The sequence below is a fragment of the Talpa occidentalis genome, unplaced genomic scaffold (genome assembly GCF_014898055.3).
Source record: "Talpa occidentalis isolate TD23 unplaced genomic scaffold, MPIMG_talOcc4v2.1 talOcc4.4, whole genome shotgun sequence".
Lineage (NCBI taxonomy): Eukaryota > Metazoa > Chordata > Mammalia > Eulipotyphla > Talpidae > Talpa > Talpa occidentalis.
This window is the reverse complement of record NW_023604295.1, coordinates 63,091,615-63,379,972: the sequence shown is the minus strand read 5'-3', so window position 1 is coordinate 63,379,972 and position 288,358 is coordinate 63,091,615. Positions and strand designations below refer to the sequence as shown.

Below are 288,358 nucleotides of genomic sequence, written 5' to 3'. Positions count from 1 at the left end.
TACTATTACAGGAGCATCACTTTATCTTTTACTTGTTAATTGTCCCATTAGGCTAGACCCTGCCACTTATTTTCTCTTGCTGATTTATCTCCAGAATTTTGCCTACCACAGATTAATTTTTATCATTTCAAAAAAAATTATAGAGCTAGAAGGAAGAGTCTTTAAAGTATTTCTTGAAATATACTAAAAAAAGTGGAAAATCCATCACTTGTTAAATAAGTATGTCAGCAATTGCTAGCAGTGTTTTCTAGCCTTCGCCTGCATGGCCATACATCACTCATAGACTATCTGCAGTTTGCTTGATACATTTACACAAATCTGGATACATTTAGAGGAAATATAAAATTTCCATATTTACCTGTCTTCAAATATATATTAAATAAGAACAGATGTAAAACAGATTAAATTTATTAATCATATATATTTATTTTTATAATACAACAAAAAAGGTATTTAGAAAAATAAGGAATAGAATAATTATGGTCTTCCATATGACTCTGTCAGCAACATCTGTATACTTTGATGAAATAAATTCTATGAAGTATTTAAACTTCTGTGGGATGGGCATTCAGTGTTTACACAATTTAAGTTTTTTGTTAAGAATCTTTTTCCTAAAAAGGTCCAATAACCTTATTTTATATCTGCCTAGTTTATAATTCTTTTCATTCTTCCCTGATACCTTTCTTTACTCTTATAAAACTGCTTTTTTTTTACTGTCTCTTTCCCCAAATCCTCTTTAGAATTTCTTTTAAATTATACTGATATTTTTCAGAACTGTAAGCATGATTATCTTAAGTATAATTTTCAACCTCATCATGGTCAGAGAAAGGCTGTGTATGCAAGATTAAGCAAAAACATTAAAGTACCGATATCTATTTCTTTACTGCCTACCACTCATGGACCCATGATCCTAAGGGTATTGTAATATCTAGGAATATCAACAGTTAAATTGCCAAATTCTTTTGAAAATTTTACATGAAATATTTTGAGATTTATCAGTGCATACATTCAATAATTAAAACTATGATGCATAAGCATAGAGCTTAATTATAGAAAGAAATTAATAACTTCTATAAATCAAAGCCTTCAAGAATAATCTTTGATAACTAAAATATGCATATACATTCATTTACTTACTTTATTTTACATTTCCTAATGTATACTACTGATAGGACTTTTTAGATTTTGAATATCAGACAGATGAAGAAAACATTTTATTTTCTGAGTGGTCAATTTCCAGTTTATAGTCAACTCATCTAATAGTGTAAGGCATGGGGGGGGGGAGATATAAGACTATTACAGTCAAAAAGAAAGATTATTTAAATCATTAAAGTGAAAAAATCAACCAGAAATTGCAAAGTTCTTGTCTTAACAGGAATCAAGAATTACAGCACTTTTGCACTAAATTACCTTATAACTTGATAAATAATTTCTGCATTCCATAACCAAAGATGTATCTTATTTTATTCTCTATTACTCTTCAAAAACCGTCCAACAATAATCTGAATAGAACAGTCTTTTAGTTACAACTTTAAGGCTTATCTCAGCCCATGAATGGAAAACAAATCCAAATCTAGAATTTGAAAAATAAAATCTTTGCAGAAGGTGTTCCTAAGAGGTGGTGAAGAATGAATTACGTTATCTCCCAACCACATTTTCTGAAAGGTTCATTTTTCTTTCTTTTCCTATCAAATTTCTACTCTATAATCGGGTAAGTCTCTCATCGCAAACTTTTCTCCAATACTAGGTCTCTGTTTCTAGCCCTTTATTAAACTTCCTTTATCAATCTCCTCTATTCGCTCTTTATTCTTCCATCACATCTCTCTTCCCTTTCTCGGCTTCTACAAGTCCACCCATTATCCCTATCAGCAAAAGAAATGTAATGTAGCATATCTAAAAAGATATTACAGATCTCCTTCGAAGAGGCTGAGGATGGAAGGAAAAAGGGAATGCTGCAAAAGTCATTCTTCAGTATCTTGGATACAACCACATACACGGGAACATTTGCATTCATAGAGGGTATGAGGCTTTTCGTCAAATAGAAATTAAGTGCTTTGGAAAGCCATTTCGAAACATATGGTGATGATCCTTTTCCATACCTTCAGCTAAGGAAACATTAATTTAAAATAAATTAGTATTTTAAGACTCAAAAACTGTTATTATAAAGTCACACTTGGTGTACATGTCTGTATATAAGAGGGAGATTGGAAGCTGGTGTATCACTTCTTTTAATAAGGTCACCTTACCTTTCCAAGTTTGAATTCCATTAAGTAGAAGAGAGTCATGTAATTTCATATCAATCCAAAAGTATTTTAATGATTTTTATATGAAGATCCTAAAAGGTAAAGTACACTGGGTCAATTTGGTGGTATTCTTCCATTGGAGCATCAAGCGTAGAAGTCACCTAAATTTTAGTTTTTATGATCAACATTTTTAACAAATTTTCAATCTTTATAAAGTTCAATAAAAACAGTATAAAATTCACTTAATTCATTCAATTTAACAAATATCTAGAAAGTGACTCTTACACACATAAATTTTTATGGCAAAGAATTTTGAATATACTGTCATCAACTTAAAGTAACTCAAACTTAATATTTGGAAATTAGAGCCTATTTGTTGTTATGTTAGCTATAATAAACTCATTTAAAAAAAAAATCAGAGGCAGAGCATGAATGCAGAGCATAGAAACAGGCCAAGTTCCATTAAAACTGAGGAAAGGACAAAAAGGTAATACAAAAAAAGGGTTTATGTTAAAACTGCTGATTACCTCATTTTAATAAAAACTATTAGAAAAGAATGAAAATTATGTCATGTTACTCTTACTGGTCATTTAAAACTAAAAGGCATTTTGAGGATGGAAATCACTAATATAAATAAATCCACTAATGTTTGATTAAATATAGATATATAAAATTAGAAGGTCTACCTTTAGTTTGTTAGTGTAGATTTAAAATTTCTGTACTTCAAAATGAATCAATAAATTTAAAAGAAAACTTTTCAGGTACCAAGGCTAGCAAAACACTACTAAAAGAATGAGCTTTATCTTTTATAGAAGAAACTGGCAATTACAAAGTTTTATGTATCTTTTAATGATATGAAATAACCTCCTTTTTTTTTTAATAATAATGCACTCTCCCATTGAAAGCCAACTTTCTTTCTAAACAAAACAAAGGAAGGTTCTTTTGCTTGAATTTCCACACCAGTTAATCAGAGTACTGAATCTCTGTATTATTAAAAGAACTTAAAGAAGAATTTCACTACCTACCTTTACACATACCTAATTCATGCTTAAGAATAACAAAGGTATTAAAGAAAAATTACCTGACAAATGAGAATAAAAATAGATTTTAAATGGAATTTAAAGATATAGTTTCTACTTTCAAATAGAAAATAAAGTACAACTGAACAACATAATTTCCTGGGACTTACAAATTTAGAAAAGTATCAAAATTACCCAAAAAATCTTCCTTCAAGTACAGCCCTGTCCTTCATGTACAGCCCTGTCCACACTTCTCCAGTATTTGTGACCTCTGACTGTCTTTAGATTATCATAATAAACCCATTTTGGGTTAAGATAATAAGTTATCAACTCAAATGATAAATCAGGACACTGAGATATGACTTTAAAGTGTCCCACAAAATAATAAAATAAAAACAACCATAATTCAAGACTCCTGTGTAGTGAGCATCTGTCCCCATCTCTGTTCTCTTTCACTGAGGTGAGAACTATCTTTATTCCAAAATAACATTATTTTGTAAAGAAAACTGCAAGGACATCAGAGCCTTTATTTTTCATATATCCAATTCAAATTTTGTTTAGTCATACTAACTTTGAATATAGATGTCCTTATTTTCTTGAGTTAAATAGAAGCTTACATGACAGGCAGTACTGATGTGGACATTTATACACAAATTACTCCACATGTGTAGATCACCATCTACACATTTAAATTTAATTCTTAATTTATAGCTACACTTAAAATATACGTAATTTGCCTCTGTTCTAGGAAGACAAAATATCACTTAACCTTTTGAAATCTTCAATGATGAATAGTGTTAATTCATAAAGATGAATAAACAATCACTATTAAGATTCTTACTTAATTTGAAATGCCCTCTTCTATTGCTTTTATAATAAATTAGAAATCTGTCTTCTACATTTAGAAATCCATAAAATGGGATGTGTGCATTTACTTAGAATTTGCTTTTGTTAATTTTTAAGTACCTCTTCAATCAATCAGAGAAGCCATAATATAATTAATTTTATTAGCTCATTTTTTATACAGAACATTAACTTTTGCTCTCTTTAGAGTTTTCTGCACAGTAATATTATTAAATTTTAATAGTTTTTTCCACATGCTTTATTTATTGACACGTGTTATTTTTGTCTTTAAAATAAATCTGCTTAAAATTGTGGTCTTTGGATGTTCTATTATTAAAATCAATGACCACTCATTTGCTGACATGTAAATGAATGAGCTATTTTTTCTGTTGATGTGACTGATGTGAGCATTGTCAGATCTAATTTGAATATTCATTGGCATTTTATGTAGAGTTATTATTGCAAGATCTTCACAAGTATTTTTCAAACAATATTGAATTTCATGGACAGTTTGATAATAAACAATGATTGGGGCCTTTTAAAATTCTGCAATGCCTGGAAAATAAGGTTTTATGTGCATAAATGGTTGTCAATGAAATTTTTAATTTGTTTTAATGTGTTATTTCTTCCCATGCCATTTGTATGTATTCAAGAAAAATTGTATCAATGGATCTATTCTATGCAAAAAAATTTCATTTAATTCTTAAAATTATGAAGCTTTTATATAATTTTAGCTTGGGGGCCTCTAAATTAAAACAATCAGAATGTGAAATGGAATCATCTTTTTGATGGGGCACAATACCTAAGCAGTAAAAGGAATATGAGTAATGCTTGATTTTAAAGATCACTGAATGTGCTTTGTTTCTGATATATTACTAGTCATTTTATTAACCACACTGTCGCTTAAATGGTATCATTGAAAACTTGGACATTTTTCACAAATTGCACTTGGGTGTAATTTTGTATGCCATGCAAATTTCAATGACTTAATTTTTAATTTTGAAGGAATAATTGTTAATTGTCTATTTACTAAAATGTTAGTTATGTCAGTTATAATAAACTCATTTTTTTAAAAAATTAGAGGCAGAGCATGAATGCAGAGCATGGAAACAGGCCAAGTTCCATTAAAACTGAGGAAAAGACAAAAAGGTAATACAAAGAAGGATGTATGTTAAAACGCTGATTACCTCATTTAAAAAAAAAAAACTATTAGAAAAAAATAAAAATTGTCATATTACTCTTACTGGTCATTTAAAACTAAAATGCATTTTGAGGATAGCTATCTCTAACAAATAAATCCACTAATATTTAATTAAATATAGATATATAAAATTAGAAATCTTACCAAATATCAAAAATAAAAATTTATTTTTAAAAATGTTGTTAGTAGACAAATGATCACAATATTAACATTTCCATACTACCAGTTCTTTTGATTTCTAAAATCTATACAATCAAAGATTTTGTTAAAAAATACATAGAATATTAAACTCTTAGTACTGCAATATATTAATGAATCACTCCCATAGTTGTTTTTTTCTTCTGCTATTTTAAATGTAAAAATAGTGTATATGATACAGATCAAAAAATTGAGTTGAAAGCATTTCAACTTTTAGCATCAATGTATGTTTTTATGTAGTTACATAAATTTTACAGTCTGAACTGTCCAAAAAATGGTACATTCATATTAATTTGATGTTACACCATATGATCTCTAGAAGCTTATAATCTTTGCCTCCTCTTTTCAAGTAAATATTTTTTAAAGCCACTTTTTATTTTGTATTTCCATTCCATCTCATAATGGTTATAACTTTCCAGTTCTCAAAGAAGTTGAAGCCAAATACCATGCCATAGTAGCTAAAGTTAGTGTTTTTGAAGTTACTCTTCATTTATCTAATGTTGGTCAGATAGTCAATGAAGTGGAACTGCAGAAAATTGTCCATTGGACATTGTGTATTTAAAATAGTGAACATATGTTTGTATTTTACTTTTCACTGTTAACTGTTATTCAGTGTTTTAGATTTTACCAAACAGGATACTTCAAAACAAAAGTGAAAAGCCATTCCATTTTTATTTATTCAATTTGCTTAATTTCTTCAGAGTTTCCAAAAATCCCTTTGAGGAAGCAAAGCATTTCCTTTTCCTATCTCACTCTACTGTAGTTAATATCTATAGTTTATGTAAAGAAAAACAAATCATGATTTGTTCAGTCAAAGCTTTTCACACTGTGGTGTACAGATAGAATAACAAATATTAAAGGGAGTCGTGTCTGTTTCCTGGTCCAAAATTGTATCATTCCCAAATTTTAAAACTAGTATGTATACTAGTAAATATATTTTTATCCTAAAGGCCACTAATGCATTTAACTAATGTTTATTGAAAACTATCTTGTACCAGTGCCCTTTTGTAGGCACTGAGATTACAGAGTGACCAAATCAAGCAAAATGACCCTGTTTCATAGAATTGACCTCATAGAGGCTTTTAAAAGACTCACAGTAAAGAAATAGTGATGTGTTATGCTGATAATTAAATTATTAATGTTATATATCATGACTGTGGCATCTTTATGTTAAGCAATAAGGAATTCTTTTCTGAGGATGTGACTTCTAAACTGTTATCTGAGAAGCATGACCAGTGATCAGAGATAATAGGTGAAGAGCAATTCTAAACAGAGGGAACAGTTAATGTGTAGAGTGTGAAGGATTTGAGGTCAGAGAGAACACTATTCTTGGTACACAGTAAATGAACAGAAGCAAAAATGAGACATGGCTAAGGAACAATTATGAGGTTACTGCAGTCCTTCAAACAAAAAAATGGTGGCTTTTGTTAAAGTGGAAGGAGCGAACATGGAGAGAAGTGGATGGGTTTTGGGTATATTTGAGACAGCTTACTTTTGGATTAGGTATAGGAATAAGAGGAAAAAGTCAAAGATTAATCCTGCATTTGGGGAATGTCAGGCTGTCAATAGTGCACAAGAAGCAGGTTTGGAATTTGACTTTAGGCAGGTAATACATAAGGTGTCTGTTAGATATTTAAATGGAGATATCAAGTAGATTATTATATATGAGAGGTCCACAGAGCAATCAGGGCTCCCGGGATATCAAGGTTTGTAAGTCACCAATATACAGTCAAGCACATTACAGTCAAGATTGATTGCCTCTACAACTGTGGTTCCAATAGTCTCTACCATATAGCCTAAGTGTGAAGTAGGCTACACCCTCTAGGTTTGTGTGATTACATTCTGTGACATTAGCACGGTGACAAAAATCACCTAATGATGCATTTCTCAGACTGTATCCCCATCAATAAACAACACATGACTAATATATAGGGTTTTTAAAGTTTTGATATCACCTAGGAAATGACTGTGAAGTTGAGAAGTAGGCCTGGATTGATATCTAGAACATTCCAATATTTAGAAGAATTGGGCAGAGAATTGGAAGCCAAGAGAGGACTCTGAGAAGTGTAAGATTAAAAAAAGAAATGCAATTGGTCATACAGAGTAAATTCTTTTAAGAAGTCAAAATTAGAACAAAGAAATAACTACTGGATTTGGCAACATGGAAATCATTAGTGACCTTAACAAGGGCACTTTCTATGAAGCAGTGAAGTCAAAGTCTGATTGAAATGAATTAAGATATTTTAGGAAAGTGGACTATCTATTATTTCTTTTCAAGAAGTTTTAACTAAAGCAAGAGAAATAGAGCAAGTAGTTGGAGGGAGATGTGGGGTCTAGAGGTATTGGGGGTATGTGTGTGCATTTTAGAGAAAGGATGGTAGAATATATTTATATACTCCTGAGAATGATTTGATAGAAAGGGAAAAGTCATTATCCTTAATGATAGAAAAGAACTTGAAAGATAGAAGGATTAGGATTCAAAGCATAAGTAGGAGGTTAGTTTTTGATAGGAGACAGACTCAAAAGGAGGGAAGGCAGAGTGTAACCCACGCAGAGGTTGGTAAATGTGTGGTAGAGGGTAAAGATGTTAATAATGGGAGTAGTTTTAGATTACCAAGATCAGGTAAAAGTCAGTCTGGGGAGTAGGAAAGAGAGATGTGTAAGTAGTTGGAAAGGGGGAAAAATGAATATGTGTGTGTGTATACGTGTGTGTGCATGTGTATGTAACACCCATTCAATGGGTATTTGTGTGTATGTAATACACCATAAGGAAAAGATCTATTGTATAAAATATTTTAAAGCCATTTTTACTAAGTATTTTTGAGATCTCTGATTTGGAAGACTGGAACTGAACTCTGTGCTTTCCAAGAACTCTGATAACAGAAGCCTCTTTTCCATAATGTAGCGATTAAGTGAGGACTTCTCCATGTAATGTTTTGTTATTTTTGTCTATTACAGAGTAAAAGACAGAAACATTTTGCAGCTATTCTGTTATAATCGTAGGTCTATGAAAATTAAAATTAGTTTATTCCTGAATATATGTATTATATATTCAAGCTGTCAATTTTCTCTTACACTATTCTGAAGGATATTGAACCCCATTTGCATTTTTTAAAAAGAAGACAAACAGGGCTCTAATCATTCCGTAAAACAGTATTTTTATTTAATTTTTGCTTTCTTATGAAAAACATTAGTACCATCTGTCATTTAGAAGAAACATATGGGCAATATGGTTACTTTGTTCACTGTGTCCTCCCTAATTTATATGAAGGATGTGATCTTTTTAATGTACTTAGGACTTTATTTCTGGATAGGCTTTATGTAATTCAATGTGTTGGAATTTATAGGTACATATTTATTCTTTGGATTTGATGTAAAATTATATTGTGAATAATGGAATGAGATTGTACTCCATTTTTTTGCTGTTTTAGCATAGTCCAAAATATAAAAATATATGTGCACATACAAATATGTATTTAATTAAACACATATTTAAATGGCCATGTCAAATATTAAATGGTAGATGACAGTTGCAGTGTATTCAAACTAAGGTACAGTTATAATAATCTTTGTAGCACAAATCCCAAAAATTGTATTAGTTAAAAACTAGTACATATATAAAATACCTAGACAATATTTGTCTAGGTTAGACATAACCCCTCACAAACCAATACTTGACTAATGAAAAACTGCAACTGAAAACTTATTTCTTTGCTATAAGTATGAATATGATTTTTAAATATCTCTTTGTAACCTGTCATAAAATTACTTATCATCAATTATGGATTGAGCACTGTACCCATTTACTCTTACAAAATGGGAAAAGATCTATTTGTGAGAATAAGGAGGTGCAGCACTATATATTTTTTCCCTACTTTGATATTATATCACAGTTTAGAATTTCAATATATGCCTTCCACTCAGGTTTCTTACCACAGACTATAATCTCCTTTTTGGTTTATCACAATATGGTAGAGAGATGAACACAGTAAAGGGTGTTAACAATTGAACTGTAATTCTACCTATTACCTACTTTACTATACTAGTGAAGTAGGCTAGACTTACTTGAAGGTGGTATTTTCATCTTATAAAAATCTGTAATATTATGATGTTCCATGTAAATTTTCATGTGTTGGCATGCTTACAAGTTAATAGTGTTATAGAATGTTCAGCTCTCAATGAGGGATGTGGTGAATTGCATTACATGTCATCTATCTATTTGCTGAAAGAATATGGTGTTTAGCAAAACTTCCTGCTGAGCAACATACTAAGATTTTTGTACAAAGTACAAATGACTAATTATTGTATTTTATTTTTCTATGATTTCCTAAGAGGCTTTATCAGGGTCTTACAGGTGGAGAAAGCCTGTTTATTAAAATATCTATTAACAAATAAAAGTTACAGTTCTGGTGGTTGAATTTGCGATTTTTGTATTGATGCATTTTAATAGAATTTTTTTAGTTTTTTAAATCCAGATGCTTTATACATATCTTAGTAATTTTGAATGCAAAATCAGCTAGTTTTTCAATTTTCAAACCTTCACTAAAGTCAAGACATAATTTCACACAAATCACTGAGTAACTGGTTTACACATTTTATAATAATTTTAATCTGGCAAAATATTTTGTGAGATTCAAATGAGTTGTTCATTGCAGAAGTAATACTGTACACAAATTGCAGATGATCAAAAAGTACACTAATGTCCAACTGTTCAAATAACTTTAAACCATCAATAATTCATTGCAAAAACTTTCAATTATGCATCAGTGATTTTTCTATATTCTTTTAAAAGTTTCTGATAAGAAAATACATTAAAAGTATCCTAAATTACCCAGCATGGTGTGATATTCATATCTCACTCATCACTTTTATCATTCTAGTACAGATCCAAAAGTAAAGATTCAAGAGCCAGTATAAAATTAAAACTGGTAATAAAGTAACTGAAATTTTATTCTCTTATACAGGTATCTTAACTAGTCCTCAGAAAATCATATACCATTTTTAAAGTTGCTTATACTCAAAATAAAGAAAGCCAAACTATCTTCTTAATTCAATGAGAGTAGAACAATTTTTCTTTTCAAAGATTTATTTATTTATTTATTTATTTATTTATTTATTTATTTATTTATTTAGACAAGCACTGGGTACAATTCACCAGAGCCAGAGCGGAGAGTAGAACAGGCAGACTGACAAAATACTCTGCTGAGGCATGGGCGGCAGGAGAGGTCTGCTCGCCACGTGGGACCCTCACCCTGATGCTGGGGATCAAACTGGCGCTGCAGGAGGCTGTGGGCAGCTTAGCAACCCAGCGCTCAACCGCTGCACCACTGGGGAGGCCCTAGAGTAGAACAATTTTTATGCAGAGTTTGAGAGCAGTGTCAACTGGCAAAGTTCCAAAACAACAAATTCAAATGTCAATATTTTTTTTAAGAATGAAATTGTCAAAATGGCACTTTCTAGATTAACTTTTATTACCACTGTTTCATCACTATTAATAAGCCATCAACTACACTTATCTGACTCCCTAAATTTTTTGTACAAAAATTATGTATCTGCCTAAATTTACTGAAAAGCTGGATATAAATCTCCCTATATTTACAATTTTCACAAAATATTTTGCACAATGAAAAAATAGAACTCACTCTAGTGGCAGAAAATATCAATTCCAAACAAGAAAAATCTGTCCACTAAAATTTTCTGGAAAATAATACTTCTGATTATGCCCAAGAAAAAAAAAAGTCAAATTGCAACAAGGAAATTAGCTTCCATCGAAGCTAATTTAAAATAACTCACAATGACCAGACACAGAAAAGTATTCAATGTATCCCTGTAAATGTATTGAGAGTCAGCAGTTTAAGAACCACCACACCTACTATATTCCAAATATATGTGTGTGTTTATTATCTATTAAATCCTCAAAAACACCAGATGAGAGAGTCTCTTTTGAAAGTAAGAAGCTAACACATAGAGAAGGACTCATTGGTTTGAGGCCACACAATAAAGGAGATTATTTTTCCATTCTCCATTTTTAGAAGGGCATTTGACAGTCAGTTCTTTGGATATGTAACTGTAAGGATTGTTGTTAGAATTTGCTTTTCAAAAGAGTCACTACCCCAAAACCATTCTTTTCATTGTAAAAATAACAACCACATTGAAAATTTGGGGAAAGAAAAAAAGAAAAAGCACTCCCCTTAATTATACACATACAAGCGCCTCCCTGACATCATTAGTTTTTAATATAATTCCTTCTAGTCTTTTTTTTTTTTCCCTCCCTCCTGGTCTATTTAACAGGCCAACTAACAGGGTAGTAAACATAACATTAGTTGGAGGAGATAAAAATCCCATAGGCATGGTTAACAAGAGAAATGAGAGATAAAGTCTCTCTGAAGAACGTTTAAGTCATGAACGCCATTCATATAGAGGTGTTAGGTAGGGTTAGGTAGCTTGAAAAATTGACAAAAATCCTAATCTTTAAAATTACTGACTCTCTAGTCTGTTCATTGAGAAGCATAGTAGTGAAAATGGGGAGAAACTTCTATGTCTAAATATTGTCAATTGGAAGATTATTTGTTACTGAAAGATCCCCAAGGCAATGCAAGGAGCTAACTTTAAAAGCTCGGACTATTCTTTCCCTGACCACCTGCCAATTTGATGAGGGGGAGTTGGACGAGGGGGCTGTAATCTAATCAGCCATTATGCTTCCTGGAAATCAAGTGGCTAAAAAGCCAGAGTACTGGCATATTTCCTTTGCCATTGATGCCTTTGACCTTTTTTTCTTTTTAAAAAAATATTTATTTGTATATATTTTACGTCATTGTTCAAATCATTTTTTTATTTTATATATTTTTACACAATGTATGCATTTTCATCTTGGTTATATTCCCCATACAATTCCCACCCCCCCTTATTTTGACCCTAATCCCTACTCCCCTCTCCCCCCACCAGTGTTTCTGGTTTAGAGTTGCTTGTTGATTTTAATTTTTACTTTATTATAATTAGTCTTTCTCCTGGTCCCTTTTTTTCTTTCTGGCTTATTTCGATGAACATGAGCCCTTCCAGCTCTATCCATGTTGCTGCAAACTGCATGTGTTTATCTTTTTTGATTGCTGAGTAATATTCCATTGTGTCTATATACCACACCTTTTTTAAAAAATATATATATTTATGTATACAAGAATTGGGGTACAGGCCAGAGGTGTGGGGGGGTGAGAGGATTCACCAGAGACAGAGTGGGGAACAGAACAGGAAGATTGACTGAAACACACTGCTGAGGGGACCAGCCAGCAAGTCAGGAGAGGTCTACTGAGTCATGTGGGTTTCTCCCTATCTGCTCAGGAATCGAACTCATGCTGCAGTGGCTGTGAATTGCTTCATAGGTTGCTTCTTAACTCTTGCGCCACCAGGGAGGCCCTGTACCACATCTTCTTGATCCAGTCATCTATTTTTGGGCATTTGGGTTGTTTCCATAGCTTAGCTATTGTAAATAGTGCTGCTATAAACATAGGGATGCAGGTGCCCTTTGAAATTAATGTTTCTGTGTCATTTGGGTAAATACCTAGGAGTGGAATTGATGGATCACATGGAAGCTCTATGTTTAGTAGGTCAAGAAATCTCCACACAGCTCTCCAAGGTGGTTGGACCAGTTTGCACTCCCACCAACAGTGTAGGAGAGTTCCTTTTTCTCCACATCCTCGCCAACATTTGTTGATGCCTTTGACTTTTTACACCAGTTCATCTCCTCTCCCCTTCTCCCTACCTATGCTTACAGTTCTACTTCTCCAGACTCTCAGACTCTGGGCCTATGAATCCGTAAGAGATTAGATGTGGAGGGTAAAGGGGGCAGCTCCGTGGCACAGCTTGCCCGACCGGGTTCAGTCAGGTCCTGCAGTTGCAGCTCCCACTTTGAGTCCCTACAAGGCAACAACACAGAGAGAATCCTCAACTCTCTGGGTGCAGCACCGAGGGTCCGCCGCTGGGACTTGACCTTCCCGAACTTAGCTTGCACAGGAACAGGAGAGAAGCCCGCCGGAAACGCGGGCGCCAAGCCCCTCCCGGCAGGCTGTGCGCGCGCCTACAACTCCCAGCATGCTCCACCGGGGACGGCGCGGCTCCGGGCCGGAAAGGGGTCAGTTCACACGCCACCCGCGCCCACACCGTCTTTAGCACTCCTTGGGGGTACCCCTGGCATTTTCCCGAAGCTCTTCAAGCCCAAAAGCAACAGCAGTGCGGCTAAATCGCTACCAGGGAGGCGTGGCTTCGTGGCCGGAAGAACCTGCGGTTGCCAAGGGAACGCCACGCGCCGAGGCGCCTACCCAGCCATTGATGCTCTGGCTGAGGCAGAGGCTGACAGTTCAACCAACTTGAAGAGAGGCGGCTTTGCTCAGGACCAGGGCTCCTTTCTGTGGAGAAGTAGAGCAGAAAACTGAGGCATCCCCGCACCCGGTTTCCATCCCAGAGACGGGTACGAGCGAGTGTGTCCTTTCCTGTTCTCATCAGCTCCGGGCCCGCGGGACTCAACACAAAGGCCAGGTATCTATCTTCCCCATCCCCAAAGAGCCAGCGCCGCCGCCCCCACGCCAGTTTTTTTTAGGATTGATCTTTCCCATGTTTTGCACACACGCGCACACACTGCACACAGTTGTTTCTAATATGTGGGAGCTGGACAAGAGAAGTGGACTTGCGAGGTGAGTACCGTAAAACTCATTACATTGGTTTGGGCGGGTTTTTGTTTGTTTGGGTTGAACACTGCCTAATTTGGGCCTCTTTATTTGATGTGTAAGAAGCGTGAGTGAATTTGCATCATCAAAAAACGGAAGCGGAATAAAAATGTGAAGTTGGAGTAGTCAGGATATGCAGTGGCTCATCTCACAAACATTTTGAAAGTTTGCGAAGTACCAGTCAGTGTTTTCTGTACCTGAGCACGTGTTCTCCATCCCCCTCTCTCTACTCGCACATTTAACCTCTCAAGTTTGGACATTATTTCTGAAAGCCAGTAGTTCTCACTAGTGACTGTGTATCAGAAACACTGCAGCTTTTTAAAATACACACTTGTGTCCATCTTCAAGAATAATAATTCAACAGTTGATTCTAGTGTGCAGCCTGGACTGAGAATCATGACTATTACTGTAGGAAGCTACAGAAAATTTTAATTGGATCTCACACTGTGCACTTAGAACATGGTAAATAAATGTTAAGTGGCATAAGCTATTATCTTTTATTTTGTTCATTCATGTATGCAAAAAGTAAACTTGCGGAAACTTATAATTACTAAGAAATAGAAAATTCATCGGTTATATGGTAGTTGTTTATAAAGCAACTTCAATAAATGTAGTTACACCTTTTATAGCAACTGACTTCTCTTTTAAATTGTATAGCCCAAAATATTTAAATAAACATTAGGTATTTGACAAGCTATGGATAAGAGTCAGAAAGTCACTAGACAAGGTGCTGTGATAAATGAATATTGAAGTATCAGATACATCTGAAAATTGATACTTTGTAATATATGCACATAGGGGGAAAATGTGCCACGTTGACATCTTTTTAAAAATCTGTTAAAACTGTATAGAATAAAAAAAATAAGATATAAGCCTTTATGTCATTTATTTAGTACAATAACAAATAGTAACAAATTTACTTTGAATTTAAATGGTCTCTGAAAATCAGTTCATGTTATCAGAAAGCTCGGTTTTATTCTACAAATGCGTAACCTTAAGATGTGATTTAAAGGAATAAATGGAGTGATATTTTAGTCTTGAACACAAGAAGAAAAGTTGAGTCAAGTAGCAAAATATAGAACCTGAGATGAATCCCATTCCTTGGGTAGGTTAACTGTGGCTCTGTTATATCCCACATGCTTTGGGGGTGGAATTCATTGGAATTCAGTTTTGAGAGTTGTATCCATAGTGATCCTGCAAGCAATCTGAACAAACTCAGCGATGCAGCCTCCTTTCATATGCAGTTGCCTTGGAAGCCTCTTATCATTTCACTTACTACGGCCTTACATCCTTCAAGATACACGTTGTATTGGGTGGCATGAAATAAAAAATACTGAAGGAGATGTATAATCGACTTCTGGAAACTTAGATGGAAATAAGGATATATCAGATTAGTATTTAAAGAACTGAAAATCATAGGAGAGTAACTTGGGAAATATTTGGAATACACATATACTGTGTTACTGCTGGTACTGTCCTTGCAGCAGCTGGTACTGTCCTGGCAAGGGGGTGGTGATCGCTCTTCTTTTGCCATGTAGTAACAATGTGGGGAATTGATGAACCCAAAGGAAACTCCCTTGGAAAGTTTCACTTGCAGAACTAAAGTCTAAATTTAAAAGTACCTTGCAAGGATATGAATAACTGTAAAACTACCAAATAGCAAGTGATGTGTCAGCAGGAATTTTATTTGACTTCGAAATATTTCTGACTTTGGATTGCTGATGGAGGTTTTCTTTTTCAAGTTTTCATTGGAAGGATTTTTTTTTTTTTTTTCAAAAAAAAAATTGATAAACAAACAAACACTCCCAGGGAAAATTAACAAAGAAACTTTTACATAATTTGAGAAAACTAAGCGAAAATCTAAAATCATAATGTTCTAAAGTTCCTGTAAAGGTAATACTTAACAGAATGTTTCAGATAATTTACAGTTTTAAGAAAACATATTTAGTAAGGTTTAATAAAATTATGCATCTGTATTTTATATATACCCTTATTCCCAAATAGATTTATGGTAACTTCCAAAGATTTATGTAAGAACCATAAGAAAATAGGGATAAATATGTCAGAATTCTTTTGTTTGTACTCATAGAAAACTCAACCTAAATTGGGTGTAATCAAGCAAATGTTATTGTAAAATATTACAATGATTTCAGAAAAAAATTTAGCCGAAGACTTAAAGGCTGAAGACAAAATCCTGTTTTGTTTTGTTTTTTCTGTTTTTCTAGTCTGTCTTCTACTTTCTATATTAGGCTTTCTAAGTTCAGCCTCTGTGAACTGCGTTCCCCAGATTTAGTTAGAGATTTCTGAAAGAAGCCGCAGTTCATGTATATTTTCAAGTAACACAAATGTCAGACTCAACGTAATACTAAGTTTAACCATGTTTTCTTCTTAAGTATTTTAAATTGCAATGAGAAAGGCACATCTATTTCAAGGACATCATTCTGCATTGCCCGGGATTATAAACTGCTAATCTACATTTCAGCTAAGGTTCCTTTCTAGTAATCAGCTTATAGTCTGTTTACTAAATGCAATGCAACATTGGCATGGTTTTTATAATATCTCTGTATGTCTTGATTATTTAATTTTTTGATACACTTGCTCATTTAGGTGCCTGTGAATAATATCTTTTTTTCCTGACTTGCAGCTAGTTTGCAAATATTTGAGTCACATCATGGGATTGCTAGACAGACTTTCAGGCTTGCTAGGTCTGAAGAAAAAGGAGGTTCATGTTTTGTGCCTTGGGTTGGATAATAGTGGCAAAACAACAATCATCAACAAACTTAAACCTTCAAATGTAAGTATTTTTGTTGGATTCTTTATGTATTTTCTGCTAGAAAATGTTATAAAAATTATTTTATTTGCCATTATAACTTAATATACTTTTGTTATAAAATTTTGTTAACTTTCTAGTACCTTAAAGTAGCATGAGTCAGGCCTACTTAGCAGTGTATTTCATGCAAGTATATAGATAAATCTTGATTATTCTTTTTCAAGTGTCTTCTTTTCCCTCCAAAGATTTTCACAAATTAGTCAAATTTCCTTTCACATAACATTGCCTTCTTTTTATGGAAGGAGTGAAACAAAGGGAAAGGTGAATCATTTTTATAATGCCTTTGGATAATTAGTTTTCCCCAAGAATGTGGTATGTTTATCAATAGAATTAAGCAAGAGAGATGACTTTATCACTTAAGTGATAAATATATGAACACAGTATTTAATAACTGAAAAATATATTAAAGCTGACTTTTTAATATATGATATATAATTAAAGTTAGATTCTGCTACAAATAAAAAAATCCTATGTAGCAGTGGACTAAAGACTCAGGCATCTTCTTTTTTTTCCTTTGTACCTATCCTTAGTGCCTGGTTTTCATCCTGAAAATACCCACATGGTCACCTTGATTAACTATGGGAAAAAAAACATACTATTAGGGGAAAATAACATCATATTAATGGAGTAGGTCTTCTAGCTAAATAAGTCCTCCTTAAAGAACTTACTCAGAAGACCCCCAATAGCTGACTTACATCTCACTGACTATCCTTATCTGAATATGAAGCTACATTTTTTTTTTTAAAGCAGAGCATATTGCTGCTACCAAAAGTAATAGGGTTCTATGAGTGTGAAAGAAAGGGAGAATGGATATTAGTTATATAACTAATATAGTTCGTAAGTACATGTATTTAGGTAAAAAAAATTAGTCAAATAAAAATGTTGAGTAAGAAAAATAACAGGCACATATAGATGAGGTAAAAACTAGGAATCTGTTACTCTTAAAAATCGAATGACTAGAGAGTGAGAAATACGCTGCTAAGTAAGCTAATTAAGCTTAATTATCTGTAAACATACTTCAGATTGGGTGAAATGAGAAATCTTACTGCTCCACTTTCTTTTGCAACAGCTTCAGTTTCATTTCTGTTCACCTGGAGCTTGGTTTGGAATTACAAAAATACCATTATTGCTTTTCTACATGGATGTGTTTGCTATGTAAAAACAACTATCTGCTACTGTATTTTTAGGGGAGACTTTGAGGCAGTCAGGATAAGAAAATGAAAATGAATTTGGAAAGTAATTTAGGTGTTTTAGAAGGGGTCCTTGACTGAGCTGGGATCAGCTGAGATGTGCCTGCTGAAGTTCGGCAGATGGAAAATAACGGCATTATTGAAAAAGTTGATATTGGAAGGTATGGCTTAATCTGGCCACAGGATTTTCTGACGCTCTTAAATTGAAATTTGCCTCCCAAAATTCCCAAGATCTCCTTCTCAAGGAAATATTCTCCTTTTCTGGTTTCACTGCATGGGTAAAAGCAAATAAGAATGCATGTGATGGCATATGGCTCCACCATTAGAAACATTATTAATAAATTAAGCAAATTATAGAAATTTATAGGGCTCTTTCAGCAAATGCCTTGCTGAAAATGTTGCAGGTCTTGTTTAATAGTAGTCTCACTTTGTAGTCAAACTATTGACTTAAAACTGGTGCTTCTCTGTGGGTTTCTATCGTGTATATCTATATGTGTGTGTGAGAGTATATATATATATATATATATATATATATATATATATTATTATTCTATTGAGCCTAATGTTGGTTTACAACACTGTTGGACTCATAGGTCAGATTCACACCTTTTCAGATGTATGTTACCATACCTGCCACCAAAACACCCTAAATCGTATACCATAGTCCATTGCTCCCCACCTTTTTCTCCTACTTCCTCCCTCTGGCCGCCTCAATTTTACAGTCAGATATCCAGAGTTTGTTTGGTTTAGTTTTGTCTGTTCCTTTGTTTTGTTTTACTTATTCCACAAAGGAGTAAAATCATCCAGTATTTGTCTTTCCTTCTAAATTAATGAATGAGGAGACATGAGGGGATGTTGTAACCTGATCACTCTTTTCAAGAATCTGGTCTTAACTGTCATTTCTTAGTGATATACTCTTTAAACACCTTTCTTTTAAATTTCCCAGTCTCCCCCCACATCACCCCCGCCCCATTCCACGGAATACATGCTGTCATTCTGGCACATCATCCAGTTTTATATTCTTACCTTGCATATTCAGTTGCTAATTTGTTTATTAAATTTACTCATTATGAATTTAAGTTCTGTAAGAGCACAGATCTTGTATTATTCAGAACTGAATCCCAAACACCTAGAATATTGGTATTTAAATATATTTTATGGCAAACAATTGATGGATGATTTTTTTTTTTTTATGGATGAGGAATGGTGACAGATGCACCAAGGATATCCCATTCAGCTGACCTAGTAAAACTCACCAAATAGGGTATCAAAAATCTTGCTCCATTCCTATTGATGTTTATCCCTGGACTCTCTCAAATGGTCCAACTCACTTAGGTAATATTCCCATAATATTTTCTATACTCTATACTTGCTCTCTACCGTTCTGTCCAATTTAGAGAATGATCATATGTACTTGTTCCTGGATAGAGCAGAGGGAGTTTAATGTTTGAAACTATTTGTGGAATTCTTTTGAGGAAAATCCCTCTTGAATCAGAGGAATTCTTGTTCTGTCTGATTAATTTGTAAAGGTTTTTTGTCTAATTATCTTCCATTAAAACTTTAGGGATGTGGGGGAAGAAAAGAAAGTTGTTTAACTGTTTCACTTTAAGTAAAATAGCAAGTTAAAAGGGATCTTCTCTGGCAACAGAGTTATAGAGAAGCGCAGTGATTATGTGATTGTGGAGAGTCTGGGCAAATGTTCTAATTACAATTCAGTGAAGACAAGGCTACTATCTTAAAGACGTTTTTTGAAATTTCTTTAAACTTCCTCGCTTTTTTATTGGTATGTTTTTCCTAATAATAATAACAGATTATTTTATCATGTGATTTCTACATGAAAACCCTCAAAATCAAAATATTGGGATATTAGGGGACAGCAAAAATAAGGAAACTCTCATTATAAAGTTCATTGTTCAGTGAAGGGAACCTTAGGTTTGAAGCAGGAATCTCAGTGCCAGGAAATAAATGGTAATATAAACCAAAAAAATTATAAGAATACTAGGTAGCTCACAGAATGTAAGAACAAATTGAATAAACAAACTTCAGAAGGGCAAAACCAGGGATGCTCTGGGGGCGAGAGTACTCCTGTAATAGCACATTACTCTTAAGGTGACCAAGATCCAGTGACTTCTCAGTCTGTTTTCCATTTGAACTTAAAATTTCTAGAAGCAGGGACTCCCCTAGTGGTGCAGGCAGTTGAGCACTGCACTGTGAAGCTGTCTGCAGCCTCTGCAGCACAGCTTCGATCCCGGCCAGCCGGCAAGGGTCCCACATGGCGCGGCAGACCTCTCCTGTCTCACCTGCTGCTCCCCTCAGCATTGTGTTTCGTCAGTCTGCCTGTTCTGTTCCCTGCTCTGTCTCTGGTGAATCCTCTCACCCTCCTGCACATCTGGCCTGTATCCCAGTTCTTGTATAAATAAATAAATCTTTAAAAAAATTTTTTCTAAAAGCAGACCACCTGAGTGAAGTTAATGATGTGAGGAAACAATTTTCCCTCTACAACTCCTGTTTTCATATAAAAGCAACAAGATGAACTCTTCTGAAGAGGGAAATTTTTTATCAAGTTACACTTGAAGCAGTATGGAGAAAATAGCTTTATGGCTGAAATCAGTAAGAGTATACTTATTTAATAGCAAACATCTGTTGATTATTTACTCTGGGCCATACACTGTGGAGTATTTGGTATCTGTTAACTCATTTAATTCTCATAACTTTCTGAATTAAGATTAGTAATACTATATTGCACATTTGAGAAAACTAAGGTTTAGAGAAGCTAAGTAACTTACATGAGGCAGCATATTAGAAATTAGGAGTAATTAGGAGACTTACAGCAATTCAAAGCAAGAAATGATAAGGGTTTAGACTGAGATAGAAACAATAACACTTAAAAAATGGTTGTATATAGAATGTAGAAAGGTAAGAGTCGATAATAACTCTTGGACATCTGGACTAGAAAGTAGATTTTTATTCAAAAGGTGAAACAGTTTTTATGATGAAATGTTAGAAGTCACCTTATGAATTAAGTTCCAATATAAAGCATTTTACTTGCCTTTGGGACTTGTCAGCAGGACTCCTAATGTTCTCCTGCCCCCTTGCAACCTCTTCACACAGAATTCCCTACCATGCCCTTCAAGACCTGCCTCTCTTACTTCCTTAGATAGAGTTCTTACCCTTACTCACTATACGTTAGACATGCAGTTCTTGTACTTTCCATGAGAGGAAAGTTCCTTCCTCCATGGAGTCACTGCACTGATCCCTCTAACTGGAATGTTCATTATTAAGATCTTGTCATGACCTTTCCCCTTTGTGATTTTCACTCCTGGTCAGATAGCACCTGTGAGACGCCTTTTATGAGCACTCTTCTCTGGTGCCCCAAGCCACCCCTCCCCTGCCCTGCTGTCTCCACCCCCCAGTTACCTCTCAGCGTACTTATCACTGCCTGAAGTTCTGTTCATTTGTTCCTTAGTTGTTCATTGCTGTTAACCTCCTCTAGCTTATAAACTCCATGAGAGCAAGGACCATGTATATTTGTCATTCGCCATCTAGACATGAAGACAGTTTATAGCAAATATAACTCAGTAATTATGTGTTGAAAGATTAGAACATCCTACATGTGAACTCAGGGTAACTTAGCAAATAAAATGTGAACCACGACACATACATTATGCAGATTCATAATTAGTGAACTTTTTTTTTTTTAATTAGATTTATTTATTTATTTATACAAGCACTGGGTACAGTCGGAAGCACGGGAGGGTGAGAGAATTCACCAGAGCCAGAGCGGGATGCAGAGCAGGCAGACTGACGAAGTACACTGCTGAGGGGAGCAGTGGGTGGCAGGAGAGGCCTGCATGCCATGTGGGACCCTCCCCTGGAGGCCGGGGAGCAGCCGGGGATCGAACCAGCGCTGCAGAGGCTGCAGGCAGCTTTGCAACCCAGCGCTCAACCACTGCGCCACCTGGGAGGCCCTATTAGTGAACTTTAAACTTGCACAAGAGATTAAGTCCCAGCACTATGAATCTATCCACAGCCACTGCAGCACAAGTTCAATCCCTGGCCAGCAGACCTCTCCTGTCTTGCCCTCTGCTCCTCTGAGTGTTTATTTCAGTAGATCTGCCTGTTCTGCTCCCCACTATGTCTCTGGTGGATCCTCTCACCCACCTGCTCCTCTGGGCTGCCCCCCAGCTTTTGTATGCATAAATAAATAAATCTTTAAAAAAAAGAATTTATACGTTTTAATTCCATTGCAGAAATTATAATTTTGTTTAATCCTTTGTCTCTTTAGTGGCAGGCTTTAGAATTGGAAAAATCTGAATGCTTTTATTTTTAAGAATGGAAAAATTCAGGACCTCCCCGGTGGCGCAGCGGTTGAGCGCTGGGTTGCTAAGCTGCCTGCAGCCTCTGCAGCGCCGGTTCAATTCCCGCTCCCCGGCCACCGGAGGAGGGACCCACATGGCGCGCAGACCTCTCCTGCCGCCCGCTGCTCCCCTCAGCAGTGTACTTCAGTCCTTCTGCCTGCTCTGCTCCCCACTCTGGCTCTGGTGAATTCTCTCACCCTCCCGCGCTTCCGACTGTACCCAGTGCTTGTGTGAATAAATAAATAAATAAATAAATAAATCTTAAAAAAAGAAAAAAAAAAGAATGGAAAAATTCATTTTTGTTAATTGCAAATTTCTAAGCTTTGTCTTTTTCCTTAAAGGCTCAATCTCAAGATATAGTTCCAACAATAGGATTCAGCATAGAGAAATTCAAATCATCCAGGTAATCTTTATTATACTTGTGACAAAGATTTGGAGTGAAGATGATAATATTTGATCTACCTAATTATTCCTCCCACTCTTAGAAAAAGTAATCTGTTGTTTTATGAACCTATAGGCATTAAAAATATTTGTACCACTAACTCAGGACTGTTTTTCACAATTTAGACTTAAGAAAATTCTTATAACCTCACTAGCAAAAAAAAAAAAACATATTTTTATATATCAGTTATGCAAAATGCTGTGTTCAATAAATTTATTTTATGGCACTTGAAAATAAAAATTAGCCAAAGTTGAATATTATATATATTCAAGGGTGTTTTCTTTGATTGAAAACAATCTAAAATTTTTTGTATAAGTTACACTTTAAGTTAGTAACTTACAATGTCATCTTTTTTGTTTTTTTGTAGTTTGTCTTTTACAGTGTTTGATATGTCAGGTCAAGGAAGATACAGAAATCTCTGGGAACACTACTATAAGTAAGTATGTTTGTGAATGTTAACTGATAGTTAACATTAACTGATGGTTCTATTTTGATAACAAAATATGATTAGAGGGCCTCACCTGGTGGTGCAGCAGTTGAGCGCTGGGCTGCGAAGCTCAGCCTCTGCAGCGCCCGTTCAATCCCTGGTCGCCAGTGAGGGTCCCACATGGCGCACAGACCTCTCATGCACAGCACTGTGCCGCTGCTCCCCTCAGCAGTGTATTTCGTCAGTCTGCCTGTTCTGTTCCCCGCTCTGGCTCTGGTGAATTCTCTCACTCTCCTGTGCTTCTGACTGTACTCATTGCTGGTATAAAATAAATAAATAAATCTTTAAAAAAAAAAAGATTAAAAATCCAAAATATTACATAAGCAGTTTGCAGTGTAAATTTTTCATATATGTAAGTACATGTCCTAATTTAAAAAAATAAAGGTACAGTCATATTCACTTTATTTCTCAAATGCTCAGGTCCTTCAAATTTTGTTTTTAATACCCTGTTTTACCCAACCTCTCTGGTTAATGTATTCATGCCTTAAAAATTAGCTTACAAGTCCCCTCTTCTGTGAAGTTTCACCATTTTGACCAGTTATTTTGCCCTCAGTGTTCACACAGTAATTTGTTCATTCATAGCTTTGTAATCATATTCATTACATCTTAAAATCATATACCATGGTTGCTTCCCTGATGAGAATATGAACTCCTCAAGCTCAGGGATTATTTCTTACTCAAATTATTTTTTTCAAGGCCTAGTATGATGCTGGACATACAGATAAGTAAATACTTATCTGAATAAATTTAGTTAAACTAGCAGTACAACTGTCTATATCAGTTTACCATTTATTTCACAAGTAATTCTAACCAAGATACTTCTCAGGGCCTTCCTGATGGCTTAGGGGTTAAGTCTCAGCACTATCACCTTGACAACCTGAGCTCGATCCCCAGCCAGGGAGCTAACCCACATATAGCCACAGCAGACCTCTCCTGTCTTGCCCTCTGCTCCCCACAGCAGTATATTTCAGTAAATCTTCCTGTTCTGCTCCCCATTCTGTCTGTGGTGAATCATCTCATCCCCCATACCTCTGGCTTATACCACAGTTCTTCTATGCAAAAATAAATAAATCTTAAAAAATAAAAGAGACAGTTTTTCAGCACATGTAGGTCAGATTCTTGATAATCACTTCAAATTAATATTTGTCCAGTTACTAGGATTCAGATGTGTTAAACTCTCTCAAGATTTACATTTGATGTTAAAGTTACTAATTAACATCCACTATTGCCAAGACTCCTTTATTTAAGCAGTGTAATTCACTTTTGGAGTCTGAACCTTGGAACAGTATTCATTGATTAAATATATTTTTGTCATTATGACCTGATCTTGAAATGATGTGTGGGGACTACCAAATCAGGCTTTAATTTTAATTGATAATTCTTTCCTGTCATATGGGGGAAAATGTATTTCCAGATGAACCAGAGAAGATTTATTCCAGATGTTCTTTTCAATGAATACTGTAATAGATATAAGGCCTATTTAAAACATATATAACAAGAGGAAATCTGAGAGAAAGAGAAGAGTGTCAAAAATTTGAGGGTCAGTGTTTGTGGTATCATGCATTAAATTCTCTAGGGAAATGAGAAGCTTTTACCTCTTTTTTTTAATGAAACCTGAATTTTCAATGCAATATTTTTTTAACTCCTTTTCCATTAGTTGGTAAACAATTCCTGTTTTTATTTATATATATATATAAATCCTTAAAAAAAGTTATATATAGTAGTAATATATATAATAATATAAAAAATAATATATATAATAATATATAAAGTATAATATATATGTAGTATATATATATGTAGTTACTTTTTTAAGAATTTATATATAGTTACTTTATATATGTGTATGGTTACCTTTTTTTTAAGGATTTATTTATTTGTGCATACAAAAACTGGGGTGTAGGCCAGAGGTGCGGGGGGTGAGAGGATTTGCCAGAGACAGAGTGGGGAACAGAACAGGCAGATATACTGAAATACCTGCTGAGGGGAGCAGTGGGTGAGTCAGGAGAGGTTTGCTGCACCATGTGGGTTAGCTCCCTAGCTGGGGATCAAATTCATGTAGTAGTGACTAGTAATAGCTTGATAGCACTGGCTTTAACCCCTCTGCCACCAGGGAGGCCTTAGTTACTTTTTTAAAAATAACATTTAATGGCTTTAAAAGGAATAAGAATATATAGAAAATATTACTTCAAAAAAAAAATTTGCTTTGATTTTTAAGTCCCTTTTTTTTCCCCCCCACAATCTCTGGAAGAAGTTAATGAATTCAGGAATATTTTAGATAAGTTGTACATAGAATGGTGAATATTGAGAAGTCTGCAGTAATAGTACATTTATTTCTGGTATTCTTTATAATTTTATGAATATGAAAGAACAAGTGCATTTTAATCTATTAGACTGAAAGAGGTTAAAAAGATTAATTAATTCTACTATTGGCAAAATGAACCACTCTTAGAATGGGATTATAACATTTTTCAGGGTAATTTATCAATATCTGTTAAAATGAAAAATGCTCATGCCCTCCAGCCAACCAACATTTTTACATTTTAAAACCTATCCTCTGACTAGGACTAGTGGGCAAAAATACACATAAAAGAATATGTTCAGCATGGTATATGATGACATTTTTATGTATCTTCTTTATATAAATAAAAATGTACTCTTAATATAAATATGTACTTAGTATATATATGTAAAGAAGAAAATGGTGAGTTCAATATTCATCAAACCATTCATAGCATTTATTTTTGGAATTGTAAGATTATAAGTCAAATTTGCTTTGGCACTTAATGGTTCTGTAATATTAATTATCTTTTGTATAGATTTTGCAAAATACTCATAAAATACAGCAAAGTGCAAAAATATAAGAAGTGTATATTTTAATGTTTGGAAAATATAGAAAAGAATATAAAAAATGTCTCCCATAAATCCCACTAAAAAATTTATCATTGTTAATCTTTTTGGTGTATTTCTCTTTAGAAATACATAAATAAATGTCATATAATTTGGAAAGGAGCCTTCTAAATTATATATAATGTACAGTTTTCTACCCTGCCTTTCAGTTAAAGGTAAATCAGCATATATATACAAAAAATGTAACTCTGCCTAATATTTTTTCATAATGCCTATACCAAAATTTGCTTTATCATTTCTCTATTTTTGGACATTTATGCTCTTCTCAGTTTTTGAAGATTATGAACAATTAACATCTCGCTGTTCATTGTTCATGGTTCCTTAGAATCAATTCCATAAATAAAATACTCTCTCCAACATGATTGGACATTTTAAAGTTTTCATGATAATCTGCATCCATTTTTTTACTGATAGGAGAAAGAAACATTGGAAACTTTCATTTCTATATTTATTTAATTCTAATATTAAATTTTAAAATATCAAGTTATGACTATAAGAAATGATTCACAAAAAGTATAATAAATATATGAAAACATTGAATTTTACTAGTAATAATTAAAAACAAACTGAAATAATATACTGTTTGAGTGATAAAAATTGAAAAAAATATATAACTGTGCCTTCAAGGGATAGAAAAAATGCTAGTAATGAAGGTAAAACTTGATAAAGCATTTCTGGAGAACACTTTGTCAAGGTTTACCTAAAGCTTTAAATTATATATGTCTTCCTAGAAAGATTTCTCCTAAGAGAAAAACCTTGAAGCATCAAGAAAATTAAAAAATGTAATTAGTAGGGAGTTTATCCCAAAAGTTTCCATACTAATTGAAATTGGAAATTTTAAAGACCCAGCAATAGAGGTTAGACACAGTTGATGGCACATCCATGTAATGGAATGCTTTATAACCATTAAAAGAAAAGTACAGAGACAGTCAGTGTTTTTTTGAAATGATATATAAGTGAATCTTTAAACCAGTTCTGTGACTGGTCATTAGCTTTAAAAAATCAAATAGAATAAAATAAAAGCTACTTGTGGGCCTCCCCGGTGGCGCAGTGGTTGAGCGCTGGGTTGCGAAGCTGCCCGCAGCCTCTGCAGTGCCAGTTCGATCCCTGGCTGCTCCCGGGCCACCGGAGGAGAGTCCCACATGGCGCGCAGACCTCTCCTGCCGCCCACTGCTCCCCTCAGCAGTGTACTTCGGTCCCTCTGCCTGCTCTGCTCCCCGCTCTGGCTCTGGTGAATTCTCTCACCCTCCCGCGCTTCTGACTGTACCCAGTGCTTGTATAAATAAATAATCTTTAAAAAAAATAAATAAAATAAAAGCCACTTGCAAGTTTGATTCAGGAAACTTACTACAAATATTTTGTCATATACTTATGTGCCTGTTACACTCAGTGCACATACTGTTTCTCACTATGGTCATGGTAGAAAATAGTTGAGAAACACTGGTATACAGCTTTAATGTTTCATATAAAAATAGTTCACATTATACTGCAAAAAAAATCAAAGAAATGTACACATATGTAAGAAAGGCAGGGTCTAAAACAGCAGGAGGCTGTTTAAATTCTGATGTAGATATTAAAATGTGAAGAGACACAAAGTGTCAAAATTGATTTATACCAAGATATTAATAGTGATCGTACCTATGTAATGGGATTATGATTTTCCTTGTAATCTTTCTAAATTATGAAATAACTTTAAAATCATTAAACTTACCATATTATTACCCAGATGAAAAGAGATTATTTTACATGAAATATGACTAATCGTTAAGATGGTAATCATTTGTATAAACTAATAAGAAATAGTATCAAAGACTATAACAATAAATGGATATTGGACATGAAGAGATAATACGTAGGTTGCGTAATGCAAATATAGTAAACATGGAAATACGTTTAGTTTTAATTTTTTTCATTCTTTGTATTATATAGAGAAGGACAAGCCATTATTTTTGTCATTGATAGTAGTGATAGATTAAGAATGGTGGTGGCCAAAGAAGAACTTGATACTCTTCTGAATCATCCAGGTATGTGTGTGTATGTGTCTGCCTGTCTGTGTGTGTGTGTGAGTGCGCGTGTGTGTATGTGTGTGTTTGTGTCTTTTTGTCTGGGATATCTGTACTTTAGATTATGTTTATAGATTATGTTTATATATGATGTTTTGTTCTTTGGTGTCATCAAAAACAATGACTACACTGTAATTATCTTGTATATAAAACTTAATTTTTAAAACAATAATTTTGCCGCATTCATTACATTTTTACCTACAGCACCATATAGTTTTTAAGTTTCAAAGTGTTTTGCAATATTTTCCAGGTCTCTGGCCTTTATTTTCCCCAAAGTATATGCTCAGATCTGAAGTATGTAGTTCATTGGTTTTGATAAGCGATTACACTCAGGTAATGGCATACCCCATCATGAAAGTTCTCTCATACCCCTTCCCGTTAACACCCTACACCTGGCGTCAGATTAATTTTGCCTGTTTTACAATTTTTGTAAAAAAAAAAAGGGGGGGAAAGTGGGCCTCTCCGGTGGCGCAGTGGTTGAGCGGTGGGTTGCAAAGCTGCCTGCAACCTCTGCAGCACCGGTTCGATCCCTGGCCACCGGCAAGGGTCCCACCACATGGCGCGAAGACCTCTCCTGCTGCCCAGTGCTCCCCTCAGCAGTGTACTTCGTCAGTCTGCCTGCTCTGCTCTCCCCTCTGGCTCTGGTGAATTCTCTCACCCTCCCGCGCTTCTGACTGTACCCAGTGCTTATGTAAATAAATTAAAAAAATTTTAAAAAGGAGGAAAGTATACACTTTTTTGGTCTTGATTTTTTTAGCATAATTTTTTGGCAATTACCCAAGTTGTGGTAATTTGTTTATTCTTTTTTTATTGCTATGTAGTAGTCTGTTATACAAGGTATTATACCAAGGTTTTTCTAGTCTCCTGTTTTCTTGCTTTTTTTTCTTCTTTGTTGTTCTATTTGGGTATTCTCCACCACTGTGCCTTCAAGCTCACTAATTTTCCATTACTTGCATTTGTCTACGGTCGAGGCCCTCTATTGTATTTTTGAATTCAGTTATAGTATTTTAAAAAAAATTTTTTTTTAAAGAGGCATGTATTTTTTTTTATTTATGATTTATTTATTTGTTTTGTTTTGTTTGTTTTGTTTATACATGCACTGGGTATAGTCAGAAGCGCGGGAGGGTGAGAGAATTCACCAGAGCCAGAGCGGGGAGCAGAGCAGGCAGAAGGACTGAAGTACACTGCTGGGGGGAGCAGCGGGCGGCAGGAGAGGTCTGCGCGCCATGTGGGACCCTCCTCCGGTGGCCGGGGAGCAGCTGGGGATCGAACCGGTGCCGCAGAGGTTGCGGGCAGCTTCGCAACCCAGCGCTCAACCGCTGTGCCACCGGGGAGGCCCTCAGTTATAATATTTTTTAGATTCATTAGTTCTAGTTGTAGTAGTCTCGTGTTTTCCCAATCTTTACTGTGTTCCTGTTTTGCTTTTTTTTTTTTTTTTTAATTCCGTGAGCATGGTTATAACAGTTACTTAAAATCTTCAGGCACATTCTACAGTTCTGCTGAAGTGAGACTTCTCTCAGGGTTTTTTTCTCCAGAATTCTTCTGTCTCTTCATACATAGGTTTTATGTGTTGTAATAGGGGGTTTCCTTTTCTTAATAGACAGTATACCCCTACCACAAAAAGCTAGAAATAATCCTAGGTTTTTCACCTAGGATCTTTAGATGTCTAAAGATTTCAGACCCCTGCCTCTGCACCTATTCAATCAAATAAGACACTGGTACCAGTAAAGAGTAATAGGTAGAAAAAACAAGGGTAGTAGGGCTCTGAAAGATCATTTCCAAAGGTCTAGTGCTGCCAGCACCCACGTTGTGTGTTAGGGATCCACCATGATCCCTTTCTGTAGGCCAGGCCCTATACCAAAACATCTGTCATATCAGTTTCCTGCCGCTCTCAACCACTACGCTATGACTGAGTACTAGATACAGTACCTGGTAAGGATAATAGTTGAGACTGGTCTGCCAACAAGGAATTGTTCTCTTTGATTTTTAAGTATGTGGCCTTTCCCTGGGGCACTTGCTCCTGTTATTAAGATTCAGGTGCTTAAGCTCTACTAATGAGAGCCTTCAGTTTTTCCTGTAGTTTTTCCCCTAGGTAAGGATAATTTCAACTATCACTCACAAGCTCAGGCTTCTAGTAGTCGCATCTTCTATGAGGAGACGCAAGGTCTGATTATCCCTGGGGATTTAGGAGTTTGGGCTCCAAATGTTCTATATTAGAACATCAGGCTTAAGACAGTAATCAGGGTTGGGGGTGGAGTGAGAGTTATCATCACTGCACCCTTACTACTGTAACTCTCCAGTAGTACACCCTCTGCCTTGCATACCAACTCTACACCCCCCTTTTATAGCATAGTGCTCCAAAGTCACTGCAATGTGGGCATCTGCCCCTGAGTTAATAGCAGCCAGCCCTCTCTTGTGTATTGCACTGCCCAGGTATCACTGCAAGCACAGTTGAAATAGTTTTTCTTGACCCTTTCTACTGCACCGCTACTCCAAGTATACAGTGGTTGTCCCATTTATCTCTCAGGGATTGTGATTTTTATGTGGTAGTTTGGTAGTGTGTGGAGGAGGATAGTCTGCATATCTACCTTCTATTTTGTTTGAAGTTTACCTCCTTTCTGGTGACAATAAACACAAAAGATGCAAACTTTTTGACCCTTTTGCAAATACTATTTTAGTAACTGCTTAATGAGCCCCAAACACACACATCTGTTTCCATCTTACTTTGTTTTATTTTTATTTTTTAGGTATTTTTTTAATTTACTTTTTTATATATGTATATTTTTATTTTTTACATCATTTTTCATTTTTAGACAATATTTGCTTCCCCCCACCCCTTCAGGTGTAGTCCCCATAAAGTTTCCTTCACCAATGCACCTGGGCACCATCACCTCAGTCCCCTCTGCTGCTCCCTTCCTCCCTCTGATCCCTCTCCCTCCTCGTCCCCTGCAGTATGTCTCTGATTTATACTTGTCCATTTTTGCTTTGTTGTGTTTTACACTGTTGTTATTTTTTTACACTGATGTCTTATTCGGTTCCCCTATATTCTTGCTATAAGTGAAACCATCCGGTATTTTTCTTTTTCCTTCTGACTTATTTCACTGAGCATAATTCCTTCTAGTTCCATCCACGTTGCTGCGAATGGCATGAGTTTATCTTTTTTGATGGCTGAATAATATTCCATTGTGTATATATATGCCACATCATCTTGATCCAGTCATCTATTTTTGGGCATTTGGATTGTTTCCAGGTTTTACCTATTGTAAATAGTGCTGCCATAAACATAAGTGAACAGGTGTTCTTTTGAATCACTGTTTTTGTGTCCTTTGGGTAAATCCCTAGTAGTGGAATTGCCAGGTCGTATGTAGCTCCATTTTTAGTAGACGGAAGAACCTCCACACAGTTTTCCATAGTGTTTGGACCAGTTTGCACTCCCACCAGCAATGTAGGCAAGTTCCTTTCCCACCACATTCTCGCCAACATTTGTCATTGCTTGTTTTTTTGATATGTGCCATTCTTACTAGTGTAAGGTGGTATCTCAATGTAGTTTTGATTTGCATTTCCCTGATTACAAGTGATGTTGAACATTTTTTCATATGCCTGTTGGCCATTTGCATTTCCTCTTTGGAGAAATGTCTTTTAAGTTCTTCTGCCCATTTCTTGACTGGATTGTTTATTTTGTTTTTGTTGAGTCCTGTGAGTTCTTTGCACATCTTTGTGATCAGTCCCTTATCATTTGACTGGAGTGCAAATATTTTTTCCCAATCCGTGGGGTGTCTCTCTGTTTTGGTTTGCTTTTCAGTTTGATGTAATCCCAGGTGTTTATCTTTTTTTTTTTTTTTTTTGTAAAATCAGCTCATTTATTTCATGCAAACAATCCCTTTGGCAACTGCAATTATTATTTTCTTTTTCATTTTATTGATTCTTTTTTTTAAATAATAAATTTTATTTTTATATTCCCCATACAATTGCAACCCCCCCATTCTGACCCCAATCCCTCCTCTCCCACCCCCCCCCTCAGGTGTTTATCTTTTCCTTGACTTTCTTTGCTTTGGTTGATGAATCTTTTAAAGATGTTATTGCAATGTATGTCTTGTAGTGTTTCACCTATATTTTCTTCTATATATTTCATGGTTTCAGGTTTTATGTCCAGTTCTTTTATCCATTTTGAGTTGATTTTTGTGCATGGTGAAAGGTAGTGGTCTAGTTTCTTTTCTTTTTTTTTTTTTTTTTTGCATGCGGTGGTCCAGTTTTCCTTTACTTTGTTTTATAGCTCCAATCACGGCCTCCCTGATGGCCTAGGGTTTAAGTCACAGTGCTATCACCTCTTTAGCCTGAGTGTGATTCCCAGCCAGGGAGGTAACCCACATGGCGCAGCAGACCTCTCCTGTCTCACCCACTGCTCCCCTCAGCAGTGTATTTCAGTAAATCCACCTGTTTTGCTCCCCACTCTCTGGTGAATCCTCTCACCCCCCCCACACACACCTCTGGCCTATACCCCAGTTCTGTGCAAAAAAAAAAAGAAAAAAGCAATAAATAAAAATTGATAATAGTGAGTATTTAAAAAAGAGGAAAAAAAGCTTCTACCTAAGGGCAGATAGTATTAGAAAGTTGTTTTTCTTCTTCATCACTCAAATACATACCTGACATTGTCTTTAAATTTTTATTTATGTGTGTTATAGGGTGAAATGATTAGAAAACAATTTTTGTGGATTTTGAGTTTAAGAATTTAGGAGGAAATGACCCCAATAGCTTCAAATTATGAAAATAATCATATTTTCTCTTTTAGATATTAAGCATCGCCGAATACCAATCTTATTCTTTGCAAACAAAATGGATCTTAGAGATGCAGTGACTTCTGTAAAAGTGTCTCAGTTGCTGTGTTTAGAGAACATCAAAGATAAACCATGGCATATCTGGTAAAGTTTTACATTTATTTTTTCTCATTCTGAAAAAATGTATCCAAACTTCATGGCTTTTCTTTTTTTTTAATGAGCTTAATTTATATGTGACCTAATATGGTAGGTTGTAAGCTAAGGATTTTATTTTATTAAACTGTGGCATTGCAGTAATTCATGAATATATAACTACTAAAATTTTATTGGAATTGTTTGGGAATAGGAAAATATAAGCAACTCTTTAAAAAGTAGCTTAAACAATTTGCTTATTCAGTTTCAACCACACCAGTTTCCTTTTGCACATTGAATCAGCAAACCACAATCCCATCCCAAGACATTTACAATTGTTATTCTCTTTGTCTAAACCATTCTCCAAAGTAATATTTCTGTTGCTGTTTCCCTTCCTTCAGAAGAGAGAGAATTTCCTCATAATTCTATAAAAATATGTCTTAACTGTCTCTTATTTTTTCTTTATTTTGCTTTATTTTTCTGTTAACCTGTAATGTCTTTTGTTCACTCTGTAAACCCTGGAATCATAATAAATACCTGATGTTTAATAGATGCATGAGAAATATTTGTTTAGAGGAAAATGGAAATACTGATATTGTTTGAACATACTAGTAAGTACGTGTCTTAAGTAGTGTCTGAAGTTTTTATATATTCTTTATTTGGAAAGCAATTTCTTACTAATATATTTAACTCCAAAGAAGTTAAAGAAGCAGCACAAGAATATGAAGCAAAAAGTAGAACTCAAAAAAGAACTTGAAGAGCTTTCCTTGGTGCTGAAAAAAATAGAATATAGTATGATGGAGGACTGTGGGTGCCTTGGTGGTGGATGTGAACATCTGAAAATGTGTGAACCTGTAACTATACCTCCAAAGTACAAATGGTGTTATATGCCAGCATTACCTCAATAAAAAACAGTAACTTTTTTTTTTTTTTTAAAGTAATAGTGTGGATAAGAGCTGGAGAAAGTCCTTGATACTTGTCAGTACACAGGACCTCTGGCATCTCTACCCAGGACTGAAACTCTGCCTACCTCAAGCACATCCCTCTTTCCTTGAGACATTTGGCAGTTATTAAGAAAGATGCAGGATTTCCAAAGGGGAAGGAGTTCTTCATTTGTATTACTTGTTTTTTACTATAAGTGTGTGGTAAAAATCTGTACATTGATCTTTCTTGATTTAAAGCATTGCAGTTACTGAATTTTGCACTTGATATGGATATTACATAATTTATTTTGAATAATTGTGCATCTCATACTGTTTGTTTCTGTCTTCCTTTTAAAAGAATTCTATGAGTCAAATTCTTACTCAGTACTCTAATTCCTTGGAAATAATTTCTCTTTTAATTAGAATCAAATTAACTCTTTTAGGTAATTTAGTATATTTTAAAATCATTTCTCAGTACACTGAAAGTTGCCCTAGTCCTTCAGAATCTTTATACCAATGGCTATTAAACAATTATCTTTTGAAAGGAAACAATTAGATCAGTAACATGAGGAATCCCATCAATCTGCATCTTTTAAAAAGATTAATACATAAAAATCCTCTATTTTATTATTTTAACTTAAAAACTTACTTCTGATTATTTAAAAAGTAGTATCTAAAAAAGTGTTTAAGTTACTTTCTTAAGAATAGAAGGACAGTGATAGGATCCTGTTTTATATATATTTACAAATCAGATACTTCATTCTCCCAATAACCATATCAGGCCAACAGTAATATTCTCCTGTTTTATATATGCTAAAACTGAAGACAATTATTAAATAACCTATCCATCTTCCTACAGCCAATAAAGATAAAACATTGATTGAAACCTACTGGGATTTTTTTATTTTACCAGTTTACCAAAGTTATAATTACAGACTTGTGCCACATAGATATCAAAACCCATTTCAAAATAAAGACATTGCATCCTATGGTTAAATTACAACCTAAGCCAAACAATTTTAGTAAATAAATGCTATTATGTGAGCCCCTTTAGGTCTGGGAAAAAATAGGACAGGCTCACTAGTTTCCTACCACTAGAAAAATAACGTATATATTTTCTTAATGTCATCCTGAATAATGTTCTTGATTAATAACATTTAGTTATACACTTTTCCAATGTCTGTTCAAATTATGAATCATTTTCTCATGTCTTGCTCCTGAGTGCTCAGATATTTCCTACTTATATTCAATTTCAGTGGTTAACCAGTTTTGCTCAGAAATGTATTATTACCAAAATATATTAAATTTCCATGTGACAAAATTTTCTTATAGTTCTGTAATGAAATGGATGTTTCTTTCAATTTTATTTCAGTGCTAGTGATGCTATAAAGGGAGAAGGATTGCAAGAAGGAGTAGACTGGCTTCAAGGTACATCACAAAATGCTATGCATCTTCAGCCTTTATTTCCTTTCCTTTCACATTTTTATTTTTCAATTTTTGTTACATCATTGCTTTTTTTCTTTTGTTTCCATTTATCTCTGCTGTCAGAAAAAACAATACAGTAAGTATCTAAGGCTCCATTTATTACTATTATATTTTTCTGAAAGATTTATTTAAATAAAGTGTTTTCATCTTTACAATCAATACACATATGCAACTCTTGAAAATATTTTAACTTATGTCAACAAATTTCTGTCACCTCTAGTAATAGAATCATATATGAAGTTTGGGGTCAATTTTAAGCCAACTTTCAATAACTAAAAATAAGTCTGAATAGTATATCTGTTAAAGATTCATGCTGTATGCCATTTATAGCTTCATTTATAAGTATTGTGTGATTATACAACTTTTAACACTCATTTTTAGTGTTATAAATACTGATATTCTGTTCATGTTTTATATATTTGCAATTCTATTTGTTATACATCAGAATAGCTATCATATGTCAGTACAGTCTATTAAATATAGTAAATTTAACTAAATTAAATATATCATTTTTCCTAATGTTACATTTTCTACTAAACCACAGGAATGACTTACAGCATAATGACCCACACAGAGCAATAGGTACGAATGAAACGAGGTCCTTCTTATTATAGGATCCTGAAGAGTTCAGGCAAAAAATTCCATATGTAAGCCAGACAGCTGGGAATTGTTCCTACTAGGAATCTCCCTGCCTTATAAAATAAATTCTAGTCATATCCTTGTGGCTATAAATTCTATTTTATTTTATTTCTTTTCATTTTATTTTATTTTATTTTATTTTGCTTAGAAGAACTAGGGTGTAGGCAGAGGTGCTGGGAGTGAAAGGATTCACCAGAGACAGTGGGGAGCAGAGCAGGTAGATTTACTGAAATACACTGATAAAGGGAACTGGGGGCTTGACAGGAGTGGTCTGCTGCACCATATGTGGGTCAGCTCCCTGGCCAGGGATGGAACTCAGGCCACTGAGACTTAACCCTGAGGCTACCACGGAGACTCTGTAAATTCTACTTTCTTCTACACTAACCTTTTAATGTCAAGTTTGTAGGTTTTCTTTTTTCTCTTCTGCATGTTGAAAACCACATAAGCAATAACGTCCATCATGCTGGATCTGAGAGTAGCCTACTTGCCCACACACAAGGAGGCTTAATATTTCCTTGGTTCAGAGAACTAAACTTGCATTTGATAGAGTGTTTCAGTTAACTGCAAGGACTATTGCATTTCTTTTGTAATTTTGTATTTATGTAATAGTAAATAGTTTACACTTGCTCCTGAGCAAGTGATGCCATTTACCATTAAACTGCAAAGAACATTCTAGTAATATTTTACAAGTTGAGATATTCTATTGAGAAATGGTAAGGACTAGTAAGATTTTTCTGTGAACCTGCCAATATTTTTCTGCAAATTTTTCAACTTTGAACTTAAAATGAAAGGTTAAATTAGCAGAAATTGAACTAGATACCTTTTTGTTCATCATGCTAGGATAAATTTCAGAGTTCTAGAAACAAAATGAAGAGGTATAAGTTCAGAACATCTTTTGCACTTAGATTTACCTATAAAAACCTTTGACTAATAAGTTAAGTCCAAGATAGAGCCTCATGTATTTACTATTAACTCTTTTGCAAAGTAAGCTTTGACCGTTTTTCAAATCCAAGAGATAGTTAAGATCATCAAAGTGTAAACTATTTACTATTACCCAGGAGATATGAACAAAGGTTTATTAGACTGCTAAAAAAATGGTCAAAGTTTCGGGACTGATTCCTTCTTAAAACAGATAGCTTCCAGAGGAATATTCCTGAGGAGATAACAGAATCATATTTTTAGCCCTGATTTCTCATTTTACAAGTGCTTACCATTGCTCACAGTGCAGATATAGTATGGATGAAAACTAGTAAAGCTTATGATAAAGTCATCTAAAATACATTACTTACTAAATATAGGTTGACAGTCATCTGGCTTTTCAGGTAACAACACTGTTGATTTACAACGCTTTATGATTTAAAGGTGTAGGATAATACCTTTCAGGTGTATGTTTACCATACCACAACCCTGTAATGGTTTTTGAATATTCTCTGGTTGTTTAGAAAATACTTCAGAGTCAACTTAGGGGTTCTTGTCTTTGGGCTGTTATGTATATATAGGTAGGTGGGTATCCACCAAGGCATCCATAGTCATTTGTGCCCCCTCCCCACTTTGTTTTCCTCTTTCCCCCTCCATTCTGGTAGACTCAGTTCTATAGTCATATTTCTAAGTTTTGTTATTGGTTTACTTTTATCTGACCCTGTGTTAAATGATACCAGCCAGTATTTATCCCTTTCCTCTGACTTATTTTGCTTGGCATAATCTCTTCTAGTTTCATCCATGTTGTTGCAAACATTAACCATTTACTTTTTTTATGGCAGTGTGTTATTCTATTGTGTACATATATCGCGTCTTCCTAATCCATTCATCTGTCTTTGGGCATTTAGTTGTTTCCTTAGGTTGGACACCATAGATAGCGCTGCAATGAATATAGGAGTGCATATATCCCTTCAAATTAGTGTTTTAGCATTCTTTGGGTGGATAGTAGGGTTATTGCTGGGTCATATGGATCAGTGTACATTCCCACCAATAGTGCTAAAGAGTCCCTTTTCTCCACATCCTCACCAACACTTGTGTTTCTGGTCTTTTTGATATGGGCCATTCTCATAGATGTGATATGGTACTCATAGTCCTTTTGATTTGCATTTCCCTGACAATTTCTTGTGATAGTTTCTTTCCCTGTGCAGAGCTTTTTGTGCAGAAGCTTTTTAGTTTGATATAGTTACAATCGTTTGTATTCTCTTTTGTTTCTCTTGCTGTTGGGAGATGAATCCACAAAGACATCACTAAATTCTATGTTGTGAAGTGTTCTACCTATGTTTTCTATGGTTTCTGGTCTTATATCAAAGTTTAAGCCACCTTGAATTAATTTTTGTATATGGTGTGAGAAAATGGTCTAGCTTCATTTTTCATGTGACTGGTTTTTCCAACACCATTTATTGAAGACTTTCCTTTCTCTAGTAAATGTATTCGTGATTCCTTTGTTGCATGTTAACCATCCAAGTAAGTGTGGGTTTATTTCTTGTCTCTCAGTTCTTCTCCATTGGTCTGTATGTCTGTTTTTTTCCTCATCTGGAATTTATGTTGTAGCTCCCTTTCCTTTTTTTGTTGGCTTTATTTTGCCTGTAAGAATGAGGCCACTAGGTGTCAGTAATGATCCAACATCAAAGTGCCACTTGCCAACTGTTCTTGCTACCTAATATTTGTCTTTTCTCCTCTTATCTCCCAATTTTTTTAAAGAGGAAAGGTTGGAAATATTTTTGCGAGTGTGTATTGCCATATTATCTTGTGTGACCTTTACAAAAATTTCTACAAATATGTAGTAATATCACCATTTTATGTGGACAGCATGGAATAGTAGTAAAAAACAGCTGAACTTTTAAGTCTAACATATTTATTCCACTAATTTATTATTAGCTGCAATCTCTTATCTTGTTAAGTCACTTTTAATATAATATTAAAATTTCCATAACTATTCAACTGTATATAGTAAATGTAATACTATATTATTAAAGTGTCTAGCATAAGAAAAAATTCAATACATGTTAAATTTACCCTTTTATCTAACTGTTCTATTTAATGGAGGAGTAAATTTAGTGCATCATTAAAACATGAACCTGTTTGCTTCTCAGTGAGGTCTTTTGTTTGTATTTCCCAGGTAATAATGAATAGTTTACAATTTGTTGATCCTGACTCTCCAGATTTCAAAAGCAGTCAGAATCTATTTTGCAAAATAAGTAACAGTTAATATAGGAGTCTAGTTTATACCTACTGTTAACTTTTACTAGCCAAAGCATTTTCCATAAATCTCTTCATTTTCCTTGTAGAATTCTTACATTACCTAGCATATTAAAAAAGAAGGCCTCTAGTTCATTTTAAATCAATTTACTCTTTATTTTAAAAGTTCAAGGTTGAACAATTGGGTACAAAAGATTAAATGATACATTTTGTGCCATCATTCCATTTACTTTTGTATTTTCCGTAACTACCTATCTATATAACAGCCCAAAGACAGGAACCCCTAAGTTGACTCTGAAGTATTTTTCAAACAACCAGAGAATATTCAAAAACCATTACAGAGGGGCCTCCCTGGTGACGCAGCGGGTTGAGCATAGCTCTGTGAAGCTGTCCGCAACCTCTGCAGCATGGATTCAATTCCTGGCTGGCCAGGGAGATTCCCACATGGTGTAGCAGACCTCTCCTGTCTCACCTGCTGCTCCCCTCAGCAGTGTCTTCGGTCCACCTGCCTGTTCTACTCTGTCTCTGGTGAATCCTCTCACCCTACTGTGCCTCTGACCTGTACCCCAGTTCTTGTATAAAAATAAATAAATCTTTTAAAAAAAAATTACAGAGGTATAAGTTTTTTTCTAACTCAGAAACTTTCAAATGAATTCTTACAAAAAGAAATTATCACACATGACTCATGTTTCATTTTATAACTTTATGCAGAAAAAGTAGATAATGCTTCCAGGTTTTAATAAACCTGGCATTTATAAACTGTGTGTATGTGGATTCCAGTGAAACACAGAGGGTTAAACATAGTTTCATTCCTCACATATCACTCACAGTAAAGAGACTTTTGTTTTAAGACATTAACCCAGAAGGGCAAAAAGAATAGGAGGGGCAAAAATGTCGACCAGATTTTAAAAAGATGGACATCTGATAAATGATGAATCACTTAATGGATCTGAGAAAGCTGAATCCTAACCCAGAACTGAGAAAAGCTGGAAAGCATGCTACTTTGCATGGCAGATCCTCAGAGGCTCAGCAATTGATTGGAAATAAGGATGAAGGTGGGTCTGAAAAGGGACAACAGAGTACAGCTGTCCCCCAAAAGGCAATTGCAGGTTCACTCTCCGCAGAGATTTGAACAAAGTATCTTTAGACTGGAGAGCAAAAGCAAGACAATATGTGATGCCACTGAACTGAAAATGAGGAATAGCTAAAAGCTTTTATTTATAATACGTTTCTGTCTGTCTTCCACTTATCCCAGAAAACAATGGCAGTACATAGGCAGGAGATGAGAACACTCATCTTTGAAGTATCAGACCAACCCAGTATTAATATTTGAGATTCCCAAGGAAATGACTTAGACAAATGTACTAGGGTGAAGATCGCATTTAACAAGCCTCATAAACATTTCCAAAGTCCAGTCAGCTTTATTGTTTTCCTTCTTGTATATGAGCAGATGTCAGGATCACCAGGCATTTGAGGACCAGGACATTATGAATTATGGAACATGAACAAACAAAAAAGGCAAGTTAGTGGAAATAGAATTTTTATGGAGAATATTTCAGAAAACTATTAAAGCATCTTCAAAGAGAAAAATTAAAAAAAGACATTCAGAAGCATGACTAAGATACTGCTTGAAAAGGAACAACAAACGCAAAGTTGTTGGGAAATTAAAATAGTAGAAGTGGGAAACTGAACTAAAAGAAAATAAACAGCCTCTCCAAAAAACGACGACTAATAAAAATTGTACAGAAAAGATAGAGTAAGTGTTCATGTTTAGGAGGCCTACTATCCTAATATTAGGAATTTCAGAAAGCGGTAACAGTGAAAATAGAAGGAAGTAAAACATTAAATAAATTATCAAACAGTATTTTTTAGAACTGAATGATGGGTTTTTAGTTGAAAGGCTTCTTGAGAGCCTAGTGTAGTAGGTGAAAATACTCCCACGCCGAGGCACATCATTAAAATTTAACCCTGAAAATGGAAGATTCTACAAGCTTCTTAAGAAGAAAAGAGGATTCATGTAAAGGATAAAGAAACAATAACATCACACTTCTTTTTTTTTTTTTTAATTTTTTTCCTTTCCTTTTTTTTAAAGATTTATTTATACAAGAACCGGGGTACAGGCCAGAGGTGAGAGGCCTCCCTGGTGAGAGGACTCACCAGAGACAGAGCAGGAAGCAGAACAGACTGACTGAAGTACACTGCTGAGGGGAGCAGTGGGTGAGACAGGAGAGGTCTGCTGCTCCATGTGGGTATCTCCGCAGCCAGCGGGGATAAAACTAGCACTGCAGAGGCTGCAGACAGCTTCACAGGAATGTCCTCAACATCACACTTCTTAACAGCAGCATTTGGAAGCTAAAAGATAATTAGGCAATGCCTGAGACAGTCTAAGAAGAAAAATAATGCAATCATTCTCAGTCAGTTATCCATGTTCTATCACCGTAGAAGCAAGCCATCTTTAGCCATGTAGTCTCAAGTATTTACTTTCTATACCTTTGACTGAGGTAGCTACTGAAAGGGTACTCCACAAAAACGAGATGAGGAAAATGAAGGATAATGAAACGGGAAAACCAACACAAGAAAGGGGAAGGAATCCCTAGGATGATAATGGAGATTCTGGAAAAATAATGAAAGCTCTCATAAGAAAATAGCTGCAGGCATAGAGAACAGGTTAGAGTTTTGGGAGACTAGGAGAAAATACTTTGAGAGGGTAAAATTGACAAACAGCATAATATACTTCAGAAAGGTTTGAACAGTGTGGAAGTAGTGGATTGGAAAAAAAAAAACTAAGCATACAGGTAGAGTTTAAGATAAAAATAATTATTGACTCCATGTGGGAAAAATATATATTAGAGGGAAAGAAAAGCAGTCAGGATTTATCAACTGTCTCAGTCGCAAATAGCACTTATATAATCATCATGTTGATAATTACTATATTAAGAGATTGGAAGTGTCCTATGCATTATGAAGGTTTCAGGGTAGCAGTGGAGGAGGGTGTGGGAGCTGAAACCTCTTGTTGCATTGAGGGAACTAATATTGCAAGAAGTAATAATAAAAGCATGTTCTTTTTTTATGAATTCCCTCTTAGGAATCCTTTTATATATATATATATATTTATTTATACAAGCACTGCGTACAGTCAGAAGCGCGGGAGGGTGAGAGAATTCACTAGAGCGGAGAGCAGAGCAGGCAGAAGGACTGAAGTACACTGCTGAGGGGAGCAGCGGGCGGCAGGAGAGGTCTGCGCGCCATGTGGGACCCTCACCCAGCGGCCGGGGATCAAACCGGCGTTGCAGAGGCTGCCTCGCAACCCAGCGCTCAACCGCTGCGCCACTGGGGAAGCCCAATAATAAAAGTATATTATTTAGATATAAGTGGCAATCACCTAAAAGGAAGTTGGATGCAGTTGCCTATGAAGAGAGAAAGAAGAGATGTCGCAAGAAAGAGACTACTTGTTTTCATACAGGCAACATAGATAGAAGTAGTTGTCTCTTAACTGTGCAGATACAGCTTCAACAAAAATAAAAACACTATAGAGTGAATTGTGCTTTAAAAAAAAAAAGGTGAATGCATAGATTTCAATCATATTCTCATAGACTTGTGTAGGATTGCTTTAGAAAATACCTTTTGCCTTGAAGAAACTGATAATTTTTGTTTGCTTTTTGTTATCAGATCAGATCCAGGCTGTGAAGACATGAAAAGATAATATTTGGAAACCTCATCAATTTTCAATTCAAAGGATATATTTAAGGCAAAATGAATATTTTATATTTTTTAAAAAATGTTTCTGCATCTCAGAGTACTTTATAATCTTCTGTTTGCATTTATGGTCTCTGAATGTGCTTTTTAAGAACATAGAACTTCAGGTATGCTAATCTGACCATTATATGAAAACTAAATTCTCAGAAGGGATCACCAAAATTATTAACTTGTTGGTACAAGTCTACACTTGATTGGAATTAAACATTTAGAAGTCCAAGTTGTAACCATCTCAATATCTTATCATGGTTTATGATACTTATGATATCTTAAATGGATTTTATTTTTTAAATAAAATAAATGGTATGACTTGCGGTATGATTATGCTCATGACAAAGAACTTTAAATATTTATAAAGGACCATGGTAATTAATATATATTAGATTTTTACTACTATATGTCACCACCAATAAAACATAAAATGTAATATACTAAATAGCGTGCTTTGTTTATGCTGAAAAGAATAATGCTATGTTAATATAGTATTTGGTGTTTTACTGTCAGGCATTTGTAAATTATCTGAGACCAAGTTAAGCTGAATTTATTTATCCAATGAATATGTATTGAACATTTCTACACATATACCAGTCTGACATTGTCCTAGGCAATGGTGATACCAGGTAAATAAGACATTCCTTATCCCTATTAAATAACTTAAAATTTAATGAGGAAGAATATCAGAACCTTGGCATATATGTTATTAATGTTATTTATTGGTTGAATGAAGATACTGCATTTACAGATTAAGAGGTATAAAAGTGAATTAATTTGTGATGCTTCAGTAATTATATAACTGACTTCTTGTTTCTGCCTTTAAAATGCCTCCAATTTACTATAGTACTTTATTAAAATAGGTTGTAACTCATTAAGTCATGTTTTTCCTAAGCATAAAATTGCTACATAAATGTTTAGAATTTCAGACATCTCAGGCATCTGCTCTATGCAACTTGTATTACTTCTTACAACTTAATTAAAGACCACTTGAAATTATAAACTGTAAATAGAAGCTTTCATCTTAAATTAATTACTGGAAAATAGTGTATCAAGCAATGGTGTCAATCTTGAAAAACATTGCATAGAATGAAAAACTATTATGTATACATCTTAAACATTTTAGCTGTGAAAATGATAACAAAATGCAAAAAGGTAAAGAATAAAAATGTATTATAATATCTGCAGTAGTATATTTCACAGAGATTTGAATTAAAATATTTTAAAGCTGCCATAAAAGTTCTGTAATCCAGTTTCTCAGAGTCCAGAAATCTCTGTGTTTTGAAATTTGCCAAATTGAAAGTTATCTAGAATATTCTAGTGGTCCAGCATTTTAACTAGCTTGACAGTCTCTCATAAATTGTTTTCATATGGCTACAGACTGAGATTCTCTTTAATCTGGTTACTTTAAATATAAAAAGGACATGAAGAAAACACTAAATTAACAAAAATCTGATATGCTATAACTATTTTAGGAGGATAGAGAAAGGGGTGTTTAAGTGAATTCAAATCCCTCATCTACCATAAGGTAAGAATAACAATCACTATCACTATATGATCACAATATTTTGAGCAAGCCATTACAAATATATTATTTTTGCCTCATTTAATCCTTATAATAACTTTATGTGGTAGATGCTATTATTTTTATTATACAGACAAGAAACTGAGACCTAAAAAAGTTACTTGCTAAATGTAACAGAACTAGTAAATGGTATTGGGATTCAGACCAATCTTTTTAAAATGGATGGTTCATAAGAAAAGCATATTATAGATACTAGAAATGTAGAGGTATTTGCTATAAGAATAACTAAAAGAATTGAAAAGACTCTTAACTGAGGAAAGAGACTAGGATGGAGGTGGGAGGAGATATTAAGATTATTCAAATTTCAAACTTTGAGCATAAATGACTTTGATAGAAACAATTCTTAAAGCTGTTGGTACTAAGTTAATTAGTATTCCACCAACTATGATAATGCATACCTATGTAAAGATTTAGAAGAAAAAGAAGTACTGACTTTTTCCTTTATTTCCATGATCTACAAATCTAGTTTATAGTCTGTAAACATCCTTTCCTACTCGACAGTGTCATGTAAAGTGTATGGAGAAGCTAGTTGGGCAACTGCAGTCACAGAATCCCATATAAGTATGTTTAAGCTGAAGTTACTGCATTCGTATTTAGCGTATTATTTGATTAAAATTTACTGCGTGAATCAAGATCAGTGTTTTTTCACAGTTAGGTATCAGTAGGTTATAAAGTTTAATTCATTAAGATCTAAATTTTAATATAATAACTCATAAAATATTCAAAACTATATCATCGTATGTTTTGCATTTTAATATTTATGTGTGGCCCTATTCAACCACAAAAGAGTTAAGTTTTCTAATTTTGTTTTTCTATCATAGGTTGTATGATTAAAATTATTGAGTCCTGATTGCTTAAAAATTTTTTCTTTTAGAATTTTGGCATACCTTGTTATGATTTCCATAAATATATGCAGTTAATATATACAGTTACTTTTGAGACTACTTAAGGCAATTATATTCTGCATATATTAAAATACTGCAGCATTTTTACTGACTTAGTACATGTTTGCTGCTTCCTGATTTCCTCTTAATTTAAAAAAGAACATCAATATTAAACATATTAAGCATAACGTCAATATTAAACATTAAAACAGGTTTTTCTGATTGTATAGCTGGAGAGAAATATCATCATGATTGAGAAATAGCTGTGTTTAAGTGAATGTTTCAAGTAATTTAGTTATTACATCTTTCCTTTAAGGATGTTCCTGCTGGGGCTTATGGGGACTGCCTCAGCACCATTGCTAACTCTTCCTTCTGATTACTTGATTGAAATGCTACACGTGGAAGCTTCATCAATATAGAGTGTTAAACTTTTTCTCTGGCAATTTAGAGTAGACCAAATTTTTCATTACTAAGTAATGCTTGAAGTCATCCAGGAATAGTAGGTATTGTGAAAATAAAATTTGGTGAGAAATATAGTAGTAATAATAAACATGGATGTAGCTTGTATCGTGTGCCTGGTATAGCTTGTATCGTGTGCCTGGTACTCTCTAAACACTTTGCATATATTTATTTAATCCTCATTGAAAACCCTATGAGGTAGATACTGTCATTATCTCTTATATAGATCAGGGGTCAGCACACTGCCAATCTGACTCCTGAATCCGTGTTCTTAAACTCTACTTGGTTTCTCAAAAAGCTAAAGATTATTCTAAAATGGAGTAGAAAATTTTGAAATTACATTTTCTTATATATCTTGCAACCTGGAAAATATATTATTCTTACCATACTTGGCAGTTTTTATTTTGTTTATTTTGGTTTCCTCTTGCAATTCTTAGATGTATCATCTCTTACCATTTCTGGGAACTTTATTGTCTCTTTGATAGAGTTATTAGTGCATTTTTAGTTGCTGGATTGTTGGTATTTTAAATACTGTCCACTAGTTGAATAAATTTAGTTTTTAGATTGACAAGATATCACTTATTATCATTAACCTCCATATTGTGAATAATTTCAATTATTCATACCAAGACATTTTAAGAACTAAGGTTTTCAAGAATTTATATCAGCGTTTCATCTCATCAGTCTTAAATTTTTTCTTTTCTAATATGAACTATATCTAACACAGGAAAGAAATTTTTAATTTGCAATGATATGTTTGTTGATTAAATGTCAGTGTTGCTCTCTATAAAGGCAAGAGGCAGTATTTTGCATAAGACAGTATTTGCATAAGACAGTAATCTATTCAACTGCATTCAGAAAATAGATCTTCAGATATAAGAAGCACAAATATTCATTGACAGAACTTATCTATGTGGAGAATGGGTATAAATTTTAAAATTTCTCTAAGGGCTGTTGTGAGAATCAAATGATATAATAAATGGCTATAGTAAGCTCTTAAGGACTTTAGAAAGTATTTTCCACAATTTCTTGTCATGTACTGCATTACAGTGGACTTAGAAGCATGCATGTTCAGCTGCCCTGTCAAATCAAATAACTTGAGAGGGCAGATTTTCTTATACTACTTTGTAATCACCTCTATTAAGTTCTAGCACAGTTCTTTATTTTATATACCTTAAAAATAATAGTTGGATGAGAAAAAATTAGTCTTGTTCTTTAAGTAATTCATTTATTTGAGGTAACGTTGGTTTACATCACTGTATTTTCATCACTGTTTCTGATTTAAACAGTGCCCCTTAGATAGGCATCATTGCCCTCCCTTCCAGAGCACCTGTTTCTCTTTATCGCGTACCATCGGGCTCCCTCCCCACTTTATCCCGACCCCACCATCCCTCTAGTGGTCTCAATTCTGCAGTAATTTCTAGACTTTGTTTTAGCTTAGTTCTGTCAGTTCCTTTGTTTTGTATTGTTATATTCCACATATGAGTGAAATTATCCAGTATTTGTCTTTTTGCTCTGGCTTATTTCACTTAGCATAATCCCCTCAACTTCCATCCATGTCATCGCAGATAGGAGGAACTCATCTTTTTTACATCTGTACCACATCTTCTTAGTCCAGTCATCTGTCGTTGGGCACTTAGGTTGTTTCCATAACTTGGGTATTGTAAATAGTGTTGCAGTAAACACCAGAGTGCATCTATTCCTTTAAATTGGTGTTTTTGTGTTCTTTGGGTAAATGCCAAGGAGTAGAATTACTGAATCAGCTGATATATCTATTTTTAATATTTTGAGAAATCCAAAAAAGGTGGGCAGATGAGCTAAATATGTACTTCTTTCTTAACAAAGGTGAGGATGATCCTGAGGCTTCCACTTCCATATTAAGTGGGCAACTTCTATCTTCCTATGAACAGGCTTTGTCCAACCAAGAATAACATTCAAGCAGCAACTATGTTAAGAAGGCTACAATTATATTTCTTTTACTAAAACAGCAGAATTACTGGCACCCTAAAGAAAACCTTATTTATGTTTAAGGATTATATAGTCCTCTAACTTAATTACAGCTTTATTTTAATTAGATTTATTTACAAAACTATCATACATTCTACTTCCTGGGAGCATACTGAGAAAGTGCTCATCTACATCTTAAGGTCACTTCTAACAAAATGAAAAATAATGGCAAGAATACCTTTCTCTAAAGAAAGGAAAGTTTGAGATTATTCAGTTAACTCATTTTTTCACCTCTTTTTCTCTGGCCCATTTCAAATTGCTTTTCAAAGAGCCAAAATAAATATAGACGCATCGACTAAGACAGTACTCTATTCAGCTGCATTAAAAAATATATATATTAGTGGTATGACTAAAAAAGGTAAATTCTAATTATTAAAGAGGAACCCAAATCTTATACTTACAGAAAATAATATGAGTGGGAGGTGCGGTAGTGCCATGGATAAAATTCTGATCTGGACCAACTTTCAGAAAAGTATAATTTCAGATTTCTTCCAATTCCTTGTAGCTTTCAGTAAGTCAATGGTTCTCTAGTAGTATTTTATCCAGTTGCCAGGGAACCAACATGAATAGAGGTAGTAACTTCCAGTCCCATCCTGAGACTTCCTGAAAGGGGAAGGGTTGGGGGAATGAAGGTTGACTCCATTCCAAGTATGAGTTAATAAATATTATCTAAATAATGAATCGTCCATAAAACCCCCAAAGGAGGGGTTTCACGATCTTCCAGGTTGACAAACTGGTGGCAATGTGAGGAGAAAGGTGCACTTGGAGAGGGTATGCATGCACTGTGCTTTTCCAAGTACCTTGTCCTATGCATTTATTAAATATGGCTGTTCCTGAGTTACATTCTTTGAAATAAATCACTGACCTATTGAGTAAAAAAGGTTTCGTTAATTCTGTGTGCTATTCTAGCAAATTAATCCAACCTGAGAAGAGGGGATCTGGGAATCTCTGGCTTCGAGTCAGTCTGTCAGAAGTGTAGGTAACAGCCTGGACTTGCATCTGGCACCTGAAATCTAAGGAAGGGGTCATGGGAAATTTTCCAGTCTGTAGCTGGTTGGTTAGAAGCCCAGTGGACAACCTGGACTTGCAACTGACATCTGAAATGGAGCATAGCCTTAGGAGACTGAGCCCTTAACCTGTAAAATCTAGTGCTTTCTTGGGGGCAGATAGTGTCATATTTGAACTGAATTTTCATATACCATGCTGTTGTGTGAGAACTGCTTGTAGGTGTGAATCAGTCTCCATGTTCACTTTGCCCCCTAAGTATATAATAGTAAATTTTGAAAAGACAAAGACAATTTCTAAACCATCCAGGTTAGGTGGGAAAATCAAACTTGCGTAAGAGTAAGTAATACAAACTAGGGTGGACTTCTTATCAGAAACTATCTATGCCTTAAAACAGTAGCGCATTATCTTTAAAATGTTGAAGATAAAAAAATGTTGATACAGAATTCTATAATAGCTACGAAAATTTTCTACCTGCACACAATCTTCACTATTATAAAAAATATTCTTCAGACTGACAGCCAATGCTACAAAAAAAGGAAATTAGTTTTCAGGAAGCAAGGAAAGCCAGTGAAAATGTAAATATTTTATCTTTATTTGAGTGAACATGAAAGACTTTTTCTTTAATATATTCAAAGTACAGGTGACTCTTTAAAGTAAAAAGCATAGCATAATTTTATGGGGTTATTATATATGTGGATGTAATAAAATGACGGCAACTGTAATATAACTGATAGGGGTATCATAAGACAACTAAACAGTTGCAAAACTACATTTTTATATACAGTGATACAATGTTAATTCAATTGGCAGTATAAATTAAGGATGGATTTTATAACCCCAAAACAATTATGATTTTTTAAATTGTATTATTTTTGTTGAGATTATGTTATATGTATATGATTTGAAGGTATATGATGGCATCTCTTCAGATGCATGTTATCGCACCACACCCACCACCAAAGCACCCAGAATCCTGTAGTCCATTGTCCATTGGTCCCCTTCCTCCTTTGCTCCCCTACTGCTCTGGTAGCCTCAGTTCTGCTGTCAGATTACTAGCTTTTGTTTTACCTTAGTTTTGTCTGTTCCTTTTGTTTTGTTTATATTCCACATATGAATGAAATCTTTTGCTATTTGTCTTTCTCCCTCAAACTCACTTTGCTTAGTATAATCCTTTTCATTTCTATCCATGTCACAAATGGCAAGAGTTCCTTTTTTTTATAGGTAGGTAGTATTCTTTCTCTCTTTCTCTCTCTCTCTCTCTGTGTGTGTGTGTGTGTATCACACATTTACCCATTCATCTGTTGCTGAGCACTTAGGTTGTTTCTACAACTTGGCTAATGTAAATCGTGCTGCTCTGAACAGAGGAGTACATACATGCCTTCGAATTAGTGTTTTTCTGTTCTTTGGATGGATAGATCTCCAAGAGTGGAATTGCTGGATCATATGGTGTATCTGCTTTTAATATTTTGAGAAACCTCCATACTATTTTCCATATGGACCATACTTGTATAAATTCCCAACAGTGTATGAGGGTTCCTTTCTCTCCACGTCCTCACAAACATTTCTTGTTTATAGTCTTTTTGTTATGTGTTGTCATCTAACAGGTGTGAGAAGATACCTCATGGTTTTGATTTGCTTTTCCCTGTTGGTAAGTGCTGAGGAACATATTTTATATGCCTGTTGGCCACCTGTAGGTTTTTCATGGGAGAACTATGTGTTTAACTCTTCTGTCCACTTTTTGATTGGGTTGGCTTTTGTCGAGTTTTGTGAGTTCTTTGTAGATCTGGTATGTTAGCCCCTTGTCAAATGTATGATGCACAAATATTTTTTCCAATTTGGTAGAGTGTCTTTTTATTTTAATAATGGCTTCTTTCACTGCACAGAAGCTTTTTAACTTTATATAGTCCTATTTGTTTGTTTTTGCTTTTGTTTCCCTTACTGTAAAACAATTATTTTTAAAATATAAAAAGTACATTTAAAAGATCAATCAATAAAAATGGTATTCATTGTGTGATCCAAGTTAACAACATCTATAAGGGGACAAATTGAAATCATGTACCACCAAGCATGAAAAAATTAGCATTAATTTTGTGAATTTTTTTTTCCCAAAATGCATAGCCTGAACCTAACCATAAAGAGGTGGATGTCCCCACCTCCTTCCTCCTACCTCCCCACCAAAAAATAGCCTATAATATTCAAAAGTATTATAGTCATGAAAGTCAGGGAAATACTCAGGACATTTTCCAGAATGAAGGAGATTAAAGGAACATGATAACTAAATGTGATATGTAATTCTGTACTGAATCACATTGGTATGAGGGACATTAATGAGACAAAACTTGAATGAAGTCTGAGGATAAGATGGTGAGACAGAGCAACAATTTCTTGACTTTAACAGATGCATTTTAATTAGGATTTTAAGTGTATGGTCATATTTGTTTTTTAAGCTTTATTTATTTATGATTACAAGAACTGGGGTACAGGCCAGAGGTGTGGAAGGTAAGAGGATTCACCAGAGACAGAGCAGGGAACAGAACGGGCAGATAGACTAAAGTACACTGCTGAGGGGAGCAGCAGGATAGTCAGGAGGGGTCTGCTGCGCCATGTGTGTAGCTCCGAGGCTGGGGATTGAGCTCGCGCCACAAACGCTGCAGACAGCTTCACAATGCTACTCTCAACCCCTTGCATCACCAGGGAGGCCCCAGAATGGTCATATTTGTGAAAGTTAAACATCAACGTATTTAAGGGTGATGGCATCATTTTTTCTTAGGTATTTTCTTTTTTTAATGTCTTACTATTTTTTTAAAACGTTTTAATTTTATATATTTTTACATCATTTTTCATTTTTGCACAATGTATGCATTTTCATCTTGGTTATAGTCCCCATACAATTCCTACCACCCTTGTTTTGACCCTACGCCCTTCTTCCCTCCCCCACCCCATGTGTCTCAGCTTTATGGTTGCTTGTTGATTTTGATTTTTACTTTATTACAATTAGTCTTTTTCCTGGTCCCTTACTTACGTTTTCTAAATCCCTGCCATGAGTGAGACCATCCGGTATTTTTCTTTTTCTTTCTGGCTTATTTCGCTGAGCATGATCCCTTCCAGCTCCATCCATGTTGCGGCATCATTTTGACAGAATACTTTTGAAAGCCTCAAGAAATAGGAGGTTCTTTATGGGATTTAGTGTCAAATAATTTTAAACAAGTTTGACCTTTAATAATATTTAAAATGTAGTAGTAATAGAGAGCAAATGGCAGAACTAGAATAGACGACAGTAGGTAATTTATTTCCCCAAAAGTCTGAATTTTACCATTAATTGAAAAATCAACTGTTTGAGTATGTTGATAATTGCAAACAGTAGAGGAAATGTGATTGTATTTTACTACACGAGTTACAAAATTATTTATATTTGTAGATATAACATTAGATAATATAGTACTACTTACAGTTTTTAGGCACAAGAACATTTTAACCACTAATCATAAAGAAGGACCACGTGCCTTTCTGGATTTCACAGTAGTAATACCAACCTGATAAAATTTAAATTCAAGTGAAAAGTTATGAGAAAGGCAATTTGTGTAAGAATGCCAAAGAGCTGTGAATTTGTTTGCTTCTTTTATATACTTGATTTTTGTCTTAAATTAGACATTTGGTTACTAGTAAGGAGACTTCAGCTTGACTTACTTGTTTAACCTGCCTCCAAGTAATTAGATGTTGTAAACTGAGATTATCTAGGTCACATAAGGATGAGGGCAGCAGTTTCTCTACTAGCATATTTCTTATACCTTGTCATTGTCATTGACTTTTAAATTATGCAATTATTTTCAAGAATGTAGCATAGAGTTCACTTAAAGGTGGTTTCATGGCAACATACCAAAGCCCTTGAATATCCTGGTATTACACATAGTATTTGGTGATTCACAATTCACAAAAAATATTTATTGAAATATTTCCTCACCAAAACAGACAACAAACATATTAATGATGTATCTATTGTTGGCCCAGTGTTGTGTGCGTTTCTATTGATAGCACTATGTGACTACTGTGCTATTTCAAATATCAACCTGTTGCTCTAGGTGTTTTAACGGGGTTCTGGTTTTGAAGACTTTCTGATGCTCGCTCCTGGGGCTGTGATTTGTGAACTCTAAGACTGAGCCCAGGTGCAGCCTGCCCAAGTGATACATTTAGGCACCTTCTTCCTTTTTCCATGTACATACTACCTACTGTTCATATTTACCACACTGTCTTGTGGTAGCTGTGGCTTGGTTGTTTCCATCTCTGAGATTTATCTTACTGAGAGTAGATCACAGTATGTATTCCATTCACCAAACATATGGCCAGGAAATATTCATTATTTACCAAATGGAATAGCTATGAAATAACCTTATAGATTGGGATATAATTTTTAAATATACATTCCTCCCTGACTTTCCTGATCACATTTAAAGAGGCTAATGCTAGAGGAATGAAAATGAATAGGTCAGTGATCTTCAAATTCCATCCAAATCTTTCAGAATTTTCCAATTTCTTGTTTTTGTTTTGTTTGATCTTCTGAAATGTGGACTGTTTAATAGCTTTTTTTAGGTTCAAACAAGTTTTGTATTCTTTGACTACTTCTTTAACTACTAAGGTGAGTTTTACCAATACCTACTTGTTAAGTTTTATTTAAAGATACATTTTTTTTGAAAACTAGATAGTTTATTTAAGCTATAGAAACCCCAGTATATATCTACAAAATTTCCTTAAGAGGTCAGAACAATTGAAAATCAGATAGCAGAACTTAAACTCATTTCTGTTTCCCTCAGGCTGCATGTGGTTGATACTTTTAGAGAGACAAATTATATACTGTAGTGTAGTCAGCTACTTCATTCGATGATGTAAATGATTGATCATATGAAGTGGAGTTCCTTTGGATTCAGATGGAAGTGGGATAATCCTTTTTTAGTTACTTAAAATTAATACCAACTGTGAGATTTTATTACAACAGTCTCTTCATTTAATTGTCAACTGGACTTGATAATTCAGAGTACTGTGTCAATATATTTACCTGTATGAGAAGCAAAGCAAATGACTTATAATGGAAATTGATTGTCCTAAGGGTGCTTATTTGGAGCTGACCCCTGTCTCCCTGTGTCTGTGCAGGTGTCTGCGCAGCAGAGGCAGCTCTCATCGCAGAGCTGCCCGCCTGCAACAACGAAGGCCTCTCTTTTAGCAAACCTGTCTCGAGGGCAGCTCTTTCTGCCCACTTGTGTCTGTGCAAGTGTCCCTTACTCTTCTCTACCTTTTATAATAAACCTGCCCTTTTGGATATAACTTTTAAAAAAGTGCTTTCTTGGGAACTTGAAAGAAAAGTAAAATGAAATATAGAAACGAATGAAATTTAAGAATGGTTGTTAACATGAAATCAATTATGAGAACTATTGTTTTACTTTGATATTTAAATCAAAATATTCCTATTGAAGGTTTATGAAAAATATATTTTGTTTTACATAGTGCTTGTGAAGTATCTAATCAAAACTGATCATAACAGGACAGCGTAAGAATTAATGTCTTCTGTTAGTCAAATAATGAATATCCTTTCCAGTAATTTTCAAAGTTAGAATAATCATGAAAATGTGTCTTAAGTATATTAAATAGTGCTGGTTGTCTTTCTATGTTGGTAATATGCAAAAATCAAAAACAAAAAACAAAACATTTAGATATCCTTAGCCTCATTCATGAAATATAAAAATGTGGAGTAATTTTCTTAGGGTGTAGTAAAGGACAAATCTAGAAAAGAAATCTTCTTGTCTTCTATTTTCCCCCTTTTTTGGGAAAATTGACTGAAAGAGATGAAGAATGCATTCCATTGTTCTGATAGATAATGATGGATGTATTTGACGAGGGTACTTTTGTTCATTATTTTAAAAATCACTTAAAATATAATTTGATGAATTTTTATATCTTTCAAAATGGAAGTGAGATCATTGAGATATATACTTGGCACCTTTCTAAAAAATAAAAATTATATTCACTAAGGTAACACTTGGTTTTAAGATTTATGGAATTGTCTAGTTACTATATTTAGCAATATTTTAAAATTAAGTTTTCTGGGAGTTAATGATACTATTATTTTGTAACAGGCATAGATAAGTGTGCCAAGTTTATATTCACTATATTCAGTACTTCATCATCACAAATTATAGCAAAGTGGATGGGCTTCCGTTCCGTCCTATGCAAAGAAAACTCATGTAAGAGAAAATAATACTAATCTCAATTTTAGATTAGGTAAAATCCCCATGTGAAAACTGTGATTCATCTTATATGACAGCATTGTATCTTTTCCAGCTGCTTGCTTTCTCTCACCAAAACATTTGCTCACAATAACAGCTGCCTCTATGCCTTGTTTTTAAACCATTTCCAACAAATCAAACTAGGAACAATGTGTCCACAGTAAGAGAACTCAGTCTTCTGGAACATGTATGTTCTAAAGCATCAACATAAGTAAAAAAGAAAGCCAATTCACAGGCCAATTACCTTTATACTCTCAAGTTCTGTTTCATGAAGTCCTAATGAAATTTATAATCAAAACTAAAACAGTGCAGTACAGAAATGTATGAATTTTATAGAACATGATTACTAAAAACTATATATCAGAAATGCATAATATAGTGCATAACTTATGTACTCAAATGAAATATTTTGGGAAAACGATATAGGAACTGAGTTTCTCATATAGTAACAAATTAGTCTGAGCTATCATATGTGTCATGCTTATGAAGCCACATTAATGAGTTAATAACTGACATGTGACTTTATATTTTAGATAACATTTGACTCAAAAGACAAATCAAAACTGAATTGGCATGAATAAGTATTTTGGAATGCATATTAGAATCTGTTTGCCAAAGAAATACTATTTATATACTTTTTAGAATATAATGATATGGTATAAACAAATGAAGCAAATATTACACTGTTTGAGAAGTCAATATACAATTGTTAATATTTTGGTAAAAAATTCATTTCTCTTTATAAGTGTCATCTTATCAAGGGAAGAAAAGAATAAATGCCATGTAGGTCAAGCTAACACATCTGAATTTGAGCATTAAAAAATGTGTGTTTGAAAAATTTGAATCGCCATATCCTGCACACAAAAACCAGACAAACAATACAATAAAATTTCATGCATCCCATGGACTCCGAATAACCAATTACTTAAAAATTTCACCATCTGCTCTCATTGAAGCAGCAAGACTGAGGCATTTTCTAGTGTTGCAAACCATGATAATCAGAATGTAACAGAATGAGAAATGCTAACATCCCCCCTCTTTTGCCCCTTCTTATTGCTGTGGTGGTTTTTAATGAAAACTTGAGTTATACAAACAAAGGAAAGGGGAGGATATCCCCCTGCCCCATCTCCTAATTGAGCTCTTATATCCAAGTAATAGCTTTTTGCTGCCCTGGGCAGCATGTCATTGCCTCATTTGGCCACGCACAGCTATTATTCTAGGAGGCAGCTCGTCAAGTATCCCAATCCATCTGCTCGCTTTTCATGGACTAGTGCTTTCCTTGATGTTGACAGCTGTCTTAATATTCCTGGGCCACCTGCTACATAGTAAGTACTGCAAAGATACATACAGAAGTTTATCCCTCTGGTGGACTTTTCAGAAAGAAAGCTTAGCACTCACTACACTCACATCCTTTTTAAAAAGTTTTGGAGGTCTACATTTTCAATGTATTCTTACGGTTATGCTTTGAGAATGGTAATTCTGGTAAAGGGGGAATTTCCAATTTTCTCATGTATCAAATAAGCTATTGAATTGCAGGTTTTTTGTGGAAGTCATTGTGATCAGAGGAGGTAGAATAGACGAGAGCATAGTCACAGCCTAAAATTTTCTAGACATGTATATATAATGTATATATAAAATATATATATGCCCATAGAAAGATTTTACCTGTTGTACCCTCTTTGTTCATGTTTCCACCAAAATTGCACCTTTAAGGTGGCACTAGATCTTATTCATCATTTTATCTCCAAAAATGAGCATGTATCTGACAGAGTGGACACTCAGGGACCGGTCCATATTTGGAGCTATCTGAGAATTTTTGCAATTTGGGGAACTCCTCTTTAAAGAAAAGTGATTAAAAAAAAAAAAAAAGAAAAGTTATTTTTAAAAATAGTAAAAGTTAAATACAAAGATGAATAAAAATAAATCATACAAATTACAAACATCAAAAGTCTAAGAAAACAGTCTTTTCCCATTAACTGCTGGTATTGTCTATAATACTTTTTTTAAAGATTTATTTATTTATGCATACAAGACAAGAGCTGGGGTACAGGCCAGCGGTGTGGGGAGATGAGAGAATTCACCAGAGACAGAGTAGGGAACAGAACAGGCAGATTGACCAAAGTACACTGCTGAGGGGAGCAGGGAGCGAGTCACGAGAGGTCTGCTGCGCCATGTGGGTTGCTCCCTGGCCTGCGAGGGATCGAACTCGTGCTGCAGTGGTTGCAGACAGCTTCATAGGTTGCATCTTAACCCCTTGCACCACCAGGGAGGACCCTTTTTTCCTATTTTTTAATATAATTTATTATATATTTTATATCATTGTTCATTTTGGTACAATTTTTTGGTTCATTTTTTAATAACCTTTCATATGACAATAATTTTCTATACATATAATTGAAAGAAAATTCAGTCTTTCCTTAATTTGGTTAAATATCTTTATTGATAGAAGGACTGTAAATATGCAAAACTTCTTCTGGTATTGCCCTACAAATAAGAATTCTATATATTGAATTCTATTTTACATGATTTTCATTTTTAAAAGTGTGGTATATTTAGTTATAAAACTATCTACTGCATTATTGGGCATATTACTGCTATTAAAGAAGTTGTATCAATTAGAAGGTATTCTTTTTCTTAAATTTTTGTTTTCAGTGCCAAGAATAATTTTCTGCAAATCCCCTTTTGGTGGTGCACATTTTAGATCTTGTTTCATCTCTCTCTGCTCCCCACATATTTTCATGGTCAAGGTCTTAAGATAACAGTTTATGTCTTGATAGGACTTCTGATCCTGCATCTTGATGTAATGCTTGGTGAATTACAATATGGACAAATTGGAATCTAAGCAATAAACTACTTTGGAAAGGCTGACAGCAACATACATATATCCCACTAAATCCAAACTAGATGTATTCCCAAGTCAAATTCTCAGCAGATCCCAAAATACCCCTAATGAAGGGCCCTGAGTTGTAGCTTCATCACTTTCACAATAAATACACTTCTACTCCATATATTCACAAATGTGTGTGGAACAACTGTGTGAATGAATGAAGACAAAACTGTGCTAAGGTAGCATCTCCAGATGCTCACAACTCTAAAATTAGACATTTTTACAAGACTTCCTAATGAAATCTTAGGATTTAGTATTTAGAAAATTGTTATTATGAGTGCAGAATATAAGAATATAGGATAACTTTAAAAAAAATCTAAATACTACAAAAGTAAATGAAAATTCAGGGGTGATTGTTTTATGATTTCAAACTAATTTTTCATGGACAAAGTTTGCTGTGATGAAGGCAGAACATTATTAGTATTTACAATCCATTGAAGTGTTTTATGCTATCATGGAGTCGAGATTATTATTAAATATTGACTGTTTCCTTCATAAGGTAGTTGCTTTTGTGAAAAATATATCATGGGCTTGTATTTGCCTATCTGTTCACTTTAGGAGCCCTTAATAATAACACTTTCATTATCTTTTACTTTTGCAAGTGGTCCATTAATAGAATTGTAGCTGAACAGTGGCATTATTTTTTTTTAAAGATTTATTTTATTTATACAAGAGCTGGGGTACAGGCCAGAGGCGCGGGGGGGTGAGAGGGTTCACCAGAGACAGAGTGAGGAACAGAACAGTCAAACAGACCAAAAGCACTGCTGAGGAAAGCAGCAGGCGAGGCAGGAGAGGTCTGCCCCACCATGTGGGTATTTCCCCAGCTGGCCAGGAATCGAACCCGCACTGCAGAGGCTACGGACAGCTCACAGCACTACACTCAACCCACTGCATTATTGGGGAGGCCCTGAACAGTGGCATTATTTACTAACACTACCACTACAAACACTAGAAAATCTCAACATTAAGGACTTTACATATGATTTTGATGCCTCCTCACTTATTGGGGATAGTGATTCTTGAAGAAATACCAAGAGTATCACATTTTTCTTGACAGTTCTTTTAAGAGAAATTCTTAAATGTTATTAAAAACATAATTCAGTAGTAAATCTTTCCCATCTGCTTTCATCCCCAGAAAAACTTCTGAACATTTTACCTTCTGAGTAGGCATTATGGTGCAAGGCCTACTTTCAACACGCAAAGTCCAAGACACACGTGGTAATCATTTAACTTCCTCTGAAAGATAAATTATTCACTGGGTCTGCTAACTGGAGGGAACAATTTACTTCATACTCTTTTTGATATTCTCTGGGCTTTGGTAAGTAGCCCTTTAATGGAGATTCTCCCCTAAAATTATAAGGTTAGAAGTAGGAGCATTGTTTTCATGTATTTATTTTAGCTCTTTCCTCTTCACAGAGGAGGAAAGATTTGCAAAAGATGAAGTGCTGGCTAATCTTGAGGTATAGTCTACACCTAGTTGAAAGCAACTGGGTAGATTTAACTTTAATGGTTAACTCAAGCCAAAACAAATTAGGGTGAGTGCCTAACTGCTGCAGTGCTTCTGGGAGGCAGTTGTGGGTTACAAGGATGGTAACAGCCATCAGCTGGTGCTGAAATGACCTGGGCCTTAAGACATCCAATCTATAAACAACCTGCTCTACCAGCACCCCAAAACTGAGGGGTCAGAGGATATTACTCCAAGCTAGGGGGTATTACACAAAGGCACTTTCCTTCCTTTCAAATCAAAACTGCCTTGGATATTTCATTTTTATCACATTTGTATTTTTTTTTTTTAGTAAACTATTATGCCGCATCACTTCTGATTTCTATACCCACTCAGGCAATATGGCTATAATGCAAACCAACAAATCAAAGCACGTGGGGTGGGCCTTGCTGGTGGTGTGGCGGGTTGAGCGCAGGGAGGTGAAGCTGTGCACAGCCTCTGCAGCACGGGTTCGATTCCCGCCCAGCCAGGGAGATTCCCACACGGCATGACAGACCTCTCCTGTCGCGCGTGCTGCTCCCCTCAGCAGTGTATTTAGGTCATCTGCCTGTTCAGCTCCCCTCTCTGTCTCTGGTAAATTCTCTCACCCTCCTTGGCCTCTGGCCTGTACCCCAGCTCTTGTATAAAAATAAATAAATCTTTAAAAAAAAAAAAAAACACCTGGGGTGAATGGGCTTTGTGTTTTCCCTACTAGCCAATAGAATATAGAAAACTAAAAATCCATAGTAATGTATGAATGAAATAAGCCAAACACAAAAAGGACACACACTACATGTTATCACTTACATGAATGAATCAAAAATAATCAAATCCATAGAAGCAGAGTGGAATGGTAGTTGCCAGAAGATGGGGGTTGGTGAAAGCAAGGAGGTATTTATTAGTCAAAGGTGTAAAATTTCAGTTATGCCACATGAAATAGTCATAGAGATTTACTGAGCAGCATAGTGTTTATACATAAAAACACTGTATTGTATATTTAAAATCTTGCTAGGAATACAGCTCTTATGTTAATAGCTCTTGTCACAAAATAATAGTGCAGAAGGATCTTTTTGGAGGGGGATAGATCTATTTCATAGATTGTGATGATGGTTTCATGAGTACATTTTTCAAGTTTTATACAATTATGTATAGTTTTATGTATGTTGATTTTTTTTAACCAAACATCGGTACTACAGTGTAGGGTAAGGTAAAAAGTATCAGGCTTTTCTGCCCTCCTGCCATTAGGATAGATGACGGAACCCTGTGGTCCCAAATGCATGCCTGATGGCGGGCACCTGGAGTAGGGTGTGGGCATAGGTAGATGGGATTCACCTGGGCTAAGACTGGGCTTTTAAGGGCGACGTCACGGGGACGCCAGCAGAAGCCAAGAAGAAGCCAAGAACAAGCAGAAACCTAAAGAAGAAGAGAAGCAGAGAAAACGCCAGAGAGCCCAGATAGAGTGAGGATTTGCTGGGGGCTGAGAGGACTGCCAGCCTCCCGGCCCACCAGCACCCCTGCCTGCCATATGCCTGGTAAGTCTAAATGAAAGACCTGCAAAAGCCACGGAGGACTCTGACTCCTCCTTTACCCGGTCTGCTGGATCAGAAAACCTGCTCAGTGCCCCATTCTTGCCCCTACATACAATCTGTAAACATTTTAAAGCAGATTTTCAGGACTCTGGTTTCTACATTTCAGTGACGTCTGTGTAACAACTACCACATAGTCAGCTTTTACAAGTTTGAATCACACTTGCTTTTGATCAGTGTCGCGGAGTAGTAACATAACTACGATGTGAAAAATTTAAAGCACTTCCGTGTTAGGAAAAGTTACTCCACATTCAAGCGAGTCCAACAAGAAATGAGTTGACAGGCCAGACAGGCACCTGTGGCTTCCCTTCGCTGCTGAGATTCAGCCTTGGGGCAACCTAATCTTTTGCAGTCCCGATGGAAACTGCTTTCAGAGTAGCTGTAAGTTGAAAAGGGGCCCAGAGTGCTCTGGTGCTGCATGCAGCTCACCAGGTATTTTCACAAACTTTAGTTAACAAACCTCTCCCCCAAGACGGAAAACCGTGCACTGATTGTAGGAGAGAAAACAAATCAGTAATAAAAAAGCAAGAACTGAGCGCAAACAGACTGCAACTTGAATCAGTTTGAGCGACAATCCCGGATTCCAGGAACTCGGGCAGAGCGTTCCCACCTCCGGGTCACGACCCTGCAACCCGGAGGACAGCAGCTGGGCTCCGGGCTGACCCGCGGCCTCAGGCTCCTCCCCGGGGCGGGCCCGCGGCCTCAGGCTCCTCCCCGGGGCGGGCCGGCGGGGGCGGGAGGAGGAGCCGCCGCGCCGCGCTTGGAGCCGCGCGCGGGGAGCGCGTCGCTCGGCGCCTCCCCGGCCCGGGATGGACTGAGCAGCGCCAGTGGCCCGCGCAGAGTCGGTCCTGCCCTCGCCGGGTCCCGCGGCGCCGGGCCGGGCTCTGGGCGCGGGACATCGCATCGCCTCGGCTCTTCTCCGAGCACAGCGCGGCGCGCAGCGGGCTGCAGGGGAGATGTCCGGCGCTCGCAGGAGGGGCGGCGCCCCTTGGCACAGTTTCTCCCGGTTCTTCGCTCCCCGAAGCCCTTCCCGGGACAAGGAAGAGGAAGAGGAGGAGAGGCCCAGCACCAGCCAGCCGTCCGCTCCGGCCCGGGCCGCTGCCAGGTGGGAGCCGTGGGGGGCGCGGGGGGCCCGGTGCCGACGCGCGGGTCGCGGGCTTTCGCCGGAGACCCGCTGTCGGACTCGGCCGCGCGCCGTTTGCCACTTTCTGTTCTTCCTCCATTGCTAAAGTTTCCTCCTCGCCGAGTTCCCGTGCCGCTCGTCTTGACTCGTGAAGTCTGGGTGAAGTGGGGGGCCCGCGGCGGGGCGCGCTCCCCTGCCCGCTCCGGGTGCGCGGGCGGGATCCGGCTCCGTCGCCACCGCGCGTCTGCTCCCCGCGTCCCGCGGCCCAGGCGAGGCCCCGGCGTCCTGTTGGCCGTGATGGGACAGTCGGGAGCCGGCCGCGTCGGGCGCTCAGCCGCGCAAAGGGGGCGCGATCCGAAAATGACCGGTGTGGGAAAGGTAATGCTTTGGAGCGCCACCCTCTCGGCTGGTATTTGACCGTCTTGTTTATGTTTCTTAAAATGATTTTTTTTTTTTTAACGAATTGCAATGCGGAGTTCCCAAGACCTTAAAATATGAAAACCTTGTTCGATTTATTTACCCCTGCGTGGACATTTAAAGCATGCTGCCCGCCCTTCCTTCCGTCTCTCCTCGGAATCATCTCCCTCAAAGTCCCGGGCAGATCCTAGAAACCCAGGACTGGAGCTGTCAGGGTTTCAGTAGTGCCCCGTGATCTTTTCTCCTTCCCCCACCTGCCGTAAAATCCATTACTTTAAAATGTCTCATTAAAATGCCGGTTCCTGAGACTTTTCATCCCTCCTGAAGGAAGGGAGAGTAGTCAGCGAAATGCAACTCGATCTTTTAAAGTTTGGATGGAGGCTTACTCTCCCTTCTCCAAACTGTGCTGGAGGAGTGAGTGTGTAACCCAAAAGATGGGGGGGAGGCGCCCCAGAAAGCTATGTTTACTTGGGATTTAAAAGACTTTGTGGAGGACTTCTAAGAAAAATGAGCAGGAAACAACTGTAACTGTGACTGTTGGCTTTAGTGCTCAGGTTTGTAATTTGAATCCAGTCGGTTATGTGCTCCTCAGTTTTTCCTACTTATGAAACATTTCCATCTGTTGATAAAGTACCCCATCTTTCCAAGAAAATGCCTACTGTAATTACTATAGTTCTCTGGGGAAGTTTATTGCCCCCACTGATAGGGGAGGATTTAAAATTCAGAGTTACACTGCAGTTAAAAATAGTTTTGAAGCCTGACAAGGCTCAACCAGAACGTCCTATCTGCTGGTGTGGGCAGATAGCCTGTGGTGCCTGCCATCTCTGTAGCACTAACAATCTTGGATAATATGGGAGCAGTATTTAAAAGAAATTACAAGTGGACTCAGGAAAGGTGGGAACCTTGAGTCAGTGTTAGAAAGGAGAAGGCGGACCAACTTCAGGTTTCTATCAGAATTGTCCTGAAATCATTACTGCTCTATTTTTGGCTTTTTAAGCACTTCTCACATCTGATTTCTTCTATGTGGAGCTAACCACTGTAGCAATTAGTCTCTTATCTGTCCAACACTTCTCTATTTTCATCATCTGCCAATAGGCACAGACTGTGACTTTTTGACAATGGAAATGTTAATTGTGCTTTTATGAGCACTAATTTTGTCCTCCTGTTTTTGGAACTTGCCACATGTGAAGGGAATAGCAGATAATCCTTTGTGTGGGTGTTTTGCAGTTTTAAATGAGCTTAAATCTTTCTTTTCAAGGATATGAACACACACAAAGCCTATATTGAAAGTTTAATGAAACATGGAAATGTTTAGTAGTTCCCAGTGTCCTAGTAACACAACACTGTGGTGTTAACAAGGTTGGAAACAGAATTGCAATTTGTCACTGTGATCTTATTTCAAAAATTAAAAGTATTTTTGAAGGCAGTAAGAAGTTAGCTTTAATGGGAGCAGGGTTCACTCTTAATACTGGTGATTTTAGGTATTTTGGTGTCCTCAGGCAGAACAGTGCTTGGTGTTACAGGGTTGTACAGATGACTGAGAAAGGAGTCCTTTCTCTAAAGGAAGCACTTGGAAAAATGTTATACTTGAATTTGGACAAACCTATATTATCAGTGTCTTTCTTCTTAAAAAAAAAAAAGTTAATGCCAAAGTCTAATAACTACTTTTTAGTCAGTGAACATGTCACTGAGCCTGTAACTTGGAGGCCTCATACATTAAGGATTAATGTCTGCATTCTGGTTTTTCTGTGTACTCAAAACGAAAGTCTCCCAGACTTACGTCTGTCTTTTCCTCTGAACTCCCAAAGTGGATTTGTGTGAATTTATGCATGTGCAATACAAACAGGCATAAATTCCTTAAGAATTTCTTAACAGTACCTTAAGGAGATAATTAAAAGATTAAACACAAAAACAAACACGATACTAGTGAGTCAAATTTGCAACATAATCCTGCCAACACTTTTTGGCTACTCAGAAAACAAGAATGGTACTGACTGACATAGTACCATAGGGTCTCTGTGGGCTACTTGTCTCTATACCACTCTCTATGGTGCTGTGATTTAGGTTTTCTCAGAATCATAGGAAAATCTTTGCTTCTATGGTGTACTAGAAGTTACTTGTGGTTTGGTGTAAAAACATTTATGTATTAGAGTTTGCTGCTGTTCAAATCTCATTAAACCTCAGCAATTAAAGACAGCCTGTTAGCTTCATCGCTTGCGTATTCAAGCTGAGGTGTGGGCACTCGAATCACCTTTCAGTACTTACAGCTGGGTGATCAGATCCAGGAAGTGCTTGTGTTAACTTATTTTAGATTGCAAAGAAATAAAACTGCAACTGAAGTTTTGATAGAAAACTTAGGAACACTGTGGATCTGAGTTTGAGAATCACTGCTGCAATGTTCAGCCCAATCTAAGAGCAAGTTAGGATCAGACTCATTAGAAATCATCATCAGAACAGAGAGGGCTCCTGGGTACAGTTGGCTTTATCTTTTGTAAGGCATTGGTGGAATCTCAGTAGGTACAGAACTTAACCAGGAAGACAGAAATAGGTAAGGGGTCTTCTAGGCTGAACAGTCCCGCAGGGCTTTTGGTCTGTTGGGGGAACATTACTTTAGTGGGACAGTGAAAGAGGCAGTAAGTTAGGTTGGAGCTGGATCATATCTCTAGACAGAGCGGCTCTCCGTTTAGAATTCAGAGAACTTTTACAAGTTTGTTAAACAGCTAATATTTGCTAAACATGAATTTTGGCGGTTACCTGCCTTCTAATTTTCTCTGCTTTGAGAAAAATGATTTCCTAGCTTTGTTTCTCTGCTCTATCAAAATGATGAACCTGTTTAAAATGACTTCCATGTGACATTTGCAATTCCAGGGGGCTAGAAAAGTGAGAACAGCATTTTTCCAGAGTTGACCGCACTCACTCCTGGGTTAGGTGCTTTTACTTGCAGCATCTCATTTAAACCTCACCCACCGTCTCGAAGGTTGGCGTATGTGGTGCCAGCAAGGCACAGAGCAGGTTTTTTGTGATCCAGGCAGATGGGTAAAGGAGGAGTCCTGGGGCCCTTGGTGGCTTTTTCATGCTTTTACTGATCTTCTACACCATTCGTAGTGAGGGAACCAGGTGGGGGTGGGGGGATGGGGCTAGGGGTGGACCTCCTAGCCCCGGGGGAATCTTCACTTTTTCTGGGCTCTTTGGAATTCTCTAGTGGTCTCTTCACTGTCTCTACTGCACCCCGCCACACGGGCCTCTGCCGCCACGTGTCCTGTGATGCCACCTTTGTACGCGCAGTCTCTCGGCTCAGGTGTACCCACTCACACACGCCCACACCACACTCCAGATGCCACCACCAGGCACGCGTGTAAGCCCACAGGTGTCGATCACTGATGCTAATGTCAGGAGGATGGAAAAAACCTGGTAACTTCCATTTATCCTACAGCACACTTGCCACCCTCTGACAACTGAGGAAACTGAGGGTGGTAGACACTGTTCGTATCATGGGCATAACAATTCTTTGTTGAGCTGGCCTGTCCTGTCCTTTGCAGGCCATTGGCATCATGACTGACGCACTAATTGCCAGTAGCACCCTCCAGTCACTCAGACCCAGTGGGTGGGAAGGACGGTGATACCATCCTAGTGGTGAATAGTTTACCCCAAGTCATGAGAGTAGTAAATTCCAGGAGTGAAATTTGAACGTAGGTCTCTCTAACTGACTCCAAAACTGTTTTTCTTCCTCTCCCACCCTCACCATCCTGGCCACCACCCTTCTGAACTATGATTCTTCAGAATATATTTGAATGTGTATGTCAGTTGAACCAGATATCACTTTATTCCAGAATGGGTGACATTGTGTCCTATTTAAGGAATCTTTTGGCTGTTACTTTGGCTCAACATAGAGTCACTGATAGAAGGTAAAAGACAATCACTAGACCCTAGTATAGGGGAGGGAGTGCTTATTCGTCTTGGTGTCTTATTCATCTTGGCATCCCCTTGATTCAGGTGAGTTGGTTGATGGAACATTAGGCGCTTACTGGTTTTCTGCTAGGGTTAGTGTACACCCATCCTCAAGGTGGGTTGTAACTCTCTCCAGATAGTGTTGGACCCTTGATTTAAAGTCTATGGAATATTTGCTTGCATCTTGGATGAGGGTGTTAAATGAGTAGAACTGAGATGCTAATTGGCCTTAGGCAGAAGATAAACTCATAACAAAATGAGTTTTCCCCTGATGATCAACATGAAAGCTGTTGGCCTTCAAGTTAAAGAGCTAGTGTTGACCACAACATTAGTTATGTAAGTCAAGAGCACATTATTCTGGATTTTTATGGTGTCTGTTTTCATTGATTTGAAAATACTCTAGAAAATAATTGGTAACTAGTTCATTTGAATAAGAGATACCTTTGTGGTGTTGAAGACCATATTAGCAGTTCATACTTGCTGTAATAAAGCAATATGAATGGAAAATTCTAGATGATTAGAAAATTTCCATCTTCAGGTATATGTGTTTTACAAGAATCAATCCCCCAGCTTAACAGAAAACACAAAACCTGCTACTCTTAGCAGTGTAGTAGAAAATATAGACTGTTTTAGGGTGTTGAACCCATACTTTATTTCAAGTAAGGTTTCTGTTGAGTTGATCAGGGCATCTTGCCAGATGCATAATGTAAGGTTCTGTTTCTACTCAGGGATGTCTTTGATAATTAACTCAACTGTACCCCTTCAGTGTACTAAGGTTGCAAGTATACCTCAGATTAGCCTGCAATAAATTTATATAATCAGACTTCTAACTTTATTGAAACAATGGTAACTTATTGGATGTGTTTTTTTTTTCCATCTCAGTGGAAAATAAGTAAAAAGGATAATAGCAACTGTTGTAAAGTAAGAGGAAAATAATATTCCCTTAAAACAAGGATATTTCATTTCCTAACCAGAGTTCTGATGAAATACACTGAAGTCCAGATATACCAGAAATGCTAACACAACTGATAGCAAGAAAACATAGGTCCATGTACGTTTACGCTCAGGAAAATAACGTGACTTATTTCTTGAAAAGAGAGCATCAACACAAAATAAAAGTTTAAGTCATTTATATTAAGTCTGTTTTTCTGTAAATTTGAGTGGCTGTTATGTGTCAAGTACAGTTCTAAGCATAGGGGGTACAAAGATGAATAAATGGGGTCTCCCCTGGTGGTGCCATGGTTGAGCGCTGGACTGTGAAGCTGCCTGCAGCCTCTGCAGCGCCAGTTCGATCCCCGACCACTGGCGAGGGTCCTACATGGCGCACAGACCATGGCCTACGCAAGTTTAGTGGTTGCAGTGTCTTAATCAGCAGAAAGGTAAAAAATAAAGCCCAGTTACATTAATAGTGTACTTATTGCTTAAGTGTGATTCATCCATACAATTATTATATAATTGTCAAAAATAATGAGACCACTTAAAATAATTTTAAAGGGTCTCCATTATATACTTTGAATTTTTTATTGAAGTAACATTTATTGGGGTTTATAACACTGTATGTGAGGCTGAGACTTAGAATTACACCTCCTTCAGATGCATGTTACTATACCACACCCAACACCACTCAGTCTTCCACTATAATGCTTTGTGCCCCTTCTTCATTGTGTTTTCCACTCTCCCCTTTTGTCACCTTAGTTTCACAGTCAGATTTCTAGGGCTTGTCATTCATTTGGTTTTGTCTGATCCTTTGTTTTGTTTCTCTATATTCCACATATAAGTAAAACCATGCAGTATTTTGCTTTCTCCTCTTTTTTTTTTTTTTTTGTGGGACCCTCTCCAGCGGCCCGGGAACGAACCGGCGCTGCAGAGGCTGCGGGCAGCCTCTCAGCCCAGCACTCAACCACTGCTTTCTCCTGCTTTCTCCTCTTGACTAATTTTCCTTAGCATTATCCCCTCCAGTTCTGTCAATGTTGTCATAAATGACAAGAGTTCATCTATTTTTAGTAACTGAGTCGTATTCAGAAGTTTTCTAATCTACTCCTCTGTCCTGGAGCACTTAGGTTCTTTTTATTACTTGGCTATCGTAAATAGCGCTGCAGTGGACGTATGTGTGTGTGTGTCCGTGTGTGTGTCCCTTCAAGTTAGTGTTTTTTCCGTTCTTTAGGTAGACACCTAGGAGTAGAATTGTTGGGTCATGAGGTAGATCTATTTTAAATATTTTGAGCAATCCCCATACTGTTTCTCATAGGGACATTCTCACCAACAGTGTGAAGAGGGTTCCTTTTTCTCCACACCTCCTTGTTCTGGTCTTTTTGATACAGGTCATTCTTAGAGGTATAAGATGGTTTTACATTGTGTTTTTGGTTTGCATTTCACTGACAATAAGTGATGATGGACATTTTTTTCATGTGCCTGTTGCTCATCTCTATGTCCTCTTTTTGTTGAGTTGTGTGAGTTCTTTATATGTCTTGAATTTCAGCCCTTTGTCAGATGTATGATGTGCAAATATTTTCTCTCATTCACGTAGGTGTCTTTTTGTGTTAGTGATAGTTTCTTCAGCCATGCAGAAGCCTTTCAGTTTGATATAGTCCCATATTTACTTTTGCATGAACACTTTAAATGTACTGATTGGGAAACAGCTCCAAAATGCATTAGGTAATAACTAAGTGCAAGATACTGTGTGCGCTCCCATTTATATATAAAAAGTGGGTTGGACAGAATGGTGGTTACCAAAAGGGAAGGTGGAGGGAGGGGATGGGTAGAGGGAATATATTGGTTGGTGGTAGATGCATTCTGGTAATACACAGTTGCTAAAGTGTGTTGTAAAGTGTTATCTCACTAGAAATGAATACATATATCCATGCATTCATACATGAAATAAAAGCTTTTCCCCAGTTTGCCTAGAAACATAATTTGGGATATGAAATAAGTCTTACTGGGGTTGTGTAATTACTTGTTATAAAGGGAAGACTGCATGAAGGGAAAAGGAACAAGAGTTCAGACACTGTGCTAGACAGTAAATGAGAGACGACATGGTCTTTGGCTCAAAGAGCGCATACAGTTTTGTGGGGACGGCAGACATAGCACAGATCTTTCTTCCCCTCTTAAAATAAGTACCACTGTGCCATAGGGGGCTCAAGGGGCATTTAACAGGTCTTAGACTATTCCTGAGACACTTTTCTTAACTAACACTGTTTTAGTCTTATTTTACGCTGTTTCTTCTGGCATTTCTGTGCATATATCAAAATACTGCCTTAGCGTTATTTCTTTTTTTTTTTTTATAGAGGCATGTTTTATTTATTTTGTTTTGTTCGTTTGTTTATTTTGTTTATACATGCACTGGGTACAGTCAGAAGTGCGGGAGGGCGAGAGAACTCACCAGAGCCAGAGCGGGGAGCAGAGCAGGCAGAAGGACTGAAGTACACTGCTGAGGGGAGCAGCGGGCGGCAGGAGAGGTCTGTGCGCCATGTGGGACCCTCCTCCGGTGGCCAGGGAGCAGCCGGGGATCGAACCGGCGCTGCAGAGGCCGCAGGCAGCCTCGCAACCCAACGCTCAACCGCTGCGCCACCGGGGAGGCCCAGCGTTATTTCTTGATTTATAAACTTGAGACAATTTCTAGTTATGGTAGATGAGGAAAGAACTATTTTGCACCTCCTTCTACTTCCTTTTACACATCCAGCCAAAATAATTTATATTTTTGTGATTAAATAAAAAATCAGTCTTTAAATTGAAATACAACTTTGGCTTCATTAAGACAGTGTGTTTTTAAATACCATGCCTTCTCTATGTTGTTCTTGATAAGTAATATAAATGGCAAAGCAGGAAATGTCAAGAAAATGCCTTTCACAAATACTGGCTTCATGTAATTGCCACATGATGCATGTGACAGTGCTCGGCATTACTCACTATTAAAATTTATACAAAGTGTGGATAATACCTTAGTGGAAATCCTCATTTTTTATTGCAACTTGCTGCTAATGACAAGGAATGAAATATTTTTAATTTGGCATTGTGATAACTGGGAGCAGATGAAGTGAGATTATAAACTCTTGAACGTTTTATTTTCTTGGTTGTCAGAGCGCTGAGAGCATACCCTGCCTGGGAGAGTGGCATTGTGCTTTATTATTCAAAGCTGAAAATGTGTACTGTCATATTTTGATTGTTTCATTGTTCTAGGTAGGCAGATAGGGATCTCACTTGGCAGTGTTGTATGTACTATGATACAAAGAAATTACCATTATGTAATAGTGGTGGTAGTATTCTGTTCTAAATTTATTGCTTGCATTTTTATACTAGCTTGTTTTTATTTGCTTTTTAAAATCAACTCTAATGCTTTGTCATTTTTCATAGTACAATAATATACCTTTTGTAAAACAGCTATGAAATTATACCCAGAATAAGCACGACTTGTAACCCTGCCGTTCAGAGACAAGCTCTATTCTTTCAGATCATTTCCTGTTTGCATGTCTACATGTGTGCATATTTCTATAGAAAGTAAAAGTTTCTCTTCGGGATTTTGAAACTTTTCTTTCCATTTAAAAATGGTGCTTTAACATTTCTCTACAATAGTACATGCATTTATACAAATTATAAAAATAATATAATATTCCTTATAAAAATCTTATGCCATCACTTACTTGTGTCAACTAAATACTCAATCTAGACTGAATATCTAAATGTGCCTCTGTTCACAGAGGACTTGCATTCTAATGGGAGAGGGCAGAAATCTCATGAATTATCTGGATTAGTATATAATGTGCTTTGAAGTAAAATAATTCAGGGTAAGGAAGTGGAACTTAATGAAAGTAATGAGTCTGGAGGAATGTGAAGATAGGATGATCCTGAAAGGCCTCTCTCGGGTAACATTTGAGCAAATCGGTAGATGATATTTGGGAGTAGGATGTGAGAAAATCTGAGGAAAGAACTTTCTCAGCAGATGAAACCGCCCATCCCAAGGTCCTAGAGCAGGTCTGTGTTGGCACAGATGCTGAGTGGGCAGAGGCAACAGGATGGAGGAGAGACTGGGCGTCAGTGACAAGGGTAAGAGTGCCAGGAGCCACAGGAGGTAGGAATAGTAAGGGGTGAAATGATGAAATTTACTTTTTGAAAGTGTTACTTGGACATGGGTTTGTCTCTGTGTGTGTGTGTGTGTGTGTGTGTGTGTGTATTTTCTCATTTACTATTCTATATGTTGTCTAGAAGGGTTTATAGAGGAGAAAGGATTTGAGTTGGAGGTGAGGTCAGCCTTGGTCCCGCTCAGGGAGCTTCAGGAAGGCACAGTCTTGCCTCTCCTTGGATCCCCAGTTCCCCTACTCAGATCAGTGTGTTGGATGGACATGGAGAGCTCTGCTTTAGAATGCAGCTAGAATACTATTTTGAGTTCATATTGCAGCAAGAAATTCAGGGTATTGATTCACATGAGGTGGGTCACGGATGCTCAGAATCTGGAGGATGTGGGGAGAATAGAGAAGTTACTAATTTCACATATAGACAGACAGCTCTCCAGACACCAGTCACATCGAGATCTGTATAGTCTGTGATTGAGCAGCTATTATGGGTCTTTTGGGGAGTGTGTGAAATGGGGGACAGGAAGTAAATCAGCTTTAAGGAATATACATAAATTAGAGGGCTGACATGAGGAAAGGAGTATCAGAGAATCTGAGATTGCAGAGAAACAGAGCTTCATAATAATGTCTGTTCCCTTTCCTTCCTTCTGAAATTTTTCCAGTTTTGAAAGGCAAATGCCAGATGTTTGAGCAAAATACATGCTGTTTGACTGCCTTAAAATTGCAGCTTTTAGTTACCTTTTAATTTGAAAGCCAGAAATAGTGCCATAACCACCTGTTTTATATTCTGTTAATGGTCATTAAAGAAATACAAGTACTGCTCTACTGCTGGCAGTCTCTGTTTATGAATGGACAGTTTTCCAGATGGTTGTTTGTAAATCGTAGGTGTAGGATTCTCTTTATTCCCATAGACGCCTGATTGGAAATGTTGGGTGGAGCTCCAGGCCAGTGCACAAAAGTCAGTTTAATCCATAATGTACGTGTAGTACAATTTTGAATAAAGAGAACTCCAGAGTTTGTCTCTAAGAAAAAAAAAAAAAAAAAAAAAACTCCATACTAGGGCAGATGGTCCCTAAAGGCATGAGCAGACCCTTCCCTGTATGAAGGACCCTAAGTGAGGGCTAAGAGGGTGGGATCTAAGAGACTAGAGAACAGGCCTGGAGGTGGCCTCAGAATCTTTGAAACAGGGAACAGTAGAGGTATCTGCCTCTTTGTTTTAATGCTCTGGTATTAATTTTGATTCTGAGTTGGTTTCTTGGCCATAGACCTTTGTTTTACCACGGCACCTCAAGGCTAGTCTACCTGTTTCTTTTTCCATTCGTCCTACTCTTGGAGGAGCATATGGAATTTTAGATCTGGCAGAAAGCTGGTCTGACTTCAAAAATTCAACTACAGAAAGTCACATTTCAACTAAGTGCACCTATTTTTTTTTTGAAGTACTTTTTGTCCCTGAAACAGGTTTATGTCGACTTTAAGATTTGGCAGAATATTTTACTAATAATAGTGGAAAGATTGGGTAGGTAATAAACCCCTTCTCGTTCTATATTGTTTTTTCATTTATTCCTCCAAGGTAAAAAGTCATAGCCGAGTGACTGAAGTGTGATTCGTTCAAGTTTCAAGAAAAGACTGCTTTTCAGATTCTGGCTGCTTCTGGGATTTCATTCTAGGTACAGGGTCAGGTGAACTCCAAGGTGAGGAGCAGTGTGTCAGGAAGAGAGGCCTAATGATGTTCTGATAGACTGGGAGATGTTGCTTGGCAAACCTGAGCTTCTGGAACTCGCAGAGTTTCATGTTAGAGGGGCTGGCGCTGAGGAAATGACCAAGTTTTGCCCTGATTCTCTTTCCCTGTCCTCAACTCCATTGTTGGTTCCTCTGCTGTAGACCAGCCCTGGTGCAGTGGGAGTAAACACGTAGAGTGGGAAGGCAGTTTCGGACAGCAGCAGGCTGAGTGGATTGCAGAAGGCGGCGAGGGGAAAGCCTCAGCAGAGGACCCTCGTGAAGAGTCCCCTGCGGGCAGTGGTTTGGGTGTCGGTTCAGAGGTAGCAGTCCCAAGTCAGGGGCTACCTTCTGCTCAGTGACCTCGTGTTTAGGAATGCTCAGAATTATTGACAGTGATGTCATCACCACAAAGGTTGCCTCTTTTCTGAAAATGCCAGGCAGTCATACTTTCCTGTATTGATAGAGAAGTGGGCCAGCCTCTGGAAAACAGTTATGGAAGTTGTATTCAATTCTTTAATATTTCCAGATCCTTCTGATACAGCCACAGTAACGATGTGTGAGAGAGAAGGCAGACTTAAGAGGCAATACCCAGCAGCTTTGCTCCAGGAGGCAGAGGAGGGAAGTGTTTCCCCCTCACTGTGTCTCCAGCCCTCTCTGAGTAAATGTACTGATACGTTGTCCCTGTATGCGTGTCTCTTGACCATCTAGGAAGTTGTTTTTACCACGTGAGGAAGTGACCTGGAAGAGGCCCAGCAGCAGTCCTGAGATTGTCTGGTTTGCACTGCAAGGAGGTTCCCCCCCCGCCTTGTTGGGTCCATACTGCACTTGCCATGCTGTGTGCTCTTTCGGGCAAAAGCTCTCCAGAGACGAGGAGCTCTGTTCGGCTCTGCTTGGCATCCATGTTGGAAAGGCTAATGTTCAGTGTGAGTGAGCTTTCTTAAATAATAACTTCCTCTTTAAATTAAACTTGATAACACCTTTAAGAAATATGAAATAGATATCCTTCTGGCCAGATCATTCTCTTCCTTCTACAGATCTCAGTTTTTAGTTTCTAAATATAGAATATTCTCAGATTCTAAATGTAGATAAGGCTCCCCCACCATTGTTTTTCAAGAATATGGTCAATAGGCTACTTGCATCAAAACAAGAGTGAGTCATGCTAAAAATGTGGATTGCTTGGCCCCATTCTAATTGGAATCCTTGACAACCTGGCGCAGAGATCAATTGCCCAGGTAATTGTGATACATCTAGATAGTGACTCTGAAGGAGTGAGTGGACCTTGTTTGGTGTGTTCACTGCTTACCCCTGGCATCAAGAACAGTGCCCAGCTCCTGAAGAGTGTGCACTATCTTTCTGATACTGAGTGAGGGAAGTGAGCAAATGAGTTCTTATGCAGTTTTCTGCTGTTAGCTGCTATGAGTTAGGGAATATTGTTAGAATTCACTAAGAATAAGAATATAAAATATTTTAAGATACAAGAAAGGGGCTTACCTCTGTAAATTATTGGATCTTTCTAAGTATGCTCCATTCTTTTCATGGCCCAGAGGTTTGTTTTATGTCAGCATGAAGTATATACTTAATGGCTGAATGTTGGATTGATTCTTTGTTTCCATGGCCTTAATATGTTGCTTCAAAAATGAGAGGTCTGTGTTACTTTGACCTTAATCTGGGCTATTCTGAAAGATTAATTTCCAACGTTCTGTTAGCTAAGTGGGAAGAAACTAGAAATGCAAGTAGACTTCTAACTACTTGTGATTGAGTCCCGCCCCTCACCCCCTGCCATAAGCGAAATGTGTGCTTTCTAAAAATACTGCTGTTGAAATATTCCTGGGTCCCAAAGGGGATTAAATTGTGAGAGAACAATAGGAGCAGATTGTCATCTTTCATAAGGTTTGAAATCATCTGAATTTGAACGTTTTTCTTCCCCTTGGAGGTTTAAGAATCTGAAAGAGCCTTTCCAGACCTTTTTAGTCTTGACTGGTTTTCTCTTCACAGGATTTAATTATTTGTTTATTAAGAGAAATTATTCCTTAGCCTAACTATTCATGTTTCATGGCTCAGGATCACAAGTCAGTGACAAACTTGGTGAAAGTCAAGCCAAAGAAATCCTTTCTGTTTAAAGATCACTTTACACTCTGAAAGATACCAGCCTTCCTCATCTTCTTGAAATCTTTCATGAAATCAGAATTTCTGTAGAAATCTGCAAATCCCTTCTTTCTTGATTCAGCACCAGAAAGCGGCCAGCCCCAGCATGCAGTGAATGCTGTGGAAGTATGACATGGTAGGCAATGCTCCTGAGGTCTCCACAAAGACCTGGAAGCGATTCTCTTCAGTAGGGATGTCCTGCCGCGCTGAAGGGAAATGGACAGTGCATGAAATGTGCCGTCTTTTCCTTAAAAAACAAAAATGAAGCTAACATTTAGGATCCAGTGTTTTGAGTATATTTATCAACACCGTTCTAATTTTTTGCATGTTTTGTTTTTAAATCCACCGAAAATGTCTTTCATTTTTGTTGGATAATTTGCTCACCCCAGTTCTACTCCTCTGTTTGTACATTTAGAGAAAGATTTCGAATGAGAGCCGGTGGTATACTCACTCTGGGAACTAACATACTACTTCATTTGGAAAAAAATACTAATGCATATAGTTGCATTGTTCCAAATGGAACAGTGTTTTCTGATGAAGATAGGCAAACAAAAATGAAGAACCTGTTTGATATTGGTTCTTTTTTAATTCATCTAACAAATAATAATTGAATGGTTTCACAGTGCCAGGCACAAGGCTAGGCTCTGGGATACAGACATGAATGGTTATAGTTTCTGAATTTAATTGGTTTGAATTCTAGTTAGACAAGTGGATAGTTATTATGGCAAAGGTCAGGAATGAGATTTCTGCATACAGTCAGAACTCAAAACACAGATTAAGCTAGAACTAAATTGTAAAGAATTAAAAATTGGAAAGGGTGGGAATGTTGCAGACAGAAGAAAGTGTTTTTGCTGACATGTGAACTTGGCATATTCTAAGAATGGATCATGAATAGCTTTCTATATGGATGCTAAGGACTCATAATTTTATTCGTCAACAGATGAAGATGTGCTAAAGGCTCCTTTTGAATGGGAGAATGTCATGATCAGATTAATGATGACTTTGAGGGGAAGAAGGGATTGAAGCAAAGCAATCCTAAAGATGCCAGAACCCAATTAAGAAAAGACTCTAATAATCTAAAAAGTGGGAAAGCTTTAAATGAAGCTGTGATTTTTATAGCTAAACCAAAAGTTTTAAATATGCTGTTTGCTTTAAAACTCAACACATTTTGAAATTTTGGTTTGGCAGTAAGAGTGATGAAACTTGAACATAGAATATAAGTTTCAGAAATTTCATAAAGCATGAAGTATCTCTTTTGGTGACCTCAGCTTTAAATTCTTCAAATGTTTGTTAAATGCAAAATGTTTTATGTGCTAAGACTATGGTGATGATTCACGGTGACTTGGTGGTGGGAATTTTACAGGGACTACACCTGAGAGGAGAGAGCAAACATTGTTCAAAAATTAACACTGATATAAAATATGTATATAAATAAATATTTAAAAAATGCTTTATGTGCTTACTTCACAATCACATTTTTCTGGCCTTTTGTGTGTGTTTATAGTGTGAAAGTTATTACAGCTACTTGAAAATACTGAATTCTGCTTTACTCCATGAACCTACAGTTGTTTTTTCTGCATAATTTTTCTATTGGAAAAGAAACTTTTACTATTTCATGAATATCTCATGAAAAAAAGACAATAAGACATAAAGTCCTATAAACTCTGAAGTTGAATTTCAGGAATCTTGAAAGAAGAACTAGGCAGCTAAAATTAAATCCTTGTTTAGATAATTCTTATGTAGATCGTAGATCGTAGATTGTAATATGCTTACAAAATATTCACAGCTACTATTAATCTTGATTATACTCCAAATTCATATAATATGTTCTTCTTACATGTTGCCAATCTTTCTTCTAATTTGAGCTTATGTAGACAAATATCAGTTGACAATTTATTCTTTAAAAAGCCTGCACTTTTGTGGCAGAAGTCTGGTAAAATAGGGAGGGAAAAGATAAGAATCCGCTTTTAAAAGAGCTACCATTTGAGACATTCTTATTTTATAGGTATGTGTATAGGTTACATTTGTGTATTATACAGTATTATTTTCAACTCTTGTCCCTAACTTTTTCCTACGAAATTCCCACGTTATTAAAGTTGTCTAGAATATGTCTTTGTCATGGTATTGACACTAGAAAATTTTACTTGAAGTCACTTTGTAACTATTTACATAACAAAATGTGTGGTGTTTTTTCCCCATACAACATGAGATGCTTGTGATCTCTAATATGTAATCACTTACTGTCCTGTTTTTAAAGTAATCTTTAAAGGCTTCCTGCTAAGAGTAGTCATCAGCCAATATTTGTAATTATAAGTTTATAACAACAGCTGTGAGAATCAAATTTTCTTTCCTCTATTTTCCAGTTTCATCAGGTGACCTCTCTTTAAGTCTCAGAACCTCATACTGAGATTGTTTCAGGGTCAACAACTGTTATTCAAAATAGAGACGCTGAGAGCATGTCCAGTTAGAAACATAACAAACACCAACATCACAGAGTTCACATACTCGTCTCCTTTACATGCTTGCTTTTCCTGCTGACATTTTAGAGATTTATTTATTTATACAAGCACTGGGTACAGTCAAAAGTACAGGAGGATGAGAGAATTCACCAGAGCGGGGAACAGAACAGGCAGGCTGATGAAGAAATACACTGCTGAGGGGAGCAGCGGGCAGCAGGAGAGGTCTGTTGTGCCATGTGGGACCCTCGCCGGTGGCCGGGGATCGAACCGGCGCCGCAGAGGCTGCAGGCAGCTTCACAGCCCAGCGCTCAACTGCTGTGCCACCAGGGGAGGCCCTCCTACTGACATTTTAAAGGCTTAAAAGCATGGCTATGTCTTGTTGGTTTGTGTGTTCCTGCATAGAGTCTGAGACTTAATGAAATTTTAATCCATTATATTTTCCAGGTGTTCATAATCTATCTTTCTGTCTTTCGACAAAGAAGGACAAAGGTCAAATTCTATACTGAGTCAAGCACATTCTTCATAATTTGGCATTTACTATCTTCTGATCTCATTCTCCTTATATCATGATTACCTCTGCTAGACACAAGTTCCTGTGCCTCCAGTCTTACATTAAAAATCAGAAAAAGCATGGTTTTCTAAAAAAAAAGGTCATATTCGGTATTATCTCCAGACTCTGGACCTCCTCTGTGGGGAGGTCCATTTGACCGAGCAGGCAGCTTCCCTGTTCCTTGTTTCCTCTGTTTGCCATAGCTTTTTGTTCATTCAGAAATGAAAACTTGTTCTTAAGGTTTGTTTTCCTGTATCCCCAATAGACTGAATTTTACAAAGTCCCTGTGCTACTTGTTCTTACTCATTCTTGAGAACAAGCACAATCCCAGTTATGATAATCTTAGGATAGAGCTATTCAGTTTGTCAGGATTAGGAAAGTATGAAAATAAGAAAACATATAAACATTGCAACAGAAGTATTTAGATCTACATGTATATTTGCCTTGTAGGCATATTATGACATCTTTAAGGCCACCTTAAAGGTATTCCCCACAAGACAGAAATGTCTATCTGAAAAATCAGATTCTTAAGGTGCCATTTGGTATACATTTGGGACTAAACCTCTATTTTGAGTATTTCCAGAATTCACTAGATGACACTATATGGTACAAAATTTTGCTAGGTAGAAAAGTTTTCCAAATAACACACAGCATAGATATTTAAAAAGGTTGACTGTGGTGACACTTAATGTAAATAAATGTAAATAAAATTAAAGTGTTGACATTTGGGATCACACTCTGGTGTACCTTTGTTCGGGTATGCCACGACTGTGATGCTGATTATCCATTATGGACTAAACTTCTGAAGCCTAGATGAGTATTTTTGAATGATTTTTTTCAAGCATAGAGATTAAAATCCACATGTGTTAGTGTAAACATTTTGTATATGAATCTGTTAACTGCAAATAAAGGACTTTTCAGTTTTTGCTTTATACCCATTAACTGTATGATTTTAGTAATTCTCTTAATTTCAAAAGAAACTGGTTTTTATTTTTCAGTGTTGAAAATGAGCCTGTGAGCACAAGTCAGAAAAAGGAAAATGTACTTTCATCAGAAGCTATAAAGGTACAGTTTTGAATTAATGTTACAACTTTATGTGGAAATCTAACCCCCTTATGTTGGACATTTGTGTCTCGGGGTGGGGAGGGGAGAAAGACTTCCAAGGAGAGGGATTTGGGAACATGGTGTTCCTAACCTAGCTTCCTAACCAACTATGGCATTTAATTTTTTTGTGCCTTAATATAAAATTTTTATTTATTGAGGCAAAGTGTTTTACACCATTCTATCTGCTTTGGGATTTATAGGTTTAAACCTCTATAGAATGTATGTTTTCACACCATGCCCACCACCAGCACCCCAATAATCCACCACCAAGATCCATTGGGCCACCTCCCTCCCATTCTGGTTGGCCCAGCTCTGCTGTCAGATGTCAAGAGTTTATTGTTGATTTGGTTTTGACTGAATCTTTATGTTTCTTATATTTCACATACAAATGAGGTCATCCTTTTGTGCCTTAATTTTATAATCTATTAACTGGATCACCTGACCTTCGTGGTCTCTTTTTTCCTAGGAAGTTCTTTGGTTGATGTCATGTTTCTCAAATGCTGCTGACCAGCAATAGCGCTTTGGGGAATAGAAGTTAATAACATGTTCTTACATGGCATTGCTCTGTGAAGGATACCTTTGTGGTCGGCTCACGTGAGAACTGGCTTTCTTTGCTGTATAGGGCAAGCATAGGAAGCATATAAATGGCAGACCTACTCACTTAGCTGTGTCATTAAAGATCTTTTAAAATCTAAAACTTGCAACATTTATTTTTACTCAAAAGTGATTTTTCTAGAAATTGGGTGTTGGTGTTGTTTGTGTGAGGCTGTGTATGTGATCAAATTTTGGTGACTGTTCACATTCAGAGTTTGGTCCCAGTCACTTTCTGTAACATGATTTTTGATAATCAAGGAGAAAGCTCCTGTGCTCCAGGGTAATACAGCTCAGTCAGTGGAGAACTTGAAAGTGATCTGAATTCTTTTGTAACTCAAAAGCATTAAGTTTGGTAAAGATAAACAATGTGTCAGCTATTTGGAGTAGACTTTATGCTTGCCGGGAAGTTTTTGGTTACTAATTCGATCTCCTTTCTGGTGACTGGTCAGTTCAGATCTTTTATTTCTCTTTCTTGGTGTGTCTAGCCAAAAGTTTGTCATTTTGCTTACCTTTTCAAAAACCAACTCTTGGTTGTGTTGACCTTTTCTTTTGTCTTTTTAATCTAATATTTCATTTATATCTACTCTGATCTTTGTTATTTCCTTGCTTCTACTAACTCTGGACTTCGCTTATTCTTGTTCTAGTTCCTTGAGGCATAAAGTCAGGTTGTTTGAAACTTCTCTTTTTTCAAACACAGGAACTGTTTGTTTACTTTGTCTGACGTGTACGCCGTACATTTATTACCAGCTACCCTCAACTCCAAAATCGGACACAGGAATGAGAAATAAAAATTCATTGCTCTTCTTAATAAATCATTATTAGTAACTTTCATTAAAAAATGTACAAACTTTGTTAAAAGTTTACCAAGGCTTTTAAATGATTTGGTTACAGATATTTATAATACTTATATTTAAAATTCTATGTTAACTGATAAAATGGAATATGATGTGAGGAAATGACTTGGCAAATGATTCCAAAAATCACCTGTAAACTTTCATAATCAGTAACAAACAGCAAAATGAGGTAGCCAAACTGTATTATTGGGGGAAAATAGCTTTCTAATGAAAGCCTAAAGATATTTGTGAAAAATATTCTCATGTGAGTTGGAAGATTTCATTCAAAATATTGTAAGAAGCCACAATTTAAGAATCATAGCAATCCACATTTCAGAGTATATAAAATCTAAATATCCTTTCACATTTTCCAGATTTTGCTCAAACAAAAAACCTCAGGCCAGGGTATCCTAATGAGATCTTCATACCATGAATTGGTATGAAGGCCATGAATTGTTTTTGTTTTTGTTTGGGAGGAAGAGATCCCCTGAAAAAAATTCAAAATTGATAATGCCCCAAACAATCCCTCCCCCCTCTTTTAAAGTTAAACTCTAATTGTGCTTGGAATCCCATATATAAACAGATTAAAAGCAAACCTTCACTGTTGATGGTGGGAATGAGTTGCCTTGAAGAATCTCACAGTTAGCCACTAGTCTCTGCCAACCATGACACCTCCTACAAATAGTTTTAAAATTACATGTGTGAAAAGGAAAGAACACAGCCTTTGGAATCAGATACATATGGGTTTAAGTCCCATGTGGTAGTTTGTAACCTTGAACAATTTGCTTAAAACTCTCTGAACTTTGGTTTGCTGGTCTGTGGTCTCCATGTTCAATCCTCATTTCAAAGAAGTATTTTAGATACCTTTGAAACATGTTCAGTAATGCATGATGCCTAACACAAAGTAGGCACTAGGGAAAACAGTTGCCTTCTTGCCATATAAAGTCTGATAAGAACTTAGAAATTACTCTTGCTTGAAAATACTGTTAATATTTTTCTAGATGAATAGTATAACTATCCGCTGTTAGAATCATTTCATTCACTATAACATTTGAAAAGCAATTATTCCATAAAGGGATACATATTGAATTCTGGCTAGAACTTACAATGTTCTCACCCCTTGATTGTTTAGATAAAGACTCAGTGCTATCTGGGTACCCAAAATAGAGATTGCACCTCTGCTGTATCGATGACCAAGAATCTATCAGTATTGCTGGTACCAGCCTAGGCCTTTGATAGATCTATATTCTTGGGTGTTGAATGTATATTGTAAGCTGTCTTATTTGATTTACAGCAGCTCCAACCTATCATACATAGATCTGAAATGGTCCATTTCTCCTTTGTGGTATGATAGAGCACTTTATCAAAATAGAAACTAAGTATGAAGGGTATTATACATAGTCTAGATTTTTATGAGTAAATTTATGTCCACAGGTTCCAAATATTGATCCAAAAATTTTAGAGGATCAAAAATTTTAGAGGACCAAAAAGCTCTCAGAGAATTAGTAACATTTATTACTCTAGCAGTTGTTTTCTTTGAAGAAGTCCTACGATATCAGTAAAAATGGCATTCCTCCCATGTTATGTCATCTTGTTCCTGTCTCTTCTCACATACACTTCTGCCCAGGTTGATTTGATTTCTGCCTACATCTCAATGTATAACAATGGTGACATCTATTTCTCCCGCCTGACTTGTCCTTGCTAATTATTTTAAGTCCTTTATCGTTAGATATGAGATTTGACATACTCAAAGTTAAATTTAATATATATATATGTATATATATATATATATTTTAAATTCCTGTCCAGCTGGAAGGTGCCACCAGTTACCCAGTCTTGACACCTGGGAGTGATTCTGCCTCTCCATTTTGTCTCCCTTTCCATATGCCAAGACCTGTCAACATCCCTTCCTCTTCACACCTATCAATACTGTATAGCACAGACTTTTCTTTTTTAGACTCAATTTTTACCCACATCTTTTTTTTTCTCTGATACATATAGTAGATGACTGTCTTGAGTTATGTATGGTTAAGGGCACTAATTTGATACAGTGCATGTAACCATATTCCTTTATCAGAAATTACATGGTTATTGGGCCTCCCCAGTGGCGCAGCAGTTGAGCACTGGGTTGTGAAGCTGCCCGCAGCCTCTGCAGCGCCAGTTCGATCCCTGGCAGCTCCCAGGCCACAGGAGGAGGGTCCCACATGGTGCGCAGACCTCTCCTGCCGCCCGCTGCTCCCCTCAGCAGTGTACTTCGGTGCTTCTGCCTGCTCTGCTCCCTGCTCTGGCTCTGGTGAATTCTCTCACCCTTCCGTGCTTCCAACTGTACCCAGTGCTTATATAAATAAATAAATAAATCTTAAAAAAAAAAGAAATTACATGGTTATTAAAACCTGCTATTCTATAGCATTTTTTAATTCAGCTTTTATCAACAATTTTTATTTTTATTTTATATATTTTTACATCCTTTTTCATTTTTGCATAATGTATGCATTTTCATCTTGGTTATATTCCCCATACAATTCCCACCCCCATGTATTTTGACCTGAATCTCTCCTCACCCCCCCCCCGTAGTGTGTCTCTGGTTTATAGTTGCTTGTTGATTTTGATTTTTACTTTATTATAATTAGTGTTTTCCTGGTTCCTTATTTAGGTTTTCTAAATTCCTGCTATGAGTGAGACCATCCAGTATTTTTCTTTTTATTTCTGGCTTATTTTGCTGAGCATGATCCCTTCCAGCTCCATCCATGTTGCTGCAAATTGCATGAGTTTATCTTTTTTGATTGCTGAGTAATATTCCATTGTGTCTATGTACCACATCTTCTTGAGTCCAGTCATCTATTTTTGGGCATTTGGGTTGTTTCCATAGCTTAGCTATTGTAAATAGTGCTGCTATAAACATAGGGGTGCAGGTGCCCTTTTGAATTAAAGATTCTGTGTCCTTTGGGTAAATACCTAGGAGTGGTTTTGCTGGATCATATGGAAGATCCATCTTTCTGCAGGTCATCCATGCTGTGCACAACATACTCAGAGCCTGAGGCTAGACAGGATGGCCAATCCACATGATTAAGACAGTAGAAGACAACTCACCTGACCTTCCCTGTGCCAGTCACCATGTTGTGACAGCACCTGCTAGAGGCTGCTCCAGGAGGTGACAAACTAGCGCTGGTTCGACTTGCAAGTAAGGTCTTATATATCAATAAGTAGGCGCCATAGACAGGGCTTTTGGTGTATCTTGTCATAGTCATGACAGATAGGTGTCTTAAGCATCTAGAATAGTATCTGGCGCATGATTATTTGTTGAATGAATACTTTAAAGTTTTCATTGACCTAATTGCTACTTGGTACATCTAATTTCAGCTTATTGTGGCATCCCTCAGGCACTCTCCTCCAAGTCTTGTCTATTTTGGGATCCCAAATTCCAGAGCCATTTGTCAGACCTTGTTCATTGTCTTCTCCACTTAAAGAATTGCACAAACTTTCGCCACTTCCTTACCACTTTACTTTGGAGGAAATGTCCATACTCCTCTCTAAGGCTAATGCTTCCCCATTACTAGAGGCATCAGAATCTTTTTCACCTTCTGCTTTTCTTTCTGGAACCTGTCACTATTCTCTTGTACAGCATTCACTCCCTTTCCAGCAGGTGTAGAACCAACCCACAAAAACCCTTTCTTTTGCCTTGGACCTTATCATTTTATGGACTATCATTTTATGCCTTTCCTTTTCCCTAGTTAAAAAACTAAAGTGTTCTCTTCAGTTACTGACTGTTCCATTTCCTTACCTCACACTTGCTGTGAAACACCTTGAGTTTGTGGTTGTGCTCACAAATTCCTGAGATGTTATGCCTTTCTCCTGCATTCCTAGGGTTTCTTTAGTCCTCATCCATCATTTATTAATTCAGCAAATATTTGAGCAGCTCTTATTAATGTCAGACACATTTCGAGGTGCTAGAGACACTGCAATGAATAAAAACAGGTAAATATCCCTGCATTTTTGTGTGTGTTTGTGTGTGTGTATGTGTGTGTGTGAGAGAGAGAGAGAGGCAACTACAAAAATTAAGCACAAAAAGGATATACACAGTTTCAGAGTGGAGGAGTTTACTATTTTAGATAAAGTGACTGAGGAAACTTTCAATGAACAGATGACTTTTAAGGAAAATTCTGAAGGAGGTAAAGGGAAGTGAGTCATATAACTATCTGGGGAAGAACATTCTAAGCAGAGCAAAGGGTAAATGTACAATTCCCAGGGCAGGAATATTTCTGATGTTTTTGAAGACCAGTGATGGCAGCTAGTCTTCACCTTTCTTGAACTCAGTGACATTTGGCATTTGTCCCCCTGTGGTATTAGAAATATTCTTCATCTTTTGCTTTGGGGGCTGTAACCTGGAAGGGATGACCGGTCTGCTTTTGGCTTTCTCTGTCCCTTTATTGACTTTTCTTCTTTGTGCCTGCCTTTTAATCTTCTTTCCCTAGAGGACTTTGTGTTACTCTCCCTTTCCCCTGTATGTACTGTGTGTTGCCAAATTGCATTCTTAGGTGATGCTTCTGACTGATTACTAGATATCTAAACCAGGGGAGCAAAAATTAAACAAGTTTAACATCTGAATTGTTACCTTACCCCTTCTCACCCCCACAGAAATCCCTTATCCTACTCCCCATTTATTTCCCATGTTCATTTTTGACTTAACAACTCAGACAGTTGCCCAATTTGGAAAACTTGTCATCTATGACTTTGTTACCCATCAGCCTCTACTTACTTTATGATTGGTCATCTTATCAACCTCATTCTCTATCCTCTGTGTCTGTCTCCTTCAGCAACACACACCTGCCATAATCAACTTGACACTATCTCTGTACATGCTATACTGTGTGTCTAGAATGCTCTTCTTACCCTTCAATCAAGCTCACGTTACCTTTGGAGTAGATTCTCCCCATCCCCAGTCACTGACTTACCTCTTAGAAGCTCCCACAGTGATGTAATGATGAGTATCTTGATAACTGTAAGTGCCTTGAAACCGTAGCTAAGTCTTACTAATCGGAGTACATAATGCTCTCCTGTATCTCCTTGTGTTGGGCACATAGCAAAGATAATAGATAGGTGAATGGATGAATTTGGACATAAGGTCCCTGAATTACAATATATTGACTGTGAAGAAAAATAATTTAAAATTCCTAAAAGACATCTAGTGTCATCAGTATCCTTTGTATATTAAAAGCAGAATAGTAAAAAATTTTAGAGTAACTGGAACTGTTTTGTTAGCATTTGTTTGAATTGAGTACTATCATGGCAGACAGTCCTGCTGCAGGCGACAAAGGCTCTAGTTTGTGGTAGCTTGAACTTCAGTGTTGTCTAGGCCAAGGACAGAGAGCAGCTGTTTTAGAAAAAAACATAAAATTTTTATTTCATAAATACAGAATTTATTGTCTTTGAATAGCAATGTTCCTGCTCGTTTTAATTTCTAAATTTAAATAGCTTTTTTTCTTGTTGAAGATATTTTAATTATTGACAGAAATGTCTCATAAGATTGTCAGGGGAAAAAAAGTAAGCAACTAAAGACAGTTTGGAAAACATGTCTGGGGGTGGGTGAATGTTCTTCAGTCAGCTTAAGATACAGGAATTCTGGCCCTCCCTGGTGGCACAAGGGGTTAAGTCTCAGCACTATGAAGCTATTGGCAGCTACTGCAGCACGCGTTCGATCCCCAGCCAGAGAGCTAACCCATAAGGCACAGCAGACTTCTCCTGTCTTGCCCGCTGCTCCCCTCAGCAGTGTATTTCAGTAGATCACCTGTTCTGCTCCCTACTCTTTTTCTGGTGAATCCTCTCACCCCACCCCCACACCTCTGACCTACACCCCAGCCCTGTATAAAAAATAAAATAAATCTTTAAAAATATATATAAAAAATTTTTTAAAAGGTTCAGCAATTCTTTATCCTTCAGCAAGAAACTAAAAATTGAGAGGAAGAAGAAACAACTTAAAAATTATAACAAATGTTTAAATTTGAAGATTTATTATTTCAGTAAAATGTATCTTGTTTAGAAAGTAACCTATTATACTTGAAAGATATTGTTGAGAAAAATAATAGAGGCAATGAAATAAATTATATTTTTGACAGAAATTATGTCTTGAGATTTTACTGATGTCATAAAGTATATATTCTCAAGTGTACCTGTGTAAAATAAGTGCTTCAATTTTATAAGACAATTTTGTAAATCTTTAAAACATTTAAAGAATATATGCTGTATTTTTTTTTTAAGATTTATTTATTTATACAAGCACTGGGTACAGTCAGAAGCACGAGAAGGTGAGAGGATTCACCAGAGACAGAGCGGGGAACAGAACAGGCAGACTGACGAAATACATTGCTGAGGGGAGCACTGAGCACAGCAGGAGAGGTCTGCGCCCCATGTAGGACCCTCGCTGGGGGCCGGGGATCGAATTGGCGCTGCAGAGGCTGTGGGCAGCTTCGCAGCCCAGAGCTCAACCACTGCTCCACCAAGGGAGGCCCTATATGATTAGCCTTTACTTGCCTTTCTTCAAGTAGCTATTCAGGATGAGCAGTTATTTTTCCTCACTACACAAGGGAAAAATCACTGCCCTGTTCCCATTACAGAATTTATTTATTTTGATTCAGAAAAGAGTATCATGGCTTGAAATTATAACAAATTAACTGGAGCAGTGAAAATTCAAGAAAAAATGTGTAACTTTCATACACATGAGCAATTTCAAAATGTCAACTAGCATATTCTTTTCTGCCAAACTGAAAGGCCATTTATGCTGCTGATACGAGGACAGGGTAGAACTAACTTGTAGTGTAGGCTTCCAAAATGAGCAGAAATCTGGATGGCTGAGGTGGAGATGAGTTGCAGTTGAACCCAGTAAAAGGTGAGATTTGAATGATTCTAGAAGGCTGGTGATATTCTAAATGTAGAGACTTCACAAGTTATATTAAGGTCCTAACACGTAGAAAAATATTATGTGTTTACTCAAATACACTGACACCTAAAGGTGGGAACAAACTTAAAATACTGTTTGCTTGAAATTAATTTTAAGCTAATGGCTTCAAAACATTTTCTCAACCTTCCATATGCTAGGTTTTATTAGCAATTAATGGAACTCTCCTTTAAACTGTTTTGAATTGGGATTAAAACATGGAGCAATGTAGACAAATGCCGTTATAATTAGGATGCTCTTGCTTTCTCAAAGATTCACTTCTTACCCAACTTTGTCATGTGAACCTACTGTGCCCGTAGGTGGTTTTACCTTGATGTCCTGATATTTTTCTGACTCACACTTGAGCTTTTATAAGGACGAGTGAGCATGTCATCTGACAGATAGGGTCAGATTTACATTCCTTTTACAAGTGGGTAAATGAGCATGTTTGGGAGGCAGGGTGAGTTGGCACATTAGAAGAGTGTGAGGTGGGGTGCCAGCTTGCTCTTTGATACAGAAGCACAGTCTGTCTTCACACAGCCCAGTATGGTTAGGTTGCTGTACCAATAACCTAGTTATGAGCAAGTAAAATGCACCTTTGGACTTGTTCAGCGCCTGCAAGAATTCTCAGTGCTGTCTACCATTTGCATGAATGCACATACCTTTTACCTTTTTAAAATCAGTGCTTCAATTTTTATAAGATATTTTTGTGAATCTTTAAAGCATTTAAAGAATATTTGTTGTATTTTAATGCCTTTTCAAGTGACTGTCCAGGATGAGCAATTATTTTTACTCACTAAAGAGGGAATAAATCACTATTTGTGTTAACATGAAGGATTCAGACTTCTCAGAATTGATGTTCCATGTTGCCGTCCTTGTCGCACTCTCTCTCTCTCTCTTTTTTTTTTTTTTTTTTTTTTGCTGCCCCTACCTCCTCTTCTTGAGAAACATTTTTATAAGTTGGAGTGTCCTGAGTCAAGAGTACCAAAATGATGAGGTCTGTTTAAGTGTTGTCTAGTGTACCAAAGTGTTTGAAAAACTGTCCATTACTCTTAATAATAAAGGCTAAATTTCAAAAAGAAAACATGAGGGTTTTGTTGATTGGTCCCTTTACATATCTCATCATACTTCTCTCCTTTCTCATTCTGTACCCTCTGCAGAATGTATGCCTCTAGTCATATTAAACTCCTTTAAAACTTCCATCTCATTAAGCAAAGAGTGCAGACGAGGGGGAGAGGGATGGAAAAAGGGAGAAAGCAACAGGAGAGGCGAGAGGGAGAGAGATAAACAAGCATCACACAGTCTCCTTTTAGGTCTTCTGAGGACACCTCCTCTAGGAAGCATCCCAGGTTACCTCCTCTGCTCTCACCAATGAATCTGGACTAGTGACTCCTGGTGTGGGTTCTGCCCAGTGCTGTACTTCTCCCTTACTGGCTTTAACTACATGGTTTTGTGCTGCCTGTGCTCTTGAGTAGATTGTGAACTGCCCAAGGGGACAGACTCATTCACCTTAACAGATGTTTCCCTGGCACCCCTACACACAGTGTCATGTAATAGGTTCTCAGTCTTTTTCAATAATGTTATTTTTTCAATAATGGTGCTTATTGTCCTCTATTTTGATTTCAAAGATTCCCCAAAGTGAAGACAGAAGAAACCATGCTGAGAAGCTAACCACTTCTCCAAAGCAGGAAGACCCCAAAAAGTCAAACGACCTTCCCAATTCCACCACTTCAGACATCAAGATAGGAGAAAGTGATCGCCAGCCAAAAGAGAGCTTTTTTCAGTTTCTTGGAAATTTATTCAATATCTCAGGAAAAACATCGCTTAGTGAAACTAAGCAGTCTTCTTCCAAAGATGATCAGGATAAAACTGAGAAAGATTTACAGAGTCCCAGTGACCATCATGGAGAAGACACCAAACAGGAGAGGGAGGTCTTGCGTGACTCCCTTGGAACCCAGGCACTTCCAGTGGAAGAACAAGAGTCCACTTCATCTGAATTCTCTGAAGCCTTTTCTTTGGATACAACACAAGACAGTGAACAAGAAATCAGTGATCTGCCAATGTAAGTTCAAAATTTACTTAACCAAAAATATTGAGCTATTGGATCTAACTTTTGAACTTTGAACTCTGTGGTTAATTGAGAGGGTTGGAAAAAAGTGTTCTGTAGTGTCTCTGCTACTGGGTAAAAAATTAGATGATTACGTATATCATGCCTGTCACCTAGGGCCTTTTAAGGTATTGTAGGGCTGGTACTGGTAGCTTTTAGGTGCTAACTTTGTCATAGTATAATATTTATTTCTAATTTGACTCCCTTAAAGATGTGAATTCTTCCTGTATTAAGGTAGTGTGTTTAGTGGCTACATTTTGGGAACAAAAATGGTCCTAAGGTTTGTATTAATACTTCTATTAATACTTTTAATAGTATTAAAATATTCTTTTAGTACTATTAATACTATTCTATTAATACATTTTTCTCTGTGAGATCCAATTAAAAAGGGTAACAAGAGTTACACTGATGATTTATAAAGCTTGCCTTATGAACGTTTTCACAGCTCTAAGAAACTGAAATGGTGCCCAAATTTAAGGAACATTTCATCACCTTTTTTTCTTCCTTTGATTAACAAATTAACTTATTTTTCTTTTATTCAGGTGAGCTAGAGGGAATATTTTCTACCCCAAAAATTTTTAGTAGTAGTTTTGAATCCACTAGATATCTTGCCTAGCAAAATGTATTCATTCATAACTAATAAGAATCAATTTTGTTGATTTTAACCTAACCTCTTCTTGAAAATTATTTTTAATTTAAGAGGTCATTAATATGATGTAGGTGATAACTTAGAACTCTGTCGTTCTTTGTCGTTTCAAAGTGTCTTCGTGTGTGGCTTTCAGTTAATTTCCTCATAGCAACCTTATGCTGTAGGCACAGACATCTCACATCTCACTGTTGTGAGAACTGAGGTCCGGGTGAGTTTTCCCATCAAGAGTTATGTGGTGAGGTTTTGCCCTACCAAATGTTAAATGTACTGCTAAATCTACAATAATTGAAACAGTGTCATGATCTAATATATCTGCTAGAAATTTAAATGTAATAAAATCGTCTAAAAATAGACTCATATGTTGGTGATTTGAACCACTGCTTACAGCATTATATATACTTGTGGAATGGAGGACTTGGGGTGTTGGTTAATAATTTGGGGAAAAAACCAAAAACTAGATACTTAGTCCATTTTTATATTAAAATTAATTGAAAGAATAACATGCTTCAAACACAAAAACTAAAAGTAGCTAAATGTGTATTATTTTAGTGATAAACTAAGTGTGATAATACTGGAGAGGCATCAGGAGAGAAGATCAGGAGGCTGGGTTACTGCCAATTTTCAAACTAACTTATTTTAACAAAATAAACAATGTTAAACAAATTGGTAAAGAGAAGACAGTATGAAAAAAAAGTCAGAAGATGCTTTTTGTTTGTTTATTTAGAGAAAAAGTTTATTGAGGAGAAAAAGAGCAGAAATAAAGTGGGACTCCCAGGCCATGAAACCATGCCAGGGAGGGCCAAGGAAGCCCAGAAGATGCTTTAACACATAAGCAGCTTAGACACTAACAATAGGAAAAATATGGACCATATAAATCATTCAAATAAAAGAAATATAAACTCGAGCAATGAAGAAAATGCAAACTAAGATAACTTTTAGGCTGTTGATATAGTAATAATAAATATTATACTCTGTGTCCCCCAGAGGTGATAGAACTGGTGTTTGTACACACTGCTGGGATTGAAGAGTATAAACTGGTGGGTCATTTCAGGGAAATACGGTATCCAGAAACTTAAAAAGTTTTATGGGGCTTCTGGTGGCCTAGGGGTTAAGTCTTAGCAATATCACCACTTTGGGCTGAGTTTACAAGGTCAGGGAGCTAACCCACATGGCACAGCAGACCTTTCCTGTCTCTCTTCCTGCTCCCCTCAGCAGTGTATTTCAGTAGATCCACTTGTTCAGCTCCTCACTCCGTCTCTGGTAAGGGTACCCCCTGCACCTCTGTCCTATACCGCAGTTTTAATTTTTTTCTATCTTTTAAATCTTTTAAAAGATAAATAAAGGTTCTATTAAACATTAATATAGGAACATATAACACAGAAAAGTGGTCTGAAGCAGTACTGTTTACAGTGTGCTCCTTGGATCAGCAGTATCTGTATCCCCAGGGTCTCATTAGAAATGCAAATGATTTGGTTCTTACCCACTGACTCAGACTCTCTGGGAATGGAGCCCAGCCAGCTTCCAACTATCATTCCTGGTGACTTTTTCTGTTCCAAAGTAATTTAAAATGGTGCAGATTTTGAGGCTGACATATGGGAGTTGGATGGAACTGAACGTTTGGACTTTTTATTCCTTGGCTTTGATTAGTAGCTCAGTTTTCTTTCTTTGTTACTGGACATGAGAAAAGTAGAAGAAGATTTTTATGCCTCTTATTAATAAAATCCTTGTTGTTAATAGAAAAATTGCTTTAAGGCAGTTGACTATAGCTGCCTCATTTCAAAATCATTTCAAAGATGATTTTGACCTACTAGGACCAGGGGACTAACTACCTCTTGGTAGAAATATAGGCTTCTCTTGCCTAGATCAGAAATCCTGTAGATTAGAATTACAGCTTTAGTAACTTGATTATTGTGCATTTGTTTAGTAATTATCATTTAAAAGTGAATACCAGTTCAATTCATAGTTTCCTTTGACGGTATGGTTAAGCGATGCTTATAATCAAGTCAACACTGTTTTTAAAATCTGGAGAAAATAATTTTAAAATCTATACTTTAAATATTAGAGTTTTAGTATTGGTTCTGTGACATGAATTTACTAAAAATGAGGGTATATTTAATTTTTTAAAAATTCAGATCTTGAGAATATTTCAAATATAAAATGTTATTTAAAACTAAGAGCCTCACAGCATGGCACTCAACCCGCTGCGCCACTAGGGAGGCCCTCTATGTTTAAGATTTCAGTCTCATACAATCATTTCCATCTTTTAAAATAAGGAAGTTAACTGAAGGCTTTAGATTATCTTATATAAAAATGCCTTTTTTTTAAAGATTTATTTATACATACAAGAACTGGGGTACAGGCCAGAATTGGGGGGTGGTGGTGAGAGGATTTACCAGAGACAGAGGGAACAGAACAGGCAGATTTGACTGAAATACACTGCTGAGGGAAGCAGTGGGTGAGTTAGGAGAGGTCTGCTGTGCCATGTGGGTATCTCCCTAGCCAGGGCTCAAACTTGTGCTGCAGTGGCTGCGGACAGCTTCATAGGTTGTGTCTTAACCCCTTGCGCCACCAGGGAGGCCCCCCCCTGGTGTTTTTCTTTATATCAGTAGGTCTTTGGTGACCAGGGTGCATTAAAAAGGGCCAGTAGCTTGATTTAAACAAGTTAATGAAATAACTTGTGCTGTTTAATGTTATCCATTAGTATAGTAACAAACATATTTACTGTGATGACTATTAATGTAGTTTTCAAAATTTGCACAAGTTACATTATTAATTATTTGGAGTGTGTTTTAAAAAGTCCATCAAAAGGCATTATAAATGATTTCATCTTCAGTTAAAAATAGCAAGCAATTTTATAATTGTTTTTATGTATAATTTACTATGCAGAGATCATTTTTAATATCCATAAAGCCTTTAAGAAAATCTTTTTGTTTGTTAGATGTTTTCTGTTGTCTCATAGGTCTAATATAATTTATATAGGAAGCTACTTTGTTGGGTAGAAATACTTTATTTTAACAGGTCATTACAAACTGTTCTGTGATTTTAAAAAAAAATGCACTTTATTTAAATAGAAAAGTTAAGTCTTCCCTATTATGAAAGCATTCTTAAACATGTAATTTGAAAGGAAATAAATGTAATGCTAAACAGGTAGCTTAATTAGTTTCCTAAACATGAATTCAATACTTTTGCTCTTAGGTTGTTACAATCATATGTTGTGCCTGTATGTTTCATAAACTCTCATATGATCAGTGTTTCTGTCTTGGGCTGAAATGCATAAAAACCTGTTTAGATTTTCAATAACACATGTGCATTTCCTTAAATATTTGAAATTTCTTTCTTACTATTGTTTGAATCATTTACTTTTAGTTATAGATAACCTGTAGATCCCATGCACAGCTACATTATATGTAAATTTATATTCCTTTTATCTGTTAAGCTTATGAAAAATGAAACTTTAAATTTTCTATCTTCAGTTTATTTTTAAAGGTATGTGTTTTGGCCTTTTTATTTACTGGGGAAAAACTTAAAATTTAAAGCACAGATTTATGTTCTTAGTAATTTTCAATTATGGTGACTCATCTGCAACCTCTGAAAGAATGATGAAGAAAATGGACTCTATTGGCATGACTAATCCTTTAAGAAGTGGGCGTGTAGTTCGTCAGTACCTGAAGGGACTAATTATAATACATGAAGCTAAGCTTGAAACTTTGATGTTCAGTGCTTTAAAGATGGTAATAGAATTGTTTAGGAGTTAAAATATGTATTTTAGTTACAAGCATATATAAAAATGCTATAGATTATCTAGAGAATTTTAAGCTACTTCATATAAATCAATATAATCATCTTTATTGAAAGTACTCAGAAAGCCCTAAAAATGTAAAACAAAGATTCCCCTCCCCAAGAGACAGACACACACACACACACACACACACACACACACGTGCTAAAACTACTGAAAGACGGTATTACAATGTGTTAATTTAATGGCTTTTTCTCTGTAGTCTATTTTAAATCAAAAGTTGTTGGACTGATGAGGGATAAAATGCATTAAGGTCTGTTTAGGAAAGGATTTCTAGTAAAATGATGTAAGTTTACTAGAAGAATGAAAATCTGATCCTTTTCTCTCATTTTCTATTTCTGTGGGTGTGATGTTTTTTGGTGTATGTATTTCATCAGAATTATTTTGGTCATCTTTGGGGGAGAAAACATTGCAGCCTGAAACTTTGAAAAAACATAAAAAACTTTGAAAGAAAAACCAAACATAGAGAAAAATTCAGACTTTCATTCTGAATTGTTCGTGTATTTTGATATGGGGACTCAGCAATTAATTTATCTTTTTCTCCTCTTGAATGTTTTCATAGAGACGTTACCTAATCTAACTTTTGTTTTATAACAGCCTTTGATCTAGCCTGAAACCCATGCAGCAGCTAAACCCATTTTTGCAGGACAAAGATTTTCTCTACATTTCTTTAGCTGCTTTATAATGGATAGTGAAACTAAATGATGTAACTTGGAATTTTTCACAATAGTGGTATGATAGGATTATAAATGTCAGCAATTATGGAGATTGAAATTAATTATTTCAGCTAAAATTCAAGAAATGTGTAAGGGGCACAGTTGATGGAGATTTTACATGTCAAAGGTGGTCTTAACTTTGGTTTATCCTTAGACAAATCTAGTATTAAAGTTAATTGCTTTAAAATTGGGGAGAAAATTGGGTCTCCCCTGGTGGCGCAGGTGGCTGAGCACCGCACTGTGAGACTGTCGCAGCCTCTGCAGCACCGGTTCGATCTGGTTCGATCCCTGCCTGCCTGTGAGGGTCCCACATGGTGCAGCAGACCTCTCCTGTCTCGCCCGCTGCTCCCCTCAGCAGTGTATTTCGTCAGTTTGCCTGTTCTGTTCCTCGCTCTGTCTCTGGTGAATATTCTCACCCTCCCGCACATCTGACCTGTACCCCGGTTCTTGTAAAAATAAATAAATCTTTAAAAAAAATTGGGGAGAAAATTCATTTTAGATAATGGATTTCTTAGTTATTCATATGGATCCTGGTGGTGATTTGTTAATTACATGTTTAATCTGAAAAAATTAAATAGAACATTTTTCTACCATACATGTTTATAGCCAGGACACTAAAATGTAACTGGACTTTAGAATTTAAGACCTTTTATAACAACCTACACTGTCTTAAATCTTAGCAAATCACTAATATTTAGAATCACTGCTTTACTTAATCATTTGTTTATTCATAAAAAGTTATTAAACATACACCATTTACCAAATCTTGTGTGGAGCACCTGAAAATACGAGATGACTAAGGCAACATTGCCTTCCCACCAGGTAGTGGGAAAATGCTTAAGTGCGTAAATCTTGATAGTGTAATGTGGCAAATGCTGTGTCTAGTATCCTTTTCACCCACAGATCAGAGGCTTAGCACCCAGTTCCAAAGTGGAAGTATCCTGAGTTAGGTTTGCATTAGAGAAAATTCGTAAACTGAGTCTTAAGGGATGTTAGTGTTTGTCTCTGGGGTTGCAGTTAAAGGGGAGAGAATGTTTGTAGAAAGAGCTTCAAGATAGCATGGCACGGTGTGAGAATTCCCAGAGGTAGATTCCTCAAGGGAAGTTGAATGCTGAGGGCATCAGGAACTTTATGCTGTGGATGCTCTATTTTTTCTAGAAATTCCTTTTGATTTCTTCATTTACCCAAGCCGTTTAATACTTGTTATACTAATCAATTTTTTTTTTTTTTTGTGGGACCCTTGCCGGTGGCCAGGGAGTAAACCAGTGCTGCAGAGGCTGCAGGCAGCCTCGCAGCCCAGCACTCAACTGCTGCACCACCAGGGAAAGCCCACTAATCAAATATTTTAACTGAATATTTTAAGAACTTAACCCAAGAGGGGATTTTTGAAGGCAACCGTGAGTTAATGCATATTTATCGAGTCAGGGCAAGACATTTTACCAGGTGTTTCTCTGTAAAACTCCATTTAGCGCCTCCCTGGTGGGCTAGGGATTAAATCACAGCACAGTCACTGCTGCAGCTGCATTCTAAGTTAAACCCAAACGGCACAGCAGACCTCTCCTGTCTCCCCCTCTGCTCCTGTGAGCAGTGTATTTCAGTAAATCTGCCTGTTCTGCTTCTCATTCTGTCTCTGGTGAATCCTCCCACAACCACCCCCTGCACCTCTGGCCTGCACCCCAGTTCTTCAGTGCATCCATAAATAAGTCTTTAAAAAAATAAATAATTAAACTCTCCATCTATGTGTTAAAATTCAAATTCACATCTATGGGAAGAAAGCTCGCCATATACTCTGATATGTTAGAGAAATCAATGTTATATCCATAAGCTTGTGTACCAGTATGAGGCACCAGTGCTGTGTGGTTTCTTCCACTTGGTCCTTTGAGAGTAGAACTAGAACTGAGCCTCTGAGTGGTCTGCCCACCTTATCTCCATGAATCTCGGTTAGAGAGATATTTATAAGCAGATTAGAGGCAACAGCTCAGAGGAGCTCAAACATTCTTGCTGTCTTGTTACCTCGCTACTTGTCACAACCTTATTGCTATTTTAGATAAATGATATTTAAAAGATTTAACTAAAGCTTTCTAGGACTTCCTTCCCAAATTAGCACATATTAAATAGTATTTGAAATACATACTTAATCAGTTTCTGGGAATACTGATGAGTGCTACTAATTATATTTTCTGATATTCTTCATGCTGTTTCTTTTGCAGACAAACAGATGATAAACTAGAGAGGCCTTCAGTAACATATGCAACCTATCGAGGCCCCAGACAAATTAAGAAATATTTGAAACAACAAACTTCATTAGAAATTGTGACTCCCTTGGATAGAGAAGATGAAAGTTCTGACTCTAGTACAAACACACATATTGGCCCCAGAAGTGAGAGAGAGACTGGGATAGTGCCAGTGTTGTCATCAGCTGGCACAGACACATCAGCGAAAGGACATCTGCTAGACCGCCCAGCGGAAGACTCTGATTGTTGCAGAATAAATCCCTATACAGAGGGCCATCAGACAAACAACCCAGAACTTCTGAATAATGCTGCTTCTAAAGAAATTTTAAATAAAAATGATTCTGAAGGACCTGAGAGAAATAGACTATCCCCTTCCTCTGTGATTCACTCCAGTTCTGCAGTTAGAGAATCTGACTCACAACATTTAAGTGGTGTACCAGTTTCTCAGACTGACAGAAATTTGAAATATTCAGCACTGTTTCCCGGAAGTAACAGCAGCATAGTTTCTTACAGTCCAGATTTTCAGAGAAAAGGAAAGGCTGACACTGCCCTGAAAGAAAAGAGCTTTGTGATGAGTGATGAGACATTGTTGCAAAGAGATGAGCATGTTGGACTTGAAAACCCTGATACTTCTGACTTCCCTTGTAGTAAATCTGATGAAAGTGACACTACCAAACAGGAAAGTACGGATTTGCCCAGTTCAAATAAATCAATTGGGCATGAAGGTCTGCACTTGTCAGAGAGTAAGTGTTCTGACAAGCAGACAGCAGATAACTCATCAACGCAGGCTGCCAATCACACCAGCACCACTGCCCCTCAGAGACATGCTGTGACAGACTCAGAACTTGTAAATGAAGGAAGTAGGTTGTCTGCCCAAGATTCAGAGAAAAATTTAGCTGTTACAGAAATCAGACAAGAAACAGAAACTGCCTCAATTTGTGAACCCACAGCTTCAAGTCAGGTAAAAGCAACAGGAGATAAACCTTTCTCTAAAGATATTGACCAGTTTGTAACAGAAGCCAAAAAGCTGGACTTTAGACCACATGGCAAAATGCCTCACAATATTAGACTAAATCAGAAGGACTTGGCCTCTGAAAAATGCATCAGTGAATCAGTTGTGACATGCTTAGAAAGTAAAAGAGCACCTGAACTGAATGTTCACCTTCATAGAAATCACATTTCAGAATCTCTTCCTGACTCTGAAAGTCATCAGCAAGCCAAAGTACTACCAGATGCCAGAACATCTGTTACCCATGACTGTAAAAAATCAAATCGCAATACTTCATCTCCTACCTTTTCTTCCGGCGCCGACATGCTGAGCAAGTTGGTTATTCCTGTTTTAAAGAATGAGGATTCCTCTGTGCTCATTAAAAGTGGAGATGTGGGCATTATTGGTATTGCCAAGCAGCCTAACAAATGTCAAGAAGAGAATGTGGGAAATCATGTTGAGGTTGCAAGCAGTCAGAGTCTTCCCACTTGCCTTCACCTTGAGCATGCATCTGCAATTCTTGAATCCAAAGAAGTTCTTCCTGATAGTGAAAACTGTCAGGTCCCACTAGATCTTGAAGCCATTAACACTCTCCTAACTGGAGTGGACTCAAGATTTGGGTCTGTAAGCCTCTCTAAAGATCACAGTGCCATCTCACCTCAAGATGCTAATAAAGCAGAGTCAGTGCTTTCAAAAACTGTATCAAGTAAGAGCACTGTAGAGAAGTCTGAGTCTCTTTCCTTAGGAACCCAAACTGGTAATGTTGCTACAATTTTATCAAAAGCTGAAATTGATGGTCAGAGCAGTATTCCTGTTGAGTCATGTTCTGAAAAGGAGAAAACAATAGCTCTCTCCAAGTTATCTGTTTCCCAAATAGAGCCCAGAGACATTTCTCAGGATAAAATTTCTTTTCCGTGCAGAATGACAGATGCGCCAGCCAAGTCAATTTTATCAGAATTAACTTCCCTAAAGGTTGAACAGGACAGAATTTTTCTGTTAATGGATCATAAGCAGATTCAAGAGAAATATTCAGATTCTGGCCTTATAGAGAATTGCCAAACTGAGGTTTCTCCTTCTGCTGCCAGCTATCAAGGTAAACATGAAACAGAAGTCATAGGTTATTCTCCTGATTTTCCTCAAAGTAATACATCTGAGATTTTACCTCCTGTTCATGATGAAAAAGTCACTAGTCAAATGGCCAAGAATTGTGAAGCCAGTGCTTGTCAATCTTCAGCTATTTGTGGGACTAAAGAAATTTCTGGTTTGTCAGAAATGACAGAACTCAGCTTATCTAATACTCCCCCCAAATTCCAAGAAACTGACAGCACAAAAGTAAATTCACCTTTTCTAGGTTCTGATATCAGTTTAGAAAGAAACACTTTTGCATCTGAAGAGTCAAGCTTTTTTAATATACCTTCTGTTCTGACATCAGAAAAGATAGCTTCATCTCACAGAGAGAAACAGCACACTCATTTAAGTTGTGGCTTTGATAGCCTGTCTTCCTGTAGGAACTCTGAAAAAGTTAGTTCACATACTCCCCCAAATAATTTTGGTCCTGTAAAAGTTACCAAAGCTGTCACACTTGAAGGTACCTCCTTAGCTAATCTGCTGAACACTAACAGCTCCTCTTTGGAATTTGAAATGTCTGTCCCAACAGGGGCAGAAGTGACCCTTTTGCAGGAACATTTTGGGAATCCTACTGAGAAGGTATCTCTTGATTTCCCAACTGCTGCCCAATTTGACAAGCCCAGTGCCGTGGAAGCAGTTGCTGGCGCTCCAGCGTCAGTTAACAGCTCAAGCCAGCAGTGTTCTGAAGCATCTGCTAAGTGTGTAGAAACAAGGACAACAGCACATGACCTCAGAAGTGGTTTACGTAAAAAGGCTGATACATTGACTGGTGAGATTTTTAATTCTGTCAGGAAAGAACTAAAATCCAAACTTACAGTTGGTACCTGCCAGGACCCTGTAGTCATAGACAGCATAATGAATCCAGGTACCCTGAAAGAAGACATCCTTGCGAAAAACCCATCAGAAATGACACTGACAGGGATCCAACTGACAGAGCATTTGGAAGAGCAGGACATGGACATACGCGAAGTCAAAGGGGAAGAAAAGACTAGTGTTTCACCTGCACTTGGTGAGAAGAGTCTCCGTTTTGATTCCGATAGAAAGAGTGTATCTTGTTTGTTAGAAGATCAAGCTAGGGAATTAGTCAATGAGATTATTTATTCAGTCCAAGAAAGTCTGACAAGTGATGCTTTTGAAGATACTAAGGCTACCTGGCATTCTGAACTTCAGGCTAAGACATCAAAAATTCTGAATAGTGATAGTGTTAAGCCATGTGATATGACAAGGAAATTCTTGGTCCCAGAACAGGCAGTAAATCAAAGCACATGTGAAATTAGTGAAAAACCATTGGGTAAATTCTTTTCTGTAAGTAACTTAGTTAGTGACACAGAGGCAATTAAAGGAAAAGAAGTTGTTCTCTATCAAAAATTCCCATTATCTGGAAATGGAGCTAGACAGTCTGATACTGTAAATTTGCAGGAAACACAGACTGTTTTACTAGCTGAAGATGAGTTAGATAATGAAATAAAAACACATTTATTTCTCAAAGAGGATAGTAGAGAGAAAATGGAAACAGAGTGTATGGATAATCACAGAACTGATACAGAGGATACGAGGACTCTTTTTTTCAATTTCAAATGGCCTCCATTTGCCAATGATGACCTCCATGTACCTGGGACATCCAAAAGCAGTTTGTCTGACAGCCATGTGTGTATATCTGATAAAAACTTGCCAGGTCACATCAATAAAGGCACACCCCTCGTAATGTCAGAAGTAGGGAAGGTGCACAAAAAGGATCCTGAAGTAAACATGGGGAAAATTGACCTTATACCTTCCATGTTAGAAATGGGAAAAGCAATCAGAAAGGATGCTGAACTGACTGTCGCAAAGACTGAGCCGACAACCGATGTTTTTAAAATGGGAGAAGCACACCAAAGGGATGTTGAGAGATATATTGAAAAAACTGAAGGGCTACCTGTTATTTTAGCAGTGGAGAAAGCTTGTAATATGAGGGATCATGAAGGAGATATTAGCAAAACTGATGTGATGCCTGTTATATCAGAGGCGAAAAATATCTATCAAAAAGACACGGAGGGACTTACTGGAAGGACTGAAGTACTATCTGTTACATTAGAAATGGACAGTATATACCAAAAGCATGCTGAAGGGGATGTTGGGAAGACCAGAGTAGCATCAGTTATGTCAGAAATGGAAAATATCCACCAAAAAGGTATTGAGGGAATTACTGAAAAGACTGTAATGACACCTATAACATTAGAAAGGGAAAATTTTTACCAAAAGGATGATGAAGAGGTTGTGGACAAGACGGAAAAGACTCCCATTATGTTGGAAGGGGCAAGTATCTGCCAAGAAGATTCTGAGGGAATCATGGGACAGAATGAAAGACCCATGTTAGAAATGGAAGACATTTGCCAAAAGTTCACTGAACAGGTTATTGGGAACACTGAAATGGTACCTGCTGTGTCAAAGTTGAAAGAAGCAAATACCAAGGTAGCACCTGCCTCCTTAGAAGTGGAAAAAGCCTTTGAGAGAGATGCTGGAGAGACAGTTGGAACAGTTGTGCCTATACCCTCTATGATAAAAATAGAAAGAACATCCCCCGAACATTCTGATGTGACTATTGGGAAACATGAGGCGGTAAACCTTGAGAAAACACATGAAACAGGCCTGGAATTGCCTGTTATACAAGCAGAGGGTATGTCTCCCATATTCCAAATGGAAAAAGCACCCCAAGTTTATGCTGACGAGAGTGTTGGAGAAATGGAAGAAGGGCCCATGGAAAAAAAGGAAGGCTTGATAGCTCACGACAGTAGACTTGCTTCCTATTTCAGGGGCTATGAATCACCTACATTAAGTAAGGATTATGAAGGTTATCCAGCCTTAACAATGCCAGATTGTCAACCTGAGGATACTAGAGAAAAGCCCCACAAAAACAAGTCTGTGGCTACAGTAGATAAGAGAGAGAAAGATCTAGACTTTGGTAGTGAAAAAGAATCCAACTTAGGGTTCACTTCTCAGGATGAACAAGAAAATTCTTCCTTTACTATATTATATGAAGAACCCCTTCAGGAGGAGGACAGGTGCACTTTCATGGAAGTAAGAAGAACCCACCCTCTCTCATTTCCCAATACAGCGCCTGAGGACATTCCGGTTTACACGTGTGAAAGATCTGAGAGTAGAACTGACCTCGTCCGTCATTTTGAAAAGGAAGGTAAATTAGGTGAAATGTTTGATAGTGATAATTCAGAAATGTTCTTGTCAGTAGAGGCCAAAAGATACAAAATTTATCCCTTAGCTCTGTCTCCCATTTATGAGGATGATAGCTCTCAGGAGGACGTCCTATCCAGTGAGGTCTCACCTGGTCATCACGGCTCCACGAAATCAAGAGAGAGTGCAAACCAGGCCTCTTCTGTTTTATCACTTCTGCAGTCAGTATCAGAGCGTTTAAAGATGAACTTTGATGATGACAGGCAGGAGGTAGGGGAGGAGGAGGAGGAAGAGGAGGAAGAAGCATTGCATGTAGGAAGTCTGAGAGAGAGACAGAGAGAAACTGTTACCTTCAAGCTGCCCGATCCCTCCATCCAACATAACCCTGATGATGATGAGGAAAGGACTGAAATTTCTAAAAATTCGTGTGTAATATCGAACGAACCTACTACCTCCAATCTACAAATTGGGCTGTGGTCAGAAAAGACCGCCTGTCTACAAAAATCTGACCTGACTTCGAAACTGCATTCTTCTTTAAAGAGTGCTTATCATCAGTATTTGCAGACTTCTAAAACCCATTCCTCTGAAAAAGGAGCTAGATTTGGTGGGGTTTTTCAGGAACCAGTGTCAAAATATTTCCGTGCTCAAGACAACTCAGGCAGATTAAACCTGTTCACAGAGGTAAGTGAACTGTTAACAAATGAAGTAGAGCTTTGGGTCATGAAGTGACCGGAAGTTTTATTAAGAAATCAATGTTTTGAAGTTGTGTAGTGACTTTTAAAAAATCATTATTTTTGGTTGAAGTGTATTATAGCTCATGTATTTTAGTTGGACCATTTGTTACTCTGAGCAAACAAAACTGCTTAAGAGTTTAAAAAGCATAGGGGAGCAGCAGAGTTCTTTATTAATACTTGTTTTTTGAACTAATTTAAGTGACAGTATTATGAAGGAAAATTCTGCTGAGCTTAGGTGTTGTGGAAATACTAATGTTTAAGAATATTTTAAATACTTAAGAAATTATGTATCTGCTTGACAACCTCTCACTATAGATGTTCAGGGTATTCATAAGAAGCAGGACAATGGAAAGCTTAATTCAAAGCATTAAAAACATACCTAGAAAATGTTTTGATACTGTTATATTTTTCTTTTTGACCTAGAAATATTTAAATATCTAATGTGTAATATTCATTGAATGTGGGACTTTGCTTTTTTGGTATTTCCGAGATCATGGAACTTTGTCTAGGATTTCCAAGGTGCAAGAATTAGTATTCTGAACAGCCTTAGTAGCAAATGGTAGTACTTGAATATCAACCAGTAGCCTTCAAGGCAAAGCTGTTCTGAAAGCAGTGATGGGATTTAAAGAAATGTTTCTTGAATGGTTTCCATTACCCACCAAATCACGTGAAACCTTTTTTTTTCCTGTATGAAGTTTACCAAGTTCTGTTTATCTAACCCTGTCTCCTGGTTACACACCCTGTGTTTCTACCATCATACTTTTTTCTCAAGGTGGTTCTTTTCCTGGAATTTTATTCTCCACCCCAACCTGCCACGCCTCACCTCCTTGTTGCTGCCATTCCCTTGACTTCTGTAACCTGGTATTTTCTTTGGATTTTACCTGTGGGTTTAACTTAGCCCCTCACTTAGAAGAATCATGCAAGTGTGATCCTCAGTTTCCCCTTTCTAAGCTATAAGCTCTCAGTGACAGAGACAACATAATGTTTTCCTTTATACATACCTTTAAATTCCTTGCACCTATGGTCCTTTAGTAAATACGAGATAAATAGATAAATTCGATTAGTGACTGCTAAGAAAGTGAACTGTTTATCTTTTTGTTAACCTTTCTGAAGGCTTAACTTGCTTCACTCTTGTTATTTCAGAATGTTGACAAGCAAACGCTGAGGTATAACCCAAGACCTGGAAAGGTAAACATAAGCTTCTTAGGTAGACTCAGATACAATGTGATAAGTAAGATTACTTTTAGGTTCTTTGGCGTTTAAATACTTTTAAGTGACTTCAAAAAAGGATTATTTAGCTCAAGGGTCTAGTTTACAAAGTAATGTTTGTTTTTATATATTAGAATATCGTGTTTTTTCTATTCTAGGACATTTTGGAATTTTAAATGCATTCTTAAAATTAGTTCTTGTGCCTTCTTACTGTATGTTGCAGATGGTTATCTATGATGTCGATGGAAGTAAATACAAACAAGAGATCTACTGTAATATTCCTGATGCTACATCATGGTCCTTTCCAAATGGGGTACTGATAAAAGTTGTAAGGGGCTGGTAAGAGCTCTCAAAATTTATAGCATTTTTTCCAAATTAAGTGTGTTTTTCTGCTGTTGATGCTTTTATATTTTCTATGGATTTTACGTTTCCTTTCCTTTGTTTTTTGATGGGATATTTTGAAACATTATTTGTGTTTTATAGCTTAATTGTTCTCTTTATTAACTGTGCCAAAGATACTGTTTTTAGTGCTAAAAGCCAGCAGTAGATAGCAAAACCTAATAAATACAATATAAACAATATCATTTTGTAACTGCATTACTAGCAGGACAGATTTGGCAAGTTGAATGGAAGGCTTCAGTTAAATGAAGCAAAGCTTTGAAAATGAGTTCAAAATTTGTGGGATGCTAAGGAATGTCAAGGCCACATACTTAAAGTCATTTGTATAACTGATATGTTCAAGAAGTGAAAGATTCTTTGTATAGTCTAAAAATGAGGGAAATCCACACTTATGAATTGCTGGACATGGTGGAGGCAGAATTTCTTTGTTGGTTTTCTGTAGTTACTCACTGATCAATTTTATGTTGTGACCATTGTGGTATAATGCCATCTTCAAGAAATGGAAATGTATCCAGTGACCAGAAAATTTGGGTGAAAGGGTAATTTGAAATTGTTATAAGATATGATAATTACATAAATATATAATTGTGTAGAAGGATCAATATAGTGCATTATACATGAAATAGGCATAGACTGGTAATATGTTCAGATAGTATTATACCCCCCAGTTGTACGCACTTTCATTCTTTCTTTTACTATACTTAAATTTGCATATGTCATTGTTTCAAATGTAGGATTGCAGGCTAGTAGTAGAAAATAACCCAGCTTAAAATTTTTAAGTAAATGGTCTGAGACAAAGTATCATTTGCTTATGCCTTATTTCTTAGAAAATTATTTACAACTCATCATTGCTTTTATATTTGTTCAGTTGGATTTTATATGAGAAACCACATTTCCAAGGTCAGAAATGTGTTTTAGAAGAAGGGGAAAAGGTGTTAACTCGTGATTGGATCCTTCAGAACAGAAAGCATCCACAAAGAAACTTTGTATTGGGCTCTGTCAAGCGTGTCTTAAAGGTGAAAGAACTATTGATTTTTTTGATTTTTTTTCTCTACATTTTGTTGTATTTGCCATATATACTAAAGCTGTACTATGGCCTAGTAATATTACTAAAAGATCACTAATATTTTTACTAATTTTATTGTCATTTTCACATTAATAATTTCTTACCTTTCAGATATAAAGTATTGGTATGAATGATAAAATATTACCTAAAATATAACATATAAAAAGCTAATAATATATACATATGTGTCTTTTTAATAATTGTGGGAGTACAAATATCCTTCAAAAAAGAGCCTGGATTTCCAAATATCTTTGTTTAATGTAGATTTCTACTCCTTAATGCAGTGCTCTGTGTGTGTGTTTGTGTGTGTGATGTCAGGTAAAATTAGAAAAGGAAGAATGAGAGGAAGGAAAGTTGCTGTGTTTTTATTTTCTGTTGAGAAAATATTATTTAATACTAAGATGAGGGCCTCTCCTGGTGGCGCAGCGGTTGAGCGCTGGGCTGTGAAGCTGCCCGCAGTCTCTGCAGCACCAGTTCGCTCCCTGGCTGCTCCCCGGCCACCTGATGAGGGTCCCGCATGGCGCGCAGACCTCTCCTGCCGCCCGCTGCTCCCCTCAGCAGTGTATTTCGTCCGCTGCCTGTTCTGCTCCCCGCTCTGGCTCTGGTGAATTCTCTCACCCTCCCGCGCTTCTGACTGTACCCAGTGCTTGTATAAATAAATAAATAAATCTTTAAAAAAAATAGTAAGATGAGGAAAAGTCTTCCTGTATATTTTGTGGGCAGTGCCGTGGTGGTTTACAGGAGAGGTGATAAGGACAGAGCTTAGATAAGGATAGAATTCTCCCATATTCTTGAGTTCTTTCAGAGGTAACATAAAATATGATTTAGTGCTGTTATTCCTGTGACTGTCGGTGGATATGTTTTTCAAGGTATGGGGATTTTGTGTATATGCTTAAAAATATAAATGGGGGTTTCATGATTTGGTGCACGATGTATAATTGTAGAGACATGTAAGTGAGACAAAATCACTCACTTCAGATTTCTTAAAGACTCAGAAGCAGCTGCGTCACATGACCATGGTCAACGTGCTCCGCTGGGCCCTGCAGGTGCATGGAAAAGAGCACCTTACCTGAAGAGGTGGAGGAGGCGGCACCTGATTAGAATCTTGAGAGAGTAAACAGGAGTTAGGCACGTGGGAGAGGTGAGGGCGTTCCTGGAAGTGCCATTTGTGTCAGACACAAGGTGAATGTCAGTGAGTTGCTGTAGTGCAAGATTGATGGCTCAGCATGGAGGGCAGGGTTTGTTTTCATTGAAAAATTTAACTTTGGGAAGTTCAACTCAGCAAGCAGCATTTTGAGCACTTGCTTTTTTAGCTAATTCACTAGAAATCCCTTGAAGTGAATAATTAGTTTGTGGGTGGAATGTTCAAAAGATCTAAATAACTTATGGTTCTGTCTTTCCTTGTGAATATCCGGCACCATGCCAGGCCTAGTGGGGAAAAAATGTAGAATTAGAGACTAGAGACAGCACCCTCCATGCCCCTTAAAAATCAAACAACAAAATCAAACAAAAAACTCAGTCTGTGGAGCATGGATATATGCACATTTGCTAACTGCTTAGACTAGATTATAAAAATGAATGTCATTCTTGCATTTTTTGCCTTTTTCTTATCGTTTGTTCTTGGAGTTTTTTAAATTGCAGTGTTTGTGCCCACATATCTTGAACAGCCTAACAGCTTAGTGTGAGGAAGGAAAATAGAACTATTGAGGATTGAATGGAAAAGGCATTAGCATTGTTATAAATATTTCACAAAGTAAGAACCAGGCTTCCTTTTTCCAACTTTGTCACAATTCTGCCTGTTGATAGCTTCGTTTTCATGGTGGTGGTTACCATTGCAAATTCATCTCTATTTATGTAAACTTTGTCTTGTTTCATCCTCTTAATTTTAGTTCCTCTGTGCTGCATAGTGCAAACTTTAAGTGTTCTTTAAAGATATGTTGCAGATGTCTTCACTGTTTTGTGAAAATACTTAGGTTAGGGTAGCAGTGTGGTTTATCTTAAGTCAAATGCTTTCCTTTTTTGATATAAAAGACATGAATAAAGCAAACATTAATATATCAAACTTACTGTGTTTACTATACATTTAACATCTTTTAAAGGAATGATATTTTTCATAAGATCAGAAGTGCCCTAACTAATGAGCTGAGAAGAGAGATTGTCAGAGGCTGATCTTACATAGTTGGAGACAAGTAGATTTTCTAAGTGGTTTTTTTAACTGCAATTCGTTCCTACCCTTTTTCTATCCCACTGCCTTGTCTCCATCCCTACTAATTGCTTTAATAGTCTATGCTTATAAATTTCACCAAGATGTATTTGTAAAGTATGTCATGGCTAGAAAAGCCTTGGGAGGAAGCCATATAAACTCTCCTTTACCAAGAATAAACTGTTTATTGTTGCTAGGTTACTATAAAGTGTCCTTCAGTTGCTAGTGTTTGACTGCTTTTGTCCACCAAGAATTATGCAAGTCTTGAAAAAGATGAAGAATAACCACCATCAAGAAAGTAGATCTTAATAAATGAAATCTTTCTCAATCAACTAGAGAAAAAATTGGGCCTCTAGTAAAGATAGTTGAGAACATAGGCATTCTTATTGATGTTTATTTTCCATTATTTAGCCATCATTATGTTTTTGCCATTATGCTATTTCCTTCTGTGTTATAGTAGACTTCAATGCTTCTTAGTTTTTCCCATCTAAAGTACGCCACCCAAACATTGTTTGTATAATACAATGCAGAGGAAGCTTGTTTGTGTGAGACACTCAGTTATGTATTCTGTTACTGTTCCTCAGATCCCTAGGGGAACATTAATATGGCAGTATTTTAAATAGTGTTACTAGAACTCTATTATTAATAGCAAACAAAAGAGACGAAGATGATTGACAGGTGGCTGTTCTGGATGGACATTTCTGGTTTTGAAATGAATCATTAGAATGAAATATATTTCTATACTCTGAAAGACGTGCTTTTTCACTGTATTACATTTTAAAATTTTCTGAAAATAAGATGTATCAATGTGCTTGCTTTTACTTTTAATAGACTGATTAGTAATGATTAATAAGAGAACTGGATTTGGGGAAAGGTTAAAAGTCAGAAATTTGGAGTTTTGAAAATGCAAGTTTTGATTATAATAATGGAAAGCATATTGTTCAGCCTAATGGATATCATCTTTGACTTTCACTGCATTCACCTATTTCATTAGAGTGTTAAATTTTTCAGTATGCTACATGAAACTTATGCTACTGAAACTTGACTTGTGTGATAAACACACTATTACTAGATAGGTTGTGTGTGCAGACAAGCATGTCTGTCATTTTTGGAGAAGGGAAAAATAATTTCTTTCTGTTGCATTGATTCTCTTAGCTATTTTTTTGAGTTAGAACTTAACTATTCAAGTATATTCATTAGAATACAGAGAATTACCTACCTTTAGTTGCAATGAGGGAATCATTTACAAAGTTTACAGAGCCCATAAGAGGACTTGGAGATAGTACAGAGCCCAGTATGAATAAAGAGATGTGGGGGAACTATAGCTGTGTCAATCAGTAGGTTGGTGCCAAATTATTGAAATGCAAACACGAGTATAAATTTGATGTACTTGGATCTTAAGCTAAGTTGCATCACAAAGAAAACTCTGTTGTAACAAGCCCAGTTGTGTAAAGAGCAGCTAGTACCTGACTGGTGATATCGACCCATAGTAAGTCTTAGCCTTGATAAAGGGCCTTGACAGTAGGGATCGGAGATATTCACAGGTGAGATTTTAAAGGAAGTGTGACTGGGCATGGTGACAATGGATGTGTGATTGAGTATGGAGTCAAATTCCATAATGACTTTGTTTAATATAATTTGTATTGAAGAAAAATAGAATTCTACAAGTAGGAAAACAGATTTCCTTTACCCTCACCTCTAATTCCTACTTCTTTTGTCAATGTGAACTATTTAACATAATGAGGGGTGGCTAGTGCCTCTGTTATTTATTTTTTATGTCCCCTGTGAGGTCAACTTTTGTTTAATTCCCTCCCTATGGCTTTGTTATACTTCTGAGAAGGAAGGCTTGCAGATTTTTGGCACTCGTAGTTGGTAACTTTGAACATTCCTTCATAGAACAAGACTTTAAATAGCAAGCACAAAGAATTGGGGTAGTCCTTTTTTAATTAATATTTTAATATTGATATTCAATATTTAATATTTCTAGAAGACAGAAAAATTTACTTTGTGCTAAGTTTGATTGTGATTAAATTTAATGTTTATTAACAAAAGATGTCAGTAATATTTGTCATCAGTGTAACTTTCAGAAAACTTTAAAGAGCTGGTAGAGAGGAACAGTATTCCATTTAAGTTGTTTCTGTGAAGAAATTTGACTAAACAAGGAGAATAATTGTAACTGCACATACTGGGTGCTGTGACTACTAGACCGTGTATGTCTGTAGATGATTTCAGGATCTTTTTTTTTTTTTTTCAGGATTGCAGCATTCCAGAGATAGTACTTTGTGCACAATCTGATTCAGCTTGTTGTCCTATCTACATCCAGCGAGCAGTTCCCAATGTGGAAGAGCTGAATATCCCCAAATCTGTGTCCTTCACTGTGAATTCTGGAGTGTATGTATCAGTTTCTCTTTACTATAAAGAGTTTACTAACTTGATGGCCACTAAGTTAATTTTTTGTCATATTTCAGTAGGTAACATGCATATTTCTGAAGTTTTATAAACTTCACTTACACTCTTGTATACCCGAGAGAAACTGTTAACAGGGATTAAAACAGATTTTTTCTTCGGTTCTAATTAAGGCTCCAGTTAAGGGGAAGATACAGAATTATCAGACATAGTTCTTGATAGATACATCCATCGTCTTTTCATCACCAAATTTAGGTACCGAGAAATAAAAACATGTCCATGGTCTAAAATTCTGAACTTGAAATGTTTGTAGATTGTTTCAATCTACTAGTTATTGAGTACCTCCACGGTGCCTGGAATATAGTGCCTTTTGTTTATTACTCCTCTATTCCTGCACAGCAGGTATAACTACTCTCATAAGTAAGGAAATTATGTGATTTGTCCCTGACTACCAGCTGCTAAGCATGGATTTGATACAAGGCCTTTCTGATTCCACAGACAGTTATCCTCTGGGACTGTGGGACTGAACTCAGTCTTGATTCAGTCTCAGATGGGCTCAAATCACACGTTCTTTACTGCCTGGTTCATCATGGATCCTTTCACTGCTTCATCTCTTCCACTGTTTTCATCTGCTCTGACGATGGCTGGTATAGAATTTTGGGGTCAATGTAGGACATCTTTCTTTATCACTCCAAGTCATGTACTAGAACTCCTGGGCAAACCTACCTAATTATTGATCCTATCAGTGAGAAATGTCTGTAATTATCAAGCTTGCCTGAAAACAAGGAGAATTTTTACAGAATCTTATTTTAAATACTGTTCCTGAGGTAGCTAATAGAATTGACATGGATTCTAAAAATGTGGGTTAAGATGCAAAATGTGGGCCTCCCCGGTGGCGCAGCGGTTGGGCGCTGGGTTGCGAAGCTGCCCGCAGCCTCTGCAGCGCCGGTTCAATCCCCGGCTGCTCCCCGGCCACCGGAGGAGGGTCCCACATGGCACGCAGATCTTTCCTGCCGCCCGCTGCTCCCCTCAGCAGTGTACTTCGGTCCTTCTGCCTGCTCTGCTCCCCGCTCTGGCTCTGGTGAATTCTCTCACCCTCCCGCGCTTCTGACTGTACCCAGTGCTTGTATAAATAAATAAAAATAAATCTTTAAAAAAAAAAAAAGATGCAAAATGCCTGGTGGAACCCCTATCTCTGATCATCTCAGTTTAAAAAAGGATGGAGTGATATGGGATGGCTTTGATTTTTCAGTCATACTATTTGAATTGAAGGTGTCGTACATCTTTTAAATACTGGCAAAGTCTAAGGAAAGTATTGCTTCATACTTGGAAAACCTAATGAATAGGATAGATAATGTTTGAATGTAAGTACTTCATTATTTATGAAGGATTTATAGGATTATAGGATAAACAGTGTTTAAACATGAGTACTTACTGACTTAACTCTTATTGATACTGTCTGACAAAGTCACTTTGAATGTGTTTTACTAATTTGGTAATGTAATTCTGTGAAGGATTTTTTTATGCAGTACATTTTACTTTTCTACAGAACCGGAGTGAAATATACTTATTCTTAACCCTCATTTCTTATCTAGTTGGCTTGCCTACCCAGATACTAATTTTAAGGGGCAAGCTACAATTTTGGAGGAAGACCATGGACTTTTTGAGATTTCTGCAGCAGAAATGAAATCATTGCATCCTCTTCAAATAGTAAGTAAATTTAAGAAGAAACATTTGCTAAGTACCCATGAATCCAAAATTAAATCACTGGTGACTGCTCATGGATCTCAGTCTTGCAAAGTGAAGATGTATGCTGTTAATCAGCACATTGTTGATACGTTATTTCTTTATGTTGCAGAGAATATCTGTGAAACCAGTTTAATGTTTTCTAAGAAGACAAATGTCTGAATTCACTTTGTGTAATACATGCAGTTTCCTTATAAGTGTTATCCTGATAAAAAATTTTGAATATATAATAAAGTTCTGAATTAGTTTTGATACTTGCTAGAAAATTACTTGTAGTATGCTATACTCTTCCATTGCAGTAATGAATGATAAATTACACATTAAATAATGAATGATAAATTACACATTAATAATAAATGGGTAGTTCTGTCAATGGATGCTTTCTTATACATAATAATTTTCTGTAATATTTTTTTTGCCAACAATTTAGGAATCAAACTATTCAACTAAATGTTAGGTATGTGAGAAATAATTTTTGGTTGTTCTGTGACTTTAAAAAATTTTAAAAACAAAGAAAACTAAGAAATTTTAAGAAATACACAATGTGGAATAATATTAGAAGGAAGGGAATTAAAGGATTAAGATTTTTGTGAAGAGGGGATTACTTTTATGCTTCACAAGTACCAACACAGTAATCAAAGTACCAAGAGAGTAATCAAAGTACCAGCACAGTAATCAAAGATGCAAACAGGCCTATGTTTAACTAGGTTATAGCACCTCCACAGACGCAAAAATGTATTGATATATAACAACTGCTGTCTCTAATTCAGAAAGCACATGCAAATATAGAGAATTGTATTAATAGTACTAAGTGGTTTAGAAATACACTCTGCCAAATGATATTTTTTTCAGTCGCTATAACATTGATTTACACTGTCTACCATTTAGAAGAATAGGCTCATTCCCTTCAGATGAATGTTACCGCCCCCACACCCACCACCAAGGTTCCCATACTCCTACCACAGTCCATAGAATCTGCTCGCAACCCCCCTCTTCCTTTTGGGACACTGTACAGAAGGATAACACGTGCTTAAGAACTAAAGCTCAGTTTCCTTTTTTAGAGTGGTTATAATCTGGAAGCAGTCTTCTTAACCTCTTTCCCAACTGCAGTGATGTAGGACATTTTGACTTGATTTTTGACTCCTATAAAATTCTGTACTTACACAGGTGAACTGGTGGTGGGAATTTCACGGGAACTATAACTGAGATGAGAAAGCATACACTGTACAAAAATGAAGAATGATGTAAAATAGTATATATAATAAAATAAATTTTTTTTTAAATTCAAATAATTTCTTCTTATTTACTGCAACTTAAAGTTGGCTGGTCTGTAAATCCTTACTAATAAGATTTTTATTGAACCTACATATGTCACTTAGTTACTTTCAAATGTTCACATGTCTAATGTTAAAATTTCTTATTTTAAGGGTGGATTGAAAGTGGAAATGCCTATGAACTTAAAGGTAAGTCATCAAACTGAATTTTGTGACAGTAGTGATTTGCGTATTAATGTTTAAGTACTTCTTTTAACTGGAAAAAATATGAATATGCTGGTAATTCCTTGCTAATGGATGTTAGGGTGCTAGAAATTGATTGTACGAAATAATTGCTGAGTGCCCAGGCTGTGAGTGGGGAGTGGGGTCAGTGTGCAAAGGTGACATTGGCAACCAGGCAAACTGAGTGAGCACCTACTAACAAGGGAGAAAGGTGGTAGGTTTGATTTTTGTTCATTCAGGAGTGATATTTTGGAAGAACATCCAGCATGACTGGAAAGGAGTATAAGTCGCTCCTGTCAGATGTTTGTTTGTTTGTAAATGGAAGTATCTGAAGGCAACAACAGAAGCAATGAAAACTCAGGGTGGGGAGGAGGAAGTGTTAGTGACAATATGATTAAGTATATTTTGGGAAAGAAACAGAAATGGAAATTTAAACTACACATATAAATAGGAAGAAAACCAACAAAGTAATCAAAGATGGAAATAGGCCTATGTTTAACTAGGTTGTAGCACCTCCAGGGACACAAGCAAGACAACTCTGCCAACCCTCCCATTTCTGTGCTTCCTAATTTATGGAATTTACTACCATTATCTCAGTCACATAGATGGAGCTTTGTTGTTGTTTTTAATTTACGGAGTGTATCCGTCTAATGTGTTAGCCTCCACCCTTCCCACTGCAGCTGCCTTTCCCTCTGCTCTCTTGAAAGGTGGTTAGCATTGGAGAGTTCTGGGAAGGGGAGGCTCAATTCTGGTTCACAAAGAAAAATCATTTTCTTGGAGAGTGCCAGATACAAATGAATTAGAGAACAGCTTAAGGCAAAAGAGCCCACTGTGTTGGATAGAATCAAGGGCCAAAGTGTTTGAATTAGACCTATCTGACTTTTTAACCTTGGTTGGAAAAAACAATTTGTATCTGAGTTTACTGGCAGAGATGCTATTTTGGTGTGGGATGTGACCAAACTTTTTTAAAGCTCCCAGGTGATTCTAGCATGCAGCCAAGCTTTTGAACCAGTGATCTAATAGATGCTGATTGAGCTGTGACACTCTCTAAGAGGCTCCTGTTTGCTGAATCAGAACCTAAGGTGCCACAGGCTAGGTCTTCTTGGACATTTGCAGTTGATGGGTTGGAATAGCTGTCATAGTCATAATGTTCAAGTTTTATGTGTTATCAAATAATTTCTTATTTAATCTCAGGGTGTTTGGCATGTATAGCATGTTTCAGACACAAATTAAACTCCATGACTTCAGCAGGGCACTCTGAAAATTTAATATGTAGCAAACATCAGGAAGTGATGGTTTTCACTCTGAACAATGTTACCACTTTCAGAAATAAGCAATCTCCAACTTGCTGGTTCAGTGTGTTTAAGTGCAAGGTCTTAATTTGCCAAGGTCAGAGATCTAGTTGTGCCAAGTTATGCTATTAACCATGAATAGAACCAGGTGATAGAGTATGGATAAATTAGCGCTGTTTTCACTGTTACAGCTTCCACTTAACAAAAGGCAGGGTGTACTTCAGAAGTAAAGAGATTCAAAATGGTAGAAAAATACCCAGTCCAAGTTTGAAGTAAATGAAATGCTAGAAATGTTTCCTGCTGCCCTTACGTAGCCACCCCCATCTGAATCAAATTTGAAATAAAAATGGCATCTTTTTCCAATAACTTTTTATTTTATGGAAGTTGTATATTTAAATTTAAGAATGTACTTACCCATTTTTTCCTCAATGAATAGTAACGATCATATATATATTTTCTCAAATCAACAGGTAATTTATCATTATGCCCTGGAGCCACAAAAAAGTCTTTTTGTCTCATAGGGGAAATTCAGTAATATGAGTTAGACCTCTGTTAAATTCTAAATAGAGTGATAAACTAAGACCGATTCAAGGACCACTTACAAAATAGCTTATCCTGTGAGATGCTGCTAGGGTTTGGGTAACCAGAACAATTTAATCTTGAGTATATTAACATGAAACATATAAGATATTTTACATTTATCATGATAGCTCACATAGTCCTTGTGAATGAGTAAATGTGTTACATTATAAATATATATTTATGAAAAATGTGGACAGTGTTCCTTATTCATGCCTACTTAGTGTCATTTAAGTAAGTCCATATGTATCTATTCTAAAATAAAGTTTAAGTGATTTTCTTTCATTTTTTTAGGTTATTATTTATGAAAAACCTCACTTCCATGGACAGGCAAGAGAGTTTAGTGAACATATAGATTCTGTCCCTAATTTTCTAAAAAATGAATTGGACTTTCGTGGAATTGGATCAATTCGTGTCATCGGTGGAGTGTGAGTGTTATATTTTCAGTATTTGACTTAGAAATCTGTTTCTGAAGATCAGCACAAAAAAAATGTGCTAAGCAGAGCAAAAACAACATGCCTTAATCTGAAAATATGCATCCCTCTGTAATATAGGCAACAAAAAATAGTAGATGCCAGTGGCTTTCTGGGAACTCTTGTTATTAGAGACTTTGAGGTAGATCAAATGTAAAGAACTTTAAAACTTCACTCTTCTAAACAATTGCAAGATGAGAATTGCAAGATAAAATTATTTTTCTTCACAGATTATGAATATGAATGAGAACCCCAGTTTATCCTCTGAGCCTCAGTTGAGCTTAGTTGACATTCTGTGCTGAGCACACTGTCAGTGAACCCTCACTCATTGAAGTAGCTGATGGATGTTTCCAAAGACAAGTTTGGGGAGGAGAATAGGCAGATCTACCAAAATACACTGTTAAGGGGAGCAGCAGGCGAGACAGGTGAGGTCTGCTGCGCCATATGTGGGTTAGCTCCCTGGCTGGGGCTAGAACTCAGGCAATGCCAGTGATAGCACTGAGACTTAACCCACAGGGCACTGGGGAGGCCCCACCGAAGACAAGATTTTTGCCAGTGGTTACTCTCTGGCCTGAACTGCTTTTGAGGAAGCCCCCTAATAGTTCCTGAATAGAAACCTAAGTATAACCATAATTGCTACTATTTCAGTTTGAATCAGCAGTTATTGGGGCAGGAACCCCAGAAAATCTGTGACCAGACTAGGGTGCACCTCTCTTTGTATTTGTGGCAGGTAAAGTCATGAAGAAGATTCCTTGTAAATCACTTGCCTTCATCAACATGGTGCCGAAATCCCTCCAGAAACATTGATAGTTTCTCTGTTTTGTTGGTTTATTTGGAATATTCATTTTCATTTAAGCATTCGCATCTCTTGATATTTGCAACAGTACCACATAACCTGTTTGTGCTAGCCAGCAACTAAAATATTTCATTAATGACAGTTAAATGACCTGTCGAAGATCACTTAAGAGTCGATCTACATTTAGAGACATGGACTTCACAGTTCTGGCAATAAATCAAGTGATGGCCATACCAGCCAAAATGGAAATATAAGTGATGTAGTGTGCTAGGTAGTATGGGTATCACTGGCATATCCATGCTTCATCTGACATGTTGATAATATTTAATTCCTTATCCTTAATTTAAAAATGTATTGAAGGTTTGAAGTACAAGTATGTTTTGGATAAGCACATCTATTTTCCTTTATATTTAGTTGCATTCTTCTTTGATCTATGAACACACCTGCTTTTTGCTAATCCTGCTAAAAATATTTTTGTTTTTTCTTCCGTCTGGGATGTGAATTTTTTTTCCATTAAGAAGATTGTGATTTGCATTATTATTTTCTAATTTCCTTTGCAATTATTTTATAAAATTCTCAAGCAAATGTCTTATAATACAACATAACAAACTTCAATTTTTTTATATGACAACTGCAAGAGAAAAATGTGCTGTTCCCATTTAAGATGAACAGCTAACTTCATTTTCACTATTTCTACCATTTTCCAGTTCTGCTTTATCAATAGGTAATTCCCTAATTGAGGAATCTGAGGAAAGGAATTTTTCTCAGATAACATGTATTTAAAAAAAAAAAAAAATGGGCCTCCCCAGTGGCGCAGCGGTTGAGTGCTGGGTTGCGAAGCTGCCCGCAGCCTCAGCAGCACCGGTTCAATCCCTGGCTGCTCCCCGGCCACCGGAGGAGGGTCCCACATGGTGCGTAGACCTCTCCTGCCATGCCCGCTGCTCCCCTCAGCAGTGTACTTCGGTCCTTCTGCCTGATCTGTTCCCCGCTCTGGCTCTGGTGAATTCTCTCACCCTCCCGCGCTTCTGACTGTACCAGTGCATGTATAAACAAAACAAACAAACAAACAAATAAATAAAAACATGCCTCAATAAATAAATAAATAAATAAATAAATAAATAAATGAAAAAAAATCCCAAATGTGTATATAAGTTGAATTTCAATCAAAATTTAATCTGACAGAAAAACTGGGCAGAACATTTTTGAACTGACAGGTCGTAATTTGCTAATATTTCCTTTAGTATTAGGATCTTCCGTACCTTTTTTTCCTTTTTCCCCATTGAGGTATATGTTTTGAGTAGCCACATTGACATTAGAGAAAACTTAAATTTTGTGACAAAGCTTTTAAGTTCTATCTTTATATACTAGTTAAAGAATGAAAGGTTTCTTTTCCTATTACATATGTACTAAGATGTATAAAATATATATATCTCAATCACATAGGTCCTCCTCCCCTTGCAATATGCTTACCTACACAGAAAACGAGAAGGAATTTCATGATTACTGAGCAACAGTTGTTACTTTGTACCCTATCAAAACAATTCTTTGGAATATTTTTTCTTTCCTCACAACTATAGTAAGGAGGGGGAATGGGGAAATAGTAGTCAGTGCTCCCAGGCTAGTTTTTGTCAAGCTTCCCAATTCAGAAGTCCCCACTTCTGGAGCTTGAAATGGTCACCTTCGAAATGGTCCCTTGAGCTCAGCCCGGAAGGAGAGAGCCATGTCCAACCATGCACTGATGCGGACCAGAGTAGGTCGGCACGAACTTGGAGCCATCTTCACCCACCCATACTGCATCAGAAACTGTGAATTGCTTTATAAAGTTAGGTTTCATGGAGGAAATTCCTAACTAATGATGTTTTATCTATGTCTTGTGCTGACAGTTTTAGATTAGAAGTGAAGAGACCTGTGTCCCTGGAAAGTGCTCCACCCCAGAGCTTCTCGTTTCCATTATCATCACTGATGCAGTGGTGGGAGCTACATCTCCCATCCATCTCCCATGAGACTCTGTTACATGTAGGTCACCCGGTCTAATAGCAGCTCAGTCAGATTTCCCAGTTGCTCTTTGCTAAAACCCACCTGTATCGTGGTTTATATCTGAAGCCCGATGAGAGATTCCTTTGGTCTAAACCCTGAACCAATGTTTACTATAGTAATCATTGTGTGCTTCCCCAGGATTTAGTAAAGTAAGAATAATCTGTGGGATTCATTGTAGATTTGCAACTTTTTTTATTGACTACTTGTGAATTCCACTGTTTTTTACTTGGCAAGCTGTTCTCAGACCATATTGAGATGTGGTATCAGGTCATAGCACAAACATTTAACAAGTGTTGCTCTGTTGCAATTCTACAACAGTTAACCTTTTGTTGGAAAAAGCCACCACACTATAAAAGTGATTGATCTGTGAAGCATACACCATTTGTCTGTCTTTGGAAATGGTAGCAAAACAAATGTGTTGCTTTTTAAAACGTTGTAATGTGCAACTAGGTGCTTTATTATGACTTTCTTTCTTGACTGAAGTTTTATTGATGGCTCAATTGATGTCCTCTATATTTCTAGGTGGGTTGCCTATGAGAAAGAACATTTTAAAGGCCAGCAGTTCTTGCTTGAAGAAGGAGATTTTGAAGACAGTAGTGCCTGCGGGGCATTAAGTGGTCCCATCTTGTCTTTCCGGTACTTACAAGCTGTGAGTTAGCTTCCTTTTTAATTTTCTATCTGTATTATCTTTCCATGAAAACGGAATATGTCCTCTGATACAACATAAAATGTTATAAAAATGTCTCTTAATACCTCAGAGCACTAAACTGAACTGCTTATGTGACTACCTGTTTTTCTTAAACTGCTGTGATTGCTATGGAATAGTGACATATACTTTTAATCGATTGATTTCATGATCATATATCATTCCAGGTACCAGAGATACCATACCAAGGGCCCATCTTTGCGTTAGTGGGGAAGGTAGTACTTAGGTTATTGTTTGATTTGGTTAGGATTCTATTAAGCAGAAAGTACTTAGGGTACCCAGAAAAAAGGTTAGTTATTTGCACTTGGAGCTAAAATGTAAAGATGAGGGCCTCCCCTGGTGGCTCAGCGGTTGAGCGCTGGGCTGCGAAGCTGCCCGCAGCCTCTGCAATGCCGGTTCAGTCCCCCACCGGAGAGGGTCCCACATGGTGCGCAGACCTCTCCTGCCATGCCCGCTGCTCCCCTCAGCAGTGTATCATCAGTCTGCCTATGCTGTTTTCCGCTCTGGCTCTGGTGAATTTTCTCACCCTCCCGCGCTTCTGACTGTACCCAGTGCTTGTATAAATAAATCAATATTAACAAAAAAAAAAGTAAAGATGACACCTATGCTGAAATTTCATGTTCAAAAGTTGGCCAAAGGGAAAAATTCCAGGATAAGGTGAAGGAAAGAGATTGGTGTTATTTTAGAAAGAGATTAACATATATAAAGGCAAGGATAAAAGCCAGCAATTCTCAGCTGATGGTGACTTCATCCCTTCAGATACATTCCAAAGTGTCTGGAACCTTTGATTTGTCATAAATTGGGGGCTTGGGGTGCTACTGAGATACAGTGCAGAGAGTGATACTGCTAACACCTACAATGCACAGGAGAACCCCCACTATGCCCCTATCAACAAATCGTGAGGCCCAAATAGTGCTCAGGTTGAGAAACTCGTGTAAGTGAAAATGGTCTGTTTGGGAAATGCAGGTAAGTTAGCATATTGGGAGAAATTTGGAAAGATGAGTCGAAAACCAGATAATGAAGGGCCTTATTTGCCATATTGAGCAGTTCTGAATTTTTTTTTTTTCTTGACCTTAAGCCATTGATGGATTTTTAGAGATGTACCTGATTAGATCAGAAGTTCAGAAAGCTCTTTTTTGGTGACTGGTATCAAGAAATTTGGCATGGGATAAAGGAAGTAAGTCTGGAGTCAAGAGGCCCAGAATGTTGGAGGACTTCAGGTAGATGCTGAGGAAGGCACAGAGGGGAGCACATAGATTGAACAAGTTCTGTAGGAGATCAAGGTTTATCAAATGTTGCTTGTTTTTCTAACAAGCTCTGAAGACTTTTGAATATGTTTAGAGAGCCAAGTTTTCACATGATTCAGCAGTACATTGGCAATCTCTTTACAAGGTAGTTTTTACCCTTATAAACTCTAAAACTATCTGGCATGGCCTCTAAAGCCCTTCTTTGAGGGATTGATAATGAAATACGGCTGTTTTTGGGTCATGTAGACCTTGGATGATCCAGGGGTGTGTGCTCTGTCTGACCCTTTAGGTTTCTGTTTGTTGGGGCCAGCAGTGGCATGTTGCAACCTCCTCACCTATCAGGTAGGAGGATCTGGAAAGGGAGAAGCAGCTCAGAGAACAAGGGAGCGTTTTTTTTTTTTCCATGAATAAGCCTCATCAATAAGAAAGTGAGTGGGAAATCAATTCTATGTGAAAGAAATACAGGACAGTCCACTGAAGATTGAGCACTGACTTTGCTCACACAGTAGATAGCTTTTGAAGTATTTTAGTGCATGATTCTAATATAGCAGGGCCAAGGTCCCGTCTCCCTGGCCGCTCCTGACTTGACCACTAAAAGGCAAGCATGACAAAACGAGATCATCTTCATATTTTTTTCCATTGTGGCTGAATGCAGTGAGAAAATTAAGGTCACAATTCACAACATCTCCACCTAATATTAAATATTTTCCCTCCTTATTTAAAGAAGCTGAATTGAGCAGAAGCATTGTTTATCATAGACATGTTTAACAATGTATGTGGCAGTATCTTCCAAAGAAGACTGTGTGACTAAAATAAACCAAAACCCAAGTTATACGTTGAAATCTCTCAATGGTAGGAAATATGAAAAGGTATAAATACTGTAATGATACAGCTAAATGATTAGGAGTTATTTGATACAGACTGTACACCATAATATATGCTGGCAAAATTGGTGTATTTTGGCATGTCAATTATAGCTGTGTGTAGGTTTCATGCATTTGCAAAAATAACAGTTTTTACTTAAGTAAAAATGCTTTTCGAGAAAATTTTCTGTTGTCTTTAAGTTAGGTTTATTGAAAAGTAAAAGGATTAGTTGTTAACAAAGTTGTGATCTTTATTATATAATCCTAACATTTGTCAAGGATTTACTAATGATTTTACAAATATGCTTGTTCCTAATATTCATAAAAAGGAAGTAGAACTCGTTTCCAACTTCTTACTGACAAGGGTCTCAGGTACAGAGGCTGAAAATCTAAGTTTCGGAGTGTAGATCTGTGCTTTGAGGAGCAAGGCAGTTTAAGTCTAGAACCCTTGTCATATTGTCCATTTTTCCATTGTTCCAGAATGTTAGACTATAAGAGAACTGTCACAGTGGAAAACAGGATCTCATTCAACCAAAAGCTTATTTAGCATTTCATTTGTAATCATAAATATGTAGTTACATTACAGACCAGCACACATATACAATAGATATTTCCATCTTTTCAGACTAGTTATAAGTTCATGTTCCCCAAAATATTTTCAGGTAAAATATATTTTAAAAATATGCACATATTTAGATATCTCAGAATTTGAGAAATTTGTATATTATGAGAAGACTTTAAAAACTTGGTTATCGGGGGCCTCCCCGGTGGCACAGTGGCTGACTACTGGGCTGTGAAGCTGCCCGCAGCCTCTGCAGCACAGGTTCGATCCCCGGCCACCGGGTGAGGGTCCCACATGGAGTGCAGACCTCTCCTCCCGCCTGCTGCTCCCCTCAGCAATGTATATCATCAGTCTGCCTGCTCTGCTCTCCCCTCTGGCTCTAGTGAATTCTCTCACCCTCCCGTGCTTCTGACTGTAGCCAGTGCTTGTATAAATAAATTAAAAAAAAAAAAAAAACAAAAAACTTGGTTATCATGTTATACTAGAAATATTTTCTGTTCTTTAGACATAGCATATAGTTGGGAAGGAGTTCTTTAAAAAAAAAAAAAACACCACTTTGTGAGGCATGATTGATGTGTAAAAGCAGTACATATTTAATGTCTAAGCTCAATGAGTTTGGGATAGTTATACAGCCCCAAAACCAATACCTCCATCAAGGCCGCAGACACCTCCATCACCTCCCAATGTTTCCTAACTTTCTCCCTTTATTGCTGTTGTTACTGCTACTTTTATTTTGTGATAAGAAACAATAGCAAAGTCATCCCTCTGTAGAAATCTTAAACATATAATAGAGTATTGCTACGTATGGAATTTAAAGCTCTGTCACAAGCTACATGAGTTAACAAGCAGACAGGATGTGAGAAATCTCTTCCCCATATAGACTCTCAGATCTCTCTAACCTGGAAAGAGTGAAATTTAAAATCTAAGTTAAAGAAATATAAAATAAACAAGAGGACAGAGAGAAAAATTGCCTAATGCAATTTTGTAATGCCCAGGCTCCAGTACACAGAACGTTCTGGAACTACTAAGAACAAATCCTAAGTATGTTCCTTCAGGATCCTGTGATATGTGTTATGGAGGACTTCGGAAAGAACAACCAGAAATGTGCTCTTAAATCCAAATGATTCAGACAGACATACTGATTTGGAGTTGATTATTTTTTACAAAGTAGACTACAAGGGCTGTTTAGACTCCAGGGATTAAAGAAGGAATTTTTATCCCTTCACTAAAATTTCCTTGGTATGCTAGCTAGCTTTTCTCAGTTTTATGCTAACTTAACTTTTAGATTTGCTTTTGCTAGACCTCTGAAACCAGATGGCATACCTACGAGGCCAGAATTGATGAATACACCAGGTCTCCATTGAGGCCTCATATTAACGTTGCTCACTGACCGTTGTAGAACAAAAACTCCAGAATCTGATCAGCTAAGGGGTTGAATGGAATTTTAAAATAATGTAATTACTGAGACTTGTCTTTCATCCCGAAGTGACTGCCCATAGATTTTGCTCTAACAATGGAGAGTCCTGTATCTGAGGCTATATTAAGCTATCTGGAATTTTCAATGGATTGAGGTATTTTTAAAATACAATACTGACAACCTATTAACTTCATGGAGCTTACCCTAGACATGATACTTAATCCCTGTTGTGATCACCTCCTGAAAAGGCAGTTAAAAGGTTTTGAGGTACCCACCCCCCACTTTTTCATATTTTATACTATGCTTTGTAGTCTCTGGAGATTTTTTCCAGGTGGTTGGAATTGGCTCAGAGATAGCACTCTGCCCAGCACGGACAACATAGCAATAGATGGCAGCCTGTCAACTGGATCAAATATTGTATATTTGGTAGGTTTGCATAAATATTGCAGAGAAGGTCAAAACCAGGAGAGTGACTCAAAAGGGTACTTAGAAAATGACGGAAGGCAAAAGCAGCTATAAAGCAGAAAAACATGAATAAACAAAAGAAGATGGGAAGAAGAGAGCAGTGCTACTTGGGAGACTCCCATGGCCCTTGGCCAAGTCTCTGGAATAGTAGACAGAGAAGGAAAGACATAAACTCAAGCCATGTGAGTAAATTTATTTGTGAATGGTATGTTGCCAGCACTTGTACTTGGCAGTGGGCCCTGTGACAAAGGATCCCTCCTCTCCTCAGCTCCAGGCTGCATTGTTGCCAGGTGGCCTGTGCCTCTAGCCTGCATCCCAGCTCACCCTCGTTGCTGCTACCACTCCCCCACAGCCCACACACTGGGATTTGTATAAATCATTGCTCAAACAAAACACAACACATCATAACACAAGTGACTTCTTAACGAGAGGGTGCAAACACAGCACACATGCACATATCTGTATTTGTCTTTCCGTCTTTGTCCAATCTTAAAATAACATTGTGCTCCATGGTGTATTTCAGCTTGTCCCTGCTCCCCCAATTCTACAACCCGAAGAAAAGTAGAGAACAGGTAGTTGTGGGGCCAGAAGAAATAAAGTAGCCAGATTGGGAGGGTGAGGTCTGTGTAAGGAAAGCTGCTGAGGCCCTTCCTGCCATGCTGAGTTCTGCCTTAGTTGGGGCTTTACACGCCAGTTTCTGACCAGGCCCCCTGCAGCCCTCACCATAACATCATATGTCCTCACAGCTGCCTTGAGCTGGTTACACACTTAGATGTCGAAAGAAACAGAGGTGTGCCCAGGTTCGTGGGTGTTGGGAGTTGATATTGTCAACATAACCAGGTTTGTTGATGTGTCATCCAGCCTGTAAACATCATTTTTCAGTCAGGTGGCTCATCCTGAGGACGTTAAGGCAAATCATTTATGGTTATTAGAGCTCAGCTGAAAAAAGGGCAGGTATATATTTATGTCTCTATAGCTCTATAGCTAACTAGCTGCATGTGGGTGTGCACATGCATGTTTGTATATACATATGCACGTCTGTATACATAAACACATCTATACGATAGGTCCTCAAATAGAAGTGATCTCATCCAGTATTGTTTTTTGATGTTGATGAGAAGAATCTTTGCCAATGTTGAATGATGAAGGTCATTATTTGAGGACCTGCTTTTGTTGTTATACCTCATTTCTCTTCAAGTCCTCGTCTCCAAGAACCTTTTAGCAATGTTAACTGAGGACTTCTGTGTGTGCATATATACATCTATTATGCATGCACCTATACACATGTATGTATGTAAAATTAGAGTTAAAAAGGGAGCTCAAAAGATAATAAGTGTATGTTTTTTTTAAAACAGTGTTATGTTAAGGGATCAGTATGGTGAGAATGATGAAGAATCAATCTACCCAGCCCCCATATTTTAAGAACTGTGTGTAAGTGATGAAAGTGGTTGTATTCTCAGGTTCCAAAGGAGTAATTGAAACAAAATTCAGATTATTTCATAATAAAATTTTAGGTGAAAAATCTTTACCTTTTATCCTGAAGTTCAAATAAAATTTGATATCGTGTCAATAATGTAAAATTCCTTAAAAGTTGTAAGTAGTAAGTGCAAGAGAATGTTTTAAAAATCTATTTTCTTTCTATCCTTTGTTTCTTTTGGACAGTTTTGCTTGTTTATGAGATGAATGTTTGCCCTAGAGGTCTTCAATTCTTAGATTATAATCATAATATATTTAAAAGTGAAGAAAATTAATGTGGAGACTTACAGAAGTTGATAGTATTTTCCATAGTCTAAGAATTGTTTTAAAAACAATGTAGTGTAGAAAGGAAAGAAGAGTTGTTTTTTTTTTTTTTCATTTTTAATGTGTTCTTTATCTTCCAATTAAAATCCACATTATGAAAATTTGGAAAATATGTAGGGCAAAATTGCTCAACGTCCCTCGACCCAAGGATTATTCTTTTTTTTTCTTTCATGAAAAATTACAAATCAGTTGTCCTTCTTTCATCCTTACATTTATATCTGAGTGATTAAAGAGCTTAGGGTAAATAAATGTGAACTCATAGTCATTCTCTGCCTTCAGTGGTTGTGTTACCACTGGCAAAGTACTCTATTTCCTTAGATGTAAAATGGGAATGATTATTAATGTAGTCTCATCCAGTGGCTCTTTGGAAGTAAAGTGTGTAAAGCTCTTGGCCAGTAGTAAGAATAGAATTAATTCTCAACGGTTAGTCATTAAAAATTCTTAATTATGTTTATTCCTTCACATGGTAGGTGCATAAAGGTTTATCTTAAACATCTTTTGAATAATTACATTAGTTAAAGCTTTCCATTGTTATAAATAATGCATCTTTGAATATAAATTCATCATTATCTAGTTTTAGAAAACTTTTTAACTTAAAGGATTTTTTTCCTAAAGGTTTATTTATGCATACAAGAAATGGGGTACAGGCCAGAGGTGCAGGAGGGTGAGAGGATTCACCAGAGACAGTGGGGAGCAGAGCAGGTGGATTTACTGAAATATACTGTCGAGGGGAGCAGCAGGCGAGACAGGAGAGGTCTGCTGCACCACATGGGCCACCTCCCTGGCTGGGGATTGATTCATAGTCCTGAGACTTAACCCCTTGCACCACCAGGGAAGCCCCCTTAAAGGGAATTTCAAGACTGTAAATAATGTTAGTCTTGTAAATGTATTTGTTAATTATTTTCTAAAATAGCTGCCCAATTTATATTTCCATCAGCAGTGTTCCTTGACAAAATTGGATATTAATATTCTTATTAATCTAAAACGTGAAAACCATAGTTATTAAGTTTAAATTTTAATGTCTTTTTACTAATGAAATTAGACGTTTGCTTATTTGTTGTTAATGTTGTTGTTTGTGAATTGTCTCTGCCTTGCTGATTTATCAAGTTGGGTCTTAAAGAGTTTTTAAAATATTGTCTAACTATAAATTTTAAAAATTTCCTCTTACTTTGATTTTTTTTAATAAGTGATTTTTTGTCAAACAAATTTTATCTGTTACGTTACAATTACCCTCATAAATTCCTTTCCCACCCTACCTATAGTGCATTGTCTACATTTTTTCTCATGTAGCTTGCTTTCTTTTGCACAAATGAGACTTTTTACTTTCCTTTACAATTAGTGTTATAAATGATAGCATATAAGTCCCCACAATATACTAACTGCTGAATAGTTTCCATATGTATGAGTTAAAGTAAAATTCAGGCTTATTTTTTTTATTTAATTAGGAGTGCTGACAATTAAAATTGTTTTCTGTGTCACGTAAAATTCATCCTGTAGTTATTTGTGTGAAAATTATCCCACAAGTATGTGAAAATTGTGCTTAGATGTAATAGCAATCTATAAAGCAAAATGCATATATTTTTCCTAAGCTTTCCTCTTCCTCTTTTTAGAATTTTATAGAATCTTCTGTCACGCTGTTTGAATCTGACCTAGAAAGTGGGAAGTTTATTGATGTTACAAATCAGGAAATTTCTGACTTAGAAGAAATTGGTTTTGGCAGTGAAACAGGATCCATTCACGTTAAAAGTGGAGTGTAAGTTGTTTCCCACTCTGACAACCTTGAGAGATTCTTTGGAGTAAAAGCTTTGATTGCTCTGGTCTGTATCACTGCAGTTCTTTTTTTGTTTTTCTCTCTTATAGATGGGTTGCCTACCAGCAGAAGTTCTTCTGTGGAGAACAGTACATTTTAGAGAAAGGGAAATACAAGTGCTTTTTTGATTGGGGAGGTTCAAACAATATAATCATGTCAATACGACCTATCCAGCTGGTGAGTGAAGTATGAACATAACCAGTACCTGCAGGATATAATGACATACGATTGAGTATGTGGAGGAAAGCAGGCTCTCTTAAAAGTGGAGTTTTTGGGTTAGGTATGTGTGTATATGTAGAAAATGTAGTCACATATGAATTTCTATAGACTCCATAGAGAGCTAGCCTGTGAGATGAGATGGCCTGTGATTTCACTGATTTATTCATCCAGCAGCATCTATTTAGTGCCTCTGATATGTCAGACACTGCACGGATCACTGATGAGTAAAGCTACCCTGATGGGCCTCAGTCTCTTAGAGGAGATAAGACTTAGGAGCAATTAACAGTAGTATGATTCGTGAGAAAATGAAACATGTAGGAGTTGCAGGGGTGGGAGGTAGGGGAGGGAGCACTCTGGCCTGGGGGTAGGCACCATGCCACAGAAGAGGCCCATTGAGTGATAACCTAAGGAAGGTATAAGGGCAACTTTGCCAGGACATCCCACAATGAGGAAATAATCTTTTGTGCGAAGTCACAAAGATGTGAAAGTGCAGCTAGAGTGGGTAACGACAGTCACTGCAGAACTCAGGAAGGATACCCAGGAGGTGGCAGTGGGCGAGGGAGTGGCAAGTGCAGACTCTAGCATTCTAGTGAGCAAGCATTGGGCACATTTTTCTTTCAAAATAAATGGATAACAAATAGTAAAAGTATTGTAAGAAAATTCAGGAGGTTAGCTGAAAATCATAAGCCACTTCAAGAAATCTAGTCAGTTGGTCAGATATTTTTTTTCTATCTTCAAAACTTATTAAAAGACAGCTTAGATGTGTGATCACAATTTTTAATACGTTTTAATTTTTTTCAGGAACCACTTGGGATAAATGAGCCCCCACATTTGGTATGTTTAAAAAGTAACCTTGCAATTATTTGTTTATTTTGTAGTTTGCAATTTACTTCTTAGTACCTTGAGAGCACTTTGTAGCCATTTTCTCAGATTTTTCTCTTTCCCTCAGATAACCCTGCTGTGTCTGTGTTTGGTAGTTTATATTACACTTGGTACCCAGGAGCAGAAATTACCTATCTCAGTTATTGGTTGTACTTGCCTGAGTTTGTCACATGCTAGACCTCTCAGCTCTCACTTTGGGGTCATTTTGCGTCTCTGCCAGGCTTTTTTCCTACTGCCTATCTGTTCGTCAGTGCTATGTTCTTGCTCGGCACAGTGCCTTAGCTGTCTTTGGAGGAGCAAACTTAACCATGAAAAATGATGGCCTTAGCAAGCTCATTATGTAAATGTATTTCTAATACTGAAATCAAATATTTTGTGAAAGCACTAGTAAATTGCAGCCCAGTTTCCTTTTTTTTTTTTTTTTTTTGTGTTTTTTTGTTGTTTAGTTTTAGTAATTTATTTCTAGCTTGTTAATGAGTTGAAGTATGAACAATACTCGGGAGCCTAATGTTTGTTACCCATTAAGGACTAGGAATTGTGCTTATTTATTTGGTGCTTCTAGTGATTCTGAAGGTCAGCATTAATCCCATTTACAGATGAGAACACAGAGACTTTGAACTTCTGTTTCACAAACCTAGAAGTAACAAAACAGGCATTTTGAATCTGATTTGACTTAACTAGCCCACAAAACAAAGATGAGAGGAGCAGCACAACCGTAGAAGGGATGAGAGCCATTGCTGCTTCTGTCTCATTTAAAATAACAGATTTGGAATATGTTCTGTCAAAGAGCCAAATATAGAGATAATTTTAAATATTTGACATTTGCTACCTTTACAGAATGCTAAAACTTCTGAGTGATTGTTTTTCATGTTTGTGTCAGTGAATATGCATTACAATTCAGCTTACTCTTAACCATATTTCTGTTCACAAATCTTTCAGTTTTTATTATTTTCTGATTAGCTCAGGCCTGTTGGGAACAATTCCTGTCTGAATATAATTGAGTTGCATTTAGAAACACTTCCTGCCAGATTTTTATTTTGAATCTTTGAAAACTCCCAAAAGTGTGGACCTTTAAAATACTTTTTCATAGAATCAGTATAACATGAGGAAAGAGTCAAACACAGGGATACAAACCAGGCACTTTCTGGGTTTTAAAAATGCAGCTAAAAAGTCACATTATTTAAAGCTCTGCTTCCTTCCCTCCTAAGTCCTTGGTGGTGGTGGTTTTTGTTTTGTTTGTTTTGTTTTTTTTAATGGACTTCCTTATTTGGAGCAGATTACTTGGGGGATTTCTTTTTAGTATTTCCAGTCCAACTTGAAGAAAAAGGAAGCAGCAGCAGAACACGCCCAGTGAAATTGGCCCCACTTCATTTTTCTGGATATGCTCCAGCCTTGTGAAATAAGCTTTTCTGACAGGTATATGATAGCTGGATATTTGGTAACAGGCAGACAAAGCCTCCTTGATTTACCCAGTATCAACACTCTTCTTATTTCCTTTGGGCCAAATTTTCAGAACGTTTAGCTTGTTTTTACTTACCCAAATAAAAACAGAGGGATCTTGGCTGACACTCTACTTCCATTCAGTAACTAGAAAGTGTTTTTTTCCTTCACAAGTAGCTGTGATAGTAAGATTAACAATTCAGATGCTGTATTCAGATGTGGGGTGTGGTAGTTATTCTCTTTTGCCTGAGGATGAAGAAGGGGAAGTTATATCTCAGAGTTCAAGTCAGAGAGGGAATATTTTTATGTTGGTGATTTTGAAGGCACCTTAACCTGAGAAAATCCAGATAGTGTATGGGTGTAGAGACTCATATCCATCATCAGATGTAGGCTAATAAAAATACTGTTGTTATGAAGCATGTTGTGATGCGATATGTCATATTTGAGCACAGAACACCTCATTTCTCTAAGATTGTTTTTATTACTATGACTGAAGATTAATCACCAAGTCTAATTGCAAACTCAACATATACTGGATCCATTATAGAAATTTTTCATAATTAGCAGATGACTTTTTTGTTTTCCCAGACCAAAAAAAAGATTGTGGATTCTATTCATGTTATCATTATCTTTCCTCTTATCAAGTCCTGAATTTCAGAAATCTCACTAGATTAAATCTGATCAAGTAAAATCTTATAAAATTTCACTTAAAGTGAGTTTAGTTTCCAGGCGGGGGTGGGGGGGGTGGGGGGGAGCTATCATGGAGCCCCATTGTCTAGAGAGTCTCACCACTTTCCCCCTTTGACCCTACCATGATCATTTGTTTCCTTGCATCTTTTCTAAGCCTATTTGCATATGTAACTAGAAGTGTGGGTTTCTTTCAGTAATGATCCCCTGTTTTAGTTTATAAATTATTCTAGTTGAGAAAAGCAACTGGATATGTCCTTGGATTAGATAATTTGGCTACAGTGAATGTTAAAGTGATTACAACTGTGGTTGCTGTTAATCATGCCTGGGGAATAGAAAAGCAAATTTTAGTCAAATACTAGTACAACTAAAGAACAGTAGAGAAAAATACTTCTTTGTGGTACTATAACCAGAACATCTTTATAAAATCCAAAGGCTAGAAATACTCAGGAGGTACTTACTCATGTGAGTCATGAAATTCTTCTGTGAGTGATCAGGGAAGTAAAATTACTGTAAAAAATGCATTCAACAGGAGAAGTAAATGCTGCTACAAGATGAGACTGCGTGATGCAGAGAACAGACACTGTTGTCTATCTGTCAGCGCTGTGTGAGGGAGGCGGAGGGCTGCAGAAAGCCTTTTTAATACTGGATGGAAAGTTTCTCATTGAAATTACTCTGCATTGAAGAAAATAAAATTACACTAAAAATTCTGTTATTGTGGAATAAATTGAGCTCTGCTTCTCAGTAAGACCTCAATAACTAAGCACTTGAATTTTTAGTTTGTCTTATAATATTTTTAGTTTGACCTATTATATTTACTTAGGCCTATCATAAATGAAAAGTACAGAGTAAAAAATCATTTCTGAAAAATCTTATAAAATGGTTATAATTTCTCTGTCAAAGGAAAAGAAGATAATGTATGTGAATCGACATCTTGCAAACCATTGGTACACTGTTTCTTTTGCTTCCATACAGCTCCGGCTGGGGAGCAAGTAGAGATTGAGGCATATTTAGATGTTGTAGAGGGATGGGATAAACTCTTCCCTTGTTTATCTGACTGAGTTGTTTTTATGTATTTATTCTCCATACATCTGGACAGGAAACAAGTTCTGAGGAAGACTCAGGTCTTAATTTCATCAAGGTATTCTCAATTTCTCCAGAGTAGGAACACAATTTAATTATTAGAATTAGTAAACGCAGTGTTGGATTCTGTATGCACCCTCATCAGAACATTATTTTGAGAATTGTGCAAAGCATTTGTAAGGTAGTCAAAGTGAGGTGTTACTTTCCTAAGGTTGATCAGATTTGAGGTGAACCATGTACCATATCTTATTTTGGTAGTGAAAACAAATCTGTAGTATCATCATGCCTGATTTTTCAGTTTGGATAAAGAATATTTCAGCCCTCAGCCCTTTGAATCAAAAAGATACTTTATGTGTGTCTATGAATTTAAAATAATGTTTTTTGGTATGAAAACTGAGATTACAAGTGAGTGGTAGATACTACACATACATCATCTGAAATATGCCTAACTTGTCAGTTGTTTAAGATTTGACAATTCATTGCTTTATGGTGAGATCTTGAAGTATATCTTAAGTTCAACAATATAAAAATAATACAGCAAACTGGGAACACAAGTAGTGAACAAGACAGCTGGGAATCTCTGTTCTCGTATGGCTTTTCTGATTCATACTGTGAATTAAGATAATATTGGCACATAGGAGAAAGTACTTTTTTTTTTTTTGCAAGTTAAATGTTGTTTGCTTTTTAGCATCATTTTTATAAACCTTTAAGTTAAAAGTTAAGTGAAAAATGGCTAACCAGAATATGGGCTCTTATCAAGGAATTCAGTGGCAGTTTGCCTGGATATGGAGAATTATTCTTACTCAGGGAATTGTTCCAGTGGTCTCTCTGGCTTTGGACTTCCTTTCCCTAATTGTCCTCTGTTTCCACCAAAGTGCTGTCATAGAAACTTGTGAGATGATTACTCCTCAAGGCAAGGAGTCCCTTGGTGTTTTAATGCTCCAAATTCAGCCTGGTTTCACTCTAAGGAGTCATGTCATGCAAGCCAGTGTCGGGCGGGGGGGCTCTCTCACCTCTCTGGTTTTGGCTAATCTTTGATATCAAACCAGCGAGGTGAGAACAGAATGAGATAGCCAAGAAACAATTCCTCAGAACTCAGAGACTGTCAAGCCTCTCAAAGGACCCTTGGGAAGATGAAGAAGGTGAACATCAGCTGCTTGAAGAGGCTTTGTTCTCTGTGACCAGCATGAACAGGAGACAGGGTGATGCTGTGGATGGTTCATTATGATGCATCCTTAGTGCCAACGCAGGCCTATCAGTACTGGGTGGACTTAGGGGCCATGTTATTTCAAGGCTCCAGTGTATTATGAAATATTTATAGGGCTCATTAATTTTTCCCTATGTACTGTAGATCCAAAGCCACTAACATTGCAGATTTTTATATCTCTGGCCTAAAGGGAATTATTGAGATTGCATGGATTTTTCTTGACAAAAAGGATTAAAATAGAAATACAATTGTATGTAAATGTAAGCTGTGCATTTAAGGTATTTTTATCAGTCAAAAAACTGAAGCCTATAAGCTGAAATACATGAGAGACCTCTTCCTTTTCACCATAAATCTTGCACTAATCCCATCATCATTATCTCCACCACCTGCTCCTGTGCTCTCACAGGCGTGCTCTGCTCACCGACAGGAATGCTCTTACGTGCTCGCCGCCTCCTTTTCATTAGCTGTGGGGCAGGAAGAATTGGGGAGAGCAAAGCCTCACCAACCACACCTCAAACTAATCCAAACTGCCTTCCTGTTCAGAGCTAAATTGCCTTTTTTTTTTTTTCCTACCCATCTCAGCACTGGAGACAATAATTGTTTGATACAGTGGACATGGCCACATTTTAGTGATTTAGAGAATTGTTTTCTGGGTCTCTGTGCCCAGAATATTATGCAAGAAATAGATGAAAATGGTAAATAAATGGTGATATTCCTGGAAACAAGTAAATAATGTGAGTTTAAGGAGACTGTCATCCTTAGTGTAGATTCATTTGTTTTAGGAAAAAACAGTAATATTTTGCTTAACTTTTTGTAAGGACATGAAGCTTAAAGCTTTTATTTCCTTTGGGGGATGATGTGAAACAATTTTCTGTTTTCTGTTTAATTGTTGTGTTGTTCTTGTAGCTCAAAGCATTCAATAAGCCAGGCTTCCAAGGTGAATGTGTAGATTTTACAAAAGAAGTTTCTGATTTGACTTCATTCACACCATCTTCTTTTAAAGTTCTTCGGGGTTGGTAAGTACTTATTGAGTATTTTTTACTGTTTGTAATAACTGCTTTTTAATTTACTGAAATTTGTCTCACATTATTTTTAATTATACAGTAAAGTTTTAATTTTAAATTATTGGTCAATGGCTAAAGCCCAATTTATATTAAGAGCCACTGGTACGATGCAGTGAGACAGAATGTAGATTAACCAACTTTAGGAGCATTTTGGTGATACTCTGTCTTGCTGTTTATCTTAGATGATTTCCTAAGTATTTTTATTTGTAATGTATGTTTTTTGTAAAACATAATAGAATGCTATTTTAAAAAGTAGCATTTTGTACAGATAATACATAGTATTCCTAAGTTTAAAAAAATATTTAGAAAGTATTTTGTACTCCTATTCCACAGATGAGGATCGCTGATTCAGAGTTAGGGTTTCCCAAGATGATACATTAAATATCAGACTCAGGACTCTTTTGGTTGGTGTTTAAATCCTACATTCTTGCAACTACAGCAACATACTAGATCTTTCTCATATGTGTATGAAACTTTATGAGATTTTCAAGACTAATACGCATTTCTGTGTTTTTTTAAATTATGCTAAAATATACATAAATAAAATTGCCATCTTAACCATTTTCATATGTATCATTCAGTGGCATCTCTAAGTATCAAATATCTACCTAAAATCACTTCCTTTTTCAAGATTTCTTGGATGTCATTCTCCTTTCTCTCTGGAACCAGTACAAACTAGGATTCCTGTTTAACACTTTAAGGATTCCATTCCCCTAGTTACATCCATTGTCTACCACAAACCAGTCACAGCTCAATTATTTGTCTCAAAATCCAGTTCAATATTTTGAATTATTTGTCTCAAAATCCAGTTCAATAGCCTACTTTAAGTCCCGTGGTCAGGCATTCTCTAATACCAGTTGGATCACGTTCAAACTTCTCCTTTCCCAGGATTTCCCATCAACTGGTCTCATTTGCCATAATGCATTCTCCATTGCGTTCTTACTCTTTCCCGTCCTCCCCTCTTCTAGCATTGATGCTACTATAAATTTTATGCTCTACCCTGTAGTCCAGAGGTCAGCAGACATTTTCTATAAAGGCCAAGTAATGACTATTTTGGCAGTGAGAAAGAAATATATATACCAAGGACCTAAAATAATTTTATTACTAGTATTTGGCTGTGGGTTTCTTCCCCACTATGGTAAATTATTTTGCAAGGTATATTTTCATTTTCTTATAAAGTATTGAGATTTTTCTAGAGGAAAATGTTTTTTTTCCGAACACTGATGTTTAAGACATATTAGTCACATATGTATCACTTTATGTAAGAAATAATGCCTTTTACTTATACATAGATTATATATCTAATAAATGTTTATTCATATATAAGTATGTGTATTTATGTCTAAGTAATTTAAATATTTAAAATATATATTTTATTTATATATAGTTTTTTATTAGAATATTTAATGAAAGAATACCAAAAGTACCATGATGATTGCTTAAGAAAACTGAAATACTTGAGAGATTTAGATTTGAGTCTAGTTCCACCACTTCCTAGCTCTGTATCCTTGAACAAATTGGATCATCTCTCTAAACCTGTTACCTCATCTATAAAGGAGTATCCAGATAGTAATATTTCTCAAAGGCTTCTAATAAGGACTAAATAAATAATTCACATGAAGGGTTTAATTCCATGCCAGAAGTATTTGATAAATGTTGGCTTTAAAATGCTTATTACCTAGAAATCATGACAGTAAGTTATAATGTCACAAAGCATTTCTGTGATCATTCAGAGTTAATTTGGTCTAGCTACAGTACAGCTTCGGTGATCTTAAAGTAATGGAACTGGAACTTAAACACACCAAAATTGAAATGGTAACAGCAAATTCATTTGTCCTCTGGACTCCTCCTTTTTAATTGGCATGTCTTAACTAAATTTTTGGTGAATGCTGTATAGAAGAAAATTCACTGTCAGATTCTAGACAGTTCATTTCTTTTCTAGAATCTCCATTTAGGGCCTCCCTGGTGGCGCAAGGGGTTGAGCACCGCACTATAAAGCAATCCACAGCCTCTGCAGTGCAAGTTCCATCCCCAGCCGGCCAGGGAGGAACCCACATGGTGCAGCAGACCTCTCCTGTCTCGCCTGCTGCTCCCCTCAGCAGTGTGTTTCAGTCAGTCTGCCTGTTTTCTTACCCACTCTGTCTCTGGTGATGGATCCTCTCACACACACCTCCAATCTCTGGCCTGTACCCCAGTTCTTGTATGCATAAATAATCTTTTTTAAAAAATTTAAAAAAAATAAAATCTCCATTAACTGTCAGGTGTGCAGGTAACAGATTGTATATACCATTGTGTCACTTTAGTCTTCACTTCTGTGTTCGCCTTGACTGAATGCAAGCTTGTCAATCCTTAGTTTTGTTGCCTATAAAAATAAGACCATGCTTCTACCTCATAAAATTACTGAGATCACAGTAAAATAACATGTGAAGTACCGAGCCTGTGTTTGGCTTGTGGGGAGAGCAGTCAGTAAATTAGAGGGGTAGCTATTTCTTTTTAAAGTGATGCTGGGCGTTTCCTGCTACCCTAGATCCCACAGCATGTTGGGGAGCCTACATGGACAGTGATGCAGTTTTAACTGAGTAGCTCACTGCTTGTTTTTCTAGCTGGCTTCTGTATTATCAAGAGGGCATTTCTGATAATCAGTGTGTATTAGAAGAAGGCCTCTATGCTGATCTTACTTCCTGTGGCTGCCCAACATCTAGAGTCACATCCCTCAAGCCCATTGACTACGTAAGTACTTTGCTGAATGCACAGCTGTAAGATTTTTCTTGTCCAGTTTAATTACCATGAGTGATTATTGTGAAGTTGGGGGAAATAATACAAAGGAAAATGGAAAAATTTGAATGATTTACTTGTGTGTTGTAAAACAAATTCATTCTTGAAATCCAAGCAAAATGTAAGATTGAATTTTTTTTTTTTCTTTGAGCAGGAATGGTGAAACTCAGGAACCAGAGTAGCACAGGCCTGAGCTTAAATTAAATCCCAATTTGATAATTTGGTTAAAGTTTGGGTGACATTTCAAATTTACTTAGTTTCCTCTTTCATTAAAAAAATAATAGCACTTTACAAAAGCTACTGGGATATTAAATGAGAAGATGCTTATAAAATGCCCAGTACCTGGTGAGCACTCATAAATGTTAGCTATTAGGGTCACAGTCATAATTGTAATAGCTGCTTTATAAAATAAGAACTTGATCACTTTATTATTCTTTTGCATAAATCATATGACAATTGTCTGCTAGTCAGTTACAATGCTATCTAAGGCAAGGACCACCATTGGTATTGATTTCAAACCTTATTTGGGGGAAACTAGGGTTTTCCTGCCTGTTGCATGTGTAATTGTCTGGGGTGCCTTGGAGGCAGATATTATAGTGTAAATGGCTTCTTTCCATCAGATTTACTCAGAATTTTAAATGTGAGAAAAACAGTATCACTGGGCCTCCCCGGTGGCGCAGCAGTTGAGCGCTGGGTTGCGAAGCTGCCCACAGCCTCTGCAGCACCGGTTCGATCCCCAGCTGCTCCCCGGCCACCAGAGGAGGGTCCCACATGGCGCACAGACCTCTCCTGCCGCCCGCTGTGCCCCTCAGCAGTGTACTTCAGTCCTTCTGCCTGCTCTGCTTCCTGTTCTGGCTCTGGTGAATTCTCTCACTCTCCCGCGCTTCTAACTGTACCCAGTGCTTGTATAAATAAATAAATCTTTAGAAACAAACAAAAAAAACAGTATCACTACCTGGGGCATCAGCGTTGGGTTTCCAGTTATTAGGCCTATATAGAGGAAGTGGTGAGAATCCGGAATATTTTCAGGATGTCTAGTTAGTTATAATGATACCATAGGGGCACATTTGGTCACAGCTGAGATTCATACAGAGGTGGTTTGGAGATAGGAGTGACTCAGATCTTTTAGCCAGAGCTCACTCCAGGGATGACAGCCATACTCAGGGTCTTTGATTCCAACCTAAGCCATGTAGTTTTATTTCACTAGACATTCCTGGAGAGAGTATTCTTGGTATCATGCTAATAATAGAGTTTTGGCTGAGAAACAAGGACAGAAATAGAGTTCTTGGTCTCATTCATTGACCTCTTAAACACCAACTTGGAAATACTAAGTGGCTACCAATGCCACCCCTCTGTTGGGAGAAAGATAGGTTAAAAAAAAAAAACAAAAAACTGAGTGTGGTCCAGTCAATCTCTCCAAGTATTATTAAGGCTGAAACAGGAACTGGAAAGTAGTTTGCATTTACTGGGGAGGGAATTTCCTTAGCAACTTTTAGTGGTCAAACCAGCATATATAGGTACTTGGTTTTAACTCTAAAAGCAAAATACATAGTTCTAAATGATGACAATACCATCTTGAAAGGCTTTGCAGGACTCCTGACTCACTGAGCTAAGCAAGTAAATGTCTGTGGAGGCATTTTACAAACACAGTAAAACATTAATGAGTACTGAAGTATCGTGAGTACTGAATAGTAGTTTTTTTATGTCTGTGATTCAAAAATGATTCTGTATTCAACCCAGGAAATGTTTCTGTCCAATTAAATTGACTTATATATGAGCTAATCCTTTGAATTAGCTTTTATTAGTTAAAATTGCAGAAATTTGAGCATGTTGTTTGTAGTTGGCATTCCTTATTCCTTGACATGTTGTGATTAAGTGCTTAAGGGTCATTGTGGTATAATACTAAGGAATCTTAAGATTTCATTTTCATACAATATCCGCATGTTTTGCAAATGAGTTTCCTCCAGGCTGATTTCTCTGTGCAGATATAGGTTACATTCCAGAGGTTGATGGATACATAAATTTATAGTTATTCTACAGGGAAAGGAAAGGAGCTAAAAGCATAGTTTATTGTTCTGCTTCTCACTAATGTGACCTTGGGCAAAACAATTTATTGGAAGCTCAGTTAATTCAGCCATTCTTTAGAAATTGCCAGAAACAGGTGTTTTCAAATCTTTGATAGCCTCCAGTTTTGGTGCATATAAGTACCCTGGGCATATTTTTCTGACTGGAAATGAAAAAGACTGTATCCAACCTTAGGACTCACATAGACTAAGAAAATAAGGTAGTATATTAGTTTTCAATTAGTTCCTGCCATTTAAGTGCCCAGCCAGTGGGATATTTAAGTAAAATATTTCCAGCATTTATCTAGAATTTGGGGGGGAGGGAGGGAGAAGGTGGAACCTTTTTCTACTATGTTTCTATGGGTGAAGTCTGTTCATTGCTTTTACAGTATCTCCATGGTGGTTTGGCATGAATGTTTAGCCTCCTTTGAAGTCATATTTCAATCCTGGCAGTAACAAGTAGCAAAGCAAAAGAAACATAGCAAAAGACTGTTGAAAAACTTCAAATGAAATTATGTTGTGATGACATAAACGATCTTAAGAGGTAGAATAAGAATTGGCAAGACAATGATTTATTCTGTACAAGAGTACTGAATAAGGGGCACAACTATAAATAGAAGACTGTAAATACTTCCACAGAATGAAAGGAAGCAATAAGTTTATATAGTGTAGAAGAGTTCTTTTACAATAAACTTTTCACTGAATCCATGTTCATTCAATAATTGTATTAACTATTGTGTGTACATTTTGAAAATGAAGGCAAAGAAAAACTCACAGTAAACATCAACTTCCTAATGAGACATTTGAAGCATTTCCTTTCATTTTTTTAAATTATGTTTATTGAGGTACAGTTGGTTTACATAGTTGCATCTTTGGAAGCATTTCCTTTTTAAAATCAGGCAGAAGGCAAGGGTCTGCTATCTCAACTTCTATTCAGTATTAAGTATTACTGATTAAGTAGTAAGTAGTTCTAGCCATTTTAATAAGATTAAAATCAAAACAGGTATAAAGAAACAAAATTGTCAGGAACACTTACAGATAAATTATAGGGTAAATAGGAATTTTTTAAAGTTGCTAGATATAATTAACAAACTCTACAATACTTTGAATAAATCTAACACAAGGCAAGTGAATCTTTTATAGTGAAAATTATAAAAACTTTATTGGAGAAGAAAAAAGATGGAGACATATAATCTTACTAAGTGAAAAAGACTCTAATTGTAAAGAAGTGGTCTTCCACAAATTAATACAATTTGAGGCAAAATACAATTTTCTTTGACCTTTTTTTAGGGCCTTAGGGTGGGGTGGGAAAATATGACCAACTTAGCCTAAAACTAATTTGGGAAAAATCAAGGTCCAGAATTGGCAAGATAATTTTTTAAATAGGCAGGCTCACTTCTTCCACCAAATATATATAGTTTTATTCAGCAGTAATAATGAAGACCACAGGTACTGGTTCAAGGAGAAACAAATACAACAGTGCAATAGTATAGCATAAAAACTGACCTTTCAGGTTGGAAAAGCCATGACGTAGTTTTTCTGTTTTTCAAGCAAAAATGCGTCATGACTTTTCCTACAACTCCAATATATAGCTGATGGAATTTGGAAGGTGACAGAAATAGCATTACAATGAATGAGGCTATTAGGAACTATTAGAGAAATGGTTGAGGTTGTTGGCTTTTTACATGGAAAAAATTAGACTCTTGTTTCATTCTAAATGAATAAGTTCCAGATGGGTTAGTGGCAACCTAATGTGAAAACAAACTAAGAAGTAGAAGAAAATAGAGCAAACTATCCCAATGCGACTGAAAATAGTATGGATAAACAGAAACCATACTAGCCAGTAATAAAAAGGTAAAAGGCCAAGCTATTTTGTTACAACAAATTAATACAAACTTAGTGGCTTAAAACAACAAAAGTATCTTACAGTTTTGGAGGTCAGAAGTCTGAAATGGGTCTAACTTGGAAAAGTGCTTGGCAGAAAGCTTTCCTGACTAAAAAGGAGAAGAAATGGAGGGAGGGAGGATTACCAAACTTCAAACTATACTATAAAACCATAATGATTAAAACAGCATGGTGCTGGAACAAAAACAGACACAGACCACTGGAATAGAATTGAGAGCCCAGAGATAAAACCTGATAAGCTCAAACCGATAAAGCTTCCTCATATCCCATGCTGCCAGCTGTCACTCAAGCATAGAAAGTTTCTCATACAAACTGTTTAAAATCTTACCATTCCTGCTAGTCGGGGCTCAGTCTTTGGGAGCTATCCCCTAAGCCTGCAGGTGTGTTGAATAAACCTTTCTATCTCTCCATCTCTCTGAGTGCCTTCTGGTTTCTCCGAAAAATTGCCATTAAACAGTTGTAGCAAAACAACTTCAGTCTATCACCTCAAGGCAAAGCTAGAATATATTTATAGCCCTTATAAAGAACTCTTTCAAATTAATTGTGAGGGAAAAAGGTTGTTTTTTTTTTAAAGACTTATTTATGCATACGAGAACTGGGGTGTAAGCTAAAGGTGTGGGAGATGAGAGGATTCACCAGACGGAGTGGGGAGAACAGGCGGGTCTACTGAAATACACTGCTGAGGGGAGCAGCGGGCAAGGCAGGAGAGGTCTATTGTACCATGTGGCTAGTTCCCTGGCCAGGGATCGAACTTGTGCTGCAGTGGCTGCCAATAGCATCATAGCACTGTGTCTTAAACCCTGCACCACCAGGGAGCCCCGAGAAAAAAAGGTTTTTAATTTTAGAAGTTTGCTTTTTCAGCAGAGGATATAAATGCCGTTCACAGAAGGGAGAAAAATAGCTATAAGGCCATACCTCACTAGTGATCAAGTAAATTAAACCAAGATTAAACCAAGAATTAGATAATATTGCATTACTTTCGATACAAACATTGAAAATGTGACAGCACCAAGGTTTGGTTCATTGAGAGAACTTGAGGATTCAGAGAAGTGGAATTATTCATACACAGTTAACAGAAGGAGTGTCAGTTACATTGGGACCGGGGGAGTAATATACTTGTTGCAGCACTGATGAGTGAAACAAGCTTTATAACTCATTAGTATAAGAAAAAACGCAATACGGTAGTTACAGTGAGTGAAGATGAGCTGTATGTATTACTAAAGGATTTTATGCTAAGATACATTTCTGTGAAATTTAAAAGCCAAAGGACACGTAATGATAGTAAAGTATAAAAACATGAGCAAAGATTCACAACAACCTCAGTGCGGTGGCTACTTCTAGATATAGGGGTGTGTTCAAATTCAGGTGGACTGTATTATTTATAAAATTTCTTTCAAGTACAGTAAAATGTATTGCTTTGGGGAGTTGGGTACATATTCATCTATATATTATTTCATCCTTTTGAAATGTATCATAACTCTTAAAAAAGGAAAAAAATTAAAAGACCAGTTAGAAAGATAGTTAACTTCTGACCATAGTTAACTTTATTAACTTTATTTTTGTTGTTGTTTTTAGCCATGGTTTATTTAATGGTGATGGGGGTAAGTGATATTGTTGGATTGGGGTGTACAGTACCACTGTTCTCCGTGGCTGATGGCTAGAGAGGTTCAGAATAAAAGTATGTTATCTTTAGAACTAACCAATTACCATAATCCTGAGGCACTGTCAACACCTTTTCCATATAAGCAGTGTTTTGAAACACAAAGAACTAGACAGTGCCAAAGTACAAGTCTGTACAGTTGTTAAAATGTCAAAAGTTAGCTACTTAGATTTAAAACTTTTATCCAATTATACAGATGTGTTTATCCAATTATATAGAAGATGTGTTGATGGGAATGTCTGCTAGCAGAGTGTTTGCACTGGCTTCTCAGAGCTTCAAAGTCAGATCATGAGCATATCTGCTAAGCCGGCCGGGTAGGTGAGAACAGGGGTGGAAGATACCACCCAGCTGAGCGAGAGGAAGTCAGGTGCTCCATGTCCACCGCTCAGAAAGAGTCTGCGTTATAAAATCGCTGGTACTTAGGACATTTTGGAACCCTGGTATAGGCGTAAAGAATGTAACTTCAAGGGCCATATTGTGTAGACTCATTTTAGCAGTCCCGCTCACTGTGCCAGACCCATGACTTGATACTTTACCTGTAAAATAGGGGTGATAATAGCACCCAGGTCAAAGGGATAAATGGGTGAATACAATTCTATAATCCCTAATCTGTTTGGGGCTTTAGGATTTACACATTTTGAACAGTAATATGGTTTGTTTATGGCCTATTAAAAAAAATCTTCAGAAGGGTCCAGGCAGGACCCACTAATTCACTAATTAAACACGCTCATATTTCTATAGCAAAACATATTCATAGCTACATAAATTGAATAACTTTAGTAAATATTCAGGTCAGATTTTGTTAACAAAGTTGACTTAGGACAAAAACTTGGGTTTAGGGATTTTTGGATTTCAAATTATAAATAATGGATTGTAGATGGTTGCATATGTACATATACATACACATATATGTGTGTCTGACACAAAGTTTTATACATGTTAGCTACTGCCATTACTGCCATTTAAAACATAAGTTGATAGCATGATTTAATTGAGCTATTTTATTCCCCTTAATATTTCTGGAATTATGCATAGATATTCTGAAAAATTAGAAAGTTTGATGAGAAATGCTTGAAACACTTTTTGTTAAAAGAATTTGGTATTTGTTCTCATTGAAAAAAAAATATAAGTTGATAGGATGAGAAGCAAGGAGTCTTTTTTCTTTTTTTTCCTTTTTTTAAAGAATTTTTTATTTTTATACAAGACCTGGGGTACAGGTCAGTGGCACAGGAGGGTGAGAGGATTCACCAGAGACAGCAGGGAGCAGAACAGGCAGGCAACAGAAATACACTGCTGAGGGGAGCAGCGGGAGAGATAGCAGAGGTCTGCTGCGCCATGTGGGTATCTCCCTGGCTGGCTGGGAATTGAATCCATGCTGCAGAGGCTACAGACAGCTTCACAGTGCTGCGCCAAGATTTTTTTCTTATTGTAAGTTTAATTATCCAATTTGTTCAAATTTTCTTTTTCTTAATCACATTCTCCTTTTAGAAACTCTGCGTGGCTTAGACTTGATCCAGCAGGAATGTCCTGTTACCTTAGAAGAGCCTTGACCCCAAATGCCTGGCTGTCTTCTAAGTTAATGTGGACTGAGGCAAGACATTTGTAGAGTTCAAATTGTAATTAAATTCCGGTAGTTTTTCTGTTCTCCTTGGAAAGTTCTGATCACATTATCATCTTCAATTTGGAAGACTATTGATAGTTTTTAGCTCCTTAATTCCATGTTTGGAAAATATATCTGAATAGTATAGGTAAGATATTCTACAGCACTCCTTATTTCTGAATGATTACCTGTTAACCGCTTTCACCATCCTGCTTTCATTATCAATTGTTTACCCATATAATCTCCCTAACCTCTGAGTAGATTTATAAATCAAACATGTTTTTAAATTTACCTGTGTTTAAGACTATTAAAATAATTTAAATAGAGAAAAATGACATTAAATATATGGCAGGTCTCTAGGGTAAATAACATCAAACTTAGTAATAATAAATGTTCTCAAATTAAAAGTTTGATAGACCGGACCACATGATGTCAGCCCATTATTGTCGGTGGAACATGGGCTATTTCTCTGCATGAGTCATATTTCTTATTTGATGCTGTTTGTTTACGTTCTTTTCCCATTTACATGCTGGGTTTCTCAGCACCTGTGTACTGACCCTTACTTGTCAAGATAGTCTCTCATTTTTCTACTATCTTTTTCTCTGTCCCCTTGCATATTCATTTTGAAAAGTTTTTGTGATCCTCTCCATCAATCTTTTCATTGGTCCCTTGAGGTAAATCCCTAGATGCAATGTCCTCCTTGAATTCTCCTTGAATCTGAGAGTGAATTTGTTGGAATTTGAATAAGGGCAACCTTTTAAAAAATGTCTTTGTCAAGTGTCTTCAACAAGGAAAAGTGTACACTGCTCCTGTTTTTGTTAGAATAATGATTAGCATTTAAGTTAGTGTAATAGTAAACTTTTAATTTCTTTTTCCTCTGGAATTTGAAAGTTACATCAAGTCAACATTAAATGCCTTAAGCGTGGCTGTCACTCACCACAGCACTTTACTGGGAAGAATGTTGCTGGGAGTTGACTGTGGGCCTGTCCAGGCTCCTGGCTTGTCTGCCTGCCTTGCTATTTAGTCACCTAGCAGCTAGATGTGTAAAGAAGTAAGCGGAAATGCTTCTTTTGAAAAGCTTGAGGGTGAAAATGCTGGGGAAACGTCCAGCAATAAAGTCAATGGCTCATCTGTGGATTTTGTTTACCCCTTCATTTCTGCAACCAGTTTCAGTGAGTAATTTAGTGTTTGCTGTTGGCTACATTTCTAACCTAAGTGGTTCTGGACTCTGCTAAAGAAATTTCTTCTGTAACCTGTTGGGATGCTGCCAATTTTTTTTTTTTTTTTTTGCAGGTAGCAGGAGAGGTGCCTAATCTCGCCTGTAGACACTCAGTGACTAGAGATGAATTCCTAAATCTGGCACAGTCACTAGCATTTACTGAAGGAAAATGAATGCTCTAGGTAGCCCTTGCACCTGTTAGCATAGCGTCTGAGGGCACAGTGATGGCTACATTTTTTCCAGCTTCCTCCTGTCCTTAAACCTGCACTAGTACCTTAGCATCCCACATTACTTAAAGTTAAATAAATTAAAATGACACAACGCAAATTCAGTCCCTTGATCACACAAGCCATGTTTCAAAAAGTGCTCAGCAGGTGCATGAGCAGTGCAGATATGCATTTCTGCCACTGTAGAAATTTCTATTGGCCAGCACTGCACACCTTCCCTGATCAGCAGGTAACCTTTACCAAAGAGAGAACATTACACATTCACCTTTTTAAAATACCCAGAAGTTTCTCGGCATTCTTTCTGTCTTTCCTTTTATTTCAGCAAAATCATGGTTTATCCTTTTCAAAGTAATTCTTCCACTCACAGACTAGTTGCAGTTGGAGGTTCCGCACTGTGGGAAACAGTGACTCACTTTTCTGACCATCCCTCGCATCTCCCGTCATTCAGCTTTTCCCAGCTCTGCTTTCCTGTTTCCTGCGCTGCTCCCCGCGCTCTCTATGGCAACAGCATGCTCGCAGCCCAGCCCATTGCCCGCCTGCTCGTCACCAGGCTCTCCTCAAGAGAGCTGTCCTGATTAGATTCTTGGCTGACAGGAGGGATGGGAGGGTGAGGATTTTTTTTTTTTTTGTCATTTCTGTAATAGAATCACTTTGTAACTACAATATTTGTTGTTAAATTTGACATTTCATTGTGTGAATTTAACGTTACAGTATTACTTTCAAACATCTACTGCAATGTGATTGCGCAGCAGTCTGTCATTACATCACTACGAAGCAGTATCGTCTACACTCTGTACATTACTTCTCTGTAGCTTAGCTACCGTTGACGCTGATAACCTTCCATTGCCATCAGTCCGTGTTTTCCCCCACCTGCTATCCTTTGGTAACCTATTATTTCACTGTTGTTTTGGGGTTTTTTACAAGTTTATCTTTTTCAGTTGCCACATCTAAGTGATACCATACAGTACCTGTCTGTGTCTGACTTATGTAATTTAGTCTGCCATCCTCAAGGTGCGTCCACGTTGTCACAAATGGCAGGCTGTTCTGTCTCACGGCTGAATACTCCTCCTTTGTGCATAGGCGCCGTCTTTTTTATCCATTCATCAGCATTTGGGCTGTTTGCTTATCCTGACTATTGTGAATAATGTGGCAGTAAACATTGGTGTACAGACACCTACTACTTACTTTTTATGCAGAAATCCCCTGGCCCTGTGCATTCTGGCTTAATTTTTGTTACATTAAAAATACTTTATTCTACCTCCTAGGAATGTTTTAAGAGCCTAGTGCTATAAAATCTTGATTCTCAGTGACTGCCCCTGAACCTCCTGTGAAATGAGATGCCATTCCGGTCTGTGTTTACTGTTGCCAGCCAAAATCATCAGTAGGACTGAAATAGGTTTTACAGCAAGCACAACATGATTGTAACGTGATTGCAACCCAGTGTCTGTTTTTATTATGAAGATTGCTTTTTTGATTATTTCAATTTACAAAGATGTGACTAAAAATGATCACTAGACTAATCTTACCAGTGCAGTTTTGACTGTACATCTTTAGCGGTGAACAGCAGTAAACTATGCATTTGAGAATACAGTGGCTCTGGGTATATCCTGTGTCATGACTGAAATCACTCAGGTCTGGCTACCCTCTGTGGTGATGCTGTCTCTCTCTCTCTCTCTCTCTTTGGGCTGCTAGGTTTTTGAAGAACCCTCCATCAGCCTTTTTGCTTTGGAACATTGTGAGGGAAGAGAGTTACATCTAGAAGAGGCTGTGAACTCTGTTTTGAACAAGGACCTGCACTTCTACACCCAGTCTGTGTGGGTGAAAAGTGGACTGTAAGTACAGGAGGCTTCCCTGGTGTTGCCACCTGCTTTTTATTCTCCCATCGCTGCTGGTTTTTTTGGTCTGATGGCGCTTTTACTGTTTCTCTTTTCATGTGAGTTTCTGTTTAAATGAGACAAGACTGGGGGCCACGTCCAGCATGCAGTAGTGTGCAAGGGGGTGCCATGTGTTCAGAGCATGTGGCAGAGGTCAGCCACATGACTGGAACCAGTTGAGCCCACTTTCCACATAGGGGAAACCTAACGAAACCATTGAGACCTGTTGCCTGCTTAAGACAAGTGACTATTAGTGTTTCATTGTATTCTGATTTTGTTTATTCTAGACCTGCTTGCTCAGGGTGCTCACTTTCATGCAGAGTATCCTGGCTGGTCTAGCCTGCCTCTCCGTGTTGCTGTTCATTTAGTCGGGGTGGATTCAGGTTATGTGGGGCCTGCACTTTAACAAGCTGGGGAGACCACTTGAAAAAGATGAAAAATGATGTCAAGTGTGAAGGTGCATATTGAAGTTGCACAACTGCAGAAGTGGTCACAGGCCTGCATGTGAGGACCCTAAAGTTGAAGTGGTGATGCTTCTAGATGGTCTGTGTGTCAGGCTCTGAAGAGTGGAATCTCAGCCTGTACGGTTGGTGGTTCAGTGTCAAGCCAATTAAAAGAACACATAGCTTTTGGTAATTAATACAAAGATTACTGTTTTTATTTCTCATGACAAATTATATGATAATCAATTTGCCTGACTAGGGATAATGAGAAAGCCAAGAATAGAAATTGATTTGAAAATTAAGCCAACTATTAAAATAAGTGGCTTGTTTTACTTTTTTTTCCACTCTTCTGTTTTCTTCTTTTTTAAAAGGATTTATTTATTTATTTATTTATACAAGCACTGGGTACAGTCAGAAGCGCGGGAGGGTGAGAGAATTCACCAGAGCCAGAGCGGGGAGCAGAGCAGGCAGAAGGACCGAAGCACACTGCTGAGGGGAGCAGCGGGTGTGGCAGGAGAGGTCTGTCATGCCATGTGGGACCCTCACCGGTGGCCGGGGATCAAATAGGCGCCGCAGAGGCTGCGCTCAACCACTCAACCGCTGAACCTCTGCGCCACCAGGGGAGGCCCAAGTGGCTTCTGTTTTATTTACAAGTATTGTGGTTTAAATATTCTTCAGAAAGGCATTGCACATGGCTTGGTGTTTACGAACTATAAATTGATCTCTGTAAGCAGAAAAATCCTCTTTCAGTATATTTACCACTTAATTAAACCTGTTCAAAGTGAATTCTACATCCCTGTGATACATGACTTGTTATAGCATTCTTACCCATTTCTTTACATTCTTAAGTAGAAATGATAGTTATTGACTCATCTCTGAAAATTTATTTCATTCTTTTAAAGAAACCAGTGCCATTTTACCTTGACATTTCCTTAGTTTATTATCTACCTGCGCTCACGGTCCTGGACTAATAGAATTGGTCCAGATAAGTAGTGAAGGCTGTTTGAAGTTTCCTCGGCTACAGATGGCTCAAAGGATACTATTGAGTGCCCGGTCAGCTACCCTCAGTGCCAAGGCTCATTTGCTTGTGTTTGTTCTCCCTCCCCCCAGCTCATTATTCCCGATCTCTGAGGTGTGATGGTAATGAAGGTCATGCTTTAAGGCACATTCCACGCAGCTTTTCAACTGTGGAATTCATTTAGATCAATATAGATTGAGGTATAGTTTATTAAAATCTTCCCTACATTTTATAACGGAATCTTCCTTGCCTAAAGAATCTGCAAAGCTGCTGAGGTGGGTAAGTCTCTCCAGGGTCATGCTGTCCTGATGCTACATCAATCTAGTGGCATAAATCTGCACAGGCAGGAAGGGGTAGGAGGAAAGCGTTCATCCATCTCGTTCCATTTCCCAATTTGGGCAAACCCAATCTTGTTTTGGGGGGACAGGGTGCTTTGAACCAAGCCAGGTCACCACCTTGTTTTTCAGCGGTACTTTCAGAAAACATGATTATGATGACCGTGAGCTCTGCCGAGGCTTTTGGATCCCCTAGGTGCTTCCAGCTTACCCTCCACAGCCAGCCGGCCTTATAGCCACCGAACTGGCATGCCACTGAAAGTGGTGGCAAATCTTTTCTGAAAAGGACCAGCTGGTCTTTTCATTTTGTTAGCCATCCTGTCGCAACTTCAATTTGTCATTACTATAAAAAACAGCCCACGTCAATCCTGAAAGGGATGGATGTGACCTTGTTCCATTAAGTCCTGAGACTTCCAACTCACCTGAGGGCCCCGCACACTCTGTAACTGGCTAGAGTTGAAGGCTGCCAGGGTACTGAGAAGTATATGTGAAGGAGCCGGGCCTTGAAATAAGAGAAAGGTTGGAGATTTTTATGAATAATTTTAATTTGTCCTCAGTGGCCTTGGTGAAGTTGCAGATGGAAGTATCTGGAGAGGCCCAGATGAGGAGCCTGAGTGGGAAAGACAACTAGTGTTTTTCAACTGGGGAACAGAGTTGGGGTGGGGGGAGGGGAAGGCGGGGCAAGAATGCTGGTCTGCCTTTGAATATAAACTGGTGTGAAAAAGATTTAATGTATCAAAGAACTTTTCAGCAGAAGCCTTGTGTTTTGAAAGTCAGGAAACCAGAATCATGATTGGAATCTAAATCTGAGCCCCGGTCTACTGGGTTCTCTAGTCATCCCTGAGTTTTCTGTTAAAAAAAAAATAGAACTATATCGCTTCTCGGCCTTTTGGCTAAGATCAAGTGTAAAAAAAATAGAACTATACATTTTTTTACTCAAAAATCTCAAAGCTAGGTTTTGCAACCCCCCCCCCCCGCATTATATGTACTAAAGCTGGTATACATCATTGTATGTTTTTAGGGGTTATAAGGTTCAAAACTCCACAACTGCATGTTTTCACAATGGCCACCACCAGAGGCCCAATAATCCTCCACCGTGCTCCATCGGTCCCCGACTTCCCCGCTTCCAGCACCTCAGTTTTGCGGCAGATATCAAGGATGTGTTAATGGTCAAACCTAAGCGTTTTTATTTTTTTTATTTCCTTACATAGTTGCAGTCCCAGAGTGCTCCCATGTCACCGTGAACCATCACCATATTCCCTTGTGCTCCCGCCTGTTTTGACTTCCCTCAATCCCCCTAAACCTAAGCGTTTTTTAAAGAATCCTGTACTGTATCACATTAGAAGTTTCTGATTAGAGATTGCATTTTGTTTTTACATATCCTACTTTTTTCTTCCCTGCTGTCATGCAGCTGGATTGCTTATGAGGGATCCAATTTCTTGGGAAGACAAATTCTACTTGAGGCTAATGAGATCCCAAACTGGTCAGCATTCAGTGGATGGAAAACCATTGGTTCTCTCCGACCTATGAAGCAGGTAAGGAGTAAAGGGCCACAGGATCCAAAACAGCTCTATTTTCTAGTAGAAATGTCATAAGCCACAGCTTCCGAAACACTGATGGTTTGGTTTGGTTTGCCATTTGTACTATGGGGGAACCAGATTAGGACAGAGAATCTTGAAAGATTTTATCCAGTTCATAAAATTGTACCTAAGGTCCACACTGGATTTTAGCTTTGAGTCCAAAGTCTTCTGACCTTATGACTTTCCATGAAAAAAACTATTGTAAGTTCTCTGGAAAGCAAAGGAAAGTAATGAAGTCTGAGATGGTATTAGCTTTACTTCCTAAGTGTTTGGATTTCCCCCCTGCTTACATCATACCCATAATGGATCCTGACAGTTCAGTTAAAATAGTATTTATCACACTCCTACTACTTGTCAGTCATCAGCAGCTTCGACTGCTCTTAGGATACAACCTGAAGTCTTTAGTCTGGCCTGTGTGAGCTGCTCCTGCTTCTCCAGCCTCTGCTCTCACCAGTTTCCTTTCCACCTGGCCGTGCACCAAGTACTGTCCTGCTTAGGCTCTTGATAGACTCTGCCCTGGCTAGGCGGTTCTTTCCTTGTTCTGGCTGGTCTAGTTCTTTCTTAACCCTCTTATCCAACTTAACTGTCAGGTCCTCAAAGATGCCTCTTTCATCCTCTCTCCATCTAAATTATAAATTAGACCTGGTTCTTCCGGGCTCCACTGCAAGGCCTGGGAAAGCAGGGGCTGTATTTTGTCTCCTGCGCCTTCACAATGTCTGGCATGTTGTAGGGGCTCAGGGACTATTTATTTGAAGAAACGAATGTGTAAGTAGATAAATGGTCAGTGTTATGCTTAAGGGTCTTATTAGGCCGTCACATGATTTCTTCCTCGTTGACGCTTACATTTTTTGTTGGGAAAAATAAGATCAACTGAAAGCAGAAACAAAATGCCAAACAAAGTGTCACCAGCAAAAAGCCACAGGCAATGCCTTGGTCAGAGAAGGAGTGGTGGGCGGCGAGGCTGTTCAGGTCAGGGATACGCCATTTGCAATTCTCTCTAATCCCTTACAAAGATGTTTTCACTCGATTTCAGCCAGACTTAAGGTAGGCCTTAATAGTCTCTTTTTACAGCTAGAAAAAGAAGCCTCAGAGAAATAAAGCAAGTTGGCAAAATCATCCAAGTGACAGAACCAGATTTTGAATCCCAGTCTGTTATGCTGTAAAATCTTTGTTCTTAAGCCACCGTACCCTGCTTTCCTCCAAAATAAGATGAACATTGACACTCATCTTTCAGATGCTGAGCTAAGTGTAGCACAGTGACTCTACCAGCACTTAGAAATGCCGAGGTCCTGACATTCAGCTATGGCACGTGGTGTGCTGAATAGATGGGCGCCAACACAAATGCGCCTGATTGGCCTTGTTGCCCTGTACACACACGCTGTCTCGCGTCTGGTTCTGTTGGTTCAAATCTTAGCTCTGCCACTTGTAGCAGTACTCCTGCAGGTGAGCCACTGCATTTCGTGGCACCTCAAGTTCGCTCACTGATGAGCAATGACATGTTGCTTATTTCTCTGTATCACTGTAAGGGTTAAATAATGTATGTAAAGGGCCCAACACAACATCTAGCTGGCATCAGGGTCCCCTAAGAGAACCCGAGATGCTCCTCTGCCAAATACTGAGTATCGGCGAGCTGACTGTGCACAGGTGGGGTGGTGGAGCATTTTGTATCTCCATATTTTGCTTCTTCCTCGCTCCCGTCATCTGGGATGACAGGTCGAGGTGGGGATTCAGTTTAGTTCTCTCTACTAGTGCTCAGTTCTCTTGTTAGAAATTTTAGAAGTCACGTTGGATGCCAAGAATCCTATTCTCATTTCTGAAAGGTGATTTCTTGCTGGGCAAGGATGTCCCTGCCTGTTGTTCAGTGTGCTGAGATAGTTACTGCATCCTCTCTAACAATGAACATTGTTATTGTTGCATTGTGCTTTAGAGAACTGCCTGATTCTTATTTTAGTTAAATATTTAATTTCAAAATATCTTAGTAGTAGCGTTCCTTGTTTATTTCGACCACAGCTTTGAAACCCAGCAAAAGATTTCTAGGTTTCTGACAGTATTATGGGTCATATTTCCCTTCTGATAAGGCTGTTGGTACTTATCATATTCTAGTTTAGAAACTTAAGAATTAAAATGTGATCTTCTTTGAGGCTGGGAATTAGGAAGTCACTAAGTCACTTAAAAATGTGTATCAGTGTTTTTAAGTATAATTACAGAGGAGTTGGCATGCAAGTGATAATAAGGGTAATTAGTACCTCACTTGAGTTGATTTAAAAACTGTGATGTTTGGTCCTAACATGATTGAACCTCTGTCCTCTATGAAGGTTACACGTGTTTTCTTACATGTTCAAGGTAAGGAAATTGTAATGATACACTGAAGCCTCAAAAAAATAATGATAGTTGTGGGAGACCAAGCCAAATTACAGAAATTTAAGTATATCACTGTTGCATTATGAATGTGGAAGTCATGGTCTGAAACATTAGAACATTTGCCAAGAATTCTTTTTGACATACTTTAAGTATCAGAGAAAATGTGTTCAGTTTGCTTAAATGTTCCATGTCTATTTCCTTACCATGGCAATAATTTAACAAAATTCAACTGACTTCATGTTGATATAAGTTTTAAAACAGTAAGAAAACTGCTAGTGGTCTTAACCATGGTCTCCTTTTGTGTTTGAGTGAAAGTTGCCTAACTAACCAATCATTCCTCATTACTTAGCAGGATTCACTGGGGTGGCCACACTTGATAGGTGGGAATGTCGGGTGTCCTGTCACATTAAGATTGGAGGCCTGAGACCCAGGGCTTAGAGATTGGTTTCCATGGAGCCTCAGTCATGTGCTGTTTGATAAACTTACTTCACATCGCCACCTCTGAAGTTAGTCTTCTATTCCTGGTGTAGTGCACTACAGCCTCCTGGCTAAGATGAGAGTTTGGGTGCAGAGAGACTGGGTTAACCTTATTTATAAAATTAGGGTCATAATCTACTTAAAATGAAGTTCTGGTTAATTCTCAGACTACAATGGTCCAGAAACCCTTTAGCACACTGCTTAACATATAGTAAGCTTTCAGTAAATACTAGCTTTTATCAGTAGAGGTAAGTAGATTTAGTATTTTATTTTACAACTTCCAGTATGATATTCCAGGACCAGGGGATTGAAATTATTCACCACCCCCTGCCAGACTGAGTTCCAGTGACTCAAAATACCTTTTAACCTTTCAAAAAAGGATGTTTTTCAGAACAGTATAATACTGACTGTAAGGCTTAAAGCTTTGTCTACATTGGCCTAAGGACTGGTCAATAGAAAAATATTTATTTATACATATTTGCTAAAGGCAGTGAGTGAAACTGACAAGTAAACTAAATTTCGTCACCTCTCAAGTCCTCTCCAAGCTTTCCTTTGGAAACTTTTCCAGAGTCAAAAGTTTTTTTTCTGTTTCTCCCTGCCAGCCTGCAGTGTACATTAGAATAAAGAACCGAGCCCAGGATGAGTATCTGACTGTTACTGGAAACGTTGCTGACACCAGGGCAACATCTGTGTGCATTTCTCCCTACAGTGGGAAGAACAATCAGATCTGGTACTACTGCCGAGGACTCTTTAAATCCAAGGTAACCAACCACACTATACTCGCTTTGGAAACCAGAATCTTGCCAAATCTAATGTAATGGCATGATAAAATAAGTACTGATACGTGTATTACTAAAGTATGTAAGTTAAATTGATTTAGAGAATTTGATTTAGAAAATCCAGTTTTTAAGAACTGAGTCACATACTACAAATATGCACAAATGATTTTTAAAAACCAGCAATAAGTCATTGGATCTAGATGGGCCATGTACTTTTGTGCTACCTTTTTTGTTTCTATACTGGCCCATATAAAGTCATGTCTGTCTTATTCCAAATCTTCTCATTTTTAAAATGTACAACGAAGTAGAAGAAACTGGAGAAAGTTTTAAGTATCTCCATTATGTTTGATGTCCTGGGGGAACAGAACACCAATTTAAAAAAAATTAAGCCATGTATCACCCATGGATCATCTACCTTGTTCCTCACACCTCAAAAATGAAAAGCATTTATAGTAATTTATTATCTCAATGTAGCAAGTCACTCAATGTTTTTAGAAGGAAATCAAGCTCACCCAAACACATCTAAGCAAACAGGGATTTAACATTTAGTTCATTGAACATCTGTTGTCTGATGCAGATTTCCTTTAAAAAAACAAATACCTCTATTTCAGTCAAACTTCTGTATCATCTCCTTCCCACTGCCATTAAGGAAGATTTAAAAAAGGTTATCACACTTCAAACACAGTACTTACTGCTAGTTTGTTTCTTAATCCTTTCCAGGCCAGTGACACATGTCTCGATGTGATTGGTGGCCGGGACACACCTGGGGCTAAAGTGGCCCTGTGGACTGAGCATGGGCAGTGCAGGCAGAAGTGGAGACTGAACAGAAACGGAACCATCAGCTCTTATCTCAGTGATCAACTGGTCCTTGATGTTAAAGGTAGGCCTGTGATGAAACCCAGTGTTCTGTGTCCCAGACACCATCCAAAATGCCAAACCTCCCTCTCCCACGTGAAAGAAATTCTTATATACGAGAACTATAATTATGCTTAGAAAAAAGTTAAGTCATTTTGGAAAGCAAAGCAATTATGGAACAAGCAGAAAAAAAGGTCAAAGGTTACTCTTTAAGGTCTCTGTTCATTAGTACAGTTGTACAACTTCCATTGGCTGCATGATCTTTCAGAACAATTCTAACCTTGAAGAAATCAACTACCATAAAATGTCTGTTTTTTAGAAGCATCTGTAACTTTGTGTTGTGAATTGCTATAGTCCTTAAAAGTCCTCAGTTAAAATTTACGGTAGGTATCACTGAACCTTGTTTTTGAAGTTAACAGCGCTGGGGCCAGCATTATTCACGGCTGTTGCTTTAATTGGCTTTAGTCATAGCCACTGCTGGTGAAGAGACAAAAAAACTGTACCTGTCATTCAGCCAGAACTGTCAGCGCTTTGTTCCTGAGAAGCACACTGCTTATGCAATCATCTGTTATACCTCCCAGTTTTTCAATCTGAGATGAATAATTGCTAAGTCTATTTAAACTCAGTTTCCCACTTCAGAACACTTCATAAATGACTTAGTAATCTACACAAACAGTAGGCTGAACAAAAGCTGGTGAACACTGGAAGTAGTTAACAATGACCTTTTCTTTTGCAACTTCTGTTTTAGGAGGAAATTATTATGACAAGACTCATGTAATTGTAAATCAGCCCCTGGAAGGAGAAGACACACAGAAATGGGACATTGAAATATTATGAGAATCCATAATCTCCCTAGAAAGAGCAGAGGAGGGAACCTTGTGTTTCATGGGAAGGAAGCCTCTTGTCCTCATACTCCTGGATCACAGAGCGGAATGAACTTTTGCTCCAGGACTGTCGCTCTTAACCATGGTAAAAGCTCAAAATACTCTTGCCAGTTATTTATCCACTGTCCCTATGAAGATTGCATTACGATTTCTGGGAGAAAGGTTCTATTCCTGCCGGATCTCCAGTTTTGGTGAGCAAGTTTCCTGAGGCCATTTTCCTTCTATCCATCAAACGTGAATCCTATTCCTATAGCCATTATAGGACATTGGTGACACTGTCATAGTTCTTAATATCCTAGTAGATGCAAGACACAGGGAAATAAAAATTCCTTACAAGTCATACTTTTTCAAAAAGATGAACGATTTCTTAGCAATATCTGAAAACATCTTAATAAATGTTCCTATAAGTTACTGTATTAAACCTCAAAGGTTCTCTATTAAGGCTTTTTGTAAATGAAGCACCGAAATACTCATACTTGTAGCTGACCCCAGGAGGGAGCTGAGTTTTGTTAGGGAAAAGGCTCTGTGGTCATTGTTTGCTCGGACCTTCGAACTAGAAAAGCACAAATAACCTGAGGCTATCCTAATACTCTAATCAACAAAACCATTCTGGGCAATAAGAATTCTACCTGGTGCTGAGATTCCATCTTACATTTTTCCAGCTGTGCTCTCAAAAAGTATTTTTATAAAGATTGTTTCTGATATAAGAATAGTCAAGTTATTCTTTATCCGCCTGAAGGGAGATTTCAAAAGTTCAAGTGAAGTATTTGAGGCTTGCCCATAGTAGTGAAAGTGGAAAAATGATAGAAAACTCAGGTTTTCTTAAAGCAAAATCAAGTAGGATAGCATCTTTGACTCAGTTTCAAGTAATCACCACCATAACTATATAATTCACAAGCATTTCTCCCTCCTGAGTTGGTTTTAAACATATTTAGGCAACTGATCCTTTACCCTCCAACTTTTGCCAAAAAATTTGTTCTATTTTTATATAAAATGATTAAATTCCCCAGTGATAGTTTTAAAATTATCAACCTATATGCACTTTAGAATGTAAAATAACATTGAACTGTTTAAACTCAAAGACCCATTATCTTGAGTATTTTTTATAGCAACTTGGTCTTTCCATGTAAATACTGGGTTTTTCCCCCTTCAGTCTCAGGCGCCTTTGTCTTTCTTCAAGCGGAATCTGTCAAACTCCCTTAGGCCCATAGATGCAAGTGCCTCTCATTAATGTGGCAGTATTATTTAATGGAATGGGCTTGTGTATACAACAAAGGTATGTATATTTTTATTGTAAAAAAAAAAAAGTAAATTTTTTTCTTCATGTCAATTGTTTGAAGAGCCTCACCACCTCTACAGTTTTAAAGAAATTGCTTCTCCCAAAGATAAAAATCCAGGTTAACATCCTTTAAATTTAAATGATACATTTATTGGAGTTGTGCCTTTTCTACCACACTGGACTAAATAAATAAACTTGTAAAAAGTAGTTTTGTCACTTTCTGGGTTACTTAGTCCACCTAGCCAATACTCACCTAAGGAAAGTTTGTGTTGACTTAAGCCTATATATGAAATGTTAGGCACTAGATCACTTGGATTAAACATTCTGTCCAGAGGGCTAATACCAGGCTTTCCTTTTCCTCGTCTGAAGTAAGTTTCAGGTCCTTGACAGAAATAGCTGAAGTGTTCCAAATCTGTTTCAGTGCATCCATATGTGATAAAGAGAAGCGAAGTCCATGAGACTGAAAAAGAAAAAAAACGAATCAAATCCTATTTAATGTGGCACTTTCATAGAGGTTGCCAATGAAACGTCAAAACTTCAGTGATTACACCTTTCCCACAAGATTACAGGTCCCAGCTAGCATCCTTTTGGTGCATGTATATCACTCCCATTCAAGGGCTGTCAGTTGCGTGAAATGTTAAATCCACACTGCAGTCATAAAAAAGGACATTACCCATAAATCAAAGGGAAGACATTTGTTTAGACTGGAACAAACCTCTGTTTCCTCATTTCCCATCATGTGCATCTCTCTCCTATTCTTCAAGGAATGGTAGACGTAAACCATCTTTTCTCGAGTCCCATCCTTTTTAAAAAAAGGGCTAAGGTAAGATTAAGTCATCAAAACAACACTGAGGGCTTTGTTACTAGGATGATTTTACAAAGCGTATATAGAAACCTATTGGCAAAAACATTACGCCGGTGTATAGTTGCACAATATATAATTTTGTATGTGGTAAATAATTTTGAAGGCAAAACAGTACACCTGATTTAATCATACCTGGTTTTGGGGGGTTTTTTGGCAGCAAAAAACCCCCGACATTCCTCTTCAGAAAACATCAACTATGTGATCCTGATTGTGTCAACCAGACAATTCCTAAATAAGAGTCAAACACTGGCTGTTCAGAATAACTAGCCCCTGATGGCAAAAACAACCTGATTATAGAGACATGGGTGCCCCCAACCTCCTGAAGGGTTTTATTTAAAGTTAAAATCTCTAAGTTTTCTAGTTAATTCTAGGATCAGTTAGCCAGTTTGGGCACTGTTATACTAGGTGGTAAGGTATATACAGAAAACTCAGATTTTCTTTATATAGCGTTGCATGTGTAAGGATGGGGAGCAAAGATTAGACAGAAGGGAGGTTCTGTAGGATAATTGGTCTGCACTCCACTGCCAAATAAGCAGGGAAACTTGGACCTAGAACAGTGAGATATGGACATCACCTGATCTAAAGCCATGGAATGAAGTGAGAAGGGTGGGCTTTATGATGCAAATACCTGAGAGAGGAAAACTCTTCCCGTCTGGATACTCACAGATGGATCCTGGTCCGGCCCCAGGGTGAGGATGATGTGGTCTTTGAACTGCAGTCTCACTGTGCTGTCCAGTCTTGGTAACTGTCCAGCTAGAAAACCCAGACAGAAAGTCAGTCTTTAAGAGAGGATACCAGCAGACCCCAACTTGTTTGCAGGTAAATCCAAATGTGGGGCATTCTCTCCAACTCAAGTGTTAGCTAAATCTTGACATTTATGGTGATATTCAAGGATAGAGAACATCCCTCTAAAGCTCATTCTGCTGATAAGTATATCAGACAATACCATCAAAGAAAAGTAGCTATCAATACAGGGGACAAGGTGCCTTCTGCAGGTAACTCACCTCTATCTGCTGTTTGCTCTAGATGTGGACACTGGAACAAAGATAGTTCAACCTGTACCATTCCGCTAATTGCGTGACCATAGCAACTTTGTCTGTGTAGGTCACACAGAGTGTACATAAAGGTCCAGAAAATGATACTCTTTTCCAAGCTGGGTTTAGCTTACTGAAAAAGCAGCCCCTCCAGACAGAGTAGTCTTGCTGGGGAAAATATACTTAGGGAGCATAATGGCTAAGGCAAGGAAAACCTTTTAGATAAGAGGGCCATAAGCTGATACTCAGAAAAAACTGTTTTGCTAGAGATTAAAATATGTACTGGCGAAAACGTGCTGTTTCCAATTAAGGAAACCAATACAAACTCTCAATATACTCCCAAGATACTAAAAACTGTACAGTATCAATGTTAGAAAGGACCTTCCAGATTTTTTTAGTGGATCCTCAAATGGTGATAGCTTTCCTAAAAGTTGGTAAATATACTCTCATTCAACCCTAATAAAAGCAGTCTGAGTGGCCTAGGACTCATAACTGTGTGTGTTCTCCTATTAAACACAATTTCATAGAACACCACATTAAACAAGGCTTCTGTTTCTGTAAGACATCAAGACAAAAACAAGATCACTTCATAATCTTACCAGAACTCAGGAAAAAACAGGAACATCTCTCCTGGCTAATCTTTGCCGTCTATAGCCTCATTTCATCCCTCCTTGCTAGTAGTTAAGATTTAGAGAAGAGCCAGTCAAGGACTCCCTCCTATGTCCTGAAAGTATCCAAATCTATAGCAAAGTCTAACTTCCTTGAAGCCTCATGAAAATCGCCCTTTCACTTTACTGAGAGGCCCACAGTTCCCAATGGGGTATGGTCTTTCCTGTAGCGATGTCAACAGACCACTTCTGACTATTTACAAGCGTGGTTTCTGAAACAGGACTCTGTCACCACCATTCATTCTGCAGCATAGTAGGGAATGTGCAGTCTAAACCTGTCACAAACCATCTAGGACTTGGGAAAGGTCAGTGACAACCTTAGGCATTCTTGTATTTTACCCATCCCTGAGTTAATTCCATTTTTATGCTCATACTTTCCATGTGCCCAATGAGGAAACCCATCCAGCAAAGCCTCAGAATAGTCCGTGTCAGCCTCTAGCTATGTGGAAAAAAACCACAATCTCCACCTGGTGTTAAAAGCTCTGCTCCATTTCCTCCATGGTAAGGCGGGAGTCTGTTCACAATGAAATCCTTCTTCATGTCCGCAGAAAGCAGTTCTTTGGTGCCCTCCAGCCGGTCTGCAAGCATCCTCAGAAAACCACTTAATCTTCTTGTTGCAACAGTTGTGGTTTCTGCCTGCTACAAACACAGAAGTGAGTTCCGGCCCAGATTCCAACAGAACTTACTCCTCAGGCCCCAGGCCCCAGACTAGAGTGTAGCGATGAGAGCCAGTGCAGGAGCAGATCCAGTGCGCCCAGGGCAGGAAGAGTGGGGTCTTTAAAACAACAGCCCACTATTTCCTTGTCACCACTGTTCATCTTAAGTTGCCTGTTTGCAAAAAATTAAAAATAAAAAGGGTATCCCTGGAACAAACAGCATAGTGTCAGTTCTGAGTTTGGAAAAGCAAGTCACTGTCCCAAGGTGCCCACTTCAGACAACGAAAGCAAACTTGGTCCAACTCTGCTAATTCACTCATTTCATAGTCAGCTAAACAGTGCTTACTGCTTGCTTGCTGGTCAAAGGTAAAAATCCCAAGATGGGCAGAAAAAGCCAGCATCTCCCTCCAGTAATCTCATTATGCCGAATCTCCAATTCTTCAGGCTACATTAGTCATTCAATCATTTAGTAAGCAAACATCCCACAACGCTGCTCCTGTCCGCATGAAACACAGAAAGAGCTGTGTACGCAACGTAATGCGCAGCAGCACTCTGTCCTGCAAACCATGCAGCTGTGCAGGTCTGCACAGGAGAGGACAGCCTGGCTTGGGGAAGAAGGACCCTGGGTCCCTACAAAGTGGGCCACAGCTTCAGGGGGCCTGTGCTGTGGCTATTCCCCACCTTCCCAACTGCCTTTCCTACTCACCATGAGCAACTGCCGGGGTATGCCGGCCCGTAACTCCACGTCTTCCTTCGCCGTATCAAACACAAGCCCCGAGACGGTGTCCAGAAGGAAATCTCCCCATGAACTGGAACATATACAGAAAGCAAGCAGTGAACACATACAAAATACTACCAGCAAAGCCAAAAGCTACAAATTGCGTGTCAACTCTGCAGCCTGGGCATTCTGAGAAGAATTTGACATTATTAACCATTAAAAACTTAAACCTTCATCAATCACAGAGCATCCCCCCCCACCCCATTCCAGACACTCGTGCGGGAAGTGAGAAGCAGGGCTTCATGCATGATTTCCCTTAAAATTAAAGGTGCCAGAGAATAAATTGTGCACTGTCATAAAGAGGGAGTTAATGGGATCATTTTTGATGTTTTCAATGTATCAAGTGTATGAGAACTTGGTGAGAAATTTTAAGTCAATCATCATAGGACCTAAAAAAAATTTATGTGCTACAAGTCCAAAAGTAATATGCTTCAGGTAACCAGAGTGCAGGATGTGTAATAATCAAAACTGTTAAACATTACACTTTCCTCTGTCACTTACAAAAGGGGGGCACTGTTCCTCAAGTAAAATAGCCAACATCAACAATTTCCACACAACTGATTACGCACCTTACTAAACTTGAGCATGTCTTTACTGCAGTAGAAGGTAGAAGCCAGTAGCCGAAAACAGCATCTAGGTATGAGCATCAGTGTTCAATTACCTTTGCTTTCTCGGGGCGTTTACAACAGGCTCACTCCTAAATGTGTGCCAATGTGGGGCGGACACTGGAGCTGTTCTCTTTAAACATGTGTTAGCTATTAAAAATTCTGCTCTGTGACCAATGGATTCCAACTGCCAGCTATGCGCAAGATGGAAACTCACAGTATGGCTTTTGTTTCTCAGTAAGCAAAATGAACATTTTGATGCTTCCCTCCTGGAAAAGTAGCAAAGGAGGACAAAAGTCACCTGAGAGAAACTTTCCCAAGACATCCAATACCTGGCTGCCTCACCATTCTGCACCTTAACATCACACACAACCTCCCATCTTTGACTGAACTTCAACACGGAGGACACGTGCAGATCTCTCAGCAGCATCCAACATGCACTGTCTCTGCGGGGTCACAGGTGGAAATCATTCATGCAGCACTAGCTCAAAGAGGAAATTAACTGCAGGTAAAAGAGCTTCACACACATTTACGAATCAGAATAGCTCTTGGAGCTCTCCAAAATTTGGAAATAACACCTCGAGGGGTGCATGTTAGTCAAACCACCAATCAACCTGCTGCTGTCCCACAGGGCAGGCCCCAAATTCCAACAATGCTACCCTTAGAGGTATGAGAAAAAGCCCAGAGCCCGACCTTGCCACGATGCCTTAAGGAACACCAGGACCAAGGCACAGGGCATCTCCAGGCTGCAATGGTCCTCAAGTTACAGCTACCCTGTCAGAGCTCTAGCACTACAGACAAAGGCACAGGACAGAGTCTGTCTGACACTAATCAGTCATGGTGCCCACCCACAGCCAGGCAACTTCTGTTAACCTGGCAGCTCTACCACAGCCCACCAGATCCTCAACTCTTGGGACTGGGGACAACTGTTCAGTCAGGTCCTTAGGGAAGCAAAAGCCAAGAGGTTCAATGAAATGAGGAATGTAAGAGAACTAATGAGGGCTCATGATAAGTCACCGTTATGAATAAATAGAAGATGAGAAAGTAAAATGATTATTAGAAAACTGATTATTAGAAAACAAACTGGTGGCAGCAAGAGAAATGAAAAAGAGAATTGGGGACTGAGGGAGGAGCTGAGAAGTGTTAATGTGATCGTTCATGGGGAGAGAACAATGTGGCTGCCAAGCTCCGCATGCAAGAACTGTGTCAGATCCAGAACTACAAGATTCATCCCCGTAGCCAGGCCCTTCTCTAGTTCCTAAACTGACTTCCCAACTACCCCTGCTGTTCCTGAATGAGGCTCAGTGACTTTCTGTTCCTTGCTATAGGAGTTACTAGTTACTAGCCACAGTGACAAGGCATTTCTCATGAAGGAAATCTAACACAAGCTTTGGCCTTCTACTTGTGAGCAAAGAGCAGTAACTTCAGACCACGTTCCAGCTAGATTGTCCAGTAAACCTCTGAAGCTCAGGGGTTACTGTCACATGGGAAAGCCAGATAAGGAAGCAGAGAATCGCTTACTACATGCTTTGCAAGTAATAGCTTGGAAAGTAGGAGGGGATTTGCTGTCCCTTGGACTGGAATGGCCTCTCCTATTCTGACCTTCTGACCTTCCTCCACTTACTCACCCTTTAAGTCTCACTCAGGTTGGGTGTCACTTTCGAAACCTTCCCAGACTCCCCAGCTTAGCTAAGTGCATTCCTCTGTGCGCTGAGAGTCTCCTCCTAGTGCAATAAAACCTACGACAGGATTTACCACATTGGTAATAACTATTTACCTGACAATCTTCCCTCCTACCCCCACTCCCAGAGTGTAAGTTCACAGGGAGCCAATGCGGTACAATGCTTGCATTTCCAACAATTAATGACTAGTATTTTTAATGGAATTTGCATTAGCAAGGACACTGCTACTGTAAAAGGGCGCTGCCGCCAGGTGCTGACATGAGGAGGCACCCTAGAAAATAATTTTAATTACAATTGTTTTTCAGCACATATGCTTTTAGGTCTCACTGTTCCAGAATGCCTTTCTACCTGAATTTTGTGAACTGTTAAATGTGGAAAACCTAACACAGACCAAGAGGTTTCAGTGTATATGGAGCTTGTTTCGAGTGATAAAAATATTCTGGACACGGTGGTGAAAGTTACAGTATAAATGCAATTTATGGTTAAAGTGGCACATTTTGTTATGTACAATTTCACAATAAAATTTTTAAAAAATAATGTGGAAGACGATGAGCCCAGAGTGGCATCACTGTCTCACAGCCAACACCCTCAACTTCAGTCCGCTTTCCAAACTGTGGGAGCCTTTATTTGGGCAACTCTCAGTGTTCCACAGTCAGGCTCAGAATGCTCCTAAGAGGAAGCCCAGAAGCACCCCAGGACACTAAAGGATATGAAGTCAGCAGAGGAGCCTGAACCCACGTGGGAGCAGCAGCAGAATGGGGCCCTGGCCACCCCTTCTTTAATGAGGCCACCGTGAACCACAGCTCAACGGCTAGGCTGGGAAGCAGAATGCTCACGTGTTCTGGTAGGTGCTGATGGTCACATGCGTGGAGTGGGCCAGCCCCGGAGGAGTGTCCGCTTGATGGATGGTCCCTCTGGGAAAGTAGAGCAAGTCACCTGGCTAAAGGAAGAAAAAGAAGGGGTAAGGGAGTCAATGAGGAGTCTATTCTCTCAGTCTCTATGTTTTAAAGAGACAAATATAGGCTTTAAGTTTCAGTTCTCCTTTCTAGAAACCTCTATGTAGTGATTCAAGAAGCTGTCTGTGTGCCGGGCGCCTGTGGTATCCAGCTAGTCTAGTTTCACTGACTGAGCCTCTCACTGTGAACCCCATTCCTGAAGAGGCTTTTAGTACCTGAAGTCACTGCTTTATTCACAAGACGAGACCAGACTCACCTGAAACTACCCTGTCTGACCAGGCAGGTGACATCCTGTGCCAGGGAAGCCTGCTACCCCCCTTTCCATGCTTCAAGGGTCAAGAGTAGGGCTCCAGCAAATTACTGAGCACCCTATGGCCTCAATTTTCTACATTTTTATAGATATAATCCTATATCTCATAGGATTATTCTGAGGATTAAAGATGCAATAATGGGCTGTTGGTCACAGTGCTAAATTATTTCACCTGCCAGTTCCCACCCCCAACAGTGTGTGACCGCTTCCAGACAGGGTCGATATTGATCTTGTGCATCCAGAGCCTAAACTACCCAAGCAGCTACTGTACAAAAGAGGCTCCGTATATGTTTGACTAGATGAAAAGCCATGTAACCCTTCACCGGAACCTAAAAAGCAGACATAACCCAGATGAGGTGAGCCTCTTCTCTCCAAGCAGTGCACAAAAGTCACACCTGCCCTGAGCTATAGCATCTTAGCCTCAACCAGACGGGAAGCATCCTATATAGTGAACACACAGAGGAGAGGGAACCCAGAGAGCCACCTCCCCCCGCAGCCACAGGAAGAAGCTGGCTCACTGGTTAAAAGCACAGGCCCTACAAAGAAATTTCAGATTAAAAACCTAAGAAAATAAGCCCGGGGTTGGGCGGGTAGGGACCACAGAGGGAATGAAAATGGAAATGGGCAGGCAGGGCCACGTTAAGAATTACTTGTTCTGGGCCTCCCCGGTGGCACAGCAGTTGAGCGCTGGGTTGCAAAGGTGCCCGCAGCTTCTGCAGTGCCGGTTCGATCCCCGGCAGCCGGGTAAGGGTCCCACATGGCGCGCAGACCTCTCCTGCCGCCCGCTGCTCCCCTCAGCAGTGTACTTCGGTCTTTCTACCTGCTCTGCTCTTCCCTCTGGCTCTGAGGGTGAATTCTCTCACCCTCCCGCGCTTCTGACTCTACCCAGTGCTTGTATAAATAAATAAATAAATCTAAAAAAAAAAAAAAAAAAAAAAAAAAAAGAATTACTTGTTCTGCTATCCAGGTCCACTAGCGGCCCCTTGCGCTGCTAGGTGACATTTCAGGAGAAACTTTAGGAAATGAGCGAGCCAGCCACATGACAACCTGGAAAGGATTCCAGGCTTCAGGGGAGCAAGTGCAGGGTCTTGAAGCTGGACGTGCCAGGCAGGTGTGAGAGATGGGGAGGGCTGTGCGGCTACAGGGTAGTGAGTGAGGAGGAAGCGGCAGGAGGGGAAGTGAGAAGGCAGCAGAGGGCCCAGATTGCAGGACCTTCGGGACTGTGTAGAGACTTTGGCTTTTATATGAATTTAAGAGAATGTCACTGGAGGCCTGGGTAAAGGTTTCATGGGATCACAGAAGGATTATTTGGTTGTTATACCAGAATGAATGTAAAAAGAATATATACTAAATAGGTGGCTTTCCTATAAACCAGAGTCCATTGGGGTTTTGTGGTGAACAAGCAGAAGAATGGTGAGACCTTTACAGGGAGGAGGAGGCGGGACATGGGAGTGTGGTTTGCAGAATATTAAATTTGTGATATCTTTTAGCTTTTCAGTAGAGACATTAAGTAGGCAGCTGGATCTATGACTAGTTTATAGACATGAACTAGAGGCATAAAACAGCATTTAAAATGCATCCACTTAAAACCATAGAAGTAGATAAGAGGTTCAGGGCCTCCCCAGTGGAGCAGTGGGTTGAGTGCTGCGCTGTGAAGCTGTTCGCAGCCTCTGCAGCATGGGTTCAATTCTGGGCCGGGCAGGAAAAGACCCACATGGCGCCACAGACCTCTCCTGCCTCGCCCACTGCTCCCCTCAGCAGTGTATTTGGTCCGTCTCCCTGTTCCGTTCCCTGCTCCCTCTGGTGAATTCTCTCACCCTCCTGCACCTCTGACTGTATTCCAGTTCTCATATAAATAAATCTTTAAAAAAAAATAAGAGGTTCAGAAAATGAGCTCTGGCACCCTAACTTTTAGAAATGGAAAAACCGACTGAGGACAATGCAGCAAAATAAACGAACAGGAACAGTGAGTAAGGTGTAAAGAGAATCAAGAGAGAGTGGCATCCTGGGAGCCCAGGAAGAGGCAGAAACCAGCCTTGGTGTCAGCTGCTGCTGCAGGCAGGCTAAGACCAAGAGTGGGCGCTGAGCACTGTGCTGATGATGTGGAGAGTGGCTCTGGAGGGACGGTGGGGGTGAGCCTGCTGGAAGAGGGTTCTGAGAGCAGAGAAAGAGAGGAAGACAGGGCATTGTGGCAGGGTCTCCAAAGATATCTGCCTCCTAATCTGGCATCTGTGCATATTTAGGTTACATGAACAAGGTGAATTAGGTTGTAAATGGAATTACGGTGATAGGGAAATTAATCTTGAATATCCAGGTAGGTCAACTGCAACCACAAGCTCCTTAAAAATGGAAGAGGGTAAGAGAAAAGAGAACCAGAGAATATCAGGGTGAGAAAGAGCACGCTTCATGCTGCTAGCTGTGGAGGAGGAGGGTCATGAGCCAAGGTAAACAGGCGGCCTCTAGAAGTTGGAAAAGACAAGGAAATGGATTCTACCCTAGAGCCTTTAGAAGCAACACTGTCCAGCTGACACACCTGATTTCGGCCAAGTGAAACCCCTTTTGAATTTGTGACCTGCTGAGAACTAGGAGATGTGTGTTGTTTTCAGGCACTGGGTTTGCACTAAATAACAGCAACAGGAAAACTAATACAGACAGACATGTCTTTCACTAATTTCACTGTAAATTTCAAAGTAATCTTTTTCATCCCTTACAACCTAGAAGGTAAACATTATGATCTCCATTTTAATAAAAAGAAACTAAGGGGGCCTCCCTGGTGGCGCAAGGAGTCAAGTCTCAGCACTCTGAAGCACTCTGCAGCCACTGCAGCACAAGTTCGATCCCTGGCCAGGAAGCTACCCACATGGCACAGCAGACCTCTCATCTCGCCCACTGCTCCCCTCAGTGTATTTCAGTCAATCCACATGTTCTGATCCCCGCTCTGTCTCTGGTGAATCCTCTCACACACACACACACACACCCACACACCTTTGGCCTACACCCCAGCTCTTATATGCATAAAATAAAAAATAAAATGAAATAACTAAGACTTAGATAAGTCTCTTGACCAAGGACAAGCATCTCTTAAGTGACAGCAGCTAAATTCAAAATCAGGTCTGCCAGCCCCCAAGTCACAGGATGGAATGTTTCTACTATAGGGAAGGTTTTCACCCAAGATTCCAAGTTGGGCAGGATACCTAGCCACACAGGCTGCAACTGGAGTAGAGAGGAAGAGAGGTGAAAGGGGCTGCAAGCCTCTTACTGTAGCTCCCACCTCACTGCCTCCCCCAGGGTGCCTAAGCTTTTCTATTTCACATAGTGAACACTTACACAGGGAATTCATTTAAAAAGTCCCAATTAAAACTCACACATATAGACATACAACTTGAGAAACTATACACTATACAATGCTGTCTCTCTCCTTCCAGGAGATTCAGAACTTCTTTTAATGAACTGTGGTGAGGATGGACATAGTTGACAGGTACTGCTCCATCTCCCCCAAGATCCCTCCTCTACACTGGAAGACCCAATGAAGCCTGACCTTCAAACAGTCAGTCTGGGTAACTTAGCTCTGGCTAAGCCTTGGCTTAGTCTTCAGCATAAAAATAATCAACCAGAGGGCCTCCCCAGTGGCACAGCGGTTGAGCGCTGGGTTGCGAAGCTGCCCGCAACCTCTGCAGTGCCGGTTCGATCCCCAGCTGCTCCCCGGCCACCGGAGGAGGGTCCCGCATGGCGCGCAGACTTCTCCTGCAGCCCGCTGCTCCCCTCAGCAGTGTACTTCGGTCCTTCTGCCTGCTCTGTTCCCCGCTCTGGCTCTGGTGAATTCTCTCGCCCTCCCGCGCTTCTGACTGTACCCAGTGCTTGTATAAATAAATAAATAAATCTTTAAAAAAAAATGTTTGAAAAAAAAAAAATCAACCAGAGCCTAAATAAACATGCTTCACCTTGGGTATAGGTTGGCCAACTTTCTGTAAAAAGCCAGTTAGTGAATATTCGTGACGTGTGAACCACATTGTCTCTGGCAGCTCACAGACACTGCCATTGTAATGTGACTGCAGCCCTAGACAGTACATAAAGAGTCTGTGTTCCAACAAACTTTATTTGCAAAATAGGCAGCAAGTCAGATGTTTGATGCATAGGTCATAGTTTGCTGACAAGAGCACAAAAAAATGAAGGCAGCAGCACCTCTATTGTTGTATTTAAGTCTCCAAAAATATAAGTGCCCACTCATCTCACTCAGGGAGATTGCGTCCCTCAGCTATTAGCAGGCAGGCAAAGATTTTAAAATCAAGAAAGGCACACATTCCAGTGAGTAACAATTCCCAACAAATTCTTTAAGACATGAGAAATACAATAACAACTACTATATGGAGGATGTGTGTCACACTGGTAGAATCTTTGGAATGGTTTGAATGGTACAGAAGAAAATTAAATTTGTGCTTTTTAGGAAAAGGTATACATTGAATTGTGGAGCAATTCTTTTTTCTCAACAATCTCACTTGCTGGGGATTGGCTATGATCTCGTCCAGACTTTCTCATCAGCATGATGCCCACTAACCAGCACTTGACCAAGCCACCTGGCTTCCTCGAGGAGGAGGCAAATGCCTTCATAATTACCAGGGGAAAAGGAGGAGAGTACAGAGAAAATGCACTGCATAACCGCAGCAAAATGGGTCAAGTTGAAATTTTACTGAGGGAAAAAAAAAAGCTCAGTAGTCCCTGGCTATGCTCTGGCTAAGCAACCTGCACTCTAGTGCTGACCATGCTGTAGGATATGACAAAAGCTGCCCAAGGTCACTTCCACTTTTACTCTAGAAAAAGTAGCCAGGGCCTCCCCAGTGGCACAGCGGGTTGAGCACAGCGCTGTGAAGCTGTCCACAGACTCTGCAACACGGGTTTAATTCCCCGCCAGCCAGGGAGATTCCCACACGGTGCAGCAGACCTCTCCTGTCACACCCGCTGCTCCCCTCAGCAGTGTATTTCGGTCCTTCTGCCTGTTCTGCTCCCTGCTATGTCTCTGGTGAATTCTCTCACCCTCCCGTGCCTCTGGCTTGTACCCCAGTGCTTGTATAAATAAATGAATCTTTAAAAAATAAAAAAGAAAAGAAGCTTTAAAAAACAAAAATCAGCAGCCACTAAATTCATAATTCATTCCTGTTGAAACTGGATTACATCTGGAGAGAGTTACTGGGAAAATGAACTTAATACTTCCTCAGCTCACTTTATAAGTAAAAACTACCAAGTCTCCTTCAGAAGCCCCATGTGCTGGCTGACTAGAATGACAGCCACCCTGCCTGTCTCCTGAATACATTCCCATGAGGACCATTACACCAACACTAAATCCAAAACCTGGACTTGTCTCAGGAGAGGCACCCACAATCACAGTTCCTGTACCTTCAACGTGAACTCGTGTGTCGGTCTCCCAATCCTGTCCTCGGCCTCCACGTTGTACTCTCGCGCCAGGGGCACGGTGGGGTGATAGAGGCGCCAATGTTTCTCTCCCTCCAGCTGCAGAATGAAAACCTATAATCACAGGACCAGAGTATCAGAGAGCTTCCAACAACTCATGGCCAAAGCGCTTCTAGAATACTAGCCCTCTAAGGATTAGACAAATTACAAGTTGCAGGTAAAAAAATAAAAATGAAAGATTCGAGATGCATTTCACACCACACATATAAAAGTAGCCACTACCAGTTTTCTCTTTTAAAAGCAGGTAACCACCAGCCCTGATAATGGAAGGTTATTCATAATTTTCATCTTCGTAAAGCCTTGTTGTGTTCATTATACCCTACTGTATACCCCACTATCTCATTCCTTCAAATCTTCTGTTATAAACCCATAATCTCTACTCCAAAGTCAACTTCAGATATTAATGTCTAAAATCCTGAACATAACCCCGGCAGGAAAGAAAATTCCAGTTTTTTATTCTTCATTCAAAGATATTTTAATGCTTTGTTAAAAATATTCTCAAACATTTTATTTTTTGGAAAATGTACTCTCAAAGGGGAAAAAAGTTTTTTTACTACTTACTGTTCATATCTTGTATTGGTACAAAAATAAAACTATAAACCACCTAAGTCAAAGAGTTAACTTTTTTTGGCAGCCACATGAGTGTGAAATCAACATCTGTCACAGTGCCAGTGTTTAAGTGAAACCATGACCTTCATCCAAGCTGCCCCAAGATTTTCACAAATTAAAAAAATACCTATTTGGGGCAGCTACAAAGAAAGGGACAAAATGAAAGCAGATTTAAGGATGTGTGACATTACCTTATTAAAGACCGTACGTTACCAAATTAAGGAAAAAGTCAATCACACTTTCCGTAATAAATTTAAAAAATACCTGTTTCACAGGAATGTGTGGTTGTTTGTATTAGTAAGATTGGAAACAATCTCTCCCTTAGAAAAGCAGCAGGAAACCAGTTTGGTGGATTAATTTTGGCCCAACATTCAGATGAGGTCAAGATCTCCAGAGACCATAAAGAGTAGACAGAGACCTGGCCCAAGAGTTCAACTGAACCCTGACAACTACACTAACGGGTCTCGCAGCAACTCCTTTCCCAGGGTGAGCAAGTTTCTTACCTCCACATCATCATAATGGGGTGGCAGGCCCTGAGATCCTGCAGGGGTTATGTATACATTAGAGCCAACCAAGGAGCCAAAGTAGCATTCTAGCTTCTCCTGGATCCTCCAAAGCTCATCCTTTAAAAGAAAAAAGTGGGGAGAGAGGTGTGAAAATATATTAGAAATAAAAGAATATGTTCTTATTCACTTAGCAAGTCTTTATTGCACAGCTATTACATTGCAGATACTAGGAATTCAGCAGTAAAAAAGCCAACACCTCTGCCTTCAAGAATTTTCCATTTTAGAAAAAGGATGTGGGCAGAAACAAAAAGAGACTGGCAATGCAGGCAATCTTTGGGATTCCTGAAGGATTTTAAGCAGGACAACACAAGAACCAATTTACATTTAAAAGCTCACTCTAGGCCTCCCTGGCAGAGCAAGGGTTAAGCATTGCACTATGAAGTGATCTGCAGCCTCTGCAGTACCAGTTGGATCCCTGGCCAGCCAGGGAGAAACCACATGGCAAAGCAGACCTCTCCTGACTTGCCTGCTGCTCCCCTCAGCAGTGTAGTTTGGTCAATCTGCATATTCTGTTCCCCATTCTGTCTCTGGTGAATCCTCTCACCCCCCCACACCTCTGACTTGTACCCCAGCTCTTGTATGCATAAATAAATCTTTAAAAAAAAAAAAAGTAAAAGCTCACTCTAGCTATTGTATGAGGAATGGATTGTAGAAAAGCAAAAAAAAAAAAAAAAATCAGTAGGGAAAAGTTTATAAGGCAGCAGCCCAGGGGAGAAATGGCCAAGGTGCTGGGAGAGGGGAGAAGTAGCAAAGTCGAGATGCACCCTGGAAGCAACACTGATAGGACTTGTGAAGGGCTAAGTAAGAAAGATGACAATGAAAAGAGTAAAAAGAAATATACAACTTGGTTTTTGACTTGGGAAATTAGCTCCTAATTTCATTTATTAAAATGGCAAAGACTTGCTAAAGAATAAAATTTTCAAGAGGGAGAAAGAAGAGATATACATTAGAAATGTTGAGTTTGAGCTACTACGATTCCCATGTGGAGATTTCCTTTGGGAACTGCCTGCACAAAATTGGTATTTAAAGCAATGTAAAGATGGCAACATAGAGCATTTCTTACTTTACTCCCCGCACAAAAGGAACAGTTAACTATTAAGGAACTATTAAGAGAATCCTATAGAAATATCAGGCATATTTTTTAATCACAATGATGTGATAATACAAATTATCCAAATGAATAAAGTTATCAGAACCTATGGGATGCAGCAAAAGCAGTACTAAGAGGAAAGTTTAGAACAACACTGTTTATAATAGCTAAGAGTTGGAAACAACCTAAGTGCCCAGCAACATATTGGATAAAGAAGATGTGGCAATATATACACAATAGAATATTACTCAGCTATTAAAAAAAAAAAAAGATGAGATCCTACTATGTGCAACAAGGATGACTTTAGAAGGTATTATGCCTAGTGATATAAGTCAGATGACGAAAGACAAACACTATGATTTCACTCACTCACACAAACATATACAAATGAACTAAAACAAAAATAAAATTTTACACTGTAACACCAAATTAATGCTTACCAGAAGGGAAGGGATGGGTAAATCAGATGAAAGAGTCAATTGTATGATGATGGAATTAACACTTTTAGTGGTACACTTAGTATAGCATTTACAGATGACTTATAACGCTATAAATTATTAACCTATATGTTATAAATCAATGTTGCTTCCATTTATAAAAAGCAAAAGCAACAGGAGTAATGATAAACTGGGAAGTGGGTACTGACAGGAGGAGGAACGGGCTGAGTCAGGCTCCCTCTCTCCAGCAATAAACAACTGGTCAGACTGTCTAGTCAGACTAAGAGGCCAAAAGAGGAGCCATATGTTCCTGCAAGAAAGAAATCTGACTTTTCCAAGGTAGATGACAAGAGGGAAGAGAATAATAAGGTCACATAGGTATTAGCACTTTCTAGTGCTGGACACTGTTTCTAAGTGCTTTATGTACATTAATTATGTAGCCTTCCAACAACCTACCCCTTAAAATAGGCACAGATGAGGAAATTAAGACACAAGAACACACAGATAATAAGTGATGGAGCCAGAATTCAAATCCAGGTAGCTTGGCTCCAGAGTTGATAAGTTTAAATGCAAATCTACTGCCTCTTTATGGAATTATCTTAAAATCACTTGCAGAGGCCATTGAAGAAGCCAAAGTTTCAAGCATGTGAATGTACAGAACCTGGCACATAAAAGACACCAATACACATTTAAAGTATTTGCTGACTAAATGTCCACAGTTGTGGAGTCAATTTTACCATTAGACTGAAAAAGAACTTACAGTATTAAAAATATCAAATGGGATACAACTGGGATACAACTGGGTCAGCATTTGAATGGGAGACATCTTTGTATAATTCTCTGCAGATTTTAGGGCTTCTACTAAATACAGAAAGAATAATTTTATGACATCTGAATGGTTCCAGTTAACAGAGCTCCCAAATGGTCTGCTACCAAGGAGGGGCCAGCAGGACCTGGCTCTATAGTCATACTTACACAGTGAGTAGAACCTCTAAAAGACCAGGGCTCCTCTCTCAGATGACCTAAGAGGTGTCTCAGGACCCTATGAGTAACTTTATGGCTCCCAACTCAGGCAGATGGGTGTGTAACTGATGCGGATATGCTTCCTTTGTTCTTAAAGTTCACAGAAAACTATCAACTATACAATTTTTCCATTTTCCTGGACCAATCTGCCAGGTGTGGCCTACTAGAAAGAGGTCTGGAGTCAGACAGCCCCAGTCGAAGTTGTAGTTACAAGCCTGGTGACTTCAGCTTCTTCATTTATAAAATAAAGTCTCCTCTACTAAGATTGTGGGGAACAGCCAAAAGAGCTTATCTCAAAAACTATTTAAATTACAAAGCAGGTGACAAATGTTATTGCTATATCAATGCTGACAGGAACAAACAAGGCTCCAAAAATATGTCTTCTCCTTTACCTCATGACACCCAACTATGTGTAGAGGTGCCCGGAAAAATGAAAAAGGGAACGCAGCCTCTCTCCTGGTTAGGTACAACCTCCTCTCTGCTGAACTACCCCACAATCAAAACTGAATGCTATGGATAAGACAATATACATACCTACAGAAAGGCAAAAACAAACATGTCAAAAGCCCTACATCTAAATTATATCTTTCAAAGTATTTTAGGAAAATTCCTTATATTTGGAGTCAGAAGACATCTAAAAAAAATTAGTCCTTAGTTATAGAAAAGTCACATCTGTGAAATTCAGTTTCCTTAAATGTAAAATGGAGAGCACAGTAACTACCATAATTATTTTAAGTGTTTGTAGATACTTCAAACTGAACACATGTGTAAGTATTTGGTAAATTCACTGGGACTTCTGACATATGAATTAACCAAAGCAGGTGGGAAACAACTTTTATCTCTAGTTACCTCCTCCCTCACCTGCAGACTACTAGAATAAGCTGTGCATGTTCAGAGACACAAGAGGCGGTTTAATTGTCTCAACCTGACTAGTGATAACTCCCTTAGACTTTCTATCCTGATAGTAATATGCTGATTTGTAAACAAACACACAATATTAACCCTCCTAATATAATTTTTAGAACCCAGTCTCTAGTGTAAGATTAGCTCATTCATCTTATGGCTCTTTCCAATACTTGTGGTGAAAAGAGAAAAAAACGGTGCATCTTTTCTGCTTTAATAAACCTGGCCAAAGAGCTCAATCAACAAGGCAGGGTTACAGAAATGACATTCACAGACACCAAGTAACTTTCCTCAGGTCTGTGACCAAATCACTTATTATCAACTTCACTGATCTTTTGTGTTCATAGTCATGAGACTGCTAAATTTTCTAGCCAGAAAGAGTCAAGAACTTGTTTTCAAGGAAAAACACCGTGGAATCCCTATTTATAAATTCCTGTTGGGGGTAGGGCCAAAGAGTTGGCATTCTAGGAACATTTCAACTTCTGATTAATCGAGATGGAGTATCTGGAAAATCTCAAGACTATACTTCATTCAGAGCACAGACAGATTCAGGATCTTTAGCAAAGAAAGACAAAGACCAGATGAGGCCTAATGGGATCTAACAAGGCAACCGTCCAATGCAGTCACGGGAAACACTGCAAATGACAGTATCTCAGGAGCGACCAACAGCCAGAATTTACTACCTTCAATATGAAACCTCATAAACCCCTCTCCTCCTCTCATGCTAACATTTTAATTCAGTCATGGGTCACAGAAGGGCTTTTCTGAATCTGGATAAAATTTTATCTAAAATTCAAAACAGGACTCAACAAGCCCTGGGCCACCGTCATGTAAAAATTTCAAACCTCTGTAAAAGATTAGTTCATCCTCAGTCCACATTTTATAAATGTAGAGACTGAGTACAGAGGAGGAAAATTATATCTCAAATGTTAATCACTAATGTAGAAAAAAATACGCCAATCTTTCAGACTTGCAAATCAAAGCTATTCTCTACCTATGACTACCTCCACAGGAACAGTTTCAGGGCCTTGTCCCTCAATATCACCCACATGTCTATTGAAAGACTATGAAGTCTTTTTCTTGAACAGGCACCTGGCATGATCTGGTCATAGCTCTTAAGTCTCTACTTGGAGTAGGCAGTAAAGGGAGGTAACTTCAAGAAGAAAATGATCATCTTGATGCTATTCTGTCTTATAATGATGGAACAAACCAAACAGATATATTTACCATATATCAAAACATAAACCAGCCCAAAGAACATGTTCCTGGAGGTTAATGCTTGCTAATAAACTTTACAGACTGGCAATATAATTATAGTTTTTGCAGCTCAATGGTACTTGTATCTATCCTGAGTTGGAGATTCTAAGTGTAGCAAAAAGATAACAGAATCACCTACGATGGAGCGTCTTGAGAGGAAACAGGTGGTACCTCTTCCCAAGCTGGCAGGAGGGTAATTATTAAGCCACAGGTTCATTCCTGAGCTAAGCTGTGGCCAAATGTTAGCATTTTTTGCTTGGGAGGGGGGTGGGGGAGTAGGAGGGATGTGTGTGCACGCGTGTGTCCCTTGCTGGTGGCTGGGGAAGGAACCGGCGCTGCAGAGGCTGCAGACAGCCTTGCAGCCCGGAGCTCAACCGCTGCGCCACCAGGGGAGGCCCCAAATGTTACCATTTTAATACAAGTGAGGATTCTTCATTGGGGAGAACCTGTTACCTTAAATCTCTGCGGTTGGTGAAACTGAATTGTTGCCCTTTTCTGATCAAAATCTTTTCTCAGCTGAAGAAAGTGCACTTTGCCATCTTTATTTAAAACCTTCTTCTTCCCATTGACACACCGGCAGACATTTATATCTCTTCCATAGTACATACCCCGGCTGCACAGACTCTTCAGATCTGATAGCCTGAACAGTGACTGGTAGTATGTGGCCAGTGCAGGATCATGTCTCTGAATGAGAAGGGGCTTCTGCTCCCAAAACTCCTTGAAAAAAGTCTCTGTCTTGATGGGTGAGATCAAACTTTCAAACAACCCATTGGGGCTGTCAAAGTTTAAAGTGAAAGCTTCACCAGCTGCCTCTACCTTCACCTGTTTGCAGGGAACAGGCCCCTCTTCCTTCCCATTCCCTGCAGCCTTCCCTTTCTTTGGCATCATTCTGTCTTCAAGACAAGGCAAGGAGGACCTGCAAACCTGCCGAAAGAACACAACACATGTGGTTAGGTTTACTAAGAGTGCCAGTGTTGGTTAGCAAATCATGTACATACAATGTGCGTGAACATTCGCCTTCATGAGAACTGTCTGTAAGTCAATGATATTTCCGCCAGGATAGGATACAGCCTTAAGATAATACCATTTGTTCTAAGATGCTTCAACCTCAAACACTATTCGCGTAAAGTAAAACACATTTTTGTTGTGCACAGCCCTAAGCTGTGGAATTAATTATCCATTTATAAGAAGGGATAATTATCCAAATTATTCAAGAACTTCAGCTGTTCCGAGTTACAATTTCAGCCTGTGGCCACTGATATAGCAAAATCAAAAACCTTGATTTTGGCTTCATTTAGTACTAGGTCCCAAATCTAATTATATGTATTCTGAGTTACAAACCCTTGATGGAGAATTACCATCAAATGCCCAACACAGCACCACCTGGTGCTCAGGAGGGCAATCAAAGGGCCCTGGACCAGTGGTAGCATCAGGTGGTTGGAGCACAAAGCTGCCTGCTCCCAAATCTCTGCCTCAATCTCACTTCCAGATTTCAGTTTATGCTGAAAATTGACATTTTTATCAACCATCTCATTAAAAAAACAGAGGGCTGAAAATTGAAGGCTAAACATAGTTACATATCAAGTCTTTAAAAATGTACAACTAGGGCCTCCCCGGTGGCGCAGCGGTTGAGCGCTGGGTTGCAAAGCTGCCCGCAGCCTCTGCAGCGCCGGTTCGATCCCCGGCCGCCAGGCGAGGGTCCCACATGGCGAGCAGACCTCTCCTGCCGCCCGCTGCTCCCCTCAGCAGTGTACTTCGTCAGTCTGTCTGTTCTACTCTCCGCTCTGGTGAATTCTCTCACCCTCCCACGCCTCTGACTGTACCCAGTGCTTGTATAAATAAATAAATAAATCTTTAAAAAAAAAAAGTACAACTATTATATACAAAGAACTCACACGACTCAACAAAAAAAGGTAAACAATCCAGAATTTGACATTTTTCCAAAAAGGAAATGCAAATGGCCAACAGGCATATGAAAAAATGTTCAACATCCCTTATCATCAGGGAAATGCAAATCAAAACCACACTGAGATACCACCTGTAAGGGGCAGGACTGGGCACAGTGCAGATTTTCTGATCCCATGCAGACCGGGTAAAGGAGGAGTCAGAGTCCTCAGTGGTTTTTGCAGGTCTTTTATTGGGGTTCACCAGGCATATGGCAGGCAGGGGTGCTGGCTGGGGGGCTGGGAGGCTGGCAGGCCTCCCAGCCCTCAGCAAGTCTTTACTCTATCTGGGCTCTCTGGCGTTGGTTCTGCTGCTTCTCGGCTTCTCTTTCGGCTTCGGCTTCTACTGCTGCTTTCTCCTGCTGCTACTGGCGTCCCCGTGACGCCGCCCTTAAAAGCACAATCTTAGCCCAGCTGAATCCCATCTACCTATGCCCACACCCTATTCCAGGTGCCCGCCATCAGGCATGCATTCAGGACAAGGATCCATCATCTATCCTGATGGCGGAAGGGCAGAAAAGCCTGATATTTTCTTTACCCTACACCACCTTACACCAGTAAGAATGGCACATATCAAAAAAAACAAGCAACAACAACAAATGTTGGCGAGGATGTGGTGAAAAAGGAACTCTCCTACATTGCTGGTGGGAGTGCAAACTGGCCCAAACACTATGCAAAGCTGTCAGGAGGTTCCTCAGTCTACTAAAAATGGAGTTACCATATGACCCAGCAATTCCACTCCTAGGGATCTACCCAAAGGACACAAAACACTGATTCAAAAGAACACCTGTACCCCAGTTTATTGCAGCACTATTTATAATAGGTAAAACCTGGAAACCACCCAAATGCCCAAAAATTGGTGACTGGATTAAAATGTGGTATATATACATAATGGAATACCATTCCGCAATCAAAAAAGATAAACTAATGCCATTTGCAGCAACATGGATGGAGCTAGAAGGAATTATGCTCAGTGTAATAAGCCAGAAGGAAAAAGAAAAATATCGAATGGTTTCACTTATAAGAGGAATATAGGAGAACCAAATAAGACATCAGGGGAAAAAAACCAACAATACAAAACACAACAAAACCAACAATTATAAACCAGAAACATACTGCAGGGGAGGGAGAGGGATCAAAAGGAAGGAGGGAGGGGGCAGAGGGGAATGTGGTGATGGGGCCTGGGTGCACTGGTGAAGGAAATTCTATGGGGATTACACCTGGGGTGGGGGGAGCAAACTTTGTTTTAAAAAGTAAAAAATACATAAAGAAAATTTTTAAAAAAGGTACAACTTTTTAACTAAGACATAAGAAAATACCAACATTATCAACCTATAACAGCAAGTCGTCAACTTCAGTGTATACATATCACCTGGGCAGCTACATTTAAGATGGGGCTTGAGATTCTGACTAACAAGCCTGCAAGCAATGCTGCTGCTGTTGGTCCATAGTCCACACTTATGTAGCAAGGTAAGGACATATGCAAGCATGGCCAAGCCTTTCTCAGAACAACCTCAAAATCACTTTATAATGCAGGTGTCCTTCATCTGACCCTCAGAAATGGTAATTCAAATTGTATGAATTTCTTGAAACAAAATTCTATCTTAAATAACTTTTTTCCTTCTGAAAGGGGGACAGGGAGAATTGCTTTCACCAAATTCCTAAAGTCATCTGTCTCCAAAAACGGTGAAGAATTACGACTGTGCTTATAAAAAGCAACTTCCCCAAGACCAGTATTTTATTTATGTTATTGTTTTCTACTTTATTGGGTTATCAGAATTGAAAACAATACAGTGATAAAAGGCTTCTTTTCTGCCCCACCAGACAGGCATTCCTATCTCCTTTACATTTCTGATGGAAAAGAGCATCACTAGGAAGGTAACACTCTGAACTGTTAACCTCCTGGTGATGGCAAAAGCAAGCTGGCATCAACCTGTTACAAGGATAACCTGCGGACCCTTGGACACGCCCCCTTCTACTCCCATGTAACTCTGGATAAACACCCCTGCCCTCTGCCAAAAAACAGGGCAGTACTTGTCTACTGGCCCGCCTCAGTTTGTAGACAAATAAAATTATTGAATACCTTCCTTCTCAAGCTGTTTCCTTTTATTGGCCAAGGGAAAAGGAAACTGGCATTCGGTAACAGAAATGGAAGGTGGAAAGCATGCACCCAGGAGCAACGTGTCACACACTGCAACAACTAATTCATAAACATTGAGACTGCATCACAGATGTAAAGTGAACAAATTAGGAAGTGGAAACATCAAAACACAAAACTCTAAAGGCCTCATTTTTTAGTATCTAAATTTTGTATCCACAAATAGCTCAGTTCCATCAAAAGATGCCATACAAAATGCTGGTAGTGAAACACCGCCTGTGGAGGAAAACCAATACAAACCGATACTAAAAGTTTTCACTGGAGAGGTAAAGGTGTAAACTTAGAAATAAACTTTAGTGTTTTAGGGTACGTCATCAATGAGACTTCTAAAAAATGCTTTCTATTTAAATTACTAGATCAACTTAATTTCTCAACTAAAAAAAATCAAGGCTTCCATGAGACAAAGTATAGCTACTCTTTAAAACCTAGAAATACTGTAGAAAGACTGGCTCAGAAGGTTGGCATCATTAAACGTACTTATAACGAAAAAGTAATTTAAATTTTCAAGGAGATATGAACAGACAGATTCAGCAAAGGCAATTCTTATGCAGCAGTTATGCTATCCTTTGAAAGACCAGCTTGTAGTTGACTTCTGGGAACTTAAATTTCAGGAGGGTTCCTACCACCAGTAACTTATAAGAGCAACTCACTGTCCTACATTGTACAAAGCCATTATACTGAACTCCTGCTTTCCTTCTGGAAATTCTGATACACCTCAGGCAGAGTGTGCCTATGTGACCCTGGGCATTAGCTAATGAGCTTCCTAGGTTAGCAATTCCATGTTTTCACAACTAGTTGCTGGAACAATTAAGTGCCTGGCCTCCTTTTACTGTAATAAATCACCTGTGAGTCTTAATTGACCAAACCTGGGACTGGTCTTGGGGATCACCTGATACACTGCTCATATTTACTTTTGAAAACAAAATATTAGACTGGCTCAGAATGCTGGCATCATTAAATGTACTTATAAAGAAAAAGTAATTTAAATTTTCAGTCATACATCTCTTATCCCTCACAATATGTCAGTTTAAGGAATGTGTGAAGGCCTGTTTTCTTGAAACACAATATATATACATATAAGTACATTCACCAGAACCTATGGCTAAGTGTGCAAAATACTTAACCAGAAATAAAGCATTTTTCCAATCACTAACAAAACAACACCAATACTACAAAACAAGTGCATTTGTTAAAATACAAATTTCACTTGTTGTACTGCCAAATGTTACACCACTTACTGTTCTCTACGTTCGCACTGAAATGATTCGTGGCTCAGTTAACTGGAACCTAGCTTAGAGGTTACTGGGCAAATTCACTATTTCTCTGATCATCACACTACCCATTTTGTAAGACAACCATTCCTTAAGAACTTTTGGAGAATGGGCGACCAAATACACTAAACATACTAAAGTTGTAAAATTTATCACAATTTCAGACACAGTAAAAATAAAAAGCGTGTTTTAGACTCATACAAATACAGTAAACAAGAAAATATGATATCAAGAAAGAACAGCCAACACAAGTTTGCCTAACTTCACAGACCACCCAAACAGAAATTAGAGCAAATGTTTTTAAATGGGAGATATAAATATTCCAGTAACTATTTTTATACACTGTTTCCAATGTAAGCTGCAACTAGCATTAAAAAGCAAAAAGATTAAGTCAAAAGATTCCACAGCTCATATTTTAGTTACTGCTCAGAGAACTTTGAAGGATTAAAACTCTACATGAAAATCAACATTGGAATCCATTCTATGGCCAGCAAATGTAGCACAGCCTTTATATTTTTAAGTGTGTAACCTTTTCTTCTGTAGTAAAACTTACAATTCAGTCACACCTGACTCTTGAGAGGACAACCATCTGAATATTCCCAGGGCCTGGGATGGGCTGTGGCACATAGAAAGTCCTCATGAAATGTCTGCTGGCTGAATTGTTTCCCTTTTACATCTTTTTGTATTAATTTTAGGGGGAAAAACTCTCAAAAGCCTTATACAAGAGTTGGGGGAAAACAAATGGTTCATTTAATGGGGATTGATCTTTCGAATGCAGCTGCTTTCTTGGGCATTTAATAGTAGTGTCACAGCTAAAAGACTCAGACATCAGGTAAAAATTACCAACCAGAGAAGGGAGGGAGGTGTGCTTGCCGTTCTAAACTGCGAAGCAGTGTTCTTCCATCAGGAACCCTTGTCTACACAAATTTTTGGGTCTGAATGAATTAACACTTCTGGTAGCTGGGGTTCAGAAACCTGCACTAACATACTTAAGTCCCCCATATGAATTTTATTCCCAACAACAGAGGGCAACCGTCAAACTCAACTAAATATACACTTTAAACAACTGACAAAAATTGTTGCCTGTAACAAGGTGCCTAGGCTGACGTAAATAAAACATCTGGTTCACAGAAATATTTATCACTTCAGAGAGGACTAACTGGCATCCTGCGGCTAATGCTCTGATTGGCATTATCTTTTTAATTCTATTTTAGAAAGAAAATGGACTAGATCTCATGACTGTATTTTAGTGACCATGACTTTGCAATGGACGAGACCCGAGAGGCGCCAACGGAAGCAGCTGGGTAAATCAGGTTGTTCCCATTTAAAGACCAGGCCAGTGAAATCAACGCCTGCGCCTAATTTACAACCAATGGCAGAATCGGATGCAGATGACAGTCCCTGGTCCACACTTCTGAAAACACACCGAACCAACCGGTGGTATTAACCTGTTGGACAACCCAACCGTGCGGCAGACGGTTCTAGAAATAGTTATTGCCCAGTGAATGAACCAGTCCGCAAAAATCCAATTTTCAAGTCACGCTAGGAGAGAGTAAAGAGGCGCAGCCCGGCTTAGGGCGCCCGGGCTGTCAAGCCGGCCTCGCAGCCCCGACCCGACGCGCGGGGAGCAGAGCGCACGTGGCGGCCGCGCTCCCAACCAGCCGCCGCGGCCCAGGCCCGCCCCGTCCTGCCAGACGAACCTCCAAACTTTCCTGGCGCGCCTCCCCGGTTCCGAGACCCCCGGCCAAGCAAGCGCGCTCCTCTGGTGCCCAGGCCTTTCGCGCCCCGGCCCGGGGCCAGCAGCGCCAGGCCCGGCGCGTCCGCCTCACCCGCGTGCCGGGGCGCGCCCCGGGTCCCGTCGCCAGCAGCGCCCGCGGGCTGGCTCGGCCGTCCCGAGGCCCCGGCGGCAGCCCACCCCGCCAGCCCGCGCTCGAGCTCCGGGGAGAAGGCCCCGAGCCCCGCCACCCCAGGCGCCGAGAGGCGGGTCAGACACCCCCACTCACCGGTTCGGCCTGTTGCGCGCGGCCGGGAGCCCACGCGGCGGCCGCCGGGCTGGGGGCGGGACGGCGTGCGCACGCCGCGGGGCGGGGCGCAGGGGGCAAAGCACAGCGGGGCGGGGCGCGGCGGGGCGGGCGCGAGCGGGCGGAGCAAGGAGGGCAGGAGCGGAGGGGTGGGGCGCGGGTGGGAGGAGCACAGAAGGCCAGGCGCGGAGGGGTGGGGCACTGCGGGGAGGTGGGGCGCCCCGGTTTGGCGCCCGCCCCCTAGTCGCCTGGAGTCGGAGGTTAAGGGGCGCTTCCTGCTCCGGGATGCTGAAGGAGGTTCTGTGTCCACGGCTGCATGTTTCTTTCTTCGGATAAATGAACTTTTTTTGTTTTTCTGGCATTTTCTTTATAAGGGGAGGCAGGAGGAGCATCTGGATTTGGGGAAGTCATCTGCTGCAACCCTACTGCTTACATGAATGAGGAAACTGAGGCCCGGAGAAGGGAAGCAAGCTGCCCAAGTTTAGGGAACTGGTGGTCCATGCTATGTCATCGTTTTTTCATCCACTCTCTATGCTGTGCTGTGCTGCTTTGCAATTTGTATCGTGTTGCCCCCAGAGAGAATCCTGGTTTAAAAGGATACTGGAAGTTCTTTGTGACTATGGTTATAGAAGCAAAGAAAAAAAGCATTTACTTAAGTAATTGAGGCCTAAGATTTTCTCCTTTTGACTCATAGTCTGAATGTTAGCTCTGGAAAGGCTCTAGATCTAACCAGCGGTCAGGGGAACAACAGCACACCCCTGCCCTGGCCTGCCTTAGACAGCCGGAGGACCCAAAGGAAATCTTTCATTCTGTCAAGCTGATTGAGAACAGGAGCTGTTTCTGATGGCCCAGTGCAGTAAACACATGAGCATATGAAACAATTACACCCATGTGATATTTGCCTAAAACTAACAATAGTAAGCCTTGAATTGAGTTCTTCTTGTCTGTCAGGCACCATGATAGATGTTTCATAGACTGCTCACCTTTTCCTCGCCACATTACCTCCATTTTAAGCTGGAGAAACTGAGTCAGGAGAAATTAAGGAACGTGCACAAAGTCACAGCTAGAAGGAAAAGAAACAAGATTGGAGCCAAACCCAGCAAGTCAACTATTTGTTCTTTTTCACTGTTATCTGCCTCCCACTAGAACGACAAAGCTTCCTATCAGATTCTAGTCAGAGAAAGTCGGTGTTCAATTCAAATTTAGCCCTTTTAGAAGAGACTACTAAAAAAAAATCTTTGGGGCCTCCCTGGTGGCAAGGCGTTAAGATGCAACCCATGGGGCCTCCCCGGTGGCGCAGCGGTTGAGCGCTGGGTTGTGAAGCTGCCTACAGCCTCTACAGCGCCTGTTCGATCCTCTGCCGCCCCAAATGGCGCATAGACCTCTCCTGCCGCCCGCTGCTCCCCTCAGCAGTGTACTTCGGTCCTTCTGCCTGCTCTGCTCCCCGCTCTGGCTCTGGTGAATTCTCTCACCCTCCCGTGCTTCTGACTGTACCCAGTGCTTGTATGTATGTATGTATGTATGTATGTATGTATGTATGTATAAATAAATAAATAAATCTTAAAAAAAAAGATGCAACCCATGAAGCTATCCACAGCTACTGCAGCACCAGTTCCATCCCCAGCCAGGGAGCTACCCACATGGTGCAGCAGGCCTCTCTTGTCTCACCTGCTGTTCTCTTTAGTATTGTATTTCAGTCAGTCTGCCTGTTCTGTTCCCTGCTCTGTCTCTGGTGAATCCTCTTACCCCCCCAACACACCTCTGGCCTGTACCCCAGTTCTTGTATGCATAAATAAATAAATCTTTAAAAAAAAAATCTTTCCATGATACCGGCAATATACTTCACTCTTTATTTTTTACTTCAAAATATCTACTAGAGACAATGTAAAACAGTATTGGTATTATAGTCAGCCTGGCTTATAGCAGGGTCCTTAACTTAGCATGATTGGCATTTTTGACTGATTATTGTTGTCAGGCCTGTTCTGTACATCCTAGACTGTCATGAGCATTCCTGGTCTCTACCCATTAAACACCAAGAATGCCCACACTTCTAGTTGTAGCAACTTAAAGTGTCTCTAGACATTAATCAAATATCTCCTGAGGGAAACCATTGCTTTAGAGGTGACTTCTACCCCAGCTTTTAACCTTACACTATATTATAGTTAGATATTACCACTTAGTACCACCAGGGGTGGAAGGTAGCCTAGGGGGTTGGGAAAGCAATGTCCAGAAGCCAACTCACAGTGTGCAAAAGGCAGAATCAACATGACAAGCTACAACAACAAGTTCTGTTGTTCCAACAGACTTAACAAAACAAATTCAAAGATTATATTAAAACTTTCAAGATGGCAACTGCTGAGCATTAAACCACATGGGCATTGCCCTAGGTGACCACATTGGTTGCATTTCATGAAGCTGGTCTATCTGGTGCCCAGAGGACATCACAAACCAAGAAAGCTGAAATATATATCATTGAAGTAAGAAGATATTTGCCAATTATTTTTCTAATCCTCCCCATCCATTCATTGGACGGTGAGATAGAGGTATGTTCTTTAAAAGCAGATTTTACCTTCTTCCTAGGACAATGTCTTCAGTACAGGGTTTCGGCCTGAGCTGGGGAAAGGAGGTCAACCTGGGCTTTATATATGAAAATGAGTATTATTATAATGAGTGGTTAGTATATATATATTTATGAATATATGTGCTTGTTCTTTGGGGGGGTTTGGGGTTTTTTTTGTTTTTGTTTTTGTTTTTGTTTTTTTTTGTTTAGAGAAAGAAAAAGTTTATTGAGGAAAAAAGGAACAGAAATAAAATGGGACTCCCAGGCCAGGAAACCAGGCAAGGGAGGGGTAAGGAAGCCCTGTGCTTGTTGATTGGTTAATATTCAAAAAGCTGTGGGATCTACCTGAGATGCCAACAAGTGGGAGATAGTGAATAGGCAAAACTTAGAGCATATTTGACAGTGATTGCTGAAAAATGAAGTCATTTCTATTTGTACAACCACAAAGTAGGATTGTTTCACATAAAATATGGTTCAGCAATACGCTACATGGATAAGCCACATTAACCAAAATAGAATGCACCAGAAATTCTATCAGTACATTCACTGAAAAAAAGTGAGACTGTCCATGATAGACTCAAAGTGAATCTAATAACTTGAATAATTTGAAATGAGGTGATTATTTCAGTCACACTGGTTTATTATATTGATTACTTGGTGACTGCCATGTAATTAATTCCTTTGATTGCCCAAAGACACACAACACACTCTTTTGTGCAAATGAGTAATAACCATCTGATTAACATTAATCCAGACTGGGATATCATTCAAAATAATTAAATATAATTAATTCTATATTCAAATTCAAATCTTCCCCCAAGACATATGCCACAGGACTTTAAGGAGTTCATTTTCTGGATTAACCACATATATTTAGCTTCCACCCTTGTCTTCCTTATGACTTATTTTTTCTCTCCTATCTTTAATTCAAATTATTTTTATAAATCACATTAAATTACTAGAGCTCATTTTCATAAAACCTTTTATTTATCTTCTGTCTGCCTAAAGTGCAGATTTACTTAAAAGCTGTTTAACAGGTCCTGAGGGTCCTTGCACATTGATGCACCATCTAATTTAAATATGACCTCACGGCCTCCCTGTTGGCACACGGGGTTAAGTCTCAGCACTATGAAGGTATTTGCAGCCATTGCAGCATGAGTTCAATCCCTGGCCAGGGAGCTATCCTACATGGCGCAGCAGACCTCTCCTGTCTCACCCACTGCTCCACTCAGCAGTGTATTTCAGTTGGTCTGCCTGTTTTCCTTTCTGGTAAATCCTCTCATCCCCTTGCCACCCCCCCTATCTCTAGCCTACACCCCAGTTCTTTTTTTTTTTTAAGATTTATTTTTATTTATTTATACAAGCACTGGGTACAGTCAGAAGCACGGGAGGGTGAGAGAATTTACCAGAGCCAGAGCGGGGAGCAGAGCAGGCAGACTGAAGTACACTGCTGAGGGGAGCAGCGGGCAGCAGGAGAGGTCTGCGCACCATGTGGGACCCTCCTCTGGTGGCCTGGGAGCAGCTGGGGATTGAACCGGCGCTGCAGAGGCTGCGGGCAGCTTCGCAACCCAGCGCTCAACCGCTGCACCACCGGGGAGGCCCTACACCCCAGTTCTTGTGTGCATAAATGAATAAAATAAAATCTTTAAAATAAATAAATAAATATGACCTCACCAAGATACAACCTAGTTAACAAAATATATTTTAAGTTATTTGTGTGATTGCTCTAAAAATGTATTTGATGTGTGGGTTTGTGTTTATAACACATTTTTAAAGTGCAAAGCACTTGAGACACATGCATTAATGCTCTCTGAAGAGGTAAGTGGAAGCAAGCACTTCCTTTTTTAGGCTGCCTGTTCAGTTAACTAGTCTTAGAAATACTAGAACCTACAAGTCACTTTTCAAAATACATAGGTTTGTATATCAAACTCCAGAAAGTCTTATTACTACACAATAGATTTAAAAATAATCACTGGGCCTCCCCTGGTGGCGCAGCGGTTAAGCGCTGGGCTGCGAGGCTGTCCGCAGCCTCTGCAGCGCTGGTTCATTCCCCGACCACCAGTGAGGGTCCCACAAAAAAAAATAATAATAATAATAAATAAATAAAATAAAAATAATCATTAATGACATTGTAATGCCCTCTACTTTTGATTGCCTGAGGCAAGTAATCAAATTGCAGCACAATTTTGTAGGAAGCCTTTGAAGCGATCTTGTAGAAAATATAATTCTATAATTCTATAGTGAATTGTATTGGTCTGTATTCTGTAATTCAGTAATGAATTGTATTGATTCTAGGATTAAAAGTAATATCTCATCATTCAAATGACCTAGTTAGTAAAATCTAGTTCAATATTCCCTTCAACAAATTATTAATATATTGAAAAGACATCTATTGTAGTTTCTCCCAGTGGCCAGGCATCTCTGTTCCACACTTGACCCTATTATTGGTCAGAAAGCACAACACAGCAGTGAATAAAAGTAGAAGAACAGCAGACACTGTTGAACATCATTTGAGCCTCAATGCTCCCAGAAAGAAGCACAAGCTGAGAAATCCCCCCACTAATTCATATTTTGAAAAATGATCACCCTGTTCTCATGTACTCTGAGATAAGACCTACTTTTCTAGATAATGACTGCCTTGATTACCTGCTTCTTTGGATTTCCTTGACCCTTTCCTTTTCTTTGAAATACTTAAAGCAATGTTTACAAGGGAAAAAAATAGGTGGCTCCATTCTATAAATGAGGTAGTTGGAGTGGAACTGACTGCTTTCCCTAAGGCCCTGCCAAGAAATAACAGCAGCACCAGGTACAGAATTATAGTTGAAATAGCAATTTCCTTGCCATTGTTTCTGTTGCTTCTTTGAAGACTTTGATTAATCTTATTGGAATTTTGACCTTAATAATGTGTATAGAGTTAGGTGCAATTCCCTTTGCCATTAATCTCCTTGTTAAAAAAAAAGTTATGTGCCTCTGTGTGTGTGTGTGTGTGTGTGTGTGTGTGTGCGCGCGCGCGCGCACGCACACGCGCTTGTGTGTGGTTTGAATGGGTTTATAAATGGCACAATACAAAATGATATAGTCTGCTCATGAAAACTAACCACCTGCAAGGATTAAGATAATATATCTTAAATTAATGATTATGTAGCAATTCATATGCAAATATTTGCAATCTCAGTTAACTCTCCCCCTTACAAAGATGTGGTACCAATTACAATCATGGGAGGAAGCAGATTTTCAGTAAATAGAACTGCTTTAATATAGTATTTGATACATTGTGGAAACTTATTTATATAAAGGGAATGCCAGTGCATCGATTGATCTATCTCTGTATCTGCCCATCTATGAATGAAAGTTCTACTTTGTGGAAAAATAAACTAAAAACAAATTTTCTTCAATTACAGTAATGTACACCCTGGAGCCTGAATGAATCTGACATGGCAGAGTCTAGTGGCAAACAGATTACTTACAAAGATAACATGTTGAAATTTGAATACAGCTAAAAATTTGGTTTCCAAAATAATTTTATTTCTAAATACTCTTTATGTTGTATATTACAACCCACTATAATAACACACAATAGGTCACAAAGCAAAAGTTCCACAGGAGAAGATGGGTTAAGTAAAATTTAGTGTACCTATTTGGTGGTACACCTATTGCTCTGCAACCAAACAAACAAATAAATAAATAAATACATAAAATTTAACATTTCAAAAAAAAAAACCAAAATGAAAAAGTTGTTTATAATTCAGACAAGAAAACCTGACTGCAAATGGCATAATTTATACACATTACCAAATATAATTAAGTTCAATAAGTCAGGGACTATGTCTAACTTTGCTTAATGTATCCCCAGTACAAGGTTTGACACAACACGTGTTTAAACTAATAAAAAAATTATGCACAAAATGATTCTGTCAGAAAAACATACATTACACATAGAAAAACTAAGAATATACATTAAAACGTTAACTAATTCTGAATGGATGTTTGCCATTGGGCATTTTTAATTTTAAAAATGAAATAGTACTTTTTATAACTAGAAAAAAAATGGTTAAAATATATCTTTCCTTTGGTTTTCCACAGCAGTTCCTATAAAATAGCCCATTTCTATATTCAGGCAGTTTAGAGCTGACTCTTTTTTTTTTTTTTTTAATCTTAGAAAGCATATTTCTGAAATGCTCAAATTTTATCCAAGCTTATCCCTCAGTGGACAATCACGCACGGTTGGTTCTGGATTGTGATCAGCAAATGAAGTGAAAATCAAAGTGAGGTAGCTGTTACATGCTGTCCATAACTCATATATTTCCCAAGTAACTGTGATTTCCGTTCTTCTTGAAATAATAACCAAACCAGAAATCTTGTTGCTTGTTAGTAAAAATGAGTGAACAGGAATAGCAAGGTCTTTACATGAACAGTCTTCACAAGATTTGAGAAGAAAACTGGTTAAAGCTGGGAGCTCATTCTGAATAATTCCCTTGAGCAGTAAACATATTTTAGACATTTATTACTGGAGAGCACAATGCCTACATTTCTAGACATTAACAAAAGTTACGTCTGATTGGCCAGCAATAGTGCATTAATGATCCTCAGGAGGAATGCTAAGCGTATGTGTGGTATGATGGAGACCTAATCTTCTCGCTACATTGCCAAACATGTTCAGCAATGCGTTTGATTTAAAATGTGAAATGAATATGCCCAGGGGAAGCATTAGATAGCCGAATGTTATAGTTCAAAGTAGAAGAAAATCAGTAATGTCTGAAGAACTAGAGCTGGAAGAAGGTAACAGTACAGATTTGTTCTGTTTGTTAGTAGATTTGTCTGTTCTTCTACATCAATTACAAACAGGGTATGTCCAAATCAGGAATGTGAACTCAGCTGGAGTATTTTGCCTAATAATAGCTATAAATTCTCAAAATAAATAAATAAACCAAAGAAGTTAACCTGTATTTTGAAAATATAATTCTATGGAAATACATTCCTTTTAAGTCAAGCTCAAATAGTACTAAGTAGTTTAAAATTTTACATGGTTTATCTACAGTTAAATTGACAAGGATTTTTAAAAAAATTATATTAGCTCAATTTTGGGCAGTTTCCTAGAAAAATATAATCCTTGGAAAGTTTTGAAGAATTGGAAAAGTTGTATTAAGAAAATAGAACGAAGTATCCAGAATAAGCCTGCCTTAAGGGACGTCATAATAGAGAAAGAATTTGCCTTTAAATCTTTTGCACCCAAGAGGTAAAGAAGTTTCAAGAAACCCATGTCATTGACAACAGAGAACCAAAACCAGTATCACCAGTAAACAAGCAAAGATATTTGTCTCTTCACCTAACATAAAATAACTCAAATCTTTTTGGTTCACTTTATGGTGAAATAAATGGAAATATACTGAAAGTTAATGTACCAATTAATTTGTGTTCCTTATTTCAATGCCAGAAATAAAAATATGAAGGGAAATACTTCATACTTTCTACCAAAACTTAACTCTAAATGGAGACTTTTCCACAAAATACTCAACACAAAAGCATGCACACTACCAATTACAAATTGAATGCTGATCACTGGAGGTTCTTCTTTTTTCTTTTTTTTAAATATTTTTTTATTTATGCATACAAGAGCTGGGGTGCAGGCCAGAAGTGCGGGGGGTGAGAGGATTCACCAGAGACAGAGTGGAGAACACAGAACAGGCAGATTGACCAAAGTACACTGCTGAGGGGCACAGCGGGTGAGTCAAGAGTAGTTTGCTGCACCATGTCGGTAGCTCCTTGGCCGGCTGGGGATTGGAACTCAGTGCTGCAGAGGCTGTGGACAGACTCACAGGTTGTGTCTTAACTCATTTTGCCACCAGGGAGGCCCCACTGGAGGTTTTTCTACTCAACATTTACTTAAAACACACTTGGCCTGCTTTACTGGGTTCAGCCAAAGTTACTAATGATTACTATGGGATACACAAATTTTATTCAGTTTTCTACTCATGTCTGGGAACATCTTCAGTTGTTTATAAATTGGGAGTTCACATGCCTTTGTAGATATTCTTTTCCTGCTTTTTGTATTCCCTTTTCATAACTAAGATAGCACAGTGTACCAAATTTTTAACGTGTTACATTTATTATTTATTATTGCTACCTGCTCACAGTTCCTGCTAGGCTGTGCACTCACTGAGGACAGGAATGCTATTTTGCATTCCCTCTTTAGTTTATGACACTTAACAAAGTTCCCGGTACATGTGGATGGTAAATAAACATCTGTTGAATAAAGTAACTAATTAAATAGTTCCTGAAAAGTTATGAAAGCTGTGCCTCACCTGCAAAATACAAGATGCTATTATTGAAGACTGAAGGATTGAAGTGTTAATTTAACATTAGGTTGGAAAGACTGTAGATTTTCTTTGTATACCTTGGATTCAATATCATAAAACTTGATACTGAAATTAGATAAAAGACTTGATTGAAAAGCAGAGAGGGAGGTTCTCATGGGAATCTCAGCGATGTGAGTGTCATGGTTCCACCTTGACAGAGATGCTCTTCCTTAAGAGGGTTCAGCTCTGTTAGGTAATCTGGCTCTAAGACAGCACTAAGGAACAAACTTTCCTTGAATTATTGTCATGTCCAAATTTATTCCTTAGTTAAATACAAAACATTTACATTTAGAAAGTAAAGAGAGTTTAGGTAAAGTAGCTACAAAGCCCTTCCTATGGAAATTGTTTTTCAATAATATGCAAGCCTACGACACTTAGCCAGTAAAAATTCTTCAAGGAACTAAATTCTTTCCTAAATGTAAATCAGAAAACTTTCAAATCTTCTGTAGGTCAGAAGAGGTGACAGCCTACCTACCACTTCAGATAGCTATCTTGTAACTTCTTAGCACAAGAAGTTGTTACTTATAATATGTTTTGACTCCAAACAAGTTTTATACATGAGGAATTCTTCTTCATATATATATACCCAAGTAAAACAAATTAAATAGAATATACACAGTGGGAAATAATATCCTTGAATAGGTATCAATGTCATGATTGTTCTCCAGAATAATTCTACCAACATGTCTTCCTAGGGACTTTCTTCTCTTTATGCAAGACAAATCTGTACTAGGGCTGCTGTGCATTGCCCTTGAATGGAATCCTCTTCTGAGTGGGTAGACAAGGAATTCTGGCCCTTGTCAATCTCACTGTCATGGTAACAGCCATCAAAGGCCATGACTTGAACTGCATCAATATTGTACATCGCACAAACCTGACAGAAAGATTTTTGTTATGAAGTCATGAATGTGTTTTTATGAATAGGAATTAAAATAAAAATCTAATCAAATTTTTAAAAACTAGTTCCAGTAATTTCTAAAAATATTTTGCTTGCTTTAAAGAATAGAATTCTTTTTTGTCTTTGGTATCTGATTAAAAGTCATTTTAATAATAAGTGGGAAAGATTTTAGAGATTTACTTTTAATAGGAATTTAGAGAGGCTCGTAATTATTCCCAAAGGGATATCTGCGCTTGATACAAATAAATGTTATGTAACTGTAGTATCAATATTTTCTAATTAAGTCCTGGCCTAGTAGACTGCCATGTTCAATGTGTGTTTTCCCAGAAGTGAAAAGTTTCAGGCTTTTCCTTTTGCTTCTGAGTAGTATGAATTATTTGCCATAAGTCTGTGAGTTGAAATTGAACATAACTTATCAGAAGAACAATATAAGTCAACTGGATTTGCTTTTCAATATATTTTTCCTCTTTAGAAAAAACATAGCAGTATGCCCAGTCACTGTGTTTTTTTAATCCAAAAAGCAGAACGATATCATCTGGTGATCCACTTATGCTTAAATTTAGGGTTGGAGTGTGGGAGAAGGAAATGATTTTAGATGCTCTTTTAAAATGCAAACTGGCCAAGCCTTACCATTTTTTCTGAAAATGGTACCTGTAAATGATGCCACCATAGCCCAACTAAACAACATGAAATTGGCTTTTTTTGTTTGATTTTTTGGAAGGGAGAACTCATGGATGCTTTCTGGCTGCAGGGTCTGACTGAATTTAAACTATTTTTCTCTAAGATTTTACTCTGTGGAAGATAGCAGCTCTCGCCAGTACAGTGCTATGTCTAGGGAGTAACTATTACTAATTGCATTCTGAGAAAAGAGAATCACTTCTCAATCTGCAGAGAAGTTTAGAAATGAACAAATATGAACAGGTTACCTCTAGATGAAATTATTCAGAATTCAAATTGGGGACTGCAGAGTAAATGCTGCAAAAAGGATGTTTGGTTCATAGTAATTAAAAAAACTAATATTTTACTTAATTCTAAAGACATAGAAACTATTTTGTGATTCCAGTGAGCTAACGAAGGACCCAAATTCTATTTAGGTTGTGTCTTTTTGTTTTATTTGTAGAAGCTATCCATAATAAAATGTAATTGGATAAAGTAAACATAAAAGCAGACCAAGACAGAATAACTTCAAATAGCCAATAACATTAATAATATATTCAACTGGTTTGAGGTTAGAATAAACATGCACAGTCTCTTCAGTGGTTTCCCTTGCTACTCAGAACACTGCTAGTCACCCAGGGGACACCACTTTATCATAACAAAAATGGCATTAGTGTGTTAAAGAAGACAGCTTCTTTAAAGAGCAAGGGTACCTTTTGTTTCTCCATTATAAAAATTTAGAACTATCTACATATTAATTAAATAAATTTACCACTAGGATGCCAATTAAAAATAAAAACTAATTTTTAAAAAGAACTATGCTTTGGTACTATGCTTTTGGTATACAGAAAGGTTGTATACAGCATCAAGTGAAGAAAAATTCAAGTAGTATAGACAAACAAAAAAACCCAAGGACATCAAAATTCTTCCCTTCTTCAAGCATTTTTCTGTCACCTTTCACTTCACAGATTATCTGAATCATTGCTATTCATTGTGTGAGCTATGGATCAGCAATACCTGGAGCTTATTAGAAAAAGCCTGTTAGAAAAATGGTCCTCAGGTCTCACTCCAGCCCTACTGATTGAAAGTTGTAAGAAACCCATGTGGTGCTTATGTATCCACTGCAACCTACCAGTGTAAACACTTCTAGTGTTCTCACACCTGTACAGCAGTTGCTGTGGGTGTGTATGTGACATGGACACATATTCATTTATAGCCAACCAAATAAACTGAAAAATCTACAATAAATCAAGATCAGTTCCTATTAGAGCTTTGACTCAAATGATAAAAAAGAATGAAGATGGCATACAGGAGATCTGAAATGCAGTTGCAGCTCTGATGGCTTGACTCTTTGGCAAATTAGATTCACTAAAACTTTGCTTCTCTATTTTAAAACAGAGATAATCTTTGCAAGGCTTACCTCAGGGAACTGAGATGAGGGTTCAGTGCAGAAGAGGATATAAAAACACTCTGAAAAGTATGGAGTATTCTACTAGAAGTGTAAAAAACAGTAAATAATATTTTGGGTGTATATAAATGCTCATTTAAGAATTTCTTAAACCAATGTGAATATATCTCATTGAAATTACACGTATATGTGTATATATGTTGTATATGTCATATACATATATGGCCTCTTAAGTGTAGACTAGCAAACATGAATTAATTTGAATAATTTGATCAGTAGGTATCTGAAGTCCAGTATCTTATGTCAGTTCTCACCACAGAGCACCCAAACCTTTGTGAAATGAAGCAAGTAGAAGCCAATCCATATTTGTTAAGCAATGCCACAAGAAACCTGCTAACATTTAGAGCCCAGAGACACCATATTCCCAATATACTGTCCGGGAGAAACCTCCCTTTATGTGCTACCACTCTCCTGAATGACAAGAAGGAAAAAATAAATCCTACCTCTTGGTGGCTAAAAACAGGTTCATTTCTTGATTAAGGGACACAGTCTTTGGAATTAGGGAGACCCAAAATTAAACCCTGATTCCTCTTGAGCTCTGTGACCTTGGCCACGTTATTACCCATAGGCTCCTTTCTGTAAAATGAGGGTGACAAAGTACTGAGCTCTCAGGAATACTTTGAGAATTGAATGACATAATATTTGTTAGGTAGTTAGCACAATGCCAATACATAATAAATTCTCATTAAATGTTAGCTATTAATTGTTATCACTATCATCCACTTGAAAGGTGTGGTTTGCATATCAACCCTTTCTATTCAAGAGGTAAAGTCAGCAGAAAGGGGCATACTGAGAGAAATTCTTCATACCAAAAAACTCCTGGCAAAGGTAAACAAGGACAATGATTGGAAACCAGCTAGCAAGGAGCAGAGACTAAATTTCAATTTGTGTTGTCACCATCCCGTGACTTAATACAAGAAGAGGGTTGTAGTGTAGTGTAAGAGACTCTTTTCCCATTTCAAATGGGATCTGATAGTCAAAGTAAGGCAGTACCTTCTCTCTCTTCTTAAACTATTTCCAGTCTCCCATTGAGGTGGGGTAGTTCACCACTGCCTACTCAATGACCGACGGAACACAAAGACACAAACACAAAGAGCTGACCCATAGGTACACGTCCGCAGCTGTGATGCAGGATACCTGGTGCATGGAGGCACTCACACCAGAGATCACTGTGGACATGGGCAGCACCGTGGTAATGATTGCTGCCATATGAGAATAGGGACCAGCACAGTGACATAACCATTCAGTCCTGTATTACACAATGGGATGCATTTCCACAACAAAGCAGGAGGAGAATCCCTGCTTGCTAACCTAGTACACATCTTGCATTTAAGCAAGAAGTTCTCATTGGAGTTCTCTTTCCACTCCTTTTTCTTGCCCCCACTCTCACTGTCCATAACATTTCCTTCCTAGCATCTGAAGACCTCAGGGGCAGACATGTCTTGAAGAACCAGTGCTTCCTGTTCTCAGATAGGCCCAGAAAGGTAAAATTTATTCAGTTTTTAAAAAATCCTCCTGAGAAATAAATTCCCAGACCATTTCCATTAACCTTCCCCAGCATTTCACAAATTGCACTGTTAAGGACCTGTCTTTGTGTCCATCTTTAATATTTCATTCACGGGAAGGCTATTTCTCCCTTAGTAGCATTAAAGATTGCCATTCTCCATATTCTTCTTTCATATCAAATTCTTAAAACCTTTCATTGTTGCTCTTACTTTGCTTCTTGTTACTGAAACAACAATTCAATTGCGATCTGAATGGCAGTGCAGTAATGGAGCCTCAGCTCAGTGTAAATATTTACTGAGCAACTGAAATGCCAGTTAATTTTTTCACTTATCTTCGCCTTCCCACCTTCCCTTCCTTTTCCTTTCCTTTTCCTTCTCTTCCTGCCTTTTTAATGCTCTGGCATGAGCATTGAAGGTAATGAGATCAGGGTTCTAGGAGACAATGGAGAAAGAAGTGACTCCAAGATTTCCTTAATAAAATGCTGGCCTTGGGGAGAGCTGTTCTGTGTCTACACTAATTTCTCAGAGGGATACTACAAGATTACTGCCTGAGGGAAAGTATAGTATTGTAAATATTAGAAATGTACACTGACTGGCATGGTTTTATTTCTTAAATTCCCACCAGGGAGGTGCAAATGGAATCCTTAATGATTTTTATAAGTTGTGAGGACATTTTAATGTCAACAGACAGAGCACTGAACAGCAGGAAGAGCACTGTGATTCACTCCTAAATGTACAGACACAGCATGTGGACAGCTTTTACCAACACATTTCTACCCTTTCTATAGTAATTCTGCCAGCTTCTCAACCAAGGGAGGCCCATATCAAAGGCAGTGACAACTCAATTTCAAATGAAGTTTTTCCTTTTGTCTAATGTAGACCAACACAAGTTGACAATTTGACAATCACCAGGGGAGTGCCTGAAATCTCACCTACACACTTATGGAAACTCCAGAATAAGAAATTTAAATGTTATTCCAGCTCTCACCACCCCAAAGGCCACTCTTTCAGGGTCCCTGCTTTCTCCCAACAACCGTAATATTAACAATCTGCGTGCCAGAGGATGCTGTTTGCATTCCTTGCTACATAAACATGGAGATATAGAATTTTTATTAATGTTACAGGTGTATGTGAAGCTGAGGCCAAGATTATTAAATAAAACTTGCTTGAATTTATTGAACGTTTACTCCCTGCAGATCTAGGAAAATATTATTGCTGTATGTTATAGAAAAGAAATATGAAATGAGAGTGGCTAACTATTCAGCCTAAGTTTTGTCAAGAGCAGGACTGAAATATTTTTCTCTGAATACAAAACCCATACCTTTCACAGATTAACCTGCTGCCACTCATGCTAGACCTATAAGGAGATTTCCTGTTTTTTAGATATAAATCAATCTGTATATATGGTGTATCTCTGAGACAAAATACTATAAAATTCAGTATAGGATTATTTCAGGAAGTGTGAAGGTATCTGTGCTTTTCAACAGGTCAAAATTCTCATTGGCTTCAAGAATTCATTGGTAAAACAGAATGACTCCTGAACTAACATTTATTTAGTTTACCTTATTAGTACCAAAAATTTTAAATGTCTTTTCTTGATGGTTTTTTTAAGATATGGCAGATAGAACTTGATTTTTTTCAATAGAGGGTAATATGGTGCTTAGTGGACAAAACAAGGGATTAGAATGAACACAAAGTTTATGTGCCAGCCAAATAGGCCTCGTCGTGTATTTTAAATTGATGACTTTTGGTCCAATGAAAGGGAATTGCATTATCTATTTTTGGTAGGAGCCAACAAACTATCAGTCATTTTCCTTAAGAGGGTGCTTCGTAAAATTAATTTACTGTAGTTGTACTAAGATTTCCCCTGCTTAAAGTGGGTGCTTAGTAATACTAATTTACTATAGTTGTACTAAGATTTGCCCTGTTTAAAGTGATCAATAGAAATAGAGTGGGGAAGAGGGTTTGTTGAGTACAGGAAATAAAGGATGAAAAAACTGTAACACTGTAGTTCTCTTTATTTAAGGAAGGAGTTGGGGGAGAGGGACACTTTTGATTTGTATATTCTTTTTTTACATAAATCTACTAATGGATGGGGGAGAGTGACTGCAAAAAGCACAGGATTTCAGGGGTGACTTAAATGTACTTCAGCATTCTCCACTCAGCTCTTAATGGCTGTCATTTTCATAATGTAAGTGCTGAACATTCAGCTTCAGGAATTCAACTGAAATTTAGATTTAGATACTGAATGCCTCTTCATTTTGTCTCAAGGACTGGAAATGTGTCTTTAGTCAACTGTTTGGGTCTCCACAGCCCCACTATTGTACTGAGGTCAGGGCACAGAAGCTCTGATGTGAAGCAACAGCCACAATAATTTAATTATTCAGTCAGATGGGTTTTTTTTCCCTTGAAGATATTCAAATCTCAAATGCCTATAGATTGAAGCTTTTAATAGGGGAGAGAGGTGAACAAATTATTAATATTAATCACCATTTATGCCTTTCAAATGATCTTTTGAAGTATGCATATAATTTGTGAACATTAACTTAAAAATCAACCTTTCAGGAATGAATTGTGTGATCATTAAAATGAGTGTAAATCACTTATAACAATCTTCCCTCTAGTTAAAGTGTTACAGACGAAGGAATGAAATCACTAGAAATAAGGGTGAGGGCGTGCTCCCCCTAACCAGCCAAGAAGACTCTTGGGTTCTTACTAAGTAACATGTTATCTAAATGCTTAGCTTGGCACCTTCTACTTTGTAAGAGCTCAATAACTTCAATGTGGTTCTTAAATGGTTCTCATAAATTAGGATGTGTTACAGGGGATTAGAAAATGCTAGATGAGTAAATAATCACATCTGCGTGGTGACTTAATGAAGCTCCCTATGTCTCTCTACCTGAAATTCTCTTACCAATGAAAGTGTCACAATATCTGAAGTTCCACTGTGACTGATTGTGATTTGGCATTTAAATTAAATCCTAAATTTTAATTAGCAGTCCCATTTCTACGTTCAGCCATATTCCCAAGAAGCAGGCTATTAAGGCACCAACAGCATATTGTAAATTAGTGTGAAGGTTATTTTGTGACCTCGGGGTTTGTCATGTAAAACAAAATGGAATTGGGCAAAGGATGGGGAGGTTTCCTAAGGGGAAAAAAATAGGTTTGTAAAGTGAGACTGATTATGGTTCATAATTCCACCCTCTCTCCTTATTATCATCCAGCTGCCTGTCAGTCACTGCACCCTTCATACCTAAAGTTTGGGTTGCCAAGGAAAGTGCTGAATTACAGTTTGCCACTGAGGCTGTCAGCATAAAATACTTGAACCTGAGTGCACATCTCTAGTTATCCCTACTAAACTACACCTGTCTTTTCCTCTTATCACCCCTTTTGATTTTCCTCCTTGACCTTTTCCCCATATTAACTTTTCACAAAGATATGGAAAGATTTACCCAAGGAAACTCCTGCAGGAACAGCTCATTGGTCAATCCAAAACGAAACCCATAAGAGCATTACCATGAACATAGCTGGGAAACAGGTTGCAATATGAAGAAGAAAATATGTCTCGTTAGCACAAAATTGATGAAAAGCCTGTTGTACCAACCTATGAGAAAAAGCCAAAATTTTCATTCGAACAGGTTTCCTCATAGAAAAGTCACATTCAGTAAAATGACTGCTTCTTGGACTCCAAGTTCTTTGGGAAAAATGACACTTAACACTCTTACTTGCATTTACAGGACCTGGGTCTGGTGCTTGCTGAGTAGTTGTGGAACTAACTGAAGTATGCTTAATTATGTGACACAAACATCGTCCTTAAATTCCATGCTTGCAATTCAGGAATGAATGGTAATGATATTTTGTGAGCTGGCCTTTAGTGACTTTTCTCCAAAATGTATTGTGCTTACAGTGTTTCTGCAAGTCTTTAGTATGTCACTAATGACTGCATGAAAGGCAAAAAGCTACCTGTTAGTTATAACAAGCAGCCAACTGAAGTATTTTATCTGAAGGAAAGGATTCACAGTAGGTACTAGCTCACTGGATTCTAAGTTGGGATCAGACAGCAAAGGATTCAAAGACAAGGAAAAGGAATATCTATAAATTATTTTTATTTCAAAATTTCACAGGCAATATTAATTTATCAGTGATAAATCTGCAAAAAAGGGACCAAATGATGTTTCTTTGCTTCTTACTGGAATATATGCATCTAATACTTAGTTCTTTGAAGTGATTCAAAAGCAACAATTTTGGTCCCATCTGCACACATCTTTTGCGCAGGTTTGTTTTTTTCCCCCATTGGCTATAAGGAAGTTTAAGGCAATTTTGGGTGTCATCTGTAGGATTTCTCTGTGTGCGACTCTTTAATAACTACATGCTGTATTCTATATATTACCTTACTCTTGTTTTTTAATTTTCTTTCTCATACATTTCTAATTCATATTATCTTGCTTTATTTCATAATCACTGCGTTGCCAATTGTATTAAGTCTTTACTAAAATAAGACGAATGAAAATGCAATGAATAAAAATGAAAATACATCTTTTATGAGTCAGTGGTAAGATTATTTTTCTATAATAAATTCAATTTATTTTGAGACAAAATTATTCAAAACATAGAGACTACTGGCTAAAAAATATCAAATAAAAGCATAGGTGTTGTTAGAGAGTGCTTTTACTAGTCTCAATGTAACTTTTCAGGAAACGGACGATGGCAAACCCATTACAAGGATCAGGTAAATATTTAGGCATTTGGACTAAGGTATATACCTAATATTCTATGTAAACTCTGCTCCAGGTATTCGATTCTCAATTAGGCACTGATTACCTTTCTTTTCATCACCTATTCTGAGGTCCTCCCTCACTATCAGTTAATATAAGTTTTAGGAATTACTCAACATTTTCATTGCCAAGAGTAGTGGGAGATACTTCACATATTTCATTCTAAAGTCAAATAAACATTATTTTTAGGCTACTTAGTAGTTGTATTACCTATGCGTAGGGTAAGTTTTTCCACCCGCCTGCCATCAGATTTTTCCACCGCCTGCCATTAGATTAAATGCATGCCTGATGACGGACACCTGGAGTAGGGTGTGGGCTGCATGGGTGGGTACACCTGGGCTGAGAGACTGAGCTTATAAGGGCAGCATCACGGGGACACCAGCAGAGCAAAAGACCAGAAGAGAAGAGGCAGAGAAGCAGAGGCCACCAGAGAGCCCAGAAAGAGTGAAGACTTGGTGGGGGCTGGGAGTCCATCCAGCCAGACTTTGCCTTCCTGTACCCCTGCCTGCCATGTACCTGGTAAATCCCAATAAAAGCCTGCAAAAAGCCACTGAGGGCTCCAGGACTCCTCCTTTACCCCATCTGCTTGGATCAGAGATCTTGCACTGTGCCCTTCCTGCTACTATGCTATGTCACAGCCTACTTTATTTTAACGCTTCTTTTATAACTGTCTTTGTTATGAATACAGATTGATGTGCACTGCTGTATGTGTACTCTTCACTAAAGATTTTTGAGTGGCCTTCATTTTATAAATATTTTCTTTATTTCTTCCTTCTCTACCTCTCTCCATCTTTCACTCCCTCACTTTCTTGCCACCAACTCAACTTTTAAATCAGCATAACCTGTATAGGTTTCAAGCATAGGTTTCTCACCTTAGCAACTGCATATATCATCCCATGCCCTTCATCAAATGCCCAGTCACCATCCATCACCCACCAGTCAACAGCCCTCCTTTTTATTGTGTGTAATAGAGAATTTTGAATATGTCTACAGACTGGAATAATGGTATCTCTGATGTTATAGCTTCCTATAATTATTGTGAGATTAAAAATAAGGAAAAGCTGTGAAGGTACTTCATAAAGGAAAACATTGTTAGTGTATATGGTTTTACCTTTTCAAGAAGGTTTTTACATCTGGAGACTGTCCCCTTCAAAGGTTAATGCTAAATCTCAGTCTGTATTGAAAAGAACAAGATAATGCTGCTAGTGAAAATGGTGATGATGATGGTGATGAAGATGATATAGTTACTAGATAATATTTATTGAGCACTTATCATATGGCAGACATTATTCTGAGTTACTTAAATGTATTAAATCATGTATCCTTACAATCCTGAGAGATTGAGAGTTATGAAACCAATTTAAAGACGAGGGAATTGAGGTTTAGAGAGATTAAGATAGGTGCCCAAGGTCACATTGTTAATAAGTAGTAGAGCCAGAATTTGAACTTGAGCATTCTTTCTTCAGAAAGAGTTCTTTAAACCATTATAAAATGCTGCAATAAAGAATAATTGTTCAATGCATCCCATGGGGGCAGGAGTCATTTCTTTCTCCTTTATAAATCTCTAATATATGAGTTTGAGGGGACACTGAAAGGGATGAGAGAGCAGAAGTCCTCACCTGCTTGTTAAAATTGCCAAGAAAAAAAGGTGAGAATCTGGTGGTTCAGCTACAAAATGGAAATTAAGATTCTATTCTGGCTCTTGTAACCAGACCAGAAGTATAGATTTTTCTGTACAACTGATTTGGTATTAGTGGTTATGGCGATATTTATAATGGTAGGAATGAAGAAAAAAATACTAAAACTTTTTGGATAAAGTCTTTAAAACCAAAACAAAGGGAGACCCACTGAAAAATTCCCTGAGCAGACAAAACAGTTTAGTCACACCAACAAAGCTTTATTTAGCTTATTTTGCCAGACTAACTTGACCAGGTTCATTTCTTATTGATGCATTCAAACGACATAAGCAAAAAAAACCATTTACCAATTTTTTTTTTCATTTACCAATGTTGCTATTAGGTGACCAGTGGTCAATTCCTATTATTTAGGAGATATCTAAAATTATAAGGAATCACTGTGAAGAACAAACAGTGACTGCCCTCCTCACCCCCACCCACTGTGTAAGCTGCTGTTAGCAAAATGCCCCTAAGCCTCATTCCATGACTTGGTTAAGTGTTCTCTGTCTTTTTGGTCAGTGGACAATAATGTTTTACCTATTACTACTTTAGTGATTCATTGGTTTTATGGTGGCTATTTTGACAAAGCTAATGTATATAAGGGGGACACTAATATGAGAAAAACACTTGCATTTGGCTTTCAGGGGACCATGCTTAATAATCATAGCTAATGTGAGGCAGAATTACCACTTCTTGTGAACCAAAATAAATTTCTAAAATCTTATCTTTCTTAAACCTAAGAAATGGTTGAATGAATCCAGACATGATTATTAACATGTTATTTATTTATTTTTTTTTTTTTTAAACAGCGGATTATTTATTTATTTATTTATTTATTTATTATTTATTTATTTATACATGCACTGGGTACAGTCAGAAGCGCGGGTGGGTGAGAGAATTCACCAGAGCCAGAGCGGGGAGCAGAGCAGGCAGAAGGACCGAAGGACACTGCTGAGGGGAGCAGCGGGCGGCAGGAGAGGTCTGCGCGCCATGTGGGACCCTCCTCCGGTGGCCGGGGAGCAGCCGGGGATCGAACCTGCGCCGCAGAGGCCGCGGGCAGCTTCGCAACCCAGTGCTCAACCACTGCGCCACCGGGGAGGCCTTAACATGTTATTTAAATATGACTATCGAAGTGCTTTACTCTTGTGCTTTTAAAATAACCTTAGTGCCCATTTTAACCATTCTTATTTAAAATGTTCATATGGGAGCCAATTAAAAGTATAGAAATGTTGAAATAAAATTAAAAATCTCCCAAATCTATATGCAGTTCTCAAAGGTATCTATTGTTAACCTTCATATATGTGTTATATATATGTATATATATATATGTAATAGATAATAGAGAAATTACTTCTGTAACTTGGCTTTTTAAAATTTTAATTTATTATGGATAACTATCTCATGCAACACAAACCATGTATATTTAAAATTATTTTTTCCATTTTTCTTAGAAACCAAATGTAATCATATTGAATATTAATAACTTTTAGTTTATTTAAAAAATCTTAAAAGCATCCCTCTGAGTAATTTTTTCAATGCAGTATTTTGTTTGCCTTTAGACAGATTAAAATATGACCATAAGAAGATAAAAATCAACTAGAGTTGAGCTTGCATGGCAGGGCTCAAAAAGTCTGACAAGCACAAGTAAAGAGATAGTCATGCCAATGGAATGGCTAATTAGTGAAGCTGTAATTTGGAAGTGAAATTTAACTAATTCTTTTCAAGAAGACAGCTGATAGGGGCCTCCCCGGTGGCGCAGCGGTTGAGCGCTGGGTTGCGAAGCTGCCCGCGGCCTCTGCGGCTCTGGTTCTATCCCCGGCTGCTCCCTGGCCACTGGAGGAGGGTCCCACATGGTGTGCAGACCTCTCCTGCCGCCCGCTGCTCCCCTCAGCAGTGTACTTCGGTCCTTTTGCCTGCTCTGCTCCCCGCTCTGGCTCTGGTGAATTCTCTCGCCCTCCCGCGCTTCTGACTGTACCCAGTGCATGTATAAACCAAACAAACAAACAAATAATAAATAAATAAATAAATAAGACATGCCTCTAGAAAATTAAAAAAAAAAAAAAAGAAGACAGCTGATATATATCAATGGATGTATATTAATGTATACACTTGTGTTTCAAAATCTAAAGAAATTTCAGATTTTGCCATTGCTATAATTAAGATATGTTCTATATATTCTTGCAGGAAATAATAGTTTGGGATTCCTATGCTTGTTATGTATCTCATCTTAATGTCATCACACACTGCAAAGTCCTGTTCACAATTTATCAAGTGCAAAAGCTATTTCATCTTAACAATAGTAAAGTGAAAAAACTGTAAAGTATACTTTAAATGTAAATTACAATGCAATCATTATAAAAGTATATTATGAAAGTATAATGTAAGTATATAATTATAAAATGTAATTACTTTAATTATATTTATGTTTTAAAAAATAAATTATACTCTAATATGTATTATTGTTCATTACATGTATTCCTTTGCTTAAATATTAATCTAATTTATGATGAAGAGCATTGAAAATCCTGATAAAAGTATATCTATAATCACTTATATAGAGAAAAACAAGGAAAAGGAGGAGCAGAAAACATATCAAAATAATTACATAGTTTATTTCTAAGAAGCAGGATTATAAAGATCTTTTCTTTGAAGTTTTCAGAATCCTTTTTTTTTCCAAAGATTTATTTATTTATTTATACAAGCACTGGGTACAGTCAGAAGCACGGGAGGGTGAGAGAATTCACCAGAGCCAGAGCGGGGAGCAGAGCAGGCAAAAGGACCAAAGTACACTGCTGAGGGGAGCAGCGGGCGGCAGGAGAGGTCTGCGCGCCATGTGGGACCCTCCTCCGGTGGCCGGGGAGCAGCCGGGGATCGAACCGGAGCCGCAGAGGCTGTGGGCAGCTTCGCAACCCAGCGCTCAACCACTGCGCCACCGGGGAGGCCCCTCCGAATCCTTTTTAAATTATCTACTATTCATTCATTTATTCAACAATTAACTATGGAGCATTAACTATGTGGCTGGGATATATCACTGATCAAAAATTAAGTGTTACCTATACAATCAGAAAAAGCAATGGGCATTGCAATTAATAGCATCATCTGCTAAGTTCCAAGCAATGTAGAACAAATAGAAGAGAAAAATAGAGCATTTCTTCTGGATAAATTAAATAGCTGTTGGTCCTAGAAAATCCTTTAGATATAATTTTAAAAAGTGCCTTGGATAAATGTTGCCAAACGAAAAGCACTTCTCTCATAAAAGAGAGTGAACAGTATTGGCAAGATTTTGAATGGATTTTCTATTTGGGACAATGATGTGCATTACTGATTGACCCATGAAGCTGGTTTTATAGAATACCTATCATGTGCAGGCACATTTCAGGCACTGGGGAACAAATAGTGAAGAAGACAGAGAACCTGCACTCTTCTAGTCAGGCCCTCAGACAACACAGTCAGATAATGATGTATTTCAGGTAATGGTATGTGCTGTGAAGACAAACAGAAAGGGAATGGTGAGGAAGGAGCCTATTTTAGAGAGGCGGACTACGAATGCACTCTTTGAGGAGATGCTGTTTGAAACAAGTCCTAAATGACATGAGGGAGCTGGTCAGGAAAAGTTTAGAGGAAAAGCATTCCAGGCAGAGAGGAAAAGGCCAAAGCAGAAAGCCTGCACATGAACAAGACAGGGGTGATTGAGAATAAGCAAGTAGGATGCAAGTAGGATGCAAGTAGAACAAGCAAGTAGGATGTGGTAGAAGGTCAGGGTTGTAGGTGAGGTCAGATGGATCGTGTAGGGTCTTGTAGGCCATGTCAGAAAGCCTGAATATTGTTGCTAATGGAACACTGGAATGGAAAAACACTGGAATGTTATGCACAGGAAAAACTGTATTTATGTCCAATATATCTGATATATTAAGAATAGACTGCAGGAGTGAACAGTGGAAACATGGCAACTAGTTAAAGGCAGTTACCTCTAGAGGAGAGGAATGATGCATTGGAAAGGTGGAGGTGGTTGCCCATAAGAGAAGGATGATGTTGTTGGTCAAATGGATCACTTTTTAGATTTAGGTCTCTTTACATGTTGTAATACTTTGCATACAGTAGATGCTCAGTAAGTGCTGATGAATTGTCCATATAAAATTCTGTACCTGTGCTGCTATAGAAAGTGAACCTACTGGATGCACTGAACTCTTCAACAAAGAACTGAGACAGAAAAATATGCTCATCAGTATGGAGGGACTTGTTTCTTGCAAAGTATTAGATCTTCCTCATTGTAGGCACCTTAAACAAGAAAACAACATTCCTGCACCAGAATAAACTGTTACAAACTCCACAAGGTCTTGAATCATGTTGAATACATACATACCAGTGCCTGGTTCAAGGTCATGTATATATTCGGTGCCAAAAAATATGTTTGCTAACAGACTCACTATAATCATGTCTTCAAAAAGAAAAATATCTCCAAAAATTAGACCCTGACAATGGCATAGCATGGAGGTTTTACTTGTGCCCATGTGATGAGTTAGAACACTTTAGACAGCTGCACACATGGAGAGCATCAGCATCGTGTGCATTTGAGATGCCACAGCATCATCTTACACTCACAGGACTGAGCATTGATGTTTAGTCACCTTTAGTTTTCTAGTTGTCTTGCATAAAATTCCAAAGTGAGGTGACTCATGAAAAAATTTTCTTCCAAAATCAAATGGCTGTATAGAAAATTTCTCAGGATTCGGGGAAGAATATCTATGTAGGAGGCATCCATGGAGATTCCCAGCATTTCAGACACATTCCGAAAAATGGCAGCTTTTAAGATGTCATATCAAAAACAGCTGATGTGTCAGCGTGATTGACAGGGAGATGGCTCAGCTTAGTGGCTTTGATGAAGGGGTGTATATCTAGAGTTGAGTTTTTCTGGGGAACTCAAGTACAAAAAATGGAAGGTTGTGATTCATACCAGAACATGAATTCCAGAGCTTTCCAAATTTGACAAGTCTCTGTCAATCTAAGTTAATAACATTGGCAAGAATACACCTTTTTAGGGAGCTGTTCCTTTGTAACCTTTGTGGAGATTGCAGAGTATGTAATTATCAAAACCATTTTTCCCCCTGAATCTTCTCATTTGACAATCTGCCATCAACCTTAGGACAAAACAGAACAAAAGCAAAAACAATGATTTTGGACAAAAATGATTTTGGACAAATATATTTAACTTAAACTTGTTTTTAGTGCTTATTAGGAGAATGCTTATTTACAGCAAATATGTGATGGTATGTTGTAATCACATGTGCTCACTCCATCAGAGAACAAGACTTACAACTCTCCAGTTACAGGGAACAATTTTGAGGGTCTAAAGGAACCCTGCTGAAATCCATAAAGCACATGGCCGAAACAGTGATCCTATAAAGAGACAACAAAACTGCAGATCACTTAACCACGTGGTCAGGCACGCAACCCAGCAACTTTCTGAGTTTTTGCCTGCCTTGTGTGCCTTTCAAGAATCATGCAAAACAGGCATTTGATGGGAATAACATACAAGGAAGCAAACCAGGAAAGCAAGGTAATTTGCTTAAGATTTAGTGTTAATGAGAAATTCCTGTTCGAGTAATTGCTTCTGATCAGCACTTCCTGGTTAGATACCTCTGTGTTTCCTGGCTCTATTATCAGAAAAACACACTTCAAAGTGAGAAGAATTTTAAACAGACTTAAGTATTTTCTGATTTCTGGAAGATGCAAACTTAAATAATTTCTAGTAATAAAAGTGGCAATAAAAACACACGGTTAAGGTTTCCCTCACTAAGCAAGTTTACCTGAGGAAATTCTCTTTCTAAGACTGATGGAAAAGCCCAAAGCATTTTCAGTCACAGATTTATGAGCACAATACATAATTCAGGTGCTATTAAGTCAAAAGACTTTCATGCTGATGAGGATTGATTTTTCAAATTTTATGTCCTCCTAGATTTTCCTGTCTTCAGGCAGAGGCACATTGTACTATGATCCTATCTTAAAGTAAAACTTTTGGTATCTACAATAGCAGATCAGAGTTTCCTAAAAGGGCCTTTAGCAAGTCTGCAAAACACAAAGGCAACAGCTTCTCTTACCCACTGTGCCCCCACTGATCAGAGAAGTTGAATCATTTTTTCTTCCAAGGGTTGAACTCTAGTCCTGCAGCAAAACGCCCCTCAGGGAGCTGTCTGGATGATTCTGTGTCACAAACAGTCATTTGGCATATTGCTAGTACTTTAGAGCTGGAAGGACTTCTGAAGTCTTTGAGTTTACCTCCTTGTTGGTCCACATGAATAAATTAACGACTAAGGAAGTTAGATGGGTAGTGTTAAAGAAAAAGTTATTCATGACACCATTTAAAGGATGGTAAGGAAAAATGTCCTTGGATTTTTAGTAGGGAAGACAATTGGGCTCAACTCCAGATATAACAAGAAGTGAGAATTTATAGCTAAAGAGGAGGAAGTAGGGGATTAGGGTTGGAAAATTACTCAGAAGAAATGTCGGTTTCCAGAGATTCTGGCTGCATGAAGCTAACAGGATTCTTGCTGAGGCAGGCCAGGGCGATCAGGATGAGGAACCTGATCAGGTGTAGAGGGTGATCAGACATTGAGGGGATTGCAGCTAAATGGACTTAGGGGAGACAAATACGAAAGCTCAAAATTGGGACCTAGGTGACAAGTTCAGAGGAGCCTAAACAGAGTTTGCTTAAGTAGAGAATTTTTGTCAGTAGATTATGTCAGAACCAAGTGACCTAGTCTGGGCTTGGACTAGCTCTCTTTTCAGCTTAAAAAACTGTGCAGACAACAATTTTGACTCCTCCTGTGTTCAGGGGTCACCAAGACCGCCCTCAAGTTCAATGATTCCCTTAAGGGACTCACAGAATTCATCAATGCTTTTATATTAATACTTACAGTGTGTTGCAATGAAAAGTATACAGACTAAAGTCAGTAATGGAAAAGGAACCTGGTGAGGGTCCAGGATAGACAAGGAACAAGTTTCTAGTTGTCCTGTTCTGGTAGATTTACATGGAAAGCACTTAATTTTCTAGCAGTGAGGCATGACAACACACATGGAGTATTTCTAGCCACAGAAGCTGCCAGAGCTGTGAGGACTGGTCACATAGGTCTAACTACCCTTAGTCTCCAGGCCTTCCGGAGGTCAAACTGATACCTTTTGACTGCAGTTCCCCACCATCAATCACATTGTTAGAACAAACTCTCTGGCCTGGCCCAGGGTCCTTATCAGGCAGGATATTCCAAAAGTTTAGTGGTTATATCCCAGGAGTCAGGTAAAGGCCAAATTTTTCTTTGGAACATGCATGGTAAGGACAATCCACTGAATTAATCCTTTAATGGACATGCCTTCATTGAAAATAATTTGAAATAGTTCATTCCTTGGCCAGAAGTAGCTGCTCTGTCTCCAATTCCTAGTGAGGCTTGACTCCAGTACTTATTAACATCCCATGTTAGTCCTGATTTAAAAGTCATATTGAAAATAGTACATTCCTTTAATTGCATTTTTAAAAAACAAAGACAGCCTTTATGAAAGTCTGGTAACAGCTCATTACTACTGAGGTGAACAAGGTGTCTTTATTTATTTATTCATTTATTTTAGATTTTTAAGGGTTTTTTTTGCATAGACGAACTGGGGTGTAGGTCAGAGGTGCAGGGAGTGAGAGGATTCACCAGAGACAAAGTGGGGAGCAGAATTACTCACTGCTAAGGGGAGCAGTGGGTGACACGGGAGAGGTCTGATGTGCCATATGTGGGTTAGCTCCCTGGCCTGGATTAAACTCAAGCCATGATTTATTTTCTCATTTCAAATAAATATTCATTTTTACACTTGATTTCATCCATAAATTTATGCATTTGAAATTACATTGTTTTTTGTTAAAGAAGGACCCCCGAATTGAATAAACCATAGCCCCATAAAAACCTGGTCACAGAATTTGTTAAGAGTTTTCAGAGGTCCTGGGAAAGACACAATGATCAGCTTGAGAAACTGAATCATGAAACAGTGGTTCTCAAATTCCAGGTACTAGAGACTTGCCTGCAAATTTGTTAAAATACACATCCCTCAGAAACTGGTTCCTAGAGATTCTGATTCAGTATGGTTCAGGAATTTGAATTGATCACGTGTATCCCAGTTGTAAGCAAGTAGGATGAGGGGCGAAGCTATATGAACATTACATTAGCATAAAAAATGGGTTGTCAATAATTTGAGTTTTGGTTGGCTCTCAGGAGCTACATTTAACATTTTGCTTGTTCGAACAGAAACACTCCTAGCTTAATTGAAGCCATTGTGTGTGGGCCAAGACAATGGGATAAACTTTCACAATTATTTACCTCTTACTATAATTTATTGCCCAACAGTACTCACATTTTTCTTGAGCTAACACATATAGAAGTTTGAAAAATCTCAGTAAACTAAAATTAAGTCGCTAATTAATTATGAACGAGTTTGTTTTCCTTAGGTTCAGAATAGAGGTGTGTAGTATTATTATTATTGCTCTGGGTAAATCTGGGATTATCAGCCTCATAGATAATTTTGGATTAGTTTTGGGGGGGGGGAGTAAATAGAACAATCCGTTCATTACCATAACACTGCTCTACAGAGAATTGTGTGGGATGGGCAGCTTTTTTAAAAAATTAATTTATTTATGCATACACGAACTGGGGTACAGGCCAGAGGTGTGTGTGCCGGAGAGGGGTGAAGGGATTCACCAGAGACAGAGTGGGGAACAGAACAGGCAGATCAACTGAAACACACTGCTGAGGGGAGCAGCAGGCAAGACAGGAGAGGTCTGCTGCACCATGTGGGCAGCTCCCCGGCTGGGAATTGAACTAGTGCTGCAGTGGCTGCGGATAGCTTCATAGGATAGCTTCATAGGTTGTGTCTTAACCCCTTAAGCCACCAGGGAGGCTCCGGACAGCTTTATAAGCATATACTGGATGTTCAGTCTGATCCAAGGGTCACTGGGCAAACACCGAGTGTGTGAAGTCAAATGACACAGTGACTCATGATGAATCTGTCACTACTGCCTGGCACTATTGGGAGAAGACTCAGCAGCAAACTGGGAGGAAAGGGAGCGAAAACCCAGAGGAATTGAAAATGATTCAGGGTGGGATAATGATAAATGTGAATCAAAAGCAGCCAACACAGGTTATTTTTAATTAGAAAGCATTTTCAATGAGGCTTGGAGAATCCAGTCCAGTGTCTGATCTTTAGGGAAAAAGGATGAGTTTCTTTCAAAGGCTTCAGGGTGGAGACAGTGGGAATTCTGGATGCAAACTAGGTCATTCCAGGAGAAATTAAAGATTATGCCAAGAGAGGGGAAATGAGAACTTGCTTCTCTAGCTCTACAAACTCTAAGTAGTGTCGGACCAAAGAGCAGAAACATTTTGAACAAGGCATTTTTGAGTAGTGACTATAACTGAAGCTATTCCCTTTGGGAAGTAGAATGGTTAAAATGAAGGAAGTTTCATTTAAGGTTTGATATTGAACTGAAATAAATATGAGTTAAATAATGACAAGGACTAGAAGGACATTGAAACAAGATGTCACAGGTCATAGAAAATTTTGTTTAGGCCTTTCTGGAATTTTAATGTGTCCTACAGTTTTTTATTCAGTTGGCATTTGGGTGGAAATGAGTATTTGAGGAATTACTGTAAATAAAAACATTAATTTTTTTATCTTATAGAGAAACTTACCATGTTAACTTCTGAAATACTGTCAATACTTTCAAGCTGGAGATCTATACCCACTGGCACTGGAGACCCTTCAGAAAGAAGAATGGGTAATATTTCTTAGTAGAAATAATTAAAATTATTTGGAAAACACTCAAAGAAGAGAGACTGAGATAGAGATCAATTTTGCACATGAATGGCTTTTCAAGATTTTTATTTTTTATTTTATTTTTTTTAAAATATAGACACTTATTTTTTTTTTAAAGAATTATTTATTTATTTATACAAGCACTGGGTACAGTCAGAAGCACCAGGGGGTGAGAGAATTCCCAGAGCCAGAGTGGGGAACAGAACAGGCAGACTGATGAAGAAATACACTGCTGAGGGGAGCAGCGGGCGTGACAGGAGAGGTCTGTCACGCCATGTGGGACCCTCGCCGGTGGCCAGGGATCGAACCAGCGCTGTAGAGGCTGCGGGCAGCTTCGTAGCCCAGCGCTCAACCGCTGCGCCACCAGGGGAGGCCCTTCAAGTTTTTTTCAATAACAATTTTGTCCACAAAATATTGATATATAACTATACATTCAATTACATTTAAAAAAAGGCACATGTATAGATCAATGTTATTCCAATAACAACCCAACATTTTCCTTCTCATAGTTAATTTTATTACAGAAGTGGTGTTTCCAGGTTCTTTCTTTAATTAATAGAGATATGAAAAGAAAGAACATTTTGAAAACAAGTAAAAGCATGTAGGATCAGGTATTCTCTGTCGTGTGGCCATATTTTATAAACAGGGAGTGGTATAGCCATGGAACTCATGAGTCAGGGAAACGTGACTCCCTCCTGCTAAAAATGCAGCCTCCTTTATCTGGACAGCACTTGGCAGGCTATAGGAACACAGATGACAGGACACTGCCACACAGTCAGAAATGCCACTTCCCAGATCCTCAGTAAATCACAGCCTGCATTTGGGATGAAGCAAATCCTTCAAAGCGAGTTTGATTAGTATATCAAACTCCTTAGAAGCGAGTTTGATTAGTATATACTCAAAGTCAGAACTGCAGCAACAGAGAATGGTTGAGAATGTAAACATAGTTGGATCATATAGATCAGGTCCATGGGCTGAGAGAACCTAAATGACACCACCAGAGAATTGAAGCCAGGCTGAGATCGACACATTTCTTTGTTACACCTCACGGAAGATTCCACTAGTTCCTGATTAAAAGGGAAATTGATGTTAACAACTTTGTAGTATTGTGTGAAATTTAATGCATATATGTTAAAAATGTACATATTTATACACAAAGCCTTCATAAGTTTTCTTTCAATAGTGACCAATTCTCATCTAAATTTTTATTGCCTCTGTGTAGTCTTGAGTTAAAGAAAACTCTTAACTTTTGCTGAAAAAAATAGAAATTTTTCCTATAGGAATCCCACATAGCTGTTTTAGTCAAGATTCTAGGATTTAGAAGGGTCAGGTCAGAAAAGTTTCCCTACTTAGGCTAATTAATGTCTGGATATAATACATGTGGCATATATGTAGATATAATTCAATAATGGAATAAGGAGAGTTAAATGAAAGTTATGCATGTTATGTGTATAGTACATTTAAAATAAATCATATTATCATACATTATCTCATGTTATGGTTACAGTTATTTGTTGCCTGAAGAGAACTGATTTTAGCTCCATTTGACATATAAGGAAAATCACCCAGAGAGGTTAGAGAACTTCCCACAAATTTAAAGTTAGTTAATACAGACCTATGGATTAGGATTGAAACCTAAAGCTAGTTAATATAGCATGTCCCTCAGGCTCCCAATATAGTCCTGTTTGACAAGCAGAAACTATATAAGCATTTTTACAACTTTTAAGCTTTTGTCTTGACTCAGTAGCCAGTATCTAGAAATGATTTCATGTTAAGGAAACAAAAGAAGTGATCATCTATAAGACTAAAACCAAAACAAAAATCTCTTAGTTATGGGAGATGTAAAGGGTAAAGAAAACATAAATAAAGAAAATGAGCTGCAATTTATAACCCAAGTTAAACAAAAAGCTCCCCTAAATTTATATCCTCCTGTTTCCACATAATGAGTCAATTAATCTTCTAATGCTTTATAAAAGTAAGAAACACTGCAGTAGCAGCTGGTTTTAATGTTAGAGCTAATTAGAAAAACACATTAAGGCAAGAGAAGTGCTGAAGTTACATTTAGCTCAAGAGGAAAGAAGTGTGTGTGTGTGTTTGTGTTTTGGACAAGTAGAAAGAAAGAGAAGATAAATTAAAAGCTGGTCCTTTATGTGCTGCAGTCTGATTTCCCCCAGGAAGGCAGTCTTGTGAGAACAGACAAATGGGTCATTGTCATAAGAAGCTGTTCTGACCAAAACAAGAGAAGGTTAAGGACTATACTTCAGAGAGCTACCAGATTGACACTTCTGACTCAATGTATAGATTTTTCTGCCTGAACTGACTGAACACACAGCCATTCAGACACCATTTAGCCCCAGTCCATGACTGTCAGAAAAATTTCTTAATCTTGGGATGATTGGTCGTTTGTCACTAAGTAGAACATTTAAATTGCATTTTTAATAATCCCACGGAATAGCCTCAGGGAAAAAACTGCTTTAAAAATAAAAACCATTCTCACTAAAAAAAATTCTTATCATGTATCTCTGCAGATCAAGGGAAGTGGAAAGGTAAAGTCAATTCTGTGTTCTCTTGGGGGTGGGGTGGGGGTGATGTAGGAGAGGGAGAATGAAGGCAGAAATGTTTAAGGTAACAGTCACCGGGTGGCTCAGTAATCTAGAGCAGTGCTTCTCTAAATTCAAATCACCTGAGGATCTTGTCAAAAAGCAGGTTTTGATTCAGAAAGCCTGGGGTGGGACCTGAGCTTCTACACTGATAACTAACTCCTAGCTGATTATGCTGCTGGCCCTTTGACCACTTTGAGTGACAGTCTTTCTAGACTGCTTGTTTCAAGGTCCAAATTCAAGGACAGTCATTTTTTTCTCTTTCTGACTTTCAGCAGTGTAAAATAGGCCCCAGAAAACCCCTTTCCTCTAGGATAGGAATTCATTTAATTGAAGAACCTAACCTGACAGGAATTAGGGCAGACTTTTGAATTGGTGTTGAAAGAGAACATCATTTTGAGCTTATAATGGGGGGCTTCGAGAGGCCAGTTCCAAGCCATTTCTGCGTGACGGGCGCCCCCTTGTGGCTCAAAAGACCAATAGCTCGACAAGTTTAATCTTGCCAAGATCCTCTCCAACGAAATAGAGGGAGGGGAAAGAGTTTTAGAAATTTTATAGAATTATAGAGCTCAAAGTACAGGATAAATATGTTATAAAAAGCCTTGGGTAAATTTGGGAAGAAACAGTCTACTGGGAATGGTAGTTGAGAGCCTTGGAATCTTTAGAAAAATTCTGGCAAGGATGACACATCTAAGAAATTGTGCCTGGCTCGCCAACATGTCAATCAATTTTAATTGATAAAAGTGATAAGAAGAAAAAAAAAACACAGTAGCGTTGGTTCATAAGGAACACAGTTTTTGGCATACTCCTTCCATGAAGGCTGGGCACTTTAGCTTAGCTTATAAGAATAATCCACAAGACTATGTGAATGTTGTGTAACTCAACTCACAGGTTGTAGCAGAAATAAATTGCTGTATAAGCAGGATATGCCCATTTTCTATTTATTGGACATATATTATTTTTAAGAGTGAATATAATAGAAAAATGAGCCTTTGGAATCAATTTAAAAAGTATATATTATCAATTTTTCTCATTCAAGAGAAGATCATTGTAAATTTTTTTTTTTAAATTAATGATGTTATGTTTTGGTTTTATTTGCTTCAAATTTTACTGACTTCAAATTTTCAAAACTAATTTTGACTGTGCAATGAATGGATTGTGATATATGAGTTTTGTAAAGAAAATACTTACCTCCAAATCTAGGTCTCGTCGTAAATTCATGGCCCTCTCTCTGGAGTAGGTGCTCATATTTCAGGGGCTGCCCTTTCATACTATAGTGTTTCCTCTTTCTAGCTTCCTATTTGCTGTCTCTCCAAAGGGGGGGAAATGCTTTCGAGATACATATACATCTGGATATTTTGATTTAGGTTAGCTTTCTATGTTCAACATGGTATCCACTGAAATATGTATATAAAAACTCATCTTATCAGTTTTATGTATATAAAAGCTCATCTTATCAATTCATATAACATATAAGTAAAGATCTGCCTTCATTTAACTTTTATTATATAAGGGTAAGCCAGATAAATTAAATTTTGGAGCACCTTAAATGATTTTGAATTTAGATAAAACACACTGATGTTTTTCAGGATATGGATTTTAGACAAGGAAAACTTGGTTACTACCATCTGGGTGGACACTACCAAAATTTAGATCCTTGGACCCCAACCCATATCAACTAAATCAGAACCCCAGAAAATATGGTCTAGGAATCTGCATTAAACATGCTACCTATGTGATTCTTGGAGTCGCTGAAATAAAACTACTTCTGCACTAAGCCAGTATGAAATCAAAATTTTTGCAAAATTGTAAACCGACGAAAATAGAGTGTTACAAAGACAAAATGCATAGAAAGAATGGGTGCAGACTGAGATGAGAGGTAGAATCCTGACAGTAGTTTCTAGAATTTGAAGGATGGCAATGAAATGAAGAAGAATCCAAAGGAAAAATGGAAGGACTTGACAACTGACTGACCTGACGTGACGTAGGTGAAGCAAATTTTACATAAACTTCCCTGGGATGAAGGCAGAGTGGCAGGTGGCCTCTGCCAGTCCTGATGTGGCAGTGAAGCCTGTTACTCCCTGGGTCTGGGAACTTGGCAAGCTGCTGACTCATCTCCCTAACTCACTTTGGTCCCAGATATATATTTCCTGGAGATAATCCAAGTGTGGAAGCAGAATGTCTATAAAAGCACAGCTCTTCTCTGTGGCCCATGCAGTAGGTGCTGGTTGGAGTTTTTCTCAGCTCTTCCTTTTAGCAAAACATTCCTGTCATCATCTCTGCCAGCAGCAGCAGTGATAACACAGACCGTGGAGGGGGGAGGGCGGGTTTGCCAGGAGAGATCTGGTTACTCTAGTTTCTGATATGCTTTTGCATTAATAAATGTCTTTTCCCCAAAACAGATGTAAATTTTAACATGAGACTTGTGGATGTGATTTCTTACCTCAGAAAAGTGAATTTGAGGGTGTGAACTTCATATACTGAAGCAGCTGGTAGAAGAAATATGTCCAGGATTAGAGGCACCTGACATCACCCAGTATGGTCTTTCAATAGGTCAGTTTCTATTTGAAACATTCAGATTTATGTATTTATTTTTGTCATTGATGGAAATGGGGACGTTGAAGGCAGACATCTGTTTTGGGTAGGAAACAATGAGTTTGATTTTAAATATGTTATGTCCTTATAGCCTGTGAATAATTGAACATATAGAACTCTTTCTTTCAAGGATCTAGAATAAACTAGAAAACCTCTTTCAAGGAGCTACTGAAAAAGTAATAGCAGCTCATTTTTATTATATGCCTACTATGTTCAAGGCCACTTGCCAGATGTTTTGTAAACAGTATTTTCTTTGACAAGCTTCTGAATCACCTAATTATGCCCAGAGTTTCTGATTCAATATGTTTGGGATATGAGAATTTTCATTTATAACAATTTCTCAGGAGAACCATTTGGAAAATAGTAGACATTTAATAAAAGCTAGTTAGTTATTATTTTAAGAAAAATAGGAATGTAACTTTGGGTAAAAACTCAGGAAAATTTGCGAGCTCATTTGGTAAATGTCACATCATGATGTACTTTTTCAGAAGCATACCTCTCCATGAGATTGGAAAGAATAAATCTTAATTAAGAATTTCAAGAACACTGAAAACAGAGCGTCTATGAAATTGCTGTTGGCAGTATTTGAAAGCACCCACACCTGTTCTTACCTGACAGCCCTGCTGATGCATAGTGACATGTCCCATATTTACTTATTTTTGAGTTAATTTATATTTCATTTATTCCGCCCCCCCCAAATTACATGATTTATACACCCTCTCAAAGAATTTTTAAAATCTAAGAACTGCCTCAAACATATTCAAGTAGACATCTATAATTTTTCATCATAAATTTTTAAATTACCTAAATATTGATAATTTAAAATAAAATTTATATTGCTTTTCCAGATGTACCTGATGAATCTAAATAGCCACACGATGTATTTTAAAATATGAGTAAGCGCCCCTTTAAAAATCAGAAAATTGTATCATTCCTTGTTTTCTTTGAACATACATTTTCATTTTATTTCCTTCATAGAATTTTATCACCCCATCACACTTCTTTGCAAGGATATACATATATGTTGAAATTAGCTATTTTAGTTTATATGACTTATAAATGCGGCAAAACATAACACGATTCTTGATAAATGCTTAAAAATTATGAGTAAGTTTGTATTGGAAATGTATTTCTTAATGAAGTGATGGTACATTTCCCCCAATTATTTCATGCATATGCAAATGGATATTACTTATTGCTAGAAATAAACTAGATATGGCCTAAATTATATTCCTTTTTTACTTTCATAAATGAAAATATTGAAAAACTGGTCATACTTATTAAATACACGGAATTTGAAGAAAGGTGTTTCAGCATCATAACTTAATAGTTTAAGTTCCTTTATTTTCCAAAATTCACTTTATTATCTATCATAACCAATACTCCTAACAGTTTGTAACCTTACAATTTAATTGGGTTCTTCAATTTTGTTGAAAGCAAAAAAATAGTAAGTCACCTCATTCAGGAAAGGATGTGCTATTTAAAGTCATCCACTATCTCGACAATGATATTTGTAATAGTCTCTTAGGGAGAGTTATACTGGGCAAAATACGTAATAAGAATGAGGAGATGCAGGCACATTTTCAGGTGGATCAATTTTAGGAAAAAAGTCAAAAGCAGTCAAGACCCAGAAATGGTTTATGGAGAAACATGTTCCTTCCACAGCTTGTGTGGACCTTGAGTGGCACATTATACATTCCTGAAGCATGGGCACCCTAGTGTGAAAACCCCTGCTTTAAAACAGAATAAAAAGACACACACACACACACACACATTAATAAAATGAAGAATGAAATAGAAAACACAAGGTGAGAGATGTAAAGATGCTTACACAAGGAGGTTCATATATAATGAAGCATTATATTTAGCTAAGAACTTTTAAATCACACTGAACTTATACAACTAAAACATGCAGTGTTATAAATCAATATTACCTCACCTTCCCGGATGAAACAAAGGCAATGTATTTTTGTGCTCCCTCTGCTTCTCAATATTAGAAACTTTATTTTGTTACTAGGAAAGTGAGAGTCTGGAGGGAAGGAAAGGCTGGATATTGAGTGGCCCTGAGGGGACAGAGGGGATTTTGGAAGAGGACATATTAGGAAAGGAATTAAAAAGTAATTGAACAGGTTGAGGAAAAGCAAATACATCTACCTCATTCTGATTCATTGGAGTTTAATAAGTAGAATGACAAAAACTCATTTTAGTTGACTCACAAACACTTAGCTGGTTGCTTTATAAACCTGCCTTCCCAGGAGTGTCTATATTTGATTAGTTTACTAGAATAAGAACTTGAAAGCTAAAGCTGATATGAATAGGATATATACCCAAAGGAGGACATCATTAACAAGCAAATTAAAAGAAATTATCTAGAGTTAATAACAAGATATTAATTAAAATGGTAACTACCATTTAATGCTTTTTTTCTATTTTTGTTTTTTCATAACTACCATTTTATACATATTAAACGAGGAAATAAAAACTCTTAGTACCCAATGCTGTTAAGGACATGAAATGGAAACATTTATACTTTGCTATAAATATCTTTAAAACGAATTTGGAAATCAATTTCAAGAGCTTTGAAGACAATTTATATGCTTTGATTCAATAATTCAACTCTAAGAATAGTATAATTTTTATTGTAAAGGAAAAATTAAATGCATAAAAATATTTATTGCTGGTATTTATAATAGTCCAAAGTTTGAAAATAAATGTTCAATAATAAAGTAGGAAATTCTGGTCTTAAATTAATAATATGGAGTGATTAAAAATACCACTGTGATGTCTATGAAACAATGTGCAAGATGCTTAAGAAAAGACAAAATAGGGGGCTCTCTGGTGGTGCAGGGGTAAAGTCTCAGCGCTATCAAACTATCAAGCTATCACCAGCCACTGGAGCATGAGTTTGATCCGGCCAGGGAGCTAACATGGCGCTGTAGACTTCTCCTGTCTTGCCCCGCTGCTCCCCTTTCAGTGTATTTTAGTCAATCCGCCTGTTTTGCTACCCACTCTGTCTCTGGTGAATCCTTTCACTGCCTGTACCTCTGGCCTACACCCCAGTTCTTATATGCATAAATAAAAATAAATCTTAAAAAAAAGAAAAGACAAAATAGTTTCTGTTCTATAATTTTAAGTGCGAAGAAATCAATGTAGGTATATATATATATATAGGATTAGACTACACTTGGAAAAGGGAAAGGATAATTGAGAATCTCTGTATAGTTTTTCCACGTAAATATCCACGACCACACTTGTGTAATGCATGCTTTATAAATGCTCTAAATCAAACTCCTTGCCATTTAGGATATTTTCCAAATAGGGATCCACGCACAGTCTCCAACTTAATTGTTCTATTCTCCTTGTCATTCAGAAGCATGCCCAGCTGCTAATATGGACTATTCCGCACCCACCCCCCAGCAACCTTAAGCTTTATTATGAACCAGCGTACACTGAAGCCCAGCCTACCCTTTCAAAATTTTAGGTAAAATTTTAAAAATTGTGGACTTTTTTTTTCCAGAACAATAAAAAAGAAACCAAAAAATTCTGTTAGGTTGCATAATGAAAATCCAAGGAATGCAGTGAAGTGAAGGAAAGTCAGTCGATCTAATTTTGATCATGAAGACCCAGAGAGTTGGCCCCACATGAGAGGAGACAGCTCCTGCCTTGCCCTGAGCATGAGCTCAGAGATGAGATCTCACTTTCCTCTCTGTGAAATGAGGAAACTGGATCTGATTTGGAACTCATCTTTATAAACATTTATTTTGTTTCGCTATTTTTTCATTTAGTTGATATATATAAATCTTAAAATTTAATTTTAAAAGTATTTATTTATTAGTAATGCTTTAATATGTTCCATTGACTTATAACAATGGATATGATTCAGAAATATAGGAAGCCATCTCTTCAGATATGGTTACCACACCACACACATCACCAAGACACCCATCGTACTCCATGTTATGTACTGAATAGGAATATTTTACACAAAAATCAGAATTTTTCTTCAGAAAAATCAGAAAATCTGGCAACCCTGGGCTCAAGTTTTCTTTACACAGAAAAAATGCTGGAGTTGACCAGCCACTAGTAGAGCAGGTGCCTGGAGTTGGCAGTGTCCACACCCTGTCTCACCTGCAGTAGCAATTGAATTGCAATCCCTAGGGCCCTCTGCACTTTCATATTAGGTTCAGAATGTGCTGGAAAATGTTTAATAAGTGGTTTTCCAGAGCAAAAATAAGCACTATTTTAATGTTTACTGATCTCCATGATGTAAATACGTATCCTCACCGTGACTAATTATAAGCCACGGACATGACAAAGATGTGAGGACCTCAGTTCTGTAATAAGTAAGCAGTGTAATGCAGCATGACATAATACAATATGATACAATAAACAACATACAATACAATATAATATATAACATCACAATGTAATATAACTAATATAATATGGGATAATTTAACATAGTACTGTATACTGTAGTATTTCTATGATATAGATATAAGAAATCAGTAACCTCAGAATTATAGATACTAGTAAAATAATAAAATAATTAGGAAGTTATGAGTTTTAGGTCTTTATTTACTTGTTTTAAGGATGATTAATTTCAGTGTATGTTTGCATAATTAATTTTTTAAAGATTTTTATTTATTTATTCATACAAGAACTGGGGTACAGGTCGGAGATGCGGGGGGGTGAGAGGATTCACCAGAGACAAAGAGTGGGGAGCAGAACAGGTGGATTGACTAAAATACACTCCTGAGGGGAGCTGTGGGCAAGATAGGAGAGGTCTGCTGAGCCATGGGGGTCACCTCCCTGGCTGGGGATCGAACTCGTGCTGCATTGGCTGCAGATTGCATCACAGTGCTGACGCTTAACCCCTTGGGCCACCAGGGAGGCCCCTGCATAACTTATTTTTTAATAAAGTTTATTTTTAACAGCCAGATCATTGGTTTCCTGGAAATTTAACAATTGGTCAACTTGGTTCTTTTTTTAAAGATTTATTTTTATTTATTTATGCATACAAGAACTGGGGTGTAGGCCAGAGGTGCGGGGTGAGAGGTTCATCAGAGACAGAGAGAGGAGCAGAACAGTCAGAATTACTGAAATACACCGCTGAGGGGAGCAGTGGGCAAGACAGGAGAGGTCTGCTGTGCCATGTGGGTTAGCTCCCTAGCACAGCAGTCTGGTAATAGCGCTGAGACTTAACCCCTAGGCCACTGGGGAGGCCCTTTGCTGATTATTCTTAAGGCCAGAGACAGTGTGTTATTTTCCAAACTCCCTTAACCACCAACCCACCACTTGGCATATAAAGCACACCCAATATAATTACTGAAAGAATGAATAAATATTCAGTGAGTCTTTATATCTAATCCTTTTTGCATCCTAAGGAGACAAATTTCTTTTCTAGGCAAAACAGGGACATTTTCTCACTTGCAATAACATTACTCTATTCACCAACTCCATATTCTCCTCATTTTATTAGTAAGAAATAAAGGGATTCTTTAGATGAAAGAATAAGATAATATTCTGATAATAAAGGAACTTTGGGGTAAAAAGTAAGATTGAGTGAAAAGCAGTTAAAAGTAGATCATTTAAAGGCCTGACTGTATGAAAACTGGCTCAAAATAATGCACACAAAGTGAGGTAATGTATATAAATTTACATCATTTTTTTTTAAATCATGCCTTTCTTCCATCTTCTTTCTTTTAGTTCCCTTGCATTATGCAAGAATGAATTACTAATTCATTCATTCATTTTGTATTTAGTTAGTGATAGATTGGGTGGGGTAAAAAACTTCACAGTTAATTATTAACATACCAAGGTCTGAAGAATTCTGTACTCCTGATGCCAGAAACAATTCCACTCAGTAATTTCTGCATTTTTATTAAAATGCCTTATAATCTACATGAGAGTGCCAAGTGACAGCTCAGAAATTGGCAGGCTGGATTTTTCTGTTCACAGGGAAAGTGCTTGGCTTTCATTTTAAGTGGCTACTTCTGAACCAGGGCTGATGGTTCACTCAATCCCTAGTGCCCTAGAGGATTTTTCTTTGAAGAACAAAAGAAGCAGATATAAATTTTAATGAATCATATTCTAGTTTATCCCTGAAAAGCACACCTCATTTAGGATATAGAGAGGTGAAAATAAACAAGCTTCACCCCATGTATCAGAAACCCCAGAGTTCTCTCTTAGTGATAGCTAAAACTGAGACATGTAGCATAAGAAAAAATTTCCCACCCCATCACAAAGAACCCATCTTCTCCTACAATCCCTTTAAAAAAAAATACATACGGTAGATTTTTCTGAAGCAACTCTGCCACTGAGGTGGCCAGTGTGATGGATAGGTACCTGTGACGATTTCCCTTTTCTTATATATATCCACCAAACAGACTGGACAGATACCCTCCTGCCGAGAGGGAGGTGATATTTCAAGCACTCTTTACCTGTTTTAAGTTTTGATAAAGTATACTACATGGATGTTATAGCGACCTGAAAAAATTTTGGTATGTATCTGGTAGTATAACTCCACATTCCCCAAATATTACCTTGAACAAGACTCAGAAAGTACACAAACTGGACTAGACTTCATATTGTCTCAGATCTGGGGGTAGAAGCAGAAGCATGGAAGGAAAATGTGGGAGATAGTCCATTTTTTCTCTCTCTCAGAAATATTTAATTGATGCAAACATTGTTTTAACATTAAATGTTAGGAACAGCAGTTAAGGAGATGGTTTTGATCCCAGGCATGCAATAAATAAATCTTTGGAGAGCACAGATTACCCAGGGTATTTCTATTAAATCCCTCCTATTAGAAGGAAATCACACAAATATGCTAACACACACCCCCACACCCCCCCCCCAAATTCTCCCCAGCCAAGTCTGGGTCTTGAGCAGAGTGGGAATCAGGAATCTAGTAACTTCTTTCTCCCCAATTTTGTTTTTAGTCATTAAACCTGAGGCTTCAGGTTTATTAAATTTTTATGTTTTATTTTTATGTTTTATGAGGATTTATTAAATTTTTATGTTTTATTTACTAATCTTATTGTAAGTGGTTCATAAATATTTAACATGTAAGAGCAGTCTGAATTCAACATCTGTCACCACTTGCTAGCAAAAGTTGACTGGGTGATCTTCGCCTTCACTCTTCACTTTCTCCTGCTTGGACTCTTAGAAAATCTTGTGTCTTGGGAAAAGAAAAGACTATCCCATAGACAGTAGATTATTTCTTTGTTATGACTGAGTAGCAGGGGAAACAACATTCTGATTTACCCTGGACTGAGAGGATTCCTAGAACTTTTAGTGCTAAAACCGTGAAATCCCTGGCAAATTGGGCTAAAATGGTCACTCTAAGTACTAGCTGTGCTCCCTCACCAGCATGTTCAAATATGTTTATTATTGATAATAATGTTAATGTATTGACAATCGAGATGATATTACAAGGTAGGAAACAAATCTTGAAAGACAACACACAGCTTTTATGACTTCATTAATGCATGCACTATCTCATATATTCATATTTCATATGTTCATAATTCAGCCATCTCATCAATATGTGAAAATATAAACTCTGGCATTAGAAGTTGGTACTTAAACTAATTTTTACTCCCCAAAATATGAAGAAACATTAAACAAATGTTATTATTAAGATCAGGAGCAAGATAAGGATGTTTTCTCTCACCACTGCTCTTCAATATAATACTGGAGGTCCTAGCCAGGGCAATAAGACAAGAGAAAGACATATAAGGAATCCAGATAGGGAAAGAAGAAGTAAAACTATCACTATTTGCAGATGATATGATAATATACATAGAGAACCCTAAAACCTCCACAGAAAAACTACTCAAAATAATCAACCTGTTCAGTAAAGTAGCAGGATACAAAATCAACACACAAAAATCAGTAGCCTTTCTATACAAAATTAATCTGAAGAAGAAGAAATCAAGAAAACCATCTCTTTTATAATTGAAACAAAAAAAATCAAATACTTGGAAATAAACCTAACAAAGAGGTGAAAGACCTATACAAAGAAAATTATAAAACACCATTAAAAGAAATTGAAGAAGACACAAAGAAATGGAAAGACATCCCCTACTCATGGATTGGAAGAATTAACAATATTAAAATGGCCATCCTCCCAAAAGCAATATACAGATTCAATGCTATTTCAATAAAAATCTCAATGACATTCTTCAAAGAAATAGAACAAATATTGATGAAATTCATATGGAACTACAAAAAAAAAACAAAAAAAAAAAACAAACCCACAAATAGCCAAAGCCCTACTGATGAAAATGAAGGAGAAAGGAGGTATCACACATCCAAACTTCAAGCTATACTACAACACCATAATAATTAAAACAGTTTGGTATTGGAACAAAAACAGATACACAGACCAATGGAACCAAATAAAGAGTCCAGAAATAAAGCCACACTTATATGGACAACTGATCTTTGACAAAGGAACAAAGAATATGCAATGGAACGTGGACAGTTTGTTCAATAAATGGTGCTGGGAAAACTGGACCTCCACATGCAAAAAAAAAAAAATGAAACTAGACCACTACCTCTCACTGTGCACAAAAATCAACCCAAAATGGATAAAAGAACTGGACATAAGACCTGAAACCATAAAATATATAGAAGAAAATACAGGTAAAACACTACAAGACATACATCTCAGAAACATCTTTAATGACTCATCACCCAAAGCAGGGATACTGAAGGCAAAGATAAACACCTGTGATTACATCAAACTGAAAAGCTGCTGTACAGCCAGAGACATTAACCAAAACAGAGACACATCCCACTGATTGGGAAAAAATCTTTGCACTCCAGTCAACTGATAAGGGACTGATCACATAGATATACAAAGAACTCACATGACTCAACAAAAACAAAATAAACAATCCAGTCAAGAAATGGGCAAAATAACTTAAAAGACATTTCTCCAAAGAGGAAATGCAAATGGCCAACAGGCATATGAAAAAATGTTCAATCCTACCTTATAATCAGGGAAACGCAAATCAAAACCACACTGAGATACCACCTTACACCAGTAAGAATGGCACATATCAAAAAAAAACAAGCAACAACAAATGTTGGTGAGGATGTGGTGAAAAAGGAACTCTCCTGCATTGCTGGTAGGAATGCAAACTGGTCCAACCACTATGGAAAGCTGTTTGGAGGTTCCTCAGTCTACTAAAAATGGAGCTACCTTATGACCCAGCAATTCCACTAGGAGGGATCTACCCGAAAGACACAAAAACATTGATTCAAAAGAACACCTGTACACCTATGCTTATTGCAGCACTATTTACCATAGGTAAAATACGGAAACAACCCAAATGCCCAAAAATTGATGACTGGATCAAGAAGATGTGGCATATATACACAATGGAATATTATTCAGTGATCAAAAATGATAAACTCATGGGCCTCCCTGGTGGCGCAGCGGTTGAGCGCTGGGTTGTGAAGCTGCCCGCAGCCTCCGCGGTGCCGGTTCGATCCCCGGCTGCTCCCCGGCCACCTGAGGAGGGTCCCACATGGGGCGCAGACCTCTCCTGCCGCCCGCTGCTCCCCTCAGCAGTGTACTTCGGTCCTTCTGCCTGCTCTGCTACCCGCTCTGGCTCTGATGAATTCTCCCACCCTCCCGTGCTTCTGACTGTACCCAGTGCTTGCATAAATAAATAAATAAATCTTGGGGAAAAAAAAAGATAAATTCATGCCATTTGCAGCAACGTGGATGGAGCTGGAAGGAATTATGCTCAGTGAAATAAGTCAGAAGGAAAAAGAAAAATATCGGATGGTTTCACTTATAACAGGAATATAGGGGAACCAAATAAGACATCAGTGTAAAAAATAATAACAGTACAAAAAATAATAACAGTACAACAAAGCAAAAACAGACATTTATAAATCAGAGACATACTGCAGGGGAGGAGGAGGGAGAGTCATCAGAGGGAGGGAGGGAGGAGCAAAGGGACTGAGGTGATGGTGCACGATGGTGCCTTGGGGAAGGAAGTTCTATGGACTCAACCTGAGGGGATGGAGGGAAGCAAATATTGTTTAAAAATAAAAATAAATTAAAAAAAATAAACCAAATGTTATTATTAGTAATAATAATAAAGTATTTCATTAAAGAAATACTTCCCCTGAAAGAAAATCCCCATTAAACCTTTCAATTATTTTCTCCGAAAATAAGTATCCAAATGCCAAGATTCTGCTATTTCTGATGCCAACCAAAGGTGATTAAATGAGTGAACATTATCTCTACAATCACAAAGAAAGTAATGTTTTTAGGTTCCCAGTAGGTCGGAGGCAGCTGGTGAAAGAAATGGGCAATTGCATAGACCATACAATGGGCCCCTTACCAGGTTTGTTTCAATGAAGAGGAACACTTCCGGTGGGGCTTCAAGATTTCAGCATCAGCAGAAATATTTGGTGTCAATGCAACCCAGATGCAGGTGGAGAAGACCAACTGGGAAGTCAGGACCATCTCTTCCAAAAGAAAGAAATGCTGATGAGTGCACTCAATATTGCTATCGATATTGTTTCTTCCTGGGTCTTACTGAAAATAGAATGCTAGGTAATATGTGTCAAGGAAAGAAGAGAGAGATTGCTTTCAATGCTGTGTCTTTGTTTGAGCAGAAAAATAGATTCCCATCACTTACAGGCAAACATCTGTCTGGATCATCAGCAAACTAAGGCAAATAAAGAAGCTTTTTCCATTTTCAACCTCTGCATCCTTTAGCCCACATTTCCAGGGAAGGCTCTTAATGTAAAGCTTGATCCCCTACTCAATAAACTCTCAGCTGCAGTCCTGGCAGACAAAGAAATGAGGTTAGGCATTATATCCCCTTAATCCAACACAACATCACTTGAATATATTTAATGATTCAACAAAATAATATGCTTAAAGAAAGCAGAGATGATTAATTTAACTTTAATTACACATTTCAAAACCTTTTCCTTTATCTTGTGGTTTCTTTTTAATCCAGAAAGGAATCTTTCCCTTCCCAAAGGCATTCAGATTGCCTTAGTTCAAACCAAAAATTTAATTATCATTTGTGTCAAATAATATTTTAAAATGATGGTATATTCCACTGAAGTCAAAGTGGTTTAATTTAAGGTATAATGTGTCAGATCATGTAATCTTTCTCTTCAAAATGACAAAATGGCTCGTGTTTCCTTAGCTTGAAAAGTCTGTAGGATGGCTAGGAAAGCTCTAGTCATGTGCAACCCCCTCCTTCTTATGTTTTCAATTTTTACTATTCCCCACCCCTGCCTTCTGCCAGCTATTTCACAAGCTCTGGTTTCTTTTCCGTTCCATTTATACCAAACATGCTCCGACCTCAGGGCCTTTGCATTGGTTGGCACCTTGCCTAACACATTCCTCACTGAGATATCATATGACTAACTTCTTGAACAAATTTAAATCTTTGCTCAAATGTCAATTACTCAATGAAGCATACCCTGGTTACTGATAAAATGCAATATGCTCTCTTTCTTCCAACACCCTGAGTTGCCAATGTACTTTATACCCCACTTAGTAATTTCTCTCTTTTTATGTTTATTATTTATAGTCATATTCATATAATCCTGCTAGAACATTAGCTTTACAAGGCATTAATCTTTCATTCCCTTGGGTATCCACTTGGGGCATATAAGAAGTGTTTAACAAAAAGTTGTTAATAATTATTAATACATTAAAAGCTATAGTAAAAAAGCTGACCTCCAACCTCCTTTAAAAAAAAAATTTACAGGGCCTCCCTGGTGGCGCAGCGGGTTGAGCGCTGCGCTGTGAAGCTGTCCGCAGCCTCTGCCTCAAGGGTTCGATTCCTGGCCAGCAAGGGAGATTCCCACATGGAGCAGCAGCCTTCTCCTGCCTCGCCCGCTGCTCCCCTCTGCAGTGTCTTCGGTACTTCTGCCTGTTCTGCTCCCCGCTCTGTCTCTGGTGAATCCTCTCAACCTCCCGTGCCTCTGGCCTATACCCCAGCTCTTGTACAAAAATAAATAAATCTTTAAAAAAATCAAGATGTTATATAAATAAAAATAAAAAATAAAAAATAAATCTATAATACTTACTAATATTTCTCCAAAAAGGGACTTCTCCAGAGCACCCAATTTGGAAAATTCTGATTTACAGTTAAATTTGTACTTTGCACATGTTCTTCATCAAAATTCTACATCCTATCATTGAGACTACTTTCAGTGATGGCTAAACTTTAATTCACTTGAAACAGTGGTAGCTGATAAATAATCAAGACAGAAAGAGGGAATTTCTTGAAGCAATACTTTGACTTGAAGGAATAAAATACCAAAATGGAAGCTGTCCTCTCTTCAGGCCAATGGTGAAACTATATGTGGCCAAATGCTTTTCACAAATACCTGGCAGGTCAGATGCCTCCTCACCATCACCTCAGATATGGCAGGGTGCCCTGGTTGCCTCCCTCTGCATTATAAAAGTGAATCAATGATGCAAATCCATCTGACCCTTTTATTGAATAATATGTGTTGGACAAACTACCCATATCAATATCAACAATAAGGAAGGAGTTGAAGCAGATTATTTCATCAGTTATGAACTTAAGTAGAAAATGGTCTGCATGAAAACAAAAATCATTGGCTTTTCAGCCATTGGGGTTTCAGTTCAATTAAAATAAGGCTTCTGTCTCTGTTGATGCTTACTTGGCTCCTTAACCTTACCCTTTTAGTGCTTTCTTTACAAAACCAGTAAGCTGCTTAAGAAAAAAAAGCAGAAAACCTCATCTGTCAAAATTAGAAAGTGTAAACTATCAGGAAACAAAATAAATCATGGGGCCTCTGGAGAATTTGTAAGAGTTTCAGTCCCCCTCGCATAAACTGCCTCCTGCTCATGTTTCTTCTGCTCTGATGTTGTCAGCCAATTTCTATTCCTTTGGCAGGAAGCCAAAGAAAAAATTTGAATAGCTTGGTTGTGTACCCGGTATTCAGTTTGGTACATGTAGCTACTATTTTGCCTACAAAGAGAAATCAAAAGGAAAGTGAAGTTCTTAATATAGTGCGGATCAGGACCATTTAACCAAAAAATTCCAAATCTCCAGAAATTTCTCATGTCTGTATGATGGCCAGCAGGTAAAAAATACCTTGAGTGGGTAATTACAGCACATAATATATGAATATGAAAAGACCTTTAGAGATCATTTAGATTGTCCATTTCTTGTTTTTATAGGTGAGTAATTCATTATTCTATAGATGAGTAATTCATTATTTATTTGCATTTATATATGCAATTTTTAAAATTTCCTTGTCTTATTTCTTTTACTTTGGGATTCTGGAAATATAAATACTATTATGACAACCTGGCCATGCCAAGAATAGCCAATATGGGGCATTTGCTATTCCTCAAAAAACCTCGTTCTTGCTCAGAAATGGTGTTTTCTCTCCTGTTTCCCAGAATCTCCACAGCCCCGGTGAAGTATCTTTCCTTTCTACCACTTTCTTTCTACCACTCCCACTTCATTACTGAGATACAGAATCAGCCGCCAGAGGAGCAGGGATTCTGAAGAATGTTGCTCAGCTTTACAGGGATGTGTGTGGTATTCAAGCAGCTCTCTTCACCGTAGTGTAATAGTACAATATTCCACTAGATGACAGCATAGGCTCCGTACTCCCATACAGACCACGCTAAGTATTCGAAAACCACAAACTAAATGATTTATTCTTACCCACACAGGCAGAATTAAATGGAAAGATGAATGATACAATGTCTGATTCAGGCAAAAACAAAATCTCTTTTATTAAGGAAATTAAATTATTCATCTTGAATGAAGATTTACTAATATTTGTTGGTTTCTCTGACTGAACCATCAGCACATTTAAGGTTTCTCCTCTTACTTAGATATAAGAATAATATTTCATTTTATATCTAGAAATGCTAGGAGATAGAACACTGTGGAAAAAAAGAAACTTTTTATCGAGATAAAGTGCCTGTCATGAAAGGACACTAGGTAAGGAACTGGGAGATTTGGCTCTGGGACTGGATGTCACATTTACTATACAATTTTTAGAAAGTGGCTTACCTTCCCCACACTTCCACTTCCTCTTCTGTATTCAAAAGCCAAATCCATCACTATGGCATTATACAGAGTAGTTTCATTAGCCTGAAAATCATTGTGCTCTCCTTCCTTACCCCTTTCTCCTCAGCCCCTGCCAACCACTGATCTTTTTTTTTCTGTTTTCAGAGTTGTGTCTTTTCTAGAAAGTCATACAGTATATAGCTCATACAGTATGTACAGTATATAGAATTATACAGTATGTAGCTTCTTCAAATCATCTTTCACTTAGTAATATACATTACCCACCATAATTTTTTGTGGCTTGATACTTTCTTTTTATTAACTTCCATTATATATTCCATTGTTTGGAGGTGCCACAGTTTACTTATTGGTTCATCTTCTATGAAGGACATCATGGTTGCTTCCAGCTTGGCAATTGTGAATAGCTGCTCTATACACTTGTGCAGATTTTTGCATGTACATAAGTATTCAGCTTTTTTTTTTTTTGGTAAATAAAAGGAGGGCAATTGCTGGATCATATAGGAAAAGTATGCTTAATTTCAAAAGAAACCACCAAACTGTCTTCAAAAGTGGTTGTAGCAATGAATGAAGAGTTTCTGTTGCTCCAAGTCCTTGCCATTTCGTATGGTCAGTGTTCCAGATTTTGGTCATTCTAAAATATGGCAATGGCATCTTATTGTTTGAATATGCATTACCCTGATGACTTAGGATATAGAACATCTTTTATATACTTATTTATCACCTATATAATTTCTTTGGTGAGATATCTGTTAAGGATTTGGCCTATTTTTAAATTTGACCTGTTTGTTTTAGGATTTTAGAGTTTAAAGATTTCCTGTGTATTTTGGAAAACAGTTCTTTTTCAGATGTCTTTTGAAAATACCTGTCTGACTTGTCTTGTTCTTTTGACACTGTGTTTTGTAAAGCAGAAATTTTAAACTTTAATGAAGTCTATTTTATCAATTTTCTTTTCATGGATAATGCTTTTGGTATTGAGTCTAAAAGGGCATCACCATAACTAGGGGCATCTAGGTTTTTTCCTATGTTATCTTCTAGGAGGTCTATAGTATTGCATTTTACATTTAGGTCTGTGATCTCATCAGTTAATTTTTGTGATGGGTGCAAGGTCTGTGTCTAGGTTTATTTTCTTTTTTGCATGTGCATGTCCAGTTGCTCCAGAACAATTTGTTGAAAAGATGATCTGTGTTTCACTGTTTATTATTTCTTAATTAAAAACATTTAAAAATTAGTCTTAGCAGACCTAAAAAAGCACATATCTGTAAAATCCATCTTTGGTAGAAAGACTTCAAAAAACAGCATTACCCTAAATATGTCTTTTCTGGCAAGAAATAATTTGACAGATTTAAAATATCAATTTGCTACAAAGCATGAGAAACGGGACACTTTGGATCAGACAAAATTTGGAGCAATTTGCATCTTAATTCACTTTTTTCATTCAAAGAAAACTCAACTGAGCCTATTAACACAGATAAGCAAAAATATTTGTTGACTGAATGACTGAGTTATTCCAAATAGACCTTTCATGAATCATTAAGTTTGTTTCCCAGAAGAAAGTTGAATTTGAGAGGAAACTTGGAGAAGCAACTGTGACTTGTGCAGTGCCACATAAATCTAAACAATGTTTAGACATTTGCTTAAAATTTCTTTCTTTTTATATGATACATTCAAAAAGTTTTTGTCCTATTTTCCCTTTTTTAAAAATTTGTGTTAAAGTATACCAGCTTAAAAATATAGACAAAAATAGAATTTTTAAAATATCATTTTAAAAGCCATAATATCATTTTTAAAGCCATAATTGGTTCTGGGAAAGATCATCAAAATAGCAAAAAATCTTAATTAAAAAATGGGTAGGGACCTAGATATTTGCAAGGTTTTAAGAATCATTTCATTAATTACTTGCTAGATATAAGGAAAAACAGAGAACTTTATACTGGAGAAATGTGGCTGCTGGCCCTTAACCCCAAGATCACATGGGGCCTCAGAAGCAGTGAGAGAAACAGACTTTCTGTGATTGCTGGTGTGACACAATATGAAGTCCATAGCATCATCTGTGAAGTGTTCTTGCCAAAAATGCTTCATTAAGTTTTCAGATGTAATTTCCATTAAGAATAGAAAAATAGCGGGAACAGAAAAACAAGTCAAGCAAAGCCAATTAGACAAATTCAGAATGAGGAACATTCCACAAGACAATTGAAAAATTGGCCCCATTCATCCAACTAGTTATACCCATTAGAAAAAAGAAAAAAGCAAGAAACTGTTGAGATTAACAAAAGTAAGTGAAGGGGGGAAAAATGAAGCCATTCTGCACTAAAAGAGTCTTGATGAATATAGAAACAAATGCAATACAATGCATTTGGGAATATCTGGAAAATCTGGGAGTAGTTGGAGAAATTTAAATCTGGATTAGTTATTTGATGGCACTGAGAATAAATATTCATTTTATCTGATGTCAAAATGGTATTATGATTGGAATGAAAATGTCCTACTTGTGAAAGATGTAATCTAAAGGGGGTAGCTGTGAAATATGTTGTTTATAATATTCATTAAAATATTTAAAAGTTTCTCTTTAAAACAGGTACACCTAGGCCTCCCCTGGTGGTGCAGGTGGTTGGGAGCAGCGCTGTGAAGCTGTCCGCAGCCTCTGCAGGGCCAGTTCAATGCCGGCCGGCCGGTGAGGGTACCACATGGCGCGGCAAACCTCTCCTGTCTGCCCACTGCTCCCCTCAGCAGTGTACTTCGTCAGTCTGCCTGTTCTGTTCCCCGCTCTGTTTCTGGTGAATCCTCTCACACATCTGGTCTGTACCCCAGTTCTTGTATAAATAAATAAATAAATCTTAAAAAAAAACCAACAGGTACACCTATTTTTTTTTCCTTATAGAAGTTATATCACATTTAGACACATACATCACTATTTTCTCATCTCTGTTCCTACTTGCAAATGGCTTGAGCTAATTGTAAAAGTTGTTTTATCTATAAAGTTAGACTGGCATTGTCACAAACCCAGCAACATGATGATACAGATTTAAATTTTGTGTATACAAACACATTCCCTAACAGAAGAACTTAGTCGATTTAGTTCATCAGAACTAAAAATAACTTACACAAATAGTTAAAATTACTATTTAATGATGCCTCCTATCTAGTACAGTGTCAAGGGCTTGACACTCATCCTCTCATTTGATTTTGTAACAACCTTATAAGTGCAGATTATTAATGTTATTTCAAAAGAAGGGAATCAAGTTTCAGAGAATTTATTGACCAGTATTAGAGGTAAAGTCAGATTTAAACCAAAGTCTGCCTTTCAAAAGTCTATGCTCTTAATCAACTTTGTATTCATTCTCCCCCATGTAGATTTTCAAATTCTAGTGATTTTGTGCCCATAGTGAACCTTGATGACATCAAGCAATCTTTCATTGTTACAGATAACTTTATGACATTGCGAAACTTGATATGGAATATCTCCATTATTTATTTCAAAAAAGTTCTTTTTTTAAAGATTTATTTATTTATGCATACAAGAACTGGAGTACAGGCCAGAGGTGCAGGGGGTGAGAGGATGCACTAGAGATAGAGTGGGGCGCAGAACAGGAGAATTGAATGAAACACACTGCTGAGGGGAGCAGCAGGCGAGGCAGGAGAGGACTACTGCGCCATGTGGGTAGCTCCCTGGCTGGGGATTGAACTTGGGCTTCAGTGACTATGGATAGCTTCATAGGTTGCGTCTTAACCCCTTGCGCCACCAGGGAGGCCCCCCAAAAATTCTTTTGACTTTCAAAGAAAATCTATTTGTTTTTCCAGGTGAACTGGAATTACTAGTGAACTACTATCTACAAATTATTGTTTGAAATTGCATAAAATTTATACATCCATTTGGGAAAATTAACACCTTTCTACAACAAGTCTTCCTACTTTGATAAAATGATGATTTTCATACATGAAACTTTGTAACTCCTAGTTTTATATTTTTGCAAAACACATACAAATCAGGCATGATAGTCATCAAATTACTCACATAAATTAATATGACTGCAAATATATACATATATTTAATTTCTTTTGGGTAGTGTGAAGTTTGGCAAATGAGTTGTGTCAAATTTTGTGGTGTAAACTGGTATATGATTTTCCCAGGGGGCTTATGGCAAATTCATAAAAAAATACTTAAGAGTAGACATACATGGAAAAATTAGCTTCAATTCTAGGACCTTATAATTACAGGAATTTATGAAAAATTACGCAAGCAAGTGAAAAAAAACATGTTTTTCAAACTAGAAAAACACTAGCATTCAATTAAAATTATTTATGAAAAATTGTGAAGTAGTACCATAATTGTATTTTATATGTATATATAAAATATTTATATAAATCATGTATATACAAATACATATAAATTATGTATATAAATACACATACATATATCTGCATACATGGGTAAATATGTGAGAAAACTAAATACAAATGTTAAATTAAGTACTATCAGCAATAAGTAAATTACACAAATTTGGCTTCTTTGTGTTTTTCTACATTTTCATTTTTTTCCCTAATCACCCTGTAATTTTTTTGTTTTGGAAAGAAGACACGATTATAGTAATATTACAAAAAGGCATTTTAGAAATGACTTGTTGATTAGTCTTTAATGCCCAGTAGATTGATACCACTCTACAGGGAACCTTTTGTGGCATTGAGGGAGTTTCAATGTGATCTTCGTGAAAAGATTGGAAGATGGGAAGATATAAATATCTTTTCCTCCAAACCACATTTCTCAAAGAAAATTAATATGAGATGAATAATTGTCTTTGACAATTTTGCTCTTATGACTTAAGAGTTCTTCACGGAAATTTATATTTTAAAGCTTCTCAACATCTTCTTATATGAATTGGGTGAGAATGTAGTGCTTTATTTTGTCATTATTCTATCCAAGAAAAGCTACAGAACATGTCATTTTAGAACCAAGAGTTTCTCATGAGTTGTCAAAATATCTGAAATTTTTTTTCAGGTGCTTTTTCTACCTGAAATGGAACAGAAAGCAATCTGGAACCGAATAATTAAAGATGCATTGTGTTCAACTCCTTAGAACGCTGGATACAAAGCTGTATATTTGTAGAACAAAGATTTGAACTTATACTATTATAGAGTCTGATTGTTTGAACATGATGCTCCTCATACTTACTAAGTTGCAGAATGGAATCATATAGACTATGGGCAGAAATGTACCTACTAAAATTCAGTTCTTTACAGATGAGAGTTCTTTAAAACAAGAGTCATAACATGGATTTGACATATCACTTAGTAATTGAGAGCTGGAATTGAGATTCAAAGCTTCTGAAGTTTTGTTACATTTTTATTAGTGTTATTTTGTATTGCTATGAGTTATAGAAATAATCGATTTAAAATTTTGTATTTTTAAAACTAAACATTCATTCTGGCCTTTATGTTGGAAAATCAACAGAATCAGGGAAAATTTTCTGACATTTAAGAAGCATAAAGTTATTAGGATTTTAAGGGCAGTCTATATTTTTTCCTAATACCTGGTTCTTTTTAAAGATGACACTTCTTCGGAAATATGTAGAAAAATGAAGTATGTCATATCTGCTGACAGCCATACCTCATTGTCCTGTTCTCTGAGGTTGTAAATAAGGACAATCTGATTCTGGTAGTCTTTCAACAGTATTATGTTTACACAATTATCACTGGGAATGTTACCAGTGTGTCTGTTCATGCATTTTTTAAAGTTTAATATGAATGACACATGAAAATTTCTCTTTGCCTATTACAATAAAAATGGAGAACAACTTTTTCCTTACAATAGTCTCTCTTTTTAAGGGTGAAAAAACTGTAGTTACCTTTATATATAAAATAGCCCATTTTTTAAAAAATATATTTTTACTGTTTAGATTATTCTCATTAGAACTGAATATTTCACAAACCCTATCTTTCTTATTTTATCCACAGGCTTCCTTTTTGAATTACCAAGTGGCCACTTTGAGAAAATGTTTCAGATCAGTAGAGACTCAGAAGAAAAGCCTTCAGCTGTGTCTGTACAGAAGTGGTGACTAGGATATAGAGTAAAAACATGTGTTGGTGAGACACACACTTGGGTGGCCTTGTCTTGAAAACTGGGAGCTGTGAATCCAAGTCTGGTAAGTATTTCCTTAAATGGTTATATACTTAGTCATTTCTGAATGGGTAGGATGTGCTTTTGCTCATTAAGGCAAGGATTCAAAAATGCAAAACACATTTTATACTCAGAAGTAGGCATAACTTGCCATTTAAGGCATTGAGATCATGTGGACTTAGGTTTTATCTCCTAGGTTTTCACAGGATCTCACTTTTTCACTTACTTCTCAGTGTTATAAAACTCAAAATGATTCATTTTTAGTCTGGTACTCTGACTTGCCTTATTTAGGTTAATCATTGCCTATTCATGTATTCCCTCTTTTCTCTTTATTTGATTTGCATTTGAAAAAAATTTATTATTTTTACTATTTACATTAAATCTAGATTTTCAACAAACTGGCTATTCATTCTACTGTGGTGTCTATTATAACGTTTCATTCCACCTTAATTTTGGCAGCCCTACTTGCAGTCTCAAAAAGAGCAGAAAAAAATCTTGATTATTTTAAAATTTGTGCCTCTGAAATATGAAAAGATATTCTCAGTTAACTAGAAAATGATTGCTTACTTTGAAATATCTAACATAGCTCTTAGATCTCTCCAAATAGGCAAATAAGCTGACTAGTTTCTTTAATTTCACTCTGTCATCTGAAATCTTAAAAAAAGGGTTATTTTAGCATCACATGTGTAACAATAGAGTTAGGATTCTATGTGTGACTGAGCTAAGATGATAGTGCTCCAACTTATAAGGCACTAAATATGTGTTAACTGAATTATTCTGATGCCATATTAGAATTTATAGAGAAAATTTATGAGTCTCCTGGAAATCTTGAGTGGTTTTAAGGTGGTACAATAAAAAATTCCCAAAAGAATTTTGGGATGATTTTGATGAAAATATAAAAGAGAATGGTAATGTATAAAAAGCAGCAGAAATGGGATTTTCACTTTATGTCTTTTTACTTTACCCATTAATGTCTTAAATGAAGGGAATATAAAAAAATACTTAAAATATACTTAATATTTCTAAGTGTCTTTAAATCAAAAGGGAAAATCTTTTCCCTTATATTTCTTGAGGAAGCATATGATGCTACCATCCACACTAGTTCCACCATCCTTCATTCAGTTTCCTTTACCTCTTCTCTCGTGGCAGCGATCACCCAAAGTGAATACAATGGAAGCAAACAAGACACAGGTGACTCAGTTTGTTCTCACAGGACTCACAGATCGTCCTGGGCTGCAGGTCCCTCTGTTCCTGGTGTTCTTGGCCATCTACCTCATCACCATGGTGGGCAACCTTGGACTGATTCTTCTCATCTGGAAGGACCCCCAACTTCACACCCCCATGTACTTCTTCCTTGGAGGTTTAGCCTTTGCAGATGCTTGGTCTTCATCCTCTGTGACTCCCAAAATGCTTGTGATTCTTTTATCTAAGAATCACATAATATCGTTGGTTGAATGCTTTACCCAATTTTATGTTTTTGCTTCCAGTGCCAGCACAGAATGTTTTCTCTTGGTAGTCATGGCCTATGATCGCTATGTAGCCATATGTAACCCCTTGCTTTATCCAATCGTGATGTCCAACAGAGTCTGCACTCATTTGATAAGTATATCATATGTAATTGGGTTTCTGCATCCCATAATTCACGTCGGATTACTATTTAGATTAACTTTTTGCAGGTCCAACATAATACATCATTTTTACTGTGAAATTTTGCCACTATATACAATTTCTTGTACTGACCCATCTATTAACTCATCAGTGCTTTTCATTTTCTCAGCTTTAATACAAGCTTTCACTTTTATGACCATCATAGTTTCCTATACTCGTGTCCTCTTTGCCATCCTGAAAAAGAAGTCTGAAAAGGGCAGGAGCAAAGCCTTCTCCACATGCAGTGCCCATCTGCTCTCTGTTTCCTTATTCTATGGCACCCTCTTCTTCATGTATGTGCGCCCTGGGTCTGGACCAGACCAATATCAAGATAAAATGTATTCACTGTTCTACACGATAATAATTCCCCTGTTAAACCCCTTCATTTACAGCCTAAGAAACAAGGAAGTTTTAGGGGCACTGAGAAAAGTGATAAAGAAATAAATATTTTTAGGATACCTTTTATAATTCTATTCATCCTACTTCTGTTTAAATAAAACTTAATATCTGACCTGAGTTTTGTACATAGTAGAAACTTAATAAATAGTTGTTACATGAATGAGTAATAAGGCTTAGACTATATAAGTTTATCTCTGTCATATGTGATTGTGATCCTCAATCACTCCACTTACCTTCTTATTTTTTTTTGCTGTAGATGTTTACATGTGTCCTCGAGGATGAAAGTGATCTGAAATCCCCAAATTACTAAATGTCTATAACAAAGAACCTCTTTTGTTTACCAATGAAAATTTTTTAGAAACTCTTTTGAACTGATTTTCTTGTCAAGGAAGACTCAGCTATGTAAAAAAAAAAAGTACTTATGCACTTCTAAACAAATCTAGAGGAAATAATTTTTTTAAACCTTCCCTCAAGTAGATTTTTATAATGACACAATCAACATGTACCCCAAAGTAATATTGTTAGACTAAAAATAGAACATATGTTCCTCTTCAGGCTTAAAAAATGAACATACTCTGAGGATTTAAAATGAATTTTGAAAATTAAACTTGTAATGTAAATCATCATTAAATACCTAAAATAATTTTCTTACAATATAATTATAAAAGTTTGTGTTTTTAGAAACATCCACTTTTTAATTTACTCAGTAATTAAATTGAGTGAACAATTTGTTGTGGACACACATATACCAATTTAATACATTTTTTCTGGAGTTGACAATGTGAAATAGAAGATTAGTTAAGCAACATATTAATAGCTTAAGTTTATTTTTTCCTTAAAAATTTATAGCTGGGCCTTTTGTGTCTTTGGCCTCTTGAGTATTAATTACAGGTTGTGAATATTCTAGTGGAAAGTAAAGGACAGGAATATCTCCATATACAAGTCACATTCCCTTTACCCCTAATTTACTACTATTATTTGAGGATATTAACACTTTTTTGAGCCATACGACCCAAAAAACCCATGGTGGGCAGACGTTCAGCACAATGGATTGGGGCTTAATTTCCTTTTACCTTGGATCCTCTCTTTGCATTTGAGCTCTGCCTTCTGCTTTGTGGGCTCATTTTAAGCAGGTAGATCTCTATGGTACAGAATCTCTGTAAAAGTTCTTGTCTCCATCTTTCTACAGCCATGGTCATTGGCAAAGTTTTCTCATTTTTCTTTTTTTTTTAATTTCTTTTTTATTTTTTTCTCTATTTTTAATTTTTTTTATTTGTTACATCATTGTTCTTTTGTAAACAATATTTGCTTCCCCCACCCCCTCAGGTGTAGTTCCCATAGAGTTTCCTTCACCAATGCACCCGGGCACCATCACCTCAGTCCCCGGTGCTCCTCCCTCCCTTCCTCCCTCTGATCCCTTTCCCTCCTCCTCCCCTGCAGTATGTCTCTGATTTATAATGGTCCGTGTTTGCTTTGTTGTATTTCATACTGTTATTATTTTTTTACACTGATGTCATATTGGGTTCCCCCATATTCCTGCTATAAGTGAAACCATCCGATATTTTTCTTTTTCCTTCTGGCTTATTTCACTGAGCATAATTCCTTCTAGTTCTATCCACATTGCTTCAAATGGTATGAGTTTATCATTTTTGATTGCTGAATAATATTCCATCCTGTATATATGCTACATCTTCTTGATGCAGTCATCTATTTTTGGGTATTTGGGTTGTTTTCAGGTTTTACCTATGGTAAATAGTGCTGCAATAAGCATAGGTGTACAGGTGTTCTTCTGACAATGTTTTTATGTCCTTTGGGTAGATCCCTAGGAGTGGAATTGCTGGGTCGTAAGGTAGCTCCATTTTTAGTAGACTGAGGAACCTCCAAACAGCTTTCCATAGTGGTTGGACCAGTTTGCACTCCCACCAGCAATGCAGGAGAGTTCCTTTTTCACCACATCCTCACCAACATTTGTTGTTGCTTGTTTTTTTGATATGTGCCATTCTTACTGGTGTAAGGTGGTATCTCAATGTGGTTTTAATTTGCATTTCCCTGATGATAAGGGATGTTGAACATTTTTCATATGCCTGTTGGCCATTTGCATTTCCTCTTTGGAGAAATGTCTTTTAAGTTCTTCTGCCCATTTCTTGACTGGATTGTTTATTTTGTTTTTGTTGAGCTGTGTGAGTTCTTTGTATATCTTTGTGATCAGTCCCTTATAAGTTGACTGGAGTGCAAAGATTTTTTCCCAATCAGTGGGGTGTCTCTCTGTTTTGGTTAATGTCTCTTTCGCTGTGCAGAAGCTTTTCAATTTGATGTAATCCCAGCTGTTTATGTTTTCCTTGACTTTCTTTGCTTTGGGTAATGAGTCTTTAAAGATGTTATTGCGATGTATGTCTTGTAGTTTTTTAGTCATTTTTATTTCTTCAGTGACATAAAAAGAAAACATACAAAGAAAAAACCCTAATATTTTGGGGTGTAACCCACAGAGCAAACTATTACATCTCTATGCCTCTCTGCTATAATTCACACAGATTAGGACTGCCATCCTCATTGACACCCCAAGAAAAACAATCACAGAAGGTTCTATAGCCAATGGGGATGAGACTTTTGCAAGAATTAAGATTTTAATTACTTATTTAAAGCTTTTCTAAATTTCCTTGTGACTATCCCTTATAAATTTTGCTCTTTTAATCATTCTCAGTCTATAATAACGTACATCCACATAAACTTTCTTTCCCTCTCCTTTATTCTTCCTTCTCCAACTCTTCCTTTCAATTTAATTTTTTAAATAAAGTATTAACTTTCTGTATTTTAGGATAGTTAGCCATTCACAGAGACATTACTCTATTCTTAGATTAGTCAAGTTGGTTTCCCCCCCCACAATATGGTTAGTGTCCTCAAAGCACAGTGGTATTTGTGGAGGCAGTGACTGTGGATACACCTATGGCCACAGTTGACAATGGGGGATGTGACCTGCTCTGGCATCTGGCTCTGCCTTCCAGAGTCAGCTGAGTCCCAGACCTTGAGCCCTGTGAACAGGCCTAGCCCTCCTTGCCAGGAGATACAAGTTTGGTAGATCAGGACCCATAATCAGCAGGGAAGCAGGGTGGGAAGTGAAGACAACTGAAGCACTTAACATAGCTTGCTGTGGAGAGAGAGGAAAGGAGGCATAGAAGACCAATCTTAACTCTACAACAAAACTGAGATCAAATATTTAACTTCCACATGCCTCAAAACCACCTACCTTAAATCAAAGGTAAAAAAGATGAGAAACAAAACTAAACCTTCAATGCTCCAATCACACACATAGAAAAAAATAAATAAGGCAACACACACACCTAGGAAGCAAGGAACATCTGAACCCAAGATGGATAAGTGAAAATAGAGAAGTTCTGGCACATATATAAAGGATACTGAAAAAACAAACCTATTAGACAAAGATTTTAAAACAATATTGAAAATGCTATATGGTAAAATCTTTCAACCAAAGACAAATAGGCAAGGGCATGACACTAGAAAGCAGATCCACGAACAAAAAGTCTTTGATACTGAAAATATTAAAGGATGATGAAAAACAGACTCTGAATGAAATGAAGCACTTTAAATTAGAATTTATAAAGAATTAAAACTTGCAGAAGAGAGGATTTCAGAAATAGAAGCCTCATGTACAAGTTATGCAATTAGAAAAAGAGAGAGAAACAATACACAAAAATGAGGAAATCTGGGCCTCCCTGGTGGTGCAGTGGTTGAGCGCTGGGTTGCGAAGCTGCCCGCAGCCTCTGCAGCGCCAATTGGATCCCCTGCCACAGGCGAGGGTCCCACATGGCACGCAGACCTCTCCTGGCGCCCGCTGGTTCCCTCAGCAGTGTATTTTGTCAGTCTGCCTGCTCTGCTCTCCCCTCTGGCTCTGGTGAATTCTCTCACCCTCCCGTGCTTCTGACTGTACCCAGTGCTTGTATAAATAAATCTTTAAAAAAAATTTGAGGAAATCTATAAGAAACATCAATTAGAAGAGAGACATAAGGATAATGGGTATTCAGAAGGTGAAGAGAGAAAGTAGGGAGCAGAGACCGTAGCCAAAGAAAGTACAGCAGAAAATTTCCCAAACCTAAGGAATAAAATAAAGACATATCCAGGAAACAGAACATCCAAATTTTTATTTTTTTTATTTTATTTTTTTTGTATGTAAACTTTTTATTTTAACATCCAAATTTTTAAATGCAAAATGACCTAAACCAAGATACACCATTATTAAATGTTCAAAAAGCAAAGATAAAGAAACATTTTTGTAGGAATCCAGGAAAAAGGTAATTTACAATGCCATCCAAATTATCCTTTCTTCAGATTTCATCCCAGCCATCCTCCAGACAAGAAAAGAATAGAGTGAGATATTCACAATCCTAAAAAAACAAGGATTGGCAGCCAAATCCTGTAAAATTATCATTCCAATATGAAGGCAAAATAAAGGCTTTCCCAGACTAACAGGAGCTAATGAATTTTATCACCACGATGAGACCTGCCCTCCAAGAAATACTGAAATTTCTTCAATAAAAAAATGAAACACAAAACCCTGAGCAAAGCAACAACAGGAATACAAAATCAGAAGCATGAACAAGAATATTATGAACAATACACTAAAGAGGAGGAAGAAAAGGTCAGAACCTGTATAAGTGTTGAAGAATTGACACTAGTTCATAAAGGACTTTTTTAAACTTAGAAATTTAGGTATAATTCTATATTTCATAACTTTGTATTCCACATGTATCAATAAGTTACAACATCAGTATTTGTCTTTCTCCTTCTGATTTATTTAGCTTAGTGTAATCTCTTCCAATTCCATCCATGTTGTTGCAAATGACAATAGTTTATCTTTTTTGATAGCTGAGTAATACAGTATTCCATTATGTATACACACCACATCTTCCTGATCCACTCATCCATATTTTGCACATAGTTATTTCCAAAGTTTGGTTAGTGTAAATAGTGCTGCAGTGAACACAGGAGGGCATGTTTCCCTTCAGAATTGTGTTTTTGCATTCTTTGAATAGATATCCAGACACTATTTGTAATATTATTTGTTTTCTTTTTATTGAATTGTATGAGTTCTCTCTAGAACTAGGACTGATCTTGAACATCAGTCTCTTGAAGGTTAATCAAAGACAGTTAGGCAAGTACATATTCGAAAGGAGATCCTGGAACAAAAAGAGTTCTTCACCAAAGAGACTGAAAATATTAAAGAAACATGGAAAAGAAGGTTTATAATTTAAACATATTTTATACCTCTCAGTGGTTTTACATTATTGCCAAATATGAAAGGTCAGCTATATTTCTTGACAAGTTTCATCACACATGTAGATATAGATAAATGATGGCGTGTATGTGTGCATTTATATATATTTAATTTATTTTTGGTAGTTTAAAGTTTGAAAAAAATTGTTTTAAAATTTGTATTGTAAAATATAAATTGAAATAATTTTCCAAGAGGACCATTGAATAGTTGTGGGAAAAAAAAAATCCTTAGCAGTGTATTCCTACTAGGGAATATTAGCTTCAAATTTAGGACTTTGTAACTACAGATATTCATGAAAAGATATGTAACCAAGGGAAAGAAACCCACATGTTCTTCAAACAAATGATACCAAAATGCACAATATTAAATTTAAAAGTTCATGAATAATTCTGTATACCAGTGACATAATTTTATCTTAAAATATATGTGTTAACAACAAGACAATAGATCCTAATGTCTCAGCATAGTCAGTTAAACTATGTGCACATCACCAGAAACATAATTATAGATTTGACTGTCCCAGCACAGGAAAATCTTAAACCAGAGACTCAGGAATTGCCTACTCAGCACCACATGGGCAAAAATAACCCTTACAGAGTAACCTTGAAATAACCAATCAAATTTTTGCTTAGTAGAACTTCCTTATTCCCTTCTTTTCTGTCTATAAAAGTGTTTCATTTGCACAAGTCCTCCAATCTCAATTTCCTTTCTGTCTGCTGTATTGGTTGCTACCTTATTTAAACCTCTTTTTGGTCAAAAAATCTTTTAGAGTATTTAATACTCCTCAGTTTATCTTGTAACAATCTACATTATATATGTATATATAGCTACATGCATGTGTAAAAAGTTAACTATATCAGTGTTTACTAAGATTACAATTCATTTTTCCTTATGCTCTCTACATTTTAATATTTTTCTATAATTAATCCCTTATTCTCAGAAATTAAAAAAAAAAACAAAGCTTTAAGAGTAATAGTTACAATACGTATGTTAGAAAAGATTTGCTGATTAGTCAATAATGCCCAGTAGACATATCACCTACAGGGAATCTTTGGGTGGCATTGAGGGAGTTTCAATATTATCTTCACAAACAGGTTGGAGGATGGGAGGATATAAGTATCTTTCCCTCCAAACTGCTTTTGCAAATAAAAATAGTATGAGACAAATAATTGTCTTTGACATTTTTATCCTTCTATCTTAAGACATCTTCATGAAAATTTATATTTTATGACACCTCTGCATCTTGTATGAATTGGGTGAGAATTTAGTGCTCTATTTTAATTATTCTTTGCATGAAAAGAGACAGAACATATCCTTTGAGTTTCGTATAGGTTGTCAAATACTTAAAAAAAATTTCAGGTTATTTATCTACCAGATGAACAGAAGCAATCTAAAAGTGAATAGCTAAATAAGTTCAATACCTCTGAACCCTTATGGATACAAAGTTAAAATCTGTAGAATGAAATGAACTGATGCTATTATAGAACTCTGTGTTTGAGGACTATGCTATGCTACCTAATGGAAAGCAAAGGGGAGTCACAGTCTATTCATAGCCTGTAGGCTGGAATATTGCTTGTAAAACACAATGTGTTACACTGGAAACCTTAAAATATGAATTCTAAGTGACTTTGGCTGTCACTTAGTAATTTAGAGGTAGACCTACGACTCAAATCTTCTGAAATTTTGTTATATTTTTGTTAGCATTTTCTTTGCCAGAATAAAAGATTACTGATTTAATCTGTTTAATATTTTGTGTCATTAAAACTAAGAATCTTTCTGGCTTTACTTAACTCTGAAAACTCAGAATCAGGAAGATTTTTCAACAGTTAAGAAATCTACAGCTATGTTGATTTTAAGGGCATTGTATGACTTCTGCTTCAACCTAGTTCTTATTTAGATAGTGCTTGAATGAACTTGCAGGAAAAAAAGAGTCAACCCATCTGCAGAGAGCCACACCTCATTATTGAATTTTAGGGAGAGGGTAAAATGTTAGTGATTTGACAGCTGTGTGCTTACTCAGGCATTACTGCCAATGTCACCAGCCTCTTTGCTCATGCTTTTTAATGCCTAATATAAATCTCAAACAAATTTTCTTTTCACATTTCTATGAAAAAAGAGTACTGTTTTCCTCAAACTAGCCTGCATTTAAGGGGAAAAACTCTAGGTGCCTTTCTATATTCAATACTCCAATTCTTCAATCTATTTTTAGAGTTCAAAGATTATTCTCATAAGGACCGGTTTCTCACAAACCCTATTGTCCATGAATTTTCCATCATCTGCCTTTTTTATTACCAAGTGGGTAATTATGAACTTGGAGAGTGTGGTCTTCAGCTAGGTCTGTACAAAATCAGTAGCTAGGTTGTAGGAGTAAAGAAAAATCCTTACAATCATTTTGGAATTTTGCCTCTGAAATATTAAAAGACATTCCCAGTTAACTGTATGATAATTACCTACATTTGGCATGCCTAACATGGCTCTTAGATTTATCCCCAATATGCAGTAAACTGGATAGTTTGTTTCTTCTGTAATTTTTAAAAAAGGGGGTTATTTTAGTATCATGGTGTCATGGCAGAATTTGGATTCTATGTGTGACTGACATAAAAATGACATTGCTTCAATTTAGGAAGTACTAAATAAATATTTGTGATTGAATGAATGTATTTCCATACGAGAGCTTATTGAGAAAATAAAAAAGAAATTATAAGAACTTTGCAGTAGATTGCAGAAAATTTAATGAAGTCACTATTATGAATTTTGGGTGGCTTGGCAACAATGTAGTCAAGTAACAATGGTAATGGAGAGAACTGCAGTAATAGGATCTCACTTAATGTCTTATTACTCAACTGATTAATGTCTAAGAGTAAGGAATATACATATATTTAATACCAACGAGGGAGGTAATTTTTGTTCAATAGAATATTACAGTATTCCTGAGAAAGTGTCTAGCTTTAAGAAGTTTTAAAATAAAATGTATTATGTATTTCTAGTCTTAAATCTGTAACATTTTATATTCATTCATTCAATTTTAATGTATTTATGAAAGACAAGTAATTGGACCAAGTCAACTGATGTCTGCAACCCTCTCATTAATCCTTCAAGTAATTACTTATTTTTAGATTAAATCCTTTTTTTTGAGTTATTTATTTATGCATACAAGAACTGGGGTACAGGCCAGAGTTGTGGGGGGTGAGAGAACTCACCAGAGACAGAGCGGGGAACAGAACAGGCAGATCGACCAAAACACACTGCTGAGGGGAGCAGCAGGCGAGGCAGGAAAGGTCTACTGTGCCATGTGGGTAGCTCCCTGGCTGGGAATCGAACTCGTGCTGCAGTGGCTGCAGACAGCTTCATAGCCTGTGTCTTAACCCTGTGCACCACCAGGGAGGCCCCAGATTAAATCCTTTTAAAAGAAGCTTTAATTTTTAAAATTATTCATAATATACTCATTTTTTGGTGTATTTTTTTTTTTTTTAATTTTCTAGAGGCATGTCTTATTTATTTATTTATTTATTATTTGTTTGTTTGTTTGGTTTATACATGCACTGGGTACAGTCAGAAGCGCGGGAGGGTGAGAGAATTCACCAGAGCCAGAGCAGGGAGCAGAGCAGGCAGAAGGACCGAAGTACACTGCTGAGGGGAGCAGCGGGCGGCAGGAGAGGTCTACACGCCATGTGGGACCCTCCTCCGGTGGCCGGGGAGCAGCCGGGGATCGAACCGGTGCCGTAGAGGCCGTGGGTAGCTTCGCAACCCAGCGCTCAACCGCTGCGCCACCGGGGAGGCCCGGTGTATTTTTTTTAAAGGAACACTGTACTACCATATTTCTTGAGGAAAGGTCTCTGTAATAGAGGAATATTTCATTGCAACCCTATACCAGCTCTATGATCCTTATTTCATTTTTCTTTACCTCTTCTCTCATGGCAGTGATCACCCCAAGTGAATACAATGGAAGCAAACAAGACACAGGTGACTCAGTTTGTTCTCACAGGACTCACAGATCGTCCTGGGCTGCAGGTCCCTCTGTTCCTGGTGTTCTTGGCCATCTACCTCATCACCATGGTGGGCAACCTTGGACTGATTCTTCTCATCTGGAAGGACCCCCAACTTCACACCCCCATGTACTTCTTCCTTGGAGGTTTAGCCTTTGCAGATGCTTGGTCTTCATCCTCTGTGACCCCCAGAATGCTTGTCAACCTCTTAGACAAGAGTCGAATGATATCCCTCTTTGAGTGCATGGCCCAATACTACTTTTTTGGTTCCAGTGCCACCACAGAATGTTTTCTCTTGGTAGTCATGGCCTATGACCGTTATGTAGCCATATGTAACCCCTTGCTTTATCCAGTGGTGATGTCCAACAGACTCTGCATCTGGTTGATAAGTATATCATATGTAATAGGTTTTCTGCATCTCACAATTCACATAGGATTACTATTTAGATTAACCTTCTGCAGGTCTAACATAATACATCATTTCTACTGTGAAATCTTGCCACTATATACAATTTCTTGCACCGATCCATCTATTAATGCATTGGTGGTTTTTATTTTCTCAACATTTATACAAGCTTTTACTTTTATGACCATCATAGTTTCCTATACTCGTGTCCTCTTTGCCATCCTGAAAAAGAAGTCTGAAAAGGGCAGGAGCAAAGCCTTCTCCACATGCAGTGCCCATCTGCTATCTGTTCTCTTATTCTATGGTACTCTTTTCTTCATGTATGTGCTTCCTGGGTCTGGACCAGATCAATATCAAGATAAAATGTATTCACTGTTCTATACAATTATAATTCCCCTGTTAAATCCTTTTATTTACAGTCTGCGAAACAAGGAAGTTTTAGGGGCACTGAGAAAAGTGATAAAGAAATAAATATTTTTTTGGAAAACTCCCATTTTCTTTTCTATTTAAATAAAACACAATATCTGATTTGGGTTTTTTTCACATAGTGGGGTCATAAATTGCTATTTAAATGAATGAATAAAAAAACTCAGACTAGATATTGTCTTAAGTTATTGAAATCATCAAAATAATTAATTAAGAAAAGACTCCACTTAGTATTTTTCTGTTGTGGTTGTTATTTTAAATTCATCCTCAAGGGTGAACGTGAAGTGAAATTCTCAAATTTCTAAATTTTTGAAAAATGAATAAATTGTATTTTTACTTATATACACCTCAAATATTTTTACGGTTAAATTTTAGATCACTTATTAATTTCAAATTTTTATTTCTTGAAATAATATTTCATTATAACTTTACACAAGTTTCAGGTGTGCATCTTTGAGAATCTATGTGTATATCCTACACTAATTTCACCACTAAAAGTCCAATTCTCTTCTTTATCATAGCTTTGTTCCTTCTTCCCAATTTATCCACCCTATCCCGTTCATTCTGGTAATCATGAATAGGTCTTATAATCCAACAGTTTTTGTTTTATTTAGTGCATCTGTTTATTTTCTCTATATAACAGATGAGTGAAGTCATATGGTGTTTGTCTTTCTCTGTGTGGCTTATTTCAATCCTGTCATTTGCAGCAACACAGATGGACCTAGGGAATTATGCTTAATTATACTCTTTTCAAGAGAAGAGAGACTCAAACCAAGCAAATCCTCTGTATAAAGGTTTATATTTGTTTTATTTTAGTTCTTTCATTTTGTTTAGTTTCTTTATATACCACAGATGAGTGAAATCATATGATGTTTGTCTTTTTCCATCAGATTGATTTCATTAAGTGTAATAACCTCTGGGGTTATCCATGTTGTTACAAGTAGTAGGATTTTATTTTATTTACTCTAGAGTTGAGTAGTATTCCATTTCTTTTATTTTATATATTTTTACATCATTTTTCATTTTTGTATAATGTATGCATTTTCATCTTAATTATAGTCCCTGTAAAATTCCCACCACCCTAATTTTGATCCTACTCCCTTCTACCCCTCTGTAGAGTGTCTCTGGTTTATAGTTGCCTGTTGAGTTTAATTTTCACTTTATTATAATTAGTCTTTTTCCTGATCCCTTATTTGGATCTTGTAAATTCCTGCTATGAGTGAGACCATCCGGTATTTTTCTTTTTCTTCTGGCTTATTTTGCTGAGCATGATCCCTTCCAGCTCCATCCATGTTGCTGCAAATGGCATGAGTTTCTCTTTTTTAAGTTCAAGTTTTATTGATTTTTATGATATATTTTCTTTTATTGAGGTAACAAATAACAACTGGTGTCACTTATATAATGGAATGTAGGGAAACAAAACAGTCAGATAAAAATCAAACCAAAAACAAACCCTAGAGATCTGACTATAGATTTGAAGTAACCAGAGTGGGGAGGAGGGAGAGAGAGCAAAGTGGAGAGGGGGTCCAATTGTCTATGGTCAAGGATTTTGGTGTGTTGGTGTTGGATGTGCTGTATTATATACATCACCATATGCAGTGTTGTATTACATTCTTAAGAGTTGACTTTCTAATTTATCTCCTCTCTTTGGTATGTCTTTCACCAAAGATATTCCAGGTTTGGTGAATATAACTCTGCTTGTGTTTTATGCCAATGACTAGAGTGTCTTAAACTTGCTACTCTGTTAGGAGGAGGAGAAAAGATGGCAGATAAAATGGTAGGGAAAAATTATACATATAAGTTTTAGTTTACCCTCATAAAAGAATGGGGTTTATAATTGAGAGGTAGATAAAATAGATATAAGGTGATATATCTTCAATTGCTGTTGTAACAAATTACCACAAATTTAGTGGCTCAAAACATAAATATATCACATTACAGATCTGTAGTTCAGAAATGAGACATAAATTGTACAGAACTAGTGTCAATGTGTCAGCAGGGCTGAATTCCCTAAATTCTTTTCCATCAAATCTGGAAAGAAATTGCTTCCTTTTCTTTTCCATCTTTTATAGGCTACCCACATTCTTTGGTACATGGGCCCCTTCTTCCATCTTCAAAGCCAGCACTGTGGCATCTCTCTGTGCCTATCTTTCATAGTCACCTCTTTCTTTGCCTTTGACTCTTCTTTCTCCCTATTCCATTTTCAGAACCCTCATGGTTACATTGGTATCACCCTGACCTAATTGAGGATAATCTCCTTATTTTAAGATCAGATAAAGACTAGCAACTATAATTCAATCTGCAGTATTAATTCCCCATTTCCATGTAACCTAACATATACACAGGTTCACACTCAGGGGGTGAGGGGGGCATTATGTTGCCTATAACAGGTAGTTTTACAAAATAGGGACTTTTGCCTGGATTTCAATTTAGTGCACTAGAAAGGATTCATTTCTAGCTGTTCCCTTTTTATGGCTACATCAATATACACTTCACCTTGCATAGTGTGTGGACCAGAGTCTTGAAGTTTAGTTTTAGAAGTTACTTCTCTCACTATATTTTCATGGCATGGGTCCAGAAATTCATGGAGTCTGAGCATATCCAGGAGACCTACTCTGCTAAGAATGAGGTAAACGCAGAGGATGGGTAAGAGCATGACGATGGAAAGTATAATAATGATTCAAAAGCAGTACTAGATCATCTCTGCTGAAAGAGGCCGAGAGGACACCCAGACTCTGTTACATTCAAGAAAGACCAGAACATGACTTCCAATAAGAATATACTTTGACCTCAAAATCTGGTAAAACGACCCATTCAAGCATATTAACAGGATATTGGAATAGAATAGTTTTTCAATTAGGAGCATGTGCTTTATATTTGTTGATGAAGGAGAACTACACTTCCATTATATCGATCCACTAAGATATGGAGAATTTATTTGCAAGTTCAGTTAGTGTTACTGTAAACAATATTCATATAAATTGTAAAAAAAAAATACCCCCTCAACTTGCACAGTTAATTAGTGGGTCTATTTCTCAATATAGAGATTTGGACAACTAGGTTTAAGGATTTTTGCAGTTTTTTTTTTTTTTTTTACAAAAAGAAATCATTTATAAATTGTAAGTGCAGAGTGTTTGTGTTTGGGATGGTGGTGAAACGGTATACAATTTATAAAAATCAGTGTAGTGGCAGTGTGGAAAATATATTGGATCACTGCATTAGGTTATTAAATAAACTTAGGCAAAGATGAATATATATTGGACATTAGGGCTAAGTGTAGAACTAGAGATTTGGATTCAAGGTATCTTTAGCAGATAAAAACCATGAAATTAAGGGAGGAGTTTAGAGTCCTTGATGTGTCTCTGGATTATGGTTTGCATAAAAGCTTGTTATTAACTAAGCCAGGGTCCACTAGAAAAATAGCAGATTTATAGGAGCAATGGGTGAAGGTTTTAATTTCCAATTGGACATGTTGGTTCTAAGGTAAATTTTGGTGTTCCCAAATGTGTAAGTTAAGTAGGTAGTTGAGTAGTGCATCATTAAGAGAAATAAGAGGGGCCTACTCTGGTGGCGCAGCGGTTGAGCGCTGGGTTGCGAAGCTGCCCTCAGCCTCTGCAACGCCGTTTAGATCCCTGGCCACAGGTGAGGGTCCCACATGGCACGCAGACCTCTCCTGCTGCTCCCCCCAGCAGTGTACTTCGTCAGTCTGGCTGTTCTGTTCCCCACTGTGGCTCTGGTGAATTCTCTCACCCTCCCCCGCTTCTGACTGTACCCAGTGCTTGTATAAATAAATAAATAAAACTTTAAAAAAAAAAAAAAGAGAAATAAGAGGAAAGAAAATAAGTTTATTCTAAACTCCATCCAGTGATAATTTGTAAACTCACACCTGCAATGAACGCTGAGGACACAATATGTCATTTTAATTATTATAACTAGCTGTGTAGGGATGATTTGATAATTAGCTCACAATGCCCAGTAGAAAAACTGTGACTTTATCCTACTGGGGAACCTTTGAAAGCATTAAGGGAATTTCAAATTTTTTTAAAGAATGGGGCTACAAATAAGAAGGAAAAAAAGCCATCTCCCTCTGTTTGGCATTCCCAAAGAAAACCAATGTACAAGTAATACTACTTCATTTCTGTACTTTTTACCTTATTTCAAGAAAACGAGCACATTTCCAGTTACCCAGAGTATTACAGAAACCGGATGAGAATCCAGAGGTTTTATAATTTTTATTATGGTACTTTGTAATTTATTTGCATGGTAAAATATCTAAGTAAGAAATTGAAATCCTAGATAGGATTTTTTTCTTTCTAAACTCAGCAACCAAAATCTGGACAGACAGAAGGAAATGTCTGTCTTAACATGTATTTTTCAAAGTTTTAAAATAATTAACTGAGTAAGAGAATGAAATCTAGAAAAATTGAATAGTGATAAGAAAAATTAAACATTCATAGTTTATATTATGATGTGAAGTTTTTATAATTAAAACAGAATTTCTGAAGTTCAAATCTAACTATTTCTAATTGTTTAGAATGCGAGATTTTTAATTTAAATTTATGGCCGAGTACATTCTTTAATAGTGGCAAAAACATAAGAGTAATGGCTAAAGTTACTCAAGATAACTTTAAAAGACTCCTAATATTATCTACCATATAACCCTTGAGAAAATTTCAGAAAGCTTACTTATTATTGGCTAAATATATACTATAGGAAATAAAACTATGAAGGGATAGTAATAACTGGTTATTTGAGGTTATAAAGAAAGTTGGAACAGGGCAAAAAATCTCTTAAGATTCTCAGTTTTCAGTTAATGTTTTCACCTGTTTCCATGTACTAGAGCTCCCTATGGGTATAAATTTCAAAATAAAAATTCTAAAACTCTTCTACAATTATTTTTAGTGAAGCTAGAATATTTAGGTCATGGACCTCCTTTAAGTTGAACATTGATTCTTAGAAAACAAGCCTTTATTCATATTTTTAAAGTAGACAAACCCAAATTTTCTAATATGTTCTCATAATACATATTTTTGTTCTATAAGTATGAAGAACTCCTTTTTGGAGCTCATTCAGAGACTATAAATGATGAAAAAAATCAATGTCTTCATGCAAACACTGAATGTTTTATTTACAACAGTGATAAAGCAAAATATGAAGATAAATGTAATAAGGAAATATTGCACTTATATAAAAATTCTAAAAACTTATTACTCTATTTGAATTCACACCTTAAACAATTATAGGTATTTCTGGGCTTTAAGAAAAGATCACATCTACTCTATATAATAAAATGTTTGCTCCCAATGATGACATCCAATATAATACATTAATTTCCCTGAAGGCTATTTCTGCACTGAACTGACAATTATGCACAAAACTTTAGAGATGATTATATCCTAATTTTATGTTGGAATTTACAGTGTCAAAACATCTAAAAAGGGCAATAGGATTTCATTGTTCTCTGTGTTTTCTCATTATTTACATGATGGAATGATTCTTTTATTTCTATCTTTAAATCAACTGCATAATTTTAAGTGAAAGGGACCATAACATATGTGCTGATATTCTTTTCAACTCTGATTTTGACTTATCCCTCTTGCCCGCTCCACTACTTATTTCATTTCTACCATTATTCCCATTCCATAAAATAGTGTTATAAACTTAGTCTCTATCATCCACATTTTTCTGTTAAAGAAAGATTTAAAACTTCATTGCTTGTTTTACAATAATGAGATATTATTTATACTTCTCTATCTTACTCTTCTCTGATAAATATAAGTTGTGAAGATTCCCAATTCAAGTGAAAGAGCTTGTTTTTTGTGACTGAATTATATTTATAATACGAATATACTGTGATTTATTTAACTATCTCAGTGTTTATGCATCTGGTCTTGGTCACCTTGACAATAATGTATTGGACATTCTTGCGATATTTATCTTTTTGTAGCATGCTTTTATTTCTATGGTAGATAGGAAAGAGAATAGCAGATAAAAGGGTATGTGTATATTTATTAATTAAAAGAGATCATACAAATTGCTATTCAAAGGGTTGCTGCAATTCATATTTCCACAAGTGACATGAGAGTGTGTCACACCTCAGTCACAGAGTATTTTTATTCATTTTCATTTCCGCCAGTCTAATATATGAGAAAGGAGCATTCTCCTCTCTCTCTCTCTCTCTCTCTCTCTCTCTCTCTCATTCTCGTATCTGTAACTGAAGTAATTTGGGTATCATTTTTTTTATTGCTCAGTTTTACTTGTTCATCAGTAAACATGCTTGTTTATATTCTTTATTAATTCTTCTTACAGACTGTTTTACTTACTGTTTCTTATTTTTTGTGACATAACAAAATTTATTTTGTCTTACCTATTTTCATTATTTAAAAACTATATAGACATGGTAATCTGTATTTCCGAACTATTATACACTCTTAACTCTGTTACACACTCTTTTGCTATGCATTAAAATTATACAGCTTATACTTTCTTCCCTTGGATAAATATTTCTCTAACCCTAATGTTACATTTTCTCCTAAATTTTTTAGAGGCTGTCCATGGTATGAGGCAGCAGACTAACCTTATTTAATTCCAGATAGCCACATTTCAGCACAATTCATGAAATTAATCAGCCTTTTCCTATTGAATTACCATATTTGTCTTATACCACATTCCCATATATATTGAAATCTATTTCTAAGCTCTCTCATCTTTTGTCCTTTTGTCAATTTTTATGCCACTATCTTTATGTTTGATTTGAGAAAGGAGCATTCTTTACCTTTCAATACCTGCTAAGGTACTCAACTTTTTGTTATTTAGACTTTTATTGGATAAATTAGGAAATTATTTTATATATAAGAAGATGAAGATGAGCATATACAGTTCAAAAAAATCCTATTAGATTGAAAAGGTTTTGCATTAAATTTGTTACTTTAAAACTCCATTTACGAAAAATTTTGAATGTTTATAAGAGTAGACAAAGGCAATGTTAAGAGCCGCTAATTGAAAAGCATCCTTCAGAAATATGCTAGTCATACAAAAAAAAATCCAGTGTTTTGATTTTCTGGTGACTGTTTCCCTTCTTATTCTTTCATTGACCAGGCTGGTATGGCAGAAGAAAATAAGACACAAGTAACTGAATTTGTTCTCACAGGACTTACAGATAGTCCAGAGCTCCATGTGCCCCTGTTCCTGGTGTTCCTGGTCATTTACCTCATCACCATGGTGGGCAACCTTGGACTGATTTATCTCATCTGGAAGGACCCCCATCTTCACACCCCCATGTACTTATTCCTTGGCAGTTTAGCCCTTGCAGATGCTTGTTCGTCCTCCTCTGTGACTCCCAAGATGCTTATGAATTTTCTATCTAAGAATCATATGATATCTCTCTATGACTGTATGGCCCAGTTTTATTTTTTTGGATCCAGTGCAACCACAGAATGTTTCCTCTTGGTGGTGATGGCCTATGATCGCTACGTAGCCATATGTAATCCTTTGCTTTATCCAGTGGTGATGTCCCATAAACTCTGTATTCAGTTTATAGGTGTCTCATATTTCATTGGTTTTTTACATTCAGCGATTCATGTGGGTATGTTATTTAGATTAACTTTCTGCAAGTCCAATGTAATACATTACTTCTATTGTGAAATTTTACAACTGTTCAAAATTTCTTGCACAGATCCTACACTTAATACACTTTTGGTTTTTATCTTTTCGGCTTTTATTCAAGTCTTAACATTTATGACCATCATGATCTCTTACACCTGTGTTCTCTTTGCCATCCTGAAAAAGAAGTCTGAAAAGGGCAGAAGCAAAGCCTTCTCCACTTGCAGTGCCCATCTGCTCTCTGTTTCCTTATTCTACGGCACTCTCTTCTTCATGTATGTGCGTCCTGGTTCAGGTCCTGCTAAAGATCACGACAAAATGTATTCTTTATTTTACACAATAATAATACCTTTGCTAAATCCTTTTATTTACAGCCTGAGGAACAAAGAGGTTATAGGTGCCTTGAGAATAATGAAGAAATAAATAGTTGCCATATAGTTCCCAAACTGTTTCTTCTTTACTTTCTGCTGATAAAGAAAACCCCAAATCCCATGGATTAGTCATAGCTTTGACATTTTTCCCAGAAGGCTCATGGTCAGAGTGGTCTCTGAGATCTTGGCAAAGAATCCAGCTTCCTGTTAGGGTTATCTGGATATGGGTCTGGTGTAAATTTGGTAACATCATCCAAATTTGGTAACATCATCTAAGTCATTTGGAAACACTGTGCAGAGCATTTTGCTTTTGCAAATTCGTTATTTTTCCAGGAACTTCCAAAATTCTAGGTAGTAATTGATAATTTTACTGAGAAATAGCTATAACTGAGGCTAGACATTCATTTAGGACTAGACATTCATTTTATGAATGAGTACAACCTACCACTGTGGAGTTACAAGTCAATAAGGCATTGTAGAGCTCTGTGATACCAGTAACTTTGGCAGATTGATGAAAATAAAATTCTGCTTCTTGTCAGAATATATTCCTGAGAAGAAATGTATTGTTTAATGACAAAAAATAGTCATAGAAAGTGAAATGTCCTAAAAAATGGTCAGTCTTTAGAAAAAAAATGGAAGCTGGCATGAATTAAAGAAGGAACATCAAAATTAGCAGCTCATATTTCTAATTGCGCATACTATTTTTATCAAGGATAGTGCATGTAGATTGAAATTCAGTAATTTATACATTTAGGAATATTTGAGTGTAATAAAAAGCAATTTCAGAGTTCATCCTTTTGCTTGCTTTACTATGCCTATCAATGTTAGTAGGAGCTGTGTGGGCAGAGGCAGAGAGCCTGGATCAGAGACAAAAACCTGTTTTAGTATATAAAGATATGGGTGAAATTTTGTGGCAATGAATTCACTACCACTAATTAATTTCCCATTCATGGATGTGATCATTTAACATATATTCAAATATTTTAGTATTTTATTTTATATAATTCTTACATCATTTTTCATTTTTGCACAATGTATGCATTTTCATTTAGGTTATATTCCTCATACAATTGCACCTCCCTTTATTTTGACCCTAATTCCTCCTCTCCCCACCCCCCATAGTGTGTCTCTGGTTTATAGTTGCTTGTTGATTTTGATTTTTACTTTGTATTAATTAGTCTTTTTCCTGGTCCCTTATTTAGGTTTTCTAAATTCCTGCTATGAGTGAGACCAGGGATGGAGCTAGAAGGGATCATGCTCAGCGAAATAAGTCAGAAAGAAAAAGAAAAATACCAGATGGTCTCACTCTTATTCAAATTTATTTTAGAATTATTGTATATAGATGGATGACTAAATTCCTTTCTTAAGAAAAACAATGTGTAGAGCTCTCTCCTCCCACCCCCAGCATATTCACATACGAAAACTATTATACAGAATGAGAACTAAAGTTAAGTTGTTGAAGAATGAAAACATACCTGTTTTCCAGTATTTTAAAAAATACTTTGGTCAAGTGAATAGGTCCAACAGATATGCTAAAAGTATTATCTGCAAATTTAGGCATATAATAAATCTATTTTATAATAAATTTACTTATCATGTAAAGATATTAGAAAAAGTCAGCGTGTTTGTTTGAAAGATTAATTCCAATTGGCCAACAATAATAAATTCTCTTTAAAAATATCCTACATGACCAAATTTATTTGTATCTTATTTATTTGCTTTTGAAAACTATCCTATACATGTAAGTGATTTTCAATCATTTCAGAGTCTTTGCAAATCATTTTGCAAATACTGTGAACTAAATCTGTTTTGTTAATATTTTAATTTTTTTTTTGAGTTAAACCCTTTATCGATAATTCACAACTGGTCTTTTTAAAGTAATCCCTTAGGTAGTTCTTGTTATTTATGTAAATGCAAATTCATTTTTTTTTTTAATTTTATATATTTTTTACATCATTTTTCATTTTTTGCACAATGTATGCATGTTCATCTTGGTTATAGTCCCCATAAAATTCCCACCCCCCCCTTGTTTTGTTCCTACTCCCTCTCTGCCCCCCATAGTGTGTCTCTGGTTTATAGTTGCTTGTTGATTTTGATTTTTACTTTATTATAATTAGTCTTAATACATGTGGTACAACATAGTTTATTTGGAGTATATTCAAAGATGTGTTATGATTTTTACTAACTTTTATAGTTGCACAGGGATTATAAAATTATATAGGATTATTTTCAGTAAATCCAGGCTATTATCTATCACATTAAAAAAAAAGTCTTAAGAATTGAACTCTAGGGCCTCCCTGGTGGCGCAGGCGGTGGAGTGCAGCGCTGTGAAGCTGTCCACAGCCTCGCAGTGCCAGTTCGCAATCCACATGGCCAGCAGACCTCTCCTGTCTCACCCGCTGCTCCCCTCAGCAGTGTATTACCTCAGTCTGCCTGTGCTGTTACCCACTCTGTCTCTGGTGAATCCTCTCAACCTCCCGCGCAATCTGGCCTGAAACCGGGTTCTTGTATAAATAAAATAAATCTTTTTTTAAAAAAGTAAATTAAAATTAAAAAAAAGAATTGAACTGTAGTCTTTTTCTGAAGTTTGAGGGTGTCTGGAGGAATTAACATTTAGACAATCTTGCGAAGTCAACACAAGATATATAATAACTTAGGATAAATTAGATTCTTGTTGGAATTAGTATAAACTGACTGTCAATCCAAAATGTTATAAAGCATGTTGTATGTCAAGGGTTTTTATTGTATAGACTATATTTTATGGGAAACAGCTGCACTTAAAAAAAGGTCTTGAAGTGAACTTCTGTCTGGGTGCTATGTGATAAGCAAGTTACTTAACCTGTGATATCCTAGACCCTATAACTTCTCTGTGCTCAGTGATCAGTACTTACTTCAGTCTGAATTCAGTAACTGAGACTCTGGAGGCTGCACCTGGGTATCCAAGGCCTCTGTAATGCTGCTGCTATGCCAGCTGCTGCTTTACCTGTTTAGTATTCTTGCTTAAAATTTACCGAACTCAGATAATAAACTTGGGTAAATAGGCACAGGATAAGCCTACTGCACTTTCTGATTGATTGTCTTTATACACTTGAAATCTACTATAATGACCTTAAAAAATAGCCCTCATGCAGAAGGATGGGTAGGGAGGATCTTTTGAGACTTTGGTGGTTTCACAGGTGCATGTTAATCTTTGGTTTCAGATAGTGAATTTTTTAAGGCAAATTATGGCGGGAAAATTTTATCAATGGAATTTAAATTATATAGCTTTAAACATCTGGAATTTAGCAAAATGGGTTAATGAACAAAGGAAGATGGAAAGTGACTAGAAACATCGCTTGTTACTAATAACAGAGAAAACATTAATAAGCAAAAAAAATATGGATATTCTATCAGGGGAACACAAAGAAATAAACTCACTTAGAAGAAATGTGGAAAATTTATAAACTAGAAGATGAGTCAAGATATTTTGTGCAGGGCCTCCCTGGGGGCGCAGCGATTGAGCGCTGGGTTGCGAAGCTGCCTGCGGACTCTGCGGCGCCTGTTCGATCCCCGGCTGCTCCCGGGCCACCAGAGGAGGGTCCCACATGGCGCGCAGACCTCTCCTGCCGCCCGCTGCTGCCCTCAGCAGTGTACTTCGGTCCTTCTGCCTGCTCTGCTCCCCGCTCTGGCTCTGGTGAATTCTCTCACCCTCCCACACTTCTGACTGTACCCAGTGCATGTATAAACAAACAAACAAACAAATAAATAAATAAAACATGCCTCTATTAAAAAAAAAACATATTTTGTGCAGACCTTTCTGATAATACCTAATCAACACCATACTCACTATCTAAGAGGTAGGAAGGCAAGGCCAGGTAACCATATAAATGAGAGGATACTGTTAAATAATAGTGAAAAAATAGACACACTAAAACTATAACACACACTAGGATCTGTAATATCCTTTCCCACATCATTCACAATTACTTGAAACTTTTATAGATGTTGAGAACAAGCATTCAACTGACGTGTAATTTTTCCAAAGATAAATTTACATTTTCCTATGGTCACTCCATTCCCCTCAGTATTACATGAATTAGGGAGTTTAAGAAAATTTTCCCAAAGAATCTTTTTAATTTAGTTCCTTAAGTGAACCAATGAATCCTTTATTTCAGCATCAACATAGAAATCATCATACCAAGCTTCTTTTCTGATCATAGAGGTATAGAACTAGAAATCAGTCAAAAGAGGAAATTGTGGAAACCATAAATAAGTGGTAACTAAACAACAATATAATAACTATTGGGCCAGTGAAGAGATCATATGAGAATTCAAAAAATATCTGAAGTGAAATGAAAATAAATTCATGACTTCTCAGAATTTAAGGGATGCTACAAAAAAGGTTTTAAGAAGTAAGTTTATTAGCAATACTTGCCTACCATAAAAAAAAATCCCAAGTAAAAATGAAATTTACAACTGAAGAAAAATGAAAGCAAAAAATCATTAGAAAGAAACAATAAATATTAGAGGAGAAATAAATAAAACAGGTATCAAAAACTTAATTCCAAAGATCAAGGAAACCAAGAGATAATTCTTTAAAATGATAAGCAAAATAGACAACAAATAAATAAATAAATAAATAAATAGATAGATAGATAAATAAATAAATAAATAAGACCTCCCTGGTGGCACAGGGGTTAAAGTCAGTGCTATCAGGCTATCACCAGCCATTGCAGCATGAGTTCCATCCCTGGCCAGGGAGCTAACCCACATGGTGCCACAGACCTCTCCTGTCTCTCCCACTGCTCCTCTTAGCAGTGTATTTCAGTAAATCCACCTGTTCTGTTACCCACTTTGTCTCTGGTGAATCCTTTCACTTCCCATACCGCTGGCTTACACCCCAGTTCTTGTATGCATACATAAAAATAAATCTTTAAAAAAAAATATTTGCCATACTCACAAAGAAGATAGTGGTGAACTAAATGTACTATAAACAAATAATGACTTGTAATGATGCACATATGAAACATATATAATGCTATAATGCATTGTTACCTTAATAAAAAAAAATTTAAGTAAATGATTCCAGGAATGTTGGAGCAAGTGCTTTTATGAGTTAGTTAATCTCTGAAGAGTCAAAGTTAGTTAAATATGGAAGATGGGTAATTGAATGAGAAGAGGGAAACACCAGGAAAAGATCATTTGTTTCTTGACCTGAGGAGATACTGGCAAAGGGAATCTTTCATTCAACATAAAACTTGTTGGGTACTTTTGGAGACCCAGCATGAAGGTGACTATGTTTGCTAAAACACAGCCTGTGTTCAAGATCACTGCAACACTGGCCTTGAGAGTGATCATCTTTGCTATTATAGAAAAAAAACAAAGACAGAACTTAACAAGGTACCAAGAGAATGGTAATCATGTGAAATAATGAGAAACCACCCAAGGGAAATTTGCAAAAGTTTGGTGACAGGAAATTAGGTAACAGTTCACTAAACAACTTTCCAATTCTCAAGTGAGGAGCAATGAGCATTATTAGTAGACATTTCCATCAGTTTCTAGATCATCTCCTCTAAATGAGTGCTAGGCTGATAATGAGAAACTCTGAGATTCAAATTTCAGGCATTAATTAATTAAACCCTTATTATTTTCAACCCTTATTAATCTTGACTCAAGTCTGGTCTTTCTCAGCTAGCAATTCTGATTTCCTTCTTCCTTCCTGAGTTCCATCAATGCCAGGATCTCTGGCTGTTTACACTCAATTATGGTATGACAGGATGGCCTTATCGACTGGCTCTCAAAATATACTTGGAATGACCAATTTTCAATCTCCAATATGTACATATTGTTGAACCTTTATTGACTTCAGAAACTTTCTCATTCCTTTGACAAACCAGTGGGCTTTAGAAGTTACTTAAGGAAACAAACAAACAAAAAAACAAAACAGTTACTTTTCAGTTCAAACATCTTACTTTATTTTTTTATTAAGGCAACATTGGTTTACAATATGTATATTATTTAGAGGTATAGAGGTGATCCACACCACATCCATCACCAAAACACTCATGGTTCACCACCATAGTCTATTGTGCCCCCATTCCACTCTATTCTCTTCCCCCTCTCTCCTCCTCTCATAGCCTCAATTCTACAGTCATATTTCTAGGGTTTGTTATTGGCTTGATTTTATCTGACCCTATGTTTTGTTTTTCTGTATTCTGCATTAAGTGAAACTATCCAGTATTTATTTCTACTTTGATTTATTTCACTTAGCATAATCTCCTCCAGTTCCATCCATGTCATCATAATGGCAAGAGTTTATATCATGTTTTCTTTTTCTTTATAACTGAGAAGTATTTCTTTGTGTATATATACCACATATTCCTAACCTACTCATCTGTCTTTGGACAATTAGGTTGTTTCCAAAGTTTGGCTAGTGCAAATAGTGTTGAAGTAAACACAGAAGTGCACATACCCTTTGAATTTGTGTTTTTGTATTGTTCAGGTAGATACCTGGGAGTAGAATTGCTGGAAATTTTGGTAGATATTTTTAATATTTTGATAAATCTCCATATTGTTTTCCATAGAGATCAGGCCAATATATAGAATATGAGGATTCCTATCTCTCTACATCTTTGCCAACAGTTGTTCTTTCTGGTTTTTTGATATGAGCCATTGCCACAGGTGTGAGGTGATATCTCATTGTCATTATGATCTGCATTTCCCAGAAGATGATGAGCATGTTTCTGTTGGCCATCATTATGTCTTCTTTGGAGAAGTGCCTTTATAGCTCCTCTATCCATTTTTTGATTGGGTCATTTGTTTATTTTCTGTTGAGTTCTTTGCAGATCTTGGCTATCAGCTCCTTCTTGGATGTATGGTGTGCAAACAAATTCTCCCATTCAGTAGAGCGTCCTTCTGTTTTAGTGATAGTGTTTTAATTTAGTGTTTAAAAAGTTTCTTTCACTCTGCAGAAGATTTTTAGTTGATATAGTCCCAATTGTTTATATTCTCTTTTGTTTTTCTTGCTGTTGGAAATAAATCACAAAGATATCACTGAAGCCTATATCATGGAGTATTTTGCCCATGTTTTCTTCCATGTATTTTATGGCTTCAAGTCTTATATCCAAGTCACTTATCCATTTTGAGTTGATTTTTGTGTGTGGTATGAGACAGTCGTCTAGTTTCATTACTTTGCATTTGGCTTATGCTTTGGGAAGGGAGAAAGTGGACAAGGAAAAAGAAGGACAGTATATATAAAGGTCTCACTGTTGTAGAAGAAAGTAGGATGAAATAATCAAGAAAAAAAGAAGCATATGGATGGAGATAAGGTCAGCCATATTATCCCCTTTCCCCCCTGCTTTTCTTTCCAACAAGGTGTGAGCTAAAGGGGTAAAGGTCTTTTATCTAAAGGAAAGAGAAAGCCTTCAAATGGTTGTTGACAAAGAAAATTTACACAAGGGGCCTCCCTGGTGGCGCAGACAGTTGAGCACCGCACTGTGAAACTGTCCATAGCCTGCAGTCGGATTTGATCCCTGCCAGCCGGTGAGAATCCCACATGGCGCAGCAGACCTCTCCTGTCTGTCCCGCTGCTCCCCTCTGCAGTGTATTTCAGTCCGCCTGCCTGTACTGTTCCCCACTCTGTCTCTGGTGAATCCTCTCACCCTCCCGCACCTCCGGCCTGTACCCCGGTACTTGTATAAATAAATCTTTTTTTTTTTTTAAAAAAAGAAAATTTACACAAAATTTGGGGTTCGGAAAGAACTCCATCCATTAAAAAAGCTGACATTAATTTCTGTTAAACAATCCTAAAATAGTCACTGACTGCTCATACAAAGTAAGATTAGTTTTTTCTGGAATGATTATTTCTTAGACCTTCTCAGATTACATATGTGGTAGGTGTTTCATTTAAGTGAGATAATTTTTCATTTTTTGTTTATATTATAGTGTAGCTTAATTCATTGAGTTTCAGTTGAGTTCTTAAAATGTGCCTAGTAGCTACTCAGTTAATATGTTTCATGCATATATGATACATATTTATCGTTTGTAATTATTTTATGTAACATTAAAAACCATCAATTTAAAGGAGATAATTACAAATGGTAAGAGTACATTCATCTAAGGTGAGTTGTTCTCACATTTTAGTATGCACATACTTAGAATTATTTGATTTGTCAAATTTTTGATAGGGTCAGAAGTTATACATTGTAACAAACATCTAAGTGATTATGATTTTCATGAGGAAATCAAGCTTTGAGAAATACTGTACTGAAAATTATTTAAGTAATGCTGAGGATAGCTTTTTTTTAAAGATTTATTTTTATTTTTATACAAGAGTTGGGGTACAGGCCAGAGGCGTCGGGCAGTGAGAGGATTCACCACAGACAGAGCGGGAAACAGAACAGGCAGACAGACTGAAATACACTGCTGAGGGGAGCAGCGGGCGCGAAAGGAGAGGTCTGCCATGCCATGTGGGATTCTCCCTGGCCAGCCGGGAATCAAACAGGTGCTACAGAGGCTGAGGACAGCTTCACAGCGCTGCGCTCAACCCATAGCACCATCAGGGAGGCCCCAAGGATAACTTTAATAATGAAATTTTCTTCCTTAAATTATATTTAAATAATATTAATGCCATTTAAATTGATCCATTCATCAGTCTTCAGAATATAGGAAAGTAACTTGTGTGTATTCCATTTGTAGATAAGACAGTATGCTGGAGTAGTATGAATAACAGATTTAATTTATAAAATCTCTTATTTTTCTGAGGTTCAGAAGATGGTGGGCATAAAAGTCTAAGATTTTGTAGAACACACTAGTCACAGCTAAGTCTTTATACACATAGATATAAGAAATAAAAGCAGCATTTGATATCAATTCGCTTGGGCAATTGCTTATTTTCTTTATGAGATATTAATTAAATGATAAATGTGAATGATAAAAATCATCTTTCTTAGAGTGAGACTTATAGAATACTGTGAGAAAGGGTCAAATTAGCAGGGCAATCATTCAGAGTCACTGGAGATGACTGAAGGACTTAGAATAAATTAGGAAGCATTTATTTTTTTAAAAAATGTGGGACCTCCCTTGTGGCCTAGGGGTTGTCTCACCATTATCACTGCAACAGCCTGAGTTCAATACCCAGCCAGGGAGCTAACCCACATGATGTAGCAGACCTCTCCTGCCTCGCCCACTGTTTCCCTTAGTGTATTTCAGTACATCTGCCTGTTCTGTTCTCTGCTCTGCCTCTGGTGAATCCTCTCATTCCCCCACCTCTGGCCTACATCCCAGTTCTTGTACACACACTAAAAAGAAGTGTATATGAAATACATAACACTTATTATGCATCACTGTACATTAAAAAAGATCATTGTAGTATTGGGATGTCATATCATTTGAGCTAGGTATTGCATCCTATACTAGTCTCATGTGCAGAAGAACTATATCAGTAGGCTCAACAGCTGAATGGCAACTCCAATTTACCCTAGACCCCTGAAGTGAAAGAGCTTTTCTGAGTGTGTCTGGTAGTCAGGGTGTATTGTACTGAAAGCTTCAACCTCCCCCAGCAACATGCTCTAGAAGATTACATAGGGGCAGTGGTGGCAGCCAAATGGCAGCACCAGCTCTTTACTTCCCCTATTACTCCCTCCAGGGATGATATGAGAGAAAACTGGTGAAGAGTGACTTCTCTATCCTACCCTACTCCAAATTTAGTTCCACAGCGCAGAGATTCTGCAAATAGGAGATGGGCACAATATTTCAAATTTGATGAAAAACATTAGTATTCATAGAGGGATGATCAACAAACTCCAAGTAGGATAAAAACAAGATCTATCCCTAGACACATCATAGCCAAAATATTCAGTCATAAATTAAATAATATTGAAAGTAGTGAGAGAAAAATACTTGATTATGTACAAAAGAATCACAATCAGATTAACAGCTGACTTCTCCTCAGAAGCAGTGGAGGCCAGACTGCAGTAGGATGATATATTCCAAGTGCTGAAAGAAAAAGATACATAATTCTCAACCAAGGATCCTATAAACAACAAAACAATCTTGTAAAAATCCACAGTTATATAGTGCAGTCAACAACAGATCACACATATGGTGATAGTCTCACCAGGCAATACCATATTGCCTAGGTGTGTAAAAGGCTATACCATTTATGATGCTTATATGACAAGATCACTTCATGATTTATTTCTCAGAATGTATATCTTTCGTTAAATGACACATGAATGTAAAGTTAAAAAAAATCCATAATAAAAAAATCTGAGAGAATTCACGGTTAATAGACCTGTCTTAATAAAGGAAATTATTTAAGCTGAAAAGAAATAAACCACACAGTAACTGAAAACCACACAATGTAACAAAGAAACAGTAAACATAATTATTTTTCTAATTATAAAAGAGAGTATAATTACATTTTCCTTTTCCTTTCTTCTGTGAGCTGATTTACAAAGCAATTGTATAAAATGGTATGTATAAAATTGAATTCTTGGGATATAACAGAGAAATGCAATGCATTTGAAATAAGAACACAAATGAAGCCTGTAAAGATAAAGCTGAACAGTTTTATTAAATTTTGCTTACTGTACTTCAGATATTAAGTCCTAGGGCAAGTTAGGGTTAAGCAGGTAACATCAGGGACAGTACAGGCAGGGAACTTCGGGAGAGTTAAAGAGTCTTCTGAGATGAGAACAGTAAATTCTAAGAAGTGCTAATCAAAACATACTCCAGAGATGAGGTCCGGAAGTCCAGGAGGACTAAATAAACAAGGGCAGTAAAACTTGAGAGAATAAGACTTTGGACAGGGGAGGTAAAAGGAGAAACTCTAAGATAAGAACTGGGAAAATGGGCACATCTGCCTGGGGGAGTATAGTCATTGGGTGAGAGAGCCAATCACAAAGTAGGATGATGAGATTTTATTCATAGAATAGAGAAAAAATATTTAAATATCCTGTAGACACAGGTCCATGGCAGCATCTTTTGCTGTTCCTTGGCATCGCTACCTTGGTCTTTATGCGTTTGTTCTTTTTCCTCTAAATAAACTTCTCTATTGTTCTCTAAATAAAGATTTGCTTCTCTCAGGTTATTTATCTGAGAGTCCATCTGCAAATTCCTTTCTACAATTTTGTGGGAGAAGAACCCGTGGTGGTTCATGGGCTAAATTCCTGGCTTTTCACAGTGAGACTAGGGTGAAAAGCAGCATCAGCAGCTGTACTCATGGTAACAGTGCACACTGGCTTCAATATTACATTTTTACAAATTGAATGTTTGTGGCAACTTTGCACTGAGTAAATCTATTGGTGACGTTTTCTAACAGCAATTGCTCTAACAGCTTATGTCTCTATATAATATTTAATTAAGGTACATAAATTCCCCCAGTAAATTTTTTATTGAAGTAATATTTAAAATATTGTAAATTTTTATATAATATACTTTATAGGCTACATTATAGTATACACATAACCTTATGTGCACTGGAAACAAAAAAAATACATGTGACTTGACTTACTGTAATATTTGCTTTATTACAGTGTAGAAACAAATCTGTAGTATCTCTGAGGTATGCCATGTTAGAATAAGGAAATTATAGCATCTGTTACTGAAGATAACCAGAGATGGTAATTAAGGTCAATAAAACAAATTCTATAAATGATCCCCTTTTTATATCTCAATTAATTTAAGCATCTTGCCTCCTCTCTCTGTTTTCATGATAAGAGGCTAGCAGAGAGGAAGCAAGCTACAGAGAGCGAGAGAGAGCGAGAGAGAGCGAGAGAGAGAGAGAGAGGGGGGGGAAGGGTGAGGGAGAGAGGGAAAAAAGAGAGACTGCATTATTGCTAATCAAGGGAAAATAATGGATATTTTCCTCCCCTTCCTTTTCTATTTCCATGGTCTTCTTAAATGCATCTAAATTCCAATAAGCAAAAATTATTTAGAATTCCAGGACCAATGGAGAGTAGACTTATAAGGAGTTGGGATCATCTAGTAAAACATCTTCAGTTACAAGTGAGGAGTATTAATGTTTCACCACACAGAATAAACAGACATTTCCTTATCACTCTAATGTTCATTTCAATAAGACAGGATTCTTCTTTCTTTATTCAACAAGTTGTCACCTGGGAAGAGACACCATCAATTATGATAGACTCTGCTGTAGTCACGAGGTTAAGGATTTGGGTTGTGAAAAATGGTGAGACAAGTCAAGTGCAGCAAAAGACTGACATTGAAACAAAGACTTGAGTACTTGAGAAAAAAAGTATTTTGAAGAGAGAAAGGCTGCTCTGAGGGTGGGGAGAATGAAGCTTCTAGTTGAATTGGATAAAAAGCATCTATGCCTAAGATAAAATATAATGCAATATATAATAGTTACTGCTCTGACAAAGGAAGCACAAAGTCTTTAGTGTTGGACCTTTCTGGTGGTGCAGGGGTTAAAGTCTCAGCACTATCAAGTTATCACCAGCCACTGCAGCATGAGTTTGATCCCCAGCCAGGGAGCTACCCACATGGTGCAGCAGACCTGTGCTGTCTCACCTGCTGCTCCCCTCAGCAGTGCATTTCAGTAGATCTTCTGTTCTGCTCCCCATTCTGTCTCTGGTGAATCCTCTCACCACCTGCACCTCTGACCACCCCAGTTTTTGCATGCATAAATAAATATAAACAAATCTTTAAAAAAAGTCTTTAGTATTAAATTTGCACAAATCACAGAGCTATTGACCAACAGCATAATTTTCCTTTTTACTCAGTGAATCTCACTCACAGTTACTAGCTATCCTCAGGTAAATTCTGAAATATTTATTCCTCACCAACATCATATACAGAAATTACAAATGAAATTCTTAATTTTAACTTCAACTCCTGGTTGGATTTGATTGTCAAAGAAATATCAGGATCAACTGCCTGAAAAATGAACTAAGTCCACTGGACAAGAATTTTGTATAGAGGATTACTGAATATGTTTCAGGATGAGGGAAGGTTTAAGGATTTCAGTATCTCTTCTAAGAGCCATTGTAGATTACTTAAGGGTTTTAAGCAAAGATGCATCTATGGGTGTGAAAAGGAGGTGACCTCAAAGTATGACATTTTAAAAAGATGACATTGACTAAAATGTAGAGAATGTTAAGAGAAAATGTTAGAAAATATACATAAATTAATAATATATAGTTATGTCAGTAGAAGAACTGTTAAGAACTATTAATGGGTAGAACAACTATTAAGACACTTCTCCAAAGAAGATATATAGATGGCCAACAGACACATTTAAAAAATCAGAAAATGATTTTGCGTCAGGAAAATGCAAATCAAAACTAAAAGATATCATCTCTCTCCTGTGAGAATGGTTTATATCAAAAAGACCAGAAAAAAAAAAACAAGTGTTGGCAAAGGGGTTAGAAAAGACCCTAAATTTGGATTTGAGCATGTTGAATTTGATGATTCTTAAAACTTTTGAAGACTCAAAAAAGTGGTTGGAATATGAAAATATCAAGAGAAATAAAAGTATATAAAACTGCTCAGGGGCAGGCTGTCAAGTTGCCTTACAGTGAATGCTAACAACACAAAGTGTGGTTCTAATTATTACACCAGGGTATGTCTGGGGAAGGACTCACTGATTAGTTCACAATGCCCAGTAGAACAACGTTGCCTTCATCCTATAGGGAATCCACTGGTAACTTTCACTGAGGGAATTCCAAGGTTCTTTTTTGTAGCATTTTCAGGAATGCATACAATTAAAAAAATCACAAATATGTAGATATAGATATATGTATATATATACACACACACTTGAAGTTCCCAATGAAAACCTTTGCACAAGTGATCACTGCTTTATTCTACAGCTTCCACTGTTTTTGTTTTAGGTTTTAAATGGAAATGCAGACATAGACATGGAGACAGACCTAGCCTTATTAGTTTGGCAATTTATGATGATGACTCTGGCCCTAATGCAGAATATGGTACAGGGAAAAATAAGTCTGTTATATTTTTTGGGGGGGGAAACAACCGATCTTTCTTTAAGAAAACACCACTTTTTCTATCTCCTCAGGACTTGCTGGTGAGGACACTGACCTAATTTAATTATTTATAATTTTTTGATTTGCCTATCTGATGATGAAATATACAGCTAAGATATGAAAGTTCTGGTAATCTTAAAATATTTTCTCTTTCTTTTCAGGATTGAAAATTCTAAATCACTATCATAGGTAGTAATTGTTTTACTGTTTAGAAGACAAGTATATTAAGATTTCTTAGTAAACTTAGAATAATAGAAAAATAAGACAAGAAGGAAAAATCAGAGGCTATCTCATGCTATAAAATTTTTAGTATGGACAACTAAACTCTTTGCTCAAACATCCTTAATACAGTCATGGAATCATGAGAAGATGGGTGAAGATCATCAAGGATAACTTTCTTAGTCTCCTTAATTCCAAATAGATAGGGATATATGTGTTTTATCCATATCTATTATCCGTATGGATACAGACATCTGTGTGTTTAAATCTTATGAAAAAAGATTTCAAATATCTAATAGCTCTTTGCTTAATTATAAATGTCATAATATCAATTATGAGTTCATGGTGCAAGAAATTGGGCAGGCTCATTCAGAGCAAAACCTCCACTTTGGGCACTAAATGATTGCTCTGGGTGTTCAATTTTCAGCAGAGACATATGTCAGTGTTCTTGCTGGTTGTGTTAATGAATAAGAGAAATAATGCTTTTGGACCTATTGTAAAGTTAAGTAAACCCAATATGGATAAATAGGGAAATTTTTAATGTATTTTAATCAACAACAATTTATGTGTTAAAATTGTGTTACTAATTTTAGTTTGAGAAACAATTGAATGTACATCCCAAATCACAAGTGAGTTTTCTCCTCAAGGTATTCTAAGTGTGTCTGCATGCCACTCTAAATAGCTTGGAATCATTTATGGGTAGAACAACTATGTTACTTAAATTGATATGTCTTAGAACAAAACCAAAGTATTTGAAGATCATATCAAATATTCCATCTGTAATAGTTATGAAAATTATAAGATATTTAGCATATAACAAAAAAGGAAAGTAGTCAGATGTAAAGAAAACTAGAGAGATAATTTACTGTACTTGTTTTTTATACTTTGTGTAAAAAATATTTTTCAACTATTCAAAAAATAGAAATAAAAAAGGAGAAAGTGAGAACAAAGATGACTCTCAGTAGCTGAAATCATGTATCACTGAAAATATTCAAAAATATGTTATATAATCTAAAATAATCTGATTTTAAGATACATTGTTATAAAAACACTTACATGGCTAATTCCTATTTTTTTTTCATTAAAATGCAATACTACTAAATGCAATACTAGAACATTGTTCCTGTTTCTTTTTGTTCTCTTCCCCTCTTATTAACAAGTTATGACTATCATTCAATATGTCATTGTACACATATAAATATGTGCAGTTGTATAAACAGAGTAATAATGTATCATTTTTATCACAAAAACTTTCGGGGGGAGTGGTTTTTCCCTCTTCCCTCTCCTTTATTCTTTCCTTGCACCTACACCAAGACAATAAACATCAACAACCTGATGTCATTTCATACAATCTTTGTTCATATTGTTACAAGCTAATATGTGTTCATAGATGTATATGTAGCAAGAATCATAAGACCTTATAGTCTGTTTAATGTGATTGTATTACGTATGTTCCCATTTCTCTATCAGTGTGGTGTTGCCAATGCAACATCTTTTCATCTTATTTTACTTAGTTTCCTAACACATGTGGAAATTTCCTTGAGTTAATGAGTAGAACAATAGCTTATTTTTAAACAACTGCCATAATACTGACTAGTAAGAATAAACCGGGATTTGTAAAACCACTGCTTCATCTGATTGGTTTTCATAATATTTCCAGTCTTCTGCCACCATGAACAATGCTGCAGTGAACTTCCCTCCATATGAACTGATACATTATTACTATGGATTGAATTGTAGGTCTGGATCACTTGGTTGAAGAGTAAGTATATTTTTATTTTTAAAAGATGTTGTCAAATTGCACTTAAAGACTTAATAATTTCATTGTGATTAGAAAGTGAGAGTGACCCTTTCCAAATTTCCAGAAGCAATAATTTTGCTAGTCTCAGTAGTCTTATTTTTATATTTGCACATCCTGAATACTGAGGAAGATAAGCATCTTTTCCTAAATTAAATATGATGATACAATTTTCAGTAACTTGCTTATTCAGTTGCATTTTCATTGTTCTATTTTTGTAAAATTTCTTTGTATGTGATTGGTACTCATTTTACTTTCAGTATTAGTTATACATATTTCTTCTAAAATTCAAATCATCCTTCACTTTATTGTAGGTTTGACACATACACCATTTTCACGCAACTAAAAATTATATCTTTATAATTTGGGGGTTTTTAAATCTTAGTCAAAGATTTTTTATAACATTTAAATTGTATTTATTTCATGATTATTTTTAAGTCCATAGAACAGACTTACTTTCTGTTCACACTTTTTGCTTTATTTGAATTTAAAGTTTATGCTGTTACATCAAAAAGTGATTAGCAAAAGTTTTTTCCAAATCAGCGGGGTGTCTGTTTTGGTTAATGTCTCTTTTGCTGTACAGAAGCTTTTCAGTTTGATGTAATCCCAGGTGTTTATCTTTTCCTTGACTTTCTTTGCTTTGGGTGACAAGTCTTTAAAGAGGTTACAGAAATGTATGTCTTCTAGTATATTTTATGGTTTCAGGTCTTATGTCCAGTTATTTTATCCATTTTGAATTGATTTTTGTGCATGGTGAGAGATAGTGGTCTAGTTTCATTTTTTTGCATGTGGTGATGCACGGTTGTTGCTGATAGAAGGAATTATGCTCAGAGAAATAAGCCAGAAGGAAAAAGAAAAATATCGGATGGTTTCACTTATAGCAGGAATATAGGGGAACCCAATAAGACATCAGTGTAAAAAAATAATAACAGTACAAAACACAACAAAGCAAAACCAGACAATTATAAATCAGAGACATCCTGCAGGGGAGGAGGAGGGAGAGGGATCAGAGGGAGAGAGGGAGGAGCACAGGAGACTGAGGTGATGGTGCCCGGGTGCATTGGTGAAGGAAACTCTATGGGGGACTACACCTGAGGGGGAGGGGGGAAGCAAATATTGTTTAAAAATGAACGGTGATGTAAAAAAAAGTTAAAAAACTTTTCAAATGATGAGCATTCTAATCTTAATTAAGATTCTAAATGAATTTAATTTCAATTCTAATGACATATTTATAATATTAATTCACCTTACTAAGAACAATTTTAACTGTCTGTTTCTCCAGAAAATATATAATACCATTTGGTAATTTTCTTTACATAGGTCATATATTTGGCTGCTAGAGGGGGAAGAAGAGTAGAAGGGAATAAAGGGCCCAGAGGCATAAAGGACTGTGAGTGCTTTGATAGTGGTGGTGGTGTTGTAACAGATATCTGACGGAGTGTGAACTTACTCCCCTAAATCAAGGACAGTGGTATAAACCAATGTTACCACAATAAAGAAAAAAAAAGGAAAAAAATATTATTTCAATGTACTTTAAGGTTTTATCGCATTATAACTGAAATATTTCTCTTACTTCCTTCTGGTAATTATTGTTCAGAAAAAAACCTAGTCGTTATTTATGTATTCATTCAGCATGCAGTGCTTATTGAAACCATGATATTTAATTATAATAATATAACATCAGCATAAGATATTAATTGATCTATATTTTTGTATTTTATTATTCCTTTATTATTTATTTTTGTATTTTAAATACATTAGAATTTTCAAGAAAATACTGCATAATAATGGTAAGTGAACATTTCAATCTTTTAATTTGGAGATGCTGTATTATATAAAATGCACATTGTTAGTTTTGATCACTAATATTTAGCATATTAAATAGCTGAATTATGTTATTTTAAAATATTCTTAAGTTAGAAAGTAATTATTAAACTGCAGCCAATTTTTCCAAGTGAAATATATACCCACATCTCTTGTTCATGGAATGAAATCTTTACATATTCTCTTTATATATTTTTCTAATTTTTAGGAACTGTTTCCCAAGTTCTTATTGTTTATAAAGAACACTTGCTCAAGGATCAAAATGCATATCTTCTGAACAAAAGAGATACATAAGCAGGGAAGATGGATTTTTTAAAAATAAAATGTGATTATTTTCATGGTCTTTTGTGAGAGTATTATTTACTTTTTCATTGCAGTGATCACCGCAAGTGAATATGATGGACATAAACAAGACACAGGTGACTCAGTTTGTTCTCACAGGACTCACAGATAGTCCTGGACTGCAGGTTCCTCTGTTCCTGGTGTTCTTGGGCATCTACCTCATCACCATGGTGGGCAACCTTGGACTGATTTTTCTCATCTGGAAGGACCCCCAACTTCACACCCCCATGTACTTCTTCCTTGGAAGTTTAGCTTTTGCAGATGCTTGTTCTTCATCATCTGTGACTCCAAAAATGCTAGTTAATTTTTTATCAAAGAATCACATAATATCACTTGCAGAGTGCATCACCCAATTTTATTTTTTTGCCTCCAGTGCAAACACAGAATGCTTCCTTTTGGTAGTGATGGCCTATGACCGCTATGTGGCCATATGTAACCCCCTGCTTTATCCAGCAGTAATGTCTAATATTGTCAGTATTCAATTATTAGGTGTTTCATATATCATTGGGTTTCTTCATCCCATGATGCATGTGGGTTTGTTATTTAGATTAACTTTCTGCAAGTCCAATGTAATACATTATTTCTATTGTGAAGTTTTACAACTGTTTAAGATTTCCTGTACTGACCCTACAATTAACATGCTCCTGATTTTTATATTTTCAGTCTTTATCCAGTCTTTCACCTTTGTGACTATCATCATTTCTTATTCTTATGTCCTCTATGCCATCTTGAAAAAGAAGTCTGAAAAGGGCAGAAGCAAAGCTTTCTCCACTTGCAGTGCCCATCTGCTGTCTGTCTCTTTGTTCTATGGTACTCTCTTCATCATGTATGTGCGTCCTGGGTCTGGACCAGCTGAAAATCAGGATAAAATGTATTCTCTATTTTACACAATCATAATCCCCCTACTAAATCCTTTTATTTATAGTCTGAGGAACAAAGAAGTTATAGGTGCCTTGAGAAGAATAATAAGTAAGTAAAGATTTCTTAAGGCAAATTTTAAACTTGTTCTTTTCAAACACTGCAAAACACAAGGGGCCTGGAGTTAAGCAAGTAGCTTAATTTTAAGGGTGCTAGCATCTAGGGCAGTTTCTGAGTGCTGTGTAATAAACTCAGTGAAATCGTTATTTTGTTTCAGTGGAAGGAAATTCTTCATATGACATAAAATTTTATTCTCTATGAAAAACAGAACATTCTTTTAAAAATTGAACATTTTGATTTGCAATTTTTGACTCTGTAATCTCCTCTAAAATAAATACAGTAGTTTGTAACTTTACTGTGACAGACATTTGCATGTTAATTTGAGGTTGCTGTGACTGAGCCAAGCATATGAGAGACTTGCTGCTTCACACTAGTTCATAGATGCAGATGAAGTCATTTCTTGAAGGAAACTATGCCTGAAGAAAAATCTTTCTTTGTAGTGAAGAAAAATCTTTCTTTGTAGTGAAGAAAATGTTTTAAAAGCATAGGCTATAAGTGATTAGTGGATTTTAATGAGAACAATAAAAATACACTATAGAAATATGATTAAAATATATCAAAATACATAGTATATTCTATCAGGGAAATTATAGGCAATATTGATATTCAAGAATTTGTGGATTTTGCAAGATTCCAGATATATTTCCTCAGATATTAGGAGTCTACTGCATTTATCTTCATGTGTTTAACAAAGCAGAAACTCATAAAATTGCATAGCTACCATTCTTCTTAAATTGATAATAGCAATAATAATGTTTATTGTTATTATTTAGTAAAAGTAAAAGTAATTTACTTCTGCAATTGCATGCTGCAACATTTCTTAATTTGGGAAGTGCCACTGGAATGTTTCTCAATTCTTAAATGTTGCAAAAATCTTAAATATGATTATTTTCCTTCATTGACTGCTTTGTAAAGAATGTGTTATGAATGTTATCCCTAAATTTAAAGGAATGCTAAAGTGGTAAATGTATAATTTGTTTTAATCTGCAATATCTTTGGATATTCATTGCTGCAAAATCTCCAGGTGATGGCCTCATACTGCTGAGCAATAAGTAAGAATTAAGAAGAAGAATCATGTATACAGAAGACTATCTATGGACCTAATGGATATGCAAAATGGACAGTAAGAGGGGGAGGACATGAAGGAGGGAATGGTATATGGTAGAGGGATATGGGTGCACTGGTGTTGGGAATGAGGGTGATGATATGCATCTGAAGAGGTGTGAATCTATTATTCTGAATCATATACAGCTATAAATCATGTACCTCAAAAAAAGGAAACACAATAAACAAATGGTGGTGGAACAACTGGATATCTGAGTGTAAAACAGAAAGTGAACTTGATCCAGATAATATAAAATTATTCAAAATTGGTCACAGATCTACATATTCAGCCAAGTAACATAATACCAAAGGTACAACACATAAAAGAAAAAAAAAAGATAAATTAACATCGCCAAAATAAAAGAATTGCTATTCACAAAACATGGCTAAAACGAAAAGACAAACCATGGAATTTCATAAAACATGTATAAATCATATATTTAATGAAGGATCAAAACCAGGATATAAGAACTATCAGCTCATCAATTCAGGTCATGAAAGTGCAAATCAAAACCACAATAGAAACCATCTCAAACTTATGACAATGGCCCATATCAAAAAGACCAGAAACAAGTGCTGGCAAGGATATGGAGAAAAAAGAACCCTGTACACTTTTGGTGGGAATGTAGACTGCTCCAGCCCCTTGGAAAACAGTATGGAGTGTTTTCAAATAATTAAAAATAGATCTACCATAGGATCCACCAATTCCACTCCTAGGATCAAACTAAAGAATGCAATAGTGTTAATTTGAAGAGATAGATTCTCTCATATGTTCACTGCAGCACTATCTATAATAACCAAACTATGGAAACAACCTAAGTGGCCAAAGGCTGAAGAGTGAATTAAGAAGAAGTGGTATATATACACAATAGAATACTACTCAGTTATAAAAAAATGATAAATTCTTGCCATTTGCAACAACATGTATAGAACTGGGGAACATAATACTAAGTGAAATAAGTAAGAAGGAGAAAGATAGATACTGAATGATGTCAATTATATGTGGAATATAGAGAAACAACACAAACAGAACCAAACCAGTAATAAACCCTGAAGTCTGACTACAGAATTGAGGCTAACAGAGAGGGAGATTGGGGAGCAGGTTGTGGAAGGGGCCCACTGGACTATGGTGGAGAACTATGGTTGCCTTGGTGGGGGTTGTGTTGTGCTAACATACATACATCTGAAGAGGTGTGATCTTAAATCATATATAGTGTTGTAAATCAAAGTTACCTCAATTTAAAAAAATCAAAATTTAGCAAACAAATAATCCTATTTAAAAAATGTGCAAAATATTTGAACAAGTGTTTCACTGTAAATCATCAGGGAAATGCAAATTAAAATCACAATGAGATACCAGAACCCACCTAATAACTGAACTTGAAAAGACAATCCATACTTGAAGCAGTAATATAGGCCTATTATACTTACTGAAAGGCAACAAAATGAATTGAAAGATAATTACACAAAATCTAAGGGAGCAGTAAATTTAAGTAAAATTTTGGTTATACTAAAAGCTACCTCTGCACATCATATTGCCTACTCAATCTTTTAGCAAATCATCTTTTATTTATTTTTTTCCCTCTATTTAAAAATCTTTCAAAACAAACTTCAAGGGAGGAAGTAAAATTGAATAATGAGTCTATGAAAAATATGTGCTCTGTTTCTTCCTACATAGCCATGATTCAAGTGGGGTTAAGCTTTTTTTGTCTTTATATATCAGATCAAAATGATACAATAAGTAATTTTTATTTTTTTAATGTAACCTTTTTTTATTTTATAAATTTTATTTTTATATTCCCCATAAATTGCAACCCCCTTATTTTGATCCCAATCCCTTCCCTCCCAGCCCTCCACCCCCCATAGAGTGTCTGTGGTTCATAGTTGTTTGTTGATTTTGATTTTTACTTTCTTATAGTTATTCATTTTCCTGGTCCCTTATTTAAGTGTTCCAGATTCCTGCTATGAGTGAGACCATCTGGTATTTTTCTTTTCCTTTCTGGCTTATTTTGCTGAGCATGATCCCTTCTAGCATCATCCATGTTGCTGCAAATTGCATGTGTTTATCTTTTTTGAATGCTGAGTAATATTCCATGGTGTATATGTACCACATCTTCTTGATCCAGTCATCTATTTTTGGGCATTTGGGTTGTTTCCAAAGCTTAGCTATTGTAAACACTGCTGCTATAAACATAGGGATGCAGGTGCTCTTTGAAATTGATGTTTCTGTGTCCTTTGGGTAAATACCTAGGAGTGGAATTGCTGGATCATATGGAAGCTCTATGTTTGGTAGGTCCAGAAATCTCCACACAGCTCTCCATAGTGTTGGACCAGTTTGCACTCCCACAAAAGTGCAGAGAGTTCCTTTTTCTCCACAACCTCGCCAACATTTGTTGTTGCTAGTTTTTTTAATATGTGCCATTCTCACTGGTGTAAGATGGTATCTCATAGTAGTTTTGATTTGCATTTCCCTGATTACTAGTGATGTTGAACATTTTTTCATATGTCTGTTGGCCATTTTCATTTCTTCTTCAGAGAAGTTTCTTTTTAGCTCTTCTGCCCATTTTTTGACTGGATTATTTTCTTTGTTGTTGTTGAGTCTCATCAGCTCTTTGCAGATTTTTGTGATCAGTCCTTTATCATTAGTGTTGTGTGCAAAAATGTTCTCCCAGTCGGTGGGGTTTCTCTTTGTTTTGGTTATTGTCTCTTTTGCTATGCAGAAGCTCTTTAATTTGATGTATTCCCAGCTGTTGATCTTTGCCTTCACTATCACTGCTTTGGGTGATGTGTCTGTAAAGATGTCTTTGATGTGCATATCACGTCGTGTTTTGCCTATATTTCCTTCTATGTGTTTTATGGTTTCAGGTCTTATGTCTAGCTCTTCAATCCATTTTGAGTTGGTTTTTGTGTATGGTGTGAGGTAGTAGTCAAGCTTCATTCTTTTGCATGTAGCAACCCAGTTTTCCCAGCACCATTAATTGAACCAAATTTCTTTGCTCCAATGCATATTCTTTGCTCCTTTGTCAAAGATTAGTTGACCATAAATCTGTGGGTTTATTTCTGGATTTTCTATTCAATTCCATTGGTCTGTGTGTCTGTTCTTGTTCCAATACCATGCAGTTTTGATGATTATGGCTTTGTAGTATAGTTTGAAGTCTGGGACTGTGATGCCTCCATTTCCTTCTTTTTTTTTCAGGAGAGCTTTGGCTATTCGGGGTTTTTGGTCATTCCATAGGAATTTCATCAGCAATTGTTCTATTTCTTTGAAGAATGACATTGAAATTTTTATTGGAATAGTATTGAATCTGTATATTGCTTTTGGCAGGATGGACATTTTAATAATGTTTATTCTTCCAGTCCATGAGCAGGGGATGACTTTCCATTTCTTTGTGTCTTCTTCTATTTCTTTAAACAGTGTGTTATAGTTTTCTTTGTATAGGTCCTTTACCTCTTTTGTTGGATTTATTCCCAAGTATTTGATTTTTTTTTGTTTTGATAATAAAAGGGATTTTTCTTTATTTCTTCTTCTTCAGATTTATTGTTTGTGTATAGGAAGGCTACTGATTTTTGCATGTTGATTTTGTATCCTGCCACTTTACTGAACTGATTGATGAGTTTTATTAGTTTTTCTGTGGAGTTTGTGGGGTTCTCTGTGTATATTATCATATCATCTGCAAATAGTGATAGTTTGACTTCTTCTTTTCCTTTTTGGATTCCTTGTATGTCTTTCTCTTGTCTTATTGCTCTGGTTAGGACTTCCAGTATTATATTGAAAAGCAGTGGTGAGAGTGGACATCCTTGTCTTGTTCCAGATCTTAATGGGAATGCTTTCAGCTTTTCGCCATTGAGAATGATACTGGCTGTTGGCTTGTTATATATTGCCTTTATGATGTTGAGGTATGTTCCTTGTATCCCAAGAATTTCAAGGGCTTTTATCAAGAATGGGTGTTGCACTTTGTCGAAAGCTTTCTCAGATCTATTGATATTATCATATGGTTTTTATATTTCTTTTTGTTGATGTGTTGGATAACGTTGATTGATTTTCGGATGTTGAACCATGCTTGTGTCTCTGGAATGAATCCTACTTGGTCGTGGTGAATTATCTTATGGATACACTGTTGGATTCTGATAGCTAAAATTTTATTGAGGATTTTTGCATCAGTGTTCATTAGGGAGATTGGCCTGTAGTTTTCTTTTTTTTTGTGTTGTCCTTGTTTGGTTTTGGTATTAGTGTAATGTTGGCTTCATAGAATGTGTTTGGTATTATCCCTTCCTTCTCAATTTTTTGGAAGAGTTTGTGAAGGATAGGCACTACTTCATCTCTGAATATTTGGTAGAATTCATTTGTAAATCCATCAGGTCCTGGGCTTTTGTTTTTGGGGAGGTTTTTGATTACCATTTCAATTTCGCTGCTTGTAATTGGTCTGTTTAGATGTTCTATTTCTTCTTTATCTAGCTTTGGGTGATTGTAGAGTTGTAGGAATTTGTCCATCTCTCTAGATTGTTGAACTTGTTTCCATATAACGGTTCATAGTAGTTACTGATTATTCTTTTGATTTCTGCTGTGTCCGTTGTGATTTCTCCTCTTTCATTAATGATCCTGTTTATATGTGCTTTCTCCCTTTTTTCCTTTGTGAGCCTGGCTAGGGGTTTGTCTATTTTATTTATTTTTTCGAAGAACCAGCTCTTGGTTTCATTGATCTTTTGGATTGTTTTTTCTGTTTCGATTTCATTTATTTCTGCTTCGGTTTTTATTATTTCTTTTCTTCTACTGGCTTTGGGATTTTTTTGTTGTTCTTTTGCTACATCTTTGAGCTTCGAGATTAGGTTGGTTCTTTGAGTTCTTTCTTGTTTCTTGATGTGAGCCTCTATTGCCCTATATTTTCCTCTTATTACTGCTTTTGCTGTATCCCATACATTTAGGAAATTGGTGTCCTCCTTGTCATTAAATTCAAAGAATTTTTCAATTTCTTCTTTGATCTCCTTGTTAGTCCATTGGTCTTCCAGAAGTGTGGTTTTCAATCTCCATGAGGTAGGAGAGTTCCTTGCCTTCTTTTTATGGTTTATTTCTAGTTTGATGCCTTCATGGTCAGAAAAGATGGTTGGTATGATTTCAATCTTGGTGTATCTGTTGATGTTTGTCTTGGGTCCCAGTATGTGATCGATCCTGGAGAATGATCCGTGTGCGCTTGAGAAAAATGTGTACTCAGATTTTTTTTTGGGTTTAGTGTTCTATAGATGTCTGTTAAGCCCAAGCTCTCTAGATCCTTATTTAGAGCTTTAGTGTCTTTACTTATTTTTTGTCTCATTGATCTATCCATTGTTGATAGTGGTGTGTTGAAGTCTCCCACTACGTATGTGTTTTCTCTGATGTCTGTTTTCAAAGATGACAGTAGTTGTCTGATATACTTTGGTGCTCCTTCATTGGTGAGTATATGTTAATAAGTCTTATTTCTTCTTGAAGTACTGTCCCCTTGATCATAATGTAGTAACCATTGGGGTCTCTTTTTATCTTTTTGAGTTTGAAATCTGTTTTTTCTGATATAAGTATAGCTGTTCCTGCTTTCATTTTTAGTCCATTTGCTTTTAGGATTGTTTTCCATCCTTTAACTTTGAGTCTATTTTTATCTTTTGTAGCTAAATGTGTTTCCTGGAGACAGCAAAAGATTGTGTTTTGTTTCTTAATCCAGCCTGCGACTCTGTGTCTTTTTATTGAAGAGGTTAGTCCATTTACATTTAGAGTTAATATTGATTTGTTAGCATCTGTATTTGACATTGTGTTTGTCTTTCCTTTGATTTTATTTATTTATTCTTTTAATAACTTTTTTTTTTTGGCCTTCTTTCATTGTTATTCGTCCCTCTGAGGTTCTGGCTTTAGGATTCCTTATAGTATTTTTTGGAGTGGGGGTTTAGTCGTAATGAAATTCCAGAGTTTTTGTTTTGTCTGGGAAGTTCCTTATTCTTTCTTCATAGATGAAGGAGTTTTGCGGGATAGAGTATTCTTGGTTGGCATCTGTTTTCTTGGAGTCTGTTGACTATGTCCCTCCACTCTCTCCTTGCCCGTAGTGTTTCTTCGGAGAAGTCTGATGTCAGTCTGATTGGTTTTCCTTTGAATGTTATCTGTTTCTTCCCTCTTGTCAGCTTCATTATTTTTTCCTTGTCTTGGATTCTTGGGAACTTTACTATTATGTGTCTTGCTATATTTTTCCTTTCGTCATGAAAGTTTGGTGTTCTTCTTGCTTCTTGTATATCAATTTTCAGCTCCTTCTTCATGTTTGGGAAGTTCTCTTCAATTATTTCCTAGAATATTTTTTCTGTTCCTACATCTCTCTACTCTTCTTCTGGGATTCCTATAACTCTTATATTTCCTTTCCTCATGGAGTCAGATAGATCCCGAAGTCTTTCTTTGTTTGGTCTATTTCCTTCGTACTTCTCTTTCCTTTTCTGTTTTAGCTCTTTTTATTTCTGTGTCTTCAAGAGTACTTATTCGTTCTTCCATTTCATCTATTCTGCTTTCATTGCTTTTCCCAGAGTTCTTTAGCACCTCCATTAATTCTTTGATCTCCTGCATTTCTTTTACTTCCCTCTTTAGGGACTCAATTTCATTCTTCTGATCTTTAATTATTTTTCCCTTATCATTTTTTTCCTTTATTACTTCTGTCAGTTTTTTAATCACGGCAATTTTAAATTCTCTTTCTGGACGGCTCAGAAGTTCTTCCAAGTTACTGTCGTTGCAATCTGGTAGGTGGTTTTCTTCTTGTGGTGTGCTTTTTTCCTGAGGAGTTGCTGGGTTGCATGTGGTTTTAATACTCCCTACTGCCTGTTTTCTAATTTTCTGTATTCCTTGGGACACTGTGTTGCTGGTACTGGCCGGCATCTTGGGCAAACTTCCCAGCTCACCTCTGGCTCCTCTGGGAGCTTTCTGCCGGTTTCAAGCAGTCTTTATTGAGAAAGGTCCCTCTTCTAAAATGCCAATGTGGGGATACGCTCCCTTACGCACCCGGTCTGCCCTGGGTGTGGGTGCCACTCCCCTGTGGGCTTGGACTGCAGGCCAGAAGGGGCCTGGTGTGGGTGAACTTCCCAGCTCACCTCTGGCTCCTCCGGGAGCCTTCTGCCCATTTCAAGCAGTCTTTACTGAAGAAAGTTCCCTGTTCTAATATGCTGATGCAGGGACGCGCTCCCCTGCATGCCCGGTCTGCCCCAGCAGTGGGTGCTGCTACCCTCTGGGCTCAGACTGCAGGCCAGAAGGGGCCTGGTGTGGGCTAGCCTCCCAGCTCACCTCTGGCTCCTCCAGGAGCCTTCTTCTGGTTTCAAGCAGTCTCTACTAAAGAAAGGTCTCTGTTCAAAAATGGCGATGTGGGGGACATGCTCCCCTGCGCACCTGGTCTGCCCCCGCGGTGCTTGCCACTCTCTAAAATTTATTTTTTTGAATGAATGTTCATTGTGATGTTAATGCATTACAGGCAAATCTAAACCACTACTACCTTTTTCAAAATTGCTCAGTAGTTTTCTTTCAAGTGGAGGCAAAGAACAAATTCCTTGATCTAGCTTCCAGTGCCCCGTGTAATCCCACCCATGCTGGCCTCCCCGACTTCATCCATATCCTCCCTACTCTAAGTATCAGCTACATTTACTATACTGGATTTCTCCAATGATCTAGGCTCTCTGATAACCTACAGCATCCAAAGATAGAAGGCTGTGAAGATGGTTAAGGGTCCACAGGGCATCACATGCCTAGATATGAAGATGCTGGTCCTAACCTAGACCTACAGAAACAAAATCTGCAAGAGATTCATAGGCAAAAAGTTTGGAAAGTACTGATCTAGGCCACCACCCACTGTAGTGCTTTGTTTTGTTTTCCCTTTGTTTCTGTCCATGACATTTGTCTAGCAAGATTTCTCAACATATTTCAGTTTAAAGGGGCAAGTTAGTATAGGTCTTCAGCTTGCATGAGGAGGATAACTTTATCAGGCTTGGCTCTAAGGAAGTCTAGAACTTGGATGTCATTAAAATAATGTATGGTCAGCTCAGACAAGACCATGCTAATTTCGCTACTCAAAATAATATACATAACTGAAGTTGTCTGTAAATATGTCAGAAGTGTCATCTC

At 37.3% G+C, this 288,358-nt stretch overlaps 8 protein-coding genes and 1 long non-coding RNA gene across 12 annotated transcripts; 6 read left to right on the top strand and 3 right to left on the bottom strand.

Moving 5' to 3' along the window:
• The first annotated feature begins 13,588 nt into the window (after nt 1-13,588).
• ARL6 (ADP ribosylation factor like GTPase 6) lies at nt 13,589-43,452 on the top strand. Of its 2 annotated transcripts, none has more exons than XM_037525675.2 (8): nt 13,589-14,033; nt 16,866-17,015; nt 22,941-23,002; nt 23,409-23,477; nt 28,368-28,462; nt 33,291-33,420; nt 35,704-35,759; nt 43,302-43,452. In XM_037525675.2, exons 2-8 carry the CDS (start codon nt 16,893-16,895, stop codon nt 43,325-43,327), a joined length of 561 nt encoding a protein of 186 aa, XP_037381572.1. In that variant the 5' UTR covers nt 13,589-14,033; nt 16,866-16,892; the 3' UTR covers nt 43,328-43,452. The 2 variants fall into 2 exon arrangements, with proteins under 2 accessions (XP_037381572.1, XP_037381573.1); XM_037525676.2 differs by lacking the exon at nt 13,589-14,033 and adding an exon at nt 14,040-14,188.
• Nucleotides 43,453-62,469: 19,017 nt separating this feature from the next.
• CRYBG3 (crystallin beta-gamma domain containing 3) lies at nt 62,470-158,665 on the top strand. Its single transcript, XM_037525671.2, has 22 exons — nt 62,470-62,658; nt 79,979-80,045; nt 90,071-90,504; nt 97,924-103,912; nt 105,109-105,153; nt 105,398-105,513; nt 106,442-106,589; nt 111,097-111,233; nt 112,844-112,958; nt 114,422-114,457; nt 116,656-116,789; nt 120,190-120,316; nt 128,338-128,480; nt 128,588-128,714; nt 129,558-129,590; nt 134,962-135,071; nt 137,723-137,849; nt 148,261-148,400; nt 151,650-151,773; nt 155,259-155,417; nt 156,156-156,315; nt 157,039-158,665. The coding sequence occupies exons 1-22, from the start codon at nt 62,510-62,512 to the stop codon at nt 157,125-157,127; spliced, it is 8,709 nt and encodes a 2,902-aa protein (XP_037381568.1). The 5' UTR covers nt 62,470-62,509; the 3' UTR covers nt 157,128-158,665.
• RIOX2 (ribosomal oxygenase 2) lies at nt 151,209-184,781 on the bottom strand. Of its 3 annotated transcripts, none has more exons than XM_037525672.2 (10): nt 184,734-184,781; nt 177,812-178,282; nt 172,586-172,705; nt 171,399-171,527; nt 165,578-165,681; nt 162,383-162,485; nt 161,488-161,659; nt 159,983-160,071; nt 159,169-159,255; nt 151,209-158,913 (listed from the first exon to the last, which is right to left on the bottom strand). In XM_037525672.2, the coding sequence occupies exons 2-10, from the start codon at nt 178,244-178,246 to the stop codon at nt 158,755-158,757; spliced, it is 1,398 nt and encodes a 465-aa protein (XP_037381569.1). In that variant the 5' UTR covers nt 178,247-178,282; nt 184,734-184,781; the 3' UTR covers nt 151,209-158,754. The 3 variants fall into 3 exon arrangements, with proteins under 3 accessions (XP_037381569.1, XP_037381571.1, XP_037381570.1); XM_037525674.2 differs by having other exon boundaries at nt 161,488-161,656; XM_037525673.2 differs by lacking the exon at nt 184,734-184,781 and adding an exon at nt 184,431-184,484.
• Nucleotides 184,782-194,239: 9,458 nt separating this feature from the next.
• On the bottom strand, nt 194,240-218,331 carry GABRR3 (gamma-aminobutyric acid type A receptor subunit rho3). Its single transcript, XM_054701113.1, is given in 12 exon segments — nt 194,240-194,428; nt 194,431-194,541; nt 197,684-197,892; nt 201,648-201,731; nt 201,734-201,799; nt 208,792-208,895; nt 208,897-208,924; nt 209,961-210,062; nt 211,820-211,886; nt 214,360-214,427; nt 215,382-215,550; nt 218,275-218,331. Coding segments are annotated over 12 exon segments (1,254 nt in total).
• Nucleotides 218,332-219,681: 1,350 nt separating this feature from the next.
• LOC119256865 (uncharacterized) lies at nt 219,682-230,477 on the bottom strand. Its single transcript, XR_005127905.2, has 3 exons — nt 230,349-230,477; nt 230,049-230,175; nt 219,682-219,715 (listed from the first exon to the last, which is right to left on the bottom strand). It is a non-coding gene; the product is annotated as an uncharacterized LOC119256865 (long non-coding RNA).
• A 10,558-nt stretch (nt 230,478-241,035) lies between these two features.
• Nucleotides 241,036-241,959, top strand: LOC119256864 (olfactory receptor 5AC1-like). Its single transcript, XM_037524614.1, has one exon. The coding sequence runs from the start codon at nt 241,039-241,041 to the stop codon at nt 241,957-241,959; it is 921 nt and encodes a 306-aa protein (XP_037380511.1). The 5' UTR covers nt 241,036-241,038.
• Nucleotides 241,960-251,143: 9,184 nt separating this feature from the next.
• On the top strand, nt 251,144-252,067 carry LOC119256863 (olfactory receptor 5AC1-like). The gene has a single exon (XM_037524613.1). It carries the CDS (start codon nt 251,147-251,149, stop codon nt 252,065-252,067), a length of 921 nt encoding a protein of 306 aa, XP_037380510.1. The 5' UTR covers nt 251,144-251,146.
• Nucleotides 252,068-259,126: 7,059 nt separating this feature from the next.
• LOC119256861 (olfactory receptor 5AC1-like) lies at nt 259,127-260,047 on the top strand. The gene has a single exon (XM_037524612.1). It carries the CDS (start codon nt 259,127-259,129, stop codon nt 260,045-260,047), a length of 921 nt encoding a protein of 306 aa, XP_037380509.1.
• Nucleotides 260,048-278,219: 18,172 nt separating this feature from the next.
• LOC119256860 (olfactory receptor 5AC1-like) lies at nt 278,220-279,143 on the top strand. Its single transcript, XM_037524611.1, has one exon. The coding sequence runs from the start codon at nt 278,220-278,222 to the stop codon at nt 279,141-279,143; it is 924 nt and encodes a 307-aa protein (XP_037380508.1).
• The last annotated feature ends 9,215 nt before the right edge of the window (nt 279,144-288,358 follow it).

Excerpts from the sequence above, each read along its gene's own strand:
- ARL6 (XM_037525675.2), top strand. The coding sequence starts at position 16,893 with ATGGGATTGCTAGACAGACTTTCAGGCTTGCTAGGTCTGAAGAAAAAG. Across the intron at positions 23,478-28,367 it reads CTCTGGGAACACTACTATAA|AGAAGGACAAGCCATTATTT; the intron begins GTAAGTATGTTT and ends TGTATTATATAG. Across the intron at positions 33,421-35,703 it reads GATAAACCATGGCATATCTG|TGCTAGTGATGCTATAAAGG; the intron begins GTAAAGTTTTAC and ends ATTTTATTTCAG.
- CRYBG3 (XM_037525671.2), top strand. The coding sequence starts at position 62,510 with ATGTCCGGCGCTCGCAGGAGGGGCGGCGCCCCTTGGCACAGTTTCTCC. Across the intron at positions 128,481-128,587 it reads ATTCACGTTAAAAGTGGAGT|ATGGGTTGCCTACCAGCAGA; the intron begins GTAAGTTGTTTC and ends TCTCTCTTATAG. Across the intron at positions 151,774-155,258 it reads CTCTCCGACCTATGAAGCAG|CCTGCAGTGTACATTAGAAT; the intron begins GTAAGGAGTAAA and ends TCTCCCTGCCAG.
- RIOX2 (XM_037525672.2), bottom strand. The coding sequence starts at position 178,246 with ATGATGCCAAAGAAAGGGAAGGCTGCAGGGAATGGGAAGGAAGAGGGG. Across the intron at positions 162,486-165,577 it reads ATCAGCACCTACCAGAACAC|TTCATGGGGAGATTTCCTTC; the intron begins GTGAGCATTCTG and ends TATATGTTCCAG. Across the intron at positions 159,256-159,982 it reads GGCCGGACCAGGATCCATCT|GATGGGACTCGAGAAAAGAT; the intron begins GTGAGTATCCAG and ends TTTTTTAAAAAG.
- LOC119256864 (XM_037524614.1), top strand. The coding sequence starts at position 241,039 with ATGGAAGCAAACAAGACACAGGTGACTCAGTTTGTTCTCACAGGACTC.
- LOC119256863 (XM_037524613.1), top strand. The coding sequence starts at position 251,147 with ATGGAAGCAAACAAGACACAGGTGACTCAGTTTGTTCTCACAGGACTC.
- LOC119256861 (XM_037524612.1), top strand. The coding sequence starts at position 259,127 with ATGGCAGAAGAAAATAAGACACAAGTAACTGAATTTGTTCTCACAGGA.
- LOC119256860 (XM_037524611.1), top strand. The coding sequence starts at position 278,220 with ATGATGGACATAAACAAGACACAGGTGACTCAGTTTGTTCTCACAGGA.